At 45.0% G+C, this 274,918-nt stretch overlaps 3 protein-coding genes, 1 long non-coding RNA gene and 1 pseudogene across 45 annotated transcripts in view; 2 read left to right on the forward strand and 3 right to left on the reverse strand.

Annotated features, from left to right (window-relative positions):
- The window catches only part of LOC125932821 (uncharacterized), a 26,145-nt gene extending 6,799 nt beyond the window's left edge, over positions 1–19,346 (forward strand). The window contains exons 2-3 of the long non-coding RNA XR_007460761.1: positions 14,635–14,859; positions 19,112–19,346. This is a non-coding gene — a long non-coding RNA (uncharacterized LOC125932821). The remainder of the gene's footprint in view (positions 1–14,634; positions 14,860–19,111) is intronic.
- Positions 1–26,409, reverse strand: part of LOC125932819 (cytochrome P450 2C21) — a 28,341-nt gene extending 1,932 nt beyond the window's left edge. Inside the window, exons 1-8 of the mRNA XM_049645420.1 lie at positions 25,902–26,409; positions 21,316–21,478; positions 19,340–19,489; positions 17,145–17,305; positions 15,210–15,383; positions 14,211–14,352; positions 10,646–10,833; positions 6,099–6,240 (exon numbers count right to left, since the gene is read on the reverse strand). Of these exons, the coding sequence (XP_049501377.1) occupies positions 6,099–6,240; positions 10,646–10,833; positions 14,211–14,352; positions 15,210–15,383; positions 17,145–17,305; positions 19,340–19,489; positions 21,316–21,478; positions 25,902–26,144 (1,363 nt within the window). The 5' untranslated portion in view covers positions 26,145–26,409. The remainder of the gene's footprint in view (positions 1–6,098; positions 6,241–10,645; positions 10,834–14,210; positions 14,353–15,209; positions 15,384–17,144; positions 17,306–19,339; positions 19,490–21,315; positions 21,479–25,901) is intronic.
- Positions 26,410–27,027: 618 nt separating this feature from the next.
- Positions 27,028–29,078, forward strand: LOC125932820 (coenzyme Q-binding protein COQ10 homolog B, mitochondrial-like; annotated as a pseudogene).
- Positions 29,079–45,334: 16,256 nt separating this feature from the next.
- Positions 45,335–94,040, reverse strand: PDLIM1 (PDZ and LIM domain 1). The gene is made up of 7 exons (XM_049645493.1): positions 93,824–94,040; positions 76,964–77,115; positions 75,273–75,357; positions 70,357–70,556; positions 53,657–53,808; positions 46,264–46,381; positions 45,335–45,850 (listed from the first exon to the last, which is right to left on the reverse strand). Exons 1-7 carry the CDS (start codon positions 93,917–93,919, stop codon positions 45,664–45,666), a joined length of 990 nt encoding a protein of 329 aa, XP_049501450.1. The 5' UTR covers positions 93,920–94,040; the 3' UTR covers positions 45,335–45,663.
- Positions 94,041–115,002: 20,962 nt separating this feature from the next.
- On the reverse strand, positions 115,003–231,654 carry SORBS1 (sorbin and SH3 domain containing 1). 42 transcript variants are annotated; one of them, XM_049645434.1, is made up of 31 exons: positions 231,374–231,644; positions 224,844–224,912; positions 221,977–222,072; positions 219,479–219,607; positions 210,161–210,187; positions 209,933–210,045; positions 203,631–203,993; positions 199,809–199,953; positions 195,914–195,943; positions 190,138–190,310; positions 188,315–188,378; positions 186,534–186,608; positions 186,158–186,220; positions 176,042–176,089; positions 175,788–175,917; positions 174,149–174,263; positions 168,616–168,699; positions 164,517–164,582; positions 163,830–163,931; positions 159,860–159,909; positions 150,553–150,725; positions 147,771–147,856; positions 144,504–144,671; positions 140,715–140,761; positions 137,203–137,317; positions 136,930–137,055; positions 135,055–135,249; positions 121,789–121,848; positions 121,024–121,214; positions 118,253–118,365; positions 115,003–115,082 (listed from the first exon to the last, which is right to left on the reverse strand). In XM_049645434.1, exons 1-31 carry the CDS (start codon positions 231,381–231,383, stop codon positions 115,015–115,017), a joined length of 3,294 nt encoding a protein of 1,097 aa, XP_049501391.1. In that variant the 5' UTR covers positions 231,384–231,644; the 3' UTR covers positions 115,003–115,014. The 42 variants fall into 42 exon arrangements, with proteins under 42 accessions (XP_049501391.1, XP_049501399.1, XP_049501393.1 ...); XM_049645442.1 differs by having other exon boundaries at positions 121,024–121,082; positions 231,374–231,643; XM_049645436.1 differs by lacking the exon at positions 195,914–195,943.
- Between the last annotated feature and the right edge of the window lie 43,264 nt (positions 231,655–274,918).

Genomic DNA, 274,918 nt, shown 5'->3' on the forward strand with positions numbered 1-274,918 from the left:
GTCATCTATGCCCTTTCTCTGGACACCTCTTGTATCTTTGGTTAAGGCATTAAAAGGCTTATTGGCTTGAGTTGCTCATAACAGATCCTACTCATCAATGGCCCGACGACAGATCCTTTAAATTAGTTAATGTTTGAAAAAAGAAGAAAAACATTTTAAACTTAGTTGAATGGCTAGCCTCAGGGATTCCCTTGATAAGATGAAAGAAGAGGAACTAGACTTAAAATAAAGGTCCACATACAACATAAATTCCCCCTAAAATGCCTATTTTAACTTCCCTTTCCCTATAGGATTTACAGAGAGCACTCCATCTCTACGTTCAAATTCTACAGGCTGCTCATGTAATTGCTGAAAGCCAGGAAAGGAATTTAACAAAAGCAATAAGGCTCACTTTGCTTCTACCTTCCAGGGCACTGTAATTAGTTTGTGACAGCTTCAGGCATTCCTAGGCAATGTACTTGGCTAGTGTATCCTAGACCCCCAAGGCAAAAGAATTTGTGTCCCCTGGACAGCTGTAAAGCTTTTAAATTATCAAGCCCTTTTAACCTCTACTTTCAAAGGACCCTAGCAAATTTAGAGAGAAATTAAAAAGATTAATCACTAGTCACAACCCTCCCTTCAGAGAGGAAACATGACCAAAATTTCTCCTAGGCCCTCCTATAAATGATCAGGGAAAGGCCAATATTCAGGGACTGTTAGAAGCCCAGATTAAACTGTGCAACCAGAAAGAAGGCTTTTGTTAAAATGCTTCACACAGACTTTACAAAGGCATGAATCTTTTGATTCCCATTTTAATAAAAAATCTGCCTGATATAAAAAAGCAAATTTAGTTTAAAAAAAAAAAAAAGGGCCAATCCCGTGATATTCAGGCTGTAATCCAGTCCTTTGAGGAATTAGAAACAACTCTCTTTCAAAGCTCTACAAAACCAGAGATGCAACTCTAGAAATAAGTCAAAGCTTACCTCTCTTTACCAATCCCCAAACCTGGTCTATTTCTCTCAAAATGTTTACAGATACTACAGAAGATTACAATTTGGAACAATATTGTTTAGGACTTAAAAGAATAAGTACATTTTAAATAGTAATTACACTGAAACTCTAAAAAAAATTTTTTTTTTTTTTACCTTCTCTGTCCCTTGAAATTATAAATTTAATGTCTTTGAACACAGCCCACAATCACCTGAGACTGAAAAAAAAGCAAGAGGTGGGGTAGGGTGACAGTGGTAGGGGAAGAGGACTTTCCAAGTACAAACTGCTAAAATGCCTCTTGTGTTCAGACTTGGAAAAAACTTGGATACTTTTCTCTGTGCCTTTGTGATGTAAATTTTCTACGTTTATCATCTCTAGGATGTAAAAGCCTTTCTTTTAAATACAAACTTCAGGGGCACCTGAGTAGCTCAGTTGGTTATCTAACTTTTTTTCTTTTTTAAAGTTTATTTACTTTGAAAGAGAGAGAGCATGGAGGAGGGGCAGGGGCGGGGGGCAAGAGAATCCAAGCAGGCTCTATGCTGTCAGTGCAGAGCCCAATTCAGGGCTTGTCCCCACAAACTGTGAGATCATGACCTGAGCTGAGATCAAGAGCTTATGCTTAACTGAGCCACCCAGGAGCCCCAGTATCAGACTCTTGATATTGACTCAGGTCATGATCTCAGTCATGAAATCGAGCCCCACATTGGGCTCCATGCTGAGCTTGGAGTCTGCTTGGGATTCTCTCTCTCTCTCTCTCTCTCTCTCTCTCTCAAAATGAAAAAATAAACATTTAAAAAATAAATTTGTAAAAGAGCTCCATTTAGTTGGCTTGAAGACAAGTACTTGTAAGGATTGGGCATTCTAAAACTCAGGAAGAGAGAAACTAACCTAAATATTTTTCAAGTTTATGTGATCTCAGAAAATATTCAATATTAAATTTTTTAATGTTTATTCATTTCTTAGACAGACAGAGACAGAGCATGAACAGGGGAGGGGCAGAGAGAGAGGGAGACACAGAATGTGAAGCAGGCTCCAGGCTTTGAGCTGTCAGCACAGAGCCTGATGTGAGGCTCGAACTCACAAGCTGTGAGATCATGACCTGAGCCGAAGTTGGATGCTTAACCCACCAAGTCACCCAGGTGCCCCGAAAATATTCAATATTAAAGCTAATTTAAAGTTGTTGGTTTAGAGTACCTGGGTGACTCAGTTGGTTGAGACTCTGACTCTTGATTTCAGCTTAGGTCATGATCCACAGGGTCATGGGATCAGGCTCTACATTGGGCTCTGTGCTCAGCATGGATTCTCTCTCTCCCTCAAAAAAAAAAAATTGTTGGTTTAATTAAAATAGCCATGTCTTTAGAGTTATCAGGATTAAATATAAAACTTTTATTCTGCCTATGTTTACTGAAAGTCAAATAAGTCCATATTATAGCTTACAAAATTTGTCAGGAAAAAGAAACTTAAAATAATGGTTGACTTTGTCTAATACCTTATAAAATTTTGTGGCTAGTCTCAGCATAACAGTTCAAAACAAGTAAATAGATGTAGGGGTGCCTGGTGGCTCAGTCAGTTGAGCGTCTCACTTCAGGTCATGATCTCACAGTTCATGAGTTCTAGCCCAACATTGGGCTCACTGCTGTCAGCTTGTCAGCACAGACCCCGCTTCAGATCCTCTGCCCCTCCCCTACTTGTGCTCTCCCAAAAAATAAATGTTAAAAAAATAATAAAAATAAATAGATAGAAATAAGATTAAATGGTTTGTAGGTAAACTTTTAAAGGGCTACCAAAATCTTCAGTAACCTGAAGTTTTAAAGTTTGGCTAAGTTAAATGTTAAGTTAAATTCATTGAATATCTAGATCATTTCCAAATAAGATAAAATAATGAAACATTAAGTACCGAACATAGGTTTATCTGTTTTTGTTTCTTTTTTAAAAAATTTGTTGATTTATTTTGAGAGAGAGAAAGTGAATGTGAGCAGGGGAGGGACAAAGAGAGAGAGCATCCCAAGCAGGCTCTGCAATGTCAGTGCAGAGCCCAATGCAGGGCTTGATCCCATGAACCATGAGATCACGACCTGAGCCAAAATGAAGAGCCAGTCACTTTACTGACTGAGCCACCCGGGCGTCCCTCTATTTTTGTCTTATTACAGAGAAACTAAAGATAAATTTGGGTCTGTGAGTAAACCTGGTTTGTTCTTTACTGAAAGACTGTACTATGATGAAGTACATGTTTCTAAGTTACAAAATGTATTCACAAATTTGCCAATCTAAAAAATACTGGTATTATAGTTCACTGTGAAAGTGAGGTACCTCCGTCACAGACCTGCTAATCTGTGACACCAGGCAGGCACTCCTGTAATGGGTCTTCCTGGCACAAACAGGAAACAAAGGTTGAGATGACAAAGGTTCCTATGGGTTGGGGACCTCTTAAGAACTGTCATGGCCAGAGAAAGACTTGGAGCCCCATTCTATTTGGCCACCAAAGTACACCCTGTTAAGTGCATCCTCCAGATGGTGGAGACCAAAGAGAATATTCTCACTGGTCACAAAGTCAAGCTCTTAGGACAAAGAACAAGACAAAAGGAAAAATCCTATCCTGTATATGTGCACTTTAACAGCTTTAGCTAAGTGTTGGGTAGCTTGGAGCCATACTAATACTTGAAGGATGTGCCACAGGGTTGGGGATTGTGTGTTGTTTCACAGGGTGCCTTTTTCTTGAGGCTGGCAGGTGATCTGTTATCAATCCAACCTGTTCTGTGACCAACTTATGCTATCACAGGAGACTTCTTGAAGTGGTGAGTGCTCAAACAGATTTTTAAAAAATATATTTTATTTTTTGGAGCACCTGGGTGGCTCAGTTGGTTGAGCATCTGCTTTTGGCTCAGGTCATGATCTCATGGTGGGTTTGTGAGTTTGAGCCCTGCATCGGGGTCTGTGCTGACAGTGAGGAGCCTGCTTGGAATTCTCTCTTTTTTAAAAAATTTTATTTTTTAAGCAAAATCCACACCCACCATGGGTCTCAAACCCACAACCTTGAGATCAAGAGTCACACACTCCACTGACCAAGCCAGCCAGGAGCCTTAGTTCTAACTTCTTTTAAGTATTCAACCCACGTCCACCAGTTTTGCAGCTTTGACTTCCAAGAAGTCTGTTAGCAACAGCTTTGACTTCATGTACCCATTAACATAGGGCAAAGTTTGTAGGACAAGTGACATAAAAGACACTAAGGAAAACAAAGACCATCTCTGGGGGGAAATAGATCAGTTACCGAAGAGTATCCTACAAAACTCAACAAGAGTCAGTCCCTAAGCCCAAGGAACCAGCCCTACAAGTATTTTCTCCTATTAATCTAAATTTGGAGAGAGAGAAAAAGGACTCTTATCGTTCTTGCTCCATCAGACTCTGTAGATACAGATTCTCAGAGACTGACATGCTAAGAAATCTTACCTTGTGCCAGCTGTCCTCAGGGACTTTTGGCTATCATAGTGTGTGGGGTGAGCAGTGTCCAGCGAGTTAAGGTGTCCTGCTGACACACCAATTGTCTGTTGGGGAGCAAGAATTTCCTGTCCCCCTCAAGGTCCTCTTAGCTGGACTAAGAATCAAATTGACATGAGACAAATAAACAGAAGAAAACCAAATTCAATTTCACGTGTGCAGAGAATCCACACAGACCTGAAAATTCCAAAGATGATCAGGCAAAATAAGGTATTTATGTCATCCTGAACTAAGAGGGTAGGAAAAAAAGAAATATTACAAATCAGCCACAAACATACTAACTAATCACTAATCCCCAGACTGGCAATTTCAAATGCTGTCTAGAGTCTAGTCATTCCTCCAGTGGAAATAGCCCTCCATTCTACTCTGCCTGTTCATATTTTCTACATCATTCTAGATCCAGCTCAGATATCATTTCTTTTATGCAAAGTTCTTTGATGTGCTCAGAGCATATAACTCACTTCTTTATCTGTTTTCCATAACACTAGTTAATGCTTCTAAAACAGCACATTTCAGATGAAATTATAATTATTCACCTATCTCACATACTGGAACATAAGTTCTTAAGGTAAGGCCTCAGATCTTGCCCACAGTGTCAGGGCAAAAGCAGGTCTGCAAGCCCTGTGACTTGAATAGAAATCTCAAGGAGTCTCATTATGCAGTAATGGGCTCAAAATATAGGAAGAAAGGTAAGGAGTAGTAAAGCAGCATCTTGCTTTGAGATAATCTCCGGGAGTTGCACATAATCCTGGGACCACGATAGCAAGGGTTGCTTGATACTTGTTTTTCTTAGATATTCAATCAGGAGCAAATCTCCTATTTTTGTCTCTGTTTCAATTACTTCTACAGGAAAGGCCTGTTACCTTCGTGTCTTCCTCCTGTTTCTCCTTTGGAGTGTGCTGAATATTTTCCATTTCTCCTGCCTTCCAGCTCTCTTTTGTGTTTGTCTTTTATGCCTACTCTGTGTTCAGGAAGGTGATTTCTATAGATGCATAAACTGAGATGTTAGTTCCCTTCTGGGTTCTGAACAAATTCAGAGCATTGGACATTGAAAAAGTCAGAGTATTTATTCCCTCAATCCTACCCTGTCAGGCTATAGTTCAGGCAGTGGTTGTATCGCTTTACTATAGGCACATCTCCCGTTGAGGCAGCCACCCTTTCTTTCCTAAAGGTCTATTTGGATCCCAGTAATGCCCTCCTTCCTTCATCCTTTCCAATTTAGGATGGTAACCTCTTCCTGCTTATGCTAATCTCTGAGTACTTTATAATATCTTGTTATTTACCTTAATCCTACCCACCCTCTGAAAATCGTCTCATCGTTACATTCTCTTTAATTAGCCTTTTTGAGTATGCCACCTGTTTCTTCCCAGGACACTGACAAATTAAAGGAAGATACTCAAATTTCCATTACCCTCTGCTCCTGCCCCTTTATAGGAATCTCAGTGGTGGGTCCTGGTGCCAAACTTGGTGAGGGCAGACTTCAATTGAACGAGAAATAACCTGGGCTTTGGGAGTGATGCCTCTAGCCTCATACAAATGACAATTTGTTCAGTCCAGAATAGCCTCCATGCAAAGCCTTCCTCATCTCACTGACCCCTGATGCATACATAAATATAAATATGAAGCTTGCTTACCTGCTGAAAAAGCCAGGAAGTAGTCACTCTTCTTAAAGTTGCCACTTTCATCCAGGAAGTGGCCAGGATCAAACTGATCTGGGTTGGGAAACTCTTTCTCATCATGCAGGACAGAAGTCAGAGATGTTAATATGGTTGTGCCCTGATATAAAGAGAAACAGATAAACTGGATTATGATGAAGGTCATGGAGCTTGAAATCCTTTTTGTTTTATAGATGAGGAGACTGAGGCACAGAAGTGATTTATTTACTCCATGTCACAGAACAAACTAATGACCAACCCTAACAAGTTTTAAATCATGTAATGGCAGTCCAAAGCACCGTTAACAGACTCCAAACTTTGTAGCCAACACCAGCACTTGCTTTTCAGAAAACTAAGGGAGCTCCCTAGAGTGCACTGTTGACCAATGGATTTCAGTATTGTCTCAAGGTGCTGATGCCACTGAGAATGAGGTCTTCAAAACTCTACTTGAGTGGCCATATTCTTGAAAACCCTTCATCTTCCCATCAAAATGACAAACTTAGGGGTGTCTGGCTGGCTCAGTTGGCAAAGTGTGGGACTCTTGGTCTCAGGGTCTACGGGTTCTGACTTTGGGCAAAGAGCTTATTTAAAAACAATTTTTTTAAAGGTAACAAACGGGTAAGTTTGAAAGAGCTATGCTGTTTCAATTGAATTGTTGCATATTATTGTAGAAATGAGAGAGCATTTCTGCTTTCTAGTAGGGTGTTCTTAAACTCATAGATACAGTGCAACATAATGACTTGGAGGTTAGTTTTCAAAATCAACTGAATCTTTGGAACACAGTATGGTCAGTCCTAGAATAGGCTTCCATATAAAGTTAGTTACGAAACACTTCTCCTGGATGGTGGGACCATCTACTTCAGACTATAACAGAATAACTCCTTTGGAGTTGTCCTCACGACTAACACGAATATAAATCCAGAAAAAAAAGTACATAAAGAAACAGTTCTCTGGCACTGAACAAGAGGCAATCCAGGATTGTGATACTTCACTAAAGAGAAATTAGGTAGACCCTACAATCACTCTGAATTTCTGCCTGACAACACTTTCCTCCTAAGAGTTCAGGGAGGAGAAGGTCAAGCAAAGTGCTACTCTTTTTTGAGCTAAGGAGACAGAGATAAAAACTTGGCATCTAGAATTCATGAAGAAGGATACAGGCCAAGAAGAATCTACAAATAGGATCTCAAAGGTATATAAGACCTATAACCTTATAAGACTCTGTGAGTCCATGATTATGGGTTGGGAGGCACAAACACAGGAAACTCCATGAAGCCTATCAGGGTACGACTGCTTGAGAACTGCAGGTGGATAACACATGTTGTGCAGTGATAGAGGAACTGAGGTTCCAACCCAGCTAGGATGGAGAGAACTTTCTTAGCACCTCAGATGCTAAGGCAACCCCAAACTTCTAAATTGTTGGACTAAGGAACTCACATCAGACTAAGGGCCATGAACAAAGACTAATTTCAGAATTGAAACCAATCCACAACGAAAGAGTTATAGTAAGCCTCACAGACTGAAAACCATCTGTCAGTAATTTAGCTTCCTGCCAAAGTAAAAGTCAATGCTCTTTAAAGGAAGACAGCATAATCCAGACTCCCCACAAGGCATCATTCAAAATATTAAGCATATAATAAATCATTAAACATGTGAAAAAAGAAATGTGACCCAAAATTAAAGAAAAAAAATTCATAGAAACAGACCCCATAATATCCTAGTTGTCAGATTTATCACATAAGAGCTTCAAAGCATATGAGTGTATGAGTGTGTGTTTAACAGACACAGAACAGTCCATCCAAAAGCAACAGAGTACATGTTCTTCTCAAGCACATGTGGAATATTCTTCAGGACAGATAATATGTTAGTGCACAAAATAAGCATTAACAAAAGGCAGAAGATTAAAATCATATCAACCATGTTTTCTGACCACAGTGATATGAATCTAGAAACATGAACAAAACTGAAAAATTCACAGATTTGTGGAGATGAAATAACATGCTACTGAACAACCAATGAGTTAAAGAATAAATCAAAAGAGAAACACATACCCTGAGAGAAATGAAATGGAAATACAACATACTGAAGCTTATGGGATGCAGGAAAAGCAGTTCAAAGAGGAAAGTTCATAGTAATAAATGCCTACATCAAGAAATATGAAAAATCTCAAACAACTCAACTTTATGCCTCATGGAACTAAAGAAAGAACAAATGAAGCCCGAAGTTAGGAGGAACAAGGAAATAACAAAGATCAGGGTTGAAATAAATGAAATAGAAACTAAAAGAACAATAGAAAAGATCAATGAAACTAAGAGCTTGTTTTTTGAAAAGAAAGATAAGCAAAACTGACTAACCTTTAGTTAGTCTCACTAAGAAAAAAGAGAGGACTCTATATCAGAAATGAAATAGGCTATTACAACTGATACCACAGAAATCAAGAGAACATGAGACTGCCATGCATAATTATACACCAACAAATTGAACAACCTAGAAGATATAGATAAATTCCTAAAAACATACAACATACCAAGACTGAATCACAAAGAACTAGAAAATCTGAACAGACCTATTACTCTGATTGAATCAGTAATCAAAACTCTCTCAACAAACACAAGTCCAGGACCAGATAGCTTCACTGGTAGATTCTACCAAATATTTAAAGATGAATGAATACCAATTCTTCTCAACTCTGTGTAAAAATAGAAGAGGAGGGAATACTTGTAAATTCATTTAGTGAGTCCAGCATAATCCTAGTACCAAAACCAGACGAGGATATCACAGGAAAAGGCCAATATCTCTGATGAATAAAGATGTAAAAATCCTCAGCAAAATCTTAGCAAACTGAATTGAAGTACAATAAAAGGATCATATACATAATCAAGTGGGATTTATCTCGGGGATGCAAGGATGGTTCAACATCCACAAACCAATGTGATACACATTAAAAAATGAACTATAAAAACCATATGATCATTTCAGTAGATACAGAAAAAAGCATCCGACAAAATTCAACATTCACTTATGACAAAAGTTCAACAAGTAAATAAAGAGGAAGTGTACCTCAACATCATAAAGGCCATATATGATAAGACAACAGCAAACATCATACTCAATGGTGAAAAGCTGAAAGCTTTTCCTCTAAGATCAGGAACAAAAGAAGGATGCCCACTGTCACCACTTGTAATGTTTTTTTGTGTTTTTTTTTTGTTTTTGTTTTTTGAGACAGAGCATGAACAGGGGAGGGTCAGAGAGAGAGGGAGACACAGAATCTGAAGCAGGCTCCAGGCTCTGAGCTGTCAGCACAGAGCCCGACATGGGGCTCGAACTCACGGACCGCAAGATCATGACCTGAGCCAAAGTCGGATGCTTAACCAACTGAGCCATCCAGGCGCCCCCACTCTCACCACTTTTATTCAACATAGTATTACAAGTCCTAGTCTAGAGCATTAGCAAGAAAAAGAAATAAAGGGCATCCATACAGGAAAGAAGTAAAACTGTTACTATTTGAAGATAACATGATATTGTAGATCTAAAGACTCTACCCAAACTGTTAGAATAAACTGATACAAAATCAATACACAAAAATCTGTTGCATTTCTATACATTAATAATGAACTATAAATTAAGAAAACAGTCTTATTCACAATGGCATAAAAAAAATCTAGTAATAAATTTAACCAAGGAGGTGCAAGATTGTACACTTAAACCTGTAGGACACTGATGAAAGAAATGGAAGAAGACACAAATAAATGGAAAGATATTCTGTGCTCATGGACTGGGGAAAATTAATATTGTTAAAAATGTCCCTATCACCCAAAGCCATGTATAGATTCAATGCAATACCTATCAAGATTCCTATGGGATTTTTTCCAGGAATAGAACAAGTAATCCTAAAATTTGTATGGAGCCACAAAAGATCCTGAATAGCCAAAGAAATCTTGAGGAAGAAAAACAAACCTGGAGGCATCAAACTTTGTGATTTCAAACTCTGTTACAAAGCTATAGTCATTAAGACAGTATAGTATTGGCATAAAAACAAACACGGATAAATGAAACAGAATAGAGAGACCAGGAATAAACCCATGTATATATGGCCAATTAATTTCCAACAAAGGAGCCAAGGTATACAATCAAGAAAAGATAGTCTCTTCAATAAATGGTGTTGGAAAAACTGGGCAGCCACATACTAAAGAATAAAACTAGACCCTATCTTACGCCACACACAAAAATTAACTCAAAATAGATTAAAGAATTTCACATAAGACATAAAACCATAAAACTCCCAGAAGAAAACATAGGCAGTAAGCCACCTGGGCAATGAATACTATGAAGAAAATCCTGTGGGAGTCTAAGCACTATTACATATAAAATTGTATCAACAGAGTAAAAGGACAGAAGCATGTAGTCAGAGGGTAAGATGCCTGGGTTATGACTGTGCCATGCCTGTAGATGGTGATCTATAATCCTACTATTGTGATGGCTGATAACCTGAGATTCTTAAGGAGTAGTACAGATGAAATATCTCTCACCTTAGGAATGAGGTATTCTCTGAACTTAGTGTCCTGAGTCACTGCATGGGGCAGACTGTTGGGGACGAGGTCAATGAATCTCTGGATCTCATGTACCACAGCATCTGTGTAAGGCATGCGGCTCCTGTCCTGCATGCAGGGGCTCCGGTGTCTGCCAACCACACGGTCAATCTCTTCCTGGACTTTAGCTGGCAAGATAGGAATCAGAATTTATGTGAAATGGAAATGTCTTTTGGCTTAATCTTCTTAATCATGGTTACATTGTGGTAAGAGATCGGGCGAAGGGAAAATCACTTATGGTTACTACCATAGGGGGAAAAAAAAGAAATAATTTGTTTCCTGGCAAATTGGGATCTCATTAGAGACTTAAATATATGTACATATAAAATATAATTGTACCATGAAATTCAGCTCTGATTCTCTGTTTTGTGTACTTTTGTTTGACAACTCAAGGATCTATGATCTTGAAGGCTCACTACAGACCATGCTGTTTAACCACTTTGTGTATGCCAGTATTTTTAGAAAAAATTTTTAAACTTTATTTATTTATTTTGAGAGAGAGACTGGAGGAGGGGCAGAGAGGGAGAAAAGAGAGAATCCCAAGTAGGCTTCGTGCTGTCAGTGTGGAGCCTGATACAGGGATCAATCCCAGGATTCATGAGATCATGACCTGAACCGAAATCAAGAGACGCCTAACTGACTGAGCCACCCAGGCATCCTCAGTTTTCGTTTTAAGTACGTAAGTTCCAGGGGCGCCTGGGTGGCTCAGTCGGTTAAGCATCTGACTTCAACTCAGGTCATGATCTCGCAGTCCGTGAGTTTGAGCCCCGCGTCGGGCTCTGTGCTGACAGCTCAGAGCCTGGAGCCTGCTTTGGATTCTGTGTCTCCCTCTCTCTCTGACCCTCCCCCATTCATGCTCTGGCTCTCTCTGTCTCAAAAATAAATAAACATTAAAAAAAAATTTTTTTTTAATAAATAAATATGTAAGTTCCAAGAGGGTAAGAACTACCCACTGCCATAGATGCTTAATAAATAGAACTGAATAAGATATTTGATTCAGCACATAGTAACAAGAAGTTAACATTTAGAATGCAACATATGACAGGCATGCTGTACGACATATTACATTACTTTATAATTCCTCAAAATAGGTCTATGTGTTAGGTATTATTTTATGTGTCTTAAAAATGAGGAAACAGGTCCATAAAAGTAAATATACTTCTCAAGGACACCCAGGTATTACGTGGTTTTTCTCATTTCCAAACCCACAATCTTAGCAATTGAATAAGATTACTGAAATTTATGTTATGTTAATTGAAATGAAATTTATGTAACTTATGTTAATGAGTTATATTTTTCCTTTATTTGCAAAATATATCATACATAGTTTAAGTAGGACTACTCATTAGTTAAAACAAACGTTTATTAACTTTTTCTTACGAGGGAGAGGCTCTATGAATGTTAGGAAGCACTATCATCTCCCTTAAACAGATGAGGGGCCAAGATAAGCAGAGAGATAGTCATGAGTCTGAGGTCACACAGCTACTTACTAGTAAAGTCAGAATCCAAAACCACTGTAGTTAGTCTATAACCCATTTTCTCCAGTACCATGTTGCTACTTTGGTCAAATGGTATTTATCTACTACCTGAAGAAGGAGTCTTTGTTAATGGATTATGTGAAAATTCTGTGGTTTGATAGCTATCAAGAAAACTTAGGAATTTTAGAGAAGTTTGAAGCTTTACCTTCTCAGGTTGAGAGGCTGGATTTTTATCTAGAAGAGAGTGATTATAGAGAGTGGTTAGGAGCTACTTGTAAAATCAGAATGCTTAAAAGAATGGCACAGTAAGGGATGAAAATGGGAAGAAAAGAAAAATACAAATGGATGTGATGTAAGAAAAAATGAAAATGGAAGCAATGTAGAAATATTACACAAAAAGGGCTTTTGCAATGTACACAAGACTTAAAGGTTGGGAGAAAAATGTCATGGTATTCACAGTCATAGTCAATATAGGTCTAATAAGAGTTAGTGAAGTTATTTGGCTGAAAGCGTGTCACTCAAAGGAAATAGTGCCATTATATCGCACAACGTATGAAAACGGGAATTTTGAGGCTATGCTTGTAAATTGCACCATTTGGAAAGCAGTTATTCTTTATAATGGGAGGACAGAAGGACCTTCAACAAAGGAGAAAAATCTGGTGATGTCATGGAGAAAAGCTTCCTGAGATGTAACTGTACTAAGAGTGTCTTAATGTGCCAAAGCACAGAACACTATACGGTAGTGAAGGAAATATCCTCTGAGATTAGCACTCAATAAAAAAAAAAGGAGGAAAAATGGAAAGGTTGTATTTGCAAGAGAAATCATATTTGGGAGGAAGAATTTATTTGCCCAAAAGGGTATATTTGAAAAGAATTTATTTGAATAAAGTTTTATTTAGGGAGTCTCTTTGATAAAGAAAGATTGTAATTTTGTTGAGTCAATCCTTACACTGCAAATTCATTTGAGAAGAAATATCTTTTGATATAGGCTCCTGGGTGGCTCAGTCGCTTAAGCATTGGAACCTTGATTTTGGCTTGGGTCATGATCTTGCAGTTTTGTGAGTTCGAGCCCCACATCCGGCTCTGTGCTGACAGTGCAGAGCCTGCTTGGGATTCTCTCTCTCTCCCTCTCGAGGCTTCTCTCTCTCTCAAAAACAAATAAACTTAAAAAAATATCTTTTGACAAAAATACATTTATCTGGACATGGAAGGCATGTCAAGTGACATCTTTTTAGAGAAAGCAGAAGGCTGATCCTTTCAGATCCTAAGAAAACTCTGCTTATTGCATCTGTCCCAACACAAATCAGGGACATTCCACCATAGCAGGGAAAACAATGGCCTCTGCCCTTCAAATTTCTGCTGTTTAAATATTTCATTATCTTTTTGTACTATAATTGAATTTGAATTTAATTTATCCAATGACAGGAAGATGTACTAATGATGGAAATATTTTTTTTAATTTTTTTAATCTTTATTTTTGAGAGACACAGAGAGAGAGAGACAGACAGACAGACAGAGTTCAAGCAGGGGATGGACCCAGAGAGAGGGAAGCATAGAATCCAAAGCAGGCTCCAGGCTCTGAGCTGTTAGCACAGAGCCCGACGCAGGGCTCGAACTCACAGCTGTGAGATCATGACCTGAGCCAAAGTTGGACAGACGCCCAACCGACTGAGCCACCCAGGTGCCCCAGAAATATTTTTTTATTTAAATGTTTATTTATTTATTTTTGAGAGAGAACGAGCGGTGGAGGGGCAGAGAGAGAGAGAGAGAGGGAAAGAAAGAATCCCAAGCAGGTTCCACACTGTCAGCTCAGAGCCAGACTCGGTGCTCAATCCCACAAACTGTGAGATCATGACTTGAGCAGAAATCAGGAGTCAGATGCTTAACTGGCTGAGCCACCCAGGTGCTCCTAATGATGGAAAAATTTTCCTGTGCATTGTCTAGGCAGGTGAAGAGCGGGATAGTTGTCAGTGTCACCTTCTAATGTCTACCAGGAATTTCATTCTGCCCATCACCTGTGACCATACCTGTGACCTCTGGGTGCTTCAGCAGGAGCAGGAGTCCATACCTCAGGGTGGTGCTCGTTGTCTCTGTTCCTGCACTAATCACATCCCAGACAGTAATGATCAAGTTGTCCATGGTAAATTCAGACTGTTTATTGTGTTTTTCCTAGAAATAATGTGTTAGAATTACTTGATAAATGAAAGAGCCTCAGAGGTAACATAACTCAATATGACACCGTTATCTGGTGTGAGGGCTACAGTTAAAATATACTCAGAGTTATAAACTTCCAACAAGCCCTTTCTGATTCTTCACTTTCTCATCCCCTAGAGTTGATCAGTTCCTCTATAATTTCTTTGAAACATAATTTTTATCAAGTCCTCACTGCTACTCACTGTCCATTCTAGTATCTAATTACCTATTTTATAATGTCTGTTTTTCTCATTCAAGCCTCCAGAACCACCCATCCCCCACAATGCAGCTCTATTCCCAACCTCATCAGTCATCACACCCATGACAGTTGCTCAGTTACAATCAAGATCACCTCTCTGAAAGTTCCAAACACTTGATCACTGCACTTACCGTTCCCTGGACCTACTTTATGTCTGTTCATCTAAGCTATAGTTTCTTCAAAACCTACCTCATCTGTGAAGATTTCCTAGTGCCACTCCAAAGGTAAGTCTTTCTAGATTCCTATCTGTTCCTGTGTTCCCTTATCTGTTACATCTTCCATTCTCAGAACTTACTTGATGAAGGATGATTATGTTGTGTATCATTTATCTTGAATGTGTGCGTATTTCAGTCTGTTCTCAAATTAAAAAAACCAGCTTTCACATGATAAATATAAAACCTCCTAAGTCACTTTCAGTGAGAATTTAGAAATAACTCGAGATACCCAATATGATTTGCACAATTATAGGTTATGCAAGCAATTAATACATCTTCAGTATATCCCAATTTCACTGGGAAGAACAAAGCTAATCCATGAGTCTCACCACCCACAAAGATAAAGGGTCACATTATACCTTTTCTATTTTGATCAGGAAGTAGTCAATAAAGTCTCGAGGGTTACTGAGGTCCAGGGATTCTTGGTGTTCTTTTATTTTTTCCACAATAAACCTACATTGGTTAGCAATGTTTTTAAGTAACACATTGTGACATCCTGGAAAGTGTATTAAAAGAGGAAAAGCATTGCAGAGCTGAAAGAGGAAAGAATCACTCATTAATTCACTCAACAAAGTTCTGTAGGCTCATATTATGCATCAGACACCGAGTTCTACGCTGAGTAGATAAAGGTAAGACACGCTTCCCTCACTAGAACATACTTGGAACTTGAAGGAGAGAGAACTGACAAAATGTTAGGAGTTAGAGTATGCACAAGTCACAAAGCAATTTCAGAACCATTTAATTTCCCAACCATAACTCTATGAAGGAATCCAGGAGTATATCGCCTCTTCCAAAGAAGAATACTAAGGTTCAGAAAGGTTAGTCAACCATTCTAAGACACCAAACTAGCAACAGAGCTAGAACCTAGTGTTCATCCCTGTTTACTTACACATATTTCTACAGCCCCCTAAAAAAGTTTGCAGGGCTTTTTTTTTTTTTTTTTTGTAATTAAGAAACTACATCAGAAAAATTAATGGCTAAATTAGCTTATTTTTATTTAGGAGTTTTATACCTTTAAGAATGTGCACATTGCCCTTATTTATCTGTCCATTGCTAGTCCTAGAGTGTATGGACTCTGCTCTAGACAGTACTTCACGACTTAATACCGTTGTTAGGCACTGAAGCAATTTATTCAGGCTGGTAGCATGTATCCAACTAGACAGAGAATTGAGAAATATAGATTCTGGGTCTAGCTCATTCCTTGCCTCAGCTAGGCCATTTTGGAAAATATGCTTAATATCTCTGGGTGACAGTTTCCTGGTCCAAAAACGAGTAGATGCTTTGTTCTCAAGAGTCCTTTCCAGGTGGAACACATCATAACCTTTTGATCCACACAGAATTTTAATTCTTAATGATCATACAACATAAGATACTAACATTTTCTGACACTCTACTATAGTAAGACACACGTTTTACATCACCACCTTCTTCATCTATGGATATAAAAAAGGTTTCTCAAAAAAATGCCTTGCTATAATTGATGAACTATACTACATTTCTCTATTACTATATTTCATGTTTTAAATTTCATTTCAATACATTAAATTGATTTGATAAGTCACTAATTGGCTACAAATGATAATTTGATAAACATTACTTTAGCCATTTGGAAATAGGGCAAAGGACCAAGGTAGGCATGAGTGATAGACTACCTAGAAAATTATTTCCCATTTATTTATTTTTATTAAAAAAATATTTTTTTAAATGTTTATTTTTGGGAGAGAGAGCATGCGAGTAAAGGAAAGGGGGAGAAAGAGGGAGACACAGAATCCGAAGCAGGCTCCAGGCTCTGAGCTGTCAGCCCAGAGCCTGACGCGGGGCTCGAACTCACGAACTGTGAGATCATGACCTGAGCCGAAGTCAGATGCTTAGCCGACTGAGCCACCCAGGTGCCCTGATTTTTTTTAAGTTTATTTATTCATTTGTTTATTTGTTTAGAGAGATCGTGTGCAAGTGGGGAGGGGCAGAGAGAGAGGGGGGAGAGAGAATCCCAAGCAGGTTCCACAGTGTCAGCACGGAGCTTGACTCAGGGTTCGAATCCACGAACTTGAGATCATGACCCGAGCTGAAATCAAGAGTCAGATAACCCACTCAGTCACCCAGGTGCCCTGAAAATTATTTCCCATTTAAAAAGAACCTTGGCTGGGGGCACCTGGCTGGCTCAGTTGAAAGACCATGTGGCTGTTGATCCAGGGGTTGTGAGTTCGAGCCCCATGGTGGGTGTAGAGATTACTTAAACACATTTTTTAAAAAAACTAAAATAAGAATAAAAATAAGGAGAACGTTGACATTACCTGTATCCAGGAGTTGCTTGAAATTAGGAGGTTTTCATGAAAATAGTTTATCAAGATTGAAAATTTCTTATCATCATACTCAAAATGATTCTGGAAAACAACAGAGCAGATCACATTGCAGGAAGCACAGCCCAGAAGGAAAGTAGGATCACAGGGAGATGCTAAAACAATAAAAGTTAAAGGTTAGAGCACAATTTTCATATAAATCTTAAGCTGACTGTTTTAAACAATTAAGAAGGGTTAACTTCTGGGATTTTTTTAAGTATAGGAATTCCCTGGACATGTGATCATCACTATAAACTCAACATGCCTAAAATTTATTGTGCTTCCCCAAACAAAGCTGTCTACTCCAGTCTATTTATTTCCCCTCAAGTGTTCTCCTTGGGGAACTCCCCAAGAGTTCCCCCAAGTGTTCCCCAAATAAGAGCCACAAGATAATTCACAAGAATTACTGGGCACAGTCTGGATAAGCATAGGTCGGAAGCATCCAAAATAATGGAACACTGTACTAGTCTGTTAATAATGTTCTTGATAAACATTTATAGATTAAACCTGTAAAAATATTTAATATATTAAGTTGAAATTTTGCAAAACCATATGCTTAGTATAAGCCTCACATCTGTATCCCTCTTCTGCCAGGTCTCCCACCCGTTCTTTGTTGATAGACATCAAAAGTCCAAATGACAGTCATTGAAACTCTATTGCCACATCCAGAAATTTATTCCAAGGAAGAAAGAAGTGCAAATACTTGTAAAAATGGCATGTTTAATATTAATAGCAGGAAAAAAAAAAGGGGGAAACAACTTGTCTGGACAATATATAACATTGGTTAAAAAACACAATGCCGGGCACCTGGGTGACTCAAATGGTTAAGCACCCGGCTCTTGGTTTTGGTTCAGGTCATGATCTCGAGCTTTTGTGGATTTGAGCCCCGCGTTGGGCTCTGCTGGAGGCGTGGAGCCTGCTTGGGATTCTCTCTCCCTTTCTCTGCCCCTCCCTTACTTGCGCACTCTCTGTTTCTCTCAACATAAATAATAAATTAAAAAAAAATAATATTGAAAAAAAACCACCATGTAGAAAATAGTACTATAATGGGGCAGCTGGGTGGCTCAGTTGGTTAAGCGTCCAACTTCAGCTCAGGGTCATGATCTCTGGTTCATGAGTTTGAGCCCCATGTCGGGCTCTGGGGTGACAGCTCAGAGCCTGGAGCCTGCTTCAGATTCTGTGTCTCCTTCTCTCTCTGCCCCTCCCCTGTTTATACTCTCTCTCTCTCTCTCTCTCAAATATAAACATTACAAAATAATTTTTAAAAAGAAAATAGTACTATTTCCTTAACAGTGTTCTTGAAAAATATTTAAATATTGAGGTTCAAAAACCATATATGTCTTATGATCCTGATCTTATTCCTTCTCTGCCACGACTCCTGTCTACCCCTTCGTCTTCCACCTCCTCTCCAGTCTGGCAAGTGCATACACAAATACACACACTGAGCCAATTTGTGCTACCGAGGCTCACTCCATTCACATCCATAATCCTCCAGGTGAGCTATATAGCAGCCCTAAGCACTGAGAAGGATTTGGCATGAATCCTAGTGCTGAACCACTCGTGCTTTTTTTTCTCCTGATTTTACTAAGATATGATTGACAGCACTGTGTAAGTTTAAGGTGCACAGCATAATGACTTGACGTATATATACTGTGAAATGTTTGCAATGTTCTCAAGAAGTTACTAGAGAAATTACTTCATTTTTCAAGTTATTGTGGCCAAAACTACTAGCTCATTATCCAAATCCCCGTTCTCCTTGCTTTTCTGTGCACACAGAGAACCACATCTCACACTGCGTCTTAGAGCTCGTATGGTCCTGAGACCGAGTTAAAGCCATGGAATGTCTGCCATTGTCATACCTGGCCTACTGAAAACCTTATTTGCTCTTTTCTTTGTTCTTTGCTCCTTCTGCTACCCTGCAGAGAGATGAATCCTGGGTGACACTAGATGCCATGTGTTGAAGATATCAAGGCTCCTGTCAACCTGGTGCCTGAAAAGGCTATTGTGCCAACCCCTTCACTTCACTACTGTCATGTGAGCAAAAAGTAAACTTCTATGGTGCTTGAGCCATCAGATTTCTCTGTAGTCTATTTGAAAGAGCATATAGTCCTCCCAAAGTATTACTGTTAAATACGTAAAGAAATACACACCATTGGTTTTTGTTAATGCTTCCACCAGATACAAGGCCTCCTCTTGAATTCTGTCTTCAATACTCTTCTTCCCCATGCCCATATTCCGCAAAACCATGAGGGAGAAACGCCGAACTTGCTTCCACTGCTCTCCGTTGCTGAAAATAATTCCTATCAGAAAAAAAAAAAAAAAAAAAAAAGGGAGGGATGCCTGGGTAGTTTAGTAGGTTAAGGGTCCAACTCTTAATCTCAGCTCAGGTCTTGATCTCAAAGTCATGAGTTCAAGCCCCTCATTGAAAAAAAAAAAAAGCCTCCTTAAAAAAGAGAGAGAAGAATGACCTCCATTGCCATCAATTCTAGCTGAGTCTTTATCTCAGCAAATGATAATGACACTGAAGCAGGAATGTAACTATGGTGTGGTGCCAGCCATAAGAATTCCAATGAGCCCTGCTTTACCTGCTTTCTGTTAGCCCAGCCTCGTATCTGTCAAGACTCTGGGTTTTACATGTTACTTAACTCTTCTTCTCCATCTATTAGCTCCTTTAACCTCAGAATAACTCTGTGAACCAAGTGTTTTGTCTCCATTTTACTGGTGATCATGGAGGCAAAATGCTAGCTCTGTGGACCACACAGCTAATACATCATGGTGACTCCAAGTTGTAGGTGAAATTTTCAGGGCTGATTTTTGTATGTTGTAAGTGAATTGTAGGAGAGGCAACAAAAAGAGTCAATTCTCAAGAGAAGGAGAGAGAGCACTTGTGCACTGGAAGGAAGTTCATGAAAATCTATTCCTCTGATAAGAGACACAGCCTCTGCCCTCCTCATTTTAACATTTCCCTTCTGTGTGTAATGTCTCTGCCATGAAATATGGTTTTAACACCAAGGAAGGTCAATACCAGACTTCTGGAAGCCAAGACAATATCAGGAGAAAAAACAATTCTCATAGGATACTTGTCCATAGAGATTTTAAAGAATAGTGTAGAGGAGGAAGTGACTCCATTCAGGCCTTATCTCTTTTTACAGGAACCCAGTGACCCACCAGAGGACTGGACAGTTTAAGGCCAACTCCAGAAACAAATGGAAGACAGTTCAAGTACTTAATATAAAAACCTTTTTAAATTTCTTTTTCTTTCTTCCCTCCCTCCCTCCCTCTCTTTCTTCCTTTCTTTCTTTCTTTCTTTCTTTCTTTCTTTCTTTCTCTTTCTCTCTCTCTCTCTCTCTCTCTCTCTCTCTCTCTCTCTCTCTTTTTCATTGTTGGTCCCCTAGCAACAACTCAGTTCCATTTGGTTCAGCCACCTGAGAACCAAGTGAACTATGTGCCAGGTACTGTTCTAGGGCTTCTTCATATAGAGATAACATATGAGGAGGATCCTATGACCAATTTGGATTTAAAAAGCTTTTTCTAGTATCACTCTCAATCCATGTGTACTCACTATGTGTTTTTCTATAATCCTCTTTCCAGAGCTTATCTGTGTATGTATAAGGATTGTATTCTATTGGATTCAAATATTTCTTATGCCTTTTTTTTTTTTTTGAAGAATAAAAGATTGAAGTCAAGACTGGGAATATTTCAAACCTATGCTGGTTCCATGCACACTATTCAAGTTTCCTAAACTAGTCTCTTAGCAACCATGACTCAGGCCAAAAAGCAAAATGTTTGGTGGCTAGGATAATTGAGTCATTTTCCTTCCTTCTTTTTCTGTCTCTTATTATCTTAACTGAAATGAACATTATCCTAACTGGCCATATTTTCAAATGAACACAAATTTATAGCACATTAATGGTTAGGTGATTTGCTTTCATTGCATTTTATGTTTCATGGAGACACCTTGTCACTTTCCGAATCTAAAATATGGATTAATGATCCTTTATGGAAAAAAATGTTGGAATTATGATATTTTCATAGGCTTCTCTAAATACTTACAATTTCTCAATCCCTTAGTTTATAAGTCTTTGCAACTTACAAACCCACATATGTTCCCCAGATGGAGACATACCTAATCCCTGGATGGATTTGTCCAGCACTGGGAAAGGGCCTCTGCCAGAAAACACCTCACTCTGATCAATTAGAGCTTCCTTTACTGCTTCATATCCGTATATCACCACAGTGGGCTTGATGCCAAAGTACACAGTGAACACAGGGCCGTAACTCTCTGCTAGCTGGGAAAGCAATACAAGGTACAGGAGTAGTGAGAATTTCAAAACTAAAAATGTAGATAAGTCTCTTTACTCAAGAGATATTTTATACTCATTCACCTAATATAAAAGATCTCAACTTCTAGAACTAGTAACTTAATCACATTGAGTGGTAATTATATTATTAGACACATTGCTATTATTATTATCGTCATCAATAGTTAACCTTTATTCAGCTCCTACTATGTGACAGATATTATATTATGGAATTTATTCATATGCTTTTATTAACTTTTGTCTGCCAAATCTACAGCTGCACCAAATTTCTTTCTTCCTATAGTTACAATAATGTGTTTCTTGTCCTGCTTAAGGGAGGCTCCTCCATCTTGTCCCATGTGTAGACTACCAATCATCCCTCATTATCCACTCTCTACGTCTTTTTAGCACTAGAGACCTCTAAATACATAAGGACATGGCAACATGGTCGCAGACATTTCCCAGCTTCCCTGTGCGGCCATGTGACTAAGTTTTCGTGAACTGATATTAGCAGAAATGATGTGTGCAAATCCTACGCTTTTGTATAAATGGTAATTGCATGCCCTCCATTTCTCCCCCTACCCGGGGACTGAAAGGACAGCATGGAAACAACCTCACTGCCTCCATGCACATGAGAACAATAGCCTAGGTGCCCAGGATGGTCAACTAGAAGACAAAGAAAAACTGGTTCTCTAGATGACCGCAAGGAAGAGAGGCAGCCCAGCAGCACTCACCTCGATCTCATGCTGTGAGATAGAAATAAGCTCTTATCTTCCTGAAGCCATTGTGTTATTGGGGTCTTTCTGTCATGGCAGCTTCTTTGGTATACTAAATAACTCCTTCAACTTGTCCAAGGTTTGAGTCCTCCTGCTACCTTACAATTCATTCTCCATAAAGCAACCAGAGTGCTCTTTTCACAAGGCAAATGTTAACATGAGAGTCCTTTAAGCACGTTAATGGCATCACATTGCTCTTGTGCTAAAGACCAATATTCTTTTTTTTTAATGTTTATTTTTGAGAGAGCGAGAAAGAGAGAGAGATAGAGCACAAGCAGGGGAGGGGCAGAGAGAGAGGGAGACACAGAATCCGAAGCAGGCTCCAGGCTCTGAGCTGCCGGCACAGAGCCTGACGCAGGGCTCGAACTCATGAACCGAGATGGCTTGAGCCGAAGTTGGACACATAAGTGACTGAGGCCACCCAGGTGCCCGAGGACCAATAGTTTTAAAAGCCTTGTAAGACTTGCATTTCTGGCAACTATTTCTCCAATCATATCCCACACCATGTTTTTACCAAATTGGTCCTCTTTCAGAGACAATGACAACTAATTCTCCTCCAGAATGAAACCGCCTGGAATGAACTTCCATCTGCATTTTGTCTGGTTAATGCTTGAACATTCTTTAGATCTCAGCTTCAGCTTCACTTCCTCAGAGAACGCTTTGCTGACATTCCTCCCATTCCTGCTCCACCGAGCTGCATGGCCTCTTTCTATTGTGTCCCTGTTACATGGTTTGTAATCACACACTTATCTGCGTGATTATTTTACAAAACATGCCTACCCTATAGACTATAAATTCCATAATCCAGGGTCTGTTTTTTCTTTTTCATTTACCATTGAAAATCCCCAGCACTGGGGCACCCGGATGGCTCAGTCAGTTAAGCATCCGACTTTTTGATTTTGGCTCAAGTCATGATCTCACAGTACATGAGATCAAGCCCCATGTCAGACTTTGTGCATGGACCCTGCTTGGGATTCTCTCTCTCTCCCTCTGCCCCTCCCCTGCATGCTCTCTCTCTCTCTCTCTGTCTCTCTCAAAAATAAATAAATAAACTTAAAAAAAACCCAAAATCCCCAGCATCTAACAAAGTAGATATTCAATAACTTGTTGAATATATGATATATTGAAGGACCCTACACAAAATAGAACTGTTATTCACATTTTAAAGGAATGGAAATTAACACTGAGAGAGATTTTTAAAACTTGCCCAATGCTGTGAGTTAACAAGCAGATGAGCTAGGGTGCTGACATAATCCTCTTTCAATCTCTTAGCGCAAAACACAGAAAGGGGTTTCCAGAAGCTGTGCTCTGGTAACTAGCTGTCTCAGCAAAGACAGATTTCAGACAATCCCTTCAAGATTTAGAGAGCTACTGCTGTATAAATAGCTAGGAATAGAGTAGTTCTTCACACATTCATTGAGCAAATATAATAGAAACAATTCTGGGACCGTAGTTCCTTGACTTAAAAAAATGTGTGTTTTTAGGAAATTTTTAGTGTTGTGATCTGTAGATCAGAACTTTTTTTTAAATTGAAAACAGTTTCATTGCCATTAGAGTTTACCAAAGAATAATTACTAAAAAGGGGACCTGCTCACAACATGGACAGGGAATTCCTTCTTTTGGCAATTTTAACAATCATCTCATGGATCTCATCCTCTCTGGCAACCTTCTAGCTGGATACCCAATGAACACTTCTCTTTAAAATCACTTCTTTTCTTTTTAATATGAAATTTATTGTCAAATTGGTTTCCATACAACACCCAGTGCTCATCCCAGCAGGTGCCGTCCTCAATGCCCATCACCCACCCTACCCTCCCTCCCACCCCCCCATCAACCCTCAGTTTATTCTCACAGTTTTTATGAGTCTTTTATGGTTTGGCTCTCTCCCTCTCTTTTTTTTTTTTTTCCTTCTCCCCCATGGTCTTCTGTTAAGTTTCTCAGCATCCACATAAGACTGAAAACATATGGTATCTGTCTTTCTCTGTATGACTTATTTCACTTAGCATCACACTCTCCAGTTCCATCCATGTTGCTACAAAAGGCTATATTTCATTCTTTCTCATTGCCAAGTAGTATTCCATTGTGTATATAAACCACAATTTCTTTATCCATTCATTGTTGATAGACATTTCGGCTCTTTCCATTTTTTGGCTATTGTTGATAGTGCTGCTATAAACATTAAGGTGCATGTGCTCCTTCAAATCATCACTCCTGTATCCTTTGGCTAAATACCTAGTAGTGCAGTTACTGGTCATAGGGTAGTTCTATTTTTAACTTTTGGAGGAGCCTCCATATTGTTTTCCAGAGTGGCAGCACCAGTTTGCATTCCCACCAGCAGTGCAAGAGGGTTCCCGTTTCTCCACATCCTCGCCAGAATCTATAGTCTCCTGATTTGTTCATTTTAGCCAATCTGACTGGCGTGAGGTGATATCTCAGTGTGCTTTTGATTTGTATTTCCTTGATGAGGAGTGATGGGGAATTCTACCAGACATTTAAAGCAGAGATAATACCTATCCTTCTCAAGCTGTTCCAAAAAATAGAAAGGGAAGGAAAACTTCCAGACTCATTCTATGAAGCCAGCATTACTTTGATTCCCAAACCAGACAGAGACCCAGCAAAAAAAGAGAACTACAGGCCAATATCCCTGATGAATTATGGATGCAAAAATTCTCAACAAGATACTAGCAAATCAAATTCAACAGCATATAAAAAGAATTATTCACCACGATCAAGTGGGATTCGTTCCTGGGCTGCAGGGCTGGTTCAACATTCACAAATCAATCAATGTGATACATCACATTAATAAAAGAAAAGAAAAGAACCGTAAGATCCTGTCAATCGATGCAGAAAAAGCATTTGACAAAATTCAGCATCCTTTCTTAATAAAAACCCTTGAGAAAGTCGGAATAGAAGGAACATACTTAAACATCATAAAAGCCATTTATGAAAAGCCCACAGCTAATATTATCCTCAATGGGGAAAAACTGAGAGCTTCCCCCCCCCCCCCCGCCCCGAGATCAGGAACACGACAGGGACGTCCACTCTCACTGCTGTTGTTTAACATAGTGTTGGAAGTCCTCGCATCAGCAATCAGACAACAAAAGGAAATCAAAGGCATCAAAATTGGCAAAGATGAAGTCAGCTTTCACTTTTTGCAGACGATATATTATACATGGAAAACCCGATAGACTCCACCAAAAGTCTGCTAGAACTGATACATGAATTCAGCAAAGTCGCAGGATACGAAATTAATGTACAGAAATCAGTTGCATTCTTATACACTAATAATGAAGCAACACAAAGACAAATAAAGAAACTGATCCCATTTACAAGTGCACCAAGAATCATAAAATACCCAGGAATCAACCTAACCAAAGATGTAAAAGAACTGTATGCTGAAAACTATAGAAAGCTTATGAAGGAAATTAAAGAAGACACAAAGAAATGGAAAAACATTCTGTGCTCATGGATTGGAAGAATAAATATTGTTAAAATGTCAGTACTACCCAAAGCTATCTACACATTCAACACAATCCCAATCAAAATTGCACCCCTGCAAATATGGCTGGGACCATATTTTATTTAGATATATGGCTGTAACCGCAAACAGCTGGAAGAAAAGTAATCATACTCACCTTGCTTATGGATTTGCTTACATTATTAGTATTTATCTGCAAAATATTTCCAATGATTGGCAGAGGAGTGGGGCCAGGTGGTAGCTTCCCTTTGGCACGGTTTCGATTCCAGAGAAAATAAAGAATCAAACAAGAAAGATAAATCACCAGAATTATGAAAAGATCCATTGTTGTACCTTGCGTAAATGCAGTTGGAAGCTTGGAATCCAAAGGTTTTATAAATACTAAGTTCCAGCTGATCATCAAACATGCACTAAATCTTCAACCTTTGGGATACTTTTTTATCTTCAGTGGATTTTGACCTATTAGCAAAGAGTAAAACAAAAACAGTCACTTTAGTATTGATAAATATCTAGGTTTTCATTGGTAATCCCAACTAAAACAGTAACTCTTACTTCTTCAGAGATGGTCATATTTTAACAGTAAAACTGAAAACTATCAGATTTTCAAAGGGCTGGAATTCATGATCTTGACAAATGATGAAAGAGAGTATCTCATGTCAAAAATTACTACTACATGAGCAGAAGAAAGCAGCACTCTCTCAGTGCCTTTTCGCAGAAAATCCAGGAAAAAGCCAGAATTAAGAGATAGTAGGGAGAAGGCAGGGTAAAAAAGAAGAATATACAGAGCTAGTCTTTCCTAAAGAAGAGTAGAGATATCCCAACTCTTGGCAGAGCCCCTTTCTATATGTCAAGAGTTCTTTTTTTTTTAATTAAAAAAATTTTAATGTTTATTTTTGAGAGAGAGAGAGAGAGAGAGAGCGTGTGTGTGTATGAGAGTGAGAGAGAGAGAGAGAGAGCAAGTGAGCGCACGTGCAGGGGAGGGGTAGAGACAGGAAGACACAGAATCCAAAATAAGCTCCAGGCTCCTAGCTGTCAGCACAGAGCCTAACACGGGGTTTGAACTCACAAACCATGAGATCATGACCTGAGCATAAGTCTGATGCTTAACCAACTGAGCCACCCAGGTGTCCCAATATATGTGAGGCGTTCTGACACACTTAACTCCCAAAGGGGATGCAGGGTCAAAAGACATTAGAAGACAGGGATCTACCAAGTCAAAGAAAGAAATCACTTAAACAGTGGAAGGTCCTTTGGCTGCATATCACCCCTCCTTCCCCTTGTACATCCATTTCCAATGAGGGTCCTATAACCAGAATACACTGCTTAATCTCACGTGGGTAAGGAAATATACTCCAGAATTCAATACTATAAATATTTGAAAGTGTCTAGAAGCTCAAAGATATGAACAAAACTTCAAGACTCAAAATACATTTGAGGAAATCCGACAAGGCACGACAAATATCACACTTAAGAAACGAGAACATGAGAGTGAGATGATCATGGAAGCTGGGGCCAGTCAGGGGGCCCTGAGAAAGGTGGTTTCGGGATGCCGTCCAAAGTCAACGGCAGTGGCTGGAACCCTGGCTCCATCGCAGGGGCCCTACCTGGAACGTCAGATATTTAGCTTCCTGTGGTATACTGATGAGCAGAACTCTTCCACTACATACCTCAGTTTTGCCTAAGGAGATATATGCAAGAACTTTCTTCAAAAGTGTTGCACCATTAATAAACAAAAGAATATTCAGAGAGGAGAATTATAGGATATTCTATGCAGAAAATGTATGATGTGGTATCAGGAATGGAAGACTACAAGCATTTTGTTCCTTGGCGTAAAAAATCAGATGTAATATCAAAGAGAACTGGATACTGCAAAACACAATTGGAAATTGGGTTTCCACCTGTGTTGGAGCGCTATACATCAGTAGGAACCTTGGTGAAACCACATTTGGTAAAGGCATCCTATACTGATGGGAAGCTTTTCAATCATTTGAAGACTATTTGGCATTTTAGCCCTGGTCTTCCTGGCTACCCAAGAACTTGTACCTTGGATTTTTCAATTTCTTCTGAATTCCGCTCCCTTCTGTACTCTCAGCTTGCCACATCATTTTTCGATGAAGTTGTAAAGCAGATGTTAGCTGCCTTTGAAAAAGGAGCATGTCTGGGACCTCATCAAAATAAAAAGCTTCTGCACAGTGAAGGAAACAATCAGCAAAACTAAAAGGCAACCAACAGAATGGGAGAAGATATTTGCAAATAACATATCAGATAAAGGGTTAGTATCCAAAATCTACAAAGAACTTCTCAAACTCAACACCCAAAAAAACAAATAATCCCGTGAAGAAGCGGGCAAAAGACATGAATAGACACTTCTCCAAAGAAGACATCCAGATGGCCAACCGACACATGATAAAATGCTCAACATCACTCGCTCATCATCAGGGAAATACAAATCAAAACCACAATGAGATACCACCTCACACGTGTCAGAATGGCTAACATTAACAACTCGGGCAGCAACAGATGTTGGCGAGGATGCGGAGAAAGAGGATCTCTTTTGCACTGTTGGTGGGAATGCAAGCTGGTGCAGCCACTCTGGAAAATAGTATGGGGGTTCTTCAAAAAACTAAAAATAGAACTACCCTACGACCCAGCAATTGCACTACTAGGCATTTATCCAAGGGATACAGGTATGCTGTTTTGAAGGGACACATTCACCCCCATGTTTATAGCAGCACTATCAACAATAGCCAAAGTATGGAAAGAGCCCAAATGTCCATGAATAGATGAATGGATGGAGTGAATGGAATAAATGGATAAAGAAAATGTGGTATATATATATATAATGGAGTATTACTCGGCAATCAAAAAGAATGAAATGTTGCCATTTGCAATTATGTGGATGGTACTGGAGGGTATTATGCTAAGTGAAATTAGAGAAAGACAAAAATCATATTACTTCACTCATATGAGTACTTTAAGAGACAAAACAGATGAACATAAGGGAAGGGAAACAAAAATAATATAAAAACAGGGAGGGGACAAAACAGAAGAGACTCATAAATATGGAGAACTGAGGGTTGCTGGAGGGGTTGTGGGAGGGGGGATGGGCTAAATGGGTAAGGGACATTAAGGAATCTACTCCTGAAGTCACTGCTTCACTATATGGTAACTAATTTGGATGTAAATTTTAAAAAATCAAAAATAAAGTTAAAAAAATGTAATTCTTAAAAAAAAAAAGAAAGAAAAGAAAAGAAAAAAGAAAATCATGTAAGCTGTATGGTCCAGAAACAAATATACCTCGGAATTAAGGCTTCATGAAGTCCATCACACATAAAGGGAAAAAAAGGATTGGTCACCTGTTTGTAACCTTAGTTTATTCACTTTTAGGCAGTGCTTTTATCATTTGCTTTCAGAAGTTAGAAAGCATTTGTTAAACCCAGCTTTGATTTTAAGCCTACACCGCTGAGAATTTGCATTTGGAATATGGAACCACGTGTATACAGAATTCATTCAAGTATAATTCATGCAAGTAATGTGCATATTAGCATATTTACAATAATGGGATATCATCACTCTTAAGCAGAAATTGAAACTGTAGACTTAAGCCTTTTAATTATGACCTTACCTGAAAGAGGTTAGTTGAGTTCCTCACACAGTATGTATTATATTAACCATTATCACCTTTAAGTTATTAAATTCAGACTATTTATAACTTATTGTCATAGGGCCTGCCTCTTGGCTTAGGATATTCGAGTAATCATCAGATATTTAAAGTAGAAACTTAGACTTAAAAATACTGTTAATGAGGGTTCCTTGGCACTTTTCTTATTTTTAAATTGTTCTTATGGGTAGTAGTTTATTCAGTGCTATATATAGTGAGATTAACTCCCAGATTAAACAGTGAATATTTTTTTGGTGAGTGGTCCAGAGCTTTAATATATTTTTCTTATAGTTTGCACCCCTCTCCCAGGTACTTTGACTGCTCTTTCAATAATGCTGATTATGTGTCAAATCTTGTCTACAACAGTGGGCAACACCTGAAGATGAGTTGGTTGATATGTCTCCAGCACCATGCATCCCTGTTTTCCATTTATTGTGTGTATTCACTTTCAATAATGTATTTCAAACTGATATTTTTATAAACAAATCAATGTCTAAGGACTGAAATAGTAACTTAATAAAGTTAATTTATTTTTTGTACAGCTAAAAAAAAAAAAAACCAACAAAAAAACAAGAATGTTAGGGGTGCCTGGGTGGCCCAGTTGGTTAAGTGTCCAACTTTGGCTCAGGTAATAATCTCAGGGTTCATGGGTTTGGGCTATGTTTCAGGTTCTGCCCTGACAGTGCAGAGCCTGCTTGGGATTCTCTCTCCCACTCCCACTTGCATTCTCTCTCTCTCTCTCTCTCTCTCTCTCTCTCTCAATAAATAAAACTTTTTTTTTGTTGTTTTTTGTTTTTTTGTTTTTTTTACTTCATCTTTTATTTATTTTTTTTTATTATTTTTTTTAATATATGAAATTTACTGTCAAATTGGTTTCCATACAACACCCAGTGCTCATCCCAAAAGGTGCCCTCCTCAATACCCATCACCCACCCTGCCCTCCCTCCCACCCCCCATCAACCCTCAGTTTGTTCTCAGTTTTTAACAGTCTCTTATGCTTTGGCTCTCTCCCACTCTAACCTCTTTTTTTTTTTTTTTTCCTTCCCCTCCCCCTTGGGTTTCTGTTACGTTTCTCAGGATCCACATAAGAGTGAAACCATATGGTATCTGTCTTTCTCTGTATGGCTTCTCAATAAATAAAACTTAAAAAAAAAAAAAAAGAATACTAATCCCTGAAGAAGTTAACCTTGAAAAAACAAAAATGGTTAAAGTAAGTACAACATCATAAGATATATTTAGCCATTTAAAAAGAACACTTTGGGGCGCCTGGGTGGCTCAGTCGGTTGGGCGTCCAACTTCGGCTCAGGTCACGATCTCACGGACCGTGAGTTCGAGCCCCGCGTCGGGCTCTGGGCTGATGGCTCAGAGCCTGGAGCCTGCTTCCAGTTCTGTGTCTCCCTCTCTCTCTGCCCCTCCCCCGTTCATGCTGTCTCTCTCTGTCTCAAAAATAAATAAACGTTAAAAAAACAAAAAAAAAGAACACGTTATTAGAAAAAGTTCTTGGTAATTAACAATACGATTACAAAACCTTTTTTTAAGAGAGAGCGAGAGCGAGAGCAGGAGCATGCACAAGCAGGAAGAGGGGCAGAGGGAAGACGGAGAAAGAACCGTAAGCAGGTTCCACGCCCAGCACAGAGCCTGATGCAGGGCTCTATTTCATGACGGTGACATCATGCCCTGGGCCCAAATCAAGCGTCAGACACTTAACTGAGCCACCCACATGCCCCAAAGACGCAGTGCCATCCCAACATATAAGACCCAGTGCCATCCCAACAAGTGTGCTCCTTAATGCCCACCTCCTATTTAGCCCATCTCCCCACCCAACACCCTTCAGCATCCTTCAGTTTGTCCTCTGAATTTAAGAGTCTTTTATGGTTGTCTCCCTCTCTGTTTTAATCTTATTTTTGCTTCCCTTCCTTTTGTTCATCTGTTTTGTTTCTTAAATTCCATATATGAGTAAAATCACATATTGGTCTTTTTCTAATTTCACTTAGCATCCACGTTGTTGCAAATGGCAAGATTTCATTCTTTTCGATTGCCAAGTAATATTCCATATATTATATATATGAACCACATCTTCTTTATCCATTCATTGTTGATAGACATTTCGGCTCTTTCCATTTTTTGGCTATTGTTGATAGTGCTGCTATAAACATTAAGGTGCATGTGCTCCTTCAAATCATCACTCCTGTATCCTTTGGCTAAATACCTAGTAGTGCAGTTACTGGTCGTAGGGTAGTTCTATTTTTAACTTTTGGAGGAGCCTCCATATTGTTTTCCAGAGTGGCAGCACCAGTTTGCATTTCCACCAACAGTGCAAGAGGGTTCCCCTTTCTCCACATCCTCGCCAACATCTGTTGTTGCCTGAGTTGTTCATTTTAGCCATTCTGACAGGTGTGAGGTGGTATCTCTTTGTGGTTTTGATTTGTGTTTCCCTGATGATGAGTGATGTTGAGCATTTTTTCATGTGTCTGTTAGCCATCTGGATGTCTTCTTGGGAAAAGAGTCTATTCATGTCTTTTGCCCACTTCTTCACTGGATTATTTGTTTTTCGGGTGTTGAGTTTGGCAAATTCTTTATAGATTTTGGATACTAACCCTTTATCTGACATGTCATTTGCAAATATTTTCTCCCATTCTGTCAATCGCCTTTTAGTTTTTCTGACCGAAAACATTTTTTAAATGAACAAACGTGCTGAGTAATAAACTAGATTTAGCTGTATTTCAATTTATTTAGCAGGAAGACATTGGAAAACCAAAGGTTTCCCAAGAATAGAGTATAAAGTAATAATAATGAAAACTACAAACAGAGTTAAATGGTATGGACAATAGTTCTAGAAGTTCCAATGAATTTATGATAGCAGTTTCAAGGAGAGAGAAAAAAATACCTAAATGGAAAAATAAGCAAAGGAAATTAAAGAAAAATTTCCTAAACTGATGAAAAATGCAAAGGATCCACACCAAGTTTGAAGAAGGATTAAAGTAAAAAGACCGACACTCCCACAATCTTGTGAGACCTTGGAACATCAAGAAACAAAACAAAACAAAGACAAAGTGTAAAAAATCCTGGAGAGAAAAAGGAAGTTATAAAGAATAAAGATCAGTTTAAAGCTTCCCATATACGATGCTTTTACATGACAGACTACAGTGGAGTAAGGTATTTAAAGGTTCAATAGGAAATGATTTTCAAAATTATTAGTGTATGCCAAAATAGGATTCAAATATGATGTCAAAATACAGGCATTTTTGAACATGTAAACATTCAGACATTTTATAACCTTGAAACCATTTCCAAAATGATTGAGAAAAACTCCAACAAAATAAAAATGTATCCAAGAGGGGCACCTCAGTGGCTCAGCCAGTTAAGTATCTGACTCTTGATTTCTGCTCAGGTCATGATCTCATGGTTTGTGGGATTGAGCCTTGCGTCAGGCTCTGTGCTGATAGTGTGGAGCCTGCTTGAGATCCTCTCTCTTCCTCTCTCTCTGCTCCTTCCCTGCTTGTGCTGTCTCTCAAAATAAATAAACTTAAAAAAAAAATGTATCCAAGAAAAGGGAGAAGGCGGGATACAAAAATAATGTGCAAAAGAAAACTTTTTTTTTTTCAAGCACAAAATGAGTATTTTAATTCAGTTTCAGAAAAAGATGTTACATGAATTTGGATTATAAAAGAAGCTTGTTTTTCCAGAAATAGAGGGAAAAGAAATAACCCATAGTAGATTCAATGATAATTTTCTGGATCTTCCTTTTGCATCAAAAGCTGTATATCTTATTACAATCCAGGCCTATCTCAAGAAACAAGAAAAATCCCAAATACAACATCTAACAGCACACCTAAAGGAAATAGAAGCAGAGGAGCAAAGACACCCCAAAGCAGAAGAAGAGAAATAATAAAGTCAAGAGCAGAAATAAACAATATAGAATCTAAAAAAACTGTAGGGGAGATCAATGAAACCAAGAGTTGGTTTTTTGAAAAACTAAACAAAATTGATAAAAACCTCTAGCCAGGCTTCTCAAAAAGAAAAGGGAGATGACCCAAATAGATAAAACCATGAATGAAAATGGAATTATTACAACCAATCCCTCAGAAATACAAGCAATTATCAGGGAATACTATGAAAAATTATATGCCAACAAACTGGACAACCTGGAAGAAATGGACAAATTCCTAAGCACCCACACACTTCCAAAACTCAAAGAGGAAGAAATAGAAAACTTGAACAGACCCATAACCAGCAAAGAAATTGAATCAGTTATCAAAAATCTCCCAACAAATAAGAGTCCAGGACCAGATGGTCTCCCTGGGGAATTCTACCAGACATTTAAAGCAGAGATAATACCTATCCTTCTCAAGCTGTTCCAAAAAAATAGAAAGGGAAGGAAAACTTCCAGACTCATTCTATGAAGCCAGTATTACTTTGATTCCTAAGCCAGACAGAGACCCAGCAAAAAAAGAGAACTACAGGCCAATATCCCTGATGAATATGGATGCAAAAATTCTCAACAAGATACTAGCAAATCGAATTCAACAGCATATAAAAAGAATTATTCACCACGATCAAGTGGGATTCGTTCCTGGGCTGCAGGGCTGGTTCAACATTCGCAAATCAATCAATAGGATACATCACATTAAGAAAAGAAAAGAACCGTATGATCCTGTCAATCGATGCAGAAAAAGCATTTGACAAAATTCAGCATCCTTTCTTAATAAAAAAACCCTTGAGAAAGTCAGGATAGAAGGAACATACTTAAACATCGTAAAAGCCATTTATGAAAAGCCCACAGCTAATATCATCCTCAATGGGGGAAAACTGAGAGCTTTCCCCTGAGGTCAGGAGGATCCCCCTGTGTTGTTCAGTGGTCAACCGTATGACTTATGAACTCTATAATGGAAAGTATTTCAACTAAATTACATCCTACAAACATTTGTTGAGTATCTTGCAGAATCACTTGGACGTCAAACAATCTGTTGAAATAGTGAGTTGACAGTTTCACAGTGGGTAAATAAAAAGGGAGGTTCAGAAAAGTTTGTCTCTTTGCAATCTTTATTTACTTTTTTAAAGAGCGAGAAAGCACGCATGCATGTGCTCTCTGGGGGAGGGACAGAGGGAGTGAGGATCTTAAGCAGGCCCCATGCTCCTAGTGTTGAGCCTGGAGTCATGACCTGAGCCAAATCAAGAGTCAGACGCTCAACCAACTGAGTGACCCAGCCACCCGTCCCTTTGCAATCTTTAGAACTCTCTTCCTCCTCCTCCTCCCTCAGCAGAGCATGGAGCCATGGGGGCACATACTGGTAGGCCAGGGTCTCTGAAGCTGCTTGTGGGTCCAGATCAGGCTCTGTCTTGTCACCAGCCTGCAGCACCATGTGCACCTATATAGCCAGCCCCTCCAGCTGTGCACGCCTGGCCTAATCCTCACCATCAACCATCATTGCAGTGTGCACACCTGGTGAGAGAGTGTGCAGCCGTGGGGGGGGGGGGGGGCACACCAACAGCTAGGGACACTGCAACAGCCAGTGAGCCCTTCGTTGGACTGACTCCTGCTGCCTGCCCTTGCTAAGTGAGGTAAAGCAGAAGGACAAATACCACATGATTCAACTTAAACGAAACATCTAAAATAGTCAAACTCATAGAAACAGAGCAGAATGGTTTTTGCCTGGGGCTTGGCAGAAGAGGAAATAGGAAGTTGCTATTCAATGGATGAAGAGTTTCAATCACGTAAGATGTAAAGTTCTAGAGATAGCTGTGCAACAATACTGTATTGTGCACCTAAAAATTTAAGGGGACAGGGGCGCCTGGGTAGCTCAGTTGGTTGACTATCTGACTCATGATTTCAGCTCAGGTCATGATCTTGCGGTTCATGGGACTGAGCCCCATGTCAGCATCATCTGTGCTGTCAGCATCAGAGCCTCCTTGGGATTCTCGCACTCTCTCTCTCTGCCCCTCCCCCACTCTCTCTTGCTCTCTTTCAAAAATAAGTACATATTGAGGGGGGAAAAAAACAAAAGATTGACTCAGATATTCTCACTCTGTACTCACTACTTTTCTGGACATAGCTTTCTTGGATAGTAGGTTTCCTTCAGCTACATCTTTTGTCATAGCAGGTTCTCTTCTCCTGAAGCTAACTTTTTAGAATGCTTCTCAGACTGTAAAACCATCTGAGACAATTTCACGCAGAATTCCAGAACTTATTTCATTCTTCAGTAATAGAAAGTGGAGTATCCATTTTCGCAACTGCAACATTGGAACACTACTCTGGACATCTTCGCTATGAGGAGTGAATTTTGAAAAAATGCACACTGATCAATGAAGTAGCCACCTCTTAAGAAACAAACAAACAAACAAACAAACAAACACCTTAGACAACTCAAGTTGGTTGTGCCCAAACCACAGCTATGAAGCTGGGATTCTGCATTGTTCAGAGAATGATCACGTCTCCTACTGTTCACTCCGCCCTTCAGTTTTCCCTATCATTCTCCCCTTTGGGTTATCTCCTCTCTTCAGTCCTGCCAGGCAATTTGAACAGAAGACAGCCATGGGCACATCAACTTAAAAACTTTTTAAGAAAAAGAATCAAGGTGGGGCGCCTGGATGGCTCAGTCGGTTAAGCATCTGACTCTTCATCTCAGCTCAGGTCGTGATCTCACGGTTTGTGGGTTCAAGCCCCATGTTGGGCTCTGCGTTGGCAGTGTGGAGCCTGCTTGGGATTCTCTTTCTCCCTCTCTCTCTGCCCCTCCCTTGCTTGCGTTCTCCTTCTCTCCCTCTCTCTCTCTCAAAATAGATAAATAAAAACTTTTTAAAAATTAAGAAAAAAAGAATCAAAGTGAATACTATCCATGCCTTTCCAACTTCTATAATTCTATTCTAATCTATCCCCAAATTCACCTTTCTTGTTATCAAACCTGTGCTCTTAGGATGTTTGGACAGAAGAAAGAGTCTACATCTCAGGATAAGGTTCATTATTTCTATTTCATCACAAGTCAGATATAATCATTATCAGGTTGTCATAGGTAAGTTTTTTAGCATTTAGCACTCCCTAGGAGTGATTAGATGCAATTACTTGACAAAATAATTGCCCAACATATGTCCCAATATAAAGAAACAATAGTACAAATTTTCCCTGGATATACCCATCTGTTCAAGTGCATCAGGGGATTCAGTGGTTCTCATACCTGGCCTATCAAAATTATGCTAGAATCAAAATAAAATAATGTTGCCCAGAACAATGAAGTTATATTTAAATACAGTACTGGGGCAATAGCTACTGATAATTCAGACACCAGAGGACTTGGAGCCCTCCTCATCCTGGGAGTAATGAAGAGGCTTTACAGCATCCATAACGCCCATCAAAATGGGCAAAAAAAGCAAGTGGTGCATACAAGTGAATTCTTCCCAGAAAGAACTATGGCCTCCAAAAGGTTAAGAACCATTCCTAAGGGATAGAAAAAAAGGACAGATACTGAAAGGAATTTGCTTCTTCTGACAGCTCCTTAAATCAGCTACTTGACCCAAATCACTGCACCTCATCCAGATCCCATGAAATTGGTTGTTCAGACCAAATTCCACAGAAAATTATTTGAATGTCATTATTTTTGACCTTCTAGACTCTACCCATTTAGGGTCCTAGGTCCTGCCCGCTAACCCATTTCTCCAATCCACCCAGTGTAACAGAAAATAGATGATTAAACCAATTGTAATTTCAGAGGAAGAAATGTCCTTTTTTTTTCTGGGAGTACCTCTCTTCCATGTGTTCTAGAATCTTCCCTGTCCCATTTTGGTGAAAACTTTGCACTCACACTTATGTATCAATAAGTATATTTATTCCCTTCCCATGTACTTTTTCCACTTGACCCAACCACTATTTAAATCTGTCACCCAGACCTTTCCCACTTTGGTTTAACTTCTCAAAGAGAAGATCTTCCATTACTGAAATTTCTCTCACCATCATCTCCTTCCTTCTAAATTGCTCTCTTTAGTTATGACTCACCAGCAAATCCTCTTAGCCCATCCAAAGGCCACCCAGGGGTCCACCTTCCTCACTCAATCTGATCTAGTCCTTCTTTTTTAAAAATGTTTATTTATTTTTTAGAGAGACAGAGACAGAGTTTCCGGAGCAGGCTCTGCACTGACAGCAGTGAGCCTGATGCAGGGTTTGAATTCACAAACCATGAGATCATGGACCTGAGCTGAAGTTGGATGCTCAACCAACTGAGCCACAAAGGCGCCCCATTCCTTCTTTTTAATGTTTTTCTTCTCCTTTTGCTTCTTTGGACTTGCCCAACTGATTATCTTCCTAGATCCATGAGAACGCAGAGAGACAATCTTCATGTAATCTTTTTTTTTTTTTTTTTTTTTTTTTAATTTACCCATTTTGAGAAAGAGAGAGCACAAGGATGCATGCATGCATGTACATGATCAGGGAAGGGGCAGAGAGAGAGGATCCTAAGAAGACTTTGCACTGTCAGTGCAGAGCCCAATGTGGGACTCCATCTCACGAACCAAGACAAAGACCTGAGCCAAAACCACAATTCAGATGCTCAACCGACTGAGCCACCCAGGGGCCCCAATCTTCATGTGATCTTCTCTGCATTTCCATGGCTATGTTGATTATCCACACTCTCAGATACTAGGTCTAGAAATTAGAGACCTCCAGCAGGCCCTTGAACTACCCCCTCACTGTATTTCAAAACACTCCAGGGAACTCCTGCATAATTTCCCTCAAATATCACCTGCAAGCACATCCCTGTTCTTGCTCAAATTTCCATCGAATCAAATAAAAAATTGCTAACTCAGTATTCAGATCACTCCATACATACCAAACTCCAATTCCTTATCAGGCCAAAGCCCATTTTTACCAAACCACTTAAAGTCCTCTGCTCCCTCTACCCAGTCTCCTTGCCAATCCACTAGTCTAAAGTTGGGCATGTCCTCACCACATACGGAATTCCCTTCCCCATCCTTCACGGCCAACTTACACTATCACTTCTTTTAAGTGCACTATGTTTAATCATCAATTATAGCTTCACTTTAGAGCACAGTATTTTGCATATGCTGCTCCTTAAAAGTTATAATTATTTCATCCAAGACATAAGAGTATGTATGTTCTGCCTTTCTTCAGTTCCACCTTTACCACTCACCAGACGGATCATGTTTTATCATTCTCTAACCTTACAAGATTGAAAGTCCCCCATGATGCTTAGTGTAGGCCCACACACATAGTACATGCTGTTGTAAATGCTTGCCAAATAGTAGTATTTGCCCAATCACCTAAATGCCTCCAGAAAGAATACAATGATGAGCCTTATAACCTAGTTCACATTTGTTCTGTTCCATTTTGACCAGAAAGAATCAAAGAAGTTCCAGTGATTGTTAGTGTCCACGATTCTTGTCATTCCTTTAGTCTCTCCAAAATAAAACTATTTGAATCAGCAGTATTGTTAAATAACTTATTATGGCTTTCCTAGATAGAATAGATGAAAGAAGGGAAAGTAAGCTTAATAGAGGAGGCCTCATCTACCTAATTAAAAAAAAAAAAAAAAAAAACTCGGGCACCTAGGTGGCTCAGTTAGTTAAGTATCCAACTTCAGCTCAGGTCATGATCTCATGGCTCATGAGTTTGAGCCCTGCGCTGGGCTCTGTGCTGACAGCTCGGAGCCTGGAGCCTGCTTTGGATTCTCCCTCTCTCTCTCTGCCCCCTCCCCTACTCCCCCTCTCCCTCCCTCCCCCCCATATAAACAAACAAACAAACAGACAGACAAAAAAACCTCACTGAGCACACTTATACCTATGCCACGTCCTGCACGAGGCTTTGGGATCATAAAGATAAATATTACATGGTCCCTACAATGGAGGTGAAACTTCTACTACACATAGAAAATAATTCTCTATACTGGAACTCAGAAAGCGGCCGAGAGAAAAAACTATAATTAGAGACAACAATCATTCCTTATACTCATATATCATTTTGGTGTTTATAATCAATTCATAATAGATTTTTTTAATTACATAAAATTACATATTGAAAATATGCCTCAATAAAAATGGCTACATAAAAAGATTTTCAGACATTCCAAATGAAGTAAATTCACCATGGCAGACCACACTGATTAAGATTATGACTAAAATAAATTATTCATGCTGAAGGAAAATGCTCCCAGAGGAAAGCATGGATATATAGGAAGGAATGAAGACCACTGGAAAGGGTAATGTGGGAATTACTTAAATAAAATTATTTAGAAAATTATAGAGAGTAATTTTCATATCTTTTTTAAAGACTACTGTTGGGTTTAAACATGTGTAGAAATAAAATACATGACAAAAATGTAAAAGATGGGAGACAGGAAATGGAAATATGCTATTATAAGGTTTTTTTTAATGTTTATTTACTTTTGAGAGAGAGAGAAAGAGGGAGAGAGGGAACATAAGTGGGGGAGGGGCAGAGAGAGAGGGAGACACAGAATCCAAAGCAGGCTCCAGGCTTTGACCTGCCAGCACAGAGCCCAACGCAGGGCTCAAACCCATGAACTGTGAGATCATGACCTGAGCTAAAGTCAGACACTTAACTGACTGAGCCACCCAGGTACTTTGATTGTAAGGTTTTTATACTATGCTTGATACGTATATTATTACTTGAACATTGACTACATTAAGTTGGTGATATAAATTGTAAACCACTAAAAAACAACACACAAAAATAGAGATAATAAACAAATAATTGAGATCAAATGGAACCATAAGAAATAACTGATCCAAAAGGATGTAGGTAAAAAAGAAAATAAAGAACAAAACTATGAGAAAACAATAGCAAGATGACAGACATTTACCCAATGACATAAAAAATTAAATGAAATAAAAATGGTCAAAACCAAAAGGTAGAGATTGGCTGGCTGAGCGAAAAAGCAAGACTCAAACAAATGCTTTCTAAAGAAAACCAACTCTAAATATATAGACACAGAAAAATTAAAAGGATGGAAAAAGATGTAATATTCAAACACGGATCAAAGAAAGCTGGGATGGCTCGCTTAATATCTAAGTAGATTTCAGAACAGGGAATATTACCAGAGATAAAGATGTTCATTTCATAATCACAAAGGAGTTATCTCATTACAAAATATAAGAACCTTAAATGTATATGTACCTAAAGCAGAGCTTTAAAAGATATAACACCAGGGTGCCTGGGTGGCTCAGTCAGTTAAGAGTCCGTCCCACTCTTGACTTTGGCTCAGGTCATGATTTCAGTTTGTGGGATCAAGCACCATGTTGGGCTCTGCGCTGACAGCATGAAGCCTGCTTGGGATTCCGTGCTCGCTCGCTCGCTCTCTCTCTCTCTCTCTCCCTCCCTCCCTCCTTCAAAAATAAATAATCATTTAAAAAATCAATAATAAAAAAAAAAAAAAACGATATAAAACCAGGAGTGCCTGGCTTGCTCAGTCAGAAGAGCATGCGACTCTAGATCTCAGAGTCATGAGTTCAAGCCCCATGCCGGGTGTGGAGATTACTTAAATAAAAACTTTAAAAGATATAAAACCAAACCAATAGAACTAGATGAATTCATATATTATAGCTAGAGATTTCAAGTGTCCACTCTCACTCAATGATTGAACAAGTAGACAGAAAATCTCAGTAAGAAGATAGAAGACAGGAGCTTAATTACCTTGAAACTATTAACTAGCTTGACCTAATTTAGTTTATAAAACACTCCATCCTAAATAGCAGAATATACATTCTCTTCAAATACATAATAGAATGTTCACCAGTCTAGACTATGATCTGGGCTACAAGAGAAACTGAAAAGAATTTAATTCCAACTCACAGTGGAATTGAATTAGACATCAATAACAGAAAGATAGCTGGAAAACCACCAAATATTTAGATATTAAGGAAAACGATGGGGCGTCTGGGTGGCTCAGTCAGTTAAGTGTCCGACTTCAGCTCAGGTCATGATCTTGCGGTTTGTGAGTTCAAGCCTCACGTCGGGCTCTGTGCTGACAACTCAGAGCCTGGAGCCTGCTTCGGATTTTGTGTCTCCCTCTCTCTCTGTCTCTTGCCTGCTCACATTCTGTCTCTCTCTCTCAAGAATAAACATTAAAAAAAATTTTTTTAAATAGATACTAAGCACAACGCTTCTAAATATTCCAGGGGTCAGAGAAGAAATCCCAGGAGAAATTGGAAACTACTTTGAAATGAACGAAAATGAAAATGCGGTAGTGTATCAAATTTGTGGCCTGCAGCGGAAGGAGTACTTACAGGGAAATACACACCATTAAATGCTTACATTAGAAAAAAAGTGTCAAACCAATGTTCTAAATGTCCACCACGAAATAACGAGAAAAAGAAGATCAAACTACCCTAAGGCAAAGAGGAAGAGGAAAATAATAAAGATTACTACAGAAGTCAAACAGAAACCAAAAAGAAAACAGACTGATGGAAAACAGAGGAGAAAATGACGCAGGGTCGATACTTCAAGAAGGGTGAGTAACTTGGCTAAGTTCCACAGCTAGGAGCATTAGACCCGGTCACCCTGGGGAAAAAATCTCAGTCCCTTCCAGCATGGGAGGAGCCCAGGGGACTGGAAGTCTGGCTGAGGCAGGTCCCTCCCCAGCAGAGTCACCAGGTACTCAGATCCCTCTCAGCGGGGAGGTCTCACCCACGTGGGGAGAAGAGGAGAAAGCCTTGCGTAAAAGCAGGATTCCAATGTGCCAAACACACTTGGGCGCAAAAATAAAATGCCATTTCCTCAGCTGCACAGTGAAGCCCACAGCCTGGGTTCATTCTGTTGGTGGCTCGTTTTGCTTCAGTCTGTCCGTTGCCCTTGGCCTTTGCCTACCTGCGCCCACCAGTCACTGTAGGACTGGGATCTATGGGCTCACATCAAATCAAGGGGGCCTGAGGGACAAACCGACAAAATCCCACCACAAGATAATTTACCCAGCCCTCAGCCATACGGTGCACACGGGACAGGAAACAGCCAGATCTGCAGCTTCTGTAACACAGACCAAGGCACGAAGGCAAAGTTAGATTATTTTATTATTGGTGTTTAATGGCCCACACTGTGCTCCTTCCTCCCGCCGCTAGGCTCTGCGCACCTGTCTTTCAGCAATGACTGATCCACACGCCCGGCCTTGACCAACAGCCTCCGACGGCATGCAAGACGGGTCACCTCTGTCCTCAGACTCCAGGATTTTCTGCAGAAGCTTGGAATGGGGTGGACTATTTTTCTAGCTCCTGCTTCTTCGTAGCATCTCATAAACCTCAGATTCTTGGCCTATGCCAAGGTTGCCGAGAGGACAATGCTTCAATCTGGGAAGAGCATATGGAAATTCATTATGTGTCAGAAGTCAGAAATAATTCACCATGCGTTCCTCTCTGGTAAATATTAGACACAGATCTCAGGATATACACAGGTAATCACAATGCAGTAAACCCTCTCTTAAATTCAACAGATGGTTTGCCAAGGTTTCGAGGTATATTTGTCACCAGAAGCGGCTGCTGCTTCAATGCAACGTGTGTCTTCTGCCAAACAGTTTCGGCAATTCAGTTCCTTGTTGGCTTAGTCCCATTGGACAGAAATGCTTTACTTCTTTTCAAATTGATTCAGTGACATGGCATCAAGAGAATATTTAGAGGGAGGAGGGCAGTCAGCCACGACCTAACCACTACAATAAATCCCCTGATGCTCTCAGACCCTGACCACAGGCACTCGCCCACAGAGCAGAAACCACAGCGTTCCCTGTAACCCACTGCACGTGTTTTCTCACGACCCTATACATTCTATTTCTCATTTGCACCAAGTCCCTGGTTCCCCACCTATGAAATTGCCCATTGGTATGGTTTGTGATGCCCGCAGAGCAACAAATATAAATGCATTTTGTAATATGGAAAGTGCCATCAATGTAAGGGACCGTTACACCTGATGTACTTTCTAGATGTTACTCTTTCCTCTAGAACAGGGCTCTTGGGGGTAGAAGAGGGAAGCAGGTGAGGGAGCCAACCTTCAGCACATGCCCAAGGGACTGGGGACACCAGGCCACACCTGCCACACTCCTTTCTCCTGCCATTCCGAGCTCCGGGCATAGAACAACGGGGTCCGCAGAGCTGAAAAGTCTGCCTTAGTGGCCCATTATGGGGGAGAAGCTCTTTGGCGTCTGGCAGGAGGAGAACAGCCTGAGTCAGTCTGCTCTACGTTTAAAATCTGTCTCAGGGGCGCCTGGGTGGCTCAGCTGGGTTGAGTGTCTGACTCTTGATTTCAGCTCAGGTCATGATCCCAGGGTTGTGGGATCAAGCCCCATCTCAGGCTCCGTGCTGAGTGTGGAGCCTGCTTAAGATGCTCTTTCCCTCTGCCCCTCTCCCTCTCTAAAATAAAATGAAAATAAATAAAGTAAAATCTGTCTCGAATCCAGTGACTTCCCACCACTCCCACCCCCACCCCCTGTGCCAGTCTTTCCATTCCTTACCTGGACCGGGGCAGTAGCCTCCTACCTGGTCTGTTTATACTTCTGCCCACTATGGTGAGTTTTTGACATGGAATGCAAATCAACCATTTAAACGGGTAAGTCAGTTTAAGGTACGTCCCTGTGAAAAAAACTCTCCAAATAAATCCCACCTCAGAAAAAAAAAATCCAAAGTTTCTGTCATGGTTGTCAGAAGTGTTTTCCCAGGAAGTAAACTGTGACCCGGGGATCAGCGTAAGGAAAAGTTTATGAGGGGTGCCCTTGGGACCAAGACCTGGGGAGGGGAGGCGGGGGGAGAAGTTGGCTACGTACGGCCTAGAGGGAGGTCTCGGCGGACCCCTTCAAAGCTGTCCAGGGCTCGGGGCCCGGATATGCCTGCCTCTCCAGGCACTGGACCACCTGGGAAAGGGAGCGCTCTTCAGCTGATGGACGTGGCCCTCCGCTGGCAACTCGGGGACCAAGTCCTCGGGTTCTGAAGGGGTATCCAAGTGATGCGACACTGTCAGCTTCGGAGAAATCTTCATATGACTCCTCGAGGCCGCCCCTCCCAGGTTCTGGTGGGCCAGCCTTCCCTGTGGCAAGCTTGGGGAAGGTCAGTGGGATAAACAGCCCCTGCCCCCCAAGTTGGTAACTTATCATCATTACCTCGGTCTATTTCCCTTCACCCTCACCTAGCGATTCTGAGCATCTGAGGCTTACCTGATGGCAGGACCACCACTGGTCCCAGGCCCTTCTCAGGCTGCAGCTGCTGAACTTGTCTACCAGCCGTTCAAATTCCACAGACTACCAAGAGGTGCCTGAGTTTAACACCTACGTGAGATCTATCCTGAGTTTGCATCCCTCCAGAAAGGAGGGGGGCTTGGGGCACGTGGGTGGCTCAGTCGGTTGAGTGTCCAACTTCGGCTCAGGTCACGATCTCACAGTTCGTGGGTCCGAGCCCCACTTTGGGCTCTGTGCTGACAGCACGGAGCCTGGAGCCTGCTTTGAATTCTGTCTTCCTCTCTCTCTGCCCCTCCCCCACTCATGCTCTGTCTCTCTCTCTCTCAAAAATAAATAAGCGCTAAAAAAACCCCAAACAAACAAAGGAGAGGGGCTTAGTGGCAGCAACCAGCTGGAAAGGGACTCAGGGAATATTCAAGGTCAACTGGTAAAGCTCTCCATCTATTATTTGAGAAGCATTCATTTCCTCAGATAAGTCCCAGAACAGTCAGATATAAAAGAAAACATCATTTCATTACAACATAACGAGGTTGATCTTATAGTAGCATCAGAGAAAGAGAATTTGGAGCAAGCTTCCAAGAAAGGTGAGAGTATGGCTCATTCAGAGGTCAAATTTCTCACACCTGGAGGCAAAAGGCCTGCAAATGTCAGAGATTTATTTTGGGAAAGCCCAAAATAAGAGGAGAGAGGCCTCGGAAATCCCATCTGGCTTCAGACAGGAAACAGAGCACATGGTCAAATGATAGAGAACGCCACACCGCCTCGGTGTCTATAAATTTATTGAGTAAAAACAAAATCAACGTCACACATATTAAATTTGGTTTGGTTCCAATTTGGCTGATGTCCATTTGCGGCAGAGATGAACTGAGGTGAAGAGAAGACCCCGGGATGCTGGCAAGGGGGCCACCGAACGAAACAACCTCCTGTTAATCGTACAAGCAGGTGTCACAGGGCCAGCGAGTCAGTTAGCAGAGGCAGGCAGACATGGTGTTTAAGGAGCAGGGATAACACCAAAGTTGGCAAGAACTCGGAGGGGAGGAGAGGGCCAGGGCAGCGAGAGGACAAGTCGCGACAGGTGCAGGTCTGCCGGTTCACTTGGGGAACACGGTGACCACGTCGTAGCCCTCAGGGGGTGTGACCCGCTCCCGGGCGTGCTTTTCACAGTAGATCTGATCCTCCACAAAGAAGTGGCCCTTCTGTTTCAGGTTGGTGCCACAGTCAGTGCACACGTAGCACTCAGGGTGGCGGTGACGGTCCCGCAGCTTCACAAACACACCGCTGCAGGAGGGAGGCAGGACAGGGCTCCGTTAGTGACAGGCACCTGAAGGAGGCACTGCGGCCGGGGCGTCCTTCCCCGAGGCCCATCAGAGGGCGGGTCAGGGCCTCAGAACGGGCCTCCACTCATAAAGCAGCTGCTCATTCCTGGGGTCTCAGACATTCCTCTTGAAACCCTCCCGCTCCGACAGTGCAGCCCTTCCTGGGTTTACACGTTCACACTGTGAGGGGTCCGTGGCCAAGGGAAACCTGTACACCTGGCTCTGGACCAAGGCCTCCTTGGCCTCTCTGTTCCATTTTCCAGGCGGGACTTTCACCCCATCACACCCAAAATGCACAACGTCCGGCACCTGCCGCATTTTCTTGCTTTACCCAATCTGCAGGGCCTCCCACGCCCGGGGAAGGCAGGTACTCACACGATGCCGGTGCCGCATTTGTCACACATGGGCAACTTCTGGGCATTTCCAATAGATGCAGCCACTTTGGTGACCGGAGCCTTAACACTTCTGAAACCTGAGGGCTTGTTGGGGTCTCCTACAATGAGGAAAACACTTGGGTTGGCCAGGAAGGGTGGGACTGCAGAAGTTTCATTTAGTTCTTTCAGAGTCACTTATACATACGTTCCAGCAAGTTCCTGGGCACTGCCATCAAACAGACCTGACTCTGCTGTGTGACCCTGGGCAAGTTACTTAATCTCTCTGGCCTCCCAATTTCCTTTTCTATAAAACAGGAGATCATTTTTCCCTCCACAGTGGTACAAAAAAATTAAAAAATACAAAGCCTTTCCACAGTACATGGCACAAAGCCCTGAAACAAATGATAGTTCATTTTGATTAAATGCATGCATATACTGATACGGGAACTTAAAAATGACTTACACAGTTGGAATAAGTAAATAAAAACATTACCTGATAATCAAAAGACAATGTATTTAGATGCCAAAATAAACCCACATCACAAGGGGGCGCCTGGGTGTCTCAATCGGTTAAGCATCTGACTCTTGGCCTCAGTTCAGGTCATGAGCTCACAGTTCGTGGGTTCGAGCCCTGTGTCAGGCTCTGTGCTGTCAGCGCGCAGCCCATTTAGGATTCTCTTTCCCTCTCTCTCTGTCCCTTCCCTACTCGTGCTTTCTCTCTCAAAACAAATAAACCTAAAAAAAGAAAGAAACCCACCTCACAAGTGGTACAAAGTCATTCCAGTAGAGCATCTATCTATAAGCAGCCAGATAAAAACCACCTGCTACAGAGACAGCAACCTCCCTGCAGTCAGCCCTGGATGGATAATTGAAGCCCCCGGTTGATGGGTGCCTAACTGCAGCCCAGTTCATCACGCCTTCAGAGCCCTCTATCGTGGCTTCTATTAACAATGGCAAGCTATTAATATTACTATTATTGCCATCTATTCGGCTGGCAGTATTGTCATTCGTCAGCTATTTACACATCTCTGTGACTGGACTGCAAATTAGTGGACCATGACCCTGTTTTACCTACTTGGCAAGATTCCACAGAGCCTAGCCTTGGGCTTGGCAAATAGTAGAGGTTCAATAAAAACGCAGATGTGAGTGAAATGCCATGACAAATGCTCGCTGGTCCCCACCCTAGTCTGACATGTTTTGGCCCAAGAAGCCATAGAAATCTCTACACCAGTGTTCTGAACAGGCATCTGTGAACATCCCAGGCACCAGAAGAGACTTCCTAAAATTCAAAGACCAGGCTCGTAGCCAGAGCTGCTGACCAAACATCTCCAGGTGCAGGGGCCCCAGGAGATCCTACTCTATATGTCCCTGGTTAAAACCCACTTCTTCAGACTAAAGCAGCTCTTCTCAAATTTTACTGTGCATCAGAGTGATCTGGAGAACTCACTAAAATGCAGCTCGCTGGGTCCCATGCCGAGTTTCTAAGTCAGTAGGCCTGGGGTAGGGCCTAAGAATTTGCATTTCTAACAAGCTCGCTGGTGCTGCTGCTGATGCTGCTGGTCCAGGAACCACACTTTGAGAACCACACAAGAGCAAAAAAAAAAAAAAAAAAAAAAAAAAAAAAAAAAAAGAAAAGAAAAGAAAAAAAAATGGTTCTCATGTAAGGTGAGGAGGTAAGAGTCATCCTATAGCTGTAGCCAGGCTGGGCAATCCTGAGCTGACAAATGAGGGCCCTGTTTCTCTCGTCCTTTTAGAAAATGAGTCCCCACATATTGACTGGTGCTTCTGAACCAAAAATTGAGAGGAATTCAAGTACGGGGCATTTATAACTGGCTGGGATGGTAGGCTGTTTATTTTGTTACAATTATCTATACCCTCCCTACCCTTACCATGCATCTAGGTCAGTAGATCTCTACTGGGCGGGGGGGGGGGGGGGGGGGGGGGGGGGGGCTGATTCTGTCCTCTAGGGATCAGTTTTGCTCATCACAACTGGAGGGCAGTGCTTCTGGCATCCAATGGGTCCAGGCCAGAGATGCTGCTAACTGTCCTAAAATGCACACAACAGCCCCACCACAAGGATTTATCTGGCCCCAAATGTCAACAGCACCAAACCGAGAAACCCCACTCTCCGTGGAGTATATCCCATGGGCCTCGGGTTTGGCCACATGACTTGCTCCGGCCAAGGGAAATGTGAGATGTGAGCCCTGTTCTGGGAGAAGCATGAGGTGCATTTGGGTAGTTTGGTCCTGTCCCCATGGAGCTTCCGGCCTCTGCCCTAAAAACGGCAAGCTCCAGAGAGTGACACCTCCCCCTGCTGGGCTCTGGGATGGGAGGACTCCTGGAGCCAGGCCGGGCCCAGCCAGCAGCCCTCCTGTAACAGGAACAAGAAATGCATTGGCTGCTGCAGCCCACTGCTGGCTGATGCAGCCTGACAGCTAGCCTGGGATATTTTGTCACCTTACAGAGAACAGCAAGAGGGAATATTTGAAAGCAGCCTGTCTTAAAGGCCCCATCATGGGTGTTGATGGCATGGTCTCTCGGGGTTCCCCCATCAGTGCCGGGAACTGATCAACACAGATGTCCAGCTGGCAACACATGAGAAGGGGCAGATGTTAGGAGGCTCCAGGGTTTCCGCTGTTTTCAGCCATAAGCTCTACAAATAGGCTTCGGGAAGGCTTGGTGCTGCCCCATTAGCGGCCTTTGGCACTTTGCTTATCCTAAGTCCAAAGTCCCCTTGTGCCTTTCCAAACCTTCCTCCTTCCTTGGCCACAGTCCTGACTTTATTATACTTTCTGCATTAATTGTAATTTTAAAAAATATTGCATTAAAGTATAATTTTTGTCTTGGCTGTTGAGTTTTTGTGGTGCTCCCTTAAATTCTGTACCCAAGGCAAAGCCTCCCTCCTGTCACTCTAATCCTGGCTCCCTCTGGGGATCTCAGAAGGCCCTGGGTGGCCAGCTTCATACCCCTAAGCATCCCAAAGAGGCTTCTCCCTCATCTGCGGGCCCATTGCTAGAGCCACCCGGGCTGCTGCCTACCCTGTGAAGGAAGGACATGCGGTGTCTCTGTGCACCCCAATGGCTTGGAAGGGAAACTGTGCCCAGGGAACCAGTTCAGTGAGGTCATGGTCTCACACGATGGGGCTGTTTTTCACATAATGCATTCCGTCTGCTGACTCGGTCAGTAGAACATGGGACTCTGGATGTCAAGGTCATGAGTTCGAGCCCCAGGTTGGGTATAGAGAGAACTTAAAAAAATAAAAAAAGGAAGGAAGTTCGGGGGAGGGAGGAAAGGAGGGAGGGAGGGGCAAAGGGCGGAAACAGCACAGGGGGAGGAGAGGCAGCTGTGTGCTGGACAAAGCCAGCCTTCAGGGTTGTTCAACCCTGCAGCACCATCTGCTGGCTCCATCTTCTTCTCTCACTTATCCAGCCAGCACTGCAAACTCAAAGAAATTTCACTTTGTCTTTTTCAACTAGCTTACGGTAAAAATATTAGCTCCCTTTGGACTCTGGTAAGCTATAAAAATTTCCAAATTTCTCTTCTTCCAGTGAAACTGGCATTGTCCAAGCTTTCTGGAAAAAAAGTGAAAATGGGTTGAGTAAAAGCACAGCTTTTTTTTCTATCCACTTCACTGCTCAACCACCTTCCATGGCTCCACATTTCCAAAGAACCAAATTCATGGTCCTTAACCTAGCACCTGGACACTTCCTGAGCAAATCTCCAGCTTTCTCATCTTGAAGCCTCTGGTGCCCACTGTACTTTCTCAGTCCTTGATGCCTCCTTCCAAGTCTCCTCTCATTTCAAGTCCTCTTAAGTGGACAGATGGATGATAAACAAGATTCGCTGCATACATACCGTAGAAAGCTCAGCCTTAAAAAGGAAGGAAATGCTGACACCCGCTACAACACACGTGAACCCTGAGGACGTTATGCTAAGTGAGAGAAGCCAGTCACAAAAGACAAATACTGTAGGATTCCACTCATAGGAAGTGCCTGAAGTAGTCAGATTCATGCAAACAGAAGGTACAACGGTGGTGTCCAAAGGCTGGGGGAGGGCGCGATGAGGAGGCAGCGCGGAACGGGTTCCAAGCTTCAGTTTTACAAGAGGGGCTCCTGTGGATGGGTGGTGCTGATGGCAACCCAACAGGATGGATGCAGCTAATCGCACCGGGTACACTTAAATATGGTTCAGACAGTACATCTTGTGTCAGCTGCAGCTCACAGTTTAAAAAAAAAAAAAAAGGAAATCCTCCTTCTCCCTGCAAATTTGGAATCTGATCCAGGGCAAGATGAAGTCTGAGAAACCCAGGACCCTTTCTCGTACTTCAGAGGCTGAATTTCACCCAAAATGAGAAGACCCACAGCGAATCTTTTGGAGGCTTATCACCAAACCCTACCGCAGCCAAGCCTCCCACGAGGGCCTCGCCGATGGAGGGCCTGGCACCTGACATGCACCATTTCCTTTAACGCTTTAGACCATCTGTGAAGTAGCCATTATCAGCCTCCCTGGACATGTGCAGAAACCAGGGCTTGGAGAGATGGACAACCTGCCTGTGGTCTCAAGGCGGGTCACAGGCAGGGCCTGGACGCCAGTGCTGGTAGGGCGGCACTGCTTTCTGAACCCCAAGCCTTCTCGAATGAGAGGAGCCCTCACTTCCCTGAGCTCTGACCATTTCATCTCAGATAAAAGATGGCATTTGAGCTCCCTCCCGAGAGCCTTCTGAATGCAGTGGATGTATGAATTAGAACTGATGGTGTTTCGTTCAGTGAAAATTTAATTCAAGTACATAATTAAGAGATATGGGAGAGACTGAATTTTTATTTTCTTTGAGGCAAAAGAATAACCATCGCAGGAAGGAAAGAACTATAATTCTGATTCTCCTGCTACGAGATGTGGTCATGTCACTAAATTCTGGTCAAATGAAATGGGATACTAGTGTGGGACTTCTGGAAAAGAAAAAGCTGGCTTGTCGGAAAGGAGGAGCCTCCACTTAGCCCTTCTTCCTCCATGGTGCCTGGATGTGGGTGTGCTGGCTGGAGCACCAGCTGCCAACTAGGGCCATGAGGTAACCTTGAGAATGGAAGCCACTGCATGGAAGGAGTCCAGATCATGATGAGCAATGGAGCTGACACACCAGGAGTGAGGCTGGGCTTTAGGTCCTTCTCTGGGACATGAGGGCGTTTGACTAGATGAGTTCTGCAGTGTCTATCTAGGTCTTTGTCTGGGCTGGAATGGACTAACTTTTCCTCTCTTAACTGAAGGGGTTTGCACCCACTTACTCAGAGAGTAGAATAAATTGTGGTTTCTCATGTTTTGACAAAACTGTCATTCTCTAGGGTTGGTCCCCAAGTCACTTGTCAGTTGGCCCTAATACTGGAACTTAATACAGAATATGACTCATTCCTTCCAAAATGCACAGGTACAACAAGCAAAGGGGGAAACTGCTGGTAAAACAATATCCTTTTAGCATAATAGGAGAACTTTCCCCCCTAACTTCCTGTGCTTGTAAATTACCAATTTCGGGAAAGAACCCACCCAAATGGGGAGGAAGCCTGGGTTTGGGTTTGTTCAGTAGGGAACTTTCAGCTCAGGCAGGACTCCCAAGAAGCCACACCTGCATTTGGGGCTGGGGGTTCTGGGGGAGGGAAGTTACTCTTACAGAGGGTGCTCAGCTCTGAACAGGCAAGTCATTCCCTCGGGCCGGTAAAGCCAGTTTCACCGTCAGCATCACCAACTCTCTCTTCACAGGTGGACACATGGGGTGGGGGTGGGGGGAGAAGAAGAGAGACCAACGGAAAGCAGGGCTCCAGCAACATCTGAGCCTCAGGGAAAGCAGGGGAGACAGAGTGTGGGGGGCTGGGCAGCACAGAGATCAGGAAGGGGTGCAAAACCCAAGCCTCCAGAAAAGTCATTCATGGCTAGGCTGACAGGAGAATCAGAAAGTGCTTGTGAATAACCACCAGGGAGGTGGGCGGGGCAGGGGCTGCGGCTCCCAGGTCACCTTCGTGAGAAAGAAGAAAAAGCACCCGTTTGCCAGCGACACCATCTGTCCAAGCCTTCTCATAATAGGCTGTAATTGTTAAAGATAGCTTTAGTCCTTGCTTGAAAGCTGTCTGTATATACAGTCTATGACGTCTGCAATGCAAAGGCTGTCTCCCAAGGCCTGCAGAGCCACACGGGTGGCCCTGGGTCCTCAGGCATCAGAGCTCGCTCCCTGGACAAGCTAAGGCTGGCCTGGCACCTGCTGATGAGGTTTGCAAACAGAATCATGGGCACGAAGCACCCACTGCATGCCGGTCATGTAGCAGGTGTCTGTGCGGTTTATGACATTGGATCCTCACACCGGCCTTAGACGAGAGGGCTTCTGTCCCCGACTGACAGATGAGAAAACAGGCCTGGAAAGGTTCGGAGACTTGTCTAAGGTCACTCGGGGAGGATGGGGCCAAACCGGGGCTCTCTGGCTCTCGGGAGTCCACCTACCCTAAAGCAAGAACAAATGCACCGCCCCAGAGTGAAAGCCCAGCACCCAGCTCCGTGTTGCTGCTTCCTTTTCATTCTGCTTGTCACGGCTCGCGGCCTTCACCCAGTCACATGTGTCAGCCACCGCAGCAGCATGGGCTCAAGCCCAACAAATGGCCAAGGGAAAGAAGAACAGGTTCCCACAACAGTCAAGCTCACCCTGACGTCAGCCTCCTAAAGCTCATGTGACAGAGAACACCTGGCCAGGTGTGCTTGGGAGCTCATGCATTCTCTCTCGCTCTCTCTCAGAGCTTTTATTTATTTATCTATCTATTTATTTATTTATTTATTAACGTTTATTTATTTTTGAGAGACAGAGAGACAGACTGCGAGTGGGGGAGGGGCAGAGAGAGAGGGAGACACAGAATCCGAAGCAGGCTCCAGGCTCCGAGCTGTCAGCACAGAGCCTGACACGGGGCTTGAACTCGCGAACCGCGAGATCATGACCCAAGACAAAATCGGACCCTCAACCAACTAAGCCACCCAGGGACCCCTCTCTCAGAGCTTTTAGCATTTTTTTAATTAATTTTTTAATGTTTATTTATTTTTTGAGAGAGCGAGAGCAAGGTGGGGAGGGGCAGGGTGGGGGGAAAGAGAAATCCCAAGCAGGCTCTGCACTGTCAGCATAGAGCCCAAGGTGGGGCTCGAACCGATGAACTGTGAGATCATGACCTGAGCTGGAACCAAGAGTTGGACGCTCAACCGAATGAGCCACCCAGGAGCCCCTCGGCATTTTAAAAGCCATGCTTTCCAAAGCACACCGTGCCCCTTTCACCAACTCAAGACTGTAGTCCCTTTGTTTCAGCCACAATGGACCCTCACCCAGGCCTTGCCCAAGAGCCTCTGACCACACGCATGCACTCAGGGTTGATTACCTTTCTCCTCAGACTCCAGGATTTCCTGCAAAACCAGGAATGAGGTGGACTGCTTGGGGGGCTCATTTAACTCCTGTTTCTCTTGGAGCATCTTGTAAACTTCAGATTCTTTGTCGATGACGAGTCCGCTTGGAGGCTGAGAATGGTCTAAGCTGTAAAGAATGTTTGGAAATTTATTAGGACATGTCAGAAGTTAGAAAAAAATCACGAGGCACCCCTTTCCAAGTGAAGACACCCCTGAATCAAAGAGTAGATAGAAAGGATCCCATTGGACAAAGCCCTCTCTTAACTCAGCCGCAGACTTCCCACCAGTAGTATGAGGTGTGTATATTCAGAGCTGGTACTGCTTCAAGTCAGTAAGAGGCTATCTTCTCAAAGAGTTTCAGTAATTCAATTACTATTTGGCCTAATCCCATGGAATGGGAAAGCTCTGCTTCTTTCTTAATTACATAAACAACATATGTCTAAAGAAAATTTAGAGGAGAAAAAATGTCAACCACAACCTGACCATTGAAAGCTCAGCTGGGTCCCCTCAGTACAGGCCTCATAAATTCTTCTCAATAAAGTGCTGTTCCAATGTGAGGGAGGGGCTGAGGCCTGAGCTCGGTTCCCCAGGGCAGGAAAGGATGGCTCCCTGGGACAGGACGGCTCCCCGGGACAGGACGCCTCCCCAGGACAGGATAGGATGGCTCCCCAGGACAGGACAGGTCGAGCTGGGGCTGCTTCCCCCCAAGGCCTGTCCAGTGAGAAGTCTCTGCTGCCTGGTGTCAGAAGGGGTAACAGGGAGGGAGACCCTAGTCAGCTCTACCTGCAAAGTCTGTCCCGACCCCCCTCCTCAGCACCCCCCACCTCCGCCGCGTGTCCAAGCCACCGCCACCGACCGGCACCATGGACCACCCTCATCACTGGCCCCTGCACTGCCATCCTCTGCCTGGGACAGTCTTATTTCCAAACAGAGGCCACGTGATGTATTAAACACAAGAACTGCACGGTGTTGTGATGTGGCTCCAAGCGTCTCATCTGACTTAGAACCAAATATTTACAGTTCTAACAACAAAATACAAGTTTAATCAAATTCATCTTCTTTGGCATAAACATTCATTACGTCAAGTTGAAAGGCCCTGGAGGATGTGATCTGCTCGCCTCTGCAAGCACACGGCCTGCCACCCCTTGCTCGCTCGGCTCTAGTCACACCAGCCTCCACGCTGTTTCCAGGACACGGCAGCCTTAGACCCTCTGCACTTACTGCTCCCGGTGCCTGGAGTGCTCTCCCTCCAGATCGCCACATGGCTGCCATGTTTCCCTCCTGTCTCTGCTCAGATGTCCCTCCTCAGAGAGGGCTCCCGGTCCCCAACTGAAAACAACCCGCCCACCCCCGCGGTCACCGTCTTCACTCTACGGCATCTTACCCCACTTTATTTCTCACCCTCGTCCTATGAATCCTACATGCATCTGTTTCCTTATTGTCCCTCTCCCCCTAGACAGTGAGCCCCATGAGGACAGGGCCTTGGTCGGTCTTGTTCACCAGTACGTTCTTGACCCTGATCAGTGCATGGCACAGGGCCAGGGCTCAGCCGGTGTGAGGGAAGTGAAGGGCAATCGCCAAAGGGATCAATTTGCTGCACCCTCTCTGCTCCTACAGGGTCACAGGGTACCCTACAGGGTGGCAGGACCTCCCAGGGGTGTGCCAGGGAAATGGCAGCCCAGCCTCCTGGGCCCAGATCAACCTTGTTTCTCAGGCTCAGTTGCTTTTCCAGAAGCTGCCATCCTCTAGGGAAGAGGGACAGTGCGCCCAACGGGGCCAAAGAGCAAACATCAGAAGGACGGACAGTTTACCGATGCAGATGGATAGGTCTATGGGTCTGTGCGCAAGCAGGTTGTAACCTGTGGGTGACAGAGCTCTGTGCTACCCAGCCCGCCAGGCCACCTCCCAGCAGCGGCTCTCAGCAGTCTTTCTCAGCAAATCTAACCACTTTGTCTTTAGGGCTGAAGCCACTCCTCTAAGTGCAAGTGAGTTGTGCCAATGACATTTACTCCCTCATTGCCCACCCACCCTCCCACCCACTGTGTAATTCGTTCACGTTCCCTCTTAAAAAGAAAACAGGCGTCTGGGTAATTATAGGGGTAATCCTCCCCAGGTTACCTCTCCCTCTCCTCTTTCTCTCCCTTTCCCAGTCAGCCTCCCGGTGGGGGGCAGGCGGCACTCGGGGTGCTCGGGTCCCCAGCTGGAAGCAGAGTCAGTCACATCAGTGAAGCTCAGAGATTGAGGGAAGGTCAAAACGGACGTAGAAAGACGCATCAGCTGGTCACCTGCACTGGCTGCCGTGCAGGGAAGGGAAGCCAGCCACCGGCCCTGTCCACTGCTGCCGGTCCCTGCCTTTGTCTCTCCCCCTCCCGCCCACTGGGGACCGTGGGAGCCCCCCATCCCCCAGGCAGGTGATGGGCCACCTTGAGGAGTGGTCTTGACCAAGGTAGGGGTAGAAGTCCAGTTTCCCCACTTTGCCTGTCTTGACACTGAGGTTACTCAGGCCTATTCCTTACTGCTGGACAGGAGTGAGACGTCTGGCTACCCACGTGCCCTCTGCCGCGACCACTGGAGTAAGTGGTGGCCTTGTTACTACTGGTTGGTTCTCAGAGTCCTCACTTTCTCCTAGGCTTTTCTCATTCCAGATGCATAGGATGAAAAAAGGCTCCCTACTGGCCCTTCTTTGATACCACCCCAGTGGATACTTGGGGTGCCTCATTACAGCCTGGCGAGTGTGTAAATCTAGACCTCCCACTGGCCTGGGGGGCACCTGGCCAGCTCAGTCCGTAGAGCTTGTGACTCTTGATCTCAGGGTTATGAGTTCAAGTCCCACGTTGGGCATAGAGTTTACTTAAAAGAAGAGAGATGGGGGTGCCTGGGTGGCTCAGTCGATTAAGCGTCTGACTTCAGCTCAGGTCGTGATCTCACGGTCCGTGAGTTCGAGCCCTGTGTCAGGCTCTGTGCTAACAGCTCAGGGCCTGGAGCCTGCTTTGGATTCTGTGTCTCCCTCTCTCTCCGACCCTTCCCTGTTCATGCACTGTCTCTCTCTCAAAAAATAAATAAACATTAAAAAAAAAAAAAAAAAAGAGAGAGAGTTGATGGAGCAGCTAAAGATTTCGATGTGATCTCAGTGGCCTTTGAAGGCCACTCAGGCCACCCTTTGGAGATGGACCATTAAGAAATGAATGGGACACGGGTGGCTCAGTTGGTTAAGCATCTGACTTCGGCTCAGGTCATGATCTCCCGTTTCTTGGGTTTGAGCCCTGCATCGGGTGCTGACAGCTCAGAGCCTAGAGCCTGCTTGGGATTCTGTGTCTCCCTCTCTCCCTGCCCCTCCCCTGCTCACACCCTGTCTCTCTCAAAGATAAACAAACATTAAAAAAATCTAAGAAATGACTAACATAGGGGCACCTGGGTGGTTCAGTCGGTTGAGCATCCAGTTTCAGCTCAAGTCACGATCTCACAGTTTGTGGGTTCGAGCCCCACATTGACTCTCTGCTGGATGCTTCTTGTAATTCAAGTAATCCCCCTTTTTGTCCCAAACTTTGTCTCACACACAGGCAGTTTTAGGGAGGAACCAAAGTTGACTTACTATGTGAGAAACTGGGCCATTAAGGTTTTATCAGCGTGGGAACTTTTTTCTTGTGGCCTCCTTACTTTAGTTGGGATTTATATACAGATTATCAACTTGCTGCACCGGGGCTGGTTCAAGTTCTAAAAAGATTAAAGAGCCCCTTATGTCCCCACTCTGGTCACCTCATTATTTCCGTCAAACGGACTTTCATCCCGCGGCCGCTGTGCTGATCCCTTCCCCAGAGACAGGGATCTGCTGTTCTCTGTCCTCCTTGACCTTCTGACCTTCACCCCCACTACTCTTGACTGGAGCAGGCCTAGGGGGTCACACAGGGGCAGCAGGCTTGGCCTCCAGAATCTTCCTCTGCTAGACAAACTTATAGGGAGTTTCTTCTCGTCCCAAGGACCACTGGCATCCTTGAACACCTGGCTATCACAGGGAGAGGGGTCCCGGGGTTGGGATCTGAAAGAGTGAGAAAAACTATGGAACGTTTAGATAACATGATAACAAAACGTCAAACATTTGATAGCAAGAGTAACTACTGTGACTAGGGGAGAAACCAGGACTAGGAAACCAAGTGTGTAACATAGGGTTAGTGCAACAGCGTTGAGTTTGTTTTTTAAAGGAGTAGAGTTTGATTAAAAGCTTGTATTTTGTTATTAAAATGGGAAAACTGGGCTCAGAAGAACGTGGTTAATTTTCAATGTTCCCCCCCGCCCCCAGCCGACCCCACAACTACTTGTTCCCTGGTGACTCAGTTTCGTCTGTTACCTTTTTGTAACTGATTGCTGTAGAATTCTTCCTTCCATTTGTTACTACATACGAAAAATGAGAATATGCTTTTTTTGGGCTCCATTTCTTATGTATGTTTTTGTCCTAGAATCAATTTTTTTTTTAACTGAGGGTATTATTTTTGTTTTGTTTTTTTAAAGAAGATACTGATTTTTTAAAATTCCTGTGTAGTTAAATATGGTGTTACATTAATTTCAGGTATACAATATAGTGATTCAACAAATCTGTACATGACTTAGTGATCATGATAAGTGTCCTTTTAATCCCCTTCACCTGTTTCACCCAGTGCCCACCCCCCCACCCCCCACCAGGAACCATTAGTTTTTTCTCTGTAGTTAAGAGGTTTTGGTTTGTCTCTTTCCTTCTTTGTTCGTTTGTTTTGTGGATGATATTATTTTTTACTTATATGTCTCAGTGCTTGAAATGAGGTAATGGATCGTGTTTTATAAATTGCCAAGTGGTAGAACAATCTAATCATTGCTTGAGAATAAACAGTAAATTGTTTTCCTTTTTTTTAATCACGGAAATAGTTTACAAGACTGTTTCTTGGAAGAGTAAGTGATGACCTTGTGGTTTGAGCTTTGTCATTTTTAACGTTCCCTTGGTGGCTTCCAGACATAACGACATACCCCAAAGAAGGGGAAGAATTCTCCCAAGAACATTCCATGGTCTGATCTCGATTTTAAAATAGTTCTAAGTGTAATAGGAAAAAACATTACACATTCATCAAAAATAATGTAATATATTTATACAGGGCAAGCTCAGAACTCAAGACTCACAGAGAATCAGGCATACAACTCAGAGGTGGCCAGAGGAAGACAATGGCCCTTGGTTAAGACCACTTCTCACCATAAGTTAACTAAGTTGGGTTTAAATTTAAAAACAAAAAAACAAAAAAAAACCCCCAACTTCATGAAACTATTTAAAAAAAAAGACCACTCCTCAAGGTGGCCCATCACCTGCCTGGGGGATGGGGGGCTCCCACGGTCCCCAGTGGGCGGGAGGGGGAGAGACAAAGGCAGGGACCGGCAGCAGTGGACAGGGCCGGTGGCTGGCTTCCCTTCCCTGCACGGCAGCCAGTGCAGGTGACCAGCTGATGCGTCTTTCTACGTCCGTTTTGACCTTCCCTCAATCTCTGAGCTTCACTGATGTGACTGACTCTGCTTCCAGCTGGGGACCCGAGCACCCCGAGTGCCGCCTGCCCCCCACCGGGAGGCTGACTGGGAAAGGGAGAGAAAGAGGAGAGGGAGAGGTAACCTGGGGAGGATTACCCCTATAATTACCCAGACGCCTGTTTTCTTTTTAAGAGGGAACGTGAACGAATTACACAGTGGGTGGGAGGGTGGGTGGGCAATGAGGGAGTAAATGTCATTGGCACAACTCACTTGCACTTAGAGGAGTGGCTTCAGCCCTAAAGACAAAGTGGTTAGATTTGCTGAGAAAGACTGCTGAGAGCCGCTGCTGGGAGGTGGCCTGGCGGGCTGGGTAGCACAGAGCTCTGTCACCCACAGGTTACAACCTGCTTGCGCACAGACCCATAGACCTATCCATCTGCATCGGTAAACTGTCCGTCCTTCTGATGTTTGCTCTTTGGCCCCGTTGGGCGCACTGTCCCTCTTCCCTAGAGGATGGCAGCTTCTGAAAAAGCAACTAAGGCTGAGAAATAGGATGGGATCTGAAACTGGATATTGAAAAAAGGACTGGAGAGTATACTGATGGCAAATAAGCCCATGAAAAGATGTCTGACATCTTTACCCATGAGGAAAGTACAAATTAAAAGCAGAATGAGATATTACTACACACCTACGAGAATGGCTAAAATAAAAAATAGTGACAATACCTAAAGTTAGAGAGGATATGGAGAAACTTGATTATTCAGACATCGTGAGTAGGAATGTAAAATGGTACACTGTACAAAAAACAGTTTAGCAGTTTCTATAAAATGAAACATGTAACTAATTACCTTATGATCCAGCAACTGCACTCCTGGGCATTTCTCCCAAAGAGCTAAAAATTTATGGTTGCCCAAAAACCTGTTCACAAATGTTTATAGTAGCTTTGGGGGCGCCTGGGTGGCTTAGTCAGTTGAACGTCTGACTTTGGCTCAGGTCATGATCTCGCGGTTTGTGAGTTTGAGCCCCACGCTGGGATCTGTACTGACAGCTCAGGACCTAGGCCCTGCTTCAGATTCTGGGTCTCCCTCTCTCTCTGCCCCTCCCCTGCTCACACTCTGTCTCTCTCTCTCAAAAATAAATAAAAATTTATTTATAAATTTTTATAATTTATATTTATAGCAGCTTTATTTATAACAGCAGAAAAACAGACACAACCCAGATGTTCTTCACTGGGTGAATGGTTAAACTGTGGTCCATCTGTACCACGGAATAAAAACAAATTAGGATACAGCGATCAGACAGAAGATCAATAAGGAGACACAGGTTTTGAATCACACTGTAGACTGGACTGTGACAGACTATAAAACACTCCATCCAACAACAGCAGAATACTCATTCTGCTCAAGTGCACGTGGAATATTCTCCAAGACAGAACTTGTGTTAGGCCACAAAGCATGAGAAAAAATTTAAAGTCTTAAATTTAGGAAGACTGAAATCATCAAGTATCTTTTCTGACCATGATGGAATGAAACAAGAAATCAAGAGCAGAAGGAAAACCGGAAAATTTACAAATATGTGGAAATTAAACAATACACTCCTGAATAACCAATGGGACAAAGAAGAAATCACAAGGGAAATTAGAAAATATTGAGACAAATGAAAATGAAAAACATGAGGCACTTGGGTGGTTCAGTCGGTTAAGAGTCAGACTTCAGCTCAGGTCATAATCTCACAAATTTGTGAGTTCGAGCCTGCATCATGCTCTCTGCTGTCAGCACAGAGCCTGCTTTGGATCCTCTGTCCCCCTTTCTTTCTGCCCCAATCCACTTACTCTCTTTCAAAATGGATAAACTTTTTTAAAAATCAGCAAAAAATATAAATAAATAATAAAAGTACATCTTAAAAAAAGAAAATGAAAAAATAACATACCAAAACTTATGGGATGTGGCAAGCTGAGAAGGGACTTTATAGCTATAAATACCTAATTAAAAAAAGAAGAGAGATCTCAAGTAAGCAAACTTTATATCTCAAGGAAGAAGAAAAGAACTAAAGCCAAAGTTAGCAGAAGGAAGGAATAAATAAAGAGCAGAGCACAAATAAACAAAATAGTGGAGAGAAAAACAATGGAAAACCATCAACAAAACTAAGAGTTTGTGTTTTTTTGTTTTGTTTTGTTTTGTTTTAAGATCAACAAAATTGGGGCACCTGGGTGGCTCAGTCAGTTAAGCATCCAACTTCGGCTCAGGTCACAATCTCACAGTTTGTGAGTGCTGACAGCTCAGAGCCTGGAGCCTGCTTCAGATTCTGTCTCCTTCTCCCTCTGCCCCTCCCCCACTTGCACTCTGTCTCTTTCAAAAATAAATAAACTTAAAAAAAAAAATTAGGGGTGCCTTGGTGGCTCAGTAGGCTGAGTGTCCAACTTCAGCTCATGTCATGATGTCATGGTTTGTGGGTTTGAGCCCAGCACTGGGCTCTGTGCTGACAGCTTAGAGCCTGGAGCCTGCTTCAGATTCTGTCTGTCTCTCTCTGCCCCTCTCCCGCTCACACTCTGTCTCTCAAAAATAAACATTAAAAAATAAATTAAAAAAAATAAACATCAACAAAACTGACAAACTCTTAGCTAGACTAAGAAAAAGAGGGAAGACCAAAATAACAAAAAAATCAGAAATGAAAGAAGAGGCATTACAATGAATATGACAGAAATAAAAAGGATCTTAAGAGATCTTTATGAACAATATGCACAAACTGGATAAGCTAGAAGAAACAGATAACTCCTAGAAACATACAACCTAACAAGATGGAGTCATGAAAGGAAAAAACCTGGACAGACCTATAATAAAATAACAAGGTTGACTCAGTAATCAAAAATCTCTCAACAACAAAAAACTCAGGACTAGATGGCTTCACTGGAGAAATCTACCAAACAGTTAAAGAAGAATTGACACCAATTCCAAATAACTCAAGAGGAGGGAACACTTCCAAACTCATTCTATGAGGCCAGCATTACCCTGAAACCAAAACCAGACAAAGGTACCACAGAAAAATAAAACTACAGACCATTATTCTCAATGAGCATTGATGCAAAATCCTCAGTAAATGGAATTCAACAGCACATTAAAATGACTATACGCCATGACTAAGTTGGATTTATTTCTAGAATGCAAAGATGACTCAACATACAAAAATCAATCAATGTAGGGACACCTAGATGGCTCAGTTGATTAAGCGTCTGACTCTTGGTTTCGGCTCAGGTCATGATCTCCCGATTTGTGAGTTTGGGCTCTGCGCTGACAGTGCGGAGCCTGCTTGGGATTCTCTCTCTGTGCCCCGACCCCTCTTGCACTCTCTCTCTTTCTCTCTCAAAATAAGTAAATAAACTTAAAAGAAAAAAAAGTCTTGTTAAAAAAAATCAATCTAATACACTTCATTAATGGAACAGAAGACAGAAACCACAAGAGCATCTCAATAGTTAAAAAAAAAATTGATAAAACTCAACATATTTTCATGATAAAAACACTAAGCAAATCAGAAATAGAAAGAAATTACTTCAACATAATAAAAGCCATGTATGCCAAGACCACACCTAACATCATACTTAACTGGTAAAAAATTGAAAGTTTTTCCTCTAAGATCAGGAATAAGACAAGGATATCTACTCTTCTTTTTTAAATTTTTTAAAATGTTTATTTATTTTTGAGAGAAAAAGAGAGAGCACAAATAGGGGAGGAACAGAGAGAGAGGGAGACACAGAATCCAAAGCAGGCACTAAGCTCTGAGCTGTCAGCACAGAGCCCAACATGGGGCTTGAACCCATGAACTGTGAGATCATGACCTGAGCTGGTTGGTTGCTCAACAAACTGAGGCACCCAAGACGCCCCAATATCTACTCTTACCACTTCTATTCAACATAGTACTAGAAGTCTTAGCCTAAGCAATTAGGCAAGAAAAGGAATAAAAATTATTCAAATTGGAAAGGAAGAGTAAACTTACCTGTTTATAAATGATCTTATATGTAGAAAATCTTAAAGATTTTCCACAATAAAAAAATTTTTATTTCCACAAATAAAAACATTGAAACATTGTTAGAATGAAGGAATTCAGCAAAGCTGCAGGACACAAAATCAACACACAAAAATCAACTGTGTTTCTATACACTGACAATGAACAATCCACAAAGAAAATTAAAAAACAATCCCATTTACAATAGCATCAAAAGAATAAAATCTTTGGGAATAAACTTAACCAAAGAGATGAAGACTTGTACACTGAAAACTATAAAACACTGATGAAAAAAATCAAAGAGGACACAAATAAATGGAAAGATATCCATGTTTATGGACTGGAAGGATTAATAATGTTAAAACGTCCAGGGGCACCCAGCTGGCTTAGTCAGTAGAGCATGTGACTCTTAATCTTGGGGTTGTAAATTTGAGCCCCACATTGGGTGTAGAGATTACTTTAAAAAATTTTTAAATGTCCACGTTACTGAAAGCAATCTACAGATTCAGTGCGAGCCCTATCAAAAATTCGACGGTTTTTTTTGTTTTTTTTGTGGAAATAGAAAAAAGCATCCTAAAATTCATATAAAATCTTAACGGGACCCCAAACAGCCAACACAATCTTGAGAAAGTAAAGCAAAACCAGAGGTATCACATTTCCTGATGTCAAAACATAATATAAAAGCTACAGCAACCAAAACAGTGTGGTACTTGCATAAAGACAGACATACAGATCAATGGAAGAAAATACAGAGCCCAGAAAAAAACCCTGGCAAATAGGGTAAAAATGATCTTTGATAAGGATGCCAAGAATACACAATGCAGAAAGGATTGTCTCTTCAATAAATGGTTTGAGAAAACTGGGTATCTGTATATAAAAGAATGAAAATGGACCTTTATCTCACCATAAATAAATCAGCTAAAAAATTGACTAAAGACTTAATGAAAGGCTTAAAATCATAAAAATCCTAGAAGAATACATAGAGGTAAAGCTTTCTGACATTAGTCTTGGAAATGATTTCTTGAATTAACACCAAAGGCACGGGCAACAAAATCAAAATTAGACAAGTGGGAGTATTTAAACTTTTTAAGAACAAACTTCTAAACACCAAAAGAAGCAATTAACAGAGTGAAGAGGCAATCTGTGGAATGGGAAAAATATTTGCAAACCATATATTTGATAAGGGGTTACTATCCAGAGTATGTAAAGGACTCCTACAACTCCATGACAAAAAACCCAAATAACCTGATTTTTAAAATGAGCAAAGGGTGTGAATACACATTTCTCCAAGAAGATACATACTGGCCAGCAACAATATGAAAAGTTGCTGCTACTTTTATATAGAATAGCTGCTGCCAAAACACACACACACACACAAAAACAAAAAAACAACCATCCAAAACGAAACCAAAAACCAAGACCCAAAAGAACCACAAATGTTGGTAAGGATGGAGAAACTGGAACCCTGTGCACTGTTGGTGACAATGCAAAATAGCACAGTGCTGTGGAAAACACTATGGAGGTTCCTCAAAAAATAAAAAAGAAAATTACCATATGACCCAGAAATCCTGTTTTTGGGTATCTAGCCAAAAGAAAATCAGGATCTCAAAACGATATTTGCACACTCACGGTCATTGCAACATTATTCACAATAGCTGAGGGGTGGAAGCAACGTAAATGCCCATTGACAGATGAGTGGATAATCAAAGTGTGGTACAGACAGACGGTGGAAGATTACTGAGCCTTAAAAAAAAAAAGCAACCGTCACATGCTGCAACATGGATTAATCTTGATGACATTATGCTGAGTGACATAAACCAGTCACAATGCAATAGATAGCTGCGTAATTCTACTTATATGAGGTACCTAAAATACTCACTCTTAGAAACAGTGCAGGAAGGGAAGAGCAGGGTTGTTCAATGGATACAGAATTTGTTTTGCAAGAAAAAGTTCTAGAGATCTGTTGCACAGAGATGTGCGTATAGTTACCAGTCCTATACACTTAAAAAATGGTTAAGATGATAGATTTTATTTTTATTTTTAAGATTTATTTTTAAGTAATCTCTATACCCAACATGGGCTTGAACTCACAACCCTGAGATCAAGACTGAGCCAGCCAGGTGCCCGTAAGATGGTATATTTTAAGCATTTTTACTACAATGAAAAAAAAAATCCTTAGAACAGGAAAAAAAAAAAGTTACTATTGGTACAACCTGAATAAATCAAATAAATCTCCAGTGAATGATGCTAAGTTAAAAAAAAACAAAAGCCAATTCCAAAAAGTCACATCTTATATGATTCCATCAATATAACGTTCTTGAAATAACAGATAGCAGATAGCAGATTAGGGGGTTACCAGAGGTTAAGGAGGGTGGGAGGAGTTGGGTGTGGCCATAAGAGGTGACATGAGAGATCCCTGTGGTGATGGAAATCCTCTCTCTTGCCCGTATCAATGCCAACATTTCAGTTTTGATACTGTACTATATAGTTTTCAAGGTGGTACCACTGAAGGGGACGGGGTAAAGGGTATAGAGGACCTCTATTATTTCCTATAACTGCATGCGAATCTACAATTAAGATAAACAGTTTAATTACGTTTCCCCACATGATGGAAGTTAAGCGTTAATTGGAAATGATGTAGACATAGATTTTTAGTGCTTGCTATTTATGTAAGTGGGGGTGAAGGATGCAGGTTGACTCAGAAAAACTCTTCATGTCTGAGATGCCTCAACTTGGTTACCCCACTGTTCACCAAAAAATGCAGTACTGAGAAACCCTACATAATCATTTTTGGAAAAGGAGCCTAGCCAGAATGCTCCCTACGTTTTAGTCTTCAAAGGCCTGGATGTTGGACCTGTAATAAGAAACCAGAGGAGTAATTATGGGCACCAGGAGAGGACTCCAGACTCCCGAGCCAATTTTCTGTGGGCCACGGGCAAGTTTAGCTAGGTGGCAAACAGCCACCTTCATGATAGAGATTTTCTTCCCATCCAGCTGTGAACGCGTCAGGATTAATACCATCCCTCTGATATCATCTGAATAGAGAACAATGCATCCCTTTATTCCCCCTGCACCTGCTTAGATACAGGCCTCGTGAGTATATGGGGAGATCTCCTGAGAACACAAGTTGGAAGAGTTAGTATGCTTGGACTACTGTGTTGGTGAAGGGAGCCCAACCAATCATTCCATGAAGAGGCCACCACTCCATCAGGAAGGTGATGAATGGTGCTGGTTGGCAGGACTGAAGCCAAATGCTGGAAAGAAAGAAGTCTACCATAAGTCACAGCAAAATCTTCTCCATAATGTTTATCTGCATGCTTCTGCTCTTCTGGAGGCCCCAGTACTCAGAAGTGATGCGTATGGAGTCCTCATGGGCAGTGAAATCAGGAATAACTGGCATTCACTGAGCACCTGCCAGAGGCCAGGTGCTGTTCTGGGTGCTATTTGCACACCTCAGCGCATTCTCTGAATAGCCTCCTGGTGAGGTAGGTCATTTAGGTGTATTACACACACCTGAGAGATGGGGGGCTGAGTCTCAGAGAGGTTACATGGTCTGCCTAAGAAGCTCAGTTGGAATTCAAGGGCCCTCTATCTACGAAGCCTGTACCTTTGGGAAAGTATTAAGCGGCATCACATCTACAAGGAAATACAGGCTCTGAATCACCAGAAAATGGCTATAGCCCCTAAAATCAGTTGAAAGAGGTCGGAAGGCAGGTGAAAGCTTTCGTTTGAACACAGCAACATTTCCTCCACCCACCTGGTACACAGAAGGCACTCAATAAATGAGTGTTAGGCTGAACAGACCTAAAGGCTCTCCCAGTCAGCTGTGTGTGCGCTGAGAGCACAGGCGGCGGATGGTGCCCTCTCGCCCTCCATCCTAGTTTAGTTTGGAAGCAGCAAAGTGGTCTGTATCATCACGTGGGGACACGGCCCTAGGACGCCCTGTGAGACACTGAGCCACACACACACTAGGCTGCTTTGAAGTGCATGGGACAAAGAAACTCAGAGTGAGCCCCAGGGAATCAGTGATGACCTCAGACACAAAGTATGAAGAGAGCCAATTGTGGAACCTCTGAATTTTACAGACTAAACAGTGGGGGTGAGTGAGTGCCTGGGACTTCTGCTGACTGAGCAAGCAAGTTACCCCGAGGCTGCTGGGTATGCAGGACAATCCTTCTCTGAGAATGCACAAGTGGCTGCTCTAGAAGCAGGCTAGTAAGCAGAGCCCCACGACAGGCAGCATGGCCCTTTCGGTCACCGTCTTTGCCACAGGCTGCTGGTATTCCCACTGTTTCTGGATTCATCTTCAAAGAGTTTGAGATGAGGCAGAAGCTCGGCCCCCTATGCGGAGAAAATCTCGAAGGAGATTCTTGGTACAAGACTCAGAGCCTGCTGCAGCCAGGGGACGGGGGCTGGAGGAAAGGCTTGCAAGTGTCCAGTTTCAGACTTAATTGTTTCAGATTGGAGGCGGAGAGCAGGCAGGGAGCATGAAAGGAGAAAGAAGACATTAATGAAGGAATAACCGCCAAGGCCATACTAAAAATACTTCCCAGGCACATATTTCTCCCAATGCATAGCAGCTCTTTCAATTAAGGATGTGTCATTTCCTGGGTTATTAAATCCAGATCGCAGAACATTCCACTCTAGGACAGTAAAAGAGGTCACGTTCTCAGCCTCCACCAGCACCAAAGCAGCAAAGAACAGGGATCATGGCCCTTGGTTTTCCTGTCACTCGGCTCCCAATGGAGCTGCATGAAAGCAAGATTCCCTTCAGGGTGTGTCTGTGGAAAGCTCGGGGGGCCCGGCACGGCGCTCTTTCTCAGATACCTCCAAATTCCCCTGTAGTCACTTTGAAGGACATCATCACCTCAAGCAACTGGCTTGAAGGCACTGCAGGAATCAGAATTTGGGGGAAGAAGACACTAGTAGCCACTTTGCCTCAGTTACTACAATAAACGTCAATAACCTTGAACATCTTGTAAAGCCAAAGGCATCTGGCAAAAAGTCTCCCCTACTAGACACTAAGAAACTTAAAAGGAAATCGCAGAGCCTTTTGGCGCTGGGCACAGGGACTTGCATGCAGTGGCTACCTAGTAATGTCCATCTCCCTTTGCAGGGAGAGGGGGGCTATATGCACGGTAGGACCAAGGAGCCCTTGAGAGGGATCCCCATGACAGCCCTTTCCGAACAGTTAAGTAGTCTGGAAACTCTCATGCCTTAACTCTCACCTAACCTGCCTCTGAAGCAACGGGTCTGCAATTTACTCACTCTAAGAGCCGAGCAGACTCTTGTTAAAGGTAAATTGGGAAGAAACTGAACAGCAAAATGGGCTTTAGGGCTAATGTAAGAACTGAGGATTCTAAGTGGGAAAGATCCTCAGAGATTGGACAAGGTTTGGATCACATGGTATTTTCCAACAAATGTAACTGTCACCAACATTTATAAATCAGGGGGTTTCAGGGGCACCTGGGTGGCTCTGTTGGTTAAGTGTCCGACTTCAGCTCGGGTCATGATCTCACAACTCTGTGAGTTCAAGCCCCACGTCAGGCTCTGCGCTGACAGCTCAGAGTTTGGAGCCTGCTTCGGATTCTGTGTCTCCCTCTCTCCCTCTGCCCCTCCCCTGCTCATACTCTGTCTCTCTCTCTCTCTCTCAAAAATAGAAACATTAAAAAAAATTGGGGGGGGGGCACATGGGTGGCTCAGTCGGTGAAGTGGCCGACTTTGGTTCAGGTCATAATCTCATAGTCTGTGAGTTCGAGCCCCGCGTCGGGCTCTGTGCTGACAGCTCACAGCCTGGACCCCACTTCAGATTCTTTCTCTCTCTCTCTCTCTCTCTCTCTCTCTCTCTCTCTGACCCTCCCCCACTCACACTCTGTGTTTCACTCTCTCTCAAAACGAAATAAACATTAAAAAAATTGTTTTTAATAAAAAACAATTTTTTTTAAATCAGGGGGTTTCAGATAAAAAGAGGCTTTCTGAGAGCTTCTGTTTCAGTGAAATTAATTAGCAGGAATTAATTAATGAGCAGAGCTGCTGGAACCACTCTGGGCTGCTGCACATCCAGCTGCTTACAGGCCACTCTGCTCCCTTTGTCTGCACTCTGAGCTCTGCCCTCAGGTCCTTATCTTCCCTGCCACATTTGGGCATGGGAGGTGGCAACTTGGGACCTAGTCTGTCCCCTTTTAACCCACAGAGAGAGAACTGGTCCCACCTCCTATTCTCCATCCTCAAACCCAGTTCCTTTGCTGTGGGTTGCAGTATCCCCAGTGTTTCCAGATTCATCTTCAAAGAGTCCAGGATGGAGCGGACACTGGGCCTCCTATGCTGGGAAGACAGAGGATACTCTGGATAAAAACTGAGATTGGTGACAGGAGGGGACAGGCCTCCCCAGCCCTGAGAAAGCTGTTTCCTTAGAACTCTCTACCCTGTCCACCTGCAGCCCTCCTCTCCCCTGTGTCTGCCCCAGATCAGAACCGGTTCCAACAGACACACATTTATATCCTCACAAACTTCTATTATTTCCAGTGGGCCACTGTAGGGAAAAAAGCAGACGCTGGTTCCCAAACATTTCATCATGAAGTACTCATCCTTTGTTCAGATGAGATGGTGAACACAAGCAGAAACCCCAAACTATAAATACTAAAGAATATCTCAGGGGGGCACCTGGGTGGCTCATTCAGTGGAGTGTCTGACTCTTGATTGCGGCTCAGGTCGTGATCTCATGGTTCGTGAGTTCGAGCTCTGCGTCGGGCTCTGTGCTGCCAGTGCAGAGCCTACTTGGGATATTCATTCTCTCTCTCTCTCTCTCTCTCTCTCTCAAAACAAACAAAAATATCTCAGGAATCAGTAGGGCTGTCAAAGAGGGAATATGCTCACTGAGAAGATGACGATGACCAGAGAAATCAGGGAAATAACAATGTCAGTCTTGGTGAATAATTGATTAGTTTGTGCCAGATATGGTACCAGACGCTTTACATGTTACTTCTTATGTTCACAACAACCCTATACGGCAGGTGGTATTTGCCCCTTTTTCAGAGATAATGGAAAATGAATGCAGAAAGAACAGTGCTAAAGTAGACGGTTTTCTCTCTGGGTTGGTGGCTCAACCTCTTCCCACCTGTCTGGATGAACCTGGTCCTGCCATGCGCAGCCTTTTCCAGGACTGGCCTGTGGGGGGATCCAAGGGCCTACTTACGCTCTGCCATTTGTCTCTTGCCCGCTGGCTGCTGTCTTGGACTCCAAGGCGTTGTTGAAGTTGGAGATGTTTTCAGAGGAATAGAGGCCAGCTGGATTGTTGTACTGGTTTGTGATGACCCTGGGGGCAGAGCTGGTGGCCGGTGAGGCGGTAAAGGGCACGGCACTCCGGTTGTGGGCACTCCCTATGTGTGGGACCTCCTGTAGGCAGAGATCAGAGGAGATCAGTGCACACCCCCGAGAGACACTGCAGGCTGAGTGCCAGAAAGAAAGGTGTTCTGTTGAGCTGTGGTAGCCCTGGTTCAACACCAAACTTCAACTGAGGGGCTCTGACATGCCCACCAGACACGCAGGCAACGGACCCACCGACCGACCGACCGACCGACCGGGGTAAATCTCCAGCTGGGCATGTGGGTTTCACATGCCAGCTCCACCTTGTTCTCCCTGTAGGCCCAGTCAAAGCCTAATCTGCTGCTAGGCACCCCCTGGGCATAACACCTCTAGATGCCTTGGGCTGTCATGATCCAAGCTTGGGCTGAAACTCCCTTTCAGAGTACATTCCAAAGGGATTACGGTACAAGGAGGAGAACAGGCAGGCTCTTGGGGCCTGGGTCAGTGCAGAGCAGGAGATGATAAAAGGTAGAGACAAACTTCCTAGAACTGAGGGGATTAGACAAGCAAGATAAGAAGCCCACGGGGCCACCGGGCAAAGCAGCTGCTGAGGAGGCAGAGGTGGTTCAGGGCTCCAGCAGGAAGGGGTAAAGGGAGTTCAGGATCTGCAGTTTCTCTAGAAGGACAAGGCTGCCCAGATGGAAGGCTAGGCGATACCTGTTACAGGGGCGGTGCCTGGGGGGAGCTGACGGAGAGGACTTTGATCTCCTCTGGGCTCATCCCCCCCTCTTTCTGTAATTTGAGACAGTGCCCTCCACCCCTTCCCTGGACTGCCAGGAGCCAAGGATAATTCCTACAGCTCCAGAGCTCATTGCTTCTTTGCAAACAACCCCCCCCCCCACCCCTGCAAACTTTCTAAACTAACATTCCTGGTTTTAAAAATCATGATTTTTCTGACAACTCAATCAGGAAGGTGCTTTCTGCACGAATGTCCTGGACCCACCCGATAGCATGCTCTGTGCAGCTACTAAACTCAACATGCATCGTATTTTCTGTGTTCCCCAACATAGAACCTTCCTGAACGCTGGTCCCCTTCTTAACACTCAGGCCCAGAAGAACTGATCCCAAAAGATTTCCTTCCAGTCTTCTGTCTGTTGCTTTTTTTTTTCTTAATCTTTCACTGAAACGTTGTCTTTCACGCTTTCTTAGAATACATTACAATGAAAAGTAACAATTTAATTCACTGTGTACTGAGAGAGAGAGAGAGAGAGCGTGAGCATGTGCACACAAGCAGGGGAGGGGCAGAGAGAGGGGGACAGAGGATCTGAAGCAGGCTCTGTGCTGACAGCTGATGCAGGGCTCAGACTCACAAACTGTGAGATCACGGCCTGAGCTGAAGTCAGACTCTCACCTGACTGAACCACCTAGGCGCCCCTCACTGGGTACTGATTAAAAATAAAAGACAAAAAGAAAATAGTTTTATGATTGAGATTTTTCACTATTCAGATAGGCTTCTCTTCGACAAGTCAGAACCAGTGAGGTTTTAATGTATAAGTTACACTGAGTGGACTTTGTCCACACTGGACAAAAGCTAAGTACACACAGATCATTCACAAAAGGGGAAGTATAACTAGTTAAGAAAATGACTTTAGCAGGGATACCCGGGTGGCTCAGGCCAACTTTGGCTCAGGTCACAATCTCACAGCTCATGAGTTAGAGCCCTGCACTGGGCCCTCTGCTGTCAGTGCAGAGCCCGCTTCAGATCCTGTTTCCCTCTCTCTCGCCCCTACCTCGCTCACTTTCACTCTCTCTCTTCCCCTCAAAATAAACCAAAAAAAAAAAAAATGACTTTAAATCAGTAATCAAAGCATGGTTAAGTAAATCTTATGGCACAACTACCATGAGGAATAATACATAGTCGTTAACAGCAGGGGACTTGCAGATGGTTGGTGGCCTGGGACTTTGGCCCACATCAGTGGCTGCCCTACAGCACTGCAGGACAGACCCACAGCTGCAGCCAGGGACGCAATTCCGTCGTCACCTCCGTCTCCACAGCAATTCCAAGGAGCAGCACAGGATGCTGAGCGCCAAGGAAGATTCCTATTTTTCTGTTTTGGCTCCATTTTTCCCATCATTTCCTCTCTGGCTTTGGGCAAGTTATACCTCTCTGAGGCCATTTCTCATCTTTACATGGAAGTAAGTAAAGCTTTCTCTCACAAGCACTTGGTATGACCTATCAGTGTACCAACGACAGTGACTGCCACAAAGCAGACATTCAGTCAGTGTCCGGTCCCTTCTCCCTCCCCAGACACACATTTCCAATTAGAATGGAGAGTCAATAGAAAATTATTCCTGTTGGACGTTCTCCTTTTTCACTTTATAGAGAATCTTCTGAGAATACATCCGTTTTGTACTTAAAAGGAGTATCTCTAACCCCATGTGAATACTGGTCTTTCCAGAAGTCAGGCGGTTAATTCAGGGCCTGCCTCTGGAATGGATGATGTAATTGTTTGGGCTTTGTATTTATCAGTCTCCAAGGAAACTGAATAATGAGGAAATATAAACTAGGTGTGTGACTACCCTGACCTCAGATAAGCCGGGGTGGTGGCTGGCATTACATGAACTAACAGATCTTTTAATTATAGATGAACTCTGTTCTTACTCATTCTTTTATTTTAGAATGACTGGAAGTGAAAGGTTTTGGGAAAAGGAGAGTGGGAAGTTTTTCATAGGAACAAAGAATTACTGAATCAAAAGAAAAATATACTCAAGTTAGGTGTTAAAGCATCAGAGAACTTTTTAAATTTTTTTTTGAAGAGAACTACCTTCAAAATACTAATACAGGAACCAGACTATAGGCTTAACGATGAAAATTCAAGCATAAGATATAAAAAGTATAACTGAAATGGAAGTATTCCCTTATGTAAGTGAAAAGTAAAATTTTAGGTAGACCAAATCAGAACAAAACCATTTCTTACGTATTATAAAATATGTCACAACTTAGCACATTAGAACTTAACACTTATAGTAAATTCAGTGAAGTGGCTAAGAACGCCTTGGGAAATTGGAATTAACAGTGGCACATTTAAAATTAGTTTGCACGCGGAGTCTGGCTGGCTCGGTAGGAAGAACATGCAACTCTCGATCTCAGGGTCATGAGTTCGAACCCCATGTTGAGTATAAAGATTGCTAAAAATAAATAAATAAACTTAAAAAATTAACTTTTTTACAACTGCTAGTTTACAACTGAGTGCCATTTTATGAGCTTTCCTTATAGGAGCTGAACATGTTCATGCCAGTTCTGAAATGCCAGATTCAAAATTGTCCTTGATGTAACTCTTAGGATTTCTTGAGTATGATTTTTATTATATTAATGAAAAAAATGCTGTATGCCTACATTTCAGAAATTTTAATGGATACCTTTGAGAAAACATGACTTACAAACAACCATTTATTCACACCAACATACTTTGTGAGTTCATTTTCATAGAAGCTTCTGTCATGTATAAAGGAGATCTAGTTATGTGCTTTTTATCGTATCTTGATTCATCATAAAAAGTAAGTTGTGTCCCAAATTTTTTTAGGAACAAAAATTAAAGTTCAAATCTTCAGCTGGGGTTAAATGTATAACAATCACACATCAGCGTAAGAGAAGTTTTCAAAATCCATTCTCAATTTACTTATTATTTATTTTTTAAGATTTTAAATCAAGTAATCTCTACACCCAACATGGGGCTTGAATTTACAACGCTGAGATCAGGAGTCACATGTTCCACTGACTCAGCTGGGAGCCCCTATTAACTTGTTATTAATAATTCATTAATTTATCCAAGATACACACTTTGTAAAAAGTAGGTCAGGCACAAGGAATTTTACAAAAATGTTCTAAACATTCTTAAGTTTTTTCCACTTTTTTTTTTAAGTTTAGTTATTTATTTTGAGAGAGACAGAGACAGCATCAGTAGGGGACAGGTAGAGAGAGAGGATCCCAAGCAGGCTTTGTGCTGTCAGTACAGAGCCCGATGAGGGGCTTGAGCTCACAAAGCTGAATGATCATGACCTGAGCGAAACCAACAGTTAGACACTTAACCGACTGAGCCAGCCAGGTACCCCTCCCCTTATTTCAAAAGAATACCCATCCCATTCATTGTAGATAATTTAGAAGATGCAATTAAGGAAGAAAGAAAGAAAATCACTTACAATCGATTTGTTTACAAATATGGGATCTTTAGACAGTTTACTGTCCTCGGAAATTCTATTCGGCTGACAAATTGTGCACTGACCGCCTAGCAGTTTCAGTCTGAAGTGACTTTATTTTAGCGATTTTAGGGTCTCAGTGAAACAAAAATGGAGATTTCCGTTGCAAGGCTCATGGAAACAAGAGAGTGGGGTCTGGGGAGGAGAGGCAGGGTTACGATTCTGATTCCCCTCCAGGTTCTAGGCCTCAGGACCCACACTGATTTTCATGCCTGGTATGATTCACATGTATCTGAAATCCGCAGTGAGCTGAGCCAGCTCCTTTATTTCATGCAGTCCTGCCACCCTATTCTGCACAGGAAAGCTTCCACCCGCTTCCTGTATCGCTTCCTACACTCTGTGTCCAGCCCTGGCCCTGGCGTCACTGCCTTGGGGCTTTCCAGCTCTTTCCTCCCGTGTTCCCTTACGGGAAGAAGTGAACAAGAGCCAGGTCCCAGGGTTGTCTGTGGAGGGCTCTCCTGACCTTGGCCCAGGCCCCCAGGGCAGGCCAAACAGTTGTGTCAAAGGAAGACAAGACAGGAGCAGTGGCAACGGTGAACAAGTACTTACTTGGGGTTCAGAGGCTAAATTCATCTTGTACGGATGACGTTTCCCTTCCTCTGTCACCAGGGGGGACCAGATTTTTTGTTCAGATCTGCAACACATTGACAATGTTGTTTCATTTATGCTAAGTCACATATACTAAAAACAGGACAGGAAAATGCCCACTGCTGCCTGACTTCTGCGCTCTGAACACTCTGCCTGGCACTCACCTTCCCCTCTGTTTGCCACGAGTGTGATCTTCCCAAAGCACCCATCTGATGACGTCTCATCTGATGGCTTCCCATGTGGCGCAGACCTCTTCCAGCCTCACCCTCCATCATTGCGCTGTGTCGCTGACCCCCAGCCACACCAGCCTCCTCTACAGTCCCGAGCAGCCTCACATGGCCTACCTCTGTCGGGACAGAAAGAGCTTCTCCTTTACCCCTCCCAGTGTTCTTGAGCCAGACTGGGGAACTGACTCACCAAGTGTGAAGGCTGGCTGGCCCAAATAAAAGTGATGCTTCCCTTCTTGAGTGTGCAAAGGATTTCTTTGTACTTATCACATAGCATAAACCTCAGTCTAGTCTAAGCTTTCATTAGTGTAGAATGAAATAGAACATTTATGCGTATCCTGTATTGTTAGACTGCCAAGCACAGGGCCAGATACAAGATACACCTGTTGAATTTGTTGGTAGATGAATAAAAAAAAAAAATGAATGAATGAGTGTCTTGGAAAGGATTTGGACTGAGGTAGAAATGGAGAGGAGAATGAGGGACAAACGTGCTTTTGAGGGGATAGAAAAAGTGGTGTGGGGTGACTCTCGATCTCAGGTTCTTGAGTTCAAGCCCCATGTTGGGGGCCTCCTATAGGGGCAGGGCTCTAACATATATGAAATATTCTGACCTCCTGCCCTACACCTGGTCCTCCCACTAGTCCTACAGCACAAGGTAGAAAAAGCGATAAACCTATTTCAGATAAGAACCTGAGCAAAGGGCCCACGATGAAGAGCAGTAGAAGCCAAGGTTAATTGCATTAAACAGCAGGTAAGCAGAAGATCAGAATGAGGAATGTGAACTTGATCCAACAGGAAAGAGGGAGCCAGCAAATATTAAACCAAATCTCTCCTGACATCCAGCCCTTGCAGGAACCCCCCCCCCCCCCCCCCCGCCCAAGACTAATCAGAAACAGAATGGGAATTCTACCCCAGTGACCACTCCCAAGCCCAAGTGCTCTCCTCAAGCAGCGACCAGACCCGTTGAGAACATTCAACTATCCTTTCTCGTAGCACTTAAGCTTACACGCAGCACTTTGTCTAACGTGTTGGTATCTTTCTCTGCCACTGTAACCTCCAGGGGTGGTACCCCGGCTTCACATGGTGTGATGCAAGCAGCATCCTAAGTAGATTCTCCATGGTTTCTGAGAAGAAATTTTCATTTCATCATAGCTGACAATGCTTTACTGATTTGACTTCCTCAAAGTTTTGGTTGGTTGTGTTGGAGCAAGTGAAAACACAGAGCTCCTGGAGAGAGACGCCCACACTATAAGAAACACTGGGAAAATGCGAGAGGAAAAAGAAAAACCTGAGGAAACCCCAATCCCACAGACCTGCAGGCCTGCCGCAGGGCACAGAGCTTGGGCCGGAGGGGATCTGGGACAGGTGCGGTGGACCTTCCCACAAGCAGCCTGCAGGCGAAGAAGGAGCATTTCCACGCCTTACCTGGTGACCGTGAGAGTCATGTTGTCTGCGCAGCCCTTGATTTTGTTCTGAGCTTCCAAGTGTGTCAGACTGCTGGTGTTTTCCCCATCGATGGCTGTGATTACATCTCCGATGCACAGGTTAGCCATTGCTGCCTTGCTTCCGGGAGTGACCTGGAAAAAAGGGAAGAGCAGGTTAGTTCCTATTCGTCTCCAAGGAAACCACTGAGTAAATGACCACTGGTGTAAGTATTCACTGATCAGAGCACTTCAAAGGGGAAAAGGACTGAAATCGTAACTTTAAATAATAATCCTTTATATCCATGCAATACACATGCTTTACAGAGAGTCCTTTTCAATATACCGTGTCATTGGATCCTTACGACAACCTTCTAAGAGAGGACAAATGTCAGTCCCTATTTTAGAGACCAGGACACTGAGGCTTAGAAAGATCTGTGATTTACCTGGGATCACCCAACTAGTTTATCACTGTATTACTAATCATCCAACTAGTATATTTACAGAGCCAGAACCCAAACCCAATGTTCTTCCCACTCAATCTTGTTGCTTCCTTAAAATAAGTTACCAAGTATGTTAAAAACACGCACACACATAGGGATGCCTGGGTGGGTCAGTTGGTTAAGCGTCTGACTTTTGATTTCGGCTCAGGTCATGATCTCACAGTTCGTGAGTTCGAGCCCCACGTCAGGCTCTGTGCTGACAGTGCAGAGCCTGTTTCAGATCCTCTGTCTCCTCTCTCTCCGCCCCACCCCTTCTTGCACTCTCTCTCCTTCAAAAATAAATAAACATTTAAACACACACACACACACACACACACACACACAGTATAATGCATAGCAACATCCTATTTATTTCTATAAAAATCTTATATTATTTATGCACAGAACAAATTGGAACACTTCACACAAAATTGTTCACAGTTATACATTTGTATAATGTTTTTGGCTTTTACAATGATCTTGAATTATTCTCGTAATTAAAAAAAAAAAAAGCAATAAAGAATACTTTGAAATATGGTGGTGCAGCTTACATGGTCTGTTTCCTCCCACTGAGAAGTTGATTACAATTAGGATCATTTCCTATAGGTGGCTGGTTTTCTGCAGCCCAATGCTTCTTTTTTTTTCTTTCCCAAGATTTTATTTTACTTATTTTTTAAATATTAATTTTGAGAGACTGACCAACCACGAGCAAGCGGGGGAGAAGCAGAGAGAGAGGGAGATAGAGAATCTTAAGCAGGCTCCACACTGTCAGCACAAAGCCCGATGCGGGGCTCAATCCCACGAACCGTGAGATCGTGACCTGAGTGGAAATCAAGAATCAGACACTTAACCAACTGAGCCACTCGGGCACCCTTCAAGATTTTGTTTTTAAGTGATCTCTACACCCAGCGTGGGGCTCAAACTCACAATCCTGAGGTCAAGAGTCACACGGTCTTCTGACTGAGCCCACTGGGTGCTCCAGGCCAATGCTTCTGAACTAGCAGTTCCCAATTTATGGGCCACCCATGCTTGGGGAAAGCCAGTCAATTACTGCAATGGGTTGTCAAATCCATTTGCCTACTGAGCAGCAATACATGCGGACTGAATAAATATCCTGCTTCACACACCGACAGATGTACAGCTATTTTTCAAGTGAACTACAGATGTTATTGCAATGAATGAAGTACAAACTCATTCGGAAGCAGTACTAACCACAGAGTAATTGTTTGCTACTAGGTATTTTCTAAACCAAGGTATGCTAAAAATACTACTGTCATCCCAGGGTTGGTCTATGACTTGTGGTATTAAAAGACCTTCCTTGATGGGATTCCAAGTCCCCCGGGAGCAGAGTGGTGGCAACACACCCAGACTCCCAGTGCTCAGGGCATCCTGCCTCCCCTTGGAGCCACCGTGGAAGATCCTGTGAACGTCCAGGTGTCTCCACAAAGCCACACCATGGGTAAGAGGCCCTTCGAGGCACCAAACCAGAACACAAGGTTTGTGTGGGAGGCCTCTGTGGCTGATGCAGTTTTCAGCAGCCATGGTTTTTCTTTTTTTTCAATGTTCACTTATTTTTGAGAGAGACAGAGTGTGAGTGGGGGAGGGGGAGGGGCAGAGAGAGAGGGAGACACAGAATCTGAAGCAGGCTCCAGGCTCTGAGCGGTCAGCGCAGAGCCCGACGTGGGGCTTGAACTCACGAACCGCGAGATCATGACCCGAGCCGAAGTCAGACGCTCCACCGATTGAGCCACCCAGGCGCCCTAGTAGCCACAGTTTCTATTCAGCCCTCACCCATCTGAAAACACTGACCCTTCTGAGATGGCTGGTGCGATGCTGTTGTCATGGCCCATCCCTCCCAACAGTTCCCTGACCCCAGGGAATAAGGGGTGGATGACTCGATCCTTGGGGTCCCTTCCAGCTCAGACATGCTATGACTTTATCAGGCAAAACTCTTCTGGAATGTAGCAGGAAGCCAGTGCAGGGATCGTGACCTCCTAACCTTCCTTTCTGGCTTTCCCATCATCTATTTACCAGAGATCTGGCTTGTAAAAAGCAAGAGACCTTGGGCGCCTAGCTTGCTCAACTGGTGTAGCATGCGATTCTTGATCTCAGGGTTGTGAGTTCAAGCCCCACATTGGCCATAGAGCTTGCTTTAAAAAAAAAAATGGCCCCAGGCATTACTCTGTTTGGGACTGGCAATAATTCTGTCGGCAAATTCTATCTCCAGAAAGAGCAGCCTGATGGAACCCATCTATCATAAAATCTGATAGTGTGAAATCTATTAGTGTGAAATCTAATAGCGTTAAAGAGACCCCTTAGGATAAAATCCAGAATCACTAACAAGGTCCGTGCAGACCACACTTCCTTCCTCACCTTCATCATACCACTCCCCCAACTAAGCTCTAGCTACATGGCCTTCCTTAGTTCTCTCCAACCACAGGGCCTTAGCATCTCCTGTAACCTCTGTCCTGATTAACTCAGTCTCTTCCTTCAGGTCACACTTAAATGACCCACTCTCAGAGAGGCCTTCCCTGACCTCCAATCTAAGGTAGATCCCCGCCTTCCTTCTAACACACTGTTTTTCTTCCTCATGACACTTGTCACATTAGGTTTGTAAATCTATTTTGTGGGTTTATTGACTTAATGCCTGAGGGCCTACTAAACAGTAAGGTGTGTGAGGGCAGGATTTTGTCTGCCTTTTGTGCTGTGGTATCCTCAGTGCCTGGCGCAGTCAATAAATATTTGTCCAATGAATGACTGAATCTAAAATATCTAGTGTTGTTAAATATATAATATGTTGCTTTATTATACCCTTTCATAAATGGCTATTTCAAAAGGAATCAAATAATCATTTCCCTCAACAGCGCTATCCTGGAATGTAACTACCCACAAAACTAAAATGATGAGATGGGGGTGGGGTGGGAAGGGACAGGCTTGAGAAAATGAAAATAGAAGTTTCTTTTTTACTTTAAAATGCTCAGCTTCTAAGAACTCTGGAATTTCCAGCATTGGTTCAAACTGTCTTGTGGGAGAGGCATTTCTGTTAAGTACATCCCGACAGGTCCTGGACAAGCTAGAACCAGTCTTGAGAGTCCCAAGTCTGAGTAACTGGGCCCTGACCACCCCGTTTCCTGGTCTGATGATTTTTTTTTTTTTTTTTTTTTTAAAGACAAACTGATGGGAAGCTAAGGGAAATCTCAGAAAGTTATAAGACAATATCATCAGCTGGGACTTGGATGAGATCACACAGAGAAACAGATCACTTTTACTTTTGAAAAAAAAAAATGGATTTAAACAATGCAAAGCCCTTTCACATTCAATCTAGTGTTTGATGACCTCACCACCAACATATGACAATTTCACAAAGGGGCACCTGGGTGGCTCAGTCTGTTAAGCGTCTGACTTTGGCTCAGGTCAAGGTCTCACAGTACGTGAGTTCGAGCCCCGCGTCGGGCTCTGTGCTGACAGGTCAGAGCCTGGAGCCTGCTTCAGGTTCTGTGTCTCCCTTTCTCTCTCTGCCCCTCCCCTGCTTTCCCTCTGTCTCCTTAAATACCCTCTGTCTCCTTTAATACACCTTAAAAAAAAAATTAAAAAAGACAATTTCACAGATAAGGAAATTGAGATTCAGAGAAGCCATGAATGATTCAAGTTCTCACAGCTAAAGGCTTGAGCCTGAACTTGAAAGCACATCCCCTCATCCCAAATTCCACCCCCTTTCTGTTTACCAAGATGCCACAGGAGATGCTCCCAACCTAACTGCCAGAGCCAAAGAGAAACCCAGATTTAAGAAGACTTCTCTGCCTTAGCCTCCTGCACAAGGAACTGGTGTCACAAACTTCTGGGGTTTTCTGCCCCAGGACAAGCATCTCTGCTGCTCTGTACTGCGCTGGGCCCGGTGACCCCGCCCTAGTAAAATACCCAAATCAGAACATGGCACTGGGAGAAGACCCGTGTCTACAACCCTGGTTGGTCTCCATCCTGAATGATGAGCTCCCATCCTCCCGACACTGTTCATCATAATCGTAACAGCCAACAGTTCATACATGCTTCTTATGTGTCAGGCACAGTTTAAGTACCTGGCGAGGGTTAACCTATCAGTGTTCATGCCATGCTAGCAGGGAGCTAACTGGTATTACCTGCATCCTTACAGTTGAAGAAATGAAAGAACAGGGGTTAAAGCCATTTGCATGAGGCTACGCAGCTGGTGGGCTCCAGAGTCTATCCACTTAACCCCGTATCCCACACTGTCTATTCTAATTTCCTCCTGACCATCAAATTCCATTAGAACCAGCTCACAGTGGAGTCAGCTTCAACGTCTAACAAAGCAATCCTGTACACTCCTCCGAAGAAACAGACACATTAGCTCAAGAGACATCCTCAAAAACCCTCTACCAGCTTTCTTCCCCAGAGACCACACAACACCACTCTTGCTTCATGAGAACAAATGGGCTTAGGCACAACCATTTCCATTAATGAACAACCTGCCATTTTCTGCAGAATTCACTTAACGTCTGTCTCACCCGTCAGCCCCCAGGCAGACACTTGGCTCAGAGGTCAAGCCATACAACCACCCTATACTGCAAGGTCCTGATGCATCTTTAAAGCCTTGCTGCCAGACTCCTGAGCTCTTAAGGTTTTTGAGGAGTTTAATTTCACTTCTAAATGGTGCAGAATAGAACTGCGATGGAGCTCTCCCACTTTCTTCAATTTACATCTAAATAACTAAACACAGCTGTTACACAGAACCGAATGTTTTGCATACCCGCTGGCCATAAGTGAAAAGATACCCTTGCTCCTCTGTGATAATGGCATGTTTCTATTTTATCCCTCCTCTGTTCCTGTCTTCTCTTTCTCGGTCATGCATTCACCAGCCATTCCTTAAGTACATTCTGAAAGAGAGTGTAGCTTGTTGATTAAGCTGTGGCTTCCAGGGGCGCCTGGGTGGCTCAGTCAGTTAAGCTTCAGCTCAGGTCATTATCTCATAATTCGTGAGTTCAAGCCCTGCGTCAGGCTCTGTGCTGTCAGCACAGAGCCTGCTTCGGATCCTTTGTCTCCCTCTCTCTCTGCCCCTTCCCCGCTTGCATGCACATAAACACATGCACACACACACACACACACTCTCTGTCTCTCTCTCAAAAATAAGTAAACTTAAAAAAAAAAAAAAAAGATGTGGCTTCTGAAGTCAGACAGTCAGGGTTCAAGTCCTGTGTCTCTGTCACATGTAAGCTAAGTGTCCTTGGGCAGGATATTTCACCTCTTTTCATCTAGGAGACATGGGTGATAACAGTCCTGACACCAGAAGGCTGTTACAAGGATTGCATGAAATCATTCAGGCTGAGCACACGGTCAAGCTCCAGAAATACAAGTTACTGTTTACAGATTCTGGGAACCACACAAGGCACTGGATGCAGCTGTGAAAAAGATGGTGCGTACCATCAAGGAGTTCACAATCTCCTGAGGGAGACAGGCACATACAACAGCCAGTGGATGGAATCAGGGAAGACCCCCAAGAGGAGGTATTGCTTAAAACTGTGTAAAGGCACTACAGGAGGCAGGAAAGAGCATGCAAGTTACAGGCACAGCATGTGGACTGGTAAAGGGAGAGAAAGGGGATGATGCTGGAGACGTAAACACGGACCAGGCTGTAAGAACCCTGCTGTTTTCTAAAAAGACTACTTTGACGAACAATGGAAAACTCGCCAATATTTATATATTGGTAAATTTCACACAAAACTCTACATTCTCGGCTCCTTGTGAGAAATCTGGCAATTCTGGACCTAAACAATCAGCACTGGCTGAGAAGCCTCTGCCCCCTTAGATCAGGCATGAGCTCTCTATTCGGCACAGCCTCCCCTCCGCCACACTCTATCGCCCCCGACACAGAAACACGGTACCAGTTGCCACTTATCAGAAAACTCACAGCTCCATGGAGTGTGCACTAACAGACAGAAACCTCCAACCACTCTTGCAGCTACCTAATAGTTTTCTTACTACCTCACCCTCAAGTCAAAACTCATTTATGTTGCCTCCTGACCCCTCATGCAAATGTGTCTGTGTGATCACTGGCTTAGTTTTAAAGTTATGTAAAGCAAAATTAAATGTAAAATGCTTTTATGGCTAGGATTATGAGACACCCTAGTTGGCTCAGGACACTAACCTATTTTCCCAGCTTAATTATCAAAAGCACTCCATTTCACTTTTAGCAGTGTTCCAGCCTGGATGACAAACTGAATTATTACCCTTTTGACAGAGAGAGCGATTTTAACTAAATAGTCACCAAATAGTTTAAACAGTTCTGATGCAGAGCTTTTTTTCCCTAAGGAAAAAAATTATCTCTATTCAGAAGGTTCTTTCACCTGTGGACAGGAACATAGGGCAATTTCCTGAATGTTCACAGAACACGGTTAACCTTGCCCCTTGGAACTGGTATCTACACCTCAGGCCAGAAATGGAGCCATGTTACCAAGAACTCAGGAAAACTCTGATATTTGCAAGGACGATGCAATTGTTCCCAGGCAGGCCAATCATCAGATCCCCTGGGGAATCTATACATTTTGTAAAGCTTCCCAGAAAATGTTGATGCTCATCAGGTTTGGAAACATGGGTTTGATTACCCCTTCCCCTAAAGCTCTCTCCCTGAAGTTACAAGGTAAGCAAAAAATACTCAGACCCTAAAATCTTCCTCCAGAAACAACCTCAAGGGCTTACACTCCTATTAAGATACACAAAAGGCCCTTGAAAGAAACATCCATGAGAAGAGTATTTCTCTATCTCTTACTGAAACAGAATAAATATAAATATATACATACCGTGATATATATATATATATATATATATACACACACATATATATATACACACACACACGATACATATATGTGCACCACATGCATACATATGTATAGGGGTGCCTGGCTGGCTCAGTCGGTATAGTGTGTGATTCTTGATCTCGGGGTTTTGAGTTCGAGCCCCATGTTGGGTGTAGAGATTATTTAGAAATAAAATCTTTATTTATTTTTTTTTTTAATTTTTTTTTCAACGTTTTTTATTTATTTTTGGGACAGAGAGAGACAGAGCATGAACGGGGGAGGGGCAGAGAGAGAGGGAGACACAGAATCGGAAACAGGCTCCAGGCTTCGAGCCATCAGCCCAGAGCCCGACGCGGGGCTCGAACCCACGGACCGTGAGATCGTGACCTGGCTGAAGTCAGACGCTTAACCGACTGCGCCACCCAGGCGCCCCTAGAAATAAAATCTTTAAATGGGGCTCCTGGGTGGCTCAGTCGGTTAAGTGTCCAACTTCAGCTCAGGACATGATCTTGCTATCCGTGAGTTCTGGCCCCCCGTCGGGCTTTGTGCTGACAGCTCAGAGCCTGGAGCCTGCTTCAGATTCTATGCCTCCCTCTCTCTCTGCCCCTCCCCCACTCACACTCTGCCTCTCAAAAATGAATGTTAAAAAAATTTTTTTGAAGATAAAATCTTTATACACACACACACACACGTGTGTGTATATATGTGTGTGTGTGTGTGTGTGTGTATTGCTTCCGTCATGATGGTCAACACCCTTGAAGGTGATATGCAAACTTCATTTTGTAGAAGTAATTTCATTCCAGATGCTGAATCACTCAACATGGTTGCTATTTTGCCTTGGCCAGAACCCTTACAGCTCAGTGTGATATGCAATTAGAGAAACCATCTGATTTAAAGGTCTGGCACATCTCTTTCCTCTTCTATGGTCCAATTTTATTTTAAACCATATGATGTGTGTTATGTTGAAATATTGTAAATGTGTGTTGTAAATCACCTTAAATTCTTCTTACAAGTAGGTGAGATAGCATAAATGATATAATTCAGCATTATATAAAAGAAGACTGGAATAAGGAAATTTGGAATTCAAGTTCAGTCTCAGTGCCATGTATCGTTAGGGTCAACCTCCACAGGTTTAATGGCTGTATCAAAGTAGGGTATAAATTTAAAAGATTCTGAGGTGGGCAACAGAACAGCACCCAACCCTGCAGTATGCCATTTATTTATTTATTTGTTTGTTTTTGAGAGAGAGAGAGAGAGAGAGAGAGAATATGCATGAGCAGGGGAGGGGCAGAGAGAAAGGGGGACAGAGGATCCGAAGTGGGCTCTGTGCTGACAGCAGAAGCCTGATTTGAACTCACAAACCGTGAGATCATGACTTGAGTCGAAGTTGGATGCTTAACCGACTGAACCACCCAGGCTTCCCTGCAGTATGCCATTTAGATGTGGAATTTGAACTCTGAAGTCGTACTTTTAACTCAAGTTCTTTGTGGGCCCAGTTATGGCCCACACTTTGAAGCTACATTATAGTCACAGAAGCTGTATGAGCTTATACAGGTTCCCCTGAAAATCCCAAGAAAGTTTCAAAATGTTACACTGTATCCATTTTCTCAACAAAATGAGGCAATAGAGTAGGGTTTGGGTGCTTGTAGATGAGTTGTGCCTTAATTCAGCTTTACTTCATGGTTAGTGTGAAGGAAGCTATTACACTGAGGAACGACAACTCAGAGACTGCTCTCCTAGTCTGAAAGACCAAACACTATTTCTTAGATAGGAATAAAATGAAAAAGGAGTTAAAAAAAATAGAACACCCTAATTTATCAAGAAATCACCAAATCTCACAAACAAGCCTTTATGAACCCCATGTGTTTCTAAATCGCTCCAATAATTACCATCCATAACCCAAAGCCCAACCATCGACTAACCACATGACCTTGGGCAAGGTGCTCTCTATAGCTCAGCTTCTTTACTTATCAAATGGAATTTATAATAGCAGCAACCTCATTAGTTTGTTGGGAGGATTAAATGACATTACAGGTGTCAAAAGTTTAGAACAATGTCTGGCCTATAATAAGCACTCAATACACAGATCACCACTGGTATTTATCTAATAGCACTGCGTTCTGATGCCTTCTAGGCGTTCACTATGGTGCTGGCCTCTCTATACACATCACCTTAATCCCCATCACAGTCTTTTGAAGACAATTACTATTATCCCTACCTTACAAGTGAAGACACTGAAGTTTCAGGGGCTATCCCTGCCGAAGGACACAGAGCTAGTAAGTGAACAAGACAGAGTTTGAGCCCAGAGCAGGCTGATTCTGAGACTACATTTCACCATGACATCAAGATGTCTTTAACTTTTGATTTGCTGCAGTAAAAATAAGGCAGAAGGTACAAAGCAATGATGTCTACGTGACATGTAAGTTACTATGACATGGCACATTGATGTTAAAAATGTTACACGAATAGAGAAAAGTCTGAAAAGTTTTGCAGCAAACTGTCAAGAGTTTATTTACCTCTGGGAAGCAGGACTGGGGAAGGGTGTGGGGAGGGGTCTTAACCTTATGCATTCCACATTGTTACGTTATTTAATTTTTTTTATAACAAGCATGAAAGTTTTTTTTTTTAATGTTTATTTATTCTTGAGGGAGAGAGACACAGAGTGTGAGTGGGGGAGGGGCTGAGAGACAGGGAGACACAGACTCCAAAGCAGGATCCAGGCTTAGAGCTGTCGGCACAGAGCCCGATGTGGGGCTTGAACTCACCAGCTATGAGATCATGACTTGAGCTGAAGTCAGATGCTTAACCAGCTGAGCCACCCAGATGCCCCAAGCATGCAAGTTTTTATAGAAACTTTTAATTGAAGTGTAACACACATATAGAAGAGTGCACAAATCATAAACACACAGCTGGATAGAGTCTCACACAGAGAGGGCACCCACAAACCCAGCACTAGGTAAAGAAACCGAACTGAACTTCTGAAGGCCCCTCCTACCGCCTTCCCATTGCTAACCTGACCCTGACTCCTAACACCATGGATTAATTTTGCCTAATTTTACATAACTGAAATCACATAGTATTTTCCCTTTTACATGTTTCTTTCATGTCATTGTGCAGAGTTGCAATTCCTACAACTGCTGGTGGTGTTTTATGTCCTCTAACTCTACTACTAGTTGTTTATCCATCCTATTGTTGCTAGACACTGGAATTATTCAAGTTTGGGGCTACCGTGAATAGTGCCGCTTTGAAAACTCTTGATGTATCTTGCTGCCCATATGGACACAATTCTATGGAGTATTTAACTATCAGAATTGTTGGTCATAGGGTATGGGTATGGGTTCAGCTTCAGAAGCATGAGTATTTTTTACAATTCATTTAAAAAAGAAATGGATGGGGCGCCTGGGTGGCTCAGTCGGTTGAGTGTCCGACTTCAGCTCAGGTCACGATCTCACGGTCCGTGAGTTCGAGCCCCGCGTCGGGCTCTGGGCTGATGGCCCAGAGCCTGGAGCCTGCTTCTGATTCTGTGTCTCCCTCTCTCTCTGCTCCTCCCCCGTTCATGCTCTGTCTCTCTCTGTCTCAAAAATAAATAAACGTTAAAAAAAATTTTTTTTTAAATAAATAAATAAAAAAGAAATGGATGTTGGGGCGCCTGGGTGGTTCAGTCGGTTGAGCAACCATCTTTGGCTCAGGTCATGATCTCGCGTTTGTGGGTCCGAGCCCCGCATCGGGCTCTGTGCTCAGGGCCTGGGGCCTGGGGCCTGGAGCCTGCTTTGGATTCTGTGTCTCCCTCCCTCTCTGCTCCTCCCTCGCTCAAGCTCTCTCTCTGTCTCTCAAAAAATAACACAAAACATTAAAAAAAATTTAAGAAAAAGAAAAGAAATGGATGTAAAACCTTGTGGCCCTATCTTTATTTAATCTATCCATATGCATTTCAGACATCTTTATCTTCTGTAGGTCATACCTGTGTCCTTACGGTCTCACGTGGTAATATGAGTAGTCCAATCTATAAAAACTGGGCTCTCAGTCCTTGGTCAAGAACCCGGGCTCCTTCAAGACCATAGTGTTCTTCAGGAAATCATTTCAAAGGTTTATGGAATTTGCCCAGAAGGCAGTGTACCACGTACGTGAAAGCACACCGCAGGCCTCAATTATGGAGGAGCATTCCAGTTCGCCCACGATGAGGCTAACGACATCGACAATCACACAGGGTGCTAAGTGCCATACAGAAATAACCTTCTTCTCCCTTAGGCTTTCATGGGTATGTTTCATTTTGGCCTTGGCTTGGCTGCCACTTTCCAGGCCCCATGAGTGGCTGAGCAACGTGGATCTGTTTATCCCTAGTCATCTTCATTTGACACAAAAACTGCCCCCAAATCCCCTCCTACCCACCCTGGCAGGCTTCTCTCTAATCCTTCAAATCCTCTGTGCTTCTGTTCTCCACTGGCCACGTGGTCATGGAATCCCACAGCTGGACTGTCAATTCTCACAGGTGGGGCCATGGCTTCTGGCTTTTCCGGGGATTAGGGAGGGGAAGTGCTGGTCTCTGGGATGCTCTGAGCTCCAGGAGCACCTGGGCTAAGGCCACCACGGCCAACTCTCATGGGTATGATAGGCTCTGGGGTGAGGAGCCCAGGAGGGTCCTCCCTACCCCTTACATTGTACCTGTACCACCATTAGCACTTCTTGGAGCTATGTGCCAAGATTCCCACCAATGAAATATTGACAGGGATCATCTAGAGGCAGAACACAGTGGTTAAAGCTAGCCTGGGAGCCAGTCTGCCTCGTTTCAAATCCCAGCTTTGCAATTTACTGCCGGAGCGTCCTGTGTCTCTGTGTCATGGGTTGTGGGGAACACAGAAGATAATGCAAGTGCACACCTAGCACAGAGTGGGCATTCAAGAAACGTTAGCCGCTGTTAAAATGATTATTATGAGATAGAGACTAAGGCTGTGGGCTTTGAAGCCAGACCAATCTCATGATTAACACAAGAGTCATCTGAACACAGATAATTACGGATGAATAACACAACACAGAATCATCTGAAAACACTTCTGAATTCAGAATGCATTTTCTTAATCAACTCATAGTCGAAGGTACAACCAATACCATATTGCCTAAAGCTGAAACATTTCTTAACAGTGAAGAAGTAGGCCCTCGTGTTCAAAGGGTACAAAACCAGTGGGTTTGCTGGTTATTTTATCTTTACGGATAACTGAACCACAGAGAAGGTGAACAATGTGCCCAGGGTCACCCAGTGTGGTGCTCAGGACTGGAGAGGAGCTCAGCCTGAGTCTCCGCCCTGGACATGTTACCAGGTACCATACAGACGTTCTGGCAGTTTTCCCCAGGCTTTCCTGAGACACACTGGAAGTCAAATCATCCTCTAAAAATTGATTTTCTGACATAGCCACCTTTGCTCATTTTTAACCAATTTCTACCCTCTTCTTTACAAGGAAGTAGTTCAGTCAATGTAAAATTATGTAAATTCAAACAAATTACCTAAAGCAAAGCTCTCTGTGGAACAATGGGGTGGCATCCTCGGGAAGGAGCCGCCAGTCCCTGCTCTCTGCACAAAAGCAACTGCTTGGTGCTTTTCCCAGTCCTGATGAGCCAAGGAGAGTGTGACCTCAGCGGTTAGGTGATAATCTCCTCTTGGTCCTTTGCCGCGCTACAATACCTGAACGTCATTCTTCTCCCCCTCTCCTCTTTCAAGACAAATCCTGGCATGCAGAAGGTTGGGCAAGGGCAGAGTATTTGATTAGAAGGTCCCAACACTGCTTAGTGAATTTCCTGCCAGTAGGCTCAAGCATTCGCTTAAGTGCTATTCCAGGGGCACCTGGCGGGCTCAGTCAGAGCATGTGACTGACTCTTGACCTCAGGGTTGTCAATCTGAGTCCCACCCTGGGCGTAGAGATTACTTAAAAAAAAAAAAATTATTGAAAGCACTTAAGTGCTTTTCCCTTTGACCCTCTTCCTCCTCTCGCCTTCGATCAACCATGGTCAGCTGGAGCAGCTAGTATTTCCCAGGTGAGGAGGGGTGCGGGGCAAGGGCTATAAAAATATAGTGAGCCTTTATGGACACTTCTTGCCTTTCACAATTTGACAGGCCCTGCTCTTTCGACCCTTAGGACATGATGTAAATCTACTTCAGTCTGAAAAGAACACTCCTAAAAATCAGAAAAGACCCTCTGGCTACCAAGTATCCATCATTGAGCTTCCTTTAGGACACCCGAGCAAAGGGTACAGCATTCCCCATAAAACCACACTGCTCTTAGCAAAGGCTTACTCAAGAGGCAAATAACAGCTCCTCCCACCAAGAGCACCCCCTTATCTCTGGCCCCACCCTTTCCTGTCTTTTGTCAGTTGCTGGGACAGAAAAACAGTCAACATAAATTGGGCAGCAATTTCGGTCTGGGTGTGGATTCTCTGAAGGCTTCCCTTGAAAGCAACTAGAGGAAATAAGATATTGATATGGGGGGAAAAAAAAACCTTAAGGAGAGACAACTGTAGATTTGGAGCAGGAAGTGACAGAGAAAAAAATCTCAGAGGACAGAGGCAAATACGTGGCTAGATCATCACAGAGTCCACAGTAGGGGCCTTGGGGTAGAAACTGGGAAGAGGAAGCAAGTTGGTTCATGCCCATTTAAAGTTGAAAACCTGGATTGAAATTTTAAGTTCATCACAATAATACAAATAAACAATGAGGAGTAAAAGAACTACACACACAATGTGTTCTGTATGATTCCGCTCAGAAACAGGTAAACTTAAGCTATGGTGTTCAGGAAACATATTTAGGTGGTAAAACTATAAAGAAAAAAAAACAAGGAGGTGATTACCATATGTCAAGATAGGATTATGTCTGGTGCACTTCTGGAGAGCAGGCAATGTTCTAGTTCTTGTCCTGAGTGGGGGACTATACAGGTATTTACTTTATAATTGTTTCCAACGCATTTATATTTTATGACTTTTTTTTATTACAAAAAAGAAAAAGAACCCCTTTCAAGCATGCAAGATTACAGTTATATCCGGAAGCTTTAGTCGCTTCACAAAAGACTGGAGCCAATACCAGAATAATTCACGCCAGAGAAAGCAAATGCATTTATTCAAATGAAAGGTACTCCTCTCCTGGCCTAATTTTATGGTTTGCTTTGGCGTGGAGACTCAAAGTCTATGTGTATAAAAAACCATACCAGCAAAGTGTGTCTGCCCCAGATGATAAATGCAGTGCACCTGCCGGCCAGCCAAAAGGCGTGTGTCTCTGTCAGTGCTCACACCTCCCCTCTCCTGTTCCCTGAGCACTCTCACGCTCCTCAACGGGCAGCCGACGGCGGGGTTACCCCCATCTCAGAGACAAAAATGTAAGAAGGCTCACCGCCAGGTACAACTCAAGTAAGAAGTAGAAACCAGACCACCATAAGATCTCAGACGACCACCTCAGGGCCCCTTGAGGATGACTTTCTCATCCCCAGGAGGTGAGGAGACACATCTTTTATCCCATGTAGAAATAATGACACGAAGAAACAACTGTATAACGGAGAGCATGAGAACGTCCCCTCTTCTGCGTCACTGTCACTTGTCAAAGCCACTGCCAAGGGCATTATAAAGATTAGCTTCCCTCACTAGACCACGGACACCTTGAAAGTGGACCTGTGTCCTCTCATAGCTGGGACCCCAAGGCTTTGCACAGTATAAGCTCGTTAAACGTAAACGAGCTCATAAACAAATGAATAAACATATGAAGGTACAAACCAATGAATTTCGTGTTGTGGTTTCCATGCCACATAGTCATTCCTGCACAGTGCCACTTGCACTTTTTTAAAGCAGTTAAAATGACAGGAAGTAACTGCCCTTTTAACAGATAGGCAATATAGCCTCCACTTCTTAAAAAAAGGTTTAATGCCATATATAAAGTCAGAAGTGGAAAGGGCTGACAGGTTAATTATAGACACAAAGGGCAAGGACAAATGGACTATGAGGTAAGCGAGTCTAAATGTGCCTTCCCAGGACAAGCATTTATTAATAAGCCTGCAAACACTGACTGGGTACAGTCAGGTTCAGCTCTGTGCCAGGCTTGGGGGCAGGGGTCTAGATTAGGAGAAGGCACAGTTTCTACACTTGAGGAATTTGGCTGGTATCTGAGAAGACAGCATGTACCTGTAAGAATAATAAAAGAAGTCCCCTCAGGGTAGCAGGTGGAACAAAGGGGGAACAGGGCCTAAGATCTGAGTCACCTGCCCCTTTAGGGGACGGGATAGTCAGAGAAGACCTCACTGGGCTAGACCTACCTGGAAGGAAATATGGCCGGGACAGTGATTGGCAGAGAATCCAAGAAGAGGCCCCCCAATTCTTTGCCTCCGGCACCCCCCACCATATTCCTTCAGCCGCTGGAGGCAGGGATTTAAGTAAAAACAAACAAAACACCCACAGGGATCTTCCCTTCCCTCTCCATCCTCCCACAAAGAACAAAGAGATGTTCAGATGACTGGGGAGGCAAGTTTAGGGTCAGCTTCAGCAAGCAGATGGCCCCCAAAATGGAATACCAGGCCTCTAGGCAGGGTGTTAACACCAGGGAATGCTTTTTCATTTATTGGAAAATATTTATTGGCTGCCTTTTAGATGCAGGCAGTGAATAGGGCAACTCCCACTGGGACATTACAGTTAGTCCAGACTAGAAGACCTAAGCCTGGGCCTCCAAACCCTGAGTCTGAGTCTCCCTAGGGTTTCTGCTTTATTCCAGGGTAATGGGCCTGGTGGTCTCCCATTACACCTGGGCCTTCCCAAAGGCCCAAGAAGCTTTCAAGCAGCATTCCCCCTCCACGCAAAGTGAAAACTCCTCCCCACCCAGTATCCCTGGGCAAAAGTGGCTGTTTGGTTGATAACCTGGGAACGGCAGGAAGAAATAAGGCATGGCCATCTCCCGCAGGAGGAGGGGAATGTCCAAGAGGGTTTATCTGGGCTTGCTTGTTTCCAAAATCCGGTACTTTCTCCAAAAGGTAGGAACGAGGGGAGACCTGGCCACGGAGTTAAGTCCAAAGAGTGGAAAACCAGTTGTTTCAGAAATTCATCACACCTGCCCCGGGTAAACTTCCCACCTACTCCACCTCACTTCCAGGTCTTTCCAGCTGCTTCCAATCTACTTTCAGCCACTCGGGCGACTTGTGAAGAACTGGGACGGGATACCTGCCAGCGTGCGGTAGCTGCGGGGACTCTCACGCCCTCGCGCGTGGACAAGGCGCGCCCACACGCCGGGCCGCGCTTGGGTGGCGAAAGAACGAAAACTGCCCCCTCTCTGGCGTGCGCTGACACCGGCAGTGCGTGCCCGGCCGCCGCCCGTTCGCCTCGCCCGGGAGCGCAGCGGCGGGGAAGGGGCGGAGGCCCCAGGCGCACGGGGAGCGCTTGGCGCGAGGCGCACCTGGATGCGACCGGCCGTGCTAGCTCGGGCCCGGGCTCCCTAACATTGGTCTCCAGGCAGCGCGACCGCGGGACCCCGGACCCCCTCCCCCAGATCCCCTCCGGGTCCGCCGCTCCCCAGCTCGGTGCTCCCCGCTCCCTGAGCGTCCCGAGCGCCCTTACCCGGGAAATGGTCAGGGGTTGCTCGAAGTCCTTGCCCCCCACGAGGCGGAAGCCCCATGGTCCCGGGCCCTGGAGGACTATCTGCTGGCTGGTCATGGCGGGGCGACCCGAGGGCACAGACGGTGCAGGACGCGGTGCGCTGGGCTCCCGGCAGCTGTCGGAGAAAGAGCGCGCGGCGCGGGCCCTGGGAGCCTGGGGCGGGCGTGAAGAGGGAGCGCGCGGGGGTGGGGGCGCGCGGGGGCGGGGACGGCTCCGCCCCGGCGCCCCGCCCCGCCCGGCCCGCGGCCGCTCCCCGCCCAGCGCGCCCGCCCGGGGAGCCCCGAGGCGGGTCGGGGGGTCCGGGTTCTCCGCAGCCCCGCCCCAGCAGCGTCTCCCGCCCGCCCCCCTCTCCCCCGCGCCGGCCGCCGCCGCTCCCAGCCCCGCCGCGGGTGCTAGGTGCGAGCCAAGCAGGTTCCGACACACACACCGCGCCGGAGACAAAGCCGGGCTCGGCGCTTTCGAAAATGAGTTTGGAAGTGCTGTGCTAACTCAGCCCTCAGAGGTCCACTGCATTTTCACGTTTGCTTCTCGTGAATGCTAATGATGTTTAAAAGGTGCTTTCGAATGATCTCATGGGATGCGCTGGGGCAGTCAGGGCGTTTAACCCCATTTTACAGATGAACTAAGTGAGCCGGCCTGAAGTTAGAAGGCTCGCCCGAGGCCACACCGCTGGTCAGTGATGTAACCGTAACCCCGCCCAGGCTCCCTGTGCTGCAGAAGCTCACACTGGAACTTTCCGAATGCTAATGAGACCATCGCAGGATGTTGTGACTGGACTTCACAACTTTCCTAGAAACCTTTCCTCCAGACGGGAGTTCGGAGTTCGAGTTCGCCGTAGGTTCTGACCTTCATTTCAGACGTCAAGTCCGGGGTGGGCCAAGGGCTAAGCCAGTGGAAAGAGCCCTAAGTTGAGGACAAAAACTTGAGTTCCCAGCCTGCTACCTGCCTTGTAACTGGGCTCCCTGCCACCCTGGCCTTTCAGTGCATTCTCCACGCCAGACCAGACCAGGTTCCCCGCTGTCAGCTGGGTCTGCACTCCAAGTAAGGCTGAAGTCCAAACGCTTACCAGGCCACTCACAGAATAACCCAACTCCCTGTCTGACCTCATATCCTCCTACTGTCCCCCCACCCCTACCCCACACTGGCCCTGCTCCTGCCTCAGGGCCTCACAGCAGGGCTTCTGTCTAGAATTCTCTTCTCCAGCCATCCATGGCCTTCTCTTTGTTCAGATGTCATCATACAGGCCATTGCTGAGTGCACTCAATTTCAAACCCTCTCTCCAGGGGCGCCTGGGTGGCTCAGTCAGTTAAGCCTTTGACTTTGGCTCCCGTCATGATCAGTGGGTTCGAGCCCCACATCATCAGCTCTGTGCTGACAGCTCAGAGCCTGGAGCCCACTTCTGATTCTGTCCCTCTCCTGCTCACCCTCTGTCTCTCAAAAATGAATAAATGTTAAGAAATCTAGAACCTTCTCTCTAGACTGCCCTCTTACCTTCCCTATTTTATCTTTCTCCATTGTATTTATCACCATCTGACATATACTTAATATTTTCCTTATTGTTTGTCCCATCCCCACCTCTAACCATTAGTTCCCGGAGGGGAGCTAATTCGATCACTGCTGTATCCCAGTGCTTAGAATAGTGCCGGGCACGTAGTATGTAAGGAATGCAATTCACTGACCACCCTTATGACCACCTTGCCTCCCTGGGCCCAGGTTTTTCATAGATTTCTTGGCGCTCATTCGTACTGGCACTTGGGCCCCAGCACAGTGCTTGGCACACAGCACATGCTGTATGCATTTGTTAAAAGCAGAGCTCTGTCTCTGTGACCCCGGCATACTTACCAAGGAGCACTGTGCACAGATTTGCATATAAACAAATACTTTATTTGTCCAGTTGTGTCACAGCACAAATGCATATGCCTCGAATTGGTTGCTCAAAGTGGATCTATGTTATCTCTACATCCCTTCCACCCCCACCCCCCCACAACCCCCCGCAACCTGACATTCTTCCTTGAATCTGAGAAAAAAGGAATGGAGTTATAGCCAGGAACCAGCCACCTGCTTCATCGAAGCCAAACATATACCCTCTTCAATTAGTTTCTGTGGATTAGAAAACATGTTAGTGTTTCAAGTCCCTGCAGAATTTGGGGGAATCATTAAATTCTGAGTCTGCCTTTAGATGTGCAGTAGTTTTGAATATTTTGTGTCTAGGAGGAGAAAAAGGTTGAAAAGCCACAGCCTCTGTGTTCCCCAAGAGCAGGGGGCTGCCTCTCATTCTTCCCAGGTGTCCCACTGGCATGAACCTGATACATCGTAGGTGCCAATGAGTGCTTATTGCATGCAATATTCTTTACAAATATGGGGCCCTAGTACTGCTGTGAGGTCGTCCAAGTCCACAGCTGCCGTTAAATGTTAAATGTTCTTGGTTGTTAAATGTTCTTGGTTGCGGTCTGGCTTTCCACAGCAAGAGCTATGAAACAGTCAACCCTTTGACCCAGTCATCCCCTTTCTGGGCACTGATTCCAAGGACATAATTTCAAAGGAGGAAAAAGCTATATGTACAAAGATATTTATAGCTGCATTATTTATAATGACAAAAAACTGGAATCAGGCAGTAACAGAGAAGTGGCTAAATATGGTATGGCCGTGAGGGAATAGTACACAGCATGAACATGAAAACAGTGAAGGGTACGAGGAGGCAGGGGATGTGCTTTCAAAATACATAAAAAAGAGTTTACAAAATTATGTGTAAACCCAATAGTATTATTTATAAACAAAATTATTTGTTAATTTGATGTTAAAAAATAAAAATGATGCCTACCTGCTATCAAAAATTAGGAGAGGGGTGCCTGGGTGGCTGAGTAGTTTGAGTGTCCAACTCTTGGTTTTGGCTCAGGTCATGATCTCAGTGTTCATGGGATCAAGACCTGTGTGGGCCTCCGTGTGCTGACAGTGTGGAGCCTGCTTGGGATTCTCTCTCTCTCTCTCTCTCTCTCTCTCTGCCCCTCCCCTGCTCTCTCTCTCTCTCTCTCTCAAATAAATAAGCATTAAAAAAAAAATTCTGTCTTCCTCTGCCTCTCCCCCATGTGCATGCTCTCTCTCTCTCTCTCTCTCTCTCTCTCTCAAAACAAGGTCCTTAGATGGATGGAGACTAAATGCTAGTGTTTTGGGGTGGAGGGTAGGCACCTCATCTTCTATCTAGAAGCTAGCTCTGAGATGGGCACACAGCTTGTACTCAGAAAATACCCAGTGATTGACAGCTCTGACCCCTTGCAAATGCAAGCAACCTTGTCTCATCTTAAACACTGATACTTGTTTATCTATACTCTCCAGGTCCCTCAGACCCTAGACTCAAGCCGAGTACTAAGGGAAGGCCCTTAAGCAACCTCTCCGAAGTTCAGTTGTCTTATTGTTATTATTATAATGCATTCCATAAAAGTTTATTGACCTAAACAGCCTTCATCAATCAAATATTTGGGCGTGGGCGGGTGGGGGGACTTGCAGGAGAATTCAGGAGAAATGGGAAGCAAGGAGGGTAGGAAAAAGTGGTCCAGAAAATCAGGGGGGACAGTGGGCCTTCCCAGCTCTCAATTTTACAGTGTGGACAGGGTGGAAGGTGACTGCTGGTGGGTTCCTCCAGTAAGGCTTCTTGCAGATGTAGCGAACACAACGCCCCCCCCCTCCCCATTCCTCCACTCCCCAGCGAGCCATTGCCAGGACCCTCCAGAGCCACTGTGCTGAGACTTGGCTTCCTGGAACAGCTCCAGTTCTTAAGGACAGGGAGTCCAGGCTGGGCTAGGCTTGAACTATAGTTTTATTTAATCTCCAGGACAAGTCCTGTACTTGTGACCGCAGAGCCCCCATTCCTGGAGATCGCCGCTAGGACCCCTCCCCTGGGCTAAGCGTTTCTTGAGGGACCTGACTCCTAGACTCTACCCCTAAGGGGGATCTGAGCCCTGCTGGCCCAGAGAGAGTGCGGGCGCGGGGTCGCAGCGGCTCTCAACTCCCCAAACGGGTGCAACTGCCCCAGCCAAATCACACCCGAGCAACTGACTTCCTTCTCTTTTCTTTAAAAAGAACTGAAACTCAAGCTCACAGTCTTGAAAAACAAAGGCATCTCTCCCTGCCTAGTCCTATCCCACCAGTCTAGACCCCGTTGGTCCCCAGCCCCGCTCCCAGGGTCGGCGCGTCCTTCACTGGGATCCACGCGCGCGGCTCCTCCCCGTGCGGCTCCAGGACGGCCTGTGGCGGAACCGGCCCGGGGAGGTGCCCCCCCCCCCCCCCCCCCCCCGGCTGTGCCACGGACCGGACAGCGAATGGACTCCCAATTCTTGCTTTTCTCCCACTTCCTGCTCCAGCCGACAGGGAAATCCTGAAGTGGCCTCTTGGGATTGGGCGCCTCTCAGATTCCGTTCGGCACCGAGCATGCTCCGTGGTGCCTCGGGCCTAAAGACACCTAAGCAGTGGACCTGGCCTCCCGCCTGGTGAGGATGTGGACAGATGAGCTAGTGGTGCAGGTTGGCCCTGCCCAGAGCAGACCAGAGCTATTTTGTCCACCTGCCTCCTGGCTCCCTTGACAGGTGGCACAAAAGTTATCAAAGGTAGAGAGGCCTGGACCACTGCTATTTCTCAAGCATCCCTGCTTATTAAAAGAGGAGTGCCTCTGTTAAGCAAGTGTCTGACTTCTGCTCAGGTCATGATCTCAGGGTTCATGGGTTCGAGCCCACAATCAGGCTCTCTGCTGTCAATGCAGAGCCCACTTCAGATCCTGTATCTCCTTCTCTCTCTCTGCACCTCCCCCCTTCTCTCTCAAAAATAAATAAACTTTAAAGAAAAAAATAAAAGAAGAAGAGATTGCAAACCTGGATCATAGAGCAATGCGTATTAAATGTTTACATTGAAGAAGTTAAGAAGACAATGTCATATAATTGTGTTGTTCACAAGATAATTAATAGGTTAATAAACAATGTAATTTGTCTGCTAATGGGACCTGAATTTAAAGTTGTGTGATGAACAACATATTTCATTGCTGATATTCTATTTCTGTGGCTTTATATGTAACCTCATCTAGAGAAACTTCAAAAGTCTAAATTTGAGTCTCTAGCTCACCTGGAGTCACCCTTTGGCCGCTTCCCCTAACGGGGGAAGGTGGCTTGGGGTCAGTTACCCAATAGACTCTAGCCCAATACCCAGACAATGAACATTGCCTCATTACTAAACAGTGACTATGAGTCAGAGTGTGTGCTAGAACTTGACATCCATTGTTGCATTTCATCTGGACAAGAGCCCAGTGAAGCGTCACGATGCCCTTATTACCAGAGGGAGCAGAGGCATGGAGCCACCGCCCTGGACCCCTGGACCCCCTTCGTGGAAGGACTTGTTCCAGCTTCTGGGAGGGGGGCAGCCTCAGGCTTCCCACCCCTTCGAGGAGTGCCTCCAACTGTGAAGAGCGGCCTTGCCCAAGGGCATGCGCTTCCCCATGCTGCCTGTATCCCATGACTGGTCTAGGTGGGGACAAAGAAGTGACCATTTGGGCCCAAGGTGGGACAAGTTGGCTGGGTCGTGTTGGCCCCAGAGTTCCCTCTGGAAAAGGTCAAGCCCGACAGGCCTATGTGGCAGCTCAACTTCCCTCTCTGCCCAATCCAGTCTCCTCCCTACTCCCTTCTGCAGACATGGAGCCCGAGGGCACTCCTTAATAAACATCCTGCATGCTTCACTCTGTCTCTGGGACCAGGGGACCCAGCCTGCAACAAGCCCAGACAGGTTAAGAGATTTTCCTAAAATCACTCAGCAACCAAGTAACAGGGCAAAGTCTGAGCTGGGGAAGCATAGGAAGAGCGGTAGGGTCTGAAGAGCTCTGTAATAGAAGAGGGAGGGGCAGGTGGTTATTCAGAGTTTCCTACGATTCCAGAAAGACCCCTCAGGCCCACAGTTCATGGAGGTCCCAAGGACCAGATCTTCCCACTTCACTGGCATGCACACCCACAGCCCTAGTGCCAGCAACTCAACTCGACTAGATCCTTCAGGAATGGTTTTTTGGACCTTCCTCCTTGGAGGATGTGGAACCTGCAAAAAGCTTTAAAAGTATGAGCACATATGGAAGCAGAGAGGCCATACCAGGTGGCAGAAACAGGACAAGGTAGTAGGAAAGGCAGAGGATGGTCTGCTGGAGTGACCTTATGGGATGACAGGCAGGCTGTAAAGTTCTGTGGGGAGGGCTCTGAATGCCAGGGATCTGATGTGGTGTGCAGTGGGGACAGGCAAAGGCACTCCCTTAGCCTCATCTCATTCCATCCATTCTCTCTCTCTCTCTCTCTGACATCCTCCCTCAAATCCATTTCCTTTTGGGGCTGGCCTGTGCTGCTGGCCTCGTCTGGCCGTGGCTGATACTGAAACCAACTATTTATAGCATTTGAGGACAGATGGAGTGGCGGGCCAGTTTCCATGACGCCAGGGCTCCTTGAGGGTAGCTTCCTCCCTGCTGGGTCCCCACTGCCCCCACTGGGTCTGTCTCCTCTTCTATTACCTCTAGCTCTCTACTCTCATGTGGTCATTTCTTGGGAAGCAATGAGGGAGGGGGTGCTGCATGAGAACAGAGCTGGAGGCCAGCGGGCAAAGGTGATGCCACCACCTGTCCCCCTACTCCCTGCGTTAGATCACAGTCCAGGCTGAGGAGAGGTCCCAGCCATCACCACAGGATGATGCGGGCCTGGGCTCTTCCACTCTCAAGCCTAACCACCTAGCTTCTGCCTTCACCTCCCACCTGCGGACGGCCTGAGTTATAAATCCCTTAGAGCTGATGCAACCTACAGAGGTCTGGAGGTCAAAGAGGTCAGAAAAAAATTAAGGGGAGAAAGTGAAGACAACAGGGCTCCTAGCCAGAGGGTAGCTCCTATTCTGGAAGCACCGTAGAAAGAGAGTTCTGCCATTTGTCAGCTGTGACAGTTTGGCAAATCATGCAGCCTGTTGTTTCCTTCTTCTCTTTTAGTCAACAACCACTTACCGGACACTTATCATTTGCTACAGGCTGTTCTCTGTGTAGAAAATCAACAGCAAACCAAATGGACACAAATTTTCTCCCTGGTGGGGCTTACATTTTAGTGTGATGGACAAACAAAACAAGTGAACCGTATGGTATGTTTTGTGTATGTATGTTTAGGTAGGTGTGTATGTGTTTAAGTAAGTATATGTATGTATATGTGTATTTGCATGCATATGTGTTCCAGTCAAAAGGGCCTACAAGCAAAGATACTCCAGAGCCATGAGTACACCTGGTATCCTGATCTTGGTTTCTAAATACCACAGGAGGAGGCCAAGACTTCTCAGAGAAATTCTAGAGCAGCAGCAGGGTGGGTACAAGATTAGCCTGGGCTAGCTTGTTACGCAGAGAGTACGAAAGTGCTGGAAAAAGTGGTGGGGGCGTGTTCTGGGAGCACAGAAGCCTGCTAAAGGGGCTCTAGCTGGTCACATCTGAGGCAATTTCTTAAAATAATAAGGAATTCTAGCCTACTGGGAAAAGTAAGAAGCTACAAGTCCACACAGGAGATAAATGGATAGACAGAGAAAGGCAGGCAGGCAGGCAGGATGGCAGGAAGGAAGAAGGGGCAGGAAAGGTTCTTGCTTGCAGTAGACTTTTAAACCCCATGTAGTAAATGTAGAGGGAATAGCCAGAGTTTGAAAACCATCGTTTTGCAGCTATCATGGTAAGGATTAATTTGGGTGTGAATCATCATTGGATGCAAAGTCAAGTGTGAGAGTGCGATGAGAAGCAGGGTAGGGTGTCTGCGTAGTCTTAAAACCTCTCCCCACAGATTGCCTATCAGATATGAAGGGGGAAAAACAACAACAAAAAGACAACAACAAAACTTGGCAAACTCTAACACCATCTTGCCAGAAGATCAAAATTAACATCACCTGTGAGGAGCAAAAGAACACTGTGTAGCTCAGACAATGATATCCTGAGAAGGACACAATATTGCTTATGTAACATTCCAGTCAGGAATGCATAACTTGACTCTAATCACAAGGAAACATCAAACCACCCCCTCTGAAATCTAAAGGGATGGGGAGGTAGTGGGCGGGGTTTAGTGGTTGCCAGCTCCCAAGGAGATGTTTCCAAGGAGAGGGCAGAGGAGAAAAAGTAAATAAATAAAGGGATGGGGGAGGGACTGTATTCTTCAAAAAGGGTAATGTCATAAAAGACAAAGTTTGTAGACACATTTCAGATTAGTGGGGAATAAAGAGACAATCTAAATGCAATGTATCTGGGAGGGGAGGGCAAAAAATGGATGCAGATGTGAGATTAGATGAAAGTTCAATGTTCAATTTACAACAATGTTCAAAAGTATCAGTGTCTAAGTAGAGAACTAGATTGTGGTTGTGTAAGAGAATATCCGTATCTTTAGGAAATTCATGAGAAAGTGTTTAGTGGTAAAGGGCCACATGTATGTATATGTAACTTATCCTCAAATGTTTCAGAAAAAAAATGTGCATGTGTGTGTGTGTCGGGGGGTGTAGAGTAAAACTGGGATAAAATGTTGACAATAGGTATATGAGGTAAGGGATATATGGGTGTTCTTTGTATTGTCTTTATTCTTTTTCTGTGATCTTGAACCGATCTCCAAATGAAATGTTTTTTTTTAATTTTTTTAATGTTTATTTATTTTTGAGAGACAGAGAGAGAGACAGAGTGCGAGGCAGGGAGGGGCAGAGAAGGAGACACAGAATCCGAAGCAGAACTCACAAGCTGTGAGATCATGACCTGAGCCGAAGACAGATGCCAAACCCCAAACCAACTGAGCCACCCAGGTGCCCCCAAATGCAATGTGTTTTTGTTTGTTTTTTTAAGGAAAAACATATAGGATGATAGATGGTGTTGCAGTCTATGGCGAAAAGTAAATATGGGTTGTGAATGTGAATGATAAAATGATGAAAGTGATGAGGGAGGACTTCTCCAGGAAAGTGATCTGAGTCAAGACCTGAACAGGGGAGCGAGCACGTAGATATGTGGGGAAAGCATTCCAGGCGGAGGAAATGGCACAACGATGGGAACCAGCCTGGCACCTTCCTCAGCAGGGGCTGTGGCTGAGCTGAACGCCTGGAGTCGTGGAGATGAGGTCAGAGAAATACCAGCACCTAACTGGGCGGCGCCTCCCGCGTGGGGCATCTGAGAACCACCAAGAGCAAGAGGAAGGTCCGAGGGCTTTGCTGTGGATTAACAGATCTGCCCCTTGTCCCCCACACTCTGCTGTGTTGGAACGAATGGCAGAGCAGGCAGGAGCGGCAGCAGGGGAGCAGGGAGTGGCTTGCTGCAAGAATCCAGCCTAGAGGTGACACTGGCTTGGGGACCCAGGGTGGGAGCAGAGGAGCCTGGGGGCGGTGCTTGGATTTTGGCTGTATTTTATGGCATTTGCTGACAGATGGGAAGCGTGGTGCAGGCGGGAGGTCAAGGATGACTCACGTGTTCCGGCCTGAACAGCAGCTACGAGGATGGAATTGCCATTAACTGAAACAGGGAGGCCTGTGGGAGAGGCAGCTTTGGGGGAACCCTGAGGAATTTGGGTCCGGACATATTTAAGTGGCAGACTTCCCCAGTAGGTACTTCTGTGGAGATGTGTAGCAGGCTGTTGTATGTAGGAGGCTGGGGGCCTGAGAGAGGCCCAGGCAAGAGGTGGGCACACAGGGGATTTTTAGGCCGAGGGGATGGATGAGGGCACCGGGGACAGGGACAAGAAGGGGGCGGGCAGGGAATGGGCCTGGGCCCACCGACTGTGAACACTGGGGCTGGGGAATGAGGAGGAGCAGCTAGAGCAGACCCAGAAGGAGCCACCAGTGAGGCGGGACCAGAACCTAGAGAGAGTGCGACCTGGGAGCCAAGGAGAAAGGAGTATTCAGGTGTGTCTGAAAAGTCCAGGGAGCTGAGAACTGAGAACCAGCCATACGATTCTCCCTGTTAAGGCCCTTGAGGGTCCCGATTGCAGAGTTTGTTAGGGTGACGGCAAAATCCCAATTGGAGGGGATTCAAGACGGGAAGGCAGCCGAAGAGCGGGAGACAGCAGGTATGCATAGCTTTCTGAGGTATTCTGTTGTAAGGGAAGGAGAGAAATGACGTGGTCACTGGAGGAGGAACAGGACAGGAGAGGCTTTTCCTTAAATGGAAGGGGGAGATTGGATCTTTTTTGCAGGGTCATGGAAAGGTTGCTGTATATAAGGGACTTCATTGTTTCTAGGTCAATGGGACCTTCTTGTATTCTTTCCCGGGCCTGATCCTGCTCTGGGCTGACCCTCTGATGCCCCCTGGATGAAAGCTCAGCCTCCTCTCTGTCCCTTTTATGCAGCAATTCTTGAAAATTCTAGTCTCTCTTCCTGGAGCCCCCTCCTCATCTCCTCTGGCCTGTTTCTCCCACAGGTTCCTGGAAAGTGCCCCCTAGTTGCACACCACCTGCCCTGGCCCAGCCCATCTCGATCCATGCTCCATGTTAAGGAGCCCCACTTTAATTCTTTGGAAACGTTTCAAAAATACTAAAGACTGTTGCCTACAATTGGACTCCCAAGCAGAAGGTGATGAGGGCACCTCCAAACCCACAATCATTTTGTGGGTACAAAGCAAGAAGAGGTTTCAGGGAGTGGTACCGGTTGAGGGAGGGTGTAGGATGATGAATTCTTAGTGACAAAGAGGTAAAGACAAATCCAAGAGAAGTGCCAAGGAAGAACTGACAGGTCTTGTCAACCGTTGGGTGGCAATGTGTGTGTGTCAAAAGCCTTAAATATGGTGTGCCCTTTGACCTAGCCATTCCACTTCTAGGAATTTGTCTAGGAAAAAGTAGGCATTTAAGGTACTAAGAGCGTGTAAAAGGTCGTTCACCATCGAGTTGTCCATAATTGCGAAATATTGGAAACACCTTAAGTGTCAAAAATAGATGGCTGCTAGATACATAATGGCACAATTATACCGTGGAATACCATGTAATCATTAAATAAAGACATAGAGGTGAATACGTCTTGTCAAGAAAGGTGTTTATGATAAGTGAGAGGAGCAGGTTATACACACACACACGCGTGGAGCATGAAAGAGGTTATATATATATATCAGTGGTAATAACTAGATGAGTTCTGTTTTGCTTTGATAACTTTGTGTTGTTTCATTTAAAAAGTAGAAAAAAGTAGGAAAAAAAGTTACCATAGGAAAAATAAAAGGGTAATATTAAAGTTAGGAGAATAGATAAGATTGCCCAAGCCACAGATTATAGAGGGGGAAGCTTAGGGAACATTCATAATGAAGTAGTGAAGAGAGGAGGAGAAGCCGAGAAGGAATTCAAAGACACAGTGAGGGGAGAGGCAGGAAGATCTCACGGAGGCCAGGAACAAGTGAGCTTGTGGTCCTTGCTGCTGGTTAGCTACCCAAAGTCATTCCCAGCTCCCTTCCCTCTTGCCCACTGCCCTCTGACAGTTTCTTTACAGTGAGGAGTAGCCATGGGATTAGCTCCAGCCAATGAGATGTGGGAAGATGTCTGCTGGGGAGCTTTTTGGAAAGGATTTTTCTTCCCTAATCACGCACAGAGAAAACCTGTGTCCTGTGTTGCTGTCTCCTGCCATCAAAGGTGGTATGGGGATATGATGCTTGGAGCTGTCAAGGTGGCCAACTTGTAATCATGAGAGAAAGGCCAGGAGAGTCAGATACACTAACCCAGAGTGTGTCTTCTTTTCTGTGAGATAATGAGACACATCTGTCACATAAGCTGTCACTTTGGGGGCCACCTGCTACTGTAGGTAGAGTCATTCTTTTTTTTTTTTTTTTAGTTTATTTATTTATTTATTTATTTTGAGAGAAAGAGAGAGAGAGCAGGGGAGGGTCAGAGAGAGAGAGAGAGAGAGAGGGAGAATCCTAAGCAGGCTCCGTGCTGTTGGCACACAGGCTGACACAGGGCTCAAACTCATGACCTGTGAGATCATGACTTGTGCCAAAATCAAAAGTCGAACGCGTAACCGACTAAGCCGCTCAGGTGCCCCAAACGTTCTTTTTTTTCAAATTTATTTCTAATTATTTAGTTACTAGTTGAAGTCATTCTTAGCTGACACAGAAGATATGGTGAGTACAAAGTTCTTGGGGGCCTTTGAGCTTTGTGGGGAGCCACAGTGCAGGTGATAAAGAGTAGGTGTGGTGAGGAAGTGCGGGCAGCGAGGCTGGACCCTACTTCTGAGAGGCTTGTGAGGGTGGAGGATGAGATGACCTGGAAACAGCAACGCTCCCCGAAGAGTTCTTCTGGCCCTTGCTGCTCTCTTGGCTCAGGCGGAAGATTGAGGAGACAGACCTGTTTTCGAACCTTTAATGTTCAAGTGCAGAGTAGGTGCTCATCAGGTGGTTATCACAGTTATCATTATTCCATGAGTCACTCTTGAAGATGCTATAATCTCTTGGTAAAATTTAGATGTCCTGAGGTGTACTGGTCTGCAGACTTGTCCCGCTGTCTGTCCCTGGGAGGCAGAAGGGGGAGATCAATGGAAAGCACATGGCTTTGGAGTCAGACTGAATCCAGTCACTTGCTGTTTACTCTTGGGCTGCACTCTTTGGTCTCAGACGCCTTACTTGTTAATGAAGATCAGAATACCTACCTTGTAGGGTTGGTATGAGAAGTAAATGAGAAAATGCATGAAAAATGCTGGTATGCAGTGGGCACCGGAATAACAGGAGAACTCTGTGGTGGGCACTGCCTTTAAACATCACTTCCTTTCCCTCCTTCCTAATAGAGTCTCTTTGATCCAGGTGTCAAAGAGCTGAAGTGGCATGTCTGAGGCCTCACAAAATAAGTATCAGAGTATCAGAGGTGGCACTTGAACCCAGGCCTTCTGGCTCCCAGCCCTTTGTTCTAATACTTCTCTTTTTGGGAACAATTAGCGCATTTATCCAATATGACAACTAGGACTTAGAAGTTCCTCTTTTTTTTTTTAGGTTTATTTATTTATTTTGAGAGAGAGAGAAAGCATGAGCAGGGGAGGGGTAGAGGGAGGAAGAGAGAGAGAGAATCCCAAGCAGGTTCCACACGTCAATACAGCCTGATGTGGATGGCAATCCCATGACCGCGAGATCATGACCTGAGCCAAAGTCAGACACTTAACTGACTGAGCCACCTAAGTGCCCCAGAACTTAGAAGTTCTTTTTTTTTTTTTTAATCTTTTTAATGTTTCTTTATTTTTGAGAGAGAGAGAGAGAGAGAGAGACAGGGGAAGAGAGAGAGGGAGACATAGAACCTAAAGCAGGGTTCAGGCTCCACGCTGTCAGCACAGAGCCCGATGTGGGGCTCAAACTCATGAACCAAGAGATCATGACCTGAGCCAAAGTTGGACATTTAACTGACTGAGCCACCCAGGTGCCCCAGGACTTAGAAGTTCCAAAGCATAGTCCACTTCTCCCCACGAACAAGAGATAGCAGCCACAATGGCTTTTGTGACCTAGTCTTGGAAGTGACATCTCATTTCTTCTGCCATATTCTACTGGTTACACAGACCAGTTCTGATAGAATGCGAAAGGGTGTGAATACTGGGAGATAAGGATCACCAAAGGCATTCTTGGAAGCTGGCTACCACGAGCATCTTAACATTGTTACGAAGATACTTTTGACTTTATAAATCTGCTGAAACGAAGATACTTTTGACTTTATAAATCTGCTGAAAGGGTCTGGGGACTCCAACAGGTCCACGGACCACACTTTGAGATCCAGTGACCCTGATGATATAAGCTCATGTCAATCTATGTGATTTATGCTACTATTTTGAGGATGATTCTCAGCTCTACCTCTCTTTGCAGGTTCACCTAAGTTTGTAAGTATCACTATATTTATTTATTTATTTTTGTTCGCATAATCTCTATGCCCAACCTGGGGCTCGAACTCACAACCCTGAGGTCAAGAGTCACACATTCCACTGACTGAGCCAGCCAGGCATGTTGTCAGTCTCACTTTAAAAACAAGTAAGCCAGAGGGGCCAGAGACTCTTAATCTACCTACTATTTTGTCTCTGTTGATACCAGGGGGAGAGTGGTGGAGGGGCAGAGGAGTTGTCCTCCAGGATAGGCATCATAAACCAGTGACACATGGTCATTCAGCTGTCTCATCAAGGGCTTTTCCAACTCTGGGTTCAACTTAAATTTTCTTAAATATTTTCAGTCTGAACCACCTGCCTGGCTACTCTATTCCACAGATTATCTATATCAAGTAGTAACTTCTTTCATTTGTCTTAAAGGCCTCAGCTAAGCGTTCCCGAGGCAGGCTTAATCTCCACATGCCAAGACTTGGTGAATACACTTATGTAAACTCATGCAAACACTCTACATGACTATTGAGACTCTAGTCATTTTCCTTCAGAAGAGTCCTAATATTTTTAGCATGTGATATGGTTGTGCCGTGCCCCTACGGTCAGATCAAACCCTGTGTCTGGGTGGACGTCTGGTGCTCTCCACCATGTTCTTCTTAAGACTTTGGCCCGCGGGGCTTCAGCACATAGCCTATATTCAGCTACACTGACATTTGTATTGATAAGGCAATAGTATTCCATTTTCCAAAGCTTGTTGCAATAATGCTCAGGGTCTAGCTCACACAGTGGACCATTCAGTTACCAATCCAGCCACCTTCTTCCTTTTTATAGCAGCATATCCCTCCCCTGGCCTCCTCCTCTCCCCCATTCCACGTGATGCTGGTGGGGCTGTCACTCATACTCCACCCACCCTGGCCAGTGATTAGTCAAAGGAAGGATAACTATCCAAGTTGGACCTGGCGGAGTCTGGAATTGTTTTCAGGGAAGCCCACCAAGAAGGCCCTTTTCCCTAGTCTAGAGTCCGAGACCTGTAGGAATGAGCCCAGGGCTGTCTACAGCTTATGTTTCCTATTGCTGTACTCAGTAGGTGAAAATGTAGCCAAACAAGACCAATGGCGCCAAGAATAAGACTAATATGAGAGTTTGAGGATCTGGATTCACTCCTGCCTGAGGCTGGTTCTAACTCCTTTCTTCCCAGTGCTTTGACCCAAGAATGGCCAGTAGTGTTGTGTCTACCACTTGTCATTGACAGGAGCCCTCATACAACTGACTCTTTAGGCCAAAGTATATTGTGAGGGATCTGCTTCCTGAAGGAGCATGTGTTAAGAGAAAATAATAGATGGCTAGGAATGCAACTAAAGATTTGGAAAGAGGGCTGAGAAGGGGCTGGCCAGTGAACAGGCAGGCGAAACAGAGAATAGCATTCCATGGAAGCAGATAATTGGGTGATGGGGAAACAGACACTCCCATGGACTTGGCAGGAGTGTAAACTGGTGTGATATTTTCTGGAAGGCAATTTGGCAGTGTCTCAAGATTTGAAATGTTCTGGCTCTTTGAGCCTATAATTGTACTCAATGCAGCATTGTTTGTTGCAGGGAAAAAAGCTGGCAATTATTTGCATCGTCAACAGGGGATCGGTTAAGTAAATTGTGGAAACAAGTCCAAGCTCTGTTGTTAAGGGGGAGAAGGTGTATAAGACTATGCAAAGTGTTTATATGCGTGTGTTTATTGTGTGCAAAGAAAGCTCAGAGGACCAAGGAGAGCTTACAGAGTTAGCAGTAATCTCTGTGGGAAGATGACTATAATTACAGAAAATTCTCAGTTTGGACGAGCTCAGAATAATTTGAGAGATTACCTTCTCTTTTATTTCTGCTGCTATAATAAAATGGATTGACGATGCTTCCCTTCTTTCATTATTATATTCTGCGTTCTAGGATCTCTGGCCCCAGGGGTTCATTCATTTATGTACTCATTTACTTGATCAAGTAACTGTGAGTGCCAACTGTGTTAGGAACTCTTCTTGGTGCTGGGCATACATACCAAAGCCAAATGGAATCATCCTCACGGATTTTGTATGATTGTGAAAACAAGTATCTATCAGATGCTGATGAATTATGAAGCACGGAGGAAGAGAAGGGGGATAGGATGCTCGGTGGAAACAGTAAGGTCCTGTTATATATAAAGTGGTCCAAGAGAGCCTCATTGAGAAAGCAACATTAAAGATGTAAAAGAAGGGTGGAAGAAAGCCATGCAGCTCCAGCAGAAAGGGTCTTCTGGGCACAGGGGATAGAATGTAAGACCTTGAACCTGAAGTGCGCTTGATGACTTTGAGGCCATAAGGATCATGTGGGTGGAAAGAACAAGGAGAAGTGAAGTCAGAGGTAAGGGAGAGGGAAGGGACAGCGTACCAATGGATGTGAGGCATGGTTCCACTCAGCGACATGAGAAGCCTCTAGAGGGTTGTAAGCCAACTTAAAAATGATCACTCTGGTTGCTCTGTTAAGACAAAGTAGAGGGAGTAAGGGTGGAAGCAGGGAGCCAAGTTGGAAAGTCAGCACAATGATCCAGAGAGAAAACGGCTTGGACTCTGGTGATGGGAGTGGTTGGGTTCTAAACCTACTTTGAAAGTACGGCTGATGGATTTGTTGAATGGGATGGAGGCCATGGAAGTAGTGCCTGTGAAACAGGGCTCAGTACCGGGGTTCAGACCCCTGGGACACCACCCTTCTCCCATGACTGACGCCCAAGCCTACTGAAAAGGATTCCACTGAGTCACCCCAAAGAGGCGGAAGTGCCAACTAGTGCTTTGAGTTAAAAGAGGTGGAGGGGCGCCTGGGTGGCTCGGTCGGTTAAGCGTCCGACTTCGGCTCAGGTCATGATCTCACGGTCCGTGAGTTCGAGCCCCGCGTCGGGCTCTGTGCTGACAGCTCGGAGCCTGGAGCCTGGTTCGGATTCTGTCTCCCTCTCTCTGACCCTCCCCCATTCATGCTGTCTCTCTCTGTCTCAAAAATAAATAAACGTTAAAAAAATAAATAAATAAATGTTAAAAAAAATTAAAAAAAAAAAAAAAAAAGAGGTGGAAAAGAACAGAACCAGGGAGGGTGGAGGTTTGGTTTGGGCAGTTAGGCCCTGCCCCAAACTGAGATGGGGGTGGTCCCAGCCATGGGATGCCAGGGGAGGTTAGATGCCTATGCCATCATCTTGACACACTTGGTTTGGGAGGGAATAAAAGGAGAGCCTGCATTTTCACCCGCCACAGAAAGAGAGGACTCATAGCTGATTTAACTCGATTTGGAAAAAGTGCTGTATCATTTTCTGTACCTATGTCTTGCGGAGCAAATCGTGACCCATTACATGTATTTTATAATGTTTCATTTTTGCTTTTAAAGATATATGCATTATTTTTATAATCCACTATAAAAATATTGTAGAAAGAATGGTGAGATGGTCAACAGTAGTCAATTCAGAGAAGGTCATGGAGTTAGCTTATTGAGAAAAGAGTAAGGTAAGAAGTGGTGTCTTCAAAGGGCAGGATGGAAGCCAAATGGTACGTGATTAAGAATGCAAAAGGAGGGGGCGCCTGGGAGGCTCATTCGATTAAGTGTCCGACTTCGGCTCAGGTCACCAATTCATGGTTCATGAGTTCAAGTCCTGCGTCGGGCTCTGTGCTGACAGCTCAGAGCCTGGAGCCTGCTTCAGATTCTGTCTCCCTCTCTCTCTGCCCCTCCCCCACTTGCACTCTGTATCAAAAATGAATAAATGTTAAGAAAAAAATTAAAATAAAAAAAGGGGCGCCTGGGTGGCTCAGTCAGTTGAGCGTCCGACTTCAGCTCAGGTCACGAACTCACAAATGTGAGTTCGAGCCCCGCGTCAGGCTCTGTGCTGACAGCTCGGAGCCTGGAGCCTGCTTTGGATCCTGTGCTTCCTTGTCTCTCTGTTGCCCCCCGCCCTTTCTCCCTCTCTCTCTCTCTCTCTCAAAAATAAAGATTAAAAAAAAGAAAAGAATGGAAAAGGAGAGTACGTGAAATCGAAGCAGTGAATATAAGCCTCCTGAGAGATTTGGCAAAGGAAAGAAATAATGAATGGTAAGAACATATGCCACGCAATTCTGAATAAAGTTTATTAAATAATATGTACAGCAAATGTAGTAATTCAACACATCCATTTATCAAATCAATCCACCGCAATAAAGAAAAATAAATGAATGGAAAAATCTGTGTCTGCATAGTACATGCTCTTGGTGTGTAAATGGCAACACTTTAAATTAATTGGTTATATATAATGTCAGTTATTTTTCTTTCAGAATATAATCTTCTTTGTAGTAACTTATTCTAGCAAAAGAACTTAATACTACTGTAGATAAATAAGACAGCCAAAAAACAAAAACAAAAAACAAAAAAAAAATCAAAAACAAAATAAAAAACCTATAACTGAGATCACAATTACCTTCTCTCCCAGAAAGAATGATTATTTAAAATTTTAACACTTTACAATGGCTATTTTTGTGCTAAAAATCTGCAGGTGAGTTATTTGGAATTCCTTCATTTAAATAAAAATGCAAAAAACTTCATGACTTCCTTATTTCACCCCCCTTCAGTTCAAATTTTTAAAATTATTTTTCTATACAAAGTAGGTACATGGGCTATACAAAGTTAAATATACATATTTACAGTCCTACTTCTTACGCATATGATTTTTTTCTTTAACTGATCCCAGAGAGACTGCAAAAGATAAGTAGTTGGGGGCTTGCCTTTACCCAGAAGCATGGCTAATATATCAAAATGTGTTGCAAGGCATGGCGCCAGTTAGTTGCACTTGCTATTAATAAACCTGTATAAATATTTCAGCATAAAAATAGGTATTTTATATTACTAAATGTTTGAGGACAAAAGAGCAGTTGGAAACTTTGTTCCTTGTTCCGTCATACATAGGAAGCTGAAGTTTGATGCAAATTTTAACATGATTTTATTAAAGACGGGCAAATTGGTGAGGCATACCTGGGTTTCTGAAGATATACAAATGCATGAGGCTGGCATCAGATGCAAATGTGGCTTTACAAATTGGTTTTATTTTCTAGCTGTATTGAAAGAGGTGTTCAAAATTACCTACTTAAGAAGCACCCCTCAAAAAGCTATTAGAATAAGGTCGTTATTAATGGTTTGCATCTAAGAAAGACCAGGAAACACATTAGCCAATACGAGAATTACGTTCCAAAAATGAGTGAAATGCTGTTGTGCAAAATGCACGTGCATATGCACTTGTACTATAGTTCCTCAGAGAGTCAGACAGTGCCCTTGGATGCTGAAGTCGACCTTCCAAAGCAATGAGTGTTAAAGAATATCAAAAAGGCTCTTTCTACCCAGGAAGCTCCTCCACCCCACCCCCACCCCCTACCACCACCATTAGTTCCACTGCCTCATCCCTTGGGGCTAAGGCTCTGCTCTGTCCTAGCTAAAAACAAGTGTCTCCAGGAAGAAGTAACACATTCCTCTTACCGGTCATTTACACTCCAGTGTGAAGGAGTCAGTGGCAGGTTCTTTCCTGAGGCCAAGATTTGAAAGGAGGACAGGAAGAGAATGAGGCTCTCTGATGGGGGTACGGGGGTGGACAGGTGATGGGGAGATGAATGGCAGACACAGAAGGTGGGACGGAGGCACTGAAGACAAACTCTGCCTACCTGTAAAGACTCCAGGTTTTGGGACAATGGTCCTGGGGCAATTCTGAGCTACATGCAGAGAGCCAGGATTCCTGTATACACCCTACCACCTAGAATTGCTACTCCTGTTTGTGACCTTGGATGCGTATTTGTGGGGAGGATAAGAGTGTGAAAACTCTGGAAACAGTTCCAAGAATTTCCAGCCATAAACTACCCTCAGAGGAAGGTTCTTCTAAGCAGCCTAGTTGTTCAAGAGTGAGCTCATGGAGACAGAAATACGACAATGCTTCCTAGCGTCTCTCCAGGGAAAGGTAATCTCCTCCTCCTCTCTCATACCCTTCTTCGCACATATCACAGTCTCTCTTGATTCCGTATTTGTGTGTGTGTACCTCTCCAATCACCTCTGAGTTCCTGGCGGGCAGGGAGTGGGTCATTTCTCTAGTTTTCTAAGGGGTCTAGCAGAGAGGCTGAGAAACATCCTTGAACTGGATGGATGGAGATGTGACTGGAGCACCCCGGGTGTCACAGGGCCCTCCCTCCTCAGATGTAGCCCCGCAAAGCACAGACGTCCTGGGAGTGGCGAACCACTGCCTCGCACTTCGGGCTGGGGCATGGGCACCTTCCGCTCGAAAGAGAAGCCTCACCAGGGTGCATCGGGGCTCACGACCCTGGGCTACTGCACTGTGGGTGGTGCCTGAACTGCTGCAGGGAGTCTGTGCTAAGGTGTGGAGCACATCCTGCTCATCAGTGGCCCCAGCATCCGGCGTATGTGAAATGATTCACTGGATGTCATCCTCGGTACCTTGTCAGAATAGGCCCATCAACCCCAAACTGCCCTCACCAAAAACAATCCAGAAAAGAAAGGTTAGCAATGGCATTCCGCTAAATGAAACTGTGCTAAAGGTGACCACTTACAAAAGTCAGAGATATGGGAAAGAGCACACTGCAAGTGACCTCGATAACTACAGAGCTTCTTAACTTAATCACCTGGGAATACAAATATAACTATCTGACCCGGGCACCCCGCTCCCACGGGCAAACCTCATGTTCTTTTCTGTCTGAACACCAGGGGCGTCAAGAGCAATGCTGCATGCGGGCTGAATGCACAGGGCACCTGTGTTCTCCCTCCATTTCCCCACGTACCCCAGGAGTGAGGGACGTGGTCTTGGGTAGCCTGGGGGCCTCCAGGGATGGCCTCGGCAGCCCGAGCTGATCCCCAGCAGTGTTTGGAAATGGGGCTCTGGGTGGCTGGGGTGTAGAGCCTTTGGAGAATGGCTAGGGGTCTGCCTGATGCTCTGAGGGCTGCTTCCGGCTAAATGACCCCTTTGAGCAAAAGCTGGTCAAGGCTGGGGCAGCAAGAGGCATTTCTGACCTCACTGATCCTGGCCCGTGTTACAGGTCAGATTACCCAAGAGGGGGAGAGGCAGGGAAGGCTTGGAGTGGCTCCCAGAAGCAGCTAAGTAAATACAGATTTGCCTCATTCCTTTTTTCTCAGTTCAGCCTGCCTGACACTGTACGTTCACACAGATTCAGGCTTCAGACACAACACTTCTCTGTCCCTCTCTTTTGCTTCTTACTTTATCCGCTGCGTTAGTTTTCCTACTGACTCAATGTTTAAATAAAGAGACCAGTTCGTGAGTTATGCTTCATCCTCCAATAAAAATAATCTCTGTGGTTTTCGATCTTCTTATAGATACAAAGGCTTTACATAGTTGCCTGGAAAAGTACCAAATTGCCTTGTCCTTCTTGAAGTACCTGTAAAAAAACACACACACGCAAAATCAGAAGACTTACTATGTGAGTTCAGAGGGGGCCCCCTGATAACAATGCAGCATATGGTTTCCAAAGCACATTTTTCCATCTTATCTCATTTAGGCTATCAAATAATGCCTGGTGGTAAGCCAGGAAGGTATTCTCAGTACTCCCCTCTTTCAGATGAGGAAACTGAAGCTCAGAGAGCTTAAGTGACATTACTGAGGTCCCACAGTTTAGCAAGCATCAGAAGCAGGCTTTGAACCCAGGACTTCTAACTCCCAGCCCTCTGCTCTTTCTGATACTTCTTTTTGGAAAAAGGAGCACATTTATCTAATTTCTAAACTGTAAGATTTCTAAAAGTCCACTGGATATGACCACACATCAAAAGGAAATTCCTCCCAGAAGCCTGTGCCTAAGCCCCAGATTGACTCCCTGTCTTTGCTTCCAACCTCTTCACGGTTCCCGCTGAGCCAGGAACACTGAGCTACCTGGGCGCAAAGCCCTTCCCCAACTGCTCTACATCCGGAACTGCTGGATCCCTAACCTAGTCCCTTCCCTTGGGATGGGTGGGGGGTGGGGACCCGGGCAGGGGTGGGGGTGGGGATGGTGGCGGATACATGCCGGGTCATTATTCCCCTCTCGCTGGCAGATATCACAATAGGGACGATTGCTTCCTTTCCCCAATCGGCTTGGATATAGCTTCAGAACCCTGGTGAACACAGCATTTCAAGCAGCCGCCACCAGTAGGTCGGGGCTGTTGCCCAAAGTGAAACCTCAAGCTAAAAAAAGGGCGTCAAAACTAAAGACCTCTAAAATAACTAGTTGAACCCCTAGGGAGGACGGCCAAGGAGGCTGCAAAGAACCAAGAGTACAAAGCCCAGAGATGTGCTCCTACACCTGGTTCGACCTCTCCTTACGGATGAGAAAATAGGCTTCCACTCTGAGCACCAGGCTACGTTCTAAAGCACCTGAGGGACTGAGCAACATTCCTTTACCCAGCTGCCAGGGACGCCCCCAGGAGAGAATTGGTGCCCCCCAACAGTGCCCCGTGTTCCCATAAAAGACATAAGCACTCCTGGAAGAGTTTAACAGCTAAGACATACGAGAGTCACACTCTCTGATAGGACAGCCACAGGCGGCTGAGCACTCGAAACCGGGCTATTCTGAACTGAGCTAGGCTGTGACGGTATAATACACACATTGGACTCCTAAGACTTAGATATTTTACATCCTCCTTTGGCACTAACGATTTTTTATACTGATTACACGTTCAAATAATATTTTGAATGCGTTGGTTTTAATAAAATATATCGCTAGAATTAATTTTCGGTTTCGTTTTACTTCTTCCGATGTGGCTTCCAGAAAATTTTAAATTCCATACATGGCTTGTGTTCTGTTTCCATTGGACTGCACTCCATGGGAGTGCTGGTGGCTTCTCAGATGGGGCTTCCATCTGAACAGAATAGTTCAAGGTAGTGGGGAGCCTGGGGAGGTTTCTGGGAGCCTGGGGAGGAAGGGGAAGCTTTCTAAGAGGCTGGTGAGGCCTAGGCAAATCTTTCTGGCTTCTCACATATGCTGAGGCCTTGCCATTCTCACTACCTCAGCCCTGACTGACTTCACTTTAGCAAAGATTTTCCAGAGAGATCAGGAAAGAGCTGGTCTTGGGAAGAGGATAAAGGTAAAACCCTTTGTACAAGTAAGTGTAAAACAGAGGCAAAAAGTGAGCCAGTGGTCCCCAGCAGCATGTTTGTGCCTGTGCAGAAACAACAAAGGCTATGGGAGAGAGAGGCCTAGTTCAAGTACTGGCCCCACCACTGGCTACCTGGGTGACCTGGTCTAGTTATATAACATCTTTGGGCCTCAGTTTTTGAGTCTGTGAAATGGAGGTAATTCTTATCTTGTTTGTTGAGATCTTCAATAAGAAAGTACATGAAGCAAGTATCTGCTTTGTAGCAAAATCTTAAAAACTGTTGATCCTTCTCCTGTAATGGTGAATCTTTTGTTTTAATTAAGCAAGCTGCTTTTTAAAAAAGGTTTTATTTATTTATTTATTTGTGTGGGGGGGGGGCAGAGAGAGAGCACATGCATACGAGTTGGGGAGAAGCAGAGAGAGAGGGGAAAGAGGATCCCAAGCAGGCTCCATGTGTCAGTGGGGAGACCAATGCGAGGCTCAATCTGAGAAATGTGAGATCAAGACCTGAGCTGAAATCAAGAACAGGACCTTAACTAAGTAGGTTGCTTTGACTGAAGTTATTAAAAGCCTGGGGGCACCTGGCTGGCTCAGTTCACTAGCCATCTCTCTCTCTCTCTTTTTTTTAATAATTTTTTTTAAGTTTATTTATTTTTGAGAGAGAGAGAGAGAGACAGAGCATGAGCAGGGGAGGGGCAGAGAGAGAGAGAGAGAGAGAGAGAGAGAGAGAGAGAGACAGAGGGAGACACAGAATCCAAAGCCGGCTTTAGGCTCTGAGCTGTCAGCACAGAGCCCAACGCGGGGCTCAAACTCACGAGCCGCGAGATCATGACCTGAGCCGAAGTCGGATGCTTAACTGACTAAGCCACCCAGACACCCGGTGAGCCATCTAACTCTTGATTTCAGCTCGTGATCTCACGGTGTGTGGGTTCAAGCCCCGTGTTGGACTCTGTGCTGATAGCACACAGCCTGCTTGGGATTCTCTCTCTCTGCACTCCCCCCCCCCCCCAGCTTGTACTCTAAATCTCTTAAAATAAATAAATAAATATAAAAAAAAAAAAGTTTTTAGGAGCCTGAAGTAAATAAGGTCTTTGGAACATCTACACATATGCTTGAGTTTCATGGCTGAGACCTAGGCTCAAATTTTCTTGTGTTGTTTCTTAAGAGTTTTGAGAGAATAAAATCTGCACATGTAGTACAGATATACACAGAATACAAAGACATACAGAACTCAACCAATTTGAAATTGCCCTTCCGTGCAGTCACTTAGGTGTATTTGGTTTTTGGGTCCAACACCATTAGTGTCATCCACACTGTCTCCAGAGCAAGCATAAACTGGGTGGCCCAGCATTCCTGATGGAGATACAGGGTCTGAGAAGGCTTTTTTCTGTGCAGAGAACATTGCCTTTTGCATGGCTCATCACTCTTAGTTACTCCTTCAATATACAACTAGTGAGTAAAACACGAGGAGATCACTTACCAACAAACCATCCATCATCACATTTTTCCATGACATCAACAATATCTCCATCTCGGAGTTCCAATTCATCATCATTCTGTGGTATATAGCTATACAATGCTTGGTAGCTAAATCTAAAAATGAAAAACATTCACTCAAACAGTGATAGGATTAAATAATGAGTTTTTTAAAGCCCATGTGAGTTAAATCAGCACTTTGGTAGTGTTTCACACACATCAAGGCAGATGAAAGTATTTTACTGGCTATTTCTCTAACAGTGGAGCTTATGGGGAGATCCATTCAGCATATAAGTAAATGAAGACTGATAGGGATGGGGGGAGCCTCTGACAAGCAAGGCTATGATCAGTCCTTTTATTTAGTTTCATTTGGTTACAAGTATTTTGCCTAGATGCCCCCTCTTTAAAATTAACCAAGGCTTTTTCTTAACACAGGAGAATGTATGTAGATTATCAAAGATAATCAGAAGTTTCTTACTCCAGAGATAGACACTATATTCTGCTCATATACGTTGGAAAGTGTAAGGCAATTGTTGTATATGTATAAAATTGTACTGATACAAGGATATAAAAAGTACATTCCAATGGCCTCACTATCTTGAGTTCCTTAATATGCTGATACATATTTTGTTAGTTGTTTTTATTTTTTTAAAGTTTTAATTTATTGTGGCACCTGGGTGGCTCAGTTGGTTAAGCATCAGACTTGATTTCGGCTCAGGTCATGATCTCACGGTTTGTGAATTTGAGCCCTGTGCCAGGCTCTACAGCTCTCTCCCATCCTCTCTGCCTCTTATCTGCTCGCACATATTCTCTCAAAATGGATACACAAACATTAAAACAAAAAAGTTTTTTTTTAATGTTTATTTTTGAAAGAGAGAGACAGAGAGACAGAGAGTGAGCATGCAAGTAGGGGAGGGGCAGAGAGAGAGAGAGAGAGAGAGACACACACACACACACACACACACACACACACACACACACACACAGAATCCGAGGCAGGCTCCAGGCTCTGAGCTGTCAGCACAGAGCTTGATGCGGGGATCGAAGTCACAAACCGTAAGATCAGGACCTGAGCCGAAGAAAGACGCTTAACCGCCTGAGCCACCCAGGTGCTCCCCCACAGAAAGTTGTATTTATTCATTAAATAATGTCTACACACTAAGTAGAGCTCGAACTCATGTCCCCAAGATCAAGAGTCGCATGCTTTTCTGACTGAGCCAGCCAGGTGCCTCTCGTCAATTGTTTTTAAATGTGATGTCATTTTTCTGAAATTCTTGAACACTTTTTGCTTTCTTTCTGTCCCAGTGATGTTTGTGGTTAAGATTTTTATTTATTGTTAGTTGGCCTAAGGCCATGTGGTGTGTGCTGTTCTGTCTGTACTAACAGCTCGCAGGAGAAGGCTGGACTATTTGTGATGAAATCCTGTAACTGCTTTGGCAACAGGGAAAAGTTTGGTTTCATTTATTCCTTTGACAAATACTTAAGAAGCATCTACTACGCACCAGTTCGCAATTCTGTGTGCTCGCTATTCTGAAACACAAGAGTACCGGGCACAACTGTGCAAACGCGCCAACCATCTACTATTTCCAGCACATGCCAGCAAATGCCTGTGAGAGGGCAGGCGAGACTAGAGACAAGAGGACACAGTCCCCAGGAACGACAGGTTCATTTTCCCCTTTGCTAAACCAAAGGGACTATTTAATTTTGTGCATTTATCCAAATGTTTTGATAATTTGGTAGGTGGATCTGTCTGCCAGAGGAAAGTCTCGAATGAGGAATTAAGAGATGCAGAATGATTTCCAGTTGGTAAGCACATACATTTTTGATGTTTCCATATTTGCCTCCTGTCTCCATCCTACTTGGACTCCTTAGAATTCCTTATCCTCCTCTTAACTTCCACTGTGGCTGCCTTGCTAGCCTCAGCTCTGGGAAATAACTCCAGATATCTGCTTCTCTATCATCACCCCCAGACAGTGGAGACTGGCTGGCCAAGGTCCCACAGCCTTGCTGCTTGGGTCCCCCAATCAGCTCTAATTTTGGATGGGCCTCATGCTGCTCAGGGCACTGTTCCTTTGAGTCCTTTCTCCATGTGGGCCTTCTCTGAGTTCCCCAAAAACATCGTCTACCCTGAGTCTTTGCATGTTGTTTTCCTCAGCTGGGAAGACCTTTTACCTCTCTGTTGTAGCTCTCAAAACCAATTTGTCTTTCTTTTTTCTTTTAAAGTAATCTCTGCACTCAATGTGGGACTTGAACTCATGACTTCAGGGATCAAGAGTTGTGTGCTCTACTGACTAAGCCAGCCAGGTGCCCCTCCAATTTGCCTTTCAATGCCCATTCCAAATCTCCCTTCTTCTGGGAATGGAGTTTACCCCTATATGTTTAAAACACAGGAGACATCCAATGATTTTTTTTTTATGAGTGGATCAACTCTATTCATTTATCTCCAGGCAGAACCAATGACTCCTTCCTCCATATTCCCACAACACTAGGATTGACTCTAGTCAGCACAGCCCTCCTTTGCCCCTGAATGGCAGTTCACTCTTCACCGGTCTCTATCTCTCAGCAGTCTATGGCCTCCTTTATTTATCCACCCACCACCTGTTTCATGTTGGCTGATGGGAAATATGGCCCCAACTAGAAATCCTCAGAGAAGCTAGGGGCGATTTGTTCATTCCCCCAAATGGCTGCCCCAGACTTGGTCAATGACCCACTCTCTAAAGCCAGGAGTCCACCAAGCATGTGATGTGAGAAAGGAAGTTTGCCAAGTATACTTACAAATCTTGTGAGGTGTGACTCCTGTCTGGGGTGACTCTTCGCTGTTGGGCTTGAGGTTGCTGAGAAATGATTAAAGATGATTTATTGTCAGAAGGGGATACCTTGTGATGAAAGTCAAGGGGATGAGAAACAGTGCTGCAGTAATGAACAGATTTTTCGGCAATGTTTATGATCTCATTGCAAACTGCTTCCTGTGAGTGGCCCCGAGATATCCAGAAACCCCCATATAACAGTCAACATGGGGACAAAAAAACAACAAAAGAAAAAAAAAGAAAAAGAAAGAGAGGAAGAGATGTAACATTCCAGACGAAGCACATAAGTCCAGGGAAACAACAGAGTTGAAGATCCAGGTTAAAAAAATAGATATTCCAGTAGTGAAGTGCAGGAGGGATCCAGGCGTAAGCATGGAAAAAACAGGTAAGATACAGAAGAATTTGGGATTTAGTATGACTATTAAAAAAAACCAAAGGCAGCAGCATAAAAGCCTGTAATTAGTGAATAACTTCAAGATAGAAATGCAAGTATGTATTCCCGATCATGCACTAACCATTAACTTAATCCCACATGGAGGCAGAGTACAAATAAGGTCTCGAAATACCTCTGCTTTCTGAGAGGGAAGGGGGTGGCCTAATATTTCCCTCTAGGACAACAGCCATGTAAATCATGGCTCTGTGAGTTAGCCAGGCATTACTCCAGTTGAGACTCTAGAAGTCAGTAAGGATTCTCTTTAGAAAAGCTACAGTTCTTATTCAACAGGCATCTTACCACATAGCTCTTTTCAGATTCTGTGAGATCAGGTCCTGCTCTCAATGAATGATGAGAAGGCTGTGATCACCAAGCAAATTATAAGGGAGACATTTTAGCAGATGTCACATTGGAACGGATTCAAAATAAAAGTGTGAGCAAATACACGTACCACACCATCACACTCGATGACACCGGATACTCGTGGCCTATGGCGCTCGAGTTTCCATGACAACACGGTGGGCGCACAGGAGGAAATGCAATGTACAGAGTTAGAAGCAAGCATCCAGGCAACGGAATGGGAAGTTCGGAGCATGAGTGCAGTGAGGTGAGCATCGACAACACAGGGTCCCCAGATGGGCAGGAAAGAGACACAGAAGGGCTGTCTTATGGAACAGTTATGACCTTCCATAAAAACACACATTGGTCCTTTTGCTCTCAGCTGGCAGGCATCTATGGAAGGGCTGCTGTGCCGAAAGCCGTTGACTAGAAGCCTCCTCTGGCAAAGGAGGCTCATTAAACTAACAGGTATGCCATATTGGGGTACTTATGAAAACAGAGAGAAATGCTTCTGAAAAACTCCCCAGGAGTATCTGAAGTCTCAAACAAGACTGTTCCCCTGGAGAAGTCCGCACATGACACACTCCAGTCAGGTATGAGATGAGTTCAGATATCTCACAGGGCAGGGCCTGCTTCCAGAAATAGGACTGTGTGTCCTGACATAGCTGTAGAAATGAAACCATCGCTCTTCACTCACCAGCTCAGGTACCACATGCTGACATGGAAACACAGGTGCAATGATGGCCAAGCAGACCCGTTTTTGTAAATGGGTCTCCCAGAGTATAGGCCAGGAAGAGTGTTTGGAATCATTTCCCCTAGAAAGCATTCAATTCCAAACTCTCAGAACTTTCCCTAAATAAATATTTGAAAAGCCATCTTTCTTGGAGAAATGCCCCTGGTAATGTGTGCTAATAGCAATGAGCCACAGCAGCTCCAGGGCCTTCTCGAAGGGCACTCAGAGATCTTTTACATATGGCTCACTTGATTCAGAGAGGCCCAGGGCCTCCCTCGAGGTCACACAGTGAATTAGTGGTTGACTTGTTTTCTGGATTCATCTACTGGACCTTCTCTTTCATCCTTGGACCATTTACCATGTTATTAAGAGTGCTCACTGACACTACTTTCCATGAGTCCCACAGAAACCCTGGAGATAGGCAGAACAGGTTTTGTCATCTTGTTTGCTTTTAAAAGCCAGGAAGCTGACGCTCAGGGTGGTTAGCGCACGCCCCAACGTCCCACAGTGAGCGAGAAGTCGAGCTGCCGGGCTGTCCCGGGCACGCCACCACACTGCCCCCTCCGGCTCATCTCCACTGTAAATGGCCTCATTCTTTAGGGTGTCTTGCAGGACCAACTTCTACTCCAGACATCATTTTTTCCAGAAGGACTCCTGTCCTTCTGGAAAACCTCTTCAAGTTCTCTAACTTCTTCAAAACTGCCATCTTTTAAACCTTGGACTCTGACAGGAGTAAAGGAAGAGACAGAGCTGCCAGGGGCCTTTTCACGTTCCTTCTCCCATGTCTCAGGACCCACAGACCTTTGCCAGGTGACCTTGTGTGGCTCTACTTACTACCCATCCAGCCTCTGGATCAAGGCTTTTGTGTAACAAAGGAAAGTAATGCCATTTCCAAGCACTTGTTACGTGGGTTTTCAGGTGTCAGAAAAATGAAGTGTATTCTGGGTGACTAGGTGACACCCACGGGCAGATTTTGACAGAGGGAAGCTGCCTATCCCAGAGGACACGGAAGCCAAGGCTGTCACTTGATGGGATGCTGTTGGGCGCTGCTTCTCAACCTCTAGCATATGCCGGTATCGCCTGGGAATCCTGTTAAAATGCAGACTCTGACTTGACACGTCTGGGGTGCATCCTGAGACTCTGTCTGTCTACTGGCGATGCCCACGATGCTGGCCCACAGATAAACTTTGGGGAGCAAGGCTGAAGAGGACCTTAATTATCCTTCACTGAAGTTCTTTGGCTAGCTACAGTGTGGCAAGACTGATCAGTCTGGGTCACACCTCATGAAAATAAAAGTTGGCATAAAAACCCAAACTTCAGCTGGTGGCCTAATGACCTCAGGTCAAATGGAGAACAAAGAGAGGATGTGGACAATCTCTTCACATGATGTCCACAGCTTACAGAAGCCCTGTAGCATCTTACAATCAACTTAATCTCAAAGGAGGGACTGGCACTGATCGTCAAGCAAATATTTGGTGCTTAAGAGAGGCTTGGTGAATCACATACAGTAAAAAGAACCTGATATTTTATTAGCCCTTTTTTTTTTTTTTGTAAAGCACTTAAAAACAAACAAAAGCTTTAAAAGCACATGGAGGTCCATCACCTCATCTGACTTTTATACTAACCCTTTGACTTGGAGAGGGTGGAAAAGGACATTTTAAGGCTCAGGGAAGTGTGAAGGTTTGCACAATGTGGCAAAGCCACTGAGGACTGAGTCCTCAGTGTCTAACCGACATTCACCACCTCCTCTCGAGCCAAGTTGGGATGTCTATGATGATAGCAACCAACACCCAGCTTCTGCCCTTTGTGAAAGTAGACACTGTCCTGTCTCTTCCTGAATACTTTCTCTGCATGTAAAAGGTACAGGGTACGGTAATTGATATGGTCCAGTCATGAACTCAAGGATCCACAGTACTGGATGGATATTGACATAGCTAATACCTTCCTTGGTCTCAGGTCGGATCCAAATCAGAGGATAATCATCATCATAGCCTTCGCATTGAGACAAAGTTAACATCTAGTACAAACTGAAGTTGTCCCCGAGAGGTAAGGATAGTTTGGTTCCTTACTCATAGTGTGTGGGATGAGGGACAAAGGCAAGATAAACATTTATCCTATTAGCTAAGATTCAATTTCTCCCTGGTTGAAATGGATTCCTTATATTTAAATCAAACATTTCAGGTAGTTGAGATGTAAACCATTTTTCTGGGGGGTGTCGTGTGGCAGGTGAATCCTCAGGGGCAGTAGAGACCACTGATATTCATTGTAGGGTTTTGTCCTTTACTTTGAAGGCTGTTGACCCTCAGATTTTTTTCCTTTAGGTATAGATTTTTCTTTCCCTGGCCCCATTTTCTAACTGTATACAGCTTTATGTATCTCTTTCTCTGAACCTATGCTGTCCAATATGGTAGCCCATAACACTTGACATGTGGCCAGTATGAAATGTGCTGTAAGTGTAAAAATACTTACACTTTTGAAATACTGGATTTCAAAAACTTAGCACAAAATTTAGAATGCAAACTATTATCATTCATAATTACTATATTGATTATATACTATTATATCAATTAGTAATTTTATCAGTAGTTTAATACTATTTTAGATATGTTGGGTTAAATAAAAGATATTGTTCAAATTAATTTCATTCATTCCATTGTACTACCAGAAAAGTTTAAATTACATACATGACTCATGTTATATGTCTCCTGGGCAGTGCTGCTCTGCACCCTCCCCCTACTTATTTAAGCCTAAAAGTAGACAAAGTTCTAACAAGGACCTCATCCGGGGTTAAGAATAAAGGGAGTATTATCTTACGCCAAGTACATTTCAGACTCTTGGAGATGCGCCCCAGTTTTTCACGTTTAGAAAAACAGCCATCAGCCCAATAGACACACACACACACACACACACACACACACACACACACACACACAAACACACACACACACAGAGGCATTCCCCACACCCCCATCAGTAAGCAGGAGTTAGTTACTGATCCAGAAACTGCTTTTCCTCCATATTTGCACACGCACTCACACACTGCCCCCTGCCTTGGTCTGGAGGGCTCACTTTATTCTCCCAGAGTGAGCAATCCTGCATGGACCTGTGCTCTGTTTCCCTTCTATCTGCAGTGCACAGAAGTGCCCCAGGAATCTGACCCTGGCCTCCCTGGGGCTATTAATCCCTCTGGATCCACAGAACACCTGGCACTAACACGGGAGTTAGCAAGCATTCTCTTCCAGCTTTGGGTATGTGCCCAAGCCCTGAAGCCCCAAATAAACTGCCCGCAGGGTACAGAATAGCAGAAAGTCCTGGAGATGTGAACGAGAGTAAAGAACTCAACCTCAGTGTGGCCTTACCCCCCTGGAAGCATCTCAGGCCCCTTCTGCCCTCCTAATACCCCTGAGTGGCTCAGAGACGGCATTCCTCAATTCACCACACACACCTATCTTCTCACCTGCCCAGACCCCACCCCACCTCTCTTTCTGGTGACCCACACTGGCCTCCTAGGAGGAGACCTGACTGGGTATGAGGAAATCTGGGTTCCAGGCTATGACACTAACTCGCTATCTTTTGTGCAAAACGCTTAATGTCTTTGAATTTCAAGTTCTTAGTAAAATAAGAGGATTGGACATGATTTACATAAACATTCTTCTTGGCTCTAAGTTTCTAACATAAGAGTACATGCATCCTGTGAATTGAGAACCAGGGCTGGGCAGGGCTGACCTGCCTTAAGAACAGATGCACCCCACTCAAGGCCCACTGAGGACTGGGTGGAGGGCTTGTGACTGCAGCCTCCAGATGTACATGGAGAGCTTCCTTCTGGCAGCATGGGAGGTGAGGGGTTGCCCTGGACGGCGGTAGATTTGCAGCTCTCAGAACACCACAGGCACCTGGGCCTGAGGTGTCAGAGGCCTGAATGGTTTGGGCTTCTGGTTTTCAGCTCTAGAAAACCCCCATAGGACCCTCAAAATGGGACCCCACCAAGTTCTCCTTCAGTTTATTAAGAAAAATATCCCAGCTTAGGGGCGCCTGGGTGGCTCAGTCGGTTGAGCGTTGGACTTTGGCTCAGGTCATGATCTGACTGTTCATGAGTTCGAGCCCTGTGTCAGGCTCTGTGCTGACAGCTCAGAGCCTGGAGCCTGCTTCTGTTTCTGTGTTTCCCTCTCTCTCCGCCCCTCCCCTGCTCACGCTCTGTCTCTCTCTCAAAAATAAACATTAAAAAAAATAAAAAAAGAAAAGAAAAACACCCCAGCTTAAACATAAAACAAATTACAATCAACCGGTTCAACTATTTACCACCTAAACACAACCCTCTTGCAGACTACTCCACAGAGAACACACTACTTCGTTGTAATCTGAATCTGATTACAACACTAAACTCAAACACTCAGCCTTGTCCTCATGGTCTGTAATGTGGTCTGTTTCTCTCCTAAAGTGATCTGAGGAGTAATAGCAAATGTGTGTCCGAAGATGAAGAAATCAAAAGCTTTACAAGAGGATGCCTTCATACTCCAGGTACGAGACAGCAGGAGAAGCACTAAGTTAGAGTGCAAATTCTCAATTTTCTAAACTCTGGGTTTGTTCACACAAAGTAGAAGGATTCTTCCATTTTCTACCTTCCTCTCTTCCCCCACCTCCATCTTCCTCTCTTAGGTGGAACGGGAGAAGGAAGATAAAGCAAACTTTTGTTCCCTTTCCCTGTGGCCTGGTATCATCCAACAGGTATTTATTGAGTCGCAGTGACATGCTCTGTGCGGGGCGTGATCATCTCCATGCTATCTCATTTCATACTCTTAACAAGGTGGTCAACATTTACCTCATCTTACAAAACTAAGACCCAACATGCCTGAGTTGGTAACTGAGGAACCAGGACGTGAACCCCGGTCTCTCAGACACCAAGTCCTGTGCATTCTACGACACCCTGATTCTCTGCACTTGTGCTCTGCCTGAGGGACACATCAGAATAGCTGGAGAGGTCAGTGATCAAGGAGGTACTCCTTGAGGAGGTACCTCGGGAGGTACTGTGTGGCTACACAGGCATGAGGGTTGCTATGGATACCTACCATCTCTCCTAACACCTTTTTGGGGGTGGACACTTCAACTTTGGGTCTTAGTTCCCTACCCTCAGGTGTTGAGATAACACCTGATTATTTTTATAACTGTGGCCAATGCCTCTCCCCTTCCTGCAAATTGTTAAAAACCCTCTGTACATATTTAGAGATTTCCCTTCTGAGTAAAAGGAAAATGTTTCCAATTTTAGTTGGGTATCTTACCACTTTTTATTTCCTTTTTGTTCTCGTAAACTGCATTACATGCTTTCCCTTCTATTTCTAATTTCCATGTTCAGAGCAGGCCTAGGTCTTTGTTCTGATCTTTCTGGGAATGCAGCTAGCTTCCATGGATTCCGAGGGAATCCGCCAAAGCATCTTTCTGCCATCAGCTGAGTAGCTCTCTCTCCTCTCCTTTCTCCAAGGCTGTTCTTGTGCTTCTCAGATGCTTTGAGGATCCACATGGCTTTTCTGAATGCTGTTTTTACTGTTGACTGGATTCCTTCTCTTTGGGACCCAAACAAATATCACAGAAACTTTGTCACTCTTCTCAGCCCTCAGTTTTCTCATCTGATCATAAAAGGAGAACAGACGGGGGTGCTCTTAGCCTGGGCATAGGGCGGGGAGGCACGGACTCCCAGGGAGCCTTCGGACGGACTCAGGTGTGGATCTCCTGAAACTTGATGCAAAACTGTGTGTGCACTACCCTCGACCCAAAACTACTGTCCCAGAGTCCACAGCTGACCTCAGATTCTCAAAGGTTCTGTGACCCAGAACAGGTTAAGAGTTACTGGAGTAGATGATCTGTAAAGGTTCTTTTTAATTCAGAAATTCTATGAGGATCTCTCACACCAATTGTAGGAACTCTTAAAAACCACAGCTGGATGCCAGTCAGCAAACAGCATCTCTATCTTGGGAGGGCTCAATAAATATTTGATGATGCTAATGACAGATTTCCAAGATGCTCTTCTCTTTCACTGTCTTGATCACCCCAAACCTCCTTGGCCAAAATGATGCCTGATAAAATCCAAGAATTTGGTTGATGATTCTGAACTCTTGGGCATTTTCTTTGTATTTATGTCATTGTCTGCCCCCCCACCCCCGCCAAAGGGAAAACCTTTTCATTTTTCAGTTGTGAACATCTGCAGGTCTATAATAAACCACCTCCTTAAAATTTTGGATTTGTTCTTTTTTTCCCTTTCATTTATACAGGAGTTTTAGCTAATCGTAGAATATCAGTGCCAAAAACAACTTTAGTTCTCTTGTCTAAATCTTTTGTTTATGGATAAGGAAGCTCCCAGAGAAGGGAAGTGATTCATCCGAAGACACACAGCAGGCCGACAGCAGAGCTGGCCCAGAGCCCGGGGATCCCGACTTTCGACACAGCGCTCTCCTTTCTAGATTGGGGTTCTCCTAAACACCCCCCGCACTTCATCCACACCTTCCGCTGTCCAGAGAACACACACCTAATAATGAGCAACTGACTCAATGTGATTTCAGCTTGGGAGTCTACAAAGGAGTGAAAAGCCAAACCTTACACAAGTGTTCACACATCCGCACGGCTGGGGGGCAGCAGGGGTGGGGCTGGACAGGTGACTCAGGGGAAGGAAGCAGCAATGCAGGGACTTAGCACCAAACAGGGAAGTCTGACAACTGACTCACAAGGGGCACGTCACGGTGAGGAAGGGGACCGGACACAGTGTTAGGAGGTGCGGATGAAAACCTATGTGCTATACAGGAGCCCCTCCAAGCTCTGCTCCCGGCCCCTTCCCCAGAACCCCCTTCTATGTACCTGTGGACACACTAAGCCTCACCCAAAGCTCCCAAAGCTCCATACCCCTGTTCACGTTTCCACCTGTGGGTCTTGGCTGGGCTATCTGCTTGCCTCGAATGACACCCTCTTGCTGTTTGCCTATTATAAACCTCCCTGTGTTTTAAGCCCCAGATGAAATGCCACATTTCTTACAAAGTCTATCAGACTGGCACCTTCCCTCTCCAGTTGCTTACTATTTCTCCTCATCTTGAACTTTCAGGGTGAACTACTTGACTCTCCTTTCCTGTCTGCATCATAATTATTTGTGAACATGTCTTATCCCCCACCAATGGAGATCCTACTTTCCTTTCACTGGAGTCAGTCACTTGTTAATCTTTTCTTTCACTCAACAAATATTTATTGAATACCTTCCACATATCAGGAACCATGATCCCTGACCTTAGGGCGCTAACACTCTAATGGTGACACAGACAAGCAAAGGTAAGAATACAACAGAGCTGAGAAGTGCCCCCTAAAGTCTGGTGCAGGGGCTATGGAAGCAGAAGGTCAGAGCACTTAATCCAGTTTTACAGGGGCTGGGAGAGGTTGTTAGGAAAGATTTCCTGGAAGAAGTAACATCTAAGTGGAGAAGTAAAGGGCAGGTGGGAATTATCCACACAAACAAGCAAGAAGGTTTTGGAAGGTGAAGCTGGCTTGCTGTCTAAATGGCCAGATCACATGAGGCCTTGAAAGCCTGTGAAGGAGGACACTTTCCTGAGAGCAACGGGAAGCACTTGATGACAGTTATCCCTCTCTGTTTCCTGCAGCATTAGCAAAGTGCCTGGAACATCCTAGATACTTGAGTGAAAGAATAAATGATCACAGCATTTCGGAATGTCTTTTCACTTAAGTTACTCAGCTAAACCCCCTCACTTATTGGCCACATACTCAACCCAGCTTCCTAACAACTATAATAAAAGTGAACTTTTGGTTCAGTTCCCCAAGGAGAACAGCGACTGACAATTTTCCTGATCACACACACTGGCCTACAATGCATTTATCCCAATAAGTGACACAGCCTGAGGCCACAGCAAGCTGGCAGGCCACCAAAGAACAGTTGTCCCTGAAGTCCTTTCCATCTTTAGCTCTGTCATGCAAAGAGGGCCTCAAGGGGCAGGGAGCTTCTGCAGGTCCCCCTTTCCTGAGCGGCTGGCTCCGGGTCCCAGTCATATGAGGGGAAAGCACAGGGGTTGGGTGGGAGGTGTGTGGGCAGGAGCCCTTTTCACACAACTCCTCCAACTCTCAGAGGGAACAAGGCCAGGGCCCGGGGCTGTGCACACCCGTGGGGAAGGGGCTGGCCCTGGAAGAGCAGGAAGAAGGGAGGGGACAGGAAGTCGTACACTTGGGGTCTGGAGGCCCACCAAGAAAGGAAAACCAATTTTCAACAGGCCTGTCTTTCCATGTTGCCAGCTACCACCCCCAACTCCCATCCTCCATTAGGAAGTGGGAAGTATGCATCCCTAAACTCGCCCAGAGCCCCGGCACTACGTGCACTTCCTGGACGCGCTGGGTCCTGGAATTGGGCTGTGCTGGTGACTCAGGGCTGACAACAACGAGGTCTCTAGGCACTGTGGGCTGACTTAGAACGTTTACAGAATTGTTACCGTGTCAGAGACATTAAATTCTTCCCAACTAGTCCCTTCACTATCTCTCCCTAACCAACTATTCTTTCCTTAACAGGACACACCCTTTTCTCCCTCCTAGAACACACACTCCAGGAGCCCCTGCTCTACCAGGCAAGGCCTTCCCCAGGTATTGCTATTTTCCCTGGGCCCCATGCTCAGAGGTGGAAAAACAATCTACTTTATGGAGCCTTCTCACATACCAGGCACCTCACTTACCTCATCTAATCCTTACAACTACCCTACGAGGGAGGGAAGACTTTCGCTCCTGCTTTGCACATGAGAAAACAGTGGCTCGCTGGCGAAAGGCTAAGCCTGATTATTCATCACTATTCCACACTGCTCTTCCCGTGGCAAGATCTTCCACTCCTAACCATCAGGCTGGAGCTGGAGGTCTGGCCTGGTCTGTGTCTCAGGCCTCTGTCCTCCTGTGGCCTCTGAGCCCACCTCTGTTACTGCGGTCATGATGCGGCTGTGTCTGCCAATCTCACTGGAACACAGGTTCCTCCAGAGCAGGAAGGCGCTGACCCCTGAACCCTGCCCTAGTACAGGGTGGTGTCTACAGGTCTCGAATAAATATTTGTTGAGTGAATAAATGAAACTTTAGAGAAAAACTAGGGTTGCGGGCCTGAGGATCAAGCATGGTCTACTGTGGGCACTGTACATGGTAAATAATAAATGGGACTTAAGAATTCCATCTGATACTAAAGGCATTCTAGAATGTTCTCAATTCCAGAAGCAGCTCTAGACCACCCAAAATGGATAGCTGACCACATTCTGTTCCCACCCCATGCACTTGGCACTTCACACTCATTACTTCATGGAACCCTCTCAGCCACACTAGGAGGTAGAGCATCATCTCCATTTTATAGGTGAGGCTCAGAGAGGGCAAAGGACGCCCAGGCATAGACGGTAAGAGGTGAATGGGCATTCAACCCCAGCTACTTTGGAGAAGTTGTCCAAAGTCTTTGACTTCTGGGGTATTGAACAGCATAGCCAAAACTAGAATCATGCTCTAATTGCCAAGCTTACCCCCAGCCCCACCCTCCCATTTTTCAGCCCTCAAACACCCTAAGGCCACTGTGGTCCTTGAAACCTTTGCAGCTGACCCAGAGAGAAACTGGGCCAGTCCCATAAAAACCTGGTGTGTCCGTTCAAGGACCCTATGTCTGCCTCCCAGGGCCCCAGCTCTGGTCCCCAGAACCAAAACGCACTTGTGCATCAGGACACAAAAGCCCTGTGCTCCCACACAAACACGAGACAGGACGCAGACCTGACGCAGCTGAGCACTGGCAGAGCGCCACGGGTTATGGAAACAAAGTGCGTCTCACACAAAACCAAGCCACACGGAGCCACACTGAAGCCTGGTGTTCTCAGCTGTGTTAGAGCAAATCGAGGAAAGTCTCCAAGGCCTGAATGGGCGTGAGGAAGGTCTTCCTTCTCACGGGCTTTTGCACCGGGCCCAGAGGCGCCCAAGATGGGAGCAACTTCTAAGTCACCTCAAGAGGCCCGAGTGCAGACTGTCCTTCGCCTCCAACTGTCCCCAGCCTGACACCTTAGTCGATGACCCCTGCGTTCCCTCCTGGGTAATATTTTTGCTCCCAAGGCAAGCACAGGGCTCTCACCGGCATCCACTGGGCCGCGGGTGAGACGTCCAGCCCCCCTTGCACCTGAGACGCCAAGGCACACACGGTCATGCTGCAGGCCTACCTGGCTCACAGCACTCCCAGCAGCCCTCCTCTCAGCCTGCTCGCCACCTCTACGCGGCTCTGTCTGCTCAGCCTCCCTTCCCGGAAAAGGGCTACCCAGGGGCTTGCTGGGCCGGCTCTCCTCGGGGACGTGGAGATCTGAGAGTCTCTGTTCCGCGCTCAGGCACCTGACCACGTCTGAAGGTCGCAAGCAGCTCTTCTTAGAGATCTTGGGTGCTCCAGGGCATCTGTCACCTGCCTCCCGCTCTGCTCTCCTCTCACACTGTCCACGCTCTTCTTGCCTCAGCTGCCGCTTACCCTGGCTGCTAAAGGCGTCGCTGAGCTCGCAGATGACCCTATCAGAGCTCCCCGGCAGCGGCCGTGAGAAGCTTTCCGGGCGGACACCTGAGGGTGGCACGTGGATACCACTGTCCCCGTTGATGTGCAGGGAGGCCGGGGCACCGGGCACCAGGGAGGAGGCTTTGTGGGGGGGAGGCAGGGCCAGTGGGGACGTCAGGGAGCGTGGGGTGGAACGATCTGCCCAGCTCGAACGGGGCAGGCTGAGAGACAGGGAGGGCCCGGGCCTTGCCCACGAGGCGAGGTGGTCAGTGTTGTAGACAGAAGTCTCCGGCAGAGGAGGCAAGGGTGGGGTCAGGGCCAGAGACCGCCTGCCTGGGACCCCTACAGTCAGCGAAATCCATTCAGAGGTGACGGCGTGCATCTCAGGGGACAGGGCTCGGTGGGGGTGGGGCAGAGATGAGGGGGCCGGCATGAGGAGTTGGCTGTGACCGGGGGACTTGAAAAGAAAAGGAGAGAGAGGAGAAACAAAGGAAAGAAGCAAAAGGTACAAGTGTCAGCATAAAGAAGAAAGGAAAACAATCACAAGGGATATACAAAAGAGGAATGAAATGGAGAGGATGAGGACACTCTGGTGTCCCCCCAATGAAATCGTTTGGTGCGACTGGAGAGAAAGCAGAATGTCGGTGCACGCGTGTGTGTGCATGGTGTGTGCAGGTAGTGGAGGAGAGGTGAAGTGAGTGGTATGGACGTGGGAGAAAGGGGCCTGTCAGGGCACTTACAGATGGTGCTGGCCTGGTTTGCAGAGTCAGACTTTCAAAGGGACACATTTGAAGCTTCCCACCCCACCCCGCACCACCCCACCCCTTCTACAACTGACCCACAACACCACAAAAGGCAAAAAAGGTGCCCTGCCACTTCTTTGGGCTTTTATTCTCTCCAGAGTTCTCAGCAAAGAGCCTTCCAGAGAGGAGGATGAGTAGTGGAGTTGTCTCGTTCTATAGTCGTGCTTGGCTACACCCCAGTGAAAAATCTTGCCGAGCTCCTCGTATTATCACAAAGCAGAATGGCCTGTGCCAACCCCACACCCTCTCTCCACGAGATCTCAGGATATGGATCTCGTTGTGCAGAAAGCCCTGGGTCAGCCCATCTCATTCTTTCTGCCAAGAACCATCCCTGGGGTCAGTGACGGGCAGGTGGAAGAGGAGGAAATAATGAGAGGATGACAGAAAAGAGGCACCATCCAATTGTCATCCCGGGTCCAGTCACGCCTCTGCCACCCTCCTTACAACTGACCACGGTGGTGTGGTCAGTGTCCTCCACAGGAAGTCACTCTACCTTGCCTCTTCTGAACCCAAGGCCCTCATTCTTTCTTGGCTTTGGGAAAGTAGGGATGGATTTGGAACTTTAAAAAACTTCATGTTTTTTAAAACCAGTTTGTTCATGACGTTTAGGGATGCAAACATCTTATTACGCCTATAAACCTACTTCCTTTCAGCCCAGTGTAGCAATGCTATATGTTCCTTTCCCAGCCTGGTTCTTGCTTGCAAAGAATACTCTGGATCTAGTCTTTATGTCTGAGGACGAGAACATGCAATTCTCTCTTTGAATCTTTGTCTTCTGCAGGCCAGCCTTGGCCAGTAAGATGATGAAGAGAAGCATGCTGGGTCATGGTATGTATGGGACACTGGTGGTCCCCAGACAGCCAGCTTCACCCAGGGCAGGATGCTCCCATACAGAGTTTTGGACCAACTGATAAGGACTCTTATGTCTCTTGCCCCAATCATCTTACTCTCAGGGCAATCACCTTAAGCTCTTTCTTTTCCCCCAAATAAGCGTGCTCCCTCCAAGTTCTTGAAAAATGTCATTTGTATGCATGGAAACAAACCCTGGTGTGTGTTCTCTGCATTACTGCACACGGTTCTTAATCACAGTGTGGAAGAACCACCCCCGGGAGGCTGTGTGCCATCGGCACTGTGTATCTGTCATGAGTGTGAAAACCAGTGACGAGAGGCTTAGGTACCTGCGGGCTCGCGGTGGCACTACGACTTGGGGAGGAGGAGAAAGGCAGGTCGATGTAATCCACGGGGTTTTTCACCAGTGGCCGCTTGATCACGTCCACATAGGTGATGGGGAAGATGCCTTGCCGGGACGTCCCTGGGATCCTCCCTTCGTACCAGTTCTCGTCCACCTGTCGGAGCAGCGCAATCCTCTCACCCTGTAAGACACGGCGAGACAAGGGTCCTTGTCCCAGCATGCCTTGGTATGCCTGAGGCCCCCACCTGCACCCTGGGCCATGCTTCATCAGTTATCACAGACTTTGTTCAGAGAAACCTTCCTTGCTAGACCCGGACGAAACCCGGATCATCGAGATGGGGATACTAACAGCAGGAGAGCTACCTGGAAGCTGGGAAGTCGAGCTCGGTCTTGAAATATTTCAGATTCATTCCCCCAAGCGAATAGCCAAACGTATGGTTTTTGCCTCATTTAACACAAAATCGATACCCAACTTTCTCTAAGGCAAAGGTTTTGGAGGGTTATCTTTTTCCTTCCTTTTTATAACTTTAATTTCCCCTGTATCATTATAGAAAAGTTAAAACACAAACATTAAGCAGAACATAATTGTTGCCCATAAAATGATCACTCAGGGAAAACCACTGTTCATATTTTGATAGATGATGTATTTCAGAGATTTAATTCCATGCATGTGAATTAGACTTGCACATATTTTTTGTTGTTGTTACAAAAATGGAGTCTGCACTGTATTTCCCTTTTTCAACCTTCTACATACAGTAAACCTCCTTTCTCAAGGAATATAATTCTACATTTTTAATGGTTTTGCAACAGCAGCTGAAGGGCCCACTGCAGGCTATCCTGTTATACACACATATGACGACCTAATTACTGGTTCCCCCATATTGGGCATTTAGGGTGCTTCCAGTGCCTCTCTTTTCCATAAGGCAGCTCATCTCTTTTGCTGTTACTGCTTGGTTTGTTTGTTTGTTTTATTTTTTAAGTACACTTGAAGCCCAGCACAGAGCCCAATGCGGGGCTTGAACTCACAAGTATGGGATTAAGACCTGAGCTGAGACCAAGAGTCAGACGCTTCAGTGACAGAGACATCCAGGCACCCTTAGTTCATCTTTTTCTAAGGCGTGTGTTGATTTCCCTCTATACTCAGTAAAATCAGTAACTAGTAACTGTAGCAATCCAGAGAGTTCTGACACGTGAAGAGAGCATCTGATCCTTGGGAAAGACGGCATCCACGCATAGCTTACTTGTCTGAAAATGAGCGCGCCGAGCTCCTCGAGGGCAGTGAGGAGAACCCCGCCATCTCCTATTCATTGAGCACTGACCAGCTGCTGTGTGCCGCTCTGGGGGCTTCACAGAGCCTTTTAAAACAGCTACAGAAGAGGCCCCTCTATCTTCATTCTACATATGAGCAAATGGCAGCTTGGAAAGATTCTTTAACTCCCCAAAAGTTGCACGGCTGATAACCCGTTAACTTTTGGCTTCAAAGTATTTCAAACTTCTCTTGGTGTCAAAGGACTCGCTCTTCTCTACGAGGGCGATGTTAATATAGTGTGAAACCTAGTCACCAACACTTACCATGTCATTTGGTGCTCAATAAATATTGATTGAAGAGGTCTAAGATTCCAGAAATACTGCCGTTAGTCAATGAACTTAATGTAATTAACCCGTGACAGAGACTGGGGTTTATTTTTTTAAATTCCTCGCCTCAGAAAATTCTCCAGTTGCCTTTAATGCAATCCTTGATGGGGCACATCTCCTAGGCATAGCGATGGCACCACCAGGCTATATTTGGCTGTGACGCCACTTCCCCACCAAAACCCGGCCATCCAACAGAGCCCCAGAGCCGAGAGGAGAGGGCGCCTACCTTTCTGAAGGACATTTCTACTTGTGTATCACCATTAAAGTTGAACTTAGCAATGGCTTCTCCGTATTCCAAAACCTGCACTGGTGCCAACTTCTTGGGCTGAGCCTTCTCAGCAGGAGGAAGAAGCTGAGAAATGGAGAGAGGCAGAGAAGAAGGAAAAGAGCAGAAAGCAGGGGGAGGAGAGGAAGGGAGGAAACAAAACACAAGGTCTTGGTAAGTAAGTGGTGGTTTGGGCACGACGGGGCTCTTCCCCGGAAAGAGGAGCTACAGTACCTCGATGTAGGTGCGCGGGAAGATCCCCACCCGGCCGTGATGCTCTCCTTCGTACCAGTTCTGATCAATCTGCTTATAGATGTAAACAATGTCCCCCTTCTGCAGAGGAAGCTCCCTGTCGACAGAGAGTCATGGCATTTTAGCAGATGTTTCAAAATGTGGAAGATGAAGACACTCCAGTTTTTAGCAAAAGGAGACTTTGAGTGAGGTCAAAGGAGACAGACGATACAAGAGGGGGCTCCATATTTGGAAGTGAGAACCCCACTCTTTGGGAAATTACATCTCTTTTGGCATCTTTCCAGTTTTCTGTGGGACGGATGTAAACTTTTTTTTTTTTTAAGATTTTATTTTTAAGTAAATCTCTACCCCCAACGTGAGGCTCGAACTCATACCTCCGAGATCAAGAGTTGCATGCTCTACTGACTGAACCAGCCAGGCACACTGAAAGGCTTTTTGAATTAAGAAAAAAAAAGACTTCGATCTTTTTCCATTTGCATCAAGCCAACAGCGTGGGAAGAAAGTCTCTGACTGCAGTCTGGAGGGGGGGTGCCTACTCTGCAGTGTGCCAGGAAGTCCCACGGTTATGCGATGGGTGCTGGCTCAACAACGAGGACACATCTGGAAGACTTTACACAAAGTCAGCAGTGTGCTGAATGCAGGAACAAGGCAGACTTTGTGGGTCTCGCACTGGTAGACAAGATTCTGATCCTGAGGAGGCCCGTGAAGGGGACCTGGGGCATTTGTCTCCGTAAGAAAGAATGTCTTTGGCCAAGTTTTTGCTATAGCTCTCCTTGCCAGTGCTCTGAATTCCCTCCTCTCTTCACTCCCCAATCATGGACACATGGATGTGCGACACGCTCAGCATATCCACTCCTGCTGGAGATCTCTATGCCCCCTGCTTGGCCACCCTAAGTGATTTGCAGCTGGAGACGGCCCCACTGGTAAACAAGGAGGAGGAAAGCTTGCGGAGGGCTGAGAGGTCTGCAGTCATGGCCAAAGGTGAAGTGCCATGGGGTGCTTGGGGCTGCCATCCTTCCTGCATTGGGGACCACATGCCCATGTCCCAAAGAACCACATGGCAAGGTCTGGTGGTAACAAGGCTTGAGAAACAGTAATATGATATACTTCAGATCTTTTCCAGAGTGTCACCACATGCATTAGTACAGTAGAGGCTCAGAGAAGTCCTGTGGGTAAGAAACCTGTTTAACTTGGTTGAGTTGAACACTCCTACAGAACACTTTTTCAAGTAACGTACTGTGGAGAAAAGTAGAACCCAGTGATTAAAGATGTTTAGAAGACTCAAGTCAATGGATCTGTCACTTGCTCTTCTATTTTTTTAAATTTTTTTAATGTTTGTTTTTGAGAGACAGAGACAGAGACAGAGACAGAGACAGAGAGAGAGAGAGAGAGAGAGAGAGAAGAGGGGCAGAGAGAGAGGGCAACAGAGGATCCGAAGCAGACTCTGTGTTGACAGCAGCGAGCCTGATGCGGGGTTTGAACTCACGAACTGTGAGATCATGACCTGAGCCAAAGTCGGATGCTTAACCGACTGAGCCACCCAGGTGGCCCCTGTCATTTACTCTTTTAAAAAAAAGTTTTGTATGACTTCATTCATATGAGGACTTTAAGAGACAAAACAGATGAACATAAGGGAAGGGAAACAAAAATCATATAAAAACAGGGAGGGGGACAAAACAGAAGAGACTCATAAATATGGAGAACAAACTGAGGGTTCTCCAAGGGAGAACAACCCCTGCAGGGGTTGTGGGAGGGGGGATGGGCTAAATGGGTAAGGGGCACTAAGGAATCTACTCCTGAAATCATTGGTGCACTATATGCTAACTAATTTGGATGTAAATTAAAAAGAAAAAAAAGCTTTGTTAACTGTTCTAGGAGGGAACTTGGTGTGATAATAGCACCGAGTCAGGAGGAAGGAGCCCTCTCTCCAGCATTAGCAATACTGATAAATAGTGACAATTCTGTCTCCATCAGCCCTCTCCCTCTCTTCTGACAAGGTCGCTCTGAGGACAAAATTGTTCTAAGACATTTTAATGAAATCTACACAAATATAATCATCACAATACCATTCAAAGATTATGTGGGTCTCGCCCAATTCAAAGAAAAAAGGGGAAAAGGTATTGCTTGATTAAACTAAAAATCAATTTATATACCTCTGTTATCTTCTCTCTGGTTAAAAAGAAGGGGCAGGGGAGATGCTGACTTTTGCTACATTCTGCAAAATGTTTTATAAGCATTGCCTCAGCTGCCCCGCGATAGTGGCATTTTTATGCCCATTTTATAAATGAAGAAATTTGAGGTGGAGCTTGGTGACCCTGTTCATGGTCACAGAGACAGTAAGTGGCACAGTCATGACTCATGCACGGGGCTTCCTGACTCTAGAGCCCATCTTCCCAGCACACTAGGCTGCCACTTCTCATGAGCCGATAAGCTAAAGGACTAGAGTAATTACAAACAAACCCAACACAGCAGATTCGTACGTAGGTCTGGGAACTGTGGCCTGGTCACGTTTAGCGTTAGGAAAAGATCAGAATTATGGTTGCGTGGCCTCTCCATGGCATTTCCCAGCGTCCAGTGATGGAGAACTCTCCCTCCCATCACCGAGGATGGAGACGTGGGACCTCTATCAGCAGGACGATGGGATGGCTGCTGGTATTGCCACCAGTGGAAACTCATGGCCCATTTTAACCCATAATTAGATAGGAACTGAGTAAGTTCCTCGTGGAATCCAGTCTTTAGTAGCATTTGCCAAATTTCATTCCATGGAGATAGAAAGGCTTCCTGGTCATGTGAATTTAGGTAACACTGGGTTAAATGAGCTCATCAGGTTTCTTCATTGAAAGCCTTCTAGAGCTATTACTACATCAATAGCAAAGTCTCTGGGGAGAAAGGGGCATGGGAGATATGGAAGCAGTGGTTCCCAGATTCATTTCTAGCATGGAATACTCTTTTCAAGAAATATTTTACACAGCTAGCACTTTGAGGAACATACTTAGAGAAATGTTGGTTTTCTGTGGGTTCCCATAAGCTTTGAATGTCGTAAGATGTTGCAGCAAAACCGAAAAAAAGTTATCTTCCTAGAAACTGGTTCTGGTTCTTCCAGAGAAAGAGTGGGTCAGATTTGGCCTCCGCTTCATCAAGGAAACTGAATCCCTGTATAGGAGGCAGCAGGGTGGCATGCATATGGTGGTAGGAGCCCAGGCTACCTGGATTTGAATCCCTTGCCTCTAGCACTGACCAGCTTGGACGAATTCCTTACCCTCACAGCCTCTTGGTTTCTCCATTACTATGAGGGGGTAATAATAGTACCAACCCCAGAGGGTTCTGGTGAGGGCTGAATCAGTTAACATATGTAACTTGAATAGTCTTTGGCACGTAGTAAACTCTATAAATTACTGTTTTGAATCATTGCTGTTTTTCCTCTATCTCTTCTCTACAAGTGAGCTGTGTTTCAAAGAGGCAGTTAAAAATAACAACAAAGTGGTGGTACTTACTTTAGGGTCTGAGCTTTAAAGTCAAATTTGGCTCTGGCAGGTCTCATCTAAACACAAGAAACAGTCACAATTTAAAATCACAATTTATGTACAATGGAAAGGACACATTTTCAGAAGTTTCCAGAAAGCAAAGCAGAAAAATTCACTCTAACTAGTTCATTCTGGTGTAGAAATCTGGGCCAAATTCCACTTATCTGACCTCAGTAGAACATTAGATGAATGTTTGATCAACTATGTCATGCATGAGAATCTCCCCAAGGAGGGCCAGATTTGGGGAAGAGATGCTTTGAAAAGTCTCATAGCTGAAGTGCTGTTTCCCCAAAGCTGACCATGACTATTAAAAACAACAACAACAACAACCACACACACACACACACACACACACACACACCACTCAGAAGTCCTCAGACATTCCTTATCTACTGTCTCCATCTTTGGGGGACATATTCTATTTGTCTGACTTAAAATTATGATTTGCAAGTGGATGAAACCCTGATTCACCTCTCATGTCATCTTTGACTCCATATATTACTCATGTTCTGTGAGATCACCTCAAAAGCCAGACACAGCAAGCCTTGAGTTCATTCTCTTTCTCCAGGACTTCCCTCCCTTTTGGGTATTCCTCTCCTTCTGGATCCCCCAGGCCTGGAAGTCCTCCTCAGATTCCAGTTCCTCAAGTCTGTTGCTAAGTCACGCCAGCCCTCCCTCCAAAACCACACTCAGGTCTGACCTCTAGTTCCTACACGTACAAAGCTTCTTTTGACTTTGTGTTCTTTACGCTTCCATCTACGGTCACGCAAGAGCACAAATAACATTCTCAAATATTTCTGTCTGTCACTTCCTTGCTTTGAAGTTGGCCGAGCCTCTCAAGTGTCCCTCAGATCAACTCTCAATTCCTAACGTGGTCTCACACACTTCCTCTTCAATATTAGAGGACAAAGTGGGGGGTGGGCGGTGGGAAATGGGAGACTCAGTGAGGAACATAAAATGGTATTTAAAAGCTCCATCAAGCTTAGGGTTAGGTCCAAAACCCCTCAGTGATATGTCCCTTACGTGAAGGCCCCCAAAGCTGGGATCTTGTAGGAATTTTCTTTAGGGTGATGAATTCCCCACAGGAATTTATTTTTGCATTTTCACGTCGATGTTTCTATCTGTTCACATATATAGTACAGGTCAACTAAACGACTACTTTATAATCAATGCCACACAATTTCAGTGCCCGAATTTGTATCTGTCTGTGACCAAAGAGCACAATTTCATAGTTGCCAGCAAATAAGAAAGATGTGGAATGAATGATAAATGACAAGTTCGCAAGAGAAGGCCAGATGACCAACATTGTAAGGACAAAAATTTCAGGGATTCCAATTAAAAAACAAAAACAAAAAAACAAACGTGGTGGTTACCCCAGGACAGCCAGCTGTAGAGCTGTGTGAACTTTAAAAAATGTATACCAAATAGCACCATATTCACACTTTGAGCGGCAACTGAGTTCAGGCAAAATGATATCACCTGTTGGTTAAACTGAGTTCTACAGGTGTGCAATTTACTACTCAATTTGTAAACTGGCTTAGGCCAATACTGGGGATTGGTGAAAACAAAAAATTTTTTTGCCCATTCAACAGAATCCACACATTACTCCAGGTTGAGAAACACTGATTCCATTGAGCTGCTAAGACGTGTCATGAGTCATTGTTGCCTATACAGAGCATCATTGCCCTGTTTATCTGTCTCTGTCTCCCTGAGGCCTAATCCATTCCTCCCTCTCTCGGCTTGTACAACGTTGTCACTTGCTACAACAGACACAACTGCCAGGAGGATGCCTCTTCCACTACACTCCCAGCTTCCCAAGGACACAGCCTGAGTCCTATTTCTGCCTCTGCACAGGGTCTCGCACAGAATTGGTGGTCACTCGGGTTCTCCTCAGTGGGGCTGATGTCCATCTACACAGCCCTGTGCACCCGGGACTTGCTGGTCCCTATTTTCCCGTGTCTGTCAGTCAACATCTAGGGTAGTGATTCTCGGGGCGTGGTCCCTAAACTGGCATCATCAGCATCACCTGGGAAGTGGTTAGAAATGCAATCCTTGGGGCCCACCCTAGAATTAGAACCTTTGCGGATGGGCCCCTAGGAGATTCTGATGAGCGCTCAAGTTTGACAATCACTGCTCTGGAAGGGAGGCAGGATGGGTTAGGCAGCTGGCCTGCTTCTTTCCGTGGTTGTGATGCCCCAGCTGCATTTTCACGTGCCTGTATTACCTACACCTGTAACCATGCAGCCCTCTGGTGCCTTCCAGGTTCCCCTCCTCTCCATCACTTGCAAGCAGGTGGGCCTGTGAATGCAGATAATCTGTCACCAGAGCCTTCGGAACAGGGTGGTTTTGTGGAGCTGGAATACTGGGGGCTGTCTTTCCCTGGCGTCCGAGTGACTCCTGCCAACTTCTGCCTCTTCCTTGTTACATTTTCTTTTTCTCCATCACCTTAGAGCCTCCTTTCCCCTTCCCTGCTCTCCTTCCTTCATTCTGGTTCTTTTCTTTGTCACAGAAACCTTCCACTTCTTTGAAAAACAAAACAAAAACCATTTGATGAATAGCCAGTGCCTCTGTCACTCAAAAGGCAGAAATGTGAATATTAATCTGTTACATCTAAAGATTATAAAACTATATATGCTTTGGTGTCACTCGCCCAGTTCCCTGCCTCCCAAGCCCCAGACACACACACTTCCCCAAAAGGAGCTAATCCTTAGGGAGCCACTGAGGGCTACATGGCAAAACATACCCTGACACAAGACACAGCATTTGGCCAGCATAAGAATTTCAACATGTTGTCGGGGTGCCTGGGTGGCTCAGTTGGTTGAGTCTGACTTTGGCTCAAGTCATGATCTCACGGTTTGTGAGTTTGAGTTCCATATCGGGCTCTCTGCTGTCAGCACAGAGCCCATTTCGGATCTTCTGCCCCGCCCCCCACTACTTGCACTCTGTCTCAAAAATAAACAAAACATTAAAAAATTATTAAAAAAAAATAATTTCAACATGTTGATCTTAGTGCAGGAGACCAAAGCCCAGAAAAAATCACTTCAAAGGTTTATGCTTTCTTTGTGCCTTTTGTAATATTAAGTTTTATAATCTCAGCTGAGAAATGTCAAAATTAAGGGAACAAACGCAATGTCTCTCAGAGGGCTCTCTCACTCTGTGTGGGCTTATCCTAACTGCAAAACTCTTTGGGTTTCAAAGTTTTTCAGTGAGGCTGTAGCACTGCTAAACACCCTTTACAATTAATTCATCAGTTAATACTGAGCGGCAATTTCATTCTCTGAGATTTCGGGACCTGTGTAAATGGCGTAAGTAACACAACGCTTGCGAACTTTTGTAGTAAGTTTCACAACACCATCTCTTCAAAGAAGACTCATAACTGACCACACTGCAGTTACTAATGCACACGCACTAAAATATAAAGTTTCTAGGCAGAATGCACAGGCAGCACAGTGTCATGATAAAATGCAGGATGTAGAGGACTGGGTTCACGAAGGCAGGCGACGCTCTAAGGCATGCAGTGGGGGCGGGGGGGGGTGCCAGCGGATCCCGGTCCCACAGCCAGGCATGCTTGAACATACAGAGCAAGGACATAATGGGACTCATGTCCATGACCAGCCGCAGAAGAGCCAAAGCAAGCCTATGGGGGAGCCAGGATGACAGATGCCGTTTGGAGAACTAATTTGGCCTACAGAAGGCGATGCTGAGGGGAGGCAAGTATCGCTTTGGGTCAAGCAGCAGACTGAGGCGACCAAAACAGACCTCTGACCCAGATTTCCTTTTTGCCGTATCGTCTATATTGAGGAGGTCCCCAAAGCGCTCATTAGTGATAAACTGATGGTGCGTCGGAATGACGCCCGTGTGGCGACGAGCTGCAATATCGGCCTCTTCTTGCTCACGCTTAAGTCGTCTCTGGTCCGCTAAAAGTTTCTGCCATGAAATTGCATAAAATGGGCAGTGAATCATCTGGTCCAGGGTATTGGAAAACTGCCAACGACACAACTGAGGAGACAGGTGCTGGATCAATAGGGAGAAGTTCTGAGGGGCAGGCGTCAGACGGGCTTTATGGCCACAACTACTACATCCTTGGTGTAACCACACTCCACGCGCTCCGTGTAGGAGGGAGACAGCACTGCACGGGAAACATGGGGAGCACTGGGACATGGGGGAAGGACGAGTTCCAGACAGTTACACTGCTTGGAAAACCATCCTCTGGCTCAGCCAAAAGCCTCCTGTCCCCAGTACATGGCAACAAAGCCCAGGTCCCCCAGGGGGAGGTGCCCGGAGCATTCACAGGCATGCTGGGCTGGAGGTGGGGGGCTGGGAGTGCGAGCCTCACCTCGTTTAGGCAGTGATGAGTTCCCAGTGTATTCCCTTGGTGGGGCCAGGGCTGGCTGATTCCTGCTACCCAAATCTGGGCCCTTACAATGCAGGACCTACGACAACTAGGTCATTTTTGTGCTTCCTTAGTCTGTTATTCTAATATGCTCTGTAGAGATGCCCACTCCAGAAAATACGGCACCCCTTATCGGCTGGCCAACGCTTATTCCGGGCACAATTTTTAGGAGGCCTTTGCATGTGAACTAAAAGCTATTTATGTGACTGGCAGACAACATCAATTACTTTCTTACTGTACTTTTTACTTAACTGTTCTTCGTTAGGTGAAGTGAAGCTGAGTTTAAAGGAGTGATGTAGAATATAAACATAGAAGATGAAGAATATGGGTACCTGGGTTTAGAAGAAATACACTCTCCTCGGTTAAGGAAATGGTCATCTATTTCTATTTTTAAAGGCTTTTTCAAATAATTCAACAATGTTGCATTTTACCAAATGTTCTCATTTCCTATTGAAAATTCTATGGAGTAGAATTTTAATGTGTTTTCTTATTCCCTACCAGTTGCACATTCCTGGGATTAACATTCCTTATAGAAAGGCATTAGTTAGAAATGGTCATTCTTAACATTTTCATAAGACATTAGTCATCTTCCAGCAGGCAATTAAATGCCTCAAGAGATATCCAGCCCCAAAGGATGGTGGGCCTGATTTATCCATTTTTCTCCAGGGTCTGCAAATAATCAAGTAACAACTCATTAAATGGCTGTGGGATGTCCAGTGCTCAGATAAGTTGTTGTAAAGATTAAATGAGAAAACACGTGAGAAAGTGCTTTGCAAAGCCCGGTGCTGTCGAAAATGGACCGGCCCAGGAATCTGGAGCCCTGGTTTCCAGCTGTGCCTCTCGTGTCAGTTAACTTGCTACGTGACCTTGGGCAAGTCTCTACCCCACTGGAGTCCTTTCCTGGCTAAAACAAGGGCTTTGCCAGAGGACTACTAATGTCCCTTCTAGGACTGACATGTTCTCACTTTCAGAAATGCCACTATCATCAATATTAGGAATAAAGCATTTGCACAGAAAAACGTCAAGACCGACACTCTGTTAGCTGGAAGTGTGAGTTGTTTCTGTATCAATGGTAATGGACCGAGGTTTGAGGCTGCCACGTCCCTGGTGCTTGGGCCACGGTTACATAAAATCAGTGAAAGTGGACAGCAATGGAGCAAAGCTCCCAACCCAGTGCTTGAGTCTGACCTCAACAAATCCATCGTTCCCACAGATTAACCACAGAAGGCAAATACCGTGAATAAAGACATGACATTCTTAAGGATTTGTGAGCCAGCGTTATTCAGCAAACAAGCTGGTCACCTTGTGAACGCACCTTATAATATAACAATTGGTAAACTGACCGAGTAAAATATGCCCCCCATGTGGCAGGCACGGTTCTATTCACAAAGCTTTCCATGTTGGATACTAGTGTTTATACTAATAAAATGGAATGTCACCTTCTTTCACTTTACATAGGTGGGACTCTTGTATCTCAGTGACAGTGACTAGAAATGAAACAGTTTTGTGGCCTGACGGACACTCACTGTAAGTCTGTACATCAAATGCTTCCTTGTTTTCTCCCCCCTGGACAGGTGTAAATATCTTCATGAATATGGTGTTATGCCTGGAGAGGGGGAGCACTATGGTCTTTTTGTCTCAGCAGCAATGACTATCATCATCCAGGACCCCTCCCCCTTCAAGGTCAGCCTTACCTTAAATCCTTAAGGAAAACCCGCCTTAACTCTGAAACCACTCAGCAAAACAGAAAATAGGAAAAAGGCTTCAGACTTTATAGGGAAGGGGCCAGAGTTGCATACACATGAACACTGTCCCCTACTGCCACCAGGTTCAAAGCCATTCTTCCACTTCTTAACTTGATACAGGAAAATGGTCATCGGAGATGGTTTAATCTATAGGACCCTTTCCCCTGGGCATGCAAAGGCCAGAAAGCATGCCTTATAACACCACCTTATCACAAAAGAAGCTTGGGATTTTTGCCCATTTAGCCGATATGCAGAACTACCTCTTCCGAAATCCTTTCCCTGCCTTGTCAGTCATTCCACTGCAGTACAGACATTTCAGCAGCTGCGAGAAGATGTGTGCGTCCTGAATTTCTTGGGGGGGGGGGTTCCCCAACATTTATTAGGGTGTCTCTCCTCCTCCTGAGTTAAAGGCAACTTCGTCAAATTGTTTTATAAAATGTATCATGGTGGTTATTATTTCTGTTTCCTCTTTCTCCTGCTGCACCCTTCCCAGTATGAGTTGTGCTTTGTGCCAAAGAGGGGTGGGCAGTATGGGAAAACACGTGGGTGGGTTTCCTTAGAGAATACCAAAGTGGGTATGGGGAGGGGATGAGAGTAGTGAACCCCAGATCCCCTCATGCAGTGGTAGGCAGCCTCTTTCTGAACCTCTCCTGCAGGGGCGCTAGTGAGACTTGGCATTTCCAACCTAGTGCCTGTGGCGAAATAAGTCCTACTTTTTGGAGAAGCGAACAATTGAGCTTAGGTTACATAAACACCCATTTGTGAAAATGCCAATTTTTGCTTCCCATTGCTAGGTCAGGTCACCTCTGTGACAGATGACTAGAATGTTTGCTTCCTTCCTATTTTTTATCTGCGTAAGAGCTAAGAGATTTTAGAGATAGCATTTACCTCTTTATCATCATGACGCCTTCGAATAAATTCTTCTGTGGATTCCAAATAATCAGCAGGTATAAAATGTCTTGGTGATTCTGAATCTTCAAAACAACAAAGTAGAATTAAAACAGGCAAAGATTTAGTGGGAAACCAGACTGGGATAAGATTTTACCTTTCATCCGTTACAAATATCAAGTTTTTACAATCATGGATTATTGACCAATAATCAAATTCTGAAGGACAAGAAAAACCAAATTCCTTCCCCCTCAGCCCCACTTTTTGGATTTCCTTGTAAACTAGCTTAATACAAAGAAAACGAATCAGAAGGCAAAAAGTGAGCAGAGAGAGGACCTTCTTTGAAAAGTGTCCCTACTAAGAGGCGTGCAGGACCTTACAGGGACACACCATACACTCACACACACACACAGGGCCACTGAGAGAGGCTGCCTCTCAAAAAACCGCAGGGGGACTGAGGATTGGTGTGAACTGCAAGGGGTTCAAGAGCTCAAATGGACCAATTTCTCAGATGAGCTAAACGGCCAATTTTTCTTTCGAAACAGAGTTTGGTGGTTAGTCTAAATGACATGGGGGGGGGGGCTTTGTTTTTAAAGAAGTGCAGCCACTACGAGCCATGATTAATTGCCAAGCAAAACAAACAGAAAACAAAGGACAGACCAGAAAATGAGCACCAAGGGCACACGGGAGGAGGGGACAAAGCAAGCAAAGTGGAGAGACGGGTGAGGGGAGACTGGGCAAATACACAAAGGCCACCTCCAAGGGATGTTCCCAGTTCACTTTGTGGGTTGTTGTTCCTGTCCAGGCCGTGGTCTGAGGACGGCATGGAGTTGCCATTATTAAAGGCCCTCAGGCAGTCCTCTGGGACCACAGGTCTTCCCTGAGGGGGCTCCAAGATCCGGCTCAGCCTCGCCATGGTGTGTCGGGAAGACAGGCGTTTGGGAACCGAGGGCTTCCCCCTAGAGGGGGTCTCGTCCTGATGGGGCTGGCTGGGGAAGTCTGGCTTCTGGCCTGCCAGAGGGGCTGAGAAGTCACCAGAGGGAGGCTGCCTGGGGTGGTACTGGAGGGGCTTTTTCAACCGGAAAGGGAGGGGGCTCATTAGGTAGATGTTCCTGAGGAGTGTGCTCCTGTCCCCTCTGAGATCTGGGCGCCAGTCAGGCTGCCTGGAGGTCTGCTGCTGCTCGTGCTTCCGGATGGTGGTGAAGCGGGTATACGAGGCCGGGCAGGTGCCCTTGCACTTGGTGAGGCGGTGCTTGGGGAAGTCTCCGTGGACACTGCCGCTGCTGCCCTCTCTGCTGTCGCTGGAGACGTTTGAACAGTGGTCGAGCTCGTCAGAGCAGGCAGAGAGGGGCTCAGAAGGCACGAGGCCCCTGAAGCCCAAGGTGGGCTCGGCCATATTGCCACACGTCGGGGAGGCGTAGAGCCCCCCGGGGTTCATCCCGTCCACCTCCCTGGGACGGAGCTTGGTTGACTCCAGGAGGGACTCAGCCGAGCGGGCCGAGATCAGGCCCCTCCGGGACAGTACAGGCGTGGGGGACTTGCTCAGCCTCCCGGACAGGTCCAGGGACGGCATGGACCGGGACCGCTGGATCAGCTGCTCAAAAGCTGTGATGCGGGAGGAGACGGTGTGCTTGGGGATGTGCTCTGAGCCCTCCTGGCTGGGGCCCAGCTCACCCCTGGCCAATGTCAGGCTGCTCCTTTCAAAGTGGGAGGCAAGATCTCGCACGCTTGAGGAGGAGATGGAACCCAGGAAGAGGCCAGCTCGGTTGATCTGGTGCATGTCCCGATAGAACATAGTGAACTGCAACCCGGCCCTTCTGGAGAGAGGGCAGGGCCTCCTGGCGCTGGTGCCACACTCCTGCAGGCTCACGGTGCTGCTCGACTTGCTGTCCCAGTCCCGCCGGGAGCGCGTGAGCAGGTTCTCGATGCTCCCGCCCACTCGGAGGGGGAGACCTCTTTTGGAATCATTCAAAGACAGTGAAACACAAAGGTTCTCACAGCTCTGAGCCTTTTCTGCTGGCAGTAAGACGCTCTTCTGTTCCTGCAAAAGAGCGCTGGGAGCAGAGAGCCTGGGTTTGAATTTAGAGGGAAGGATTTCCGAAATGCAGGCTTTCGCAGCGGACAGGGGTTTCTTGTGCTTACACAAGGGGCCTAACGCATTGCTAGTGCTAACCGTTCGGCTAGGAACTGAAGATGAAGAAATTATGTGAGCATTCCCACCTTTACGATCCACTGGAAAGCATGCAGAATAAAATAAACAGACCCATTAGGTTAAAGCTGAAAGCCGCTTTAAAAAAAAAAAAAAAAAAAAAAAAAAGAGGTCACATGCTCATTTGTCATAAGGGTTTTGTGTTTTTTTTGTTTTTGTTTTTTTTTTTTAGTTTCCAGTCGATGTCCGGAAGCAAAATAATCTGTGCTGCAAAGCAGGTGCAAAGATGCAACGGAAAACGGCCACCCTGCTGGAGTTATGGGAGCTAAGGCTCAGCTCCGTTCTCAGAAAAGGGAATCAGAACAAGAGAGAGAGAGAGATGCTTTAGGGAGAGCAAGGTTGGGGTTCAAAGGAAGGGAAGCCACTAATACCAGAAAGAAAAATGGCCGGTGAGAAACTAGGGGAGGGGACTAAGAGGCCTCCAAGGCCTGGAAATGGACCTGCGCAGGCAAAGGATATCCTCGTAGCTGGAAGTCACCCACTGCCGACATCCTGATAACGGGCGTGGATGGGTGACAGACACCCAGATAACCGTGCGGATGAGCCAGAGCCCTGCAGGCTTCCCCCAGTTACCTTTAGTGGAGGCCGAGCTGGAGGGTCGCTTGAGCCCACTCAGACCCTGGAGAGGGATGTCTCCACCTTCCAGGACGCTTTTATAGATCTGCCTCTCATTCTCCAAACTAGCAAGATCCCCGGGAGCCCCATCGGATTCCCTCTTCACTGCATGGAAGTTGGAAGAATATATACTAAAGACAGTGGAATTTTAAGAGAGAGAAAAAAAAGAATGGAAGTTAGAATTTTTAACATTTTTCTAAAAAGCACATTACCACCTGAGGGCAAGAATCACACTTCTTGGCATCCTGATCAAGCACTGTCCTTTCTAAAGGGCAGTCTTACTTAGAGCTCTTCAGACAACACAAGCCCAAGGGTGCCCCTGAATGCTCAGGAATCGTGCTGGAACAGCAAAGTGCTCTAACTGAAATGATGGCATTTGGGGGCATCCCAGTGGCTCATTGGGTTGAGTGGCCGACTTAGGCTCGGGTCATGATCTCGCAGTTTGTGAGTTTGAGCTCCTTGTTGGTCTCTGTGCTGGCAGCTCAGAGCCTGGAACCTGCTTCAGATTCTGTGTCTCCCTCTCTCTCTCTGCCCCTTCCCCATTCAAGTTCTCTGTCCTCTGTCTCTCAAAAATAAATACGTGTTAAAAAACAAAGGAAAAGGAAAGGAAAGAAAAGAAATGACGGCATCTGTGCTTTAAAAGAGTAACTCTGAGAAACTCTGTCTGGGGAGGGAGGGCTGGGAGAAGGGGGCGGGGAGGGCAGGGTGGGTGCTGGGGGACAAGATGGCACAGCTGAAGACATGAGCGGAGCCTCCTCTGACATGTTGCCAGCCAAAGTTGGTGACTTCAAGTTCACCACTTGGATTATTTCTCTGGCTTGTTCTTCACAAGCACTTTGGCTGATGGAGCACTGAAGTCAACAATTATCCTGGGTCTCCAGGAAAACCGGTCACCAAAGGGGAACCTGGGATTCTATATGCCATTACTATCCCAGCCACATTTTGCACCAGCTTCTTTCAAAATTTGTAGTCAGAACCTTTTGAAATATAATAGGAGTATAAACTCTTGCTCATTTGCATCTTCTGTTTATTTTTATCTTGTTGAAATTCTAGGTATTTTTGCAAGTTACCACAAATCCTTTTAGGAATGAGGTGGGGTACAGAAAAAAATTAAGAGCACTTACTCACTGAGCCCTTCCCTTCCCCTAATCCTTGTTTTCTACGCCCTCACCCACTGACACACGGAGACACACATATACACTCACTCAGATAGAGAATGACCTCCTTCCCACAAAAGTACTCAGGCTTCTGCTAGGCTGCTTTTTAGTCCTACTGAATTCGGTTTACTAGTATCTGTATGGATTTTTTAGCTCTGAAGATGGAATTGCTTCTCCCAATATTTTATGATGAATATTATCAAGTGTATAGAAAAATGTAAGGAATTATATAGTGAACCCTTGTATCTTCTGGACCCCCAGATTCTACACAGAACACTGGACTGCATTTGCTTATCACATACCTATCCATCTCTTTCCCTCTACCCATCCATCGATGATGGGATTATTCTTACATATGACACAGCCTCTGGGTCCCTGTGGTCACAGATAATGACAACGATGACTCTACACAACGTGGTGACAGTTGTGTATGGGGGAGGCTTGACGGTCATTCTCTCTTTAATCCTCACAAACAATCCAACTTTTCCCATTTTTGGATGGGGAAAGGAGGCACTGAGAGATCAGCACTTGTCCAAGCAGCCACCGTCCGTGCAATGGCAGCGCTGGAACTTGAGCCTTGTCGTTGGGCACCACATGGCACCCTCCACTGTACTTTTATATGTAACATTTCCCTACAACAGAAGAGGCAGTGCCTTCCAAGAGCCCAGGCTTGCACAGCACAGGAGTCCTGAGGATGCTTGAGCTCCGTGTCACTGTCAAGTGTCACCTGCCATGAATGTACCCCTGGGACAAGTGGCCCTGGAGCCCAGGAGTCAGAAATGGAAAAGAGGTGGAGACTCTGGTAGAATAGGCCATGTCTGCACCTCAGGGTACATAAGTTCCACTGAGCAATCCCATTGCTTCTAGCACTGGTGACATCCCTCATGGTAGCCACCACTTCCTAGCTCCTTACCATGTGCCCACCACTGGCTTCCAAAGCTTTCCATGCTCTATTTCAGGAGACTGCCCAGGGGAGTCAGGATTCCCCGAGGTCCTTCTCCTCACTCTCTCTGGCCCCATGTCAGGGGATCAAATGCTTTTCCCCTTTTCTCAGCCAAGACAGGAGAACATTACTGAACACTTAAGGGGAAAGAAAATCAACTCTCAAAGCTGAGAACCTAAAAGCATGCGAGTGACCTGGGTCTACAGAGCAGCCTCCAGGGTGTGTCTCCAAGAGAAGAAACCTCTGGAAGGGGCATGATACAACAAATCTCTTTCTCCCAGGCTGTACCCTTACTGGCAGGGGGCCCGCGAGCAGGTCCATGAATACACTCAATAAATAATATTTGTTGAATGAGTATGAGGTCAAATTCTCTGATGGTAAAATTGGTACACGTGATCTAAGGATTTGCTTCGATTTATGCAATCATGTTTTTAGAAATTCTTTCACAAGTATAAGAATTTCATCACATCTACTTAGGCTCCTGGCTCCTGACATCAGGGACCATGGAGTCATCAGAATGGTGGCAACAGTAAGACTGCAGGGACTTGGCACGGCCCAGGCCTAGGCTGGCTGTCCTTACTGGCACCCTGGTCCCCGATTGGAGGTGCCCACTCCCACCCCCGGAGACAGAGGCATGGCTCTGCCAGGCTCAGAGGCCTGGGGACAAGGGCTGCCACCCACACAGCTTCTGGCTCTCCTGTTTCTACCCGCAGGGGTGCTCAACAGTGTCCCACCCCTCCTCCCCACCCTCTGATTGACACGGCGTCAACTCCAGTTAGAAGGCAGGACGACCCATAAAGGTGATTTACCAGCTGGTGGCACTATGTGCCACTTTAAATAAATGCAAGCTCATCTAAGTTACAGGCTTTAATTAATTAATTAGATAATTAATTAATGAGAGAGGGTACAAGCGAGCAAGGGGCAGAGAGATGGGGGGAGAAAGACAGACAAGCGGGGCTCGCCTGAACTGGGGTTTGAGCTTACGTGATGCAGGGCTCCGGCTCACCAGATGCGAGACTCAAGCTCACAAACGGTGAGATCGTGACCTGAGCCAAAGTCAAATGCTTAACAACTGGGCCACCCAGGAGCCCTAAACTACTGGCTTTAACTTTGAATTTCATAAGTAAACATAAATCTGCCCCTTATCTCAATTTCCCTTTTAGAGCCTACCCTCTTTTCGGTTGCATTTTCTGACTTTTCCTTCAGCTGTGGTGACGGGACAGTCTCTTAAGCCCTGCCGGCCTTGGTTTGGGGTTCACAGACCTCCCTCAGCACCGGGGAGGGACTGAAGGAGGTTTCTACCCTGCTGTCCTCTGAAGTGCCTCAGCCTCGGTCAGAATTTCCAACACGGTCTTCTCCAGGTCTGCCCAGCTTCATCTGGTCATCACTCTGCCATGACTTCATACCTCGCAGCCTCACTACTTGTCAGAAATCCCCTCCTGCCTGCAGCCACTCCACTTTCTGGCTTCATTCCATCCATTATCACCATTTTGTCCTGCTTCCCCACCAGAATGACAAACCAGCAACTCAGGAAACCTCTCAGAATGGATTTGCTATAGCTAATTGTTTTCTTTCTGATACCAAAGCCAACATGCTTTTTCCAGATGTGTAAAATTTCCCAACTGGGGTCTCCTAGAAGTTCTGGAACAATGCTTTAAAATGTAAGCTGTCCATCAGATCTCCTAATTATTGGAAAGACAGACATCATTTGTCCCATCGCACCAAAGGGAAACTGAGGGCCAGAGTGGTGAAGGCAACTGTTGAGGGTCACAGAGTTGTTGGGTCTTTACTGTGTTCAAAGAGATCAGAGAGGATGAGAAAAGCCCGGACTGATGAGAAAGGCCCAATCAGCACTGGCAGCTACCGACCACATAACAAAACAAGCCAAGTTCAGCACTGGAGCTCAGCTCTCAGCAGCTTGGGCTGAGCCAGTTTTCAGTTCAAAGAGAGCAGCAGGCCAGGAGGAGACAGGCCAGACAATTCGCCCTCTGGCTAAGATGCAAAGGGGGCTGAGTTTCAAGGGGATTCAACGAAAACACTCGCTGGAAGAATAAAGTGAGAGAATGGAGTAATCCCCTTAGGGCCAACTACTTGCAACTGTATGACCAGGTGGGCTCTGGGGGACCCCAGCCTGACTCCAGAAGGCAATGTGCAGCAGCTAAGGCTAACCTGTTGGGAAGCAAGCTGTTTCTCAAGTTCTTTCACCTGTAAAACTGTTAAGTATGGTAAGACTGTCCAAGAAATCCACCGTCAAACCTGTTACCATATAGACCTTTCTTCTGAGCTCCAGACACATACATTGAAGTGCCTTCTGGAGAGCTCCACCTCGGTGTTCCTCAGGCATCTTAACCCCTACATGCTCCAAAGCAAGCCCGGCTTTGTTCTTCTGTCTCCTCTCGCCCAAGACAAAAAGCCCAGGGAATCAACCCCTTTCTCCCTCTCCTTGCTCCCCAAACCTAACCAGTTACCAAGTCCTGCTTCCTCCCTGTCCTACACAGCTCACTTCAGTCCCTTCCCTTGACCTCTCTGGCCACCGCCTCACCACCACCACTTCTGCCTCCTCCGCCCTGACTCCCTCCAGTCATCTCTGCAAATCATTGTCAATGATATTTCTAGAAAAGCTCTCAGTAGTTCATTCCACTGCTCATTTTATACACTCAAGTATTTCTTGAGCATCTATTAAGTGTGAATCACTCTTCCAGGTGGAGCTTCAACAGGGAACAAAACAGGCGACAAATTCCAGCCTCATGGAATTCACTGTTCAGAACCATTTGTTGTTTTTAGCAAGAAAAAAAAAAGCGCAACTTTTTAACTGTGGCTTTGGAGGAGGAAGTCTAGAAAATCTTTAGCCTTTGTACTGCATGAAAAAAATTACCTTTTATATTTACAGTATGTGATTGTTACTCTTTCTGGGTCCCAGCACTGCGTTTACCACACCAGATTCTAATTGTGATTTACAAGCCTGTGTCCCCATCACACTCTGAGCCCCTTGAGGGCAGGCAGTTCATCTTAACTAATCTTTGCATGCCCAGTGCCTAGCACTGCTTTTCAATAAATACCAGTGGAATAAATGACTCTATAAAATTAAATGCTTACATGCAGATTTCTGAAACATTTTCAAGGCCCAGGAGAGTTTCATATAGTTCTTCAGGTGAAAATTTGTGTTTTGATCTTAGGTTAAAAGAAAGTGTTTTCTGAGGAAAAAGCAGCGTGCTCTTGAGTGCCACTTGCTGGCCAAATAGAGAAAAGCCTCTTTAGTTAAGCAAAAAATGAATTAGTGCTAAAGAATTAGTGCTAATCCATGTCAACGATGAGGGGCACCTGGGTGGCTCAGTCAGTTAGCATCCAACTTTGGCTCAGGTCATGATCTCACAGTTTGTGGGTTCAAGCCCTGCATCAAGCTCTGTGCTGCCAGTTCAGAGCCCGCAGCCTGCTTGTGATTCTGTGTCTCTCTCTGCCCCTCCCCGCTCGTGCGCACGCCCCACTTGTGTGTGCATGTGAGCGCTCGCTCTCTCTCTCTCTCTCTCTCTCTCTCAAATAAAAAGAGAAATGACAATGATGAAAATCATCAGATCTTAAGTCAGGGCTGACTTAAAATCTGATAACTCTAGGGAAATAACATACAAAATTGGACATTGTGATTGCAAGCATAAAAAATATATTTTTGGGGGTGCCTGGGTGGCTCAGTTGGTTTAGGCATCTGACTTCGTCTCGGGTCATGATCTCATGGTTCATGGGTTCGAGCCCCATGTTGGCCTCTATGCTGACAGCTCAGAGCCTGGAGCCTGCTTCAGATTCTGTGTCTCCCTCTCTCTCTGCCCCTCCCCACCCTCAAAAATAAAATAAAACAAACAAACAAATACATATATATTTTTTGAAAGTAAGGACTGGTAGTTATACTGGGATATTGGGGCTATGGGTGAATTTCTTCCTCTCTGTATGCACATTCTTTTAACAGTGTGATATGTAGTCATGTTAATTAATAGAATTCTAAACTGTCCAAGATATGATAAGAACGTAGATTTAAAACAACATCATCACTTCTCTAGTGACTCATTCTATCTATCTATCAATCTAGAATTTTTTTTTTTTTTAATCCCAATGTTTTTGAACCTGGGCTGTCCTGCGACTCCTCCTTCAGTCTTTGGGGTTAAGTCAAGTCTTGCCAATGTTTCTTTCAACACGTCCTTCCCAACTATCCAGTCAGAGGGGCCAGATTCAGTCTGCAAAAGTTGCTGGCCTCAGTGCTGAGCAAGTTGGATGCTAGTTAATAAAGACTCCCAGGCACATTCATTGATTCAGCAAACATTTGCTGTGCACTTCCCCGAGTGTCAGGAAGTGTGCTGAGGCTGGCTCCCCACCAATTCCAAATACAGAAAAACCTTACTCATTTGAAACAAACTGGAAGGAAACCTAGCCTGACTTATTGAAAAATCCCCAACTGGTAGGATAGCAGGAAGATAAAACTCACGTATTCCTGCCAAGTAGCTCATGAGAGCCAGACTATGGCTGAAACAGAGGTCTTTGGAGACCTAGCTCAGTGACATAAATAAGAGTGCTTGATAAATGAACACAGCAAATATCTTTAGGTACACAAATACTCAGAACGTCTGAAAGCCACGTGTTCTTTTAAGCAGTTGCGTTAGCCCCCTTCAATCCTGCTAACACAGTATTACAAATAGTTGCCTACGTTGTTTTTCTAATCCCTCAGAACCAGTCAATTGTAGCTTGCTTTCTGTGAATTTACTGCCCAGTTCTGAGTCAGTACGGTGCAGATGAGAGTTTACTGCCAACATCATCCACTCTCCTAGAACTTCATTATTCCTCTTCTGGCTATAGCTCGGCTGGGTACCAGCTGTGGAATTGTGGGCATCACATGGCCTTATGTGCTTGTTTCCTTGCCTATAAAATGGGCATCAAAAATAATACTTGACCCTGGAATGGTGAAAGGACTAAGTGAGGGAACGTACATAAGATGTTAACCATACGGCCTGGCTCATAGTACATGTTCAATTAAGTCACTAAAATTATTTCACTCAAGACCTGTGCTCCTAACTTTGACAGCCTGTGGGCACTGCTTTTTCTTCTGAAAACTTTTACTTACGATTTATTTTATTAAGTTATTATATTGATTGATTGTACCCTAGGGGGCCCAAACCTGAATACTTTTAATCCTTTAACCTCCTTCATTCATTTGCCACTTTGCCTTTTCAGCTACCAACATCCTTCCGGGTATGTGTTTTGCCCACAAACTACTAAGGGACTGTATCTTATGCTCTTATTTTAACACTAAACATCGTGCGTTAGATCCAGTAAGAATTCACCCATTAACTAAGGCACATTGACAATTTATTCACCCGGCCACCAGAAGCAGCCTCTTCTGTGCCATGTACTCTGGGGAGATGGGGAAAGGAAAGGAGGTTTGGGCGGGGGGGGGGGGGGGGGGGGGGGTGGAGTCCAGGCAGAAGGGTTAACACTGGGCAATCCTGAAAACAGTAGGGGCAGGGAAAGATCTGGAGCAATCAGCCCAGCAATCACTGGGCTGTGTCAAGACTGTCAAGGGGACAAATAGGTGGCCCCAGGGACCATGGAGAGTTTGCAGGGAGCTGTGGCCTCGAAGACGCCCTTTACCTGCAGGTAGCCTAAGGTCATCTGGTGGATGTCACCTCTGAAAGAACATCTCTGGGGACCTAGATGGCCTGGGACTTGTCATCCTTACAGCCAAAGGCACAGCCCAACTAGCTCCTTAATGACAGTGAGCCTCAGAGCCCCGAGTGGAGGGAGCTCAGGAAGGGGGTCCCGACACCATATCTGAGCTCTGAGGTCTATCGCACTGCTGGTCTGATGACCAAACCCGCATTAGGTGTGACAGACTTTATGCCTGGACTTTTCCAAGAAAGCAGGTAACTTCCCTTCTAGCTGCTGTCCTAATGTAGCTTCTCCATTTCTTACGCTCTGGGGTAAATTTAGTCATAATCTTAACCCGTATTTATAGGGAAAAAATGAACAGAATGGATCCAGCCAGAGATTTGGTGACTATACTAAAAGAATTAAGATTTTTTTCCAATTTCCCACTGAAATACCCTAAACCCAGCTGACTGATTTTCAAATGAAACTACTCTTGTAGCATGCCTTCTTTGGCAAGGGAGGTAGGACATTCATTCCCAAGTGACCACAACATATGCCAGAAATTCCATGGACTCAGCTTTCAGATTAAGCCAGGCTTCTATTTGAAGAGGTGAACTTTGCTCACTGTGGGGTTTACCCGATGCCAATGGAACAGGTACCAGTTGTGCCTTTTCTCATCATATTTCAAAGAATGAGATACGGATACGATGGCGACGAGAAGCAGCTCCCACCACAACAAGCTCCCAAATGCACTGGGTGCATCAGGTACTACAGAGATGCGGCCCTTGCTCTCAGGGAGCTGATAATTTATCAACAGATAAATTATCTTGTGTTCTTAACACAAGAGCATGATTCAGGTATTCAGCAACAGAACAAGGGCCCTAAGAGGTGCCAACATTGGGGACAGGGAGGCTCCGGGCCGATCTGTACCAGCTCAGTGCTTGCCATGTGCCGTGTAGGTGACGGGTAGGGGACGGCACTGGAACGTGTCAGCCGTGTGGCAAGTAATGTGGCACAGGGCTCAGGATGGTCTAGGGAGGCGGAAAGGAGACTGGCGGCTACTCCGTGGAGTGGAGTGTGCACGCATCACCCAGGCAGAATCTGGACTGGTATGAGGAAATAAATCCACATCTCACAAGTTAGCCCCCTCTTGGCTCCACCTTTCCCCGTGAGAGGTGCTGCCCGAGGACCCAACTCCCCGCCCCTTCCCCTTTATATCCAGTGTGGCCCATCTCAGTCACACACCCCAACCAACAACCAGCAAATGAGTGAACTTTGATTCCAAACTCAGACAGACTCACATCCTAAAGGTAAAGATGCCCATATAGGAAAAAGCTTATCAAAAATACTACAAGTCATCACAAAATTAATTTAGAAGAGGAAGAGAAAACAGAAAAATAATTTGAAGAACATAATCAAATTGCTGCTTATCACCAAAGCCACTAGACTGATGCCAACAAAACACCTGGGTCCAAAACATAGCCTCTTCCCATTTCTGACATTAATACAGTAAGCCATGTAAATGGTGGCAACTTACTATCCAGGAAGCTCTGAAGAAATTTCTGGAGTGGGGCTGACCGTCGAGCTCTGTAAAGGTCAAAAAAAAAAAAAAAAAGAATGTAGATCATTTATTTTACCTCAGACACTCCAAGCCAAGGGGAAAGAGAGCAGCCCCTTTCCTTTCCCAATGTAGCCAACCAAGGACCTTTGGGAGATGGGGAGCTTGGCCGGAAAGGTCTAGGTGCTGGAAGCTTTCTGGCCCAGCGGGCACTCTTGCTCTCTGGGTGCACTGGAAGATGGCTCCCTGGCTTATGCTTAAATATAGATCCGCAGAGCAGATAGCCCACCATTTGGCCAACATGCATTAGTGACGAGGACAACACAGCCTTCACCGGCTTATACCCAGCCCTCAGAGCCCCTGGCCAAGCCCACCAGAGAGAGACTCCTTCATGCACCCAATGCCACATCCAGAGAGAGGATCACCTGACATCTTAGGTACAGAAAGTACAAAAATGCATTTGAAAAGACCACACTGTATTTAGATCATTTGTTCACCACTGCAGGTTTAGAATGTGGAAATGTGTGAGAAATGCAGTTTCACAAAGCCCACGAATGACCACTTCAGTCTGAGTGGGGGAGCATTTTATAAAATTACAGGCCACTACCCAATAGAAAGAAAACAACCAAGAGCTACATGCAGAGAAAAGGCAACATAATTACATAGTTGAGGGTTTCTGTTGTCTTGGAGGAAAAAAGGCAAAGGGCTCAATTTATTTTTTAAAAATAATGAGATAGTTGAATAAATTGATGAAAAAGTTAACTTTTAAAGATACTCCTAACCCCAATGGTGGTTATTTCAAGGGAAATACCCTATCTGGAGGGAAGGAGATACTAGGGGGAAGGAGAGAAACACCAGGATAAAGAAAGGGAAGAGTGACCAAGAGGGAGGAGAAGACTGGACAGGAAGCAACCTTCATCAGGGCTCACCTGCCTGGTCCTCTGCCTGCCGAACACCCACCCTCACCTGCTGGGTCCTTTCACTTGGGAGGACACCTCTGCCCCAGGATGAGAACACTGCCCTCCCCCACCCCAGCTGCCCATCCTTACTCCTCAGAGAAGGTGCGGCTCTTACCTCCACGTTCATCCTTCCAGCCCTCCTGCCCATCTCCCACCTTGGCACCTGTCCCATTCTGGGTGTTCTCCACTTTGAGGATGATGCCCTGGTCTCCATCTTGGAAAAACTTTTGCATGACCTTGTGGAGCCCTCTGGGAACATCTTCCTTCCTTCCTTCCTTCCACAATCACATATTTTCAATCAGTGCTGTACCCCTGGGGGACCCCCGGATTCTTCTCTACCCTGGCTCCCAGCAACTACTCACCCAGCAACCTCCAAAGATTTTTTTAGAAACCTCCAGTTTATCAAGTCCATTGACCTTTCCTCAGTCTTCTTTTGCTGACCTCTCTGGAGCACTGGGTAGTTGTACTTTCTTCAACTCTCTGAACTGTTCACCCTCTGACTCTCCCCCTTCTTCTCCTGTTCCATGCCATCTAACATCCCAGGGGGTAGCTGCTGTTCTCTCATCCTTTCCGTTCACATGAGTCTCCTTCCATCTTTCATCTGCTCCCAGGGCTTCACCCATCACTCTCTTCAGGTGGCTCCAATTGACTTTATAAGCCCCTGCCTCTTTCAGGACACCTCGTCTTAGATTTCCAGCTGCCTACTGGATATTCCCTACATGATACCCAACCAATGCTTCAAAAATAAATCACGTAAAACTAACCCCGTCTTACCACTGTGCTGATTTTCTCCCCATCAATCTTATGTGATGTATGAAGGTCCTCACCCCTCTGACTTCCTAGCCAAAACCCTAGAGTTGCCTCTGTCCCCATCCATCCCCCAATTCTTTGTTCTACACACCAGTTAAAATGTCCTGTTGCAACTTCCTCTGTGAGCGCTGTCACATCCACCCCTCGCCTCCCTTCATGCTGGTGCTGGAGTGGGGGCCCTCACCCTTCCATGCTGGGACCACTGCAGTAGCCTCCATGCCTTCTGCACCTCCAACTGGGGGTTCTCCCTTCAACTTCACCTCTCTAGAGTGAGGACACAGACTTTCCAAAAACAATTCCAGAATCACAACATTGGTCTGTAGACAAAATCATCCCCTTAGCCATATTTTCTGAGCCTCTGTAATCCAGGGTCAACCCTCTTTCCCATACCTACCTTCCACTACTACCGAGTTTTCCATTACAGGTGAATTTTCTACTTTATTCCCTGCATACATGCTAAATGTGTTCACTTCTGTGCTCTTGACCATGCCTCACATGGATGCCCCTTATTTCTACCATGTACCTAGGTTGCACCCATCCTTTAAGATCCCGGCTAACTCCTTGGAGAAGTCTTCCACAAGGTCAGTTTTTCCTGGCACTCAGAGCCCATACCATTCTTTTAGCTCTTCGCAGGCACTGCTGTGCATAATTGGAGAGCCTTATGCATGAGTGTGACGAAGCTGTCATGTTTCTGAAGGCAAAGTTCACACATCAGACCCTTCTCTGTGCCCACCTTGCCTGGGTAGTGGTCCATGTACTGGAAGCTGTCTCTAACTTCAAGGAGGCCTTAGCGAGTTCAGTAATTCTCCAGCTGCCTTCCCTCCTTGTATGTATAATAGAACTGCTCTTATTAGACTATTTTGAAAAGTGATCCCTGATTTGTTTTAGGACCTGGAATCTTCACGCTCCCGTCCCGCCCCAGAGCACTCTAGGACTTACCTGAGGTTCTCACTCTCAAACTAGCTCAGACCTTCCATCCCACAGAGGCTACAACCGGTTCCAGTCTCCACCCTGGCTGGAAACCCCCCACCCCCTTCTCCCTGCTCCATGATATATCTGCCTTGATTGTGTGCACTGTGGCTCACCTTTGTGCCTCACCCAAGTTCTGAAGAGGGGCCTGGGTGCACTCATCCTTTTGTGATTCTGGATTCCCGAACCCCAGCTCTCCTGATCTGCTTTCAGTTCTGCAGCTTCTGACCTTATTTCAGCCTGCCTTGGCTGCTGCCATAATCCCATGGGCTCCCTACTCCTTCCCTGGCTTAGGGTCCAGCACTCACAAGATTTCATAACCCAAGTCTCTCAAGACCCTCCTTGTCTTAGTTCTGCTTAAACAGAACACGACCCACAGGATTTCCCACTTTTCCTGCCATGGTCTGTGGACCTTTCTAGCCTCTCCAGCAGTGACTGCATTCCTTCTTTATTTTCTGTAAAGATACCCTTTCCTTGTAAGAGTCTTTGTTATTTTGTCAGGGAGCCCTGGGGGTGGTTGTCCAAATAGTTGGTATGTTTCTTCCCTTGGCAACCCATTTACCTTGGACTCTCTCTCTCTCTCTCTCTGACATATCCTTTAATAAACCACATTTTGACATAGCTCTCTTTAAAAATACCCATGCAGGTTGAGTTTCAGATGCTTGTTTGTGGCCAGGCTGTCTGGCCTCTGGAGTGCATTTTTTCATGGAGAACTTTCTAACCTTCCAAATGACAAATAGGAACGCTCTGATGGTGCCAGGCACGTAAGAGGCACTCAAATCACTGCCACTGTGTTTTTGAAAATGATCTCTGAGGTTGGCATCTCCCAAGGCTGCAAAAAAAAAAACCAAGGAAAGTGCCCCCCAAAAATGGCTCCCTGAAAATCTGGAGAAGGTATATGGAGGCAAGGGAAGGAAAGGGTCACCTTCTGAGAGCACAGAAAGACAATGATACGGGGGTGGGGTCATTTAAATCACCAGCCACCCTGTGTATATTTGAAAAGTCTCCTTTAAGGAAGATGCCAAGCTCAAAAGAAATCCAGGCAAAAATTAGGTTGGTGGGAGAGGAAAACAGGAGTCAGAAAGCCATGCAGCTTAAAAAGAAGCAGCATTACCACTCATTGCCTTGCCTGTATCGAAACCAGAGAGCAGAGAAGAAAACAAAACCGAGCTGGAAGAGGAACCGACAGCGTGAGAAAAACTAGGAAATACCTGTGACAAGTTTGCCCCGGGTGCTTTATTAAGCGTCTCCGTGTTTTCTAAATCTGCCTCTAACTCTGCTGGGCAGAGGTTGAGATCTGTTTCTAGATTAGTCTGGTTTGAGAAAGAAAAGATGGGAAAGCATGTTTTAGTTTAGAGGAGAGGCAGAAAGAATGGAAGGTTAAGTTTGAAAAATGAGCTGGTTTAGCGCTATACTTTAATAAGGCAAAGATGGCATGACTGAACACAAGAGCTCACTAGAAATCAGGTGCAGACGTGAAAACAGAATGCAACATTAGGCAGAGAAAATACAAATCCTCAAGTCATCAGAGCTCCAAAAGGCTATTCTACTCGCTAGAGAGAACTACAAATACCACAAAAACCTACCTTTTGCGAAAGACCTATTTTTGCTCTTTTCAGAGTCTAGTGACTGTGACAAGCAGGATATGTCAGGAGAATAAGGCATTGCTTTATAAACCTCTAAACATTAGTAGACGTCTTACAGACTTTGTTAAATGGTTTTATCACCAAGCCAAAAAAAAAAAAAAAAGTTATCAAGTTAAAAAAAAGTGATTTGAGAAAATAATAATAATTAAAAAAAAAAAAAAAACAACAACAACCAAAAACCCCACAACACACTCACACTAACCAGGCTAGAGAACACACACACAGCCCACGGAGGAGGCACAGCGGAATTACCTTTCTATCCTCTCTAGGAAGGATAGAGCAGTCTCCAGGAGTATAATCCCATATCTTTTTGGGAGGCTGACGGGAAGCAGAGGAGGAAATGAAGAAATGAGCATAAAGACATAAAGACAAACACGGAGACTGGCTCAAACGAAGAGGGGCACACTAGGAGAACTGTATCAACACAGAGAAGTGAACTCAAAACACAGGGAGCAGGCACTCTGCCTCCTGAGGGGGCCGCCCAGGGAAGGGTTCTGCAGGATTTAGGAGCTGGAAACATTAACTGGGAATTTTTTTCTAGGTCTACATCTCAAGAGTAAATCATTGTTGGATTCTAAACATTGAAAACATAAAAAAAGAAAACAGAAGAAAAAAAAAGCATTAACACCAATTTGAACAAAAATCAAAACTCTGAAATTCCTCACTATTCTTTTTTTTTCTTTTTTAGTTGAGACGGCTGACATACATCCTCACTATTGTTTTCAAATTAAGATGGACACTGAGATTCTATGTTTTTGAAGCAGTCTTCTCCACGGTAGAATTCATTATACCTTAATAAGTGTTGTGAATTTGGAGATTTGGCCAGGGGAGGGTAAATTGAACCAAATGTGCTTTCTGTGGTTTGTGGCAATGAAATCCATGTACAAAATGGGTGTTCTATAATGCACTGTGTAACTAGATAATTCCAGTGGACAACACTTAAAATCTCCTTTTAAAGCTTAACTAGACTTTGATAACATTGCTGGTAGTACAGCCATGCCTTTCATCTGCCTTACAGAACAGTCCATAACTTGAATTTGAACAGCAGACTATAGGGTTATTTTCATTTTCTCCTTTAACTCTTCAAGTTAGAATTAGAGCTGCATTCCTAAAACAGAACTCTGCCAAGAGAACTGTAAGTTTAATGAAGGAGGGGTTCAGAGGGTAGGACATCTGGAAGTTACAAGCCACTTGTAACTGTGGAACCTCTCCCCCACCAAGTAGACCTTGTTTTGCCTATTTAGACCTGAGATGTCTTATCCAATGACTCCTGAACAGAGGAGATCATTAATAGCTCCTAGAATTTTGAGCAAATATTATAACTATGTGGAAGCATGCAAATTGGTTTACTTTGTGACATTTTGCCTTGAGCTTACTTCTAGAAATCACGTTGATTCCTGCAGAAATTGCGGGGGGCGGGAGGGGAGAACTAACATCCAGACTGTTAGTAATGAACCTGCAAATGAAAAGCAATCTGAATCCAAGGTGCTTTCATCACTGACAGCTAATAGGTCAATAATGCAATCTCTGTGCATGTATATACTCTGCAATGTGTAAAGTAAGTGCTATTAAAAATTACCATTCATCTTTAAGCACTTAATACACTTGGACTGTTCACCTGGAGAAGTAAACTTTTTAAAGTCACTTATGATCTTACCTAGTCATTTCTTTCATAACTGCAAAATGTTAAGGCAGTGCTTACAAATTAAATTGGTTTTAAAAGTCTTACAAAAAGGGTGCCTGGCATCTTGAATTATTTGATATTCTACAACAACGTATCCGAGCTAAAAGGTACTACAAGCCAGCATCTTGCTAAGATTTCAGCTCATCTGGGTGGCTGGCTTTAAGTGCAAGAGTTGAGGAAGAAAGGAGTTCAGGGTCAATGTCTAGTGTCCAAGTTCTGGCAGGCTTTTCACTCAGGGGAAGTGGGTCCGGAGTTGGTATGGAAAAAAAAAATAGAAATGATGATTCATATTATTTGGTAAGAGTTTTAATTTCATTCTGCTTCTGAATGAGTGAAAAACCTGCTGAAACAATTTCCATGATTTACACCACTTTTATTTATAGCTCTTATTATAGCCTAGAGCAATTAAGGTAGGACTGAAGAAAAAATTTCTCCCAACAGCACCTTCTTCCCAAACTTGGAGCAAGAGCCAGTCATCAAGTTGGTTCCACTGGATGACAAGCCCACCCTTCAGATGCTTCTTTCTAGACCATAAGGAGCCACTCGTCTCAAAACTGTTCCTCAGGATATGGGCATTAAGTTATTTTGGCAAGTCTTCAACAGTATTATCTTTTATTACTTTAAAAAACCCACACAAAAAGTCCCATTTTAGAAGGGCTCTAAGGTCTGTGCGAGGAACATCATTGGCTTCAGAGGAAATGACATTTTGGAAAAGGATCACTAAGTCTTTAAATAATTAAGAGGCAGCTAGAACAACAGTAGCAATACAAATTCTAGGAAGGTCTCACTACACAAATGGACCGTGTCCTCAACATTTATTTGGATTGGTTGTGTGGTTCTCAGACCACACTTTCCAGCAGAAACAGTGTTAGTCTATCAAGCTATTCACAGAGCCTATTTAATATATGCTGGGACTCAAATACTGCCCTTTGCTAACCAAAACAGAATTATTTGCAATTACAGATTCAGTAAAACAAACCAATCACATGATAAAAATTGTTTCGCACCTTTCCCTAAAAGTTAACATTTCAGATAAAACTAATTTAGTTATTTGGCAAATGAGAAATGGCTAGCAATTTGTGAATTCTGAGAGGAGCTTCCAAAATCTATGACATGGACTCTCCATTACACAGAATTTAAAGCTAATAGCTTTTGCTTACCCTGATGAAGGTATGGCATTGTTATTACATATACCAATCATGGTCTTTTTTTTTTTTTTCCCCCCTTTGGCAGAGGGGGAAGGGACCACACGATTCAGAAGTAGCTTTTCGTGTGAGATGTTTGAACAACTTTTAAGAAAAAGAAAAGGGTTAAGACACTGTTAAATTTTTGAGGGTGGAGAAGGTTGCCTGAGGTGGACTTCAGTGAAGTCTGAATGGTGAACAGCAAAGGAAAAAGGGAGAGAAAGGAGAAATGAGGCGTGCACCACAGCTAGGGAGAGAAGAGGGTGCAGACTCCAGGTTAGACACATCCCTCTATACTGCACTAGGTGGCGCTGTTCACTCAGGACAGCTTAGCAGCTAAGAGGCATCCAGGACAGGGTGAGCAGGAAGGAAACTTGTTCCCACCAGCAGGATGTTTGTAAGTCAGGCGCTCCTAACTCAGAAGATGCCTCAACTTCCTAACAAAGCTCAGCATCGCTGAATCAAATTAGCAGTTCCACAGCAGCCGCTGCATCTGTCTTTGGCTTCATCTTAATGAAAAATGTACACCATGGAATGTAACATTTTATTGAACTATAAATTCCTGTCTGCAAATAAAACTATCATTCCAAGCCCCAGTGATTCCAGTGCTGGCTTCAATGTTTAAAGTTTCATACAAGCATCTGACAAAATGGTTTTTTTTATATGTATATACACTTAATTCCTCCACCCATAAATTCTTTTTGCAGCTGTAGTAAGACTTTAAAGTAACTGGAGGTTTAGGGTCAGTTTCTAGCCATCTCCAGTGGAGAAATGACTCAATTCTCCCTTCTGTTTGATACCCCTCTGGGTGCAGGGCTAAGAAAATCCTCCCGTCAGTGCCAAAAATCAGTTTGCACCAAGGCCAACTCAGAGACATCACAGGGAAGCTGCAAAACATTAGGAACTCTAGCACATTTAGTGTTGAGCCTAACTCCCATTTCAAATTTTGAGAAATATTACCCTAACTTGTAGATCATTCCCTGAGTCACCTATAACAGGGATGTATTTGTGGATCACATCTACACACAAAGGCCCTTTTGGGTACTTCCCTTGCACATGTACTTAAAAAAATTTTTTTTCTTTTTAAAGCAGTGACAATGCTGGTCTTCCCAGTGTGTAATGCATTTTCCTGCTTATCTTCAGTTTGCCATAAAGACTTTGGTTAAGTAATCAAACCAGTGGCTGAAATAATGCTGTCCACAAGGCGTGTGATATTTGTTGCTAGTGGTGGGAGGTCCTGAGCAATGAATTAGTCGTGTTTCTCTGTGATTTTATGGCAAGAAATAATTCCAGAGCTCACTGTCCTTTCTCGGCAAAAGCTTACAGGTTGTAGTGAGAATAGACAGTCCCACTATTGACAAGTGAAATGGCTGTTCCCTGCTTCCTGCATTCCTTACAAATAGATCTGACTGTTTAGCGGCAACAATGCATCAACAGCATTATTTAAAAAGGTGTCTATAACCACTGAAGCTATTAAACTTACCGGTTTCCCAAACTCCAATTCCGAAAAGAATTTATACCAAGGTTCATTCTTTAAATCTATCTCTTCTGGGCTTATATCCCGACTCTATAGGGGTTGGTGATAGGGAAATGGAAGAGAGAGAAGGATAACATTATGCAAAGATTACATAGGAACAGGCCAGTAGAGATGCAGTGGTTTCCGGGTATCTATAGCAACTGTATTCAACAGCAGCAATCATCCATTTTTACAGACATCAGCAAAAACAAGGAGCTAAAACAGGTGGGAGAGGATGGGTTTATAAAAACAGAGAAATGGTGGTAGAGAGCAGTGAGTGAATCATTCTCAGCCCTAAGGCAGAAGGCAAATGGACTACGGGTGGAGAATTTTACACCATACTGCTGACCTCCACGACAGATCGGAATATGAGCCTATTCCTCAATAACTTTATCGTGGGAGAAGAGAAAGCCCTCATTTCCTCTTTACAAAGAGCTGTTAGTTAGGAGCAAACAATCTGGTGAGCACACCAAACATTTAGCCATCTATGCCAGATGAGTACAGCAAATAATTTATATAGTTTTAGTATTTATTTGCAAAGCTGCCTTAAGGTTTTCAAAAGAAATGCAAATACCAACACTTCATAAAAGCCAATTTGTTAATACTGCATCTTTAATGGCACATGAGTAGGTGAGAAATCATGTCCCATAAACAGTAAAGTGAAAGATGATATAGGTAAAAACAGAACACAAGTGTAAAAACATTTTAAATGAGCATCCATGGGGGATGAATACAGACAGAATACACTTCGTGTTTTCACAGATAAATGTTAAAGAACTGGGAAAAATAAAGTGAGGGAAAAGCTGAACGAGACAGACAACAGAGCAGGGGGGGAAAAAAACTTCTGGGTTATGTTACAAAAATTAGTTAGATATCTCAACCTTATATAACTCTAAGAGGCAGTTCACACAGACTGATGATTTGATTCCATGGGATTCCATATGGAGTCAGATATTTAGAAAGTTTTCCTTGCTCTGTGGCATCACTTGTGTTTCTGGAAATAATTAGTCGGCAAATGAATGCCTGACAAGCAAATCAGGTTTCCCCTTAATAAACTGGAGATGTACGTTCACATCAGACAAAAGCATCAGAGGCTCATGGCTTCATTAAATTCATATATGTGTATATATGTTTCAGAAAACCTCGGCAGTCACTAAATGACAGAGATATGATGATTTTCTGACAACAATATGAAATATAAAATATACATTTTGCACCAAGATTGAAAACAATAGAAAATAAACTTCACTCCCTCGGGGCAATGACGCGTGAAGGAAATTGGACGACACTGCTTCACAGAGTAGCCCCTTCAGACACGTTTTTCTTAACATTCTGTTAACAGGCCTTTTGCAGTTTGTAGAAATGGCTGCAAACTTTGTGATCTTGACCAGACCCTTCTTCTAAAATCCTTAGAAGAATTTTTACCATGATCTCTACTTTTGTTTTAAATGGAGGAAGATAAGGCAGAGAACTCTTCTTTAACTGAAATTCGTTGAATGTAAGTTAGTTGGGATCAGAGGGAAAGGTCTACTGAAATGGCGTCTGTCCTCTTGCACCCAGATTAAAACCTCCTCCAACTGGCTTTAGGGACTTAGGGCTTAAATCCTGAAGGAGAAGGTGTATTCCTTCTCACCGGATTGTGAAATGATGTAAGATAGTGGATTCCAAACGGATTCTTTATGTATTCAGTGAAATGAGGCACAAGATCTATAAGGACACAACTATTCAGGAGGGACCGTTCGGACCCTGGGGCATCCTAGACCCTTCCAGGATGGGGTTTCATGAAACCTATGTCATGTTTATTATTTTTAAACACTATTTATAAACTGCTCCCTGGGAATAGGTTAGGTTTTTGTCGTTGTTGTTTTAAATAAAATGTACCAGCTCTTTCAGGAAATGGCCTGAATGTTCTGGTACTAGGTCCTGAAAGAATTAACCCATTTTATTGCCGAAGGTTGTTTGCAGAGTGTTGTTAACTGCGGAGGTTAACACAGTGCTGAGAACTGAATCAGGAGGCATGTCAACTGCTTAGGCCTAGAGCAGGTGCCCAGAGAGAGAGTTAAAGAGGGAATACCACACGGCACTGACATCTGTGTTTGATTTTGTCATTTGTAACTCAGCTGTGGATCCAATTATGGAATGGACAAATAGAAAACGTCCTTTTGGATGCAGAATGTGAGCTCTGTACCGGCAGGCAGGGTGGGTTCCACAACGCCAGGCTTGGTTCTCTGCTACCGTGGGCTATTTTCCCAGCTCGGCAAAATCCTTGGAAAAGGCAGATGACCTGCCAGAAAAATGCCTGATTCTCCTCAAGGATGGTATTGCTTCTTGGAAAGGAGCCAGAGCCTAGCTTCAATTTTTAATTAAACAATCTTAATGTGGTACGTTCATTTCCATAGCACTTTATAGTGTTCATAGTTCTTTTGTACGTGACCACACGTCATCCTCTCATTCGACACTTCAGTAAGTATGGAATACCACTCAATACTCATTTCAATACTCAGTGCTTCGGTAATGTTGGCAGGCCAAATAATACTTCCCATTTTACAGATGAAAGCACTGAGGTTCCAGAAAGTTAAATGACTTGCCCCAAGATACCTTAGGGCAGACTCAGAATTTGAACTCAGATCTTCCAACTCCTAGGTCCAGCGCTCTTTATAGTATAGGACATCCCCTTCTCACGTTCCTGAGAAGGAGGCAGACCCTCTACGTTTGCAGGGGATACCAAGCTAAAACAGGGGTAAATGACAAACTTGAAAAGCCAGGAAGAAACTCAAAGTGACTGTACACCGGAAGAAACCAAGTTGGGTCAACCCCCTTGTTTTACACATCCAAATCTGTATCGTGTCTATAATTACTATTTTAATTCCTGTCCTTCCCAATATATGCCTGTGGGGGCAGGGACCCCAACCTCTAAGCCAGGGCTTGGCACATAAAAGTTATTCTCTATATATCTGTTGAATTGAGCTGAAGCTCTTAAGGGACTTTAGAGGAAAGTTAAAGGAACAAAGCCAGAAAAAGGCCATTTGTGACAAAGCAAGGCCCGACCAACAGACCTCCAATCCCAAGGCCGCAAGACAAGACAGTGGTCTCAGACTATGATGAGAGGGGCTGAGGAGTTATGAAGAATGTCACAGCAGTTGGCTAAACGACTGAAGAGGCCAGAAGGCTGTAAATGTACTGTGTGGGATTCGGAAGGCAGCACAGTGTTTCACTGGCCGGGGATGGTCCAGCTTCGCACCTGGGACAAGACAAGCTGTTAGGCGGCCTCTACAATCTACTGCCACCCTCCCTGTGGTAGATGTGCCTGTGAGGTCGCTACTGAAATTGGCAAGCGTCAGCAGACAGGAGTACCTCAAATTGGGAAAAAAACCACACATTTTTCTCCTCAATAGGAGTTGTACATTTCTGTGAGCAAATTTAGATTCTACATCTGTCACGAGTTAGCATACTGATCCACAGTTAACGACAAAAGTGTGTGTGTGTGTGTGTGTGTGTGTGTGTGTGTGTGTGTGCGCGCGCGTGTGTGTGTTGATAGGGGTGGGGGTGGAAGGTGTCCTCAAATTCTGGCAAACCAGATACCAGATGCCAAAAGGAAAGACACACGGACACTTACGTGCCAACTTTTCTGTTCACGTGGCAAAAATAGCAGGGAGAAAATTTTCAAAAATAAAGGACTAATTCAACTACTGTGAGGAGTAGACTGTGAAATGAAGGAGATCTGAAATTTTTCTCTCAACTGAAAGACTTCTCTGAGGAAGAACAGAGCTAAAGAGTGAACAGCACTGAATGAAACGGCTGTCCATGGTGCTCCTCCCAGGCCCGCCTGGGGCCTTCACGTCCGGTCCCCGGGCCGGCCCCGGTCGTTTACCACACGGGGGAGCTTCCTGTGTAGGACCGCCGGGCGGGGCTTCACCAACCGTGTGCGCGGCCACCACAACTCTCCAGAGGCCCCTGAGGGGCACTACTGTCACTTTCCAGGGTTTGTAACCATTATGGGATCAATGAGAAGCACAAAAACAAAATGTTGTTTTTTTCTTATTTCTGGATGGTGGTCAAATGACTAGGAGCCAAGGAAAGGAGGGGGAAACGAAAAAGAAATTCAGAAAAGGGGCAAGCTTTCCCTGAAAGTGATGATCACCTATGAACCATAATATTGCCCAAACGAAAGCACCCTATAGAATCTAGGGCTATGGAATCTCTGAAGTCATTTAAATGTACTGATATGTGACGGTGCGTCCCAGGCTGGTGATTCAAGTGTCATGAATGTGCCAAAGCACATGACTGTCTTTCTAGGAACAGCGGCGTGGAAGGTGAACTTCTGCCATGTATTTTCTTCTACTTCTAACAGGGAGAGGACCCCCAGGGCACTGTGGGGCCAGAGGCAAAATTCTCTGCTCATCTCTGAACTTTTTGCTTAAAATAACTTTGGTGCACAGTGATGCTAAAGAATGACAGCTCTAAAGCATTTCTGTGCACTGTTGACCTTTCTTCCCAATTAAAATTACTTATCCCTTTGTGCTTTTAAAGATGTCACATTTTTATTTTAGTAAAAGTCAAATCAATTATTACTTAAAGCATGTAGAGTGGAAGAGGTGGAGGGAAAAGAATCTGAACCTGCATTTCAGAGGCCTACTTAATCTGTTCGCAGTGTGGTAACTGCATTTTAATAAAAACCAAACCCCAGCATGATCATTCCATCCTGCTGGCACGGCTGGAGGGCTGCAATCTTTATAGAGCTTTGGAGAATCCCTTTAACCATGATCAGAATTCTGAACCAGCTTTTCTAACGAAGGGTGAACAAAAGGGAAGCGTGAGTGGCAGATACAAAACTAATCAGTTTGTAAAAATTCTTTCCCACTTCGCAGAAGAAGCCTCGTTTCCAGGGTGGTCTTCTATGCCTATACAGGCCATTTTCCCCACTTACAATCGCTTGGCGATGTGAACTTGTGTAGAGAATCAGAAACCAGACTGAATATGAGATTCGTCCTCAATACTGCACTCGGCAGAAGGGGAAGACATATTCTAATAGCCTGGGTCTTTTTTTCCCAAGTCACAACATCAGATTCATTATTTACCTCTTAGTGACGTGCCGGTAGCTTCTACAAAATTTATGTGTGTTCAAATAAGAGCCGCTTAAAAAAAAAACCAAAAACCTGACTCTGGTCCAGTTAGCAATAAGCCTGATAAATTAATGGTTAGAGGTTTTTAAAAAGACAGCAGCAAAATCAATCTTTACATTAGTAGGGGATTTTAAATTAGTTCAAATCATGCACAAAAAGAACAACAAAGAACAATAAGGTTTCTTTCAAAGCAGACTCCCAGGACTTAATTTATAAACACCTGCAAAACTGAAAAGGGTAAAAATGCTTCATGTTTTCATGGTCTTCGAAACATAGCGAGTCTACCTCAGGGGAGAAAGAACGTAACCCAGATGCACAATGCATCGGGATTAAAGAACGTGGCAGGGGAGACAAAAGAACTTTAATATACACATTACCATCTTTTCGTTGGTCAGAACGGATGACTTGCCCGGCTGATAATCGTAAATGCTTTTGGGCTCTGCACGGTATTTCCTTGTATCCACTTTCTTATCTGGGGGCTCCCAGTCGTTTCTGTAGAAAAAAAATCCTATTAGAGCTATTTTCATGAAAATTGGCATCCGACACGGTCTGGCTTTGGCTGACTGTAGTCTAATCAAGAAATTTTTATATCCGAAGCATAAAATCGGACCGGACGCGAAGCATTTAGTTGTGCTGGGTTCCTTCTCAAAATAACCAGTTACGTCTCTGCGTTCGCTTCACAAAAGGCTTGAGGTGTCCTGTGCTCAAAACCAGGCACCAGGAAGCAGAGAGAAGAGAACGAGAAGAAGGGTGGGAAGCAGCCTCAGCCACACTTGCTCTTGTCTCACGAGCTTATCATTCCCCAAGCATGCCTGTACCTCCCACTCCTGCTAGTGCAGTGCAAGAGAACGCGGGTCCTGGAGCCAGGTGGCTCTGGTTCCAGTCCCTGCTACAGCGCTGCTGGCATGGTGATCTGAGCCAAGTACCTCACCTACGGCTACTTTAGTTTCCTCATCTGAAAAAGGGGGATGTTGTAGGGGTTAAATGAGACAGCACATGTAAGTCACTTTGCAGAGCACCGGGCCCATGGTGACCACTCAACAAATGTTATTGGCTATTAACAACCATGTTCTTGCCTGTTTCACACCCTGCCCAAGTAGTCACCAATACTGCAGCCTTTGGCACAGCTACTTAATTAACCTGAGCCAAGGATGGGTTCCAGGTGAAATGTGAATCCTTAAAAATTGCAAATTTTTAGTGCGTGTACATTATTGCATTTTGCACTGTGATTATATTTATTTTTTTCCTGCAAAGCTATAAACTTCTCGAAGGCAGGGACAATGATTTACATATGCTTCTATTCCCCCACAGTATCCGGCTCAACGCGTACACAGAAGGTACCCAGTAGATGCTTGAGGTATATCCTGAACCTCAAGATGAATGCACTTGCGTGTTTACCCACAGGACGTAAGGGCATCCTCAGCTTTCCTTTCAAATTAATTATCAAAGCATAAAAAGGTTACTCCATCAGGCATAAGAACTCAACAAAGAAAAGCGGGTCATTTACTACAGCCATTGGGAGATGATGAACGCCATCAGCGTAACCAGTCCGAGCCTTATCTTTCAGTGATACGCGTTACATAAACAAATAGATACTAATATGTGTGGCTTTATTTTAAAATTATGGGCCCCTTCAGTATGCACAAAGAGTATAAAAACACATGACAAATCTTACAGCTAAGATTTCTCTTGTGAGAAGGGTAAAAAGACATGATAATTACAGGCAACATTAATTGAGCCATTACCATTAGTCAGGCACAACTACAAATATTATATGCATTGTTTTATCTTCACAACATCCCTATAAGTGTAAAACGTATGCCCATTTAACGGATGAGGACATTGAGACTCAGAATAAGTCACTGCTCATGAGTGACGGCACAGGGATTCAAAGTCGGGTCTGCTTGACTCTTGCCTCCAAGGCTGCCTGCCCCAGCGGAGAGAGACAATACTTCACTGCTAGCTTGGGTGTGAGTGCCCTAAATCTCAGCTGATGATGGGTGGGGGAGCTCTTACCTTTCTGGGCTTGATTTGAGTGAGGAAGAGCGGGTTGGGAGGGGGAGTGTGGCCGACCGCTTAACCACCTTCTCACCGTCAATGTAGCTCATCTCACTTTTTGAGCGAGGCACAGAAAGGGGAGATTTTGCTAGAGAAGAAAAGTGGGTACAAAAGACTTTCAAACCTGGGGGAAACCAAAAACAGGAAGATATCCTCCCCCATCCACCACCCTCTCTTCCTCCCCCGCGACCAGAAAATTCTGCGTCACTTACTGTCTTCAGAAAAGGAGTACCGAGGCGAGTACAGATCTGAATCATCATCTAGTGAACAAAACAAAACACAATCAGGAGGAATCTGGCTGAGGTAAGAGAACCAGGTGACATGTCCCCCACTCACACCATCCTGCACCAGCATCCAGCCACACCGGGGGCCCGACAGACAGAGGAGGGGCCCAGGGCCGGAAGCCACACCATCGCAAACCCCATTTGAGAGCCCACCCAACCAAAGAGGGTCTGCAGACCTGGAGGCTGGAAGGTACATTCATGACCCCTGCGGGCTGATTGCCACCTGCCACCAAGGAAGCATGGGGACAAATAGCCAAAGGTCCTCCTCAAGACAATTTCCACAAGCAAAGCTAGAATGCAGGGTGCCCAGCCTGGGCTGGACGCAAGGGCGGAGATAGGTCCCAGAATGCTCACGCTGAAAGTCTCTGCTCTAGCCTGCTGAGTTCCACAGAGTCCCCCAGGACCACCACTAGATGGAATGAAGAGGCCCAGTGATGGGGGTTCAACTGCCCACCTCAGCTGTGACCCGATTTATACTCTGAGGTCCCATTTAAGTATCACTTAAAGAGGTGCTGCAGCTGAGAACACAGTTCGACAAGCCCCTCATAATCATTTGTTTTGATTCCACCTCCATCTAGTTGCTTGAGTAGCTCGCTTGTCTTGGAACATGGCACACCCTGGCAGGTTTGCTTTGCAAAGGTACTGCTCAGGCTAAGTGTCTAAACCATGACTCTGGACCAAATCAAACTCACATGGTTTTGTGAGACTGCTCTCCAGGGGAGAGACACACGTCCCTAAGTAAGGGGAACACTGGGACACGGACACTTGTAGAACTGAGACCAGATCTGAGCCACTCACGTTAGTGGTCACCCTGAACTAAAAATGAGACCACACGTACATTTATGGAAACAGATTTTTAAACTGGAACTGTCCTGAAATGGTAGGACATTTAGTCACCACATCCACGATAATCCCTCCAGAGCACTTCTCCAACAAGAGTTAGGCTGAATCAGTCGGCTGTTCCCATTTTCTAATATCTTGCTAACCTGAATTAAGAATTCATGAATATGAAATGAAGACCCAACTCCCTTAAAATCCAGAAGAGCTTTAACAAAGAACACACAGTAACCCACAAAGACAAGCCAAAGCATCCAATGTAATGTGTTGACAAAGTGCTAACCAAGTTCTGTCTCTCTGCAAATCACTTTGAGTTTCAGAGCAGTGAAGTCCAGGATGTTTCGTGAGATAAATACTATTTTGAGTATTATTCAAAGACAGTTTCTCTATCACCGCTTCTTATCCCGTTTCCTCTCCTGATTTTCATCTGCCCCAGGTCTCTCCCGGCCCAAATAAAGGAAAGGTATCAGGTACCAAGTTATCTTTCCCTCCCTTCCTCCTTCTGCTACGAGGGTAAGAATTAGTCAACATCAAAGTGGAACAAGACTTGGAGGGTTCAAGCTTATTTATGTTAGCTTTTGAAAACAGGGCAGAAGGAAGAGATAAAACGATATCCAGACATATTTGTGGAGTACTGTTCCGAAGTATTTTGTCTTGCCTGTTTTTGTTTTTTCACAGAATGTCTGATTATCGTACTGAAATGACACGATGTCAGAGAAAACTAAACATCAGCTCTGACTACAAAGATGTGATCGGAAAAACGGCGTCTGCCAAATGAGAACTTAGCTTACTTAGGAACACCAGCAGTACATACTGCTTAAAATCCAGCCTAGCATTTTAGCTCAAAACCCTGCCTCTCTCTGAATCATGAAGCAACAGCTTATCCATAGATGGTAAGGTCAGTGTTAATGTATAACTATTACCTGGTTCTTGGGGCAAGAAGCAACATTTTCATGGGGGCAAAATGGCATTTAAACATTCAAAATATTAAATATTCAACTTGTTTTAAAGCCCAAGCTCTTTAAAAATTTTCTTCTTCTTAGAGCTTCCTTATGTAGAATTCTGAAATATTTGCTAGAAGGAAATGACAAATAGTTCTTGTAAGATGGAAAAAAAAAATAGCACAGCTTGGAGAGTATGTGTATTGAACAGAAGGAGAAAAATGGGGGTGAAGGCAAAAGAGAAGTCTGGGTGACTGAACACTCTTAAAGCTACTTCTTAGGGGAGCCTGGGTGGCTCAGTGGGTTAAGCAGCCGACTCTTGATTTCTGCTCAGGTCATGATCTCACAGTTCATGAGATTGAGCCCCAAGTTGGGCTCTGCACTGAACCTGCTTGGGATTCTCTGACCCTACCCTGCTCTCTCTCAAATAAATAAACTTACCAAAAAAAAAAAAAAAAAAAAAAAAAGAACCCCAAAACAAAAACAAACAAACAAAAAGCTACTCTTATTTGTCACCCATCCAAGGCCAACATAGGGCGGAGTGCCTCTGGGCTTTTCATTTCTTTCTCAGTGTCCATCGGATCCGACTCTGACATGTGGATTTCAGTTTGACTTTTAAGAGGGCAAACTGAAGTTCCATGGATTCCGTTGAACACTAGCAATTAGGGCAAGTTGCAGGGAATGTAAAATTTATTTAAATTTTTTTTTTTAAATTTTTTTTTCAACGTTTTTTATTTATTTTTGGGACAGAGAGAGACAGAGCACGAACAGGGGAGGGACAGAGAGAGAGGGAGACACAGAATCGGAAACAGGCTCCAGGCTCCGAGCCATCAGCCCAGAGCCTGATGCGGGGCTCGAACTCACAGACCGCGAGATCGTGACCTGGCTGAAGTCGGACGCTTAACCGACTGCGCCACCCAGGCGCCCCAAATTTATTTAAATTTTTTATGTTTGTCTTACAAATCTAGCGTAAGAAAATTTTACCTGTGTGTGTGAATAAAAATAATAGCTGCTTCCATTAAGTGCCTAACAGTGGCTGATAATTTACTATCATCTCACTTAATTCTTGCAAAAACTCCTGGAGGCATAGAAATCTCTCATCTCACAGACAAAGAAATTAGGTCCAGGGAAGTTAAGAAAATTTGCTCTTAGCCTCACTGTGAGAAAAAGACAAAGCAGGAATGGATTCAAGGTCTTTCCGACTCCACCTCCCTGTGCTGCCTCTCAGCCCTGTGACAGGGATGGGTGCTCCGTGCTACGGTTCACCCCAGTCTCATCTACCCAATCGCGGGGAACACTGTGGCTATTCCCTTGTAATTTTTGTTGTGGAAGAGGCAGGGGAGGGTGCTGTTTTGAAACTCAAGTCACGCACTACAGCGTTGGCCAGACTGACTTCCAACCCTTGGAGCCTTTGCTCCATTTTTCTGCATCATCCCCTTGCTGGTGATGCTTAAGCAAGTTTTCTGAGTCATCCACTTCTAGTTCTCTCCTGGTCTCCAGGGACAAGGGTAAAACTGAGTCACTCTTGCTACATCCATCATCCACTTGCTGCTTCTCTTGTTACCTTCTCCTGGCAGACTGAGTCCACGCTGGGGTAGATGGATAAGAAGTTAGAAATACCGAGGAATGGGAAAACTGGGTGCAAGGGTCGCTCTTCTGCGTTTCTGTACACTAGAGTTAGTCAAAGGGAGCGTATTTTTAAGCACAGTTAAGACATAGCAAATGAAACGTTTCTCTAGTTGTCTGTGAACACAGACATTGTCTGTGTCTGAAATCCTGCCTTTACGGTTTCTCCAAGGGTTCTTTAGAGCTGTGCCTTAGGGGGCTCAGCTGAGCCGGGATCTTGTGATTCCTGTTTGTGGTGGAGCCACATGCTGACTGTGCCCCAGAGCCCCAAGCAGCAAACACTAAACTTCGGCAGCAACACCCAGAACTTCCGGTGCCAGTGACTTCCAGGAAGCTCTGACACTAAGTAGGATTTACTCAGAGTGAAAAATCCACTTCTGGAACCCAAAGGCCCCTGCTGGGCTCCGATGTTTACACACCAGTGATTGCCCTCTAGGCTTTGGCAATCTGTCCTTGGAGGCTCGATTTGGGGACAGCTACTCTCCTAAAACTGCCAGGAAGCACATAATTGCCTTTTCAACCACAGTGACTTTAAATGAACTTCTAAAAAAGACTTTTTTTCTGGGTTTTCTGGGTTTCTTTTTTGAGAATTTATAACAATCTTAAAAACATTGGAATAAGTGCTGGTTGAGAATGATTATTTTATAAAAAATTATGTAACTAAAATGAGATAATGAGCAAAAAGGAGTATTTACATAATCACTTGCCTTTATCAAATTTTCGTTTTATGCATTTCTTAGGCCTTTAGACTTACAACTATTTCTTTCTCTTCTTAAAATTTTTTTTTTAATGTTTATTCATTTTTGAGAGACAGAGCGTGAGTGGGGGAAGAGCAGAGAGAGAGGGAGAGGGAGACACAGAATCCAAAGCAGGCTCCAGGCTCTGAGATGTCAGCACAGAGCCCAACGCGGGGCTCGAACCCACAAACCGCGAGATCATGACCTGAGCCAAAGTCGGACACTTAACCAACTGACTACCCAGGCGCCCCTCTTTCTCTTCTTTTTAAAATAAAGTTTACTTATTTATTTCGAGAGAGAGCGAGTAGGGGAGGGGCAGAGAGAGGAGAGAGAATCCCAAGCAGGCTCTGCACCACCAGCACAGAGCCCCACATGGAGCTCAATCCCACAAACTGTGAGATCATGACCTGAGCTGAAATCAAGAGTTGGACACACAACCCACTGAGCCACCCAGGCTCCCCTAAATTTACAATTATTTTTCTAACATCAGGGGCTGATTTCTGACACAACCTTTATCTACCGCACAAATTAATTCCTTCTCCTGCTTTACCCCACACACTTAGGAAGAGGAGGGATAAAAGAGTCAAGATAGACACATACTCACCCCACAACCAAAAATATTCAAAGAAAAAGATGCATGCAGAAGTGGGTACAAAGTCTGGGTGGGATGGGAGAGCAGAATGAGCACAAGGAGAAATGGGGTAAGGTGGTCAGGCATAGTCCAGGGAGCTCAGGGAGAGAGTCTCCAAACTGTCTTCTGTGTTCTGGTTAAAGGCAAATTTTAGGGGATTAAAAGAAAAAAAGATCCTGATAGGGTGTAGAGTAGCTATAGAAAACAAATTCATAAAAAAAAAAAAAAAAAATCTGAAGGAAAGAATGATGTGTAGAAGGGAAGAAGGGGAAGGAGGAAGACCTGGGGAGGACCAGAGGGCTGGAAAAAGACTCACCGTCCTCATCTCCAGTGGCATTCCTGGCCCTTGGAGGTGGAAACGGAGTAGCTGCTAGTGCCTCTCAACTATCTTGCAGGACCGTCCAAGACTCCGCACTGGCTGGGTGGAGCCGTCCTGCGCAGCTCCCGTTAGGAGAGCAAAGGTGACCGGGCAGCTCGGTCCGCCTCCTCTGGGCAGTGCTAGCTAGCTGGAGCTTGGGGCATGGGGTATAGATCCTGGCCAGGCATTTTCACAATAGAACTATTTGCTTGAACTCCAGCAAAGTAAAGCTATTCTTAGAAATCTTCAAAGGCCAGTAGAGGATTACTTTAATTCGGTATAGACGTGCCTGGGAAAAAATCAGCCTCCTAAATCCTTATTCTGGCACATCCTCATCTAGGAACAAGGAGAAAGCTCAGTGAGACAGACCACTACTGCATATGTCACCATAACTTGAGGATGCCTTGGGGTGGTGTCTTGAGACACTTCGCCAGGAGGTGGCAGTGGTCACCATCAGCCTGACTGGTGGAAGAAGCATCCAAAAGCAAGAGGAAAAGCTGGTCTCTGGGACTTTACCCCTTGGCTAAGAGGACAGCCCTCTACCCTGACATGGCCAAACGTATTCTCAGAGGCCACGGACCATGGAAAAACACACCAGATATTCAGTTTTATGCTGACTTGGAGGCATTATTTGAAAAGCTCTGCCATTTTGTGGACATAAAGCAGGTCAAGAGAGCCAACATCATTTGGCATGTTTAGAGTGGGAAGGCTAACTCTTTTGAATCTGTATTCCCTGCTTGAATTCTATATCCAAACACCCCAGATTGCACTGGCGAGTATCTTCTCTTTCTTGGAGGGTGGGAAGGGTGGTATTCCTTCACGCCAGTGGTTCCCAGTCCTGGCCATACGTCAAATCAAGTATCTTGGGGACCTTTCTTTACATACTCCCAGAAATCATCCTGGGAGACACTGGCTCAGCCTACTCAGAAGCAAGGCAGGCTGGATGTCCGGAGTTAGGTGTCAGAAAGCCCTTGGCAAGAGGGGTCAGCCAAGAACACAGGGTGCAGCAGGAGAGGTAGAGGAATCAGCAGTGCAGCAGAACAGTAAGAAAGAGCCCATGTGTGGGGGTCTATAGATCTGGGTTTGAAACCTAACTCTGCTACCTATTGGGTGATCTTGAACAATTACATAAGTTTCCCGAGCCTCACACCCTTTATTTACGAAATGAGGACTTACCTCAGGGGGTCCCTGGAGGGATGAAACAAGGTGACAGTTGTGATGCACTCAGGATGTGGGGCTCTGTATTCGGTAGGGGCTCAATAAACGGTGGTCGTGACAGTCGCTGCAGTGGTTATGCCATTATTGTTGTTGTTGTTATTGTTATTATTAATAGAATTAGGCTTGTGAGCCGCTGAGGTTTGAGCCACCACACTGCTGTTTCCCAAAGCAGGAGACAGGGGAAGAGGCAGTGGCAGCGTTTCTGAGGCTTCTCCACAGCTTGTTCCTCTGGCTCCTACTCCAGGAGGAAACCAGGGGCAGGGCATCTGAAGACCCTCCATAGCAGCCCCTCCACATCTGGGTGCAGCAGTGGGTGGGGCTGGCTCTTGTGGCCATCTACGCTCTCTCAACCCACCCCAACAATCTTTCTGTCCCAGTGACATCCCAGATGCTACGAAAAGACCTCTATCTGCCTTTGAGAGAGAGAGAAGAGAATGGAATTCACAGACAAGCAGCTTTGGGTCACAGAGGAAGGAATGATGGGGAGGAGAGGGCGGGTCAAGTGAAGGCTTAAAAAAAAAAAAAAAAAAAAAGGAAGTAAAACTCATTTGCTTAGCCTTACTTGAGAGTTATTCCCAAAGGAATTGTTATTTTTGATAAGCTAGTGACCAGAGTATACAGGGAAATTTCAAGAAATACGTCTCCTGAATCCATTCTGTTAATTCCCTAGCCCCAATTACTCCCAGCTACCTCATGAAACAAAGACCTCGTGTCCCAGAGTGGTCTCAAAGATTATAAAGTGATTAGAAGTGACTGCGCCCTGTTGGAATTTGTAGGTTTCTTTTAAAGTACATTTTAAACTTCACTGATTAAGACATAATTCTATGTATCTTCTGAAAGTCTGGATAGAAGTTTACTCTTTCATGGTAGTACTTGGGCGGAGTGGGGAAAGGGTTGCTAAGCTGGCATAAACAAACTTTCACATAGTCCTTTACTACTTAGGAGAATCAGCTTTCAGACACTTAGTCTTTTTTTATATCCTCTAAACAACTAGAATTTAGGCAGAGGCAGCATCCCTGAGGCTAGGTTTTGATAGATTTACTGAAAGTAATTCTAGTTTCAGATTCTGAGTTCAAGCAAAACAAAAAACCCAGCAGCAACAGCAGCCTGCTCTTCGTAAAGGAGAGACTCTGGAATGATGGCTCGCCTTCCTCATTAAAGCTGGCTATTTTTTCATGCTCATTAAAATCTATGGGTAGAACCCTGGTTAGGTGCTGATTTGTCCTTAACACCTTTCTTTGAAAGGCATAAATATCTCCCACGTTAAGGTGTGCAGAGCTCAGGGCCACCTGTTGGAAGCACACAGGGCTGGCACAGGTACCAACAACAGGGCTGAGGGGGACCTGCCAGAGCTTACCGACCTCAAAACCACAAGCCAGAGAATCTCTTAATACCTTAAAAAAAAAAAAAGTTAAAAAATACCAATTCTTTAAAGTGATTTAGCTCAAACATTTCACTCATTTGTAAAAAGCCTTCATCTAGTTGAATCCGTCTGTGGTCTATGTCTGGATCTGTCATCTTGAGCAGGGAGCAGGGGCGAGATGGAATCTACCCTATTTTTAAAAAGGTCTCCAGGGAAAAAGACTTCTTAGAAACTCGTGTGAAAACCTAATCATCTTGGTTGTTATGAATCTTTTATGTTCAATCTAATTTTTTTCCCTTTTTATCCTTCAAGACAATTTCATCCTTTTTGGTCTTTGAAAATAAAAAATATTAAGGTTCGCTTCCCACTTTATGGGTGAAAAGCTATCATATCGTCCCTTACTGTTTATGCCCCAAGGAAAAATAACCTCAATTCCCTCTTGCGCCTGACTTGATGTGCCCCAAACAGCAGACGTCATTGTCAGCTGGGGTTGCTAAGGTGTGGCAGCCGATGACACGGCAGCTCTGGGCGTGAGGCCACGAAACCCTGGCTTCAGACAGACAGCCAGGCTGACCTGCCTGTGGCAGGCCCCCGGCATTCCTCCAGTGTGACGGAGTCACTGTATTTCTTCCCAGGACTTCTCCAGGTGGCCTTCCTCTGCCCACAGAACACTGTGCCTTCAGGCTTGCAGTGCCCTTGTCACCTTCCCCAGAAGGGACCCCTACCCTAGGAGTGCGCTGGGCTCTCAAGTCCAAATGAGGCACCAACGAAACACTGCACAAAATTACCCTAAAAAAATGTCTCCCTCATCCAGCTCAGTTGTTTCTTAAGCAATGCTTTTGGCTGGAATCAGCACCCCAAGATCAAAAGATGAGGTTATCTCACACCAAATAGGTTCTTGTTGGAAGTGGGGAGGTTGCTGATTATAATGAAATCATCAGCATCTGATGTGAAGCCTGGGTTTGTTTGGTAGACTTCTTTTCGTTCAGATCCAGACATGAAAAGGTTGGAAACCACTGACTAGCACATCAAGGGCAGAGCCAGAAGGGAAGACGGTATTTTAGCTAAAACTGTATCAAATGCTTCCCAGAGTGTCATTTCATGCATGTTAAGTAGTCAATGAGAGTTTGGTGAATGGGTGAATGGACGAATCTACCAGTGATGAGAAGGGCTGTGCGGGATGGCTTCTCGGCTAATCAGAGCACAGAAATATGGGGGCGGGGGGGGGGGGGGGGTGAACTGGGCTTTGTCCCTAAAAAGGAATGCTGGTACCAAAGCCTCACTCATCAACATTCTCCAGGTATGTACGGAGGGCCCCCTTTCCACCAGCAAGCTTTCCTCCGGCCTTTGGGGCATATGCTCTTGCAGCTGCCCCCCCACAGACATTGTGCAATGAAGGGGCCTCATCTACCTCTCTGCCAGACGTGCACTTGTGAAAACAGAGGACTTATCTTATTCGTGGTACTATTTTCGGTTCCAAGGACAACACAAGTGCTCGGTACTAGTTGAATAAGTGACGTTCAGAGCGTTCAACATCTCATCCTAGAAGAGCATTTAATGAAATGTCCTCTGTGTACCCCTCCATTTCCCGCTCTCTGGGTCACTCACCCAGAGATCAGACGACCCCCAGGACAGGATAATTCTCAGGATGGTGCCTTTATCTTACCTTTTATAACCTTCTTTGACACCAAGACTTCTTGCCCCAGAAAAAAGTCTTAGATACAAGTGTGGCCATCCTTCCCAGCAGGTCCAAATTCCTAGCCAGCTCTTTCACGAAACATTTTCTCACTTGGCCAAAACCCTTATTTTCGAGAGATGTCATCTCCCACCATGGCTGAACCTCATACCTGGAAACCTCTTTGGGAATTCCTTACCAAGGAGACGCACCCTGAGGGTCCATGACAAGAGGGGGCCGGCGACAAGTTGTTGCACATGTAGGAAGTGGGTAATTTTTCTGTTGTTGACAGGGGGCCTGTCTACCCGCTCCCATCAGCATCACAACAGCCTCCCTGAGTCACTGCCCAGCCACCAGCACTATGTGACCACCCCAAACACTGGCAGCTTTTCCCAGAGCCCCACACGTTCAAAGCATTATAACTAAGCTACATCGGTTACCCAATTAATCATGTAAACTCCAAGGGAATAGTATGAAAATCCATCTGGATAGACTCAGGTCATACAGTCAGTGAGGAGTGAAGCAATACCACAAAGCACAAGGTTGGGGGAAGCAAAAGATTGGGAGACAGCCCGTTAGCCACCAGAAAAAACCCCAAGGTGAAGAAGAAAGTAACAGCACCAGTACAAAGACAGGCACGTGATTTTCCTTTAATTACCTTCAGATTTAGGACTAGGAGTAGATGCTGGAAACTGGTAGGTAGGAGTGTAGGGATTGTCCTCTGTAGCAGAGAAAAGCAGTGGATTTTGAAACCACCCACCATGAAGTGGAGGAACTGACAAATCCCCAATTGGCTCTTTTGAACGATTACCTATTTTAGTGTTATTAAAGCACACAGCATCACACTTAAAACGAGATTAATGAATTAGAAAGGCCTTAGTTATTTTAATATGGCACATCATGCAAATGAGACTTTTACCAACCGAAAATGACTATAAAAACAAAATCTAAAAGCCAAATCTTATTCCTATAATGGAACTATAAGAATTAATTTAAGGCTAGGACAACAGATACACTGTCTAAGTTTATGGTACCTTCAGAATTTTGCTGGATTTCAGGAAGTTCAGGGAATTGGTACGTAGGGAAATAAGGGTTTTCTTCAGGAGTGTCTAGGCAGAGGAGCAGGTTTGGGAGAGAGAATAGAGGAAGATACAAATGGAGAGAATGAACGAACAGGGATCCGCGCACAATTCAGGGCCCTTGAATTCTGGAATGTACTAGGCTTCACGAGTGATAGGAAAGAAACTCAAATTGCTTTGAAAAATCCAGTCCTTTCGCCTGAATTACTGAGACACATCTAAAGAGACAATACCCTTTTTCCTCTTGGACCAAGAATTACATATAGAGGATCTGGTAAGCAAGAGGGATTTAGTACAAAGCTTCAAGTTTCCAAACAAACAAGTGGATTCTTAATTTTTCACACATCTCTGTCTACCATTAGGGCAGGTAGTTTTGTTTAGAACCTGTAATTTGGGTTGAGTTAATCCCTCTAACAGGAGAGATGCTGCCTGTGGGGCAGAACAACATACTGTTCACATATGCACCTGCGTCTTGGCATTTGGGCTGCCGAAGCCAGGTCTCAAGGTGAGAGAAACACAGATTGCTGGGGGAAATGGACAGCAGCTTTAGGAAGTGACCAGCAGAACTGACGTCACCCAATTGGAGACCCAGCCTCAGGCATCACCACCATGACTGAGCTCGGCTACCCAACCAAAGTGGATTTACCCTTGGTTTAGAAACATTGAGCATCTTGGAATTTTGAAACAGTTTGGAGAGAGGCATGGCCAGCTTCATTGTGGACGCTGCAGGAGCTAATTAACAGTGGCTTTAGCTGGCAGCCGCAGCTAATCAGAGAGACTGGTTATTTGCCGCGGCTCAGGCCAACATCGACCAGAATGCTTTCTCTTTGCCTTCATGTGTCATCTGCCAGGCGGCCAGACTGGATTTGGCCACAGGGAATGACAGGATGCTCTGCCTCTGGGAGGAGGGGCACCCTCCCCACAGCGCAGCTGCATCCCTGCCTGTCAGCTGACTGGTGGCACAGGCGCATGGGAGCTGGAGGGGTCATGAGCCGCCTGAGCACTGGCCTGGGTTCTCCCACCATGCTGGATCCCCTGCTGATAGCCCAGGGGACCCCTGCTTTGGAAGCGCTTCTCTTCGAGCTTCAGCGGGCTTTGGTGTGTCAGCTCTTGACTGACTCTCAGGGCTACCTGCCAAGTGCTGGCTCCCAGCTGGGGAAGATTATTTTTCATGTTAACACCTTACAGGTGCACCACACATTCTCCTTCATTAGGAAGAATTCGCGCTCATTTGGACCCTGCAACATCCTTTGGAGGAAAGGAAGAGGGACAAATGCAGAGAGGCATGTGACTGGCCCAAGGTCACATGAGTGCTTGTGGGACTGAATCCAGGTGAGACCAGTTTTCTTCACTCCCAGGTTCAGTGCTTTCTCAACTTGCTCTGCCTACAAGGCAGTCACGGGCTGACACGGGGAGCTGCGCTGAAAGCTGGAAGCAGGTGGGAGTCAGAGCTGCTCACATCCTGGGCAGGCAGATGCTGGGCTCAGCCTGCTGCAGCCCACGACACCCGGGAGGGAGGACTTGCGAGCTGACCTAAAATCCCGCATGTGACGCAGGGCACAAGCGCTCCCTCCCCACTTTGCTCTGCAGGCGCATGGTTGGGCTCAGGCAGGCTGGTGCCCAATGGGTCGAGCGTAGGGCCCAGTCTTCTGGCATCCTAGCAAAGCAAGTCTAAGTCCTCACCACATCAGTCAACATAGGAATACAGCACAGCTTCTACAAATGAAAATCAGTACCTCTGTTTAGCTTGTGGATCTGTTTAAACATGGTCTTGTACCAGTCTTTTGATCGCTCGGTGTTCTAGAGAAAAACAAAGGCAAAGGGTAAAATAAAATGGAAAATGTCAGCACGTTTCAGAACCTCCATGATTATGAAAGCACAATGGAAAGTGACATCTGACGTCAAAACTCACGTAACTCTATACATCTTGGTGAGCCTACATTTAAATCTTTATTAAAAATGCAAAACTTTTAAGAATAGATAAACCAAGAGATTCCAACCTGAATAGGTGGCCAAAAAGAATGCAGATTTTGAAAAGAATAAACAAAGATCCTCTTGAAATGTGTTCATTCAATTTTTTAAAATTTCATTTCTTAGAATCTGTCTTCATTTATAGACAACTAAAACACAGTAAAGCCTCCCAGAAACACAAAAGACAAAGGATATTTCTGTATCAGGCCAAGCCCCCACCCATTTCAGGTTATTCTGTAGCAGAGTAAGCTAAGTCACCTTGGAGAGGGCCAGATTTAGAACACATACATTAAAATGTAACCAATTCTAGCAGCCAATGCCAGAGAGTTTTCATCTTAACCACAAAGCTGGGCTGTTTTTAAGACAAATATAAAACAAGGAAGGGGACGGATAGGTAGTTAGGTCAGATATTTTCACTACCACTTTACAGATGAGGAAATGAGGTACAAAGTCGAAATGATGCTCAAGGTCACAGGGCTGGTGAGAAGGTGAGTGGGAGGGCTGCCCCACATGATGGTTAGGGGGCATGGGTATGGGATTCAGAGAGACTGCTCCTTCGCCCACAGGATGTGCAATCCTGGCCAGGACCGGAATCACTCTTGAGTCCCTGTTTCCTCATCTATAAAATGGGAATTATATCAGCGTTCACCTCGTAGCGTGAATGATGAGATGGTGCATTCAGCAAGCGGTAGCCCCAATTACTGTCACAATTCCCTTTCTACCTATTATTATTTATTATATACTTATTATTACTTAGGGCCAGACAACAGCTCTTCTGAGGCTTAGCCCACTGCCATTTCTACTGGCTTCCCCCAAAGGGAAACAAAATCCAGTCCGTTCATTACATGGAAACTGTAGAGAAACATCGCAGCCAGTGTTCTGAAGGGCCCATGGCAAAAAATGGGATTCCCTCTAAACCAGCTTCAGAAGTCAGGCTTCCATTGAATCCCTTAGGGCCTGCATAAGGCTGGCACCCCCCAGTACAGAGGGGGAGATCTGGGGCAGCCTGTATTCATTCTGTGGTTCCATTAGTTTCTTGCTCACCCCCGATGATGGGGTATCTCTCATCCAGGGAAATGTCTTCCTGAACCCATTACCAGGGACCCTGAGCCCCACACTCTCTTCAGGGTTCTGTAATCCCGGACCTACAATTTCTGAGTGTGCTCCAATGGACAAAAGAAGGGAGACTTGGAAACAATGCCCACAACATCTCCCCTTGAACACGCATGTGCCCGGAGCTTCTCAGAAGTTCAGCTGCAGAGAAACCGCTCTGCCTTTGCCCCACTCTCCTTTACCTATAGTCCCATGAACCCAAAACCCTTTTCTCATGAGACTTATTAACACTAACATGTTTTGGGGAAAAGCTACTGCACTCTGAGGTCATGCACTCAGGACCGAGGTGGGGCAGGAGGCTGGCACACAGCTCTGGGAGGCTCTGTGGCCCTCAGCAGGCTTGGAGGGCGGGCCGTGGCGAGGACTTCCTTATGAGGCCTTTGCAAACCATAGGGGGGCTCACACGCACCCAGGTGCACACTGGTCACTGGTGTAAGAGGAAGCCTACGGAAGACATCTGGGTCAGTGTTCGTACCCGGAGTGGGATGCCCACTTCATCCATGGAAACATCGCTTAGGTCCTGAGCGCTCTTGGCCACCCGTCTACTGTCATCCTTTGCCTTTTTTTCAGGAGCCCTTCCAGGTGAGCTGGGTTTTTCCTGGGCTGGTGCCAAGTCCTGCTCTCCCACTCTTCTTTCTGAGACAGGATCTGGAAGTGAGAAACAGCTGTCAGCTGAAGCTCTTCTGCTGGCTCTGAAGCAAAAATCTCCCAAACAATCCAGCTGGGGGGAGGGGAGGGGTGTATTTGCAAATTCCCAATCAGAAGGAGTTTCACTTAAAGTGTGGGTCAGCACACTATGGCCTGGTCACCTGCTTTTGTAAAGTTCTACTAGGACATAGCCACACCCATTCATTATGTATTATCTATGAATGCTTTTGAGTTACAACGGCAGAGCTGAGTAGCTCGAACAGAAACTGCATGGCCTGCGAAGATGGAAATATCTACCATCTGGCCTTTAAGTTGCTAAGTGCACATTAGAGTTTGATTCAGGACTAGAGGTTACAGAGTGCTAATAAACATACCACGTGTGGTCTACAGATTATAAAATTACTTTTGATACTGTTATTCCAAGCCACGTCACTTATCATAGGAAGGCACTATGGCTATGCGTGCACATATCCTGTGGCCATGAGGGTGAACCCCTCAGAGCGCGGGCCTTCAAGGAGCTGATGGCCCGTGGGCAGAGAGGGCAAGGGAGCCAGGGACGAGAATGCAGGATGACCAGGGCTGAGAGTCAGCATCCAACTTAGCTGAGGAACTGAGGTTCCGGACTGACCTCTCAGAGGGAGTCAGCCAGATGGGAAGTGAAGGGTGTTCCAGGCAGAGGGAACACCATCAGGAAATGCAAGGGGACTCTGAACTACTCTGAGTTTATTAGGTGCCAGGTACTGTGCTAAATTCTTCAAATACATTACCTCAGTTCATCCTCCCAATAACTATATGAGGAAGAAACTGTTATCCCTCCATTTTTTAAAAAGTTAAGTGGGCCAAAGCACAGAGAGGTTAAAGTACCCTTCCCGAGGTCACACAGCTGGCCAAGTTGGGATTTGGACTAGGGACACCTGATTCCAGCAGTTCTCTCTGAACCATATCCTGTCTTGCCTCCCTCAAAGATGGCACCAAGGTTTCGAGCCTGGACTGATCCAAACAGAAGTTAGTAAAGGGACTGGGGTGGGGAAGGCAGGGAGAGATGGCTGTTTCCATTCAGGCATGGTAACTTTGACAGTGAGACATCCAAGCAGAAATAGAGGAGCGGGGCCCCGGTGAGGGGCCCTGGCAGGAGTGCAATTCCCAAGCCCTCGGCATAAAAGCAATGGCTGAGGTCAAGGAGATGGAGGGGTAAGTGCGGGCAGAGTTAAGGGCTGACATCACGTGCTGAAGAGCAAAAAGGACCCCCCGAAGGATGCAGGAGTTATGGGACAGAGAGGAGATGAATCAGAAAGGAATAGTGAGGTGTTGCTGAAGCCAGAGATGTGAGGGCTTCAACCCATAAAGGAAGGAAGAAAAACCAGAACATAGAAAGGGGGTTCAACAAAGCAGAAGAGTCACAGGATCCCCGGTGGGAGCAAGTTTCAGAGGGCAGCGGTGGTAGAGGCCAGATTGCAGGAAAAGCGATGAACACGCAAGCAGGAAGTAGGGAAGTAGCTAGTGAGGGAGTCAGCACACAGGCATGGACTATGGCAGGTGGCAACCAGACAGGTCAGGAGGTTAAGGGAGAAAAAGGTTTAAGCTGGGGGGGGGGGGGGGGGGGGGGGGGGAGTTGGTGTCTAAGTCCTAGCAGTGACACCCATGAGGTGAGACTGATGGGGACAGAGATGTGCCCTGGCATTAGGAAATGCTGAGTCAGGATCTGTTTACTGACTGAGAGGTTCTCATCTTTAGAAAAGGAAAAGGTGCAGAGTGCTGGCTCGAGACTAAAATCCAGTAAAAAGGAGGGACCCGAGAGCAGAGGCAAAGTTGTAGCCAAGTCAGAGATGACCGTGTGTGGAGGAGGAGGAGGGGGGGATTGTGGAGGAGGAGGGGGGGATTGTGGAGGAGGAGGGGGGGGTTGGGGGGGAGGGGGGGGGGGGTGTGGAGGAGGGGTGACGTTGCTTCAGCTGGGCTCAGGTTCTACAACCTTCACAGCCTGCCTGCCCGACAAAGCGACACTGCCTGGATTTTTCTTTTTTCTTTTTTTTTTTTTAATATGAAATTTATTGTCAAATTGGTTTCCATACAACACCCAGGGCTCATCCCAACAGGTACCCTCCTCAATGCCCATCACCCACCCGCCCCCCCTCCCACTCCGCATCAACCCTCAGTTTATTCTCAGTTTTTAAGAGTCTCTTATGGCTTGGCTCTCTCCCTCTCTCTCTTTTTTTTTTTTCCCCTTCCCCTCCCCCACGGTCTTCTGTTAAGTTTCTCAGGATCCACATAAGAGTGAAAACATATGGTATCTGTCTTTCTCTGTATGACTTATTTCACTTAGCATCACACTCTCCAGTTCCATCCACGTTGCTACAAAAGGTCAGATTTCATTCTTTCTCACTGCCAAGTAGTATTCCATTTTGTATATAAACCAACTTCTGAACCAAGTACTCATTCTGTGACCACAGAACGGTTTCTAAACTTTCTGTGCAAGACTCAGCTTAGTGAATGCTTCAGAAAACGTGATCCCTGACATCATCACCATGAGCTTTAAAGGATGTTACAACCAGACTGGCTTTATGGGGTGAGTTCTCAGGCTCCCAGAAGGGAGGGACAAGGATTTGGCAGGAAGCCTGGCAGTGTAGGGGGGATTGCAAGTTACCAAAGTCTACCCCTGAAATGGCTCTGCTGAGCATTTTCCTCCCACCTGGAAAGGCCTTCCTAAGTGTCACCACCAAGCAGCAGGTGAGGCTGATTTTGAGCCGTCTCACCTGGTGCTTGGAGATGCTCCCACTCCTTGCTCCAATGTCCTCTCTTCAGAAGCAGAGCACAGACTTGCCATTCTCAGGGTTTTCAGGCCCAGAGAATTTTTTTTAATTGTTAGGGCAGGTGGCTCTAACAACAATCACTTAACTGCAAAACTCAGGCTGACAGTTCATGGACTTGTTCCAAGGCTGTCAGAGTTCTTCAGATCTACAGAAATGAGCCCTGAATTATTTCACTTCAGAAGCTTGTGATCATGCAATTCATGATTGAGTGAATTTCAGTGTACAGAGAGATGAACTGCAGCCTCAAAAAAAAAAAAATTTCTTTTTTAAATATATATAGTGAAAGCCCAAAGTGACACTTCATTGTACCATGCAGGTGACAGGACCACCCTTTGACATCTACAATGAGGGTTTGCTGGTATTTCTTAATAGGCAAATACTGACCCCTCAACAGGACATCCAGGAGCATTTCTTTCTAGTTTTATACTGATTTCAAAAGGAAGGTGCTGCAAAGGGTCGTTAAATAAGTGACAATGCTGACAACCTGGGACAGGGCCTCTGTGTTTGTGGGCAGCTTCCCTTTTCTTCACACCCACAGATTTTGAGTGAGAGCCACAGCAATGCTGACATCTCCCTGAGAACGTATATCAGCCCCTGTGCTCCAGCCCTGACCTGTTTTCCTCTCCATCTGCCCAAGAGGACCATGAACTTGAGGTGGCTAAACACCATGTGGGACTCAATCCCGAGTGCATCTCACTGAACAAGAAGCCCCATAAAGGCTCAATAAAAACCCATTAAGGACAGTGGGAGAGATGGGAGGCCCTCCATGTGCCATCACCACAGGTATGATGGGCAAAGCCTCACTGATGGAGTCAGTGAATGGAGTCAGCCCAGCCAGCCTTCTCTCCATCAAGGGCTTCTGAACAAAAGGGTGCCTTTTTTTTTTTTTTTTTAAACAAAAACGAACATTTAGTGTGCACTTACTTTATGTCCCACTCTATCAAATACCATTAGTGGCTCTGTCCCAAAACTCAAGGAAGATGGAAACATTAGGCTCATTTTGGAGCCAAGGAAGTGGCCTGAGCCTGCCAGCCTGGTGGAGAAGCCCTAACATTACAGAGCACTTTCCAGTGTGCAAGGCATACCCCCCTTCCTGTCACACGTGATCCTTACACCTCTTTGAGGCAAGGACAAGGATTATCATCCCCATTTCCCACATGAGGAAGCTGTGGCTCAGAGAGGTAAAGTCATTTACCCAGGGACACACAGTTGTAAGAGGAAAGAGCCAGGACCAAACTCTGGGTCTCCTAACTTGTGTCTGAGCACCTTTTTCATCTACTCCATGCTCCTTTCCAATCCCAAAGGCAAGAAGGAGTTCCTTCACAGGAGCTACCTTTGTTTCAGAGCCACCCTGTTCTCAGCAACCTGGGCTGGGGCCAGGGAGTGAAGTGAGTCGGTGTGGCAAGTCAGGAGGGGGCAGCGAAGGGCACCTTGTGCTCAACCACGGCCTGTCCTGGTCCTGGGGCCAAGTCCCGATAAAGCTGAGAGGGTGTGAGAAGCCCATGTTCTCCCCACCAGGCTCTCCACGGATCACAAGGGCAGCAGTAGCGTGAAAGAACACAGAAATCGTGACGCAGCTGCTCAGAAAACGGTGGCTTGTGTGTGCCCACCAGATCAGGGATTCCCGCCCCGATTCACAAGTATCTACCAATCCACCACATGCACGTTTGACACGTGTGGCTTTTTCTAGAAATGCATCTACTGCCTTTATTAGATTCTCCAAATGAGTCCATCACCAAAAATAAGGTTATGAACCATCACAGCACACCACGGGCTGCTCAAGGGCCCAGTCATGGCCACCGAGCCTGGCTTAGGGCCTGATACAAGGCAGGCACTCAATAAAATGACGAACGAATCAATGGAGGTGCCTACTGATAACAGTAACTCACATCTTAGATCATTAGGAACCTAAGGCTCTGCCAACGGGAAGCAGTAGAACCAGGACTCAAAGCAGAAAGCCACAAGGAGATGGTAAAACCTTTCCATTCCTGGGTTTCCTCACAGGTTTGGCTGTGCGTTTGTTCCCTCCACACCTGGCCTTGCCTCAGTGCTGCATACTTTATCGGGATGAGCCCTGACATCTGATGATCTGTCAGATACATGCCCAGCACTGTCAGTTCCTGATGAAATGCGATACCCAAGTGTGGTCAGTACACAGGGCAGCATCAGCATCACTGGGGAACCTGTTAAAATGTAAGTTCTCACCCATATGCATTAGATCCAAATCTCTGGAGCTGTGGCCTGGAATTGGGGTTTTGACTAGCTCTCCAGGAGATTCTGATGCCTGCCCAAGTTCAGGAAGCAGTCCTCACACCCTCTTCCAGGCACTGCTGGTCTGGAGTTTCTCACCCAGGTCCATCATGCAGGGTCATTTACTGGCACCTGGGCTTGCTGCCCCCAAATAAAAGAACTTGCCCACATTTCCTAACCCTGACCTGTCACATCCTAGAAGAGGAATAGAAGCAAACAGAAAGGTGACTTCTTCAGCAAGGCCTGCCATGAATGCTCTCATGAATGTGCTAAGGTTCACACCTAAAAAGAACAACTCCTTGTTCTTTTTATTCAGAGTACCCTGTTCTTACCATCAAGACACATATCACAGCTGCACCGAACAGGTGTACTGGTTAGGGTCACCCATTGGGTGTGCTCCCACTAGCCCGCAGGCGGCAGGACCATGCCTGCTTTCACCATCCTTGTGGTCCAGCAGCAGAGTCCCCAGCATAGCAGAGGGGCTCCTCAGACTATGCTGCGCACACATCAAAGGTGTTAGCATGTAAATAAGTACTTGGTACCTACCTGAAAGGCTACTGAGTCGTTTCTGCTGTTCTGTGGTAAGAGAAAGGACACACATCATGAGATTTACACAGACAAGGCAAGACCGGGAAGTCACTCCAGAATTCGTGAGCATCCCCAAATTGGCACCCTAACTGTCCCTGGGCTTAGATGTCAAATGTTGCATAGTCACCACATCCAGCTGAATGCAGGGGCATTAACACAGCTTTCTTATCCAGGCGTGGTGTGTCCTAGTCCCGCCTCCTCACCCCCCCAGCCCACCCTCCTACATTTGCACCAAGATTCAGGGAATAGTCACTGCCTTCTGGTTGTTATGTCTGGTTTCAAGGTGATCGGATCATGGAAAGAGACCCTCCCAACTCCTCTGGTTTCAAGGGACCAGGACCCTATAAAGACCCCAGTCTTACTACGTTTGGAGGGAAATGTAATTGTAATCATAACCAAAGCAGCTACCGTCTCCTGAGAGCTTTGCCAAATGCCAGACATTGTGTTAAGAGCTTTCACACATGTTAACACTTTTAATCTTTGCAACAACTCTAGCAGGTAGGTCAGGTGGGTTGAGACGTCTCAGAAAATCAGCACAAACTACCCATGATGACACTGAAAATCAGAGCAGGGCCTAGAACCTTGACCCCCAACTCCTAGTCCAGGGTTCTTTCCAACCACGATGGCCGGGCCATCGCTGTTCCCTAACATGGAAGGTCTATCGGTTCCTCACCCTCCCGGGCACTTGTGGGGAGGGGAGGCCAATATCTCCTCTGGAGAGTTCTGTGTGTACGTGCTATGGGATAAGCACAAAAATGACCTTTACCTTCCAAAGCTGCTAAATATAAGCAGCCACACAGATAAAAATAGAGCGCCTGCCAGCCCCTGGGTGCTGTCATCATCCGCCTTGGCTACGGCCTCACCCTCCCTCCAGAATCCATGTGGGCAAGAAGTAAACAGAGCAGCAGGGCCTCGCTCAGCCTGTGGAACAGCCTGTCCACCTCTGGATGTGGACATAGTTCACATCAGCCGGACAACAGGAGCCCAAAAGAGCTCCAGGCTCAGCACTGCCAGCAGCTTGCTGGAGGCTACTGGCCAATCACGTCAGCTCTCAGCCTGTTTCCTCATCCGTCACATCAAAGTGCCCACCGGATCTATGGCTCTCAAGCTCCAGTCTGCCAGCTAGAGGCAAGGCCTTTCTTACTACGCAAAATCAAATTTATTCAACTTCCAAGACTATGTCGTCGCTACTTCTGAGATATGAAATGGCCTTTCTTTTAGAGAATGACATGTGATACGGATAACAGCAGTTGTTCTTCAGGGGTGTTATTTACCAAAGTTAGAAATTAGCAACCCTGGGCTAGTTCCCAGACCGCTTCATGTGACCATGAGATCCAGAGTCTGGGAACCACGGCAACTCTCGCTCTCCGACGTGGTCCGTGGACCAGCGACATCGATGTGCCTTGCAAGTTGCTGAAAAAAATGCAGAATCTCAGCCCTGCCTCAGACCTCCTGAATCTGGATCCGCAAGTGTGTCCTCTCAAGACGGTACACATTAAAGACCGAGAAGTTCTGAGCTAGGAGATCCACACGCCTCTTCAGTCCTGAGTTTTCTGGTTCGAATTCTCCCTCCAGACTGATTTTAAGTGATCTGCCCTCAGATGTGTGGTGTGAAAGCCGAGGAGAGGGGCGAGGAGCCGTGTTGTGCATGGCCGTTAGCGCTGGGCTAGACGTGCAGTGCCCCCTGCCCCCCATTTGTCTGCAACCGGGGGGCCTGGTTTGGAGAGAGAGGGTTATTGTCACACTGTGCCCTGGGGCTGTCTAGGCAAGAAAAAAGTAAGCCTTTTTTAGGATGACTAAACTAGAATTCCAGAAGTAGAGTAAAGTTATCATTCTCTCAGGAGACTCTGCAATAGTGAAGAAACTGTTTTCATGGCTACCGTCTACCAGCACTGCTGCCAGGCCGGGTAAATTGCAAAGCAAGGCCTGAAACGCACGACCTACTCCCCACGGACAATCAGGAATCCGAAGCTAGGTGTTCCCATTCTCCTCCACTCTTGGTGCTCCACCTCCTTAGGGAACATATGGTTTGCTCTTCATGACAGGCTACTTTTTATTCCAAAAAAACCCCCTAACGTACTTGTATCCTTTTTCTGAAGGATGTGTGATTCAGGCAGCACGAATCTGATCTCTAAACCCAAAGGGCAAGACTGGACAAAAGAGAAAGGCAAGAAGCAAAGACATTTGGGCAAATAAGAGGAATCTGTTTGCTCAAAGAAACAAAAAAGAATTGGGCATTTCTGTGCCCAAAGATGTCTCACTAGGTGTCATCAGAGGGACGTCGTGGAAGCGGCTGACATTACTTTTGGCATTTCCCAAAAACCAAGTTGCCTTGGGAATAAATCCCATTTTTAGAGAAACTGCCTCTCCTTCCGGGAACAAACTTACTTCTGTTTGACTGGATTTTTTTTTTTTTTTTAAAGATGAATCATAAAGAAGTTCACAGAGAATCAAAATTTCACTTTGTCCTGCATGATGGACAGTGTCTGGGCAGAGAAAGCCATTGCCAGTAGGGGGTATGACCCTGCTGAAAGGAGAATGGGGTCTTTTATATAGTTTAGGGTGGGGGTTGGGACCCTTATCACCTTTGGAAGAACACAGATTCATGGAGGACAGTTAATTTGGAGGCCACACATAATGAAAAAAAAAATAAAATAACTAAAATAACTACTTAAGATTCAAGTGGGAAGATTTTAAGTGAGAAAAAATGTTTCATTCATCTGTTTTACAAGTTAGAAGCAGGAAACAGAAAACTCCATTTAACATGGAAAACAATTAAAAATAGACTCCAGTTCCATTCTCATCCAAGTTATGTGGGGGATGGGGCGAGCAGCAGGCAAGTAGGGAGTTGAGAAAAGGAAGACTGGGTGCCCAGCTTTGAGCTCTGAATAAAATAATTAACATTCCATGTTCTATGAAACTCAGACTAGACAGCCCTTTCTGCACTAGGAAACAGCTTCACAACTTCACACTGCAAAGGATTTTTGTGAAGGGGAAGCTTATTCCTCTATTGAATTCCAACAAGTTAAAACGTGGGACTTTACTTAGCATCATCTTCTGAAGTTTTAAAGCAGAAAGGTCGACATATACAATTATTACCTCAGAGCACTTCGGCTTCACCTAAGATGCCCCTTCAGAGAAGGGGAAGGGCCAACCAGAAGCAGTACGAGAAACTATAGAAAACACACATGGAAACCCTCAGCAGAGCTCTAAGGGGCCACGTGAGCCTCATGTCCCCAGAGGGTGCACTGAATGACAGCCAAGAGCATTAACTGCTGGCAAGAATTAAGGCCGGTGAGTCACAAAGAGAAAGTCCAGTAGCCTGTTTTAGAGGCCCCAAAACATGTTTGACATTTTAGAAAGGTTTCCACCCATTATGCTTTCTTTTGTTTTTAAGTTTTGGTACTCAAAATTTTGCTTTCTAGAAAATTCATGATGTCAAAGAACTACATGACTTATTACAAGAAGTATTACTGTACCCAGATTTTCTAGGCGAAGCTCTGATTTGGTATCTCATGATGAAGAGTTAAGGCGCACAGACTTTTTCCCTTCTGTCTTTTCTTTCTTTTTGGTGGAATCATCTGAAGGCAACTGTGAACACCCAACGTGTGGAACACATACTACACCAGCTTACTTACGCAGATGCCCAACATCATGCCAAATCAGGGGCCTACCTCCCTGCTGTGGTCTACCCTGTGGGTCACAGGAGGGAGAAGACTAGGGCAGATGACCTCGGAGAAGGATGGGGTTTATGAAAATTTCTGTGGAATGGCAGAATTCTTGCCCCTGAAGTCACAGAACAGCTATGTTGATGCCAGTGAGCTGGGGGAGGGGTTCTCTGAAGCTCTCTTACCTCGATTGTGTTGCAAGAGCACAATAGTAGGATTGACAATTGTCGTAGAGGGGTAGGCAGATGATGGTTTGCTAACTGGTGCAGAGATTTGGGAATCCGTTCCAGCATGGGATGAAGAAACTTCATTCAGTAGAGGGCCTGAATCCTGAAAAGAAAACAAACACTGTAACCAACTGTAAGTACATGAAACCTAATGTTGATGCTTTTTAAAAAGCAGAAATTTAAAGCTTTACAAGGACCTTAATTACAGAAAGAAATGTAATCAATGAGACATCACTAATTCCAGTTAGAAGTATAAGCTGGAATGCTTAGTCTCTTTGTTGGTGTTAGTAAGGGTAGAGAGGGAAGGTGAGTGTTACTGGAATTCTCAGCCACATCATTCATTATTTTCACCTGGTAATAACTGTGGATCAATCCGGTTACTGAAAAAGGAAATTCAAAACAAAGTAGAACAACATGCAAGACTCATGCAATTCCAAATGTGATCGGAGAACAAGAGCTGGTTTAAGGGAAAAATCAGGAAAGTTTAGTACACTTGTCTAAAGAAACATGAGACAATGCGAGCACAAGGAGCCATCAATGTAAGAATGAGGAGGAGTTAAGTATCGGTACTCTTAGAAAGCTACTCTTATTATTTGCATCACTCAACAACTTCACTAGCATTTGTTTCTGAGATTGGGATATTTTCCGGTCCTATCCTGACATTGTTTTTCACTGCAGTATTGAGTGACAGAGATCTCTGAAGTCGTAAAGACTTATGAAAATCCTGACTTCAAAAACCTGAGGTCTAAAAACCAATAAACCCATTACTACTAACGTTATAATTTGCATGATGGGAATAATGCCAGTCTTTCTTAAAGACAGGAAAATAAGACCTCGAAATGCAGTAAGGATATGTAGGCAGTTTCCTCTATCACATCTATAAATCTTGCCAAGTTTCTATTTTGGAATTTGCAGACCTCTAGCCAGAACATCATTCTTAAAAGGGTTCGAAAACAAGACTTTGATCGTTACTCTCCAGATGAAAGTATGGCTCAAAGCAATTAGTATGCTCCAGAGATCAGCTTCTCTGTAAGTGCCCACAGGACAAAAGCCATGCCTCCCTTCCTCTTTTTTGCCCCACCCAGCCTGCACCTAGCACAACACCCTGCAGACAGTAGGTGCTCGGTAAATGCCACCTGAATGACTGGAGCCATCCACTAGCAAAGGTGTTTCTGAACAACTTCTGCAGCAAGAGAACATGTGAGCATCAAGAGAGAGTGTGTCAGGACCAGGGACAGCTCCTGACACACAGTAGGGGCTTCCTGGATCACACTGGCTTGGTCATTCCAAATCTTCAGAAAGTGCCCTGAAGTTGCAGCTGTTAGTTATGAGCAACAGCTCAGTTTAGTGAACAAAATCTTTCCAAGACTCGAGAGGCACAATATGATCTTGTTCAAAAGTGCTTCATCTCCATTTTTTTTTCATTTGTAAAATAGAAAAAAATTACTCTGCTCTTAATTTGCTTCCTAAGTGATTTAATAAAGATAAATGACACACTCATGAAAATTCGGCCATAATGCACCCAAGAAACACACCAAAAAAAATCATGCATATGGCTCTTTAAAGTATAAATGCCTACTGTGGTGTCTGGATGGATCACCTGAACATTAGTATTACACAAATATTATTCTGGGCCACGAGGCTTATTTCTGGAACATCACAAAAATGGCTATTGACTAAAAGAATGTGGATCAATTAACATGAATTTTCTTCTTCCCTCTTACTCTTAAATAGCTGCAGAAACTGAGCAAATATCAACTTGTGGCTTGGCCACCATCCCTACGGGCTCCTGTTCTTCTCGACAATTCTCATTCAGTAGAGGATCCCAAGCGGTTTCCTTTTTAACCTGTTACCCGGGGCCAAACCAGAAGTTCTCAGGCCAACTGAAGTCTCCCCTGCAAGTCTTTATCAGGCTGATCAGTCAGGTTTGAGAAATCGAGGAAACTCCTAACTAATCTGTCCTGGCATACCTGAAACAAAATTCAGTACGAAAATCTAGATCTATAAAGGTGATAAATTTGAGAGTATACAACAAAACTACTCACAATTGTATACCAGGACACTAAAAATATCTCACTTTATATGCTGCTCAAGAAGAAATATTCTGTGCCAGAGGGAAGAATATCGATACCACCTATAACAAGAGCAGCTTCTCAATTCACCTGTAAGCTGCACTGGGGTGAGGGGAGTGCATTAGGAACAGTCTAGCATTTTCCTCCAACAGGTTTGAGCTGCAAAGCTCAAAGCTAGAAGGACATCTAAAGACCCTGGGCCATGTTCAGTTGAGTCCTGACCTAACTGCATTGTGTTGCATCTAGAGATCTGAGAAGAAGTCCTAGACCAGGATGAAGCCATTCCCAGCTTTGGGGTGCCTGATATCTGGCTATAAATTCTCCTATAAGCCAAAAAGTTCTCCTGCTTTTGGCATCTCCTGATGCCAGTCATGTAGACTGAAGCCACAGGGCTTCAATGAGCCACAGGGATGTTACTGAACATTTACCTTCATCAGCCAATTACAGGACCCACTGTGGTCCGAGGACCCTCAGCAACAGAACCCCTGGGATATGCCTGATCAAATCAGAGCCCTAGGCCCCTCTGCAGACCTATTCCAGGACTCTAGGAGTATAATCTAGAATTGACAATTTAAACCAGCTTCCTTGCCTCTTAGGTAATCTCATGTGTGCTAAGCTTGAGAACCAATATGCTATCCACAAAAAACCCCTTTGAAAGCAAGGGCTGTACGCTGTTCATAGTTGTACCTATGGAATCTAGCAGGATGCCTAGAACACGGCAGGAGCTCATTAACTGTTAACTAATTAGCCACTAGCTTACTTTTTAAGAACTCTGGCCCCCACTTGCTAGGGCAAGTCCTCGGCAACGTAGCTGACAGTTGAGTGCTCTCTCCATGGGAAGCACTATAACAGAAGTTTAACATACTTGGTCCTACTGTACCCCACAGGCCTGTGAGTAGATCCATGCATCCCCATCTTACAATTCACTCTGAGGTTCTCACAGATTCTCTTGATTCCCAGAGCTCCTGAGGAGAGAAAAGACTGGGTACCCTGATTCAGCTTTTCCACTTGGGCTTTCCTACCTACAATGGGGACTCGTCCCTCACAGGATGGGGCCTGAGGTATCAGGGCTCTTTACCTTCACACGACTCCTGGAGCAACGATGTGTCACAAAGGCCCCTGGGAGCCTCCAGTCTGGGGCCCCAGCAATTATACGCCTTTGGAGAAAAGGGTCCCAACTCCCAACGTTTGTGCAAGGCTTTTAGATCCATTTGCTCCATTAAACTCCATTCTCTCTCTCTTTTTTAACCATTCTCTGCCATCGCTGCATATAAAAGAGTTTGTTTACTTGCTAAATCAACAAAAGCCCTGGAGGCTCACTGTTCCCTGGTGGGGAACCTGCCGGCCATCGGCTTTCCCACATGGCTCCTCAGCTCTTCAACACCACATCTGCTTGGCCTCTCAAGAGCATCGCGAGCCAAAGGAAAGGCCACAGAGGTTCTCTGAGGGAAACGGAGTTCTTTCAGGAAGATGCGCATTCCGAATAAGACAGACAGGAAGAGGGACGTGAGGGGTCTGTGAGCAGCTGCAGGAGAACCATGAACACGCGCGGGAGGCATGCACTCCGGGGAAAGCAAACAGTCACCACACAAGCACAGTGGCGGTGGACACTTCCCTCAGAACTTAGCACTTCAGTGAGAAAGGGGTTTTTCGCTGCCAGGAGCAGACATTCAGGAAGGCTTTGAGGAGGGGGTTCCAGCAAGCTTACGGTACTTGAAACAGCTCCCGTGAGGTCAGGCTCCAAGGCTCTGCGGAGGTCCTCCGGTACCGGAGGGACCAGCGGAGGAGGTGGTGAGAAGGATGGCGGGGTCTGGCTAACGGGGGGGTGGGGGCCAGAAGCGCTGGCCGGCTGGCTGTGGTGGGGTCGCCTCTGCAGACGAGGGGGAATGAAATCATCTAGGGTCGGGAAGGTCAGAGGTGAGCCGGCAGGGGCGGTCGCCGGGCTTGGGGGGCCAAGAGGCCCCAGAGATGCTGGAGTTCTGGCAGTGCCTTCTTGCCCTCTGTCAGTATTAACCAGGTAGAGAGGGACAACTATTATCTCAGGCTGGGCTGAACTGGAGAGAGTGGCATCCTGTAGGAAATAAGGGGGTCGTTACGTAAAGGGGCACGGCAGGGAAGAAGGAATTCCATATTTAAACAGTTGAGACTGGACATGCAGTGATGTACTCTGAGAAATATTTAATCGGTGCCCGTTCTCCAGAGTACATGAGACCGTCCGTACTAGCCAGCTGGCCTCCTGACACTCCGTGACACAGAGGGAACCCCATCCAAGTTTACTCTCCATCCTTCTATTTTTGAATCCTTTTAACACTTGAGAGAGAGAGAGAGAGAGACAGAGACAGAGACAGAGAACAAAGAACAGGCAGGCAGGCTGTGTTTAGCCCCCAAACTGCTTGCAGAGCCCGAAAGCTTGGGAGTCAATACAATTTCTTTGGCACCTTGTGAAAAGATGTAAACATTCCATATCTCACCATGTTGTTAGTCTATGGATCCCACACTCCAGCATACTTACATATTACCAGAAAAGAGAGAGGGGGACAGAGAGGACTGTGCCGAGGTGTTTAGAGAGAAGAATTCGGGATTCAAGCTGCAGCGGTGTAGACGAGGAAAGGGAGGGGAGGGCAGCCCAGAAAACAAGGGAGCTGCTTTGCAGGAGTTTTGAAAGAGATGGTGTAGAAGACACACACACATGTCTAATTCCTTGCCTTGGCTGGATAACACGGCTGCAAAAGGTAAGGTTCTTTTCTCTTCCGGTTTTCGGGAGCAGAGGAAAGCTGGGGGCCTAGCACAGGTGGTCTCACCGCGTCCGGGAACGGAGGCCGAGTGCACAGGGAAGGACTCTCGCCCCGGACGGTGGCATCTTTACGGATGTCAAAGAATAGCTTGGGAGGGCCAGGAGGAGCAGAGGGTGGCTTTCCCGTGCCGGCCGCGTGGGAGACAAGGCTGGGAGCCTGTGCGCGAGCGCCTGCAGCTTCCAAGGGAGTGCCCGTGGCTGGGTCAGGTGCAACACAAGAGGAGCTTTGCGCTGCCACCCGGCAAATGTTATTGGATAAACAAGGTACATATAAGCTGCTGACCTTTTTATTCCCAACTGCCTTATGACGTGGGTTAGAGCTCACATTCTCACTGTAAACCGTCCTGGTGGCCACACAGTGGTGCCAGGGTTGGGAGGAAGCACTGGGGAACGTGGAACCAGGAAGCAAGGGCCCAGGACGCACCACGCCTTTGGCAGCGCATCTGGCTGCCAGGGAGATGGAGACGGGCTGGGGTCGTGAGGGGCTCTGTTGGCTGGGGGTGCTGAGGGGGACGTAAGGCTTGGGTGAGCTCAGGTAGAGGGAGTCCTTGGAGGTACTGTGGATGGTGGGGGGCTGCCATGCAAAGCGGTCCCCTTTAGGGAGAGGAGGCCGAGGGGGAGAGAGAACCTTCAGCATGATTTTCAAGAGAAAGTATCAAAATGGGGAACAAAGAAAGAAAGAGGATGGGAAATGGAAAGAAGGATGACCATTAGAAATAGCATAACATGATCGGAAGAAAAACAATTCTTGACATGTCTTTAAGCAAACCCTGAGCTTAGAGTCCTTGTGATCCCTACATTTCTCCTCCGGGTAAAGTCAAGGACTAAATCATACTCACCTGGACAGGCAGGCCTGCTTCTCTTACATCTCAGCCCAGGAGCGGCCACGTGCTAAGCCACTTTGACAGCCATCCTTGGCTGACCGCACCCCTTGTTAGCCCTCCGGACTGAAGGATGCCCGAGGGCTCACGGCCAGGGCAAGAGGCCCCAGAGCCCCCACACCTTTCCTGAAAGATCTTTCTCTCCATGCCCTTAGCTCTAAAAGTTTAAGTTCACTGAAGCACTCGAATGTCTTTCATTCTCTTCCCTTAGGAAATAGGGAATTGGAAGAATCGTCCTTATTTGTGTTCACAGGAGACAGATGTCTTAATTGAATCACTGAGATTTAGTGCTCAATTCCATAAGCGTAACCAATTAAAGCTCACCAAGAAGAGAATGCTCAGGATTTAGAATCCACATGTGCTCTTTTCTCAGAGGAAACAATCTGATGGAACTAATTATGAGAAGGAAGACAGGCATGAGATTAAAAGCATGTAGTCTCCCATTTTTGATGCACACAGAACAAAGGGACCAGGCAATGAAGCACTTGATTTGCCTAATGAGTTGGACTGTGCCTGGTTCCTCAAATTCCGGCCCCTTCCCCACTCCCATCCAGCCCACCACCGGGCACAGACAATCCCACAGTGGGTGCCCAGCCTCACACTCCTGGCTTAAGCCCAAAGCTCTGGTTCCAGGCTGAGAGGAAAGTATAGGTCACATCTCATTCCCTTTCCCTCAATACAGCTCCTAGCTCCTCCTTGGGTCTCAGTGGGGCAGAGGAAATGGAGTAAATCTCCAGAATGACCCTCATGTCAATGAGAACCATCTGGCAATCGGTGGAAATTAGACCATAAAATGAGGAAAGTTTATTTTCCTTTTGTTATGGATTAAATGTGTATGTCCCCCAAAGTTCATATAATGAACCCATAGCCCCAAGTGATGGTGTTTGGAAGTGGAGTGAGTAGGAGAGGAGATGGGGTTATGAAGGTGGGGTCCCCATGATGGGATCAGTGTCCTTATAAAAAGAGACTAGAGTTCACTCTTGCCCCACCAGGTTAGGACACAGCGAGAAGGTGGCTGTCTATGTGTGAGGAAGAGAGCCCTAACTAGGAACCACATCAGCTGGCACCTTGGTTTTGGACTTCCCAGCCTCAAGATCTGTGAGAAATAAATGTGTTGTCTAAGACACCTGATTATGGGATTTTGTTACAGCAGCCTAAGCTAAGACACCTAGATTTTCCTCACGGGTTCCTATCTTCAAAGACAGCCCAGTACTAGAAAGCTGGAACATCATCTAAATTGCACCGGTGAAGTATAGTAAGTTTGGTCAATACTTAGCAAATGGATTATGACCAAAAGCCGGGAGAGTGCAAGGGTGTGGGTCTATCTGGGGGTTGTTTTTTATTTTTTGTGGAGTGCAGGTAGCAAGGGGAAGGGATACTAACAAGGGTGACTAGGTAAGAAATCAAGTTTTTTGAGTCTGGATTAGAAGATCAACCCCAGAAACAGGAAGCAACTCATAACAAACTCAGTTTTCAAGCTACAGATAACCTGGATTGAGGAGAAACAATTTGGATATCCTAGGTTAACTTGATGCCTATCCTTTCCACAGGGTGCCCAAGACAGTGCCTGTGGAATGAGGCCATGTGGACCAGTCAAAAATGAATGACCCCTCTTCAGTAGTTAGCAGGAGTAAAACCCTCCAGTTGGGACATACTTGGTTCCAGTGAACTTACACCGGAGGTTGGGGCATGTTTCAAACCGAACAATGCTCTTTACAAATAAAGCACTTGAACCATCACACACCAAAGGGACTGGGGGTGAGTGGAGCGGTGGTTGTCAGGGAGAGAAGCAAAAGCCAATTTTGACTTCAGCTCAGAGTTACTTTTACTTTGAGCTCCAGTGTCCCACATGTGATTCTTCTTGTCCAAAGATAGAAGTAGGTTTCAGTGGGTTTTTAACTTAATCTGCTTTTGGCCATATAAGGTGCCAGGGCTGCATGACATCAGGCACAAGGCTTCCCAGGGCTTTGACCCTGTAGAGAAGATGCCTCCCCAGAGTGTTGACAGTTCACCCTGAGCCAAAGGCCTTCCTGTCCCAAAGAAGGAGGGAGATAGGCATTGTCATTTTACATGGAAGGAACTACTTTCTGATTTATTGTAAACACTGTACGAACTACAGAGGCAGCTTCCATTCCTGCCTAGCTGGCTACTAATGAAATTCCCTTCATCCCTGTAGAAGGTGGGGGCAGTGAAGAAATGGAGCTGCTTGAAGAATCAGATATGTTCCTAGCTTATACAGTCCAGAAACTGCCCATTTCCGCCCCCAGTGAAGACCACCGCGATGATGCTGTCAGAGGGAGGGGAGCCCGGGTTCCTCGTTATGAGAGGCGAGGAGAGCAGCAGGTCCAGGACAGCAGAAAGAAAGGCAGCATCTGGGAGCACCAGAAAACAGGATTCCCCTCTGGCCCCGGGGTCTCCTGGACCCCAACTCATTCCTTATAAGCAGATGCCAGGCCTATGGGGCTCTAAGAGCTATCTTCATCTGAAACTAAGCCGGGGCAGTTCCCAGCCCAGCCCGACTTGGTTCTGTCTAAGCCAGCATAGTACTTACAGGTCTGGCAATGGCTCTATGGACAAGAAGTCATTCTTGCATTCAGAAAACAAATCCAAGAAATGATGTATGACCTAAAGGTTCTTGAAAGTTGGGTGGTCAACTGTACACTGAATATACAGAACAAAACCTCTGTATCAGCAATTTGCCAGGTTCTCTTTAAGACACCCCAGTTAAAAAAAAAAATTCTTGGAGAGTGACAAATAAGAAAATATGCTATCTGTAGGCGATATGATAGGAAATTCACCATTATGATAAAGTTCACCCTTATAAACTCCTTGAGGGCAATGTTTAACATCTTGATCTGAACACAGTGAATGCTCAGTAAAGCTGTAGTAAATAAATGTATTTAAGAGGAATTTTTATTTACTTCACGTTCTCAAAATTATCTCTTCAGAAGAACTCTCTAAGAAGCCAAAGGAAGGAGCGAGTTAGCTTTTGAACTACGTCACTGATAGGGGAGGAAGATGTGCTTCCACATTTGCCTTGAATTAATCAGCACCATCTCCTAACTCAGACAGAGCCAGCTCTATTCACGCCTGAGACTGCAGAGACAGAAGCCTGTCTCTGAGAGACAGGCAGCGCACTCACACACCGGGGAAGGTCTTGGAAATGGAACATCGATGGCAAGTCATTTACTGGACAGCTGTGTCCTATAAGGGCATCATGAGACACACCTGCAGCTCGGGTTCTAGCCAGTGGCCTTGCGGGCACAAGGCTGTGCCTACGGGAGGCGAGCATGGCGGGAAGGTTTAGCGGGGCTGCTCAGCGACACCTCTAAGCCTGGAAAGCCAGGGTCTGCAGAGAGGAAGGAAGACGTCCTCTCTGACTTGGTTCCATTTCAGAGGCCAGTGCAACTTTATGCCCTCAGGAGCAAGAGGATCATCAGACAAGTGGGGTGGGATCCGGGGCGGCATTTGGAATGCCCAGGCTCCTGGTGAATTCTGGGAGTACCTTCGCGCAAGGCAGGCGCAGGGACGGGGACCACATGAGGAACATACTCCCACCACATTTTTTGGAACAGTACAGTGTCCTTTAAGAGAAAGGATGGCTCCATCCCATGGATGTTACTCCTCTGTAAAAAACACTCTTCACTAAACTAAACTAAAACAGGATCTATTCTTTCATCAAAATGGCAGAGTAGTGACAGGGAGAGGAAGGAAGAAAGATCAGGAAAACAACTTAGGGGGAAGACTTAAGCCAAAATGATCCCTTCTCCAAGTTGTGCAGGGCCTGGGGCGGGGGTTGGTGTGTTCTTTAGCAGATCAGCACGAGGCAGTTGAGGCTGTGCTGTTCCGGCCATTCAGACGTCCGTCTGCCTGCTCTGGGCCACGGGGTTCGGGGCTGGCCACAGCTACCCGACCGTGATCTGTAAGCCTAGAGTTGCTGGAACTCTTACAGCAAATAAATGCAATAAACACAAGAGCGTACTCTTTGATTCCAGAGTTTTTAACCCACCAGGCTCAGACTCTTCCCCCCCTTACTCAGGGCTAAATGCATTCCCTCTTTCAGAACATTTCCACATACATTTCAAACCTAGAAACATTGGGCTCACACTTCCTATCCCCTGGTATAGATCATCCTCATCCTCTGCTGTCCTTGAGCCCCAACTTTTCCCCCCTATCTCTGGTCCTTGCAGAACTTTTCCACAGTTAGCCAAAAGTGCGGCTCAGATCCCAGTCCGTTATTCAGCTGGGCAAGCAGGAAGTCATGAGCGCAGGCTAAAAGACTCAAGAACAGGTGCCACTCACCAGTCCCCACCCCACCCGTGGGCACAGGCCTACCTGGGGCTTGTCGGAAGAAAGGTTGGGATGCACACTTCTGTAGCCCTTGGCAGCAAGTGAGGAGGGCTGGGCGTTTCCATTGGCATCAGCATTGGAAGAGAGCCTCCACTCATCTGAGAGATGGGGGGAAAAAAGAAAGAAACCCCTCACTCACAGGGAACACTCCCCGGTTCCCCTCTATGTCCCTGGTGGAAGGCAGGGGCAGAAAGAATGCAAGAGAAACCATACCTGCTGAGGGATTCTCTGAGTCCAGAACTACGTGTGGTGCAGAAAGGATGAAAACAAGAGAAAGGGGCAAACAGAAATGGTTACACTCGCAGGAAACAAGCATGTACTGCAGAGAAAGAGGAAAACCCAGCACCCCGTTGCCTGACACAAAATGCCCTCAGTCACGATGGCCTAATTACCATAGGAACCCACTCTAAACCATGATGTGCTCACAGGCGCTGACCTTTGAAAACACAAGGCTCACATTCACAGTAATGAAGAAACAATTGTTCCTTGACATTCTTATTTTACAGACAAAAAGGCAACAGAACTCTCCCCTGCCCTGTCCCTAGTAACTCCCATTCCCCTTCTCCATCCCTGATGTGGGCTCTGAATGACCTCTCCTCATTAGCAGGCTGGGCTTAATTAACTGACTCCGGAGAGGGAGAAATAGATAAGCACTTTTTCTGTGGCTACTGGCAGCGGGGCTAGGGGGAAAGCATGATTTAAGCCCAGAGGTATCTGCTGTGATAAGGACTTTTTTTTTTTCCTCCTCTGCCTGCTTTCCTTCTTTCCATTTAAATGAGCCACATAAACATTTCAAAATCTAATCACCCTGAGTTTTCATCACGTGACAAGCCAACCTTGTCCCCTTGTGGCTGGCTACCACCCTGACCTCACCTCAAATCCTGGATCCACCACCGATGGGCTCTGTGACCCTGAGCAAGTTCTAAGCCTATTTTCCCATCTGAAAAGTGGGGATAATGATATGCTTGCTTCCTAAGTGTTGCCATAAGGATTAAGTGACATAATGCAGGAGAAATGCTTAGCACAGTGCCTGCCAGGGCTCAGTAAATGTTTGCTAGCTATCATCATCACCTTCCGCATCACCTCGTCTCTATGCTCTACCCTCCACCTAGCCCAGAGGTCAGCAACCTTTTTCTATCAAGGGCCAGACAGTAAATATTTTAGGGATTGCGGGCCATATGGTCTCAGTCGCAGCTATTCAACCCTGCTATCCTAGCACAAAAGTGGCCACAGATAACATGTACATGAACGAGTGTGGATGTATTCCAAAGAACTTTTATTTGTGGACACTGAAATTTGAATTTCATAGAATTTCACATGCATATAATACTATTCCTCTTGTGCTTTCCTTTGAACCATTTTCCCATTGTACTATTTTTTGTACAAAAATAGGCATGGACCAGATGTGGCCTGCAGGCCATAGTGTGCCAACCCCCTGAACTAGCCAAACCCTTAACTTCCTTCTTCATGTCCTGTCTACTCTTTTTTTTTTTAATAACTTTTAAAAATTTATTTTTTGAGAGAGAGCACGAGCAGGGGAGGGACAGGGAAGGAGATACAGAATCTGAAGCAGGCTCCAGGCTCCGAGCTGTCGGCACAGAGCCCGATGGTGGGGCTTGAGCCCACGAGCTGTGAGATCATGACCTGAGCCGAAGTCGGATGCTCAACCCACTGAGCCACCCAGGCGCCCTGTGTCCTGCCTATTCTTATCTTACCCTCTAGGGGTATAAAGAGGGACTAATACAGCAGCTGTCACAACCCAAGCCCCACCTCAAGGACTAGAGGTGGGCTTTCCAGATGTCAAGTTGAGATTTACCAGTGTTACTGAACACCATCTAAGGGCCAGACACCGTTAGTCACTTTTGTCCTATCTAGTACTTCATTTAGCGTACACGGCAAGTCTGTGAGGTGGGTGATCACTCTACTTCACGGACGAGGATAAGAGAGGCCAGCTTGCCCCACATCACACAGCTTGGAAATGCAAAGCAGCCAGCCTGGGTATCCCGAAGCTAGTGCAGCACTCTGCCCACCACCCACAGCCACCAACCCCCCACCCCCCTCCAACCACCTACATTCCAGGGAGGAGGTGGGAGAAAAGGTGTGGGAACAAAAGGCAAAGCATCAGGTAAAGGTTTCGAATGGTTTGCACCCCTGCACAGCAGTTCAACTGCAGTAGAATCACCCGCGTGCTTGTTAGCACAGACCGGAGGGCTCGACCCCCAGTGCTTCTGACTCAGTGGATGGGAGGTGAAGCCTTACATTTCTACCATGTTTCCCAGGTGATGCTGAGGCTGCCGGTCCACAGTCCATACTTTGAAAACCACAATACAAGGAACATTTGAAACACATCGTTTTTCTGGAAAACTGTTTCCCATTAACTGTTAACTATTTTGTACCCATTTTTGCTTTCTTTTCCCCTCTAAAATAGAGGGTTTTTTAAGTTTATTATTGAGAGACAGAGAGAAAGAGAATGGGGAAGGGGCAGAGAGAGAGGGAGAGAATCCTAAGCAGGCTCCAACCTCAGCACGGAGCCTGATGCAGGGCTTGAGCTCATGAACTGTAGATATGACCTGAACCAAAATGCTTAATGGACTGAGCCACCCAGGGCCCCCCCAAACAGAGGTTTTTACAACGTTTCTGTCATGTATTCTTTTAGTGGGTTGCTGGGTACATTTCTGCTACTCCCTTATGCATAATTCACAGGTATTTGTCTTCTCTTCCCAACCACATAGCTGGGGAATTTATAGGATTTGAGTTTTATGCACATTATTGCAATGTACTGGCTTCTGTGACCAAGGGCAGGCTGCCAATCATTCTGAACTTTCTTTTTCTCATCTATCAAATAGGATCCTTACTCCATGGACACCACAGGGTTGCTGAAGATCCAGAGATCAGGCATATGAAGGATCCTAAAAGTGACCATTTTTAACACTCACTGTTGCATCCATCCAGATTCCTGGCCCAGAGATTTATTTGCACATGGCAGGCCCTCAAGCACGAAGTAACACAATATGATAATGGCTCCCCCCAACCCTGTATCCATCAACTTATACTGTCCCACCTTCCTAAGTTATTTCTAGCCCACCTTTGTCGAGCCATTCTGTCAAATGTATTAGATTTACACATACACTGAATATCAATAGGTTCTGAGTGAGGGGCTATCTGATGAAGGACGTGAGCTTTCTACACGGACATGGGGGCACATTACTTTGCCTGCTCTTTTGTTCTTGGTTGAGTTGCTTCTATTCAGGTGACACTGACAAGCAGATGCGTCATGGACAGCGGAGATGAGTCTGTCCCTCCAAAGCACTAGTCCTAAGGGGACTATCATTTTGGCATCTGACTGTCTAGCTGGAGTCCTTGCTAACTGCACATCCCACAGCACAGGACAGCCTCATCTGTGAAATGAAGTATTATCTACCTCTTTTGAGTCATGAGGACTTAATGGAAATACCTGGCAGAAAGTATGTGCTTATTAGTAAAACTGGAATCCAAAACTAAGGGAAAAAAGTTTCCCCACACATAGAAATGAGAGTTGTTGACATCTGCCATCTGATAAACAGCTTTGAGAAGGTAATATCCATGGAAATCAACCCACTTTTTCTTCTCATTTCAAGTCACAAAAACTGTTCCCCTCACCTTGCCCCAGAAAAGGCAATTTCCAGGACCTCTCTAGGCATTCCTCTCTTCCTCACTAAAGGAAGGCTGAATTTCCAATGTATGTCATCCTCTGTTACCTAGTCTTCTGAACCTTGAAGGTCGGCACCAGCCCACAGCCATTTGTATCCAAGTGCGGCAGGTGAAATTTTATATACATAACCATCAATTATTAGCTCGTGGTTGAGGAGACTGTCAAAATGCTTCTTTCGATAAATGTTACCTCAGAGCCCCTGAGGGGGGAGGAGGGCTTAGGAAAGTTGGATTCTAGGTAGGTTTTGCAGCCCTGCTGAGACCGAGCCTTTCCAGGAGAAGTACAATTTATTTTGTCTTATCTTTTCCTCTGTTTTTTATACATGATCTTTGCTGGCCTGTGGCCACAGCCTCTTGATATTTTCTTTTATCTCATTCTGTGCTAATTTCATTTTGGTCTGCTCTGAAGCTGTTCTGCTGATCAGTTCTTAGGATCTCAGGATAACTTTTACCGAGTCAGATTCGATGTATTCTAGGAGGGTATCCCAAGAATTGTTACCAGTGGATCTAATAGTGTTCCAAATCTCATTTATGTTTATTTCTTTATTCCAGCTGTGTGGTAAATAATTTAACCTTACCCAGAAAGAGATCTGGCCTTTGCCATCTGCCTTCTGGGAATTAATCTCTGAACCCATAATGTCATCCCAATGGGAGTGTCTTTGTGCCAGATCAATAATGTGATTCAGTGTGGGGACTTTGAGCCATCAAGAGCTCACCCTCGGGCTGGAGAGTGAGACTGGCCACATGAGCAGTGGATAAAAACTCTGGGCACAACAGCTCAGGAGAACTTCCAGATTGACAGTTCCCTGAACATACTGTCACATCTCAATCCACACTCTGAACTGCAATTTTCCAAATGTCTTTTAGAAACTTCTTTCTAGAGGTCCTGTCCTTGCCTCAATTAACAAAACGTAGGGGTAGGGGTTGAACTGAATTTTGGCTTGTGGGTCAGAACACGGGGATTGATGGTCTTTAGGCTACATCAGACAGGAACTAATGCATCCTGACTCCCTAGGAGAGGTCAACAAAAGTCTCTGTGCTTGGTTCTTCCCTAGAGCTCACTTTGGACTTCTTCTCTTGGCTGTTATTAATCTGTATCCTCTCCCTGTAATCCACCATAACTGTGAGTATATGAATATAATAGCTTTCGATGAGTTGAGTCCTAGCAAAATATGAAACCTGAGGGTACTTTTTGGAATCCCTTCAATGAGTATTTCGTGTCAGAAATCACGGTGTTCTCTGGTGGAGTCTTTTCCTTCCAACTTCGTTTGGCCCTAATTCGTGTACAGGCATTCATAAAAGAGGACTCTAACTCACATTAACGGTCTTTAGCAGTCTTTAACTGCTTCCATGTCAATTTTCTCATGATATCTTTTTGCTACTGCCATTTCTGGAGCACAAACACAAGAGTCAAACCAGAGGAAATGAGTTGATTTACGCCCAAAGCTAATGTGGTAGTCAAGAATCAGGCAGGAAAGACTGGAGGCAACCGGCACAGAATTAACAAAATGTAGGGGTTGAACTGGATTTTGGCTTGTGGGTCAGAACATAGGGATTGATGGCCTTCTGGCTACACCAGACAGGAAGCTTGGTATCACACTCACCAGTTCATCAGGCTCCCTGTCTCTTCTGGAGTAACACTCTGACCTGGGGACACAGGTGTAGATTCCCTGAACCAACCAGGTCAATACCCAGACCTGGCCAGGCAATGATGGCCAGGCAAGGAAGCAGGGATAAGGTAATACCTCTCCCAGAGTCAGGGAGTCAGCACTAAAATTATTGCAGTTCTTTCTAGAAGGTTCTGATCCAAAAACCTAGGTCCACATTCACAGATTAGGAGGCTGGTCAGAAGCCACGGTTGACAATCCAGAGTCGAGCTACCTCTTGAGGGCAGGAGTCTGGAGGGTGGGTTTAAACCGGGCAACTCCTAGGACTCTACCACCCTCCACCTCAGACAGCAACTCCATCCTCCCAATCTTGGATGCACACGGCTCCTAAACCCACACTCTGAACTCCAAGTTTCCAAATATCTTTTAGAAACTCCTTCCTAGAGGTTCTGCCCTTTCCCCAAAACTGAGTATGTGAAACTATGGAATTCAACATCCCTTTCTCTCCCTTCATAAAGCCACTGCTTCCATGAGCACCTCAGCCATCCTCCTAGTCAACCAGGGGAGGCACTTCCTTCTCAGCAGGTTCACATCTCCAAGCTCCTCAAACACACTGTACCAAGCCCTGCCACTTCACTCTTCCACATGCACTTTCCCCCCTGGCCCTGGTTCTTCATTCCCGCTGCCCTCAAGGCCACCAACTGCAATTACTGGAAGGCTGTGACAGGCCTCCGGATGTGCATAACTAGGAGGGTTGTCATCAAAGAGCACCTGCTGTGTGCCTGGCTCATGCTAGATCTTGGTGTGAAAGAGCTCACTGAATCCCAGCAACTCTACTCAGGCCATCCCCATTTTATAGATGAGGAAACTGAAGCTCGCCAAGGCTGAATGAGTTGCCCACATCACAAAGACGGTAAGTGGCAGAGCTGAGCCTCAACAGAGGGCTGTGTCACTGCAGAACTAGACCAGGTCTCATAGGATGAGGGAGCTGAAGCAAGGACTGGAAACAGGAGCCACCTCTGAAATGCGGGTGTCAAAGGGTCACGTAAGGAAAGAAACCAGGACACAGGTGCTGGGCAGTAGCACAAGACTGGAGCTTCCAGTCTGGGCAAATGATCAGCAACTTGTAGATATACAGGGATGGAAGGAGGTGGTGAAGCCAGGGAGCGGGCAGAGAAGGCAGACAGAGCAGCTGGGGCACAGATGCTGGCCCTGGTGATAAGGGAGGGAGCTGGACGCTACTGGACATCAGCTATCTGTGAAGGCACTGCGAGCAGGAAGCATGCCCTGTCGTTGGCAAGAGACACTCGCTGCCTCATATGTGCGCTGCTGGTCTGGGCTGAACGTGGCTGCCTGCAGATGGTGCAGAAAATGGTTTGCCTGAGGCTTGTCGAGGCCCATGGACTCCCAGGCCCTGTGACAGGACTAGAGGCCGCTGCGGGGTAGGCAGGTCATCAGCCAGAGGCCCAAGCGGAGGGAGCAGGCAGGGATGAGGGGAGGGCTGAGGAGCCGCGTGGACAAAGCCAGTCAAGAGTCTGCAGTATGCTGGTCCGTGAGCAGTACAGTAAGAGGAAAGGTCTCCAGCTGGGAGGTCCCATCCTCGGAGTCACATCCTTTTTTAACCTCACCCCAGTGTTAACTCATCCCAGCCTCTTTGGTACTTACTCTTCCCTTTACTCAAACCCAGCTTCTTCCTTCCACCCCAAACTGCCCTGATGTGTAATCTCGAATCTGACCTCAGTGAATGGGATTCTGTTTGTGTCAGGTTAATCCCCAAACTTCCCAAGGTCATAGAGCATTTTGGAGCTAGGAAGCTTGGAAAGCAGCTTGCACAGGTCCCTCATACTTTACATGGTCTTCAAAGGTGTGGCTTCCCCAGTCGGAAAGCACAGAAGTGGACTAGCGGCCCACGCCAGACTCCTCTGTTGCAGCAAAAGGACTTCTGTCCTCACCTAATGCACCTAGAATTACTCTCCTTTTCCTTCCCTTCTCCCCATTTCTCGCCACAATTCCCAGTGACTACTTAGTGCCTGGCACACAGATGATGCTAACTAAATGTCTGTTGGCTTGGAGCCAATGAACTCCACTTACCAGGAGGAAAATAATCTACTAAAACTGATTTTTACCTTGGAAGTGTGCACGACTGGGCTATCCCCTAATTCTTCAATGTATTTGCGTTTTCAAACAAGATCTTTTTTCACCCAAGTGAGTTGTCAGAATTCGTAGGATATAGAATTATTTGGAGACTAGAGAGCTTCTTAAAGTACTCAAATCACTGCACGGCACTGTAAGCCCAAGCCAAGACTACTGGGCGAAAGAGTAGCAGGTGTTCTATGTTAGTGCCACTCTATAACCACCAGGGGGAGCTCAAGGACCCTCTCCTCCTCCCATTCGCTCTACCTTTTACCACCAGAGAAAGGGCCCTGAGCTTGATAAGGTCATTTTATTGGGCCATGAGCTGTAGGTATGGTCTTTTTCTTTAAATTATCCCTTAGGATTGTCTCTTCCTCAAACATCCTTGGGAGCTAGATCTTCCCAGTTAGACCTGGAGAGGCTGGATTAAGCTAGCCTTAGGAAGGAATTATTTTGCCTTCATTGCTTGGCCCTACCTTTTCAGGTATGGGTTCAGGAATATGAGGCCAGGAAGCTTCTTTCAACCAATAGTGCTGGCAGCCACTTATGCCTGCCCTGAGACCAGGGAAAAAGAAGCCCTCCACAGGGAGGCAACATTATCAGAACAGGGTTTGTGCTCAAACCCTAGCCTGGCCTAGTCCTTGGGCATCTGCCTTGGCGCTGGTTATAGGTGGCTGGGACAGGAAGTCAGTTTCCTGGGCATGACCCGGGATGCTGGGCACCAACCATCCTCATCCAACAGAATTCCATCTCATCACAACACACTGCTCCCCACTGCACCAAAAAGTTTGTGTGTCCCACTTCCTTTTGTCTCCAGTCCCAAGGAAGTGGACATTATCCTAATTCCTTTACTCCCTTCATTCCCATCCAGAAAGGAAGAAATCCCCTTTCCCTACAGCAGGAGCTTTCAAATGTGGTCCTTAGGGCAGCAGCAGCAGCATGACCGGGAACTTGTCAGAAATGTAAACCCTCCAACCCCACCTGAAACCTACAAGCGGGAATCATAAATCCTAAAGCTCTGGCCTGGGACGCAGCACCTTGTCATTTTACTCCAGTGATTCTGATGCAGCTCCAATGTGAGAACCAGTGCCATGTGGAGGGCAGGGGGCCACAAAGCCAGCTGTCCCTGTGAAACCTCAGTGTTTCTCAGTGCCCAGAACACTTTGTGGGATGGGGGGGGTGAGTGGGGAGGGGCCCTCTGGAGCACCCTCTCTAGAGAGGTCAAAATAATCACAATCATAACCTACGAATAGCAGCTAAGGGCTTGTTCCATGTCACTAGGCAGGTGCAAAAACTTTACATCTTCCACGCTCACAGGAATGCTATGAGGCAGGTGCAATTATCAAGCCCATTCTACAGATGAGATCACTAGGGTTGAGACAGTGAAATGTCCCGTTCACAGTTGCACAGCCACAGGTGGTAGAATGCCGATCTATTGGGTTCCCAGGTCCCAGTTCTCAACACCACTCTCTAGACACCCTGAACAATGGATCAGATGGGAGGTGGGCTGCATATGGGAGCTTCTTTTGTTTCCCTTGGCTCCTAGTGTGCAGGGGCCTCAGAATTGCTCTTCTGTTCCTGCTGCTTTGGCCGCCAGGTCACCCCCACCAGGCTTGAGCCCTGCCCCACCGTCTTCCTGGGAGCCTGGCCAGTCAGGCACCTGCACTTCTCAGCCTCCCTTGGCTTCTCCCCTCCTACTGCCCCAGCCCTGCCTGGCCAGTTACACCCAGCCCTCAAAAGCGGGGATGGCCTTGCAAAACCTCCCCTCTAGCCCATCTCACCACTCCCTCCCATGCCCCTAAGCCACCTCTGTCCTCTGCAGAGCCATCGGCTCCCTAATGAGGTTTCTCCTCATCTCTGGTCAAAAGCTAACAAAGTGGTGGCCGCTGCTATGCGTCTGCCTGAAGCAAGTGAATACCCATTAGTTCAGGGCACTGATCACCACCCATCACACGTGGAGTGAGGTGTTGACCGTTCTAGGGACCCCTGGGAGAGTTAGGAGGCAGCAGATGAATTCGTACCTTTCTGAGCAAAAGCAGGAGGGCCTCCCTCCCTCCCAGTATGACTTTGAACAGCTCCCCCCAGCACAGGGGTCACACACCTGGTTTGCTTTCATGTTGTGGGGTTTCCTGAGGGCTCGTGGGGCTGCTGCTTGGGACTTCCCTGTAGGAAGACGAGGCCCGGAGAGTCACCGCTCCCTTCCCAGTGCAGATTTTCGTTGGATCCATGTCTGAAAAGGAAAGGCACAAAAGAGAAGCCTGAATCCCAGGCTCCTGAAGGATTAAAGCCAGTAGTCAGCTAGCAACTCATTACAGCCAGAGAATGAGATGAACCTGCTTATAGCCATGGAGAGCCTTATGGTCAGTGTGGTGGTCAATGAAAATTAATTTGTGGGTGGAGGAGAAAGACGAATCCCATTTTCGGAGGTTTACCACACGTCATGAGGTTCGGGGAAAATGGAGGCAACAATGAGTTCTGTGTAAGTTATAATTATCAGCTGAAAACATTTCAAAATGAATGCAGGTTAATTCCTTTTATTAGATGAGGCTTGGGCTGGTGAGCAGACTTCTGACCAATTAGTAAGGCACAATTCAAGCAAGAGCTGATGAGAGATTTCTCAAGCTTCCAGACCATTCTTCCTATAAAAGAGCAAGCTGGAAACATTGGGAATCAAGTTGTTCTGGGGAGAATCACTGCTCCCTGCAGTTCCCCATTGGAAAAAGAAAAAGGAAAAGGAAAAGGAAAAGAAAATCTTCTATCAGCAAGTCAAGACCCTTGAAATGATGACAGGATATGCTGCCTGTGGAGAAAGATCATGGGTAAGAGCCTCACATTCCAAACTTCATGAATTCACACCAAAGAAAACGACAAGAAGCGCTAAATCCTTCAGTGAGCAGTGTTCACCGCACCCCCCACTGAGCCTTCCCTGGGTCCCGACCTCTCCTACAGTTCACAATGGCCTAACAGCAGACCCAGGCGATCTTTCAAAATTCCACTGAGAAGGATTTTAAAACAGACCTCAGAAGATCTAGATGTCCATCCCTAGGAAAACCAGTGATGGGGAGGCCAGAAACTGACGTAGATCAATCACACAGTGCTAGAAAGCACGTGTTTCCTTCTGTGCAGCTAGAGCTGAACTGAATTCCACAGTTCATTTTTTCAAATTGCTCACAGCACGGCCTGGACCTCTGACCTAAAATTGTCAAGACTGCGATTATATGGTAAGGCTGAAGGTGGGTGATGGGCAGGATGTAGGCTCAGACATCAACCCCACCCCATTCCCGTGCCAGGGCAGGGAGAAGCCTCTTCCCTCCTTCTTTCCAAGTCCAGCAGCCTCTTTCCAACAGCTCAGATGAACGACCACTGCATGACAGGAGAGAGCCCCGTCAGCACCTCTTCCCAGTGAGAGTGAAGCACAAAAACACAAAGTATGGCAGAGCAGGCGGCAGCCTTGGGGAGCATGCGACTTGTCTAACCCTGTCAAGAGGATAAGTGACTGATGTCGCAAAACTACCGGGAAAACTGATTCATGGTCTTTTCAAAAAATTTTTTTTTCAACGTTTTTTTATTTATTTTTGGGGCAGAGAGAGACAGAGCATGAACGGGGGAGGGGCAGAGAGAGAGGGAGACACAGAATCGGAAACAGGCTCCAGGCTCCGAGCCATCAGCCCAGAGCCTGACACGGGGCTCGAACTCACGGACCGCGAGATCGTGACCTGGCTGAAGTCGGACGCTTAACCGACTGCGCCACCCAGGCGCCCCTGATTCATGGTCTTTTCAAAAAGGATGAGCAGCAAACTGACAAATCCAGCCATCCTAGGTTCCCAGGTCCATAACCAGATCTGCCCAACTCCCGAAAGCCCCACTGGGATAAAGCGCCACCTCAGCCTCACTTGTCCCGTTTGGCACAGAAGGAAGCTACGTGCCAGAGCAGAGAGCTGAAGGGCACCCTCTCCTTGGAGAGGAGGTGAAGTAGGGGGTTGAGGAGGAAAATGGCCCAGCAAGCCTCACAGGGGTGCATCTAGTTAGGTATCTAAGGCAGCTGCTTCAAGTTCAGCCCAACTCAGAGGTTCCTTCTGGGGATACATTCATTCTCGGGGAGACTGAAGTTTTAAATAAAATACTGGGAGCTGGAAGCCCCTCTGCAAAGCCACGTGCCTCATGTACCTCCATGTATCACATACCTCATGTACCCAAGACCCAGGGAAGAGTAAATGATTAGCCTCTGGACTGACCCTTCTACTAAAGAGAGGAGGGGCAAGGCACCTGTCAGTTCTTCTCCAGACTTGCTGGCTCACAGACACACACACACACCCACACACCCACACCCACACCCACACCCACACACACACACACACACACACACACACGAAGAAAGGAAACCAGCCAAGGATGTGAGAGGGAATAAGGATTAAGCCTTTGAGTCTTTGTTAGAAGGAAAGAAAGGAAAAACATGCATGATAAGCTAATGAAAGAAAGAAAGAAAGAAAGAAAGAGAGAGAGAGAGAGAGAGAGAGAGAGAGAGAGAGAAAGAAAGAAAGAAAGAAAGAAAGAAAGAAAGAAAGAAAGAAAGAAAGAAAGAAACCCAAGAAAAGATACCTGGAGGGAGTACCAGGCCTGAAGAGCTTTTCACTGTCTTCACGGGAATTATTTTAACAGCAGAAATAGAGCGTGCACGTAAAGGGTCGGCAGTTGCTGAAAACACAAAAGGGTAAATGGTGTATCCAGAAAGAACATTTGGGAAACACTCAGGCAGTTGAGGAACTGGGCAGGGACAATAGGAGGAAGTCGCCCACACGAAAAGAACAATATGAAGAGCAGTAGATGCGGTAATTTAAAATAACCTGCTTTCCCTCTCCAGGGTTCCATGCCAATATGGCAGAACCCTCCCACCGTCACCCATACGCAGTTGGTCAGTGTTCATCTGTGCCTCGTGCCACAGCAGGAATGTGCCAAGGCTCTGGACAAAGAGATTTCCAGACACACAGATGGCCTGGCACACAGAGGAAGGGAGAGCACCCAGCGTCCAAGGGGCCCCTGAGAGAATAATGCTGGGGTGTCTGTGCTGGGGGCAGGGCCGTGAGGAGGAGAGCTCTGGCTCAGGCCCCAGATGAGCGGAGGAGGGAAGGGAACAAGCTGCTGAACTGCCTGGTCCTCTCAGACACCACAGCTGCTTCCCCACCATCACAACTTCCGGGGTCCTGTGTCTGCTCTCACAACCATGGTCCTCTGTCCCCGAGCAAATCAGAACCTCCATCTGTTGGGCAGCAGATGGTCTTGCTCAAACCGGCCTTTCCTGGACAAGAGGTTGCCAGGTGTCCAGTGCGTGCTCAAGGCTCTGGGAAGCACCCACGGATGCAGCCCAGGATCCTGACAGCCAGCATGTGGGTAAGAGAACTAGGATGGCTGCCTGGGATGTGGCCAGGGATGTGTCCTTATATCCTGGGTGCTCATACTTCTCCATCTGCAGGCTGCCCTGCACCCCCTGTGTCCCCAAATTCTGGAGTCTCAATGGTGGGCACATCCCTGAACCTTCCTCCTCACGATAAGCCTGTTGGGGGGCCTCCCCTCACCCTCTCGCCCTAATGGCAGCAAATAGAGATGGGAGCTCATGTGTCATGGCACCAATGTCACCCCAACGAGCAGCACTCCGAGGTCTTATGGCCCCAGATCTACGTAATAACTGGGGGTGAGGCTGTTTGGGAAGCAAGATGGTCACCAGTGCATCAGTATCACGCAGGTGAGCCTGTCTGGGGACAGGAGGGATGTAGGCACCTCAACCTTGGAGAGTTCACCTTCCAGTCCATCATGCTGCTGCTTCATAAGGCAGTCGCATAGCATACGGCCATCAACAACTAAGTAGATAATAGCAATATTACCTGTATTAAGATGCTTTCACAGCAATCCTACTGCCTGCTCCTTATGACCACCTGGGATTTTTGTTACCATTTTCAGAGGAAAAAGCAAGAGGCTCAGAGCTGCTCAGAGTCATCCAGCTTTTAGGTGAAGAGGCTGGAGCTTAGATGTCCTGGCACCTGGTTCAGTGACCTGTTCAGTTCCCCCAGGCCGCCATGATCACCTTCAGGTGACATCTGCTGCCTCCTTTCCAAATGAAGGTTGAGTCTTACCGAGTTGAGAGTGGAATCCACCTGCCACCCTCTCCCACACCCCTGAAGTCTCCTCTACTGATGAAATCACGGGGATGGGGTTGGTGGCCCCACAAGTTTTCTAAGCATCAGGGCCCAACCCCTCCCCATGCTCACTGGATGCTTAAACACACCCCTGGAGCCATGCCACAGGCACTGCCCCTCAACGCTCCCAAGCGTAACTTAGTAAGATTGTCCAAGGCCCTGAGAACATGGACCCACACCATGAGAGAGGGGTGGTCGGGGAGGGAAGCAGGGAGGCAAGGAGCACAGAGCAGCAGAGGAGATGACCCCCAAACCAACTGGCCCTCCCCCTTCCCCATCTCCTCCTGTGCTCTATGCCTTCCCTTCCCGGCTGCTCCTCCTGACTTTACACTTTGCCTGGTCTCAAGAGGAATATTTGGCTGAACCAGAAGGAAATTACGAAGGCCAAATGTGTCACTTTCTGAAATTATTCTTTGAGAGATGGTGCATTTTGACTTGAATGCTCAATGACAGGACTTTTGCCCCCTCTCATTGATACCACAAAATGTATTGGGATGAGCACAGATTTGGAATCACCAAAACTCCGAATTTGAAGCAGGAATAAACACTGCATAACATCTAATTCCCTCATTTTCTAGATAAGGGCACTCACATCCATAAAGACGATGGACCTCCCGAGATGTCTGTCTGTGAGCAGCAGAAGCAAGGTACTTCACCACTCTGCTCACGACACACTGCAGAAGTGACATGGGAGCCTTGCTGCCCGGCTACTTGGGCAGCCACGTTGGAGACACTGACCATGAGAGACCACAGGACAAACAGGACCTCAAAGGTCATCTTACCCATAATTCACTTCACACTTAAATCTTTTGTCCGAAAATGTTTAAAACCTGAAAATCGAAGATGCACAGGAAACTAATGCCACCGAAATAACTTATTTCAGCATTAGAGGGTCTTGCCTCAGGGTCAGGACTATGAGCGTGTCACTATTGACCGTAGGTGAAGGTAAAATGCTGGGCGAGAGAGACTTCAGGCCGATAAATGCCATTCACACCAGGCGTGACACAGGCCTCAGTCGGTGTACTTGACCTGTTGTTACTCACATCTTATGAGTGGGGGACAGGTTTTAACACGTCACCTCACAGTGGAAAAGAGCGACCTTGCACCCACGAGATGCAAGAACATGCTCAAAGTTGGCATGAGAAACAGGTCTCCAGTTCATGACCCGATTCGACCAGTGACTGCTCATGGCAGGCCAGTGGCCCAGGCCCAACATACTCTGCTCCACGTAGAACTGCTTTGTGGTACCAGCCGGGCTTCCCCTCAAGACCTTACCTTTGTCCTGCCCATTGCTGCCTGGCGCCAACCCGTTCACCACGGCTTTAGAAACACCAACATCACATTCTGAAAGAGACACAAAGAACACAGGCTTGGGATTATGTGCCCCCAACATCTATTGAGTCCTGCTGATGTGACATGCTGGGACAGGCAGGCTTTCTCGGGGCCTGAGGAGGGCCCCCTTGGGCACCACGGGAGAACTCTGAGCATGTGGTGTGGCTTGAACCAGGACAGAACACAAAAGCTGTTTGGGGATGGGAAGTATGTGGTAGATGACAAACTCTCCTGCCATTAGAAAAAAAAAAAAATCTGCCTGGGGGACCTGAGTGGCTCAGTCATTTAAGAGTCCGACTCTTGGTTTCAGCTCAGGTCATGACCTCATGGTTTGTGAGTTTGAGTCCCATATAGGGTTCTGTGCTGACAGCGCAGAGCCTGCTGGGGATTCTCTCTCCCTCGCTCTCTGCCCCTCCCCCACTTGCTCTGTCTCTCTCAAAAATAAATAAATTTTAAAAAAGTAAAATAAAATAAAATAAAATAAAAATCTGCTTAATTCCCTCAAAATGGTATCTCCTGAATGACAAAAGCTTAGCTGCTCACTGGCAAGCTGACTCGAAGGCTAGCTCAAACACATCCCTGGGCATCCAGAGTGAGAGCTGTCAGCAGACAGAGACCTCAGGTTCTTTGACACCTTCCTTCACCTCACACCCACATCCCCGGTCACCAAAGGCATGCTATCCCTCCCCTGCAATGTCTCTGGACACTGCCCCTCCTCACCTGCCCACTATCCCCCATTGAGGCTCTTGGGTTTCTGTCCCAGAGATGACACGGTTCCCCAACCACCGCCTCCCCACGCCCCACCTCCATTCTGTCCCTTCTCTATGCCCACTGCCAATCTACGTCTGGAGAGAACCGTCTAGCTCCTGATCTAACCATGGCCCTTTCCGGGTTAAAGAGCCTCAGGGTGCAGGACAGATGAAAGCAAAATGGCTCAATGCAATAGTATCTTCTTAAACCCCTCTACTGTAAGTAGTGGGTATTTCACCTCTGTTTTGAAAATGAAAATATTGGGATTTAGTCTGGGAATTCATTCATTTCAATTATTTCCATGAGGAAAAAAAATGTATTCCAAATTCCCCCAAATGCACATATGATTGTTAAGAACCTAATTTTTTAGTAAGTTGGATGACGTGTACCTTGGCCTACCTGATTATATTTAAATTAACTGACCTTTCTGATAATTAAAAGCAAGCAAACACACAAGCCACAGTGGCCAGCAGCTACCTCAAGGGACAAAGCCTGGGCAGCTCAGCTTGGATTCTGGGCTCTCCAGCCACTGGTCCCAGCCTTTCCCTGCTGCATTTCCCTCCTCAGCTCCTGCCACCCCCGTCTCCTCACAACATCCCCCCCCCCCCCCCGCACCTCCCACCACCAGCATGTCAGATACTTCCAGACCGGCAAGGCCCACGCCAGGAATGCCTCCTCCTCTTTCCTTACCTTGGGGAAATCCCGTGCATCCTTGAGGCTCACCTCAAACGTCACTTCCTCTAGGTCAGCTAAGACGTTTCTGAGTTCTGCCCAGCTGGAGGCACTGAGAGACCCCAGCTACCCACCGGCAGCCTAAGCCCCCGACCAAGTCCCCCCTTCCTGAATTGACAGAGGCAGGCCCAAGAAGGCAAGCAGGTGGGCAGACAGAACCCGCCACCCTGAGACCTGTGACCAGAGCGCTTGGAGTGACCCCACCCCCGCCCCCCGACAGCAAAAGAGCCACCAAGCCACAAATAGAATCATAACAGCTATGGCTTTTTATTTATTTTTGAATATATTTTTAAAGTTTATTTATTTATTTTGAGAGAGACAGAGACAGCACGAGTGGAGAATGGGCAGAGAGACAGGGAGAGAGAATCCCAAGCAGGGTCTGTATTGTCAGTGCAGAGCCCGATGTGGGACCCAAACCCAAGAAACCGTGAGATCATGATCTGAGCCAAAACCAAGAGTCAGACACTTAACCGACTGGGCCACCCAGGTGTTCCTTTAATATTTCTGAGAGAGAGAGAGAGAGAGAGAGAGAGGGAGGGAGGGAGGGAGGGAGGGAATGCACATAAGCAAGAGGCAGAGAAGAACGGACACAGAGGGTCCAAAGCGGGCTCTGCACTGACAGCAGAGAGCCTGATGTGGGGCTCAAACTCATGAACTGCGAGATCATGATCTGAGCCGAAGTCAGACGTTTAACCAACTGAGCCACCCAGGCGCCCCAGCTATGGCTTTTTAAATATCTATTTGCTTGGATCTGAGGTTCCACGCTAAGCATTCCACAATTAGCATCTCATTTTTATACTTCAGACCCAGTCCCTTGGAGCTAGGAGTTAGGGACTCCTATCTTATAGGTAAGAAATTTGAAGTCCACAGAGGATGCCAGGCCTGCCCAAGATCACTAAGCTGCGGTTTGAATTCGGGTCTGCTCCATCCCACAGGGCATCTTCTTGACCCCAGCAGGGATAAACATTTTTGATTTTTTAAAATAAAAAATGTCTCCTACATATTCTATAAACTAAATATATTCTATATGAAATAGCTTATATGCTATTTCCCCAAATGCTGGGCCTGAAGCCCTGCCCCAAATCCCAGTAGCTCATCTGGCTGAGACTGGGTCACCTACCTAGGCTCTCAACAATCAGCCTCACTGACAGGCCAGCCTGGATGCTCCTGGATCCAGACCCAAGCAGGGCCACCACCCCTCCCCGCCGGCAGCCTAGACCTCCTGACTCTGGCCCGTAGGTTCTGTCCTGCTCACTGCCCTGTCCACCTACAGATGAAGGCTAATTCTCCCAGATGCCATTATCTCCCTCGCACCTACATTTCAGGGATGGGTGGAAGGAGGGCATTGGCAAGAAGGCCAGAAACCGAAGCTGCATTACCCCACTTGTTCTTTCTGCAACTCTCCCTTCCCCGTGCACCTGCCCCAGTTCGTCTTCACTGTCTCCTTTCTGGGGCCGTAGGCCTTGCTTCAGGCCTCCCTACGCTAGCACTGGGGCAGCCTCTGAGCTGCCACCAGGCCCAGCCCACGTATTTCCTTTCCTTTCTTTCTTTTCATTAAATATAGCTACACTTGAAGAAAATATGCAAAACAGTTCCATCGCCTCAGATTCAGACCTCTGCGACATCGTGTGTTGGTGTCCACAGCCTGGGTTTGCCTCAACTTCACACTACACACTAGCCGGTTATCACAGGTAAATCATGAATCTCTCAGGGTCTCAGTTTCCCCATCTACAGAATGGGACTGGTACCTCATGCTCATGTTTGTGGGTTTGCCAGGAGGATGCAAGGAGATAACACGAGCAAAGCACTTCCCTCAGTGACTGGCAGCCCCCTCCAAACTCGGAATAAAAAGAATGCATTACTGAATGGATAAAGAAGATATGGCATATATATACAATGGAGTATTACTCGGCAATCAAAAAGAATGATATCTTGCCATTTGCAACTACATGGATGGAACTGGAGGGTATTTTGCTAAGTGAAATTAGAGAAAGACAAGTATCATATGACTTCACTCATATGAGGACTTTAAGAGACAAAACAGATGACATAAGGGAAGGGAAGCAAAAATCATATAAAAACAGGGAGGGGGACAAAACAGAAGAGACTCATAAATTTGGAGAACAAACCCTGGAGGGGTTGTGGGAGGCGGGATGGGCTAAATGGGTAATGGGCACTAAGGAATCTACTCCCGAAATCATTGGTGCACTATATGCTAACTTGGATGTAAACTAAATAAATAAAAATATTTTTTTAAAAAGTGCCATCATTTTCATGCTTCTCTTTCCACCAAAGGTTAAAACTAATGTTTTCTACACAGCTGCTTTCTTCCTAATGATCTATTTCTTTTTAATGTTTATTTATTTTTGAGAGAGAGAGAGAGAGAGAGTGTGAGCAGGGGAGGATCAGAGAGAGGGAGATACAGACTCTGAAGAGGGCTCCAGGCTCTGAGCTGTCAGCACAGAGCCCCAGATGCGGGGCTCGAACTTACGAACAGTGAGATCATGACCAGAGCCGAAGCCCGACGCTTAACCGACTGAGCCACCCAGGTGCCCTTAATGATCACTTTCAATACTGGCATAATATTCCATCAAACAAATGCACATCAGGAACCTGCTCACTCCCCACCTTCGTGTGGGTGATGTTTTTGTTTCCTCTGAATTAAGATGGAAATTCCCAAGAGTGAGATTATCAGGCCAAAAGGTCCGGATTTTTTGGACTCTTTCTATGAAATACCTTCTCGCACCACGCCTGATGGCGAACCTGGGAGAAGTCCGGTCCCGCAGGCCCATCCTCACCCTCACCTTCCTGCTGGGCCCCTCCCTTCTTCCTCCTTCTACCGTTAAGCGTGCCGGGAGCGGCAATGCCAGCTTAGGCGAACTCTGGTAGAGCCAGAAATTTTAGGGCAAAAGTTAAAAAAAAAAAAAGAAAGAAAGAAAAGTAAAAAATACATAAAAAATAAAAGCCCTGGCCTGTTTTAAATGACAGCAAAACCAAAAAGCCAAGCAAACAAAAAGAAAAAAAATGAGTTACAAAGCAGGAGCTCCTGGAGGTACCCAAGTCCACGTGGAGGGAAAAAGAAAGTGTGTGGCATCTGCATGTGCAGCAAAAGCGCTCAGGGAATCAGAGACAAGTCGAGTTCCCCTCCTCTCAAGGAGGACACGTGAGCTGAACCGACAACGGAGGACCCAACCCTGGTGATGCCGAGGGCACAGTATTTGAGAAGCACTGCCTCACTTCATCCTCACAAAGTCCGGGCGAGCCGGTGCTTTCATGATGTCCATTTCACAGAGGAGAATGCTGAGATGGCCCCCACGGGCCAGAGGCCAGACAGTTGGTGTGTGAGGAAGCCAAGTTGAGGCCCTGCACTGTTCCACCTGGAGCCATCCTCTGTCCTAAGCACATGCTGTCCTGCACAATTTAGGATTTGGCTAACAGGGCACTGTGTGTCAATAAATGGAAAGGCTTTTTTTTTTTTTTTCTTCATGTGTATTTATTTTAGAGAGAGAGAGAGACAGAGTGCGGGGAGTGGAGGGTGGCGGGGAGAGGGAGACACGGAACCTGAAGCAGGCTCCAGGTTCTGAGCTGTCAGCACAGAGCCCGGCACAGGGCTCGAACCCACTAACTATGAGATCATGAACTGAGCCAAAGTTTGGGACACTCAACTGACTGAGCTACCCAGGCTCCCGAGAAAGGCTTGTTTTTAATGGACAGAGATTAGATTAACACTCCAGAGAGAATGCAGAATTAGGAGACCTTTTTTCTTTTAAAGATTTATTTATTTTGAGAGAGAGAACACATGCGCACAGGCGAACGGGGGAGGGGCAGAGAGAGAAAATCCCAAACCAGTTCTGTGCTGTCAGCACAGAGACCGACTCGGGGCTCAAACTCATGAACCGTGAGATCATGACCTGAGCAGAAATCAAGAGTTGGACGCTTAACCGACTGAGCCACCCAGGCACCCCCAGGAGACCTTTTTGAATGAGCTACAACTTGGTCATCTGCCCAACTCCCCCTCAGCCTACAGGTCTCAGGAGGCTGTAGGGCATGCTCAGAAGCCAAGGTGGGCCTTAGTCTCCAAAAGGAAACTTCTCTGCCCTGAATTCTGGGCTGGAAAGCTGACAGTACTTGGCTACACAACGAGTGGGGACCTGTTCCCTTCTCTGTCTTCCCTTGCCCGTGCTTTCTATCCCCACTCTAAACTAAAAATACTCAAAACTCAGGCTGGCGCCTGGGTGGCTCAGTAGGTTAAGCGTCCAACTCTTGATTTCAGATCAGGTCATGATCTCATAGTCATGAGATGGAGCCCTGTGTCCGATGCTGGGCGTGGAGCCTGCTTAAGATTCTCGTTCTCATTCTTTCTCTCCCTCTCTCTCTTTCTCTCTCTCCCCACCTCCACCCCTCCCCTGTGCCCCCATGTGCACTCTCCCTCTCTCATAAATAAATAATAAAAATACTAAAAACTGTTCATTTCCTTAGGTCTTGATTGTTACTACCAAAGGCATAGCAAAAACGTAAGCAAACTGCTGTTCCAGCCTCGATGAAGAAAACGTTAGAACAGCTCACTCCTTGGAGCAGTTATGGTCAATCTGTTTACTTTTGCTGTAGTCACTGGGATTAAATAATGCCACTGACGTGTACACATATGTCAACATTTATCAAGTTGTACACTCGAAATATCTGCAGTTCATTTTATGCCAATTGTATCTCAATAAAGTTGTTTAAAAATTAGAAATATATAAAAATTAGGACATAGCGCATGTGAAATGTAGATCATAGTTCTTAAGACGTAACAGGTGCTCATTAAATCATTAATAACGAAGGTGATGGTAGCAATGACGACTTACAACAAAGCTTTGACGCTTACCCAGGTCTCAAAAAATAAAAAATGAAATGCATTTGGGGCCTTAAGAGTAGATGGGAAATCTGGGTAAACCACCCAGTTTTGTAGATTTGTTCAGAAGAGAAAGACAGGATTTAAAGTGACTTACCAGAGCTCATGGTGGTAACAGAACAAGTCTTCTGCAACTGGGGCTCTGAACTGCTCTGCAGAAAAACAAACACCAACACAACAGAATTGAGGAATGGTGGGTTCACAAGAAGTCCCAATGGTTTACATTAAGAATGCAAACACCATAATACAAACACCATACATAATCCTTGATAAAACAGAGCGGAACGAGGAGTCTCCTGGCCATGCCTTTAGTTCTTGGTTGGCTACGTGGGAACATGACGTTGGGCACGTCACTCAACCTCCTTGGCCTCCATTTTGTCACCCGTACTTTGTTAAGATACTATCCAAGACCTCTTCCAGTTCTAAGATTCTATTAAAAACCCCAAGTTCCATGAATGCACATGGATCAAGGAGAGGGTGAAGGAAAGAACCAAATTTTGTGATAAAGAGGTAAGATCACAACAAAAACTGATTATCAAAGAATAATAAGCCACGTATATATAATAAGCTATATATACGTAGCTTATTATGAACAAGGAAATGTTCTTGATGCATCAAATATATTCATTTGATCTTCCCAATGACCCTACAAGGTAAGCACTGACACTGTATTAGTTTGCACAGATGAGGAGACCGGAGTACAGAGAGGGGCACAGATTGGTGGTGGAACCTAAACAGACTGACCTGAAGGTTGTGCACTCTGGGCCCCAAGGTGGGAATGCATTCTACTTACTCACTCACTATGGTCTCCTCCCAAGTCTTCAGTAACCACTGATCTGCTTTCTATCACTATAGTTTAACCCTTTTTTCTAGAACATTTTACACATGGCATCACAGTGTATGTAATCTTTTGCAGCTGGCTTCTCTCACTTAGCATACCACAATTTGGGAATTAGTCACGTATGTGGGGGTCTATTTCTGGACTTCCTTCTGTTCCACTGGTCTGACTTTAACCCATAACTAATTATCTGACTGCCCTAGCTTTAGCCTAAGTCTTGAAATCACGTAGTGTCAGTCTTCCAAATTCATTTTTTCTCAAAATCATTTTTGGCCCTTCTAGATCCTTCACATTTTCACACAGTTTAGAATCTTACCGATTTCTACCAAAAACAAAACAAAATAGAAACGGTGCTGGCCTTTTGATTGGGATCATGTTGAATCTATACAGCTGAAGGAAAATTAACATTTTAACAAAACTGGATTTTTCAATTCATGAGAATAGACTCTCCGTCCCTTTGTGCAGGTCTTTCATCTCTCAACAACATTCTATACTTTTCAAAGCACACATTTTGAATAAAAAGGTCTAGCTGAACATATTGGAAAGAAATCTGAAAAGCGAGCCTTCAGGATATACGGAACCTTGCTATTTAAAGTGTGGTCCACAGACCAGCAGTTCTGGCATCAGCTGGGAGCTTATTAAAAATGCAGAAACTCAGGCTTGACCCTACACCAACTGAATCAGAATCTGCATTTTAACAAGATCCCCAGCTGGTCTCTTTGCACTTTAAAATTGAGAAGCAATGAGGGAGAGGACATCAACTCTCTAGTTCATGACCCCTGTAATAAGAAGGCCACCGTATGGTCTGAGGGTCTGCACAAGGAGACCTGTGTTAGTTTCCTTTGTAACACACGGACCGCTGCCTTGGGCCGCTGCCTTGCTTACTGTCCTTGGAGCTGAGTAGGATGCTAGGGGCAAAAAGGAAATCATTCTAAGTCCTCTGCGGCCCCGAATCAGCGATAGCTTGTCTCTGACACTGTCAAATACGCCTGAGACTATCTGTGACCTTCAACAGCCGCCCCTCCCCCCCACCTGTGGAAACACTTGCTCTTTCAGTTAAGGAACACAACCTTCTGTGTTCTGTACACCCCAGTGGTGTCCAAGCCCGGTTTTAGGATACCCCAGTTTGCCTCCCAAGACCAAAAAGGCTGTCATCATGGCACCCAAACATTTTTATTTATAAAATAACTTTAATAATTTCATTAAGGTTTTGTTCAACTTTTAAAGTGATTGAAGACATGTTTTTGATTCAGCCATGAAGCTACCTTAATCAAATGTATTTTCTTTCTTTATCGTCCTTCCTAACCTTTATCTTCAACAAGTAGCATTTTTGTAGTTGTAAACTTAATGTCTGGCGGCTTTGTGTTTTAATTTTTAAACTAAAATTTCCTGAACATTTCTCTTGATTTTTACACAGTTATCATATCCATTATTTAATGGCTATATCATATTTTTTTGTAATCACCGTCCATAATTCACGCACCGATTCCCTCTGTATAGTTTAGTTTAACTCATCTTAATTTAAAAATAAGTACATGGCACAACAGCATTCTCGGGCTGGGAAAGAGATGAATGGAGAGGTCTTCTGAATCAAGCAAAAAAGATGCCGCAACTCACACATGATGAAAATCACTGTCATACGCAGGTAGCCCTTTGCACACTTAATACTTTTCAATACAGATACTAGTAATTTCTAAGTGTCAGCCCCACACTTGCTTACAAACTGATCTAAAGTACATACGGTCAGGAAAAATATCCCAAATACCATCATTTTGCCACAAGTGCCCAGCAACCACAGAAGATACCACTTTAGCACTCTCTGGGAGCTGCGCCCCAACCCCATGCCAGAGGTTAACCATTTAGTGGTTGGAACTGTAAGATGGAAGGAGAATGGGCCCAGAGTGGCAGGACACTATTTGAACATTTTAAGAACTGGAATGACAGCGATAGGTGACAACGACCACGCCCAGGTGAGCAGCGGCTCCGGACACAGACTTTTTGGGTAGGAGATTCTGTTGCAGGCTCTCATTTGGTGACTGAATCTGCAGCAGGTGACACATGGAGGGGGTAACGTAAAGTAAAATAAAATCTGCAGCAAGGGTGGCAGTGGCAGCTGTGCCAAGGAGGGCACCCAGTGTCCAGTCCTCATCAGTGGCGGCAGCGACTGTAGCGACATCCCATCCAGACCGTGTCAGGGCCTGATTTCAGCTCTCATTCCATCCGACTCAGCCTCCTTGAATTCCTGCCCCTGTTCTGGGCGCAGTTCTCCAGCTTCCACAAATCTGAACGACCCAAGATCTTACCAACAAACCCCCTCTTCAGTTGGAGTTAGCCAGAGGCAGTTTCTGGTCATCTGCAACCTGAGAATCTTGACCGGAACAAGAAGGGGGGGGGGGGGGGGGCCCAAGGTTTCATTCTGAGAGGAGGATCTTCATTCCTCTCCCCTGAAGTAAGGCCAACTGGATCTGAATCCCATGTGGCTCAGTAAAGGGTTTTGTCTCTACAACCTGAACAGCTCTGAGTCAGGGTGGTGAGGATGTGACCAGGAAGGTGCACAAACGGAGTCTGAAAGTCATAGTCTTGAAAGTCATAGTCTAGTCCCTGCAGTTTATTTAGAAATAATGCAAGCTATTAAAATCATATGTAGAATGTGAGAATTTATTTTACATAAAACCCCCTGACACTTAATATTTACTTAAAAACTAAGCTGTAAAGAGTTTGATGTGGTTGAGAACATGATGCCATGTCTTTGGAATTTCTCTCACAAGCCCCTCCAAAAGAAGCAGGCACCTTTGGGTAAAAGCCAAAAAGATGAACAGTGCCACCTAGTGACAAAAACATACAGCTGCCAGCGGACAGCTATCCCACTATGAGTTGCAGGAACCTACACAGTGTCACAGCTTGGGTGGGCCAGCGAAGGTCAAGTGGCCATTCCATGCCTTGGGCAGTCAGGACCTACAGTACTTGGTTAAAGGGCCACAGCATCAACACAGACATTCCAACAGAAGAACAAGATGTGAAGTAGCCAGACTTGTTAAGAATACAACTAGATAATTAATGGTTCCGCATGGTCCCTCCCTAATTCCATGACCCTGTAATTCTGAGATAAGTCTTGATGACACAGAGTGAATAATTACTAAAAAGCAAAAATTATACTCATGCTTCCAGCTCAAATAGGATCCAATAACTAAATATGGCTTGTTTATTGGAGAAGGAAAGAAGGTCCTTCCTTATATGGATGGTTCGGGGATATATAACAAGGGAAGAATTGAGTTTGTAAAAATGAACTCAAGGTCCAGCAAAGATTCTGGGAAAAGAAGGAGTTTCGGGTTGACCTCTCACACAGGGTGCTCCAGCTTCTCCTGTGCCCACAGTGTTTGGCTTCTATTGTTTCTCTCCACATATGTACATAAGGACATGTGTACACCCACACACACACCCCCCCCCCCCCCCCACACACACACTTTTAAGTTTCCATAGGAGAGACACTGTGTCATCCTCATGGCGTTCAGTCATGAACTTTGTCCTTGTCTCTAGTCAGCCTTTAGAACCTAATTTTGGAGTCTTCACTTCAAGATAACCAGGATCCTCCTTAAATCCACAGTAGCTGCCTAAAAGCAAGCTAGCTCCCCATTCCAACCAAACCATACTCTGGCTTTGAAACCCCATCTGGGACTTGATTTGATATATTTGCAGCTACCTCCTTCCAATGGCTTGAAAAGAACAGTGATAGCTCACAAAGCCCCAGAATAAATGCTTGGCCTTATTGCTTTTTATACTTTGCTGACCCACCAGCAAAGCCAAATTTCTCCAATTTTTTTGACAGTTCATCCTCTTCTTAATCTCTATTAATGGTCATGTCTCTTCAAATGCACACTCTACATTGCTGGAGAGGGTGCAGAAGGTTCTTCAGAAAGCCACAAAGGATAAACATTGAGTCGCTGACACTTCCTTTCAAGGGGAGAAAGATAGGATAAACTCGACCCTGACATTAACTTCAGTCTGGAATCCCATGACACAGCTGGGGGCTCAAAACACAACAAACACACAGTTTTTGTGAAAAGAGCCATGCTTCTGGAGAGGGAACTATAGGAAAACACATCAGAAAGGCCATCCCCCACATCCTCTCATTTCCTCCTGGAGTCTCTCCAACTGGTTTCCGCTCTAACCAATTATCTGAAATGGCCTTCAGAAAGGTTTCCAGTGCACACACGGCCAAGCCCAACACTGGCTTCTGCACTGGTCGGGGCCTCGCTGACCTTTCCACTGAATTTAAAACACTTAACTCCTTCTTCCTCCCATAAAACTTCCAGGTCCTGATTTCTAAGTGTCACCGTGGATTGGTTTACGTCAGCCCATGAAGATCTTCTTTCTAGAACAGGGCCTCCATAGTTCTTCCAGGAGTTTAAAGACCTAGCAGACCCTGCACTGGGTCCTCATCCCTCTCCTTCTTCATGCTCTTTTCCTTGAGGATTTCATCTGGAATGGGAGAGCTGGAAGGATCCATGCCAGGTTACCTAGCCCATTTCCCTGGTTTCTTGCCTGTTTTGGAAGGACGGTCATGCCACAGTGCACGTAACCCACCCACCCGTTCCCCACCTTTCACTCCAACCATGGTGGCTGTGCTTTTACTGATTTCATTCATTTATAATTTCCTGAGTTTTCCTGGGATGATTGGGTTCTGTGGCTACAAAACAAAGGTTCCTAAACCAGAAATCTAACCCATATCCTTACTGGGGTGCAAAAACGGATTCAGATAAAGTTTCTCTTTGTCTTTTTACCCCTTCTACTAAGTCCCCTATCCCTCTTCTTCCTCCTCAGGCCATCTTCAGCCTTTGGCCCCTTGGCAACAGATACAGAATTCCAGATGAGAATCAGCCCTCCACAGTCGATGCACAGACTGGAAGTGCCATTTCCCTCATTAGAACCTTTCAATAGCACTCCATTACTCACTGAACACCGAGTCCTGATAACCAGCTGCGAGAGCCGGCTGAGACCTTCACTCATCTTGCCCCACTTTGCCTTCCCATCTGTGTCTGCTCCTCCAATCAGGCCTCATTCATGGAACCCGCTAGACAGTGAGCACCTTCTGGTAAGGCAGGGTCTCCCTCTTCTCTGTACCCCAACATCTGGTACGGTGCCTGGCAAGCACCCAGTTAACGGTGGAGTGAATCATCGTCCCTCACACACTGTTTTCTCCTCTTTTCCTTGTCACTCCCTTCCCACCCCACACCTGACAAGCTGCCTGGTCTGATCAATTCCTCCTTCTTCGTGAGTCATAACCTCAGCCACCTCTGTGCTTCCATCCTCATACTCACCACTGTGTTCCACCTCCTTATTCCTTGACCATTACAATGGCCTGATCAGCCTCAGAACCACCCTGTACAGCCCATATAGTGCCACACTGTGGCTTTAGCAGGGGAAGACAACTTCTTATGTGTCAAATTCCCACAGGGAAAATGATCCACAGAGCTCCTGTGAACTCAGAGGGGCTGGCTTGGGCAGTACAGAGAAAACAGAAAAAAGACAGCAAACTTCCTAGGAAGGAACAATGTGGCTAAAACACTGGCCTGGTGACACTGTTCAAACAGTATTTCTTTCATGCCTGCTATGCACCCAGGATGGTGCTTAGCCCAGAGGAGACCAGCATGAATCAGACAGCTGCAGTCTTTGAGGCCACCACAGAATTTTAGGGTGACACACATGTCCCACTGAAATACAATATGATGGGTAACCCTTCTGCTAGCAATCTGAGCTAAGTGTTATGGGACCACAGAAAGGAATAATTTCTGCACAGGAGAGAGAATCAAGGAATGAATGCTAACATCTTCAAACGTTCGAAGACATACTTCTCAGCTCACCTCAGATGTTACACTTTGGGAAATGCAGGTCTAAAAATTTAAGTCCAGATTCCTGAATATACCATACGGCCATGAAGACAAGGTCCTGATGAGCCTCCCAGGCTCATCTCCATATATTCAATAAACCCTAAACTCCACTGTACCAGATTTGTCACTCCTTCTGAATCCCAAAGAAGAGTCTCCAAGTCATTCATGTCATTGTTTCTTCCCACCACTAAGACCCTTTCCCTTACCTCCTCAACCTTTAATGCCAGATGCACTGGCCCAACACAAATGAAAGGGTTTGGATTTTGCTTTAGTTTTCATTTTATTTTATTTTATTCTGTTTATTTTTGAGAGAGAGAGAGGGAGAGAGCGCCACCGAATCCGAAGCAGGCTCCAGGCTCCGAGCTGTGAGCATAGAGCCCGATGCGGGGTTTGAACCCACGAACCTTGAGATCATGACCTGAGCCAAAGTTGGATGCTTAACCGACTGAGCCACCCAGGCGCCCCTTAGTTTTGTTTTTAATCACCACAAAAAGTTGTGATGATAAGGAACTCATTTTAACAAGACCAATTTATAATCACAGAATTCAGGAATCCCACGCCCAAGTGCCCACTAAAATCATCATACTCTCATCCCAGGCCTTTCCCAGAGATGGGTCAGATTTGAAGCTAGAAGACTAATTATAAAAGATTGCAATACAACTGCAATCACGTTTTACCTTTTATACTTAAATGGAGCCTTTAAGCAAACATAAAAAGTTGATGCTGCCAACAAAATTGACAATAAGCGAAATACAGCCCCTAAATAGTTTCAAGTCTTATAAATGCAATATTATTTGAGCTTCAGATAATAGAATTTGGGTGACAACTTGTAATCATATGTTACATTATGTTTTTAAAAATGCATGGTTTGCAGCAAACATAACAGAGAGGGTTAATATCCTTATCTTATAGTATACTCAGCTTTAAAAAAAAAATAGATTCAAATAATGTCTTTATTTTTTTAACTTCTTAAATTAGTCCACAAATTTAAAAACACCAACACTCAGCTGAGGCAAAGGCACTGACATTTTCCTACCAGTAACACTGTAAACGGTTATCACTGTTTTGAACGTAACACATCCAGAGCTATCCACCTCAATCCCTTTGTGCTTTCGGGGAATCTAGCCCAAAGAAAGAATCCCAAATGACAACAAAGCTACACAGCGATGTTTACCACAGCTTTACTAATAATAGTGAGAACCTGGACACTCTCTGGTGTTCAGTAACAGGAAGCCAATTACACGGCCACACACCCCTCTGGGTGGACTGTTGGACAGTTACAAAGATAATGGTTATGTAGACCACACAACATGGGCAAACACTTCTTACAAGATTAGGTGAAGCAAGCAGTGTGTAGGTTTGTAGGACATCTGTGATTCTAGTTATGTAAAAAATAAAACCTATTTCATCTATTGGAAAGGAAACATGCCCAAATTCTAATAATGATTTGGTAGCATGGAATTACAGGTAACTTTTAAATTTCACTTCTATTTTCCAGACTGTTTATACGACATTTCTTTTTTTAACAAAAAAGTAATGTTTTTTAGCTCATACCTAGCATTTGTTATGCAATTGTGTCATCTTCAGAACTTTCAACAGAAAGTTCTAGGCGACAAGCTAGAAAACGCACCACTAACAACCCTGTCTATTTGAACACAGTCCCACATGATGCAATCTTCCATAGGACTAATAGCGAATGCCCCAAATGTGGGATTCCAACATTAATCTCCAGTGATTGCTTTTGTTTAATGAAGCCAAACTACTCCCGTGTAGTTCCTTATGAGGACAAGGGGGGCGATAAAAAGACTAAGATGTTCAGCCAGATTTCCTAAAGAAGCAATCGCACCAAAACATTTCATCTTAAAATAGTCAGCAGGGGCTGCCCGGTAACAACACACACCCAGTACCCCACTGCTCCCCACGCCTGCTCGCTGCCAATTCCCTGCTCCAAACCCGACTTCATGGCATTCCAGAGCCCTGAGCTCCTTCTCAAACTCTTTATATGTACAACTCTGGGCACACACGGTTTCTCAAACATGCATTGTTAACCAAGACAAGTCTTAAATACAAAACTGGCCCATTTGTGTTTCCCAAATATGGCTGTGTCCACAGAACTAAAACAAAGGTGTCTAATTGTAGCATCCCGCACATTTGGAACCCTCCATTGAGACAATCTAGATAATTCAAACCAGGGCAGATTCCCAAATTCATGAGATAAAAGGAAAACATCTTAGCTCTGTTTCCATTGTGAACATATAACCTCAAACTAATAAAGGCAAGCCCAGGAGACAGATGATGCCTTTTGTCTCCACAGTCACTACATGATGCCTCCTTGTAGGGAAAGGATAGACAAGGGCATTTTGAATTCTCAGAAGAGTCAAGGTTGGGCCAGAGTCTAGTGGTCTAGTCTTAGTAACTAAGAAGTTACTAAGTGTGGCTGAAAAAAAAAAAAAATTCTAAAAAAGGGGTCAATTGGAGCCTGAGAATGGGAAAGAAGCGTGGGTTTGATATTGGCAGGAGAGGTGTCCACTCTTATAGACAATCCATAGTTCCCTCTCATCTTGGCTTTTGAACCACAGAACTCCTAAGGCTATTCACCACATCATCTATCACAGACGTCTGCAGCACAGGCCCATACCACGCTCAGGAATGAGGGAACAGAAGTTCCATTCAGTAAAAAGACGCTGGGTCTTTTGCAAATACATAACTTAAATACTTCAATTCATAATACTGGCTTATTCAGGAATTGCTTGTTTTCCTTAAGGAGTTTTGAAATTTTTACTGAATGTATATTAGCCTAGCAAAGAGCCAATATGGAACACTGAAAACATTATTTCTTCTGAGAAAATCTCTCTTCTTAGTGGTATCTGCTTAATAACTGAGGTGGAACACATATAGACCCAAAATCAATGATCCTTTAACTCAGGTCTTGGAGGCCAAGGACTTCATCAGACCCTGGGTCCCTACCAGTAATAAACATGAGACCCCAACTTCCATTAGTCACTAAATAATCAGTGAATTATATATTAGCTACTTTTTCTCTAATCTCATAATCTCATTTTGTGCTGGTTTTAGGCAATTTTTCAATATATCAGGTATAAAAGCTGCATCCAAGCATTCGAGAACATAGTGCAAATTTCTGAAATGGGTTTTCTTCAAACTAAGCTGACATCACTAAAATATAGTAGCAAACTCATAGCAAACATTCAATATTTTTTTTAAAAATCCATGACAACTCTCATACCAGACTACTTGGAAACAGGTTGGCATCTAGTATATATTTTATATAAATAGAAATTTTATATTTATGCATGTATATATACACACATTTATGACTTCAGCTGCCCTATGTATACCCAACTATATCAATCATCACTTTGAATGCAAAGGGTCTACATGCACCAATTAAAAGACAGATTGTCAAAGTGGATAAAAAACCAAGACTCAACTGTATGCTGTCTCTAAGAAGCCCACATCAACTACAAAGACACATATAGATAAAAATTAAATGCATGCAGAAAAAGAAACCATGCTAACAGTTGCTACATGTGCTTAGTGTCTGCAGAAAACAACAAAAATCCAGGGTGAGAAGAACAGGGTTTGAATCCAAACTGCCAGGGTTGCGCAAACTGGGAAGTGCCTTAGTTTGCTCAGTCTCAGTTTACTCACCTATCCAAGGAAATTAATAATATCTAATTTCATAAGGTGTTTCTAATTAAATTTAAAAATAAATATGAAACATCGTAAATTGTGTTATAAAAGGAAAAATGGTTCTAGCAAAGAAGGTGCTGTCTAGTCCTGTTACCCTTTGTTTATTGTTTTAACAGACTGATGAGTAGGGTCACTGTATATCTCATCACGAAGCTGATATTACCTGTACCAATACTCACCTGTACAAAACGTTAAGCTTTACGAACTAGAGGAGCATCTAAGAACCAAGAAATCCATCTCTAGATCTGTCTTCCTATGCAAAGTTGGGCAATGAAGGACACTTTCGACAAAGGCATCATGTTTTTTAAGACACTTCACGGTTGCTCTCTTAGAAGTCAGGTCTCAAGGAACCAAGTCATGATGATCTAGACCCATTTACTGTGCATGCATTCTAGACAAGAGCCTGTGCTCATGCTTCAGACAGATGAACCAGCAACTTTGCATGTGTCATTTCTCATTTTGAGAACACCTTGTAAGGTTTCTATACCCACACGGCAAATGGAGAAACTCAGGCTCAGTGAGAGTTAGAAGACTTGTTAAAAAGTCTTGCAGAAGCACTAAGAAAGCTGAATACAGATCCTGGTGCTGGCTCCCAAGTCTGGGCTCTTTCCATTCCACAATGTGGCCTCAAAGAGGCATGACACAGTCCCTGCCTGAAGAAAGATATTACTACATGTAGGCTATTCAGAGAATATACAGACCTAAAAAAGAGAGATGATAATCTCAAGGAACATTTTTAATCAGCTTATCAGCCAAAACAAGAGATGGTGCCTGCCTCCAAGACCTTACATCCTACTTGGAGGGAGAAGACCAAGAGCTCTGAAACCTTGATGATCACTAAAGACAGCACGGAAAAGCATCTACAAATCACCCTCCAGTGTAAGACTATGCCAGCTAAGAGAACACTTCAGGACTTAGTGGGAAAGACCAGGATGTGCTGACCAAAGCACCCTTTTCTGAATGTGCAAAATACACTGCAGTTCTTAGGATAATGACTTCTCTACAGAAAGTGTTCATCGGAGGAGACTAAACTGAATAGAATTACATACAGCATGTTCTAGTAGCCTTTACGAATCAATGACATCCACCATCACCCTGTTACTCACACACCCCTTAAAAAAATGTGTAGAGGAACTCTAAAGCAAAAATAACTTGGATTTCAGTTACTGCTCTGCCACTTATCAGAGGCATGATATGCGGTCAGTTAACCCTGCCAAGCCTCAGTGTCCTCATCTGTAAAATGGGAATACCAGCAGCCAGCGGTCTCAGAGTGTTACACTGAGCATTAAATGCAGAAAGCGAGCACTTCAAATGCCTAACACAGGACTAGAAGGTGCTCCATAAATGTCAGCTGCTCTCATCATCATCATCAATAGCATTTGACAGGAAGGTTCCTGCCCACATTCTCCGCAGCTGGTTTCTCTGAGTAGGTGTCCAACGATAGGGAGGCTGGAGTCTTCGGGCTAACAAAACAGTCTCCGCTCCCCTCTTAAGAGGGGACTGTACCAACTTCCTGTCCCTCCTAAGTCACATGGTCTGTCTTTCCCCAACCATACAATCCCCTCTTCTAACTCAGCTCCCCATGAGAAGCAAAGTAACTGGGGTACTCTTTCACAGCACAGTTCATTCTCATGGATGTTATGTTACTGGGTATCACTTGACTCCACGTAAAATTTATTGTCTTCTGTGTCCTTTGCTAGTCACGAGCTGCTCTCACAAAGTGCCTAAGCTGGGGTTTCTGAGGTGGGTTCCACAAAGGTGGTATTTAGTCCACAGCACAGCATATACACAGAATAGACCCAAGTCCAATCCAGTTGATGGGAAGGACTTTTACTGAAGAGCATATGGAAATAACATTGGGTAGATGGTGTACATGGTCACCAACTGGCCTTGAATCCAGGAAAGGCATCTGTACTTGCCTCTATCAGACCACAGAACCCAAGGTGAGTTCTTTAGACACTTCCTAATCCAAAAATCAATCTGACTGAGGCACACAGGATGAACTAGGGGGGCTGGGGACACTGGTGCAGGGAGAGTACATGAGCTGAGGCCAGGCCAACAGAGAATGCATGGACATCTACTGCTTTTTGTGACTTCCTCCTCCAATTTCCCTCAACCATATATACCCTCTCTGCCCAGGAAAGCAGCTCCCAGCAAACTTGTTTTGCCCATTTGGCTGTGAAAAGCTCCACAAAAGCGTTGATTACAGCAACCACAGCTGACAATTTCTACATTTGTCTTATCTTGCTTATTTGCTGCAAAAACTGCTGCTCAGAGAGAATCTGATTTTTGGAGCTTACTCCTTAAATCTCATTCTGCCACTTTTGCCCACGGCTAGTCTTATTTTTTGCCCATTTGCCTTGGTGGCTGACATGAAATTACCAGAAAACAAAAGGTGTCAAAAATCCTTTATTACTCACAAAGCTTACTAACTGGAGACATTACAATTAACAACCACTACCATAGACTAAAACATGACAAATGAGGGATCATTTTCAAACTAATGTTAAAGAGAATAGTTCTCGACATAAAATGACCCTGTCTTCACAATTCACCACTCATGTAAATATGACAAAAAATGTTGGAAGAAGAGAACTACGTATTCAATTATAGTTAATGTGATGATCCTGAGATCTAGATTAAGGAGCCTGATTAAGAGAATATTAAATGCTTCACATTGAGCTCTATCAGCAAATAGTTCCAGGTGTTGAGGCAGTGATCCTACCGCTTTGAAACTCAGTTTCCCCCTGGATTAATAATAGCACTATGGGGCGCCTGGGTGGCGCAGTCGGTTAAGCGTCCGACTTCAGCCAGGTCACGATCTCGCGGTCCGTGAGTTCGAGCCCCGCGTCAGGCTCTGGGCTGATGGCTCGGAGCCTGGAGCCTGTTTCTGATTCTGTGTCTCCCTCTCTCTCTGCCCCTCCCCCATTCATGCTCTGTCTCTCTCTGTCCCAAAAATAAAAAAAAAAAAAAAAATAGCACTAATTTCCCTGCTGCCGTAAGGATTAATGGGACCAAGCATCGCCCATGTAGCAGTGCCTGCACACGGTAAGAATTCGATAAATGATCACGTGTTGATATAATTGGTTTATTTCCCATTTGTCTCGTTCTAACTCCAAAAATGAGCATAGTAGTAGGTGGGTGGAAATGCTGGTTAATAAAAGGCTCAAGTTAGTCACTGTTTTACTATAACAACAGTTTACCGGGATTCTGCTGGAAGGAGGCAGGGGCACTGCCAGCAATGAAGGCTTTCTGCCTTGGACAGAGAACACACAAAACTTGAGGTAGCTCCACCCAGCACCCTGCATTTGTATAGAACTTTGCAGGTTATAGAACAGCAGTGCCTTTGGCTGTCTGTAAGAAGGTCAGGAATTGAGTTCAATCAAAGAAAAAGGGGATGGGGAAGAAATGCAATGCGGTCTGTCTTTAAGAAGGTTTCATGTGGCCAAAGGACTCTTAGAGTATCATAATACGTCAGGGCTGGAAAGGACCACAATTTCCAAATATTAGAAGCCCTGAAGTCCAACAGGACACACTGGGGAAAGCCAACCGTGTCAGCAATAGAGGTGACAGCTCCTAGGTTTGGGGTCCTGCTGTGCTTTCCTGAAGTTAATCTCCCTGACGACAAGCATCTATGATCATATGAGTTTGTAAGTCATGAGAGTACTAAAATATTCTAAATGGCTTTGAAAAATTTCATTGTGGCATTCTCTTTCGTCAAAAAAAAAAAAAAAGCAGTAGTAGAAAACTAAAATCTAAGGTTTCATAACATTTATAGTAAACCCAAATGTCTTTAAAATTAAATTCTAAAATCTTACACACAAGTACAAAGTTGGGGAATAAATGGCTTTCTCCTTTTTAAAAATAAATCATTAATTTAAGGCAAGCCCACAATCAAATGCCCTTTGGTGCTGCTGAACCCATTAATTCATGCAATAAAAGTTCACTAAATGTGAGGAATGAACAGTGGTTCTTCTATTTTAATTTGTAGTATGTTGTATAGATCTGGAAGTCAAACCACCAGGATTCTAACAGAGAGCATTTTAAGAAGACTGCAGAGAGGGGGAAAAATAAGGATCCCACACAAAAATCTCTCCTGCCCTTGAAGTGTGCAACAAAAACCCGTCATAAAAATGTAACTTTAGAACTCTTGGGTTGGTTCCCAATCTTCTTACAGGGAGCTGCAGTATTTGTGTAGTTTGGTGAATATATTACACACAATCATAGACTTTCTTCCTACCTGTTTAATAATAAAAGTGCAAAAATAGGTTTTTCCTTATGTAAAAATGTAAAGCCTAAGTAAATATACTGGGTTATAAGGGGAGAAGAAACTAAAATATGAGCTCAAAATTCTTAAAAACAGACAAGAAAAACACTTGACCTCTCAGCATGGTGATGAAGCATTTCAAATTCCCACGTGCTAATATCACAGCTCTAAAAACAAACTGGCAGAGCGCCTAGGTGGCTCAATGCGTCGAGCATCCCACTCTTGATTTCGGCTCATGTCATGATCCCAGGGTCGCAGGATCAACCCCCGCACTGGGCTCTGTGCTGAGCTTAGAGCCCGGTTAAGATTCTCTCTCTTCCCCCACTCCACCCCTGTCTCCGGCTTGCTCACTAAAATAAAAAAAAATAAAAATAAAAAGTAACTAAAAAACTTAAGTGCAGCGAATCAGGTACAGTGGTGCCCTGGGGAGCATGAAATCCAAGAGGACTACATGAAGTGTGCCCACGTACTTTGCTAAAGTCCAACCAGTGAACAGAAAATCCCAGAGATGCCAAATTTTACATATAGGTGTAATTTAAAATACTTATGCTCCGGCTTCATTGCTGGTTTACACCAAAGCTGAAAGAGGAGGGAGGGAGAAGTGGGTGAGTTCAGGAAGGTGCCCTAGACGCCGACCAGATGAACACCGGCTTGGAAGAGCCTATTCTTGGAAGTGCCCAGCAGCGGGCATTGACTCATTGAACGTGGACAAGCGGCCGAGTTCTTCCAATGAGGGGCCAGACAGGGAAACCCTCCTCTGGCCATTCAGCTCAGCTCCCTCATTAAATTCAGAGTGAAACCAGCTGCCAGAAAAGGCAAAGGGTGACCCAGCCGTGGCTCTGGAAATTCCTAGCAAAGAAAACAGACTGAACGCCTGGGTCGTGGTAGCTCACAGATCACAGTGCTAGAAGGCAGATTTCAGGCAACCGTATGGAAGATAAGGAAATCATCCTTAGAGTGGTGCTCTGCTCCTGCTGAAAATATAGTGCGGTTTCTCTCAGAACGTGCTGGGTCCATTATCATCAGGGAGACAGAACAGATGGAGGAAGACACAGGCAGTGGGGCAGTGAGTCCCCAAAGATCAGTAAAACAGTGTCAGTGAATAGTAGACCAACACAAATAATATTAAAACAAAAATATCAATTCTTTACAAGAATTATTAAAGTTAAATAAGTACATATAAAATACTTCACTAAAAAGGTTAAATCTTATTCATTTCTTCTATCACTGAAATCTACACAAATGACATTAAGAAATTGCATTTAAATATAGATATGTTATATGAAATCATTTTTTTAAGTCAAAGAAACTTTAAGATAAAGTGATTTTTTTTCTCATGTCCTGATTTTTTTTCCTTAAAAGATGCATCTGCAATACAGAATATGGCAAGCCACAGACTGACCTCTAACTTCATTACTTTAAAGGCCAAAAATGCTGCTATGTGGTGGGAAGAGCCCAATAAAACCATCATTGTCTTTTTGTGGAGAACTGGCTATTGTCTTTACTTTTGCCCCCAAGTAAATAAATATTGGTCTTAACCCTTGATAGGAGGTAACACTGGATCTTTCTCTTCATCCCTTTTCCTCCAAACTTAGTAATTTCCTATTTTATAAATTCAAACATGACTTAATCATTAATGATTTCCCCAAATGTACGTTTCATCATGGATGCTGAAAAAGTTAAAGTACTACTTGTAACCCTGCTCCTAGTCAACTTTGATGAATCAGAGAATTCAGAAAAGAACAGGAACATTTTACATGTGCCCTTCAACTAAATTCCTAACTTGGACTTCAATTTTCATTATAAATTTGAATTCTCTGGATTTAAAAATATTTTTTCAATTCAAAGCACAACTAAAATAATCTTCGTAAAAAATGCTCCCGCTGTATCAGAGGGCCTCAAAAACTGCTGTATGTTGGTCACAGGGAGGGGACACTTGTCTCAAATGCAGATTACAGTTTCTGCTCCCAGACGTGTGGATTGAGAAGTTCCAAGGGGGGGGGGAGTGCCTAAAATCTGCATTTCTGGAGGATGTGGTTTAAGGCCATGCTTTGAGAAATACTGGTCAATATGACCAAGTTACGGCAGTTCCAAGTATTAAATGCCCACAGCTCCAACACTTGACACAAAGCTGGAAATTATTATGAATTTGTTGCATCAAATTAAACAGAATTTCTAATTTGCACTGACTGTGTCAGAATTTCATTTCAGCAGGGAGACAGTTTTTCCTTTTTCCCCTGCAAACTGTTCACAGTGAGTAAAACAACGTGCAAATATAATTGCACTTAGGCCTGCCAGGCATGACTGCTGCCCCATCTGCACATTGTCTGGCACAGGGTTTCCAAATGAGAAATCTACTAGGAGCACATTCATCTATCAGCTTAAATATTCCTAAACTGGATAATTGAGAAAGCCAAGAAATCAAATGTGCCCAAAATTTCAGACTGTTTCATATCATCACCCATAAAATGACTATACCCTAAAAAAAAAAAGATATATATCTGATACATCCGTTGATGCCATGTAAAGAAAATTTTTTTAATTAAGCAGACTTTGATTTCTAAAAGTCCATTAATACTTTATCCTCTCATATTACTGTAACAGCAATGTTTACATTTTATATCAAACTCAAACTGCTAACTTCTCAACGTGTTTCCACCAGACAGTTCTATTAACTATTCAGCAACAGAAAATAGTTTCCTATAAAAAGCAACTGGGAAAGCAGTTACAACCAAAGAAATTCGAAAGCAGTTGTTCAAGTATTAAGCTCTTTTTTAGAAGAAAAAGAGTTTCCTCTCATTTCAAGAGTATTGTTCTTTTTAGATCTAACAGGTTTTATTTTATATTTTCAAGTACCAAGGAAATTATAAGCACAGAATTAAACGTCTGAAAATTAAAGAAAAAGATCCATATTGTCACCACTCTAAAACAACCTCTTTCTTCATCTGTAGGACCAAACTTTGACAAACAGCACTCAAACCCTGGTGAACTCGCTTCTGATACAGGTGACTGCAAAGCATTCAGGATTACACCACTCTGCAACACGTACATTTTTTTAATTTAGTGAGTTGGGGAGCCACATACTCAAGTCTGCTTCCTGTTTCTTTTGAGAGGTAGCCAAATCTGACTTGTCTCCCTAGCAATAAATAAAATACAATTATTTGTGTCATCAAGAGCTCTATGCTTAGCATGTGACATACAAGATCTCAGTTAACCCTAATAACCTTAGAGCATATGTACTGTTGCTACCAACTTCGAAAGGAGGAGATGGTTCAGTGTCTTCCCCAGGGTCACATGACCAGTATATGCTGTGGGATTGTGACAGAAACCTGATCTGACCTTAAATCCCAGGCTCTTAAAGATCACCTCGTACTAGCGTGGCACTGCATTGCATTTCCCTTCCTTCCACTCCTCCCACCTCGTTTTGTAAACACCTTTCCACTGCATTTGTTTTCTGGTGATTAAGAGAATGAGCTCAACAGACCTTCCCACAGACCTATCTAGCCTTTATGAAGTGCCAGCTTAGTGTCAGACACTGTGCTCAGGGCTGGCTACAGAGACGAACACCACCATTGCCCTCCAGAGGCCTATGGTCCAAACTGTGGAGGGGGCTTCAAAGCAAGATGATGGTGTCTTTTGTTCTGTGAAAGCCACGCGATGCCTAGACAGTCCACTGCTGGCTGCCGAGAGAGTGGAAGTGAACAGAAGCTTGGGCTGAGGGCTGGGAGTGGATACAAGTGACCCCTTCGGCCCAAGGAATGAACGGAGAGCTAGTTAAGGACTATAAGCCTTTCACAGCAAATTCCCAAACTAGAATGTTTTGGTTCTATAAATGGAGATGTTACAAGGGGAACATTAGTTTGAAGTAAAACTGAATTTTGAAAAATTTTTACAAACTTTTGTATAGTTATGCTGTTGGCGTCACTCTCCAATTCCACATAGTTGTTGGGAGTCCAGCTGTTTACTCCCTCGATTTGACTCTTGTCAACTCAAGTGGCAGAGATATCCCAAGTTCCAGTAAACACACACAGCTCTTTTTAGCTCTGGCAGGCACGCTAGGGGGAAGCTGGAAGGCCTGGTTCTGGCCAGGCGTGGGCTACAGCCTTAACAGAGAGGCAGTGTTCCCCGGGATCCAGCAAGGCAGTGACGGGGATCAAGGTGAGAGAGCCCGGGGAAACGGGCCGATGTAGGTGGCCCGTGATCATGAATGTCCCCTTCTCCTTCCATCACTAACCCTTGGCGATTCCCATGCTTTCCTTTAATGAGAGAGGCCTATTGCATCTCTCCCCATGCCCTTGCCCTTGCCTTCCCTCAGAGGCATGGTGATTAAGAATGTAGGTTTGGGGCACCTGGGGGGCTCGGGCAGTTAAATGTCCAACTTTGGCTCAGGTCACGATCTCATGGTTCATGGGTCTGAGCCCCGCGTCAGGCTCTGTGCTGACAGCTCAGAGCCTGGAGCCTGCTTCAGATTCTGTGTCTCCTTCTCTCTCTCTGCCCCTCCCCTGCTTGTGCTCCCTTTCTCTCTCTCTCAAAAATAAATAAGTAAACATTAAAAGGAAAAAAAAAAAAAAAGAATGTAGGTTCGGTATAAATGATCAGCTCCACCCCTTACTAGCTGTGTGATCTTGGGCAAGTTACCTCAGTTTCCACATCCATAAAATGGAGTATTACAGCAATCCCTCTCGTGTGGCTACTACAAGATCTGGTTGCGGTAACACTGGTAAAGCACTCAGGGGCACCTGCCACAAAGCTGGACACAGTGCAGTGCTTGATAAATGACTTCTTTGACTCAGGGCACTCACTGGCTGGTCTACTTTTTCCCACTTAAGTGTTGGCTGTTGTATTGGTCATTCTTCTGTAAGCCAGGGATGATTCTCTGAAGGGTGGCTGAGTACACGTTCATTCTACTCTTTGCAGTGACCTACTCTTATAGGATGGTCAATAAATGTTTTGGGGGTTTGTTTTTGTTTAGCTCTGAGGAACCTTTAAACACTCACACAAGAGATTCTCTTACACTTATTTGGACCTATCTCAGTGACCTACATAGTGAAAAACATTCAGTAAAAATCAATGTTGGGTTTATTTTGTTATGAGGGTCCACAGAAATAATGTAGTTTGACACCTTCACTGTATAGCTGAGAAAACAGTCCAGGTGAGGAAGGAGAAGCCCACCCACATGGTTGGAGTGAGATTGTGACCTGGCCAAGAGTAAAACAAGGGCTCCCTATTCAGCACTGTTTCCCCCACAGGATGTTGCCCTGAGTCAAAACACAGATAACTGGCCTTATCTTTCTGTAGACCAAATGGTAAGGAGAATGTCATGCTAACATCATATTTCAAGAGGAACAAAATTCTTTATTCACTACAAATATTCTTTCTGAATTTTCACACAGTGCCTTGGATGTAGTAAAGGAGCAATAAATATTTTGATTTTATATAAAAAGGCAAATGACACTGAGAAATATACCGTCACTATGAAAAATTCTTCCAGATACTGGAAGATTTTCCAGTATCCATATTTCCATATCCATATACAAAGAAATAATAGAATGTTCTACATAATAAAATGTTGCCATGGTCTAAAGGTTTATTTCCCCCCAAATTCATATGCTGAAAACCTCACATCCAAGGTAGATGGTACTAGGAGCCTTTGGGAGGTGCTTAGGTCATGAGGGCAGAGCCCTCATAAATCGAATTGGTGTCCTTATAAGAGTCCCCAGAGTCATAACCCTTCCACCATGTGAGGCTATGACAAGAAGTCTGTAATGTGGAAGAGGGCCCTCACCAAAACATGATCATGCTGGTTCTTTGACCTTGAATGTCCCTAAACTGTGAGAAATAAATTTCTGTTGTTTTTAAGCCCAGTCGTGGTATTTGGTATGGTGGCCTGAAAAGACTAAGACATTGATTAATTACAAAGTCCAATTTTTGAAGAATGAAAAATACCATGCAATGAGGTATACTAGCATCCTTAATACAGTTTCTCTTTCTATGGACTGAACAGTGTCTAGAGAGCATCGCTCTAGGCATCAAGTGACAACAATTCTGTGTTGTACCACATATCTCAGACTATTAGGGCAGATCCAAATTCAAATTTTCTATCTCTTTTACCAATAAATAATTTCACTTCTCTCCAAATTCCAGTTTTCCAGAAACCAGTAACCAAATAAATCAAGTCAGTAAGCATTGTAAGTAAATGTAACAGTAAATCACAACAGACTAAAAATCCGCAAAAAGAAGGCTCACATGCTTACCTCCAGAACCCAATAGGTCTATAGCTGTAGATGTGATGCATATTTGTAAAAGGCTCAACGTGGAGCCAATATGACAGCAGACACAGACTGGGCAGCAACACAAATTCTAAAACCAGAATCTTTAATTACCTATGTCCCTAGGAAGCAAATTGGCAAGAAAGGTGGGTAACACAGGCTTTAAAAAAAAAATTTTTTTTCGTGATATACTATGAAGTCAGAAAATTCTGAGCTCAAACTCCTTACTTTCTTTACCATTACCAGGTTGAACCCTATCAAATGGCCTTTAAGTCAAAAACAATCAAATATTAGAATATCACATTACTCAAATTAACACACAACATTACGAGGGAACAGAAGACCGCTGTCATCGAAGACAGCCTCGAGCATGGTTTCAGGAAGATTATCTCTAATTCATAATGGTTTTCTTCAATGAGTTCTGGGGTGGAGAAAGCAGGAGGGGCTGAGGTTAACAGTTAGTTGCTTAAGTTACCAAAAACTCCACTGACTAGAACTCTTCATCTTCTAAGCGGCCCTATTAAAGTTTCACTGCAGAATAATTTATGAGATGTCTGAGGAATGCTGTGAAAAAAAATACGTCTGACATTTAAGACTATTTTAAAACACCTCTCTTGTACAAAGAGCTGGAGGTGTGGCAGGTCGGGCCTTGCTCATGCCTGGGGAGAGCTGAAGTTTTTTGTGGTTTGGGGCAGAGACCCGGCACAGCTTCAAAGCTCCGAGGCCCAGGCGGGCTCTCCAAGCCCCCGGAGGCGCGACCAGGCCAGGCAGAGACGGCATCTCTGTTCCTATTTGGGGCCTCGGCACTCTGTTTGCCCTTCAAGGTTCCCTGCTGCCTAAGGAAACATGCAAAATATTTCCGTGAAGCACCGCTGTGTGGAAGCAACAGGAAATAAAGGTTTACTCCAGTGACTCCCTGCTAATAAAGAGGCAGGGGTCGCATCTGAGAATCAGGGTTTTCCAAGCGACTTGTTATTTTTACCAGATGTTTTCAAAGGCAGGGCTTGTGCACAGTACTTGAGAGGTTTTTTTGTTTTCTAGAATCAAGAGGGCTTAACCATAAGATGTATTTTAATGGAGCAGGAAAAGCCAATCCAAATTCAAAAGGATATGGGGAAAGTGGCCTCCTCAGAGACACGACTTGTAAAGTTTCTTAGTGTATAAGAGAAATGAAGCATTCATATCTGAAACTTCCTAAAGGAGGTAAAATCAGTTCTTAAAAAATTCAACCTTTACCACATTTTTGTATTAAAAAATTTAATGTTTATTTGTTTTTGAGAAAGAGAGAGAGACAGGCCAACAGAGAGTGAGCAGGGAAGGGACAGAGAGAGAGAGAGAGAGAGACAGAATCCGAAGCAGGCTCCAGGCCCTGAGCTGCCAGCACAGAGCCCGACACGGGGCTCGAACTCACAAACCGTGAGATCATGACCTGAGCTGAAGTCGAACGCTTACCCAACTGAGCCACCCAGGCGCCCCTACCTTTACCACTTTCTAACAAAGGTGTTAAGCTATGGAGACTTCACTGGGCAAGCATGGCCCCAATGTAAAAACTGGAGTCAGAAGCACCCAAGGATCCCACCATGCCTTCTTCCTTCTCCCACATGCCTGCCCACCTCCTACCACCAGCACTGTCTCTGTTTGGTGGAGGCACCTGGGCATAGAGCGCTCTTCCATGCTATGCCCACAGCAAGCCTTCCCAAGCTGCGCCATATGTCTCAAAAGTTTCCCTCTACCTTGTCCTACCCCCAACAAGCTATGCTGCCTCATTTGTGTCCTTCAAATGGCTCCCATATCCTCCAAGCCTATTTTCTAGAATGGGACCAACCCGAAAAAAAGGACAGATGATGGATTTCCAGAGCTCCAACTTACTGCCTTTCTCTCTCTCCCATATATATGGAATCTATATTCTTTTGTTAATTTACATTATTTGCCTAATGTGCTATTTTCTCCAGTCTACTGATTGTTCAGAGCAACACATCTAGCTCAGAACATGAGCTTCTAGAGAGCAGTGTTTTCAGCCTCATCACGCGGAGAAAGACTGAGGGAAAAGAGGATGTTCCCCTAAAGAAAAATATGTGGAGAAAGCGTGGGGTTGCGAGTCTGACATCGCAGTTGGAACTTTGCCTCCATTCTCCAGCTAGCATCGAAGGTAACTTCCTTTGCCTCTTTCAAGTTCACGTTCCTCTTCTGCAAAGTAAGAAATAATAAAACCTATCTTTGGGGTGATTATGAGGACTGTACCGGCTACGTGAAAAACCCTGCATATACAGAGAGGAATAAGTCCTGCGTCAACCATTGTTGCTTTTCCCAAACTCTGCCTACACCTTTTATAAATAGTTCCTTTATTTAAATCTCCTTAAATTACCTGATTTGAATGTGCCATAGGATTCCTGCCAGGACTCCCAATACACTCAGTAAGTGACATTTTCCTTATCTTTCCCACTTCTCTCCTAGTGTATGGTTTTCTACTGAAGAAAAACTTGCTGCTTTAAAAATATATTAACCTTATATTCTTCAATGTTTCGTTACTTCCATTTTGTTCCAGTGCTCAAGTTGTTGTGTAAGTCTGGTTTACCCAAATTATAAATTCTGGCATTATGTCTGATTTACCTGCATTTGAAGTTTCTGAATTTCACACTGGTTTACCGGGCTGTAAAATCACAAGGCTAATAGGACCCTATCCCATCACCTAGGCCAGCATCTCCCAAAACATGTTCCACAGAACAGTGCTGCCAGAAAAGCTAGCGTGTGGCAAAAAAGGTGTTCTAGAATCTAACAAATTTGCAATGTCTTTCCATGGCAACTCTCAGTGACCTTCAGTGATACCTTTAGGTATCTGAGAAGTCTAGCCATAAGGAATCCCACTGAAATGCACTCAAGCAGCATTCTGTTAATTTATTTGCCCACAGAACCATTTCCTCCTCCCTCCCTTTAGGGCACCCATTAACGCCATGCAAAACAAACTTCTACATAGTCCCAGTGGAATGGGAGAGCAGAAACAGAAAAAACCCTTCCCTAAGGTCAGTTTGTAAATGACGGAGGTAGCTTCAGGCCCAGACCTCTCCAACCCCCAAGCCCCAGTTCTTCTGGCCATACCAGAGGGTCTCTAACTTCATCACACAGAGGGATGGCCAGGAGCGATGGTTAACTGTAGGCTGCTGTGTCTGACCCTAAACTGTCTAAGTCAGTGGATCTGGTGTGTATTTCCAACACTTCTTGGGTGCTGCTGCTGCCAGAAGAATCACACTTTGAGAAGCACTGTCCTACACCCGCCCGCAGCAGCACAGAGGCTGGGGCGTGCCTCATCCCAGAGGGAAGACCTGGTGGGGAAGCCAAGGCGTCAACTCGGGGAAAATGCCTACAGGACAACAGGGTTAATAATTAACGGTTCAACACACGAGGCTGTATCTAACAAATGACCAAACGGCCCAGAGTTAACTACCAAAACTGGACAGTGGGAATTACTTGGTGTGAAACGATAGGAAAGTCTGGAAAACGAGAGAGAGAGAGAGAGAGAGAGAGAGAGAATGGGGTGCCTTGGTGGCTCAGTCGGTTGAGTGTCTGACTCTTGATTTCAGTTCAGGTCATGATCCCAGGGTTGTGGGACTGAGCCACACACCAGGCTCTGTGCTGAGCATGAAGCATGCTTGAGACTTTCTCTCTCTCCCTCTGCCCCTCTCCCCCACTCATGTTCTCTAAAATTAAGAGAGAGAGAGAGAGAGAGAGAGAGAGAGAGAGAATATAATTGGGAAGAACATTCCAAGTGGTAACAATGGTTCCTATTATCCAAATATTTGTTTGCAGAATGGTGGAGGCCTGGCTGTGCATGTCTTTGGAGAGCACCCTGGTTCTTAATTTGAATATGGGTGTGACTGCTATTTCAAAAATTCACAGCAAAACACTTAATGCAAAATAGAGTAGCTGCTCTCCAAAGTGATTTGGAGGATGGAGCAAAGGTCTTCCTGCTCCCTTTCCAGCTGTAGCTTCACTTCCCCTGTTCGCCCTCTCTGCTTGGGCGCCCAGCCGCCCACCTCCAACACATTAAACCAAGGGACAAGCAAAGCTGGCCACGGAGTCTATAAGCCAGCTGGCTTAAGTTTTGCCTTGGGAAGTGGGGGTAAAACAGTCAAAGCCTGCAAGTCCCTGCAAATGGAGTTTGATGAAGTGAAACATTTTCGAGACATCCCTCACCCACACCTATCTCCTCCCCCAAAAAGAATTATCTGGGAAAATCGTTTTTATAAGTTAGCTATAGCAAATTATCTCAAAAGGAATAGCCAAGAATGAAAACACCATTCTCCGTGACACTCCAGGAGCTGTGGCCCCGAACTGCAATCTTGCAATACTGGTACTAGCTACTGCTTTCAAAGAGCCAGGAATGACCTCACTAGGGTCATGGCAAGCCTGACTCTCACTCACTCGCTGGCATTCACTGAAAACTGGTTACCACAAGGTAAGAGGCAGGTGACACATGAGACATCTACTGTCCTCCCGGCTGAAGCAGTGAAAGCACATCGGTTAATCACAGGGTGAGTCAGGAGCGTGGAGATGAAGAACACTGGAGTCAGGTGGAAGAGGTTACTCTCAGGCGATTGTGCGGATGGCAGGAGGAAGCAGGATGCAGGACGGGAAAGGTAGGAAAATTGATAGTTCATGAGCACCTGCTCTGTGCCATATGCCGTTGGGTCCTTCACTTACTCTTTCCTGTCATCCGCAAAGTCCTATGAGCTGGATTGATGTCTTCATTTATGGATGGGGAACCAACGCCCAGGAAGTGAAAGCTCAAACAGCTGGCCAACACCAATATGGGGACTTCAGCTTTGGTTTATCTGAATCCAAAAGTGATGGTCTTCAATGATGTAAGATTCACAGATGACAGGAGACCTTGTAACTTCCACCGAAGTTAAATCAGGGTAAGTGCACTCTCCAGTCCTTCCCTAAGTTTCAATTTATCATTTCAAATGTAGTGAAATCATTAAATAAATTTGAGTTATATACACATACGTATACAATGTATTTACCTAAATGTAAGACATTTAAGTATCATAAAGTTCTAAGTTAGTTATGGATGGGGGAAGATTTTGAACCATTTGTTAAAAATTATCACCATGGGCGGGGCACCTGGGTGGCTCAATCAGTTAAACATCCCACTCTGGATTTCAGTTCAGGTCATGATCTCATGGTCATGAGATGGGGCCCCACGTCAGTGCTCTCAGCGTGGAGCTTACTTGAGATATTCTCTCTCTCTCTCTCTCTCTCTCTCTCTCTCTCAAAATAAGTAAATAAACTTCAAAACAAATTATCACCATAGGCAATACATTTTATGCCTTTGAAGGGGTCTGAACACCTGAGTAGAGTGGCCAGAAATGTTTCCTTTTCTCCTCCAGGATGTTACACAAAAGCAACGAGGAAATGGGGGAGGGGTGGATGAGCATGACATTTCAGTAAATTTAGGAGCTACAACCTATACACAAAAATTGTTTACTACTAGTAGTGGGTCAGAAACACACAGAGATAAGTGCATCTTAAAATTCCGATGTTTCCACATCACCCCAAATGACACTATTAATAAATACGTACAGACCGGTCTACATGCCTGGCACGGTCTATAAGCTTTCTATAGACTAAGGTTGTTGGGGTTTTTTTTCAAACTTTTATTTAAATTTTAGTTGGTTAACATACGGTGCAATATTGGTTTCAGGAGTAGAATTCAACGACTCGTCACTTACATACAACTCCCAGTGCTCATCATAACAAGTACCCTCCTTAATGCTCATCACCCATCTAGCCCATCCCCCACCCACTTCCCCTCCATCAACCCTCATTTTGTTCTCTATCTTTAAGAGTCTCTCATGGTTTGTTTCACTCTCTCTTCCCCCTCTCCCATATGTTCATCTGTTTTGTTTCTTACATTCCACATATGGGTAAAATCATATGGTATTTTAGACTAAGGCTTTTAATCATCACATCCTACCTACAAGATGAATACCATCTTAGAAATGATGAAACTGAAGCACAGAAAGAATAAGTAACTAGCCAAGACCATAGAGTTCAACAGTAAATGGAGAAACTGAGATTTAAACCCAGGCCCTTAGGCTCTAGAGCCCACACTGATGACCACCAAGATGGAGTGCCTGTCACATAGCAGATGTATGGGGTCATCATTGTTCCATGATTTTAGTAGCAAAAGATTTAGTAGCCTAAATACCATTCATAAACTATTGTTTATGTGTTATGACACATCTATTCAACAGAAACAACTATTAAAGACCATGAGGTAGCTCAAACTGTAAGATGGAATGATTTCCAAAATTATGGTTAAATAACCATGGATAATACCATGGGTCCAAACACGCCATGGATAGTATGAAGTCATTTGTGTAAAGAAAACAGACAAACATACATATTTACAGATGCAGAGAAAAGCTCCAGAATAGTTCACAAGAAACTGGTGCTTCTGAGGAGAAAGCTAGGTACAGGAATTTGACAGAAAAAAAGATGGAAGATTTAATTTTCATGACAAATATCTTTCTAATTTTTGAATTAAGAACATGGTTCATGTATCACCTATTTATATAAAGCAAATTCAAAGACCAAAATTATTTGAAGAAAATCATGGTGGAATGTTTTCCAACCTAATTCCAAGCAGGGAAGGTAAGAAGTGATAGGAATACCCTGTGACACTTTTCCATTCATTTCATCAAATACTTTTTCATAGTAGATATTCCAAAATAATTAGAACTAAAAAATAAATTGAAAATGCCATCCACTTTCTGGGGTACCTGGGTGGCTCAGTTAGTTGAGCTCTTGATTTTAGCCTAGGTCATGATCTCATGGTTTGTGGGATCAAGCCCTGGGTCGGGCTCTGCACTGACAGTGTGCAGCCTGCTTGGGATTCTCTCCCTCTCACTTGCCCCTCCCCTGCAAGCATGCTTGCACACACCCAGGCATGTGTTCTCTCTCTCTCTCGTGCAAAATAAATTAACTTTAAATATATATATATATATATATATATATATGTGTGTGTGTGTGAATATATATATATGTATATATATGTGTGAATATATATATATGTATATATATGTGTGAATATATATATACACATATATGTATATATATATATATACACACACATATATATGTATACATACACATACACACACACACACACACACACACACACACATATATATGAATAAAATGCCATCCGCTTTCTACTACTCCGACACTTGCTTCTTAAAAATGCAGTGGATAAATAACAAGAGAGAATTCCCTGTGTAGAAGGTAGTAAGAGGTGTTTCAACGTTTGTGCATGGCGTGTGCATGAGAGAGCAAGAGAAATCCTTTAAAAAATAAAAGAGGGCAGGTAGTGACCCAGCACAACCACTGTGTGGCTAAAATAGGAATGGGTATGTCACCCCCATGCCACTAAAGAAACAGTCTCTCATGTCCTACAAAACATGCAAGGCATCTTGCCTTGCCAAATTTAAACGGGGACGTTATTTTTACGTTACTATAATTAGTTCCCATTTGTCTATGAATCAGCCTTTATGAGGCAACAGCATCTAAGCCCCATCAGATGAAACCTGAGGCAACATCATCTCTGTTTATTATTTTGAAAAGAAAGAGAGGGAGCCAAGTTTCCTGCAACGCCCGATTCAAACACTGAAATTTGGAGGACAGAATGTCCTGTTGTCCACGTTTGAAGATAGGACTATATTTTCATCTAATACATCAGTCCCAGGTTCAGCTGGTAACAGGAAGGAATTGAATTCCAGAGCTCAAAAATAGGACTTAAGTACTAAACCACCTTTCACTGCTCATATAGAATATTTATATTTTATCACCTTACACAGCAGCATTTTTTAAGTGCTCACGTTAATGAACAAACATGAACATGTTTTAATCTAAAGGTATCTGAGTGAGTGGCAGATTGGTAAACACAAACATTTTAAACCTATATTCACATTCCTGGATACGCCCCTTTCATAATTAACTTTCTTACAAGAAATGAAGTGTTTCAACACCACATATAAAGGCAGGGGGAGAGGGAGTGTTCCTATGTAGCCTGGGATCCCCTTGAATGAAATGGCTCCTCTAAGAGGCTCTGCAATCAGGTATATAAACACAGTAGCATCTTTTGGTCTCCAAAGGGAGTCCAGCCAGATAGTAGACAGAATCTGGAAGAGGTTTAAACTGGCAACCTTAATACGTTTCAGAGAACCAACTGGAGTGTACAAGTTCAATGCTGCAATTCACAGAGAACATCAGTTAGCAGTACTCTAAGGGATCACGGCACATTTGAGTGAGAGCAGTGGATATAGAAGGGGGTAAATACACTATTCGCTTGTCTCCAGATTTATTATATCAAAGACTTAATGTTTTTGTGCATACCCATGTGCCTTTGATAAACGAGTATAGGTACACCTGTACCTTTTATTGCAAATACCATGGGTTCTAGGCCCAGTTAACATTTACTAACGAGGTTCCCTTCGGCAAGCCATTTTAACCCATCAGAATCTCATTTTTGTCCCTCAAATATAACAACAATAAACAGGTGGCAAGAGACTAATACTTGTCTAATCTCACAGAAATTTTAAAATAACCAAAATGAAATGCTGTATAGTTTTTACAGTTTAGCAAACATTTATATGACATTACATGCCAAGCACAAGGCGTTGTATAATTCTTACATATTTTTAGATATACAAGTAAAGATAGCATTTAGATATACATGAATATATATCAGAAAAGGGGAAATGAGGGTGGGCAGGGTTAAAAATAAGGTCTGAGATTACATCGGAATTTTAACTGAAAGCTGAGACCCAAACAATGGTTTTACTTTGCCAAAACCACAGGCAGGAGCTGCCTGGAATGTTGTCATACTAACTTTACCCTCATCACCCTTGGAAAATTCAGGATTCACGTACAATTCTCACTTTTAATGACCCTCTGTTAGAGGTACGATTATTATCTCTGTTGTACAGATAAGAAAACTAAGACCCAAAGAGGCTCAATAACTTGCCTGTGGTTACATAACTAGGAAATGGGATCTGAACTTTGACGGTCTGAGTCCAGAGTACGTTCAATTATACACTATACCATGCAGCCTATCATAGTTGTTATTACTATTATGGCATATTACAATAAATCCCTTGTATTAATCTCAATTCCACAAAAGAGGAAAATGAGGCTCATAGGTTAAGTTACAGCAAGCCAAGATCACGAAGCAAGTATATGGAAGAGAATTTGAAACCGAGTCTACAGGACTCCAGAACCTGTACTCTTAACTGCAAAGTTGATAACCTCCAATCCACAAATATTTATTCTGCACCTACTGTGCCCTAACACACTTTTTGAAAAAGGTAAGGAGTTGGTGGTGGTGTTCCGTCAGGAGCTGGAAAGGCTTTCATAGCACCTCAGTGTTGAACCGGCCCCACCTACACTCCCCACGACAAAGTCCAAAGTCCTGCACATAGCAGGTGCCCCGTGACAGGTGATGCCGGTATGGTGGATGATGGCAACAGAAATACTCTAAGTGTTGGTATATAGCTTCAAAAGGGAATTTGACTATTCAACATGGAGGAGGAAAAACTCTAAGGGCAGAATACAGAGAGTTTTTAAAAAAAATTTTTTTTAACGTTTATTTATTTTTGAGACAGAGAGAGACAGAGCACGAATGGGGGAGGGCCAGAGAGAGGGAGACACAGAATCCGAAACAGGCTCCAGGCTCCGAGCTGTCAGCACAGAGCCCGACGCGGGGCCCGAACTCACAGACCGCGAGATCATGACCTGAGCCGAAGTCGGCCGCCTAACCAACTGAGCCACCCAGGCACCCCAAAATACAGAGAGTTTTTAAAACAATGTGAGTGGATGTGGTCTCCATCCACAGGCAGAGCATTTTAGGAACTTGGTTAATTCCTACTAACTTTCAACTCTTGAGGTAGGGTGACCAATCACCCTGGTTCTCCCTGGACTTTCCTGGTAGTCTCATGTCCCAGGAACCCCCCTCAGTTGGTTACCCTAGAGGGCAAACATCAGGTTTTGTACTTGACCTTTCAATGCCCAACCCCCTGGTTCTAGCACAGTGCCTTGCAAACAGAAGGCGTTCAATAAGTCTTAGTTGGTTAGATGGATGAAAGGAGCAATACTTTATTATTTCCAAGTACACTCACTTCCACTATACAAGTGTTGCCGAGCTGCAGTCCCTGCAAGGCTAAAATGACTATGTGAGAATCATTTTAATTAGCACTTTCATTGTTTGTATGCAAATGCACATTCCTAAAGTGGGTCCTCTAAAAAGCCTACCCTAAATCAACATCCCTTACTGAGATTTTTCTCAGTAAATCCTTGTCCACAAGGGGGGAGTGGGGAGATAAAATTCCATCCAGCCTGAGCCTTAATGATCCAGCATCTGTAACGGAGTTGACGCTTTTCTTTATAGGAACGGCAAGTCTAAAATGAGGAAATGTGAGGCACTTCCAGGCACCAGGAGAGGGTTGCTCCTTGACTTACTCATCCCAAAATAGTATGGCGACTCAGAAGGCAGTCTCCCAGTACCGAGTTCCTCTTGCAGAAAAGTGGAATGCCCCGCTGCCTGGCCCCCTGGATTAGAGTCCTCAGAGTTATCGAAAGCAAACTTTCCAGCCTCCCCCAGATGTGCTGCTTTGAGTTCGGCCAGCCCGTTCCCTCTGCTGGCCCATCCCTGGCCTATTCCCTTCTGGGCGGCCTTGGTCTTTTGCCTCAGCTCAGGGAGAGGCCCAGATGCTCCTTGAGAATTCAACTCTGGCAGAGGTATCAGTGGCCCCAGCCCTGCCCTGCCCTGGGTGGGAGGTTTGAAGAGCTGGTCTCTCGGGGAGTCAGGGTGGGAATGAAAGTTCTGGGCGGTCAGCATGGCCGACTCCTGTCCTGAGTCATTAACTCAGCCCCACAGGGTTATGCCAGGCAGCCCAGAGAGCCAGTCAGAGCTTAAAATGAGAGAGAATATGATGGTGAGAAGCTAAGTATCAGAAAGGCAAACAGGGAGGCAGAGGTTATCTGAGCTTGGAGAAATCCTCCTGTGGTCCAAAGAGCCCAGGGAGGACCACAGCCAGGAAGGCCCTGCAAAGTCCTTTAAAGGGCTGCACTCCTAGCTTGGGATGCTCTATTTGCATGTCTGGGCTGCAGGAGGATAGAATAGAGATGAAGCTAAACAAAGGACAGCAGCATTTATCAGTCAGAAGAAAGTCCAAAAGGCTAGTATCTGGGATGAATTACAACAGGTGAGAAATGTGAATAACGATCAGGGGTAGGTTTTTGTTTGTCATTTGTTTGTCAAATTAGCATCAGAGTGAGAAGAAAAGCAAAGAAGCATAGGCCTGTTTGGGGAAGCCAGTGGGACGCTGCAGCCAGCGGAGGAGAAGAGAAATAGTTCCTCGCCTGCGCTAAGGGAACGTTCTTCAAACCAGAAGAGGCGACTCTGGTAACTGCTGACTGGAAGAGGCGACTCTGGTAACTAAGACAGGTGTGGAGCCGGGGAAGCTACTGCCATTTTAAGTCCAGTCAGGTTTTTAGGCTCAGATGAATCACACCCACAGACAGCCAAAGTATGGACCTATGCCGCAGATGAATCACCGTCAGCAGTCCTTCAGAAACCTCAAAGAAAGGAATGGCGTTCAAAGATAAGGAACTAAATAATTAACAAAAGGAAGATTCTAGAAGTATATGCCAACAGGCTTGGCACTAACGTCCAGAAAAATTCTAGCCTGGAGTATTACATAGATGAATACTCAAGAGTGATGACTGCCAAAAACTGATAGAGGTTCGCCATAATCAAGTATCAAATGAACCAATTCTCTTTTTTGTTAGATTTAGAAGACTGATAGTTCAGATGAGCATAACTTCACTTGAGCCAGGCTTTAACAGTTCTATGATATTCTTGTGAATATGAATATGAGCAATTAGGCAGATTTACATAGAGATGACTGAGCCACCAGCCTGCAGGCACGGGGACTTAGGCCTGTCCTGTACATTTGATCTACAACTTGTATCTAGAGGTGACATACATGAGGGAGGGCTCATCATCATGTTAGATGACAAAAGCTGGGTATTTAAAGTTCTTTGGAGGTTGTAAGATGAATCAAATCTAACAAGATGAAATTTAAGGTGAATACACGTGAAATCTACCTATCCCTGGCCACATGCTTCACACAGACCAAGAGCCCAAAGTGGTTACTGAAAAGAGCAGTCAAGTTTAGCTATGTGAGAGTCCTTATGATGCTCCTCAGAGAGCTTCCAGATGAGGTCCCAACACAGCTCTGGGATCCCAGCAGAGCCCCTTCTAATGCTCTCGTTCCTAATTACAGAGAAGTTATGGCATCACAGAGGAAGATTACACACACCTGGAGCAGAGCTCAGGGTTGGGGCTCAGAGAGGCCACTAGTTAGGGTACCTCTTAGGGTACACCAGCAGTGTGATGGCTGACACCTTAGAAACACTTTCTAGGGGCACTTGGGTGGCTTAGTTGGTTAGGCATCCAACTCTTGGTTTCAGTTCAGGTCATGATCTTACAGTTTGTGAGATCGAGCCCCGTGTCAGGCTCTGTGCTGACAGCTCAGAGCCTACTTGGGATTCTGTCTCTGTCTCTCTCTCTCTCTCTCTCTCTCTCTCTCTCTCTGCCCCTCCCCTGCTCGTGCTGTCTCTCTCTCTCTCTCTCTGGAAATAAATAAACTTAAAAAAAAAAAAAAACAACTCTCTGGCCAACATCTGCTATCGTCAATGCTGGTTCTGTCCCAAGATTGTCATTCTAAAATGAGCCAGCATAAGGACCACTGCCGGCAGGTGGGTCAAGGAGGAGTGGATGCAGGAACATTTTAAATTTGGTGATGCCCTTCTCACCCGGTGACCTGTGACTGACAAACCAAGATCCTTAAAGGGAAGCGCCTGGTTGGAGTGCCTTCTTATTAGCTCATAGGTCAGACAAGCATCTTTGGAGTTATTTTTTCCAAGGAAGGGGATGTCCCTGAAGGAAATGAGTAGATGCCAAGCAGAGAATATAGCAAATCAAAATACTTCCTGATGCAGTCCAACTCCCTGGCTGATGTACTTTCAGCTCAATACCTGGAACTCAAAACCAGCCCAGGGAGAATCAGAAACAGGCTCCCAAGTGCCTGGGAGCCAAGAAGGTCCAAAGTGGCTTCAGAAACCCCATAAAACCAAAGACACTGGCCTTGTTCCAAGCCACAGGATTTCTGAGCTAATGGGGGCACTGGGCATCATCCTACTTAAAAAAAAAAAAAAAAAAAAAAAGCGAGGGGAGTATGGAAGTGCTAAGAGGGAGCAGTGTTGAAGAGCTCCCTGAAGTAATAAAAACTCTGAAGACCCTGGTCTCCAAAGCATTTTTTTCAAAATGGGCATTTGTTTCCATGTACTGTTTGGTTAATTAACAGATGAGCCCAAAGGTTCAAACCAGTCACCCCCACCCCCAGAATTCATGTCCAGATCTTCTAGTCCTGGAACTGACCCTAAGGTACTTCAGACCAAGGGTAATGGGCAGGGAGTTAAGAAGATCTGCAGTGACCTGGAACCAACCTCACAAAACTGCGTCATCCGTGAATAGGCGGTAAGGGAACCAGCCACACCCCACCCTCTGTCACACTGAGACTTTAACCCTAGACAGAACATTCTAAGCATCAAATATTATCCAAAAGCACAGAGACAAGTTTGGAGACGGAAAATACACAGCAAGCATTTCTAGACAACCCAAAATGTATCCCATTCTCCAAGGATGGGTCTGGAAACCAACAGATACCCTGTTGTTGTTGTTGTTGTTTTTTTTTTTTTTTTTTACTGATACAGAACAGTTCAGACATATGCCCACTCTCGTTCTCCTAAGGCTTCCCTTTTTCAGTGCTCTGTCAGTTCTTCTGCTTGCTCCAAGAAGGAAACTTCCATTGTACACTACCAGTCTTGAACACATGCTAAATCAGGGCAATCTGGAGACAGGAGTAGCAATGACAGCAGTCAGAAGGGGACAGGCTGAAGCCCAAAGCACTGAATGTTGGAAACCACAAACCCTGAATCTGCAATTCCTCTATTTACTTAGAAACAGTTGCTGATGCTCGCCCTAACCAAAGATAAACTAGGACAAACCCGGAAAGGGAAGGGGAAGCAGTGAGGTAAGGGCTGTTGTAAACCTGGCACAATGCGGAGGAAAAGGTCCTCGGGTTGTCAGGACACAGTTTTCCTCCCTAGGAGAAAAATGAGATAACATACCACCATGAGTAGTGACATTAGCCTGCAACCACGCACTTAGCGGAGGCAGAGGCTTGCTGTCTTCACACACTTAAGTCATGCACAGACACATCCGGAGACTGCTGTGGCACAGTGGAAGGAATATGGCATTTGGAGACAGGGGAGGTGATTTTGAGTCCTAGCTCTGCCTCGAGCAAGCTGTGTGACATCAGGTTAGGCACTCAATCTCTCTGAGTTTCAGTTCTCCGTGAACTATAAAATGAGTAAGTTGAACTAGCTGGTCTTATAGTTTTCTTCTAGGTCTAATATTTATACATATATGTTATCTATCTAATATATATCTAATACATATATTATCTACCTATCAGTTAAGATATGTATACACACACACATTTCATGTATATTACATATGTTGCAGTATATGTGCATATATTTATATTTCCATGCTCCAAGTGCCATTAGAAGCTGCCAACCAATGACAAGCAGAACACCACACTCTCTGCCAACTGCAGACCCAGGCCCATCACAAAACACCCACAGCAGCCTCTATGGCACCGTCCTGTGTTGACCATGTTCTATAACATGTATTGTTTACTCTATCAACCAATAGATGGATAGATAGGTACCTAATATTACAAACTAATACTGCAACACAGCAGTTATGCTTCCATTAAGCAAACATTTACCGAACACATTCTGTACGTCTAGGTACTAGGACAGTCCTCTATTCAATGAACCCATCGCTCCACATATGCCAGCGGCCTGTGAACAAGCCTCTACGGTACCACGGGAGAGACATGTGGACGGGGCGAAGGGTCAGCTGCCCCAGCAGAGACTGGAGCAGAGTGCAAGCAGGAACAGCTTCCCAGCACTGATGCCTGAGCCAGCACTTGGAGGAGGAAATAATTTGACCAAGGGAATAATATGTATAAAAGTACACAGGAATGGCCCAAGAGGGCATGCAAGGTGGGAGGAGCTCAGACACAAAGGGCCTTATAAGCCATGCTAAGTAGAGGTATTGCCCAGCACCCTCAGACGCCCTCGACAGCTCCCTGTCCGGCCACACTCACATGGCTGGCATATGCCTACACTAGGTCAATCATCAAGCAACAGGCCAATCCCTACCGCCACCCCGCACCCCAGCCTCTCTCCATTTGTCCCAGAGTCACACAGCCAGGCCACACCTGCTGTCCACTACGGCTTCCTCCTAGTTACTCAGCAGGCCTAGCTTTCAGCTCTCGCTCAGCCCCTAGTGCCCAACCCACGGCAGCTGTTCCAAATAGTTTCCATCTTCCTCAGAGCCACAACCACATCCCACCCACCCCACTCATGCTCAGCAGAGGACTCCCACCCCCTCTGTTCCTGGGCACGACTGTCCAAGCCCAGCCCCCATAGCAACCCTTCTGTCCACCTGTCCCGAGTTCCTTCCTAAATAGCCCAGGCCAAGCTGTGGGTATATCTGCTCACAAGCACAAAAGACGGTCACTGACCAATGCAGGCTGTTGCCCGCGCATCTGACTGGCCTCTGAAACCAGCACACCTGAGTGGCTGAGGTACGTGGATATGTTCCAAATGCCAAAAGGCACTATGTAAGGTATTCGCTACTCCATAGCTGTTGCCTGAACAAACGAGTAAACAAAACAAATCACTGACTTAATGTTGAAGGGCCGATCTAATGAGTTGCAAAATCCACAGTATCTTTAGGTATGTGAGCCAAGAATGCAGCCTAGAATATGTCAAAAGCCTTTTAAAACAATCGCAAGGCCTTTGCAAGCTTAGTCTCTGGTCTCTAATGGGCTCCTACACACACAGCCCCTTTAATGATAACCCAAGCAGCACTGAAATCATTGCAGTGCCATTTATTCCTGACATAAATTTCCTAAAAAACACAATATATTTGATATAAAACACACACAATACATTTAACATATATTACATATGTTATAGCGTATGTGCATATATTTATATTTCCATGCTCCAAGTGCCATTAGAAGCTGCCAACCAATGACAAGCAGAACACCACACTCTCCGCCAACTGCAGACCCAGGCCCACCACAAAACACCCGCAGCAGCCTCTATGGCACTGTCCTGTGTTGACCATGTTCTATAACATGTATCGTTTACTCAGCTAAAACCTCTCCACTTGCCATTTACTTTTTGTTCCGGTCAACAGTTTTGCCACGTAATAGCCAAGAGATGGTATGTAACTGGTGTCGGACTGCCACAAAGAAAGGAAAAGTATGACCCAGGATCGTATAATTCAAGTGTAAAGATAATCCGAACAGCAAATGTGAGTCCACTCATAGACCTGGGAGCACCAAAGGTTGGAAATATTCTACACAATGCCAAGAAGCTAAAATTCTTCCTAATTCCCTTCTGTCCTGTCTACTAAGCAGAGGTCCAGAGTCCTCTCCCAGAATGGTGGGTTGAGGGTCATGCCGTGAGCTTGCTGAGTACAAACCTCATTGTACTTAGCTCTTCCATGTCTATTCGAGGCAACCATGAGGAACCCCTCTCCACTGAGGCTCTGCCCTTCTAGCCCCACAGAACTTGTCTGGCCAGGACACCAGAGTTTCCCAAAACTTATGCCCAGAACGAAGGGTTTGCTACATGTCAGAGAATTCTTCACAGCTAACCCAAATATGATCTCATTTTATATAAGAAAAAAATGAAGCCCAGAGAAGGTATGTTGTTCTAAGGTAGGTGGCAAGTCAGGGTGGCCAGGGTGAGGAGCCCAGACTCCTCTGTGATGGGCTTGCACTCTAAAACCAGAAAGCTAAAGGACGGAGATGTTGTCGGCATCCTGGCCAGCATCCCATTTTCAGAAGGTTACAAGAATGATTTTTAAGAGGGGGAAAAAAGGAATTCTTAGAAAAAAACAGAAACTGCCTATCACAAAGTTCATAAAATGGTAATGGTTAGTTCACATGGTTATTAAAATCTGAGGTTGGTTTGTTGGCTTGGTCTCATTTGTGTGAAATTCCTTTCCGGTAATCTACTCATTACTTTGGAAGGTACCAGGGCTCAAAAACTAACAACTGTTTCGTGAAAATGGTGACTTCTGTCATCCAGTTTTATATTTTGATCTTATTATAAAAAAAACTTAAGAAATGTTCAGCTCCTTCAAGTTCAGTAGTTCAGTTCCATTTGAAGAAAGAAAAAGGAAAATATTTAAGAGAAAAAAAATCTAATTAGATTTATATAAATGTTCCCAATATGGTAATTTTATGAGCAAACCACATTATGTAGAATACATGATATGTTTCACAACTAATCTAATCATTTGGTATTTGTAAAGAATACTCTAAAAATTACCTTATTGTTTTCTTTCCTTCCTCTTATTAAAAAACACACAAATCTCTTGAAGGAAAAAATATTTGTTTCACTACTCCACTGCCCCAACCGTTTTTCTCCCAATCATTTTATTTAAAAATTTTTTAATGTTTGTTTATTTTTGAGAGAGGGAGAGAGGGAGCACGAGTTGGGGAGGGGCAGAGAGAAAGGGGGACAGAGAATCTGAAGGGGGCTCTGAGGTGACACAGAGAGCCTGATGTAGGGCTCAAACCCATGAACTGTGAGATCATGACCTGAGCCAAAGTCGGACACTTAACTGATTGAGCCACCCAGGCACCCCTCTCCTTATCATTTTGAATTTAGTTTCTGTAATTTACAAAGGAGGATACCAAAACAATGTTTTGTTGAGCCTCCAGATCCCCTGATTCTTTGAGGTAAGATTTGAAACTGAAACCATAAGTCACAGGTTACAAAACCAAAAGCCTGAGCGAGCTAAGCAGGTGACAAGTGGGTGTGCGGGGACTGCAGCAAACTGGGCCCCGAAGGCCCCCACAAGAGGAACAACCGTTGGTCCTCCGTTTAGCCCACTCTGCTCCACGCAAGGATACGGCCTGATACTGCAAGATACTCGGTCAAGAGGAGTTAGAAATAAAATTATATGAAATTGCCTCACTTTTAAAATTCTGGCCACTTACTTCAAATACTTAAAACTGGTGTTTCCTGGGCAGCTAGTTTGTAACCTGCCACAACAGACAGGATGCTTATAAACGTAATTAACTCAGGGAACAAATGGAACATCTAGAAACACAAACTTGGTTGGAAAATGAAGACTGAACTCTATACACTTTTTTTTTAACCTATATTTCTCCATAATAACTTTTCTCTTGAACAGGGAGGTGAGAAGAGGAATAAATGAATTTGAGAAAAACAGGAGATTAGCTGTTGGAAAGCAAAAAGGGTAAAAGTACCTCTTTCCCTTTTTTATTAAAATAATAGCAATTTGAGGTGCCTGGGTGGCTCAGGTGGTTGAGTGTCTGACTCTTGATTTCAGCTCAGGTCATGATCTCTGTGGTTCGTGGGACTGAGCCCCGTGTTGGGCTCTGTGTTGACAGCACAGAGCTTGCTTGGGATTCTCTCTCCCTCTCTCTCTCTGCCCCTACTCTATTCATGCTCACTTTCTCTCTCAAAATAATAAATAAACTAAAAAAAAAAAGCAATTCATAGAAGAGAATTTCCAGCTTTTGAGTCCATATCGAGCCAATTCTGGCAGTTGCAAATTTCAATAAACTTAGGCTGCTTTGAACATAGCTATCTTCCTTAATCTTTCTCTAACAGAAATGCCATCCAGAGCAGGTAACCTGCTGCTCAGAATCACTCTTATAATAATATGCTAATGGTTTGTGTGACTAAGTTAGAAGGCATGATACCTGGGTGGAGGGGTGCGAATCCATTATATATGCAAATTAGGCAATGTGCATATGTGCCTTAGAGGGGTCTTGACCCCTCTCCCAAAAAAGCCCAAGAACCAATACCTGACTGTAATATGAAAGTTCAATTGTGCAAGTTCGAGCAAAAATAATGCAGTTATTTTTTCAAGCATACCTCTGCAGGAACCATTTTTTATTTAATCACTGCCATAATCAGCAAACCAGAGCAAATCTCTCTGAGTGAGGAAAACAGAGTGAGTCATCTCCACGTTGATAAGGAGACTGCAGGATGAGGGCACTGCTGTGAAGCAGGTATCAGATGGTGCCTTGTCTAATTTAGTCAGTGGAGCACTCAGAGGGACTTCTTCCCATGATGTTCAGGAATCACAGGAGATGATGATGAGCTCCCTGTTTTTGTGACAGCCCCACGTATGCTCTAATGTTTACTTCCCCAAACCAGGGAGGAAAAAGAAAGGCAAAAGAGGTTTCTCACTTTCTAGTTGTAGTCACTGGATGGAAAAGGAGAAAATATCTTGTTTATACACGTGGCCGGCAAATGTGATAAAGCTTCCTGTTTAAAAAGTACAAAATCAAAGGTGTAAATCTTCTGAAGAAATAGCAACACCTCAAAAATGTCGCTGCTGCTTGAAATGGGTATCATCTCTTTACAGGACAAAGTAACTTTGGCCAGAAAGTGCCTGTTTGAAACTCTGGTGACACAAACCAATACAGCAAGTCCAGGGAGGTACTTTTTTAGACAATGACCTCTGCAGAAGCTGTCCCCAACAGCACACACAGCTGCCCAACAACAGCGTAGTGACTGGCAACATTGGTATTCGACCCTGAATTCCAGCCTTCACTTAAGGAAAGGTGACAACTCATGTAAATTCCATGTTGAGCATTTCCCTCCAGTAGCTGAGATTCCTAAGGAAAATGAGTTAGGGTTGCTTTTAAATTTGACTGAGCTCTGGGGTTAGAAACTCTCAACCACTGGATTCCAAATTCCACGTCCTGTTCCGCAACGCAACAATATTTTGCTCCAAAGGGCAGCAGAGAGATGTCGGTTTAAACAGCATAATTTGTGGTTCAATTCATGGCAAGGTCACCTCATTTCAAATTCATATTTGTCTAAAGCTGTGGAATAAAATATTGGCCAGAAACAGCCTTATTAAATCCTTTCTGAAAGAAGGGAAAGAAGGAGGAAAGAAAGCAATGGGGCTGACATATGCAAAATATATGCAAAAAATTTGAAATTCAAGTTAAAGAAGCCTAGTCTCAACCTGCTGATGAACACAGAGCCTCAGAACAAATAAAGGCAATAGACACTGAACAGGCAACGTTTTCAATCTAAATATACATCGAGCAAAGGCACTTAGAAAACCAAGTTAACGAAGGAACTTTAAGTTTTCTGGATCATGTATTAAAGGTTAAAAGGGATATTATCATGCTTTTTAAAGTTAATACATAAACATGATATAAAAAAATTTAGAAGTTGTTAAAAAGCAAAACAATGGAGTACATTTAAAGATCTTATAGATTTTATCCCATGATTCACAAATCAGTCAACATCCCCTCTAGCAGAAAGGAGCTCTGAGAAACTATACAAAATGGAAGATTTTTATAGGCAGAAGGACGTGGTGCAAAGCTGTTCTAGCAAAGAGTAGGTTGTCCCAGGCAAGGTCACCTTCTTTTGGGGGGAGGCAAGGAGGGGGAGGGGGAGAGGGGTATCTATCTATCAGGCAGATTACCTTCTCACTACTGCAGAGCAGGTAATTCCTGATTGACTATTAAAAGTTACATAATTAGGTTAGGTATTAAGTCTTGGTTTGTTGATGTGAGTCTCAGCACAAGTGACTCCACTTTGGGCAGCTCTTTTTTTTTTCTTAGTATAAAAGGGGTATAGAGTGAAAAGAAGTCTCTTTCTTATACCATGGCCCTCCCCAAAAAGCCACCCCTCTCTAGCATCTCCTCCTGAGATGGTCTACATGCATACAGGCACCGAAGCACTGTTTTGCTTTTCACCTTAAGGAGGATATCACCATTTAAAAAAATTTTTTTTTAATTTTTCTTAATGCTTATTTTTATTATTATTTTTTTTTTTTTGAGAGAGAGACAGCCAGACAGACAGAGTATGAGCAGGGGAGGGGCAGAGAAACAGGGAAACACAGTATCCGAGCTGTCAGCACAGAGGCTGATGCAGAGCCTTGAGATCAAACTCATGAGCCTTGAGATCATGACCTGAGCTGAAGTTGGACGCTTAACTGACTGATCCACCCAGGCGCTGCAAAGATACCACCATTTTTTAATGCCTGACCACTCAGTCTCCAGGGACAGGAGAAGGTATCAGCCTTTTTTTTTTTTTTTTTAATTCCTAAAAGCACTTACTAAGAAGTAAGTAGGGAAGAGAAATCCTCCCATGATTGTCAGTAAATTTCATTCTTTTTAATCATATTTAGGTTCTACTCTATAAGAAAAGACAAATTAAAACCAGGATTGATGTCAGTTGTCATGAATAAATACCCTTAAACCGAAACCTTCATTTCACCATAAATCATTTGCTATAGATATAGAATTGTACATAACCAACGCATATTACTATAAGATGCTCCAGAGGTCCCATTGAGAATATTTTCACTGAGATACAAGGGTTTTGAAATACATGAAAACACAAGTTAGGGCGGCCCATTGCCCAAGCAATTTGAAACAGTACATTCTAGAACAGTTGTTTATCACATTGCCCTCAACAGGACCCTGGTTTCCTATTTTTTTGTCAAGTCCACAAAAAGCATGTAAAGACCAGGCCTGGGGGAAAAAGGTGAAAGTCTCCCCAAAGAAGGGATTCCTAAAGAATCCTGAAAAGCCTCTGGGGAGGGCTAAGCTGGGAGGCTCACTAGGGCAGTCAAAGATGGGTGGGGCCCGAAGCCCAGGGCAAGAGGGAGGAGGCAGGCCAACTTTGGGCAGCAACTTCAAGAAGAGGACAAAAATTTCTATGGGGACCGGAGATAACAAGACTAAAGAAACTCACCAGGTAGTGTGAAAATGGAAAAACTAAAGAGCCCAATGAGAATGTGCAGGAAACTCAATGGGGCGAATTCTCTAAGAAACAGACAAAAACTGTATGTAGCAGGTGCATTTTGTGCCCAGAGCCCACAAATAGATAAAAATGTATATGATTCAGAACTGATTTTCTCCTGTCAGTCAATGGCAGTTGAGGGATATGGGTGGTACCTGAAACGCATACGTCTACTACAAGCATCAGGGTATATTTTTGCCGCGATATAGTTTATCTTAATATTTCAGCGATATTCTAAATATTTCCTAAATTGTGGTTCTGCAAACAAAGAAAGGCCTCTTTGACCTTTTAATAGAATCACATCTAACTTTGATTGCAGAAGTACTGATCTTCGTGCACGGTTTTACATGCTGGAGAGCCTTCGTTTAATGAACTTTTGGATGGTATGATTACAGGATGAAAAACCTGAAACATACTAACAGTGAATTAAACTTAGTCATCAAAATGGCTTGCAGAAGTGGCAGTACAGATAAATAACAGTGTAGTTTACATGCTATTAATGGCAAAGGATGCTGGAACCTTCTGCCTGCCAGCCGAAAGCACAGCCACGGGCCAGTTGCATAAATGCAGTTTATAATTCTCTCAGCTGACCCGATTTAAAATTACACAACTCTAAAACTAATTTTCTTGGTTTGGGGAGTCA

The sequence above is a fragment of the Panthera uncia genome, chromosome D2 (assembly GCF_023721935.1).
Source record: "Panthera uncia isolate 11264 chromosome D2, Puncia_PCG_1.0, whole genome shotgun sequence".
NCBI lineage: Eukaryota > Metazoa > Chordata > Mammalia > Carnivora > Felidae > Panthera > Panthera uncia.

What these genes read in the sequence shown, in the direction of transcription:
- SORBS1 (XM_049645471.1), bottom strand. An exon ending in GATCCACAAGCTAAACAGAG is followed by an intron (nt 176,090 to 188,314) that starts GTACTGATTTTC and finishes TTTGTTCACTAG; the next exon opens with ATGATGATTCAGATCTGTAC. An exon ending in GTACTCCTTTTCTGAAGACA is followed by an intron (nt 175,918 to 176,041) that starts GTAAGTGACGCA and finishes TTTCTTCTCTAG; the next exon opens with CAAAATCTCCCCTTTCTGTG.
- PDLIM1 (XM_049645493.1), bottom strand. Translation starts at nt 93,919, where the DNA reads ATGACCAGCCAGCAGATAGTCCTCCAGGGCCCGGGACCATGGGGCTTC. An exon ending in CAAGAGACAAATGGCAGAGC is followed by an intron (nt 53,809 to 70,356) that starts GTAAGTAGGCCC and finishes CATTCTTTACAG; the next exon opens with CTTAGACCATTCTCAGCCTC. An exon ending in AAATGCGGCACCGGCATCGT is followed by an intron (nt 45,851 to 46,263) that starts GTGAGTACCTGC and finishes TCCCTCCTGCAG; the next exon opens with CGGTGTGTTTGTGAAGCTGC.